This window comes from Anopheles nili, chromosome 3, assembly GCF_943737925.1.
Source record: "Anopheles nili chromosome 3, idAnoNiliSN_F5_01, whole genome shotgun sequence".
Classification (NCBI taxonomy): Eukaryota; Metazoa; Arthropoda; class Insecta; order Diptera; family Culicidae; genus Anopheles; species Anopheles nili.
This window is the reverse complement of record NC_071292.1, coordinates 54,631,282-54,907,693: the sequence shown is the minus strand read 5'-3', so window position 1 is coordinate 54,907,693 and position 276,412 is coordinate 54,631,282. Positions and strand designations below refer to the sequence as shown.

Genomic DNA, 276,412 nt, shown 5'->3' with positions numbered 1-276,412 from the left:
GCACCCATAAAATGACCGAGCACAGCAAAATGGAACGAGCAACATAAAGCCAAATGAGGCCAATCGTAATTTTGACCAGTTCATTGAATGTACAATTCCAGTGGCGATCACCAGAGTAGTAAGAATCCAGTATTTTTCAGGGTTTTTTTTTCAAAAATGGCTTTCTGGTAATATTTTTTTAGTCTGTGAGCAGTAATCACGCTACACCCATTAATTTAATATATGCTAACTCACTTCCAATTGTTAAAATAAAGGAACAAGTTGCTTGATAATGAAATTGATATTTATTTTTTCATTGTATACAACGTGGAATTCGAATGGAAACATTGTGTTTATATTAAAGCCATAAGTAATGGTTATTGTACCATAAGTAAAAATATTTCAAATAACTCTAAATCAAGAATGTTGTTGTTTTTTAACGCACTATTTGACTTCTAAAGTGTTTATAACAATATTCATTCTACTAGCTTCAAATATTACGTTCAAAAAGTCATTTTTATTACCAGCATTTCATTCCATTTCTACGGGACACTAGAGCAAACAGCACATATATGAAAACGGGTGCTATATTCAAAGATTGAGAACAAAAAATACAATTCCATTCTTCCATGCATATCATTTCAACGTCGAAACACTTCCGGTTAGCCGGCTAAAGGGCAACCGACTTAAGCAAACCGCAGAGCACAAACAAAAATGTCACACGGTGCACCGTCGTATGCATGCATTGCACAAAGCAACTGGGTGACAGCTCGCAACGCTGGAAGCCGAGTGGAAAACAATATTAAAAATGGGCCATAATTTTTCCACGCCGATGCATAAATATCAGCGTTTATGGCAGGGTCGCCAACACAGCCAGTCGAAAGGTGAGAAAAAGCTATAGGAAAGCTGGCTTTTGCATCAAGCGCACGGAGTAGCGCACCTCCGTACGTATATGTGTGTTCTGAAAAACTCATAATACATTCATGGAAAAATGCAAAACGAAACTAAAAGATCCAGCAACAACGCTGAAATATACAGCAATAATTTTACACGTTCACGATTCTGCAACCGTTCGTCGCTGAAATGGCAACTAAATTAACAGAGAACAGAAAATAAGTTTAACATATTGTTTTCTTTTCAATCTTCAGCGAATGCATTTTTTTCCAGCTAATGAATATTTGCGTTGGATTTTATGGATATCGAAAAACGGTGAAAGTGTGTAAAAAATTGCCCGTTATGGAATTGCGTATAGCGCACCCACATGAGTGTGACCGTGCAACAAAAGAGGATTATCAATAATGGCATAAAAGAAAATGAAAACGGATGTAAATGCGGGAAATATTCACTGAATGCGCGCTATTATGCAATCTAATTTAATGGTGTTAAGAGGAAATGCTATGAAATTTCTGAAAACGGTAAAATCAAGGCATTCAACTGCTGCTCTGGAAAAGATCCTCAGGGTTTTTTTTTCAATTGATAACAGTTTTTTAATAGTATTCGTTTGTCCTTGAGCAAATGCTCTCTGTTAAATCCATTAAATATATATATTGAAAGCCAACAGATGAGGACTATATGGCTACATTTTAATAAAACAGCTGAGGAAATGCTCTTCCATTGAATGCTAGTACTCCAACATCAAAGCAGACTGCTGTTTAGCTAAACGGTATTTAAATCATTTTACTTTCTAAAACCACTCCATGCATACCCGCGGTGGTTTATATCGTGGCCGTGCCATTGTAAATAATAATTTTTAAACTGCTCACATTGCTGATGGAAAAATAAACAAACGCGATCACAATAAATATTGCACTGGCGCAGAACGTGAATGTTCGCCAGGCTCGCGTATGTTTACGCACGTGTTGATTGCAATGCCGGTGCGCAATGTTTCGGGTGACGCGCAGTTGTGGGTCAAAACAGTGCGCAAAAGAGAGGATTAAATATTATCTGCTATTTGAGAAGCATGGTGGAGAAAACGGCCGGTTAAATTAGGTTTGGGAAAACAAAACAAAAATAACATTATGAGACGCAATCGGCCATTCCTGGGCTGTGTCTATTCGATGGCAGAGCATATTTTGTTCCACTTACACTATCGCATCTCATGCAAATCTTGCTTGTCTTTACCAGCTTAATATTATGGTAAAATGAATTTAAAGGTTTAATCAAATTCATCGTAGTGTTTCGCGCTTGGATCCAATCTCCAAACCCAACATTTCTTGCATTTTTCGGCCACCCTAGAGGCCACCACGTAACTGGGGCACTGGTCAGTGCAAGCGCCGGGCAACCGAGCGAAGGGATTTGAGCGGCATAAAACATTGCGCGTTCTCTTTTGATCCCGGCACAACAAACAACACCTCCTCGTGTGAACCGCTAAAACAGAGCAGAACCCAACCTGACAGCAGGCCCTACCAACCTCGCGGATGCCGACTCATTTGATTGAGTGTATTTTTGGAAAGAGCGTGCGAAAGAGACCGCCAGCTGAATGTCTTAAAATATCCGCACAATCGGACGATCGAAGGATAGAGAACCGGAGTAGGCGGTCATGCGAACGCACCGAGCAGGCAGGGTGAACAAATGGTCGATTTTCTTTGCTTCTATGCATGGTGACCGGTGACGAGTTTCGCATGCAACGTACGATCGTTGATTCCTGGTAGCCGGTGTTTTCAACCAGGCCACGCGAACAAGTACCATTTCACCGTTGGGTGAAGATTTTGCATGGAACTCAGTAATAAGCTACTGCTTTATTCAAGTCCAACGGCCTTCAAGTCCACCGAGCGGTATATAATTCACCAAAGACAGCTTTTTTGCATCGGTAAAGGTTTGGTTGTGCTTGGAGAAAGTACGAAATGTACCGCCTTGGCGCGCTTATTGAGCCGAGCTATTTTAAGAGTCCCTTTGATTTACGGTTGCCGACCTTCGACGTAACGTGGAGGTTGCAAATAAAAACAACCCCTGTATAAAACGTGTTTAGACCAGCGTATTGCCTTTCACTGAAAAACGTTCCATTTACACACAATTCAACACATTGAATTTAACCATGCCATTATCCCAAAAATATGGTTTTAAATGTTGAATGTGTCCGGACGTCGAAGCTTGACTGTACAGTTCATTTTTTAAGCAACCAAAATTCAACTTTCCCCTTCGTTTAAGCAAAGCATCGGGTACTAGTGCTTCCCATTGTCCATCCCTGTGCAGCGCAACGTGATAGTAGTTCGATCTGAATGAGTTCCGGGTTATTTTTAGTCCACTTTGAACCCTCCAGCGACGATGCGTTTCAGCGGCGTTCGATGGGAGTGACGGCGATGGCACGCGAGCACAGGAGATAATGCAAGGAGGCACCCCTTTCAATGGTGTGGCTATTAATAAGAACGCTTAATACTCTGCCCACCCAGGCTCAGATCGAAAGGAGGATACGTAGTCCAAGCGAAAAAGAGAGCACCCGAGTGGAGTGATATTCATCGATTGCAATCTCGGAAATTTATTACCGTTCCCTACTCCAATCGATGCGATGCCAGCTGGTAAAGGCCAAACCAAAGTCGACCCAAAGATGTCTACCACACTCACCAGCGCTGCCTAGCGTGATCGGGTGCATAGCAATAACAGTGCTCTAAAAGCCACGCAAGTTGTCTTGCAGCTAGGATCCTTTCCGGATTCTTTACCACCGTGTATCAGCACGGAAAAACTAAGCTTCATGGCGTCCCAAGATTTGACTTTTTACACGTCGTCCCATGCGGGCGATGTAGGCGTTGTGGAACAAATTCCGTAAATCACCCAAAGACCCCGCCGTCATAACTTTAATTGCGTTGGCGATAAAGTCGGCTCACTGGTGCTCGTAAACCGGTTCGCATGATGAACTCTCCTGGACGAGCACGTCCAGGGCTTAAGGCTCTGCTAATTGTTCTGAACTTTGGCATAGAAGTGAGCCCTCTCTCTGAGAGAACACGAAAAAAAAGCCATGCTCATTTGAGTTTCGCTCTAAGCCTTGCAAAGGAGCTCGAAACTGATAATAATAATGCTAATACACCACGATCGACAGCGGTACAGCATTAACTCGGCAACATTGCGCAACAGTGAATCAAAAAATTTGCTCCCGCAAGAAAGAACCGGGGGCGAACAAAAAAGCGAAAAGGATTGCCGAAAATCGTGCCACATCGAAACGGCAAGCGGTTGGAACGAGCAAATCCTTCAAAACTTCTGCCATGACCGAAAATCTCTTTCCGCCTTACGCTTTCAAGGAAAAAGCCATTATGCCTGCCACCACTCGCTCGCATGATGGAAAACTCATTTTCTCGCAAAGCGACTGATGTGCCGTGATGAAACTGCACCAGTGAACGCGCGGCTACAGCCTTTTTTCTTGTGGGCGTCTTTTGCTGTGGCCGTAGCAACACAACGCATACACATACACACAGCCGAATCGCCCAAACCAACCACCGGAAGTAGATAGAGAAGGGCACAAATGCATGTACCACACAACGGTTGAAGCTGTGCGCGTTACTCTTACCTTCCTGCGGGCACGTGGAATAGTCTCACAGAGGAGAAGTTGTAAAGAGCCAACGGGGCAACGATTGGGCGGCTCGTTTCACCCTGCGCAACCGTAACGGGTGCCGAGAGCGGGAGTATCAAGCAGCAGGGATTATGTTTCAAATTGTGCCCATCTGTGGAACGGGTGCGTCTACCCTGGACGAGTTTTCCACACCAGAGAAGCACACAGCATGAAAGTGAAAATTACCGCCAACTTCAGACCACCGGAGGTAAGCGTGGAAGCGAACTGACACGGGAGCGTCTCGTGGTCGCACAACGGGAGATAATTATCCATCTTCTGAGCCCTTTCTGCATATCCTTTCCCAGAATGAGCAAGATCCACGCAGGAGACGGCCACTGAGTGCGAGTGACGGTAAGGAGGCTTAGAGACCGTGGAAGAAAAAGAAAAAATTGACAATTGAAACATAAAGGGAAATGCGAAATGAAAAAGGGAAAATCATCAGGGTTATGGAGAGCAGGAGATGAGTTTCGCTCTTCCGGCATACCGATACCAGTGCCGTTCGTCATTTGACGAGGATTTTGTTCATCATTGTTCCAACTTGTGCTTGCATCGTCATCGCTTCCGTCACTTCCAAGCGTGAAACAGTTCCAAACCCGGCACAACCGAGGTTGGGGATTATTTTATTCCAGCTAATGATGAAGAGTACGGCACGAGCTGCACGAGCGATATAAAACTAGCCAGCACCCGACCGCGACCCAAAGCAACCGTAGATAATAGTCCGAGGACTGGGGTTTTTGGTGCAAGAATTAAATCCAACAGTACATTGCATTTCATTTCCCGGGCGGGATTAAGGCTTTCGAATTTTGCCGGGCAGCATTTAAGATGTGAGAAAAGCGTTTCGTGAACATTTTACGAGCCCACTGGCAGAGAACCGGTAGACATGCCTCTCGGGATTGTTGGCAATCCCTGGCACGGGGTCGTATAGCTGCCATAATTTTGCCACTAATCTGGGCGACGGTGGCCACAATTTCAGCGTGCAAATATATAAGTGAGAAATAATTTAGAGACTTGTGGAGTTTTTGTAGGCTTGTAGAACATAAGCTTTCCCTCCTGAATGTAGAAGCAATTTGGTATTTCATTACCTGTAACATACCGCATGGTGTAGCGAAGACAAAGCTGATAGGTGATACGCGAAATGATAAAAATATATGTATAATTGAACAAACTACTTTCACATCAGCACTCCTGGCAATGCCTGTGCGTGACCCATCGATGCATGAAAAATAGAATGCTCGTAAAATAGCGAATCCGAATGAGCTGGTGAGCTTACGGAACACTTTGCGTACCAAGATAGGCGCAGAAAATATCGTAATGAAATTTACTATCCTTTACTTTGCCAAAAGCAAACGAATCGGGTTACCGCTATCACCAGAAATTTTAGGCCCACTGTTACGCACTGCCTGCTGGTGCCAAAGAGTGCCAAGAAAATAATCCTCCCGAAACGGTGCTGGACTTTATTTTCTCCGCACGAACGACCTGGTACCTTCGAACGGCTGGTTTTGTCGTACGGATTCGTTTTATGCCATCCGAGCCTGCTCCTGGAACACAATATCTGCATTCGGGCGGAAGCGCCTGGCGGGAAGTTCCTTGTCCTTGTAATAAAACCACGGTGGCGTTCGAGCGCCAAGGAACCCTGTGAACGATCGTCCCTTGCCATTCGGCGCAGCTCGGGCCCGTTACACACGTCCGTTACAGTTTTCCGGCCTAAGAAGCGGATTAAGGATTGCATCAGTTTTGACAGAAGTTTGGGGGGCAAAAGTTCCGAAAGTAAATGCGGATGTCGTAGATCATTCGGCCCGCCGGTTCGTTCCGGCGGGAAGAGCATAAATTGGGCGGCCCTGAGCAACGGCCTGGCGGACGGCATCGCATCCAGGCGGGTTTTTGGAGAAAGCGTCGGCAAAGTTCTTCGCCTTGCACTTTAGCTCCCGCATTCCGGCAGCCGATGTCATCCCTTTTTGGCCATCCTTTTAGGGGTGTGTATGTGTGTTTGAAATCGCACGAGTTAGTCAGTATTCATTGGGGCAAAGGTTGTCGCTAGCACACCCAAAACGGGGACAACTGCTTCGAGCGGTGTCCTCTCGTCCAGCTGGCCTCCAAGGGGTTTCTGGGAATTTGGTGTAGTTTTTCCTTGGCATGGTCAATAAAACTTACGACCCATGGAAGTGGTGAAAGGCTTGCATGGACCAAGCGCACGGTGGGGACAAAATAGGAATCCTTTGCGGCATATATAAAAGCACACTTGCCCAAGGGGCGATGTATTATCACTTTACTCCCATTGGGGCGGTTTTGTGGTCACCTAGCGCTTAGTAGCCTCAGTGGTTGGGTACGGCAATGGTACATGTTTCCGTCATGTTTCGTTTGCGGAACAGCCGACAGCTTTACGTCCTTGCAACTGGAAAAAGCTGGAACGGAATTGGATCATTCGCTAAAAAATAAACCATATCCGTCACGGCTAATCTGTGGAGCTGGTTTAGAATGTACTTATAACCATATAGCTATAATTGCGCAAGCAAATGAGCTGTTCATTATTCTATACCATCACGATGAGTGCTTGCCGTTTGAATAAAAAATGTATGTTTTAACTGAGCAAGAGTATAAGAAGCAATTTACTGCTCTAAATATCTGTTAATCCGTTAGTTGATGCATGCAGACAATTTATGCAAAACTCAGCTCGCTTTTGCTCCGCACAAATCCCGCTTCCTTGAACGTGTCCTCGTGTCGACGGCATCTATTTCGATAAGCATCAATTCCGGATTTGTGTGCGCTCATATGTCTTGCAAACCGTTACGTAAAAGCAACGCGAATGATCGTTGCAATCTAAACTTCGGTACGTGCAATATGCAAAAGAACGTCAAGCGTTCCCTCGTGACCCAGTTCCCATACAATAGCGTCGTTGCAGGGAAAGGTGAAAAAAAATGCAGCATCAGTGAAAGATTGGTTTTCCGCTTTGGCACCGAGCTGCCTCTCCTCGCATCGGTGAATGGGTAATGTGATGGATTATGAAATTGTGCTCAGCAGCAGGTACGCGACATAATTTAATCATCATCTGGTGAACCGCATACAGCGTGATCGATAAGAGGGTGCACGTGCGGAGATGCGATTGAATGGTATTGCAATGATTATTGGATGAACTTTGGCAATTCGTTAGCGAACGGTGTCACCACTGCTGATTAATACTTAAATATACACCATGTTCGCATTCTGCACATCCTCGTTTAACGGCCGATTGGTTCTCATTTTTAATTCACGCGATAATTACGTTACTGAGCAATCCCACTTGATCTGGTGCATTGTTTCTGCCGAAAGCGTAAAACGGTGATTATAAAATCGTATCCTATGAGTCCCGCAAAAAGGATATGATAAAAAGGACAACATAAACCTTTCGCAATTAATTTGTTTTATGTAATTTTGCACCAATGCGGTCTGAACTACTTACTTTGACTTCACAGTGCTGCCGAATTCTACGTCGAAGGTGTCAAACAAACAATCTCACTGATGGCACCGTCACGATGGACGCATAAACGACGCACACTGGATGGTAAATCTCTTCGCTATCCTTCACCGTTAACCACGTTTCGCACCTTTTTCGTTTCTCTTTTTCTTTCGGCACTATTTTCTATTTTTGCTACCCCTAATCCAGCTCCTGCGGATGGCGGCGCTTCGATAGCGCCTCAGACTCAGAAGATGCCAAGAAGGTCGGAGAGCTTCTTCGCTTCCAACTTCTATGCACGTATCAACACACCACGATACGCCACTTGAGCACTCGCGCACCACCCACCTTCACACACACACGGTGACACACTCACACGCACGTACCAGGCACACTGACACAAAAAGGTATTATGCTAATGCACCATTTAATCAATCCCCCTATCCAACGCCACCCGAACCGCCGTCACACACTCGCCACCGCTCAATCGGGAACGAGAAAGGGAACCCCGGCCGCCGTGGAAAGGAACTCGGTCACACTGTAGCATGGAATGGAAGCAGAAACATTTAAAGTAAAACAAAGGGAATTAAAAGCGTGGATGAAAAAGGAGACGCCAACTCGCAACACTATTTTCAATGAACAATTTGGCAACACACTCGTAGCCAAGGACTCCCGGGAGAATGGAACTACGACACGTGTCTCACGATCTTCGGAAGCTAGCACCGTCACTTGTCAAAGCGAGTTGAAAAATATCACTATTATCACCTTGTTTCTTGCTCAATGTACTACTTCTCGAACAAACTTAAATCTTCTTTGTTCGTTCCGTACCAACGCGAGTCTGGAAAAGCCCACCGGTAGACGGTCGGTTCGTCATCGTCCTTTTCATAAGTCCGTGGTCTTTCCGGCCACTCCCATGAAGCCGCGGAACGACGCTCTATCCAATTACTCAGCAAAAAAAAACCGGAAACTTCCGCACCCTGTCACGCTATGATGATGTTTTAATTTCGATACACCGGTGGCACCCGCTGGCAAAACCAATCACATCTCAAATCGAAATCTTCATCGTGACCTGCCTCAATCGGTAAATGATGCTGTCACTGTTGTTCGCTTTAATTTATCAACGCCAGCCACAAACGAGCGAAGCCGGAGCAGCCTATTTCCGGAAACGGGCGCCTAGCTTTGTCGTCCCCTTTCCTCGATCGGGTTCCTCTAGCGCCTTTCCCCGATAGGCCGTTTCGATGGCATTGATAGAAGTGATTCGAACATCTTCGAACGTCCTTGCAGGAGTATCGTGCGCACGTACACTTTTTCCGGGCGCAGTGTATGGTTTTGCAATCGCCCCGGCCCCCGGAAGTGATGAGTGGTCCTGTCGAGAAAGAAGCCGAGAAAGACGATCGGTTAGTTGGTGGTTGCTTAATGAATATTCAAAACCATCACATATGCAGTTGGTTCCGATGTGGAAGGCGCACTGAAGCGTTGAGTCCGAATTACGAGTCGAGAGATTTACGAATCGATGAAGTGCCCTTTTCAAGTGTAAATCGTCTCGCATGCCTCAAATGATAAATGTCCCATCGCTAGGTGACGACATATCTGAAACCGATTGGTCAAGTGAATGCCATAATCTCGCGAGTGCAAATGAATATTAATAGCAAACATATCGGGGTATTATCTGACACAGTGATCCATGCCCGTTGTAAAGCTCACGGACGGACACGGGTCGGATTGTGACGAGAACAAGCACATTTAAATTCCCCTGAATTGCTGGTAGACAGAAGAACATTTGCATTGGTAGCATGCATCAAAAAACGATACAATTACAGATGATCCTTGAATACAAAATTTGCTGCTGTACCGTGGACCAAGCGTCCGTAGCAGCGTGATGCGTCCTTACATTGCAAGAAGCGGCGATTTTGCGTAAGCAACAATTATCCGAAGCCGGACACAAATGTCACCCAAACCCATCCCAGTTTGTCCGTTATATCGCCATCAACCACTAAGCCACCAGCGTATCGATTGCGCCACCCGTTTCGGACACATCCATGTGCTGCCAGAAGCCCGAAGGCGTGGAAGTAGAATGCTAATTGTTCGAGCGTGAAATTACAATTTTCTCCTCCCCGCTGCGTTTCCAGTCTCATCCAAATGACTCCACTGGTGCCATTTCCACTGCACACCACGTCAAAGCGTCACACCGGACCGCCTGCAGGCAGAACCGGTAGACCAATTCCTTCCGGACGACCAGGACCATCAGCATACGGCCGTGTCGTGCCGGAACGCCATTCGCGGCTGCCGCTTTCGTATGCCAAAACTTCCACCACTCCGTAATTAGTGCTGGTCGTTCGGTATCGGTTTACATTTGCAAAGCAGATTATCCGATGGGTGGCTTGGGTTTCCCGCGCTGTTTAGGGCTTATCAGCGGCCGTGGCCGCTGCGCAACGGCGAAGACATTGGCCAACGCGCGCGCTTGACACCTTTTCGTCCGACGTTCGTCGCCATCGTCGACGGCGTTTGGGAAATTTTTCCAACGCCCTAGGCACGGGGGACAAAGGATCCGTCCAGCGTGGCACCCGTTTTCCACGTTATCTTAGCCTCACACATCCGGTGTGTCTTGTAATCAACACGATGCGTACGTGTGTGGCACGCGAGTGTCCTGAAATATCGGCAGGACGAACGCAATCCTTTGGCTTGACAAAGCGACGCAGTTTCAGTGGTTCGTTCTCTACAACCACCGTGGAGTAGTGAGCGGGAAAAACTTTTCAAATTACAGCCCCAGTAATGGAAGCATTCCCGGTCATGGCACCGCACCGCAGGATACATTGTTCAGGTCCTTGTCAGGGGTAGGGTGGAAGGGTTATGGAAATATCGGAATTCCCGTCGTTCCCGAACTGCGATAGGGACTTTTATGTCTCGTTGGCGAGTCTTTGGCAAACGAGCGAAAAACAATTTATTCCGAACGCCAGAAACGCAAACACCGAGCGCTTCATCGGCTTGGAGCTGGAATGTGTAGCAGGCCGTGGCAGATCGCAAAATGTATAGCAAAACCGACCGATGGGGTGTGAGAAAAACGTAACAACACAACCAATGGCAATAAATGAATGGGAGACTCGTTCTACCGCGCTGTAGGTGTTGCTCGAGCGTGACAGAATATTTTCGACACGAGCCTGTAAATTATTGAAAATTACTTTCATGACGCTTTCCCAGTGATACAGCGCAAACGTAAGCAAGATCTTTCTATCTGTCGCTACAATAAGGCTGGTTGTTCCACTGTAAAGCGATACATTCCAAACCACACGTGCATGGGTGAGTTTTATGAGGTTTAAAGTACGTCGAACTACTCGCCAGCGTTGCTTCCACGATACCGAAAGACCAGTGAGGAATGGAGTGTGAAAATCATAATTCAATTTAACTTGCGCTTACATGACCTCCTGCTGCGCCAACAACAACGACAAAAAAGCAACGCCACCATGGCGAACGTATGGGGCGTGATATTTGAAACACTCACCCACTCCGACGAGTCCACCATTACACGACCCCTTTCGCAACATGATCGCATCCTGCGCCGCGGCTACAAACCCTAATCGATTTTCCGGTCAGTGAACTCTCCATCCCCAGCAGAATGGTGGCGATGAGGGTGGCATCGATGCCGTTTCACTAGCCCTTCAACGGTCCCATTCGACGCACTGTCTCTGTGTACGTTTGTAACCGGTTTAATCACCAAAATGGAATCTAGATATTTTGTCTATCGTCCCGTTCTTCGTGTTCTGTCCATGTTTTTATTATTACTGTTTACCATTCTGCCAGCGGGCTCTGATGGAGGGAGGATTGCGACCGGCATGGCATCCATGATAGGAAAACCACACGGAACATCGACACACACACGTACACACAGCGAAATGGAGGTGCCTGAAAGCTGCGGGCAAAAGCAAACCGAGCGAAAGCGTCCGAACCATTCGTCTTCTGCCCTGGTGCGATTGATTGGTGGAAAATGAGAATTTTCGACATTTACGGCTCATGGCTTCCCTTACGATGGACGTATTTTTCCTCCGACCCGTTTCCACCGCAACCCTTGCCACATACACACACACACACACGACCTGGTCACGACCTAACGAGCTCCCGCGCCGGCAGACGATTCTCATTTGCCATGCCTCCCCATTTCATTACGACGGGTGCTGGTTGGATTCGGAACAGGCTCGGAGCTTTTTTTTGCGGAACCGGATCGAGTTTTCCGCACAGGTCCTTTGCATACTAAGCGATAAATTACTCATGCTTTCTTTCTCTCTCGCTCTCTCGCTCGCTTTTGCAAGCCACTAGCATGGGCCTTGCACGATCCTTCAAGAAGTACATTTCCACGTAAAGGCAATTGAGTGCCCTTCAAGAGAATTGACATTCTCTCCACGTCCCGTTGCACCTCCAGTCATTCTGTCTGGCATTTGAACGCAACCCATTCAACACCTTTGCTTCTTTTTCGTCCGATCGGCATATTTTCTTGAAGCTTCTTATCGATTGCCCGATCGATCGGGTAATCGAAATCGATCTTAGGCTGTACGCTATTGAATTGACGGTTCTACACGCACGGGTACGCAGCTGATGTAACACCCTCATTGCTCATGACAATGAATAATTTCATTTCACCTCGAAGGGGCATTGGTGTGTCGATTTCCTGCCAAGAAAGGAGCGTGCGTCATCAACATCCGTTAAGACAGATACACACCATTCATTATCGACAAATGCGGAAAAGCGGGACAAAGAACTGGAAAAGAATAAACCACATATTTTGCATACACAAGTCCCTAGTGAAGGGAAGTTTTAATTGATCATGGCTTAATCGGTTGACATAGGCAAAAACAAGGAAGCTGTTGAAACAAACTCTAATCCAAATCAAATGGTGCGAATGGTGTGTCCTTTTCCCCCGATGGAATTCCATTTTTTTGCTCATCTCGCCCGGTGCTCTTGAGACGGAAAACTCGTTGCTCCAGTTATGCTCGGTTTTATGGCGTTCCTTTTTTGTTATTGTGTTGTCCTGCAGCCAAAGACAATGTGCGACCGGAGTTTACGAGTCCGGTATAATCATAAACGAATTTCGATCGGTGTGAAATAGGGAGAGAGTTTTCCAAACGCAAAGCGGAACGAAAACGAGAACCGGAGCCACAATGTCCACCGCAGCAACTGTCCCTTGGCGACGAGCTCTTTTATAGAGAAATTGTTTCATAAACTTCCTTTTATTAGACTTTTTCTGTGGTCGGTCTTTCAGTCCCGGCCAGTGGCCACTTCCATCAGTAGTTGCTTTCTCGCGATCTCAAAGGCCAAAACAGCTCATTTTGTTTCGTTTCGTTCAGCGAAATTGCTGTTGACTGCAAATAAAACCACCAGGGCGACATTCGCAAGAGATCGTTTGAACGTTTGGCTTTTAATCCCAGTACCAGTTGATTTGGTTTGTCTAATTTGGAATATATAACACGCAAACGAATCAATTGATGAAAGGCTCTAAGCCCTAAGTAGAGTGCAACTAAGCGTTAACGAAGCATGAAAAAAATACGAACCCTCGCCCCATTGCATTGTAAAGTGCTATAAAGCTTAGAATAATTCATAAATATGAGTTTACGATATGCCATTCCGATATCGGCACGGATGTGTAAGAAGACCGTCGTTTGAACTTTTGCAAATAAAACGATATTTATTGCCGATGGCTATAAAAGTTCAACCTATCGCCTCGAAGCCTTACAAAAAGTGCTCCACAAACATCGAAAGGCGGCATTTTGTCATAGTTGTTGTAAAGCGCCCCTGAGTCTCAGTAATTTTCCCGCAACGGCGGAAAATCTTTTGCTCGTAAAAGAATGTGAAGTGAGCTTTTTTCTTCTCGATAACCGTGCCCCGGTACAACACACCATGCATGAACGTATGCATGTTCGTAAATATTAATATCCACGCGATTGCCACACAAGTCGATGGCCGGGAATTTTTTATAACCCGAACCGCACGATCTGTAACCCGAACCGAAAACGCTCCAGCAGCACAGTCACCAGAGCCCATTAAAAAAAAGGAAAACTATTATCTCGGCTAGCGCCAGCGTAAGTGTTTTGGCTCTCCCGAAATTTGTAAGCTCGGGTCGCTACCTCGAGAACATTCATTTGAATTCTAGACATTCTGCCAACAATTGCAGTTTTCGGCAGCAAAGAACCATCCACTGGGAGCGCCGTTGGCAAGGTTCAATAGAAAATGAAGAAAAAAACAAACACGATATGTAAATTATTATACTCTTTCCAGCCGTTTTTAGAGCTACGGGGCGCTTTGTCTAGCTACGCACAAGGTGACGGCTTCAGTGCAGTCTTCTTCCTTCACCATAGCATCGAAGAAAGTGCATCGGATATGCAAAATAGGCCACAAGCAGGTCGCGGCAACCCATCAGCGTCATTCGCTGGAAGAGCACGACAAAGCAGCATGAAGAGCACATCGAACAATGTAGTGCACAGAAAACTGCACAAGTTCTTTCGTCCTTCCAATGCAAAGCTTCTTGGGCTAGGGGATGTCCACGAAGATGCTCGGAACGCTGTCCCCTCGATTCTCCGTTGTAGTGTTTGCAGTTGGTTGTTTTAATTTCAGTTTTGGCACAACCCAACATTGGCACATAGCGGGCAGAATAAACAAAAATGGACCACAGCTAAAAAATGCTAGACTTGCATTGCAGCTCAGAGATGAATAATGTTGAACAGGTCGATACTCAATGTGCAATACGCTTTCTTGTGCTTCTGTTCAACCAGACTGTTTCGCTTAACCGAATCATCATCGTCGGGATGAACACGAATTTGCGACGGACGCACAAACATCCCTAGATGCCCGGATGCGTCGTGGGGCCACCGCCGAGTGGCAAGGACCTTTTGGACGTCATGCTGATATTCCTTACATCCACGGCGACAATGCAGTGAAGTTTGCCTTCGTTCACTTCCTCGTGTGCGAGAGCCAAGCATCTCCATGGTGACCAGACGGAGCGCTCAGTGGAGATCCTATCGGAGGCTCGGGATTTGGCCTGCTAGGCGAAAGCCCTAGGGACACATGGCTGGGGAATTGGATATCCGCGGCGGAACCAAACGGCCACCCTTGGTGGAGCAGTGAGTTTCTCACCGGGTTGCTCTTTCTTTTCCAGCAGGCTGTCGCTGTTGTGAGCTATCCCGCGGCGTTCGACGTCATTGATGGAACCTGGACATCGGAAAAATGGCAGCCCTACGCAAATGGCACCATTTGTGTGCTGAAGTTGGTGGATTTTCCGGTGATTCTGTGGTGCTCACGCTATGGGATGGACTATTCTTTCTATTTGCTTTTCCATTGCCACATAGCGTCAAAGCGTCAGCATGTTTCTTTTCCATAAAGGAAGAAGGAGAAACGCATCAAGGATGCGGGATTGATTGGAAAAATGCTTGGTACGACAAATTCAATGCGTCTTCTACAATCGTACCTATTTTAAAATTTAAATAAGCTACCCTTTATAAAATGGCTAGAATTTGGAACCAAACTCGATACATATTTAATGATTCGTTGATTATCACCGCCTTGATAAGCACCAAGCGTTCAATTACGAAGGATATTTAACACGACCCTAATATCGTATAATAACGGTCACAGATCATCATCTTCAGGACGAAAGGAAGCGGTCATCTGCTTGAGCAGCGTATATTCAAGCTTTTCCATCCATTTGGCAGGTACACTGATGCAGCACCTGGTAGGTGGACTACGATCTGCCCATACAAAAGGACGGTATTGGAGTGGGGCAGGGCAAAGGAAGAGAATCTCGGGCGGATATTAATCACGAGCTTAAAGATTGATGAGTGGAAATACATTTTCGCCTCACTAGCAGAACCATGGGGTTATTAGTTATCATGAGCTCGATGTCGGAAGGGAGAAGCAGTAACTCCTCTCGAAGCTCGTCCGGTGAGCTTAAATGGAAAATCCAGGATCGCTCTTCAGAACAAGAAGACTGAAAAAAGGTTGAACATTTTTGTTTGAAGCACAATATCTGGAGTAGAGAGTTTGGTACTACTAGCCGGATATGCTAGACTGTGTCGATCGTCGATTTTGACGTCTACAAATATAGCGTTTTTTTAAGGTTTACTTGCGTATGCACTGAAAGGACCTTTTTTAATCAGCAAATGAAATGTGCTAAACAACGACAATTCTTTAACATTCAACATTGACTTTTTTTACTTCGTCTTTCCTACAAACCCCCTACTAATTAGTTTCTTTTAGCATACTGTTTGCTGCTTGCTAAACTAATTTTCCTGGTCTGAACATGTACCGAAAGTTTTCCTTAAAGTAAGCTTTCAAGACCGATCAAAAGCTGTCACTATACGGACCCGTTTTTTGGTGCAATAATTGTTCACCGACATTCGTTTAACAGGACCTGCCCAACATTCTCTCCAACCCAAAAAGATTGGTTTTTCTCTCACACCTTCTCTCCGGTTCTTTATCTCGTTCCTGCCTTCCTGACTCTCACTCTGCTGCTCTGGATTATGACCACGTTTTCAATCGCCATAGCTCTCTTCACCACCCTGGAAAGTCTCCTGTGCGCCTTTCATTCCTGGTTTTTCCGGTGTATCTGACAAAATTTAAATTGATACTTAAATGGCTTAAACCAAAGTGAAGCTAATTTTTGTCACTTCTTGCACTAATGGAGTAACAAAACAGACGTGAACGATATTCGTCCAAACACAAAACGAGTAACCCATCACTTCCTTTCAAATCTTTGCTATCAAGCCCCTGGGTTGAGACACAATTGAACCGATATGAAAGAACACTAGGTAAAAAGCGGAGCGTCGATCTTTAATGCATTCTTAGCTCTACTAACAATGTAAATTTGATACCACTGTTGGTGCCATTTTTATTCGTTTTGAAAACAAGTAATAATATTGCTCAAATACGGGTCTTTGGGGAATAGATATATTCCTATGAACATTGAGTTAGATGAGTATCCTACAGCAATTTGTAAAAATATGTCTAACAGCTACACCATAACTTTTTTAGCAGGCAGTGACTCCTAAATTTATCGCGATAAAAGCAGCCTCAGGAAAGGATTAGATCTCATTATGCTAAAACCGAAACACATATAGCTTAGACACATCACCAACTTGAATCTTCTGCATAAATTTCCTTCGAAACGTACATGAATCTAATCTAGCCGCGAAAACTCCCGTCCACGATTACACACCGCTCACCAATTCCTCACCTTATCTTATTTCCTGCGGAAAGAAAGAATTCCTTCCACTCTTCAAGCCAGAGGACTTTCCTTACTTAATCGTTGTACCGCGGGAACAGGTTCACCGGTTTGTGGTTTCCTATGCCACAGCCTTTCAGAGTAACAGCTAACCGATTGCAGCATACGTTTGCCTTCGAGGAAACTGATTTCCTCATTGCTGACCGCAGGATACGCACTAACTTCACAGGACGTGGAATGGAGCATCACGGTTTAGCACGGTTCGTAAGGGGGTTTTCCCTACACTTGGTGCAGCAACCAGCATTGCCAACGCCACTGCTACTGAGGCACCAGAAATTGGTTCACGTTTACCACGAACCTGTGCTCACTTTTCACAAACGACCCGCGTTCATTTTCACGCCATACAGCTCGGCGCTGACAAACGCAAATGTTTAACAGTATTCGCCACTACGGTTCGAGTAAAAAAGAACCGCCTGCTACGATAATGCGCGAGGCTTAATGCTGGTTTTCAATTTATTTAATCCGCCTCGGACCGGCTGTCACGCGCTGCTGGCTTTAGTGACTGCTGTATTTTATCTATTTTGTTTTTACACGAACAATGGTCAGCAAATGACGCGTGCATGATGGATCGTAACATCCGCAAACGATACCGGGACTAGAATGCACCATTTTTTCCCCCTAGTTCTCCTAAGTGGTATCATATCACTATAAGCACAATACCAATCGTGAGCCATGTGAGGCTTAATTTTAGGATTAAGGAACGAGAGGTTTATTCAGATAAAGATTTTGATTTAAAAAAAAAAGCAAGTAACCCGTAATGCGAACAATACCGGACACTGTTACTCACTGTTCTTCCCGTCACGAACGACAACAACTCTCGAACTAAACTGGTTGCAGCTCTTCGAGTATTTCTTGAGACATTTTGGTCAAGCGCCGACGAGTTGGGTCCGAAATCGAGGAGCGTGCACCCCATTTTCACTTTCTCTGACTGAGTTTCCCAACTGCCGCTCTTCGCTCTCGTCGTTTTCCCAATCTCTCTGTGTGTGCTCACAATATCAGGCGTACTCTCGGTCGCTCTTTCCTGTCTATATGTACTTGCACACGAGAGCATTTGATAAGCGTACCATTTTCTTCTCGTGCAGGCGTTTTCCGGCTGTGTTTCACTATTTTCTACCTTTCTCTGGTTCAGATCGCTTGAAAACGGGGATTTATTTTGCAAAAGCAGCAAGATAAGCAAGTACACATTGCATCCATTCTCCACCCGATCTTCTCTCGTGGGTAGAATCTCATTGAATCGTACTCTCCGAATCGCCTCTATTATAAGCTCTTAGTAATTTGTTGCCGTAGTAAAACTCTTATTATAAAATCAAAAAGAATAAGGCCTGAATAACAAAGAATAAAATTCAAAAATGCACAACCAAACATAAATTACAAATGTTTGAAGAAAACGAATCAGACTATCATAACTTTTCTTTAACCGGTTTTCCAGGAACAGAACCTTTATTCTTATAAATTTTGCCGATAATCTAATTTCTATCAGGTTTTTTTTTCTTCAAACATTTCGGGAGAGCGTTTATTGCAGCTAGCAGCATTCTGCCTGAACAAACCCACGAAAAACCAAACAACCATTTTTATAATTGTATCTAAACCATGCAAAAAAGTGATAAGGATAAGCATCAGCTTGTGCATATGTTTACAAATTTTACGCAATTCAGAATGCCATGAGAACTAAAATAGAAATCGTTAATTAATTGTTTTTTTTTAAGAAATGCATTTATTGTTTCAGTTCATCGTTTTAATTCAGTTGTTTAATATGAAATTTATATAAAGATCACGGCGCGCTATTATGTGACAATGACAAAGTACGCACATGCCGCAGAGATTTAGCCTCTTCATTGCTGAAAGAAATTAAATTAATATTCAGAATTGAAAATTAACAAAATTCTATCTCAAATTACGATGAAATTTAAGATACACATTATGAATCAAATTTGTTGTCATTTGTTGATGCAGTTTAATGAATTCTTAAAACTAAATAATACAGCCATGATTAATCCGGCGTGGAATTTGGTTGCATAAATTAACGGTGGCAAAGAAAAATATTTCAAATAGTTTGTACATAACAAATGAATTTCAAACCGAACTACTAGAGAATCGCGGTTTTGTGATTCGCAGTCGCTGCATTATATTATTCACCATACACTGCCTGAACTCCTCTTCATTACGGTCCTCCAAATGGCAATATACATTCCTTTGTTCTGCATCTGCCAACAATGAAGACCAGACAGGTTTGCTCTACGTACAGAGAGAAAATTATAGAAAATACAAATTTGTTCGTTCGCTTTTGTATTAACCGAGCAGGCCAACAACTTACACGTAAATTAGCGAAATTCCCACACAAAACGAGGCACTGACGGGCACGTGTCATCGCCACATTTATACGTTCCGGTTTGTTCAGAAATCCAGCACCATTCGACCGTGCCAATGATATAATAACCACATCGTATTCTTTACCCTGTACCGAGTCAATCGAATGAACTTCAACCTGCGTCAATGTGTTGTTCCGCAAACAGGGAATCAGCTCGTTTTTATGCCGTGCATAAGGCGTTATGATCGCGAATGATGTGTGCTCTGGACAGCACTTCACTACCTGCTTCATCAGCTCCACGACGAACAAAATCTCATCCTTATTGTAGATCTCGTGCTGAGCCTGAGTCAGTTCTTGGTCATAGCTTAAGCTAATCACCATATAAGGCTGCAGAGGAATACATTTTCTTTGATCTTCTGTCGAAGGGTCGTTTTTCAAACGGTCCCCATAGAAGTACGAATTGGGCCATTTACAAATTTCAGGATCCATCCGATACTGGGTGCTAATGGAATATCTCTGCGTTAGTCTTTCGCTCTCGTAGAATTGGTATATGCGAGAAAAAAGAGACATAGTGAATCCCGAATCAACGGATTTTCGATCAAGTACCGTCGCTGGTAGCTGTTGCACGTCCCCAATTAGCACCATCTTCGATACGTTGTATTGCAGTGGTAATAGAGTGTATAGTTCGGTACATTGGCTTGCCTCGTCAATGAGGCACACGTCGAACTCGATGTTTTTACAAAATAATCCCAGCATTGAACAGCTACCTAGTGTCGTACAAACGATATCAGCCTCCTGCAGCAGCATATTCCGGATGGAAATTTGCTGTTTTTTCCATTCCGCTGATGATACTTCTACTGTCAGGTTGTTATCATTCCCTAGGCGTTTTCGCTTTTGTATCATCTCGTTCAGTTTGTATTCGCTTACATTATTGCCTTTGGCAAGTTCTTCTTTCGCCATACGGATCCGGCTGTCCAGTACCTTTCTCTAAAAGGTGCAATAGTGTCAATTAAAATTTCCTTGAACATTTTACTGTATGCAATATAGATAATCACCTCCTTCTGATACATATTCTTCAAATGCTCATCATCGCTATTTACCACTATGCGATTTACTCGGTTAATCTCGTCCTGTACCAACCTATCGATGAACACTTCGTTGCATTCAGGGTCTATCTTACATTTTGTTCCCGTTCGTATAACTTTGCAGCGGTCATAATTAGCTTTAGACAAAATGAAGAAAAAGCATTGAAACAAGACAAGTAGAGATAAGAATGCAAAACAAAAATGAAATAAGTCATAAAACGAAAATAAAGAAAAACAAAATAACAAACAGTGCGCTACCAAGCAAGAACTAATAACATTGAACAAAAGGATAAAGATATAAATAGTTTAATGTCTTTTTCCTAACAGTTCTTGATTTTATGGGGTTTTCTCTGTTAATTAAAATAATTACTTTAGATATGATTAAACAACATACTTACTATAATTTTTTTGTAATTTCAAAAGATTTTTGACGATCACATCAATCGCTGTGTTAGAAGACGCACACACCAATATCTTCATTCGGTTCTTATTAACAGGAACTAAACGCATTAACTCGAGTACCAAATAGCTAATGACTCTTGATTTACCCGTTCCAGGCGGACCTTGTATGAGAGAAATGCTTGGTTTGTCCTTGTAACCGATTTCGCCCAACACTAACGACAACACATTTCTTTGATCTTTGTTAAGGCTGTGCTCCAAATTGTCCATTATGGGTTTCGATTGTAGTACAGATAGAATGGCCGAAGTCTGTTGGATGTTATACGCTGGTGAAAGAATGTTTGTCAGAAGGTGCGAATATTTTAATATGCAGAGCGCATTGCATTGGCGCAAATAGAAGTTGATTGCTGTCACTGGATGGAATATGAAATCACTTCCGCTCCGCAACCCAGGTAGTTCACGAGACGCCGCGTATAAAATAACATTCATTAGTTGAGCACCGTGTGGGACCAAAATATCATCCACGTTCGTCATTTCTGGTGTACAAAAATATGGCTGCTTGATATAGACGAACAAACTGCACGTTTTATTGAGAGACGATCGGTACTTCAATATACCGCAATCAGGTTTTGGATGTGATGTTTGCACATGTTTACTTACATACACTGCAATTAAGATTAAAGGACATATAAAAAGTGAAATATTTGTATCGCGATTTAGTATACTAACCTTTACAAACAATTTGTGCAATATCAAATTGTCCAGTGTATTGACAGGAAACATCTACAAGCTTCAAAGATTGCAAAAATGATCTGGAGTGAATGACTATGTCATTCCAGATTTCTCGCAAGATAAATGGCATGAATATTTTCTTGAACGTTTCAAATGTGTCATAGCTTTCCACACAAGGAAGCATTTTATATCCTGCTGGAAACGGTCCGTTATTCAATGGGTCAAATTGCGTTAAAGGCTCGTTTATTGGTGGAGGGTGCCATTTGAGAATTTCATCTAATATCTCCAACTCCTGTTTTTGAACTTCCGCTTGACATTTTTTCAAACAAATTTTTTCCGGAACATCATTTTCGAGAGTTGGTTCAATCCAGAAAATTTCATTCCGATCTTCTAAAATTGTAACACGTTTGGTACCGGAACCGCGCCTGTATTGTTGATTGTCAGATTTTTTTAAAATACTCTTCTGCAAACTTGCTGTGCAATGACTTGACGGTACTGGTGGTGTGATTACCGAACGAGAATATACTTTTAATCCTTTCGATCTATCGTCTCTGGCGGATGCATTAAGCGTTGCTTCCTTATTGCTTGACAGTTGTACTAAACTCGGCGGAAGCGGTAACTTTGAAGTACACTTGGCCGATTGAGCTTCTAGTTGTTTGGCGGCACTGATGCGCACGGGTAATTTGCAGTCTGCTGATGGTCCTGGGAGGGGCCGATCGACGTTGCTTACTAGCGCGACGTTTTTAAAGGTCATTTTTTTAGGCCGCATATCAATTACCTCTTCGATTTCCTCATTAGGCACAATATCCAGCATAGTGGATTGTGTACAAACGATGCTCTCTTCCACGATCGTTGGACGAGACGTGGATGGTGCTTTCGATGATGGTGGAGGGACAGGATTTGTGAGAAACATTCCACGGTTATTGGACGTGAATTTAACTTTAGGTTTGGTGATACTACTTTTTTTTACACTTGTTGGTAGAGATTCTTTTGATAATAGATCAATTTGCTTCTTTTTTCCACTAATCTCTTTAAGACGACTATTGCGTTCTTCCTTGTGTTCTTTTTTTTTGTTTGATTTAAATTGCGATTCAATTGGGTTCCGATCCGAAACTGAAATAAAGAAATAATAAGTAAGGTGGCAATAATAAGATATGATAAGTAAGGCTTTTGGTGGCAATTACAGCAAAACATGAAAAAAGTTTCTTTTTTGAGAAAAAATCTACTTACCACTATATCGACGGTTAAGCTTTTTTTTATAAATAGCATCAGCTTCTGCTAAAGTTTCTGGACGGCTATGTGTCGATTTTGAACCTTTCGGTAGTACTTCCATGTGCCCCAGAAAACGCGTCGAGTGTGCAGAAGTATTTGAATCCGAGCCATAAAATCGATCTTTGGGATCATCTTTTTGCAGCTTGTTCTCTGGTGGTACAATCTCTATAGTTCCACCGGGTCTCATAGCTCCAAGAACATCCCAACCCGCAACAGAATTTCTTCTCTGCGTTATGCGTTTTAAGGGTTGATTTGACATTTTGACTTCAAGACCTCTTCTCAAGATCTCGCCTGCATCGGATGCATTCGTATCTACCCCGACATTACGACGTATAGAATTGTCCGACAAAGATCCGGTATTGCCAGATACTTTTTCAACATTCGCAGACAGTTGGTAGTTTCTATTTTTACATAACTTCTTTGCATCCTCTAAAGTGATTTGTTCTAGTGCCCCTATATCTGCTAGTGACTTGCGACGCATGGAAATCATGGAACATTTTTGTATCTCATATGACTGCTTATCAGGAGCCTCATCATCAAACCGCAATTTTTTGGCATTTTTATCTGGTATTACATCCCAATTTGACATTGAATTTCGACGTTTCAGCAAAATTTTAATGGGTGATTGTTTTGGATGTGAGATTGTTTCAATCGGTTTGGTACTCGACTGCTTTGTCTTCGGCAGTTGCAGCTGCAGATTGTTCTCAACCAAATACTTTTTACTTGCTATATCACTAAGCTGTGTCAGAACAGAATTTTTTGAAGACGTGTTCTTTGGAAATTTATCTGTGTCTTTGGTTCTGGGCTTATATCGACTCGTTGCTTCTGCATCGGAATTTATCTTCGAAGCCAAACTAAAATCTGCTTCCTCAATGAGTATGCAATCATCATCCGATTCATAAGCTTCTTGCACGTCGTCAAATTCAAGTTTCATTTCTTTAGACAGTATCTGGGAATACTGTTGGTCATTATACTCGTCGTCAGAAGACAATACTACTGTAATGTCCTGAGCATCTGTAGCAACACGATGCTTTGTGTCTAATTCGTGCTTGACTACCTGTTGGTTTTGTTGGACGTACATATCGTAGTCCTGTTCGAAACTTGATCTTGTTATATTTATTTCCGGAATAGTTACACACACTGGTAATTCTATTCTCGGCTGAAGCGGTTGCTGTGAAGAGGAATCTTTTTCATCGTCATTTGACGAAGGCATCTCTTTTTTGATCGAAAGTTTTGCAGTTTCATCCATCTTCGAAGAAGAACCCTCTGAAGACGGAACACCTACCGTCTTATCATCAACTTCATCGTCTTCGTCAGATATGGTAATAGCTTCATCACCATTTGGTCTCCTGCAGACTCTATACATAAGTAGACTTTGATTTAGTTTGTAGTACTGCTGTATTTCCTGGTTGTTATAGCCAAAGTTGACTATGTCGCCTTCTTTGAGCGTTTGCCTTCCGGGCATGTACTTGCCCAAACAAATCTCGTTTATGTACGTGCCCGACATTGACTGTTAAGTATACATAATTTTAACACGGATTTTTTTAACCTGAAACATTGATAATGTCTGTTGCTATACGTACAGAGCAATCGGTGACCGTAGGTACTCCATCGATGACTTCCAAAACGCAATGGATTCGCGAAATATGTCTATACATAGTTGAATTGAACCTTACCGTAGATCCCAGTTCGCGTCCAATTGTGACTTTTCCCTTCAGCGGCAATGGAATGGTCTTATGTTCGTTGTGGAAAAACCGCGATAAATACCAGTCCGACATTCTGGTAGTGCTGTAAACACCAAAAACAGGGTAGAAAAGTAAGCGGTTGTGCGATTCATGGACCAAACAGATGCTTTTACCAAATTTCAAGGCTTTTCGATGTTGATTCCATTTCAGTTCACTTTGGAAACCGTTAGCAATACAAAAATTCACTATCTATTACATACAATAATCGACAATCTACGAACATTTCATTAAAAGAGCGCAACTTAACTCCCATACAAATCATTTGGTTGTCAATTCTTTGCCAATGTTCACGATATCCGCGGGAAACTGACGTTCCAGCTGAATTCGATTGTTTAAAAATGCCCGCTTCTTATAACTTCTATACGTTACAAATTTTGCTTAAAATTATTCATGTATTTATGCTCTAATATGCTCATACTAATCACATATGACTTAACAAATAGATTTCATTATGAATTAAATAAGCCATCTTGTCATCCATGCGTCTGCATTTGTCACACCACTGTGCTATGCCGGATACAATGATGGAATGTTGGTATTCAATTTTCAGTAAATGCTTAGAACTCATGACATAACGCATTTGTTTACAAATTTGCGGTGAGAAGAGGTAATTGTTCGTAAAACGAAGTTGATCGTAGGTTTCTTTAATAGTTTCGAATGGTTATCATTCCAGAACACTTGTTATTATGTGGGGAAATATAGTTACTCGATTAAGATCAATCTGCACGGTGTCGCTGGTTCGCTCCGCTCAGGAAATAAGACCGGCGGTTAAGCCTATTACTGCTACTACGACAGCATGCTTTCATTCGCTTTTCCAGCCTTCGTTAAAAGCTTCGCCTTTAGTAAATCAATGCTCCAAGCAAGCCTTGTCCAGCCCGCATCTGCTGCAGTCACCACTGGTGCCTCTACTAACCTTCGTCAGCGGATTCAAAGTTAAGGGCCGACTGAAGCGACGATGCAAAGATTGTTACTTTGTAATGCGTCAAGAACGGCTGTACGTGATTTGCAAAACGCATCCTCGCCACAAACAGATGTCCATGAAGAAGCATGAAAGCAACACCTGGATACTGACCGATGCCACTCAGAGCAAAATTCGTGCATGGTGAAAGGAAACACACACGGAATACCAACATGTAGTTCAAAAAGCGTAATGAAACCAGTCTAAACTAATTATATTCGAAAAATACACCACACTGCGATATGTAGACGCATCCGTATCTATTAGTTGGTTTATTCGAATTTTCTGTAAGCAAAAAAACGATTGTTGTTTGAATAAAATTATTCTATGTACATAATATGAAAACGTGTAAGTATTGTTTATGTTTTGACGCTATCGTTGACAGTGCCGTACGACGTTGTATGTGCAGCAGTTTCGGTTCGTGTTACATGGGATGGAAGAGTACCCCAAATGGGACAAATCCTTCAAAAGCTACCATTTCTCAACGCCTAAATCGATATATCTAAAGTGTATCACACGGATAGCTAGAGTTGCTATGAATGATAAATTCTCAGTAGTTTGAGTGATCCATTTTGATCTTGTTGGAAAAGGTCAAAACTACTTATAGTTGATTTCATTACAGCCAGACAGTTCTGCTATTGACATATTGCTTGTCATGTTCTTCGGAAAATACAAACCGGAAATTGATGATCGGAAATCCGAAACTCGAATTCACTACAATAGGGATAGGAGTGAACCGGATATAAGACATTAGTGACATTAATCAGTTTTTACTGTATGTTTACAAATAAGATATAGCTTTAAGGTGAAATAGTGTTCAATAGTAAAAAGAGTGGTCAACGCAATTACGGACTTCTTTTCTCAATTCCTATTTCTCAACAAATAAAATGATATTATGGGAACTAAGGAGTGATATTATGTTATCATACGGTTAAGTGATGATATGAAAGTGTGTTTGTGATTTCAACATTGCAGAACAGAACGATCAATGGTTAGTTCTAATTGTCTTTTTCTTCCTTACTCGCTAAACATGTCATATAATTTAACTATGCTTACATCGAGTATAGTTTTACTCAACGTTTATACTATTGATATTTTTCTTCTATTCCAATTCTATTACTAATTGGCTGACAACGGCGCTCGCGAGCAGTTCCGGCCTCGTTTGCAGCAGACCAAGATCGTGCAATGCTTGTAGCAACAGAGAAGTAAGTACTGTACTAAACAGTAGTAAATTAGATAAGTGAGTAGATTGTTTACTAAAAATTCCATCATAAAATCTTTTCATATAAATTCCCATGCATGCTCTGAAATTTTGAATGGTTCTGTTACATGTGAATCATGGTAATACAAAAAAAAACTGCAAAAAATGATCTGCTTGGAAGTCTACAATTATGGCAAATAGAGAAATAGAAAATGTTTCGCGATCTATTAAAACACAATTTTGTATCTGATTTCATCAACTTGAGAGCGAAGGTATGCTTCCGGATATTTTAATTTTGCATCAACATAAACTCGTATAAGTCACAATCTTAGATATCTCTTCGATATTTCATAGATATTCTTCCTAATTGGCCCAATTTGTGAAGTATTACCCTTATACAAGTAGTACCTTTGCGCAGTCATTTCCTCAACATCTATAACTCAAGAGAAATATAGCTGTAGTGCTTTGGTCACTATTGAAACAACTTTACAAACTATAATTTCCGTTCTTGATGGTCCTCATCAGACATTTTTAACATGGAGCCAAAGATTATAACCCCTGAGAGCCGCATGAGCAAGCAGGTCATTCATACGACAAAAAACTACAAAGTCAAAAAATAAGTTAACTAATTACTTTGAATTACATGACATACTTGTACTTTCAATGATATTTTAAAATCACTGTTTTGGTCTGCAAATGTGATATAACCGGAAAATATTGATATTTTTACATTTGATTTTGTATACTAATCAGCCTACGAGCATAAATGAGTTTGGCATCACTGGTTTACAATAATACACTATCTGAAATAAATGCTACTGTAGCATATTTCATCTTGTTTCAAAAGGAAATTTGTGGTTGAGAGAGAATTCCAAAATGCCTCTAAGAAGCGAAATGTAATTCATGGTTGAGCTCTAGTTTGTACCCAACCGATCAAACAGAAAATGCCCGGGGTAAAGAAAAGGCAAGAAATGGTCATTTGGGATTTTCAATGTCAGCACACGTGATAGCTTCAAGGTGGTGAACGTTTTGCAAATAGCAGTTGAGCAGAATACGTTGTAGAACAGATGTTATAAAATAGACGGAAACGTTCCAGAAAGGAAGAAAGATTCATGCTATTTTATATCTTGCAAATACAAGAATCTGTAATGGCAGGGGAAGAAAAGTTGGGAAAGCTCGAAGGAAACTTGCCCAAACTAATTTCTCAACAAAGAGCAAGAGAAATGGAAAGGAAAATAAAAAAATTGAATTCCTATGTAGCGTCCCTAATTTATCATCTAATCGACATAATAAATAACGATAACAGAGTGATATTTTTCTTGCTGCCAATCTTTATTCATACAATTTGTTTTCTCATCGTACTGTTTAGAACGATGAGCAATGTTTACAGCGATATATGCTCCAGGAAAATCTCCCATCTTAGTCCCAAGCATACCATAGTTTTGCGTTAGATTGGCTAGAAACATCATTTTTAATTTCGAACATCATTTTCTTGGCCTGTCTTGACATTCTATTAGCTGTTAATGGTCATTCTATGTACCTGAGGAAAAGGGTCATTTTCAAAATCGACGACAGTTTTACAGATGGTTTTGATAAACGGCTCGAGGAGAGGCCGATTTTGGTATTGGATAAAACTTAATGGAAAATATAAAAATATATATATATCCGTAACTGCCCAAGGCGTACCGCGATCTTACAAGCGTTCTGCGATAGCAGCGTAAATTATGTTGAAATTCAATCCCGATTTAGTTCTGTTTATCAACTAAACGAGATTAAAGTAAACAGTAAACGGGACATAGTGCAAAAGTAAATCAGATGAAGCTCATATGTACAAGCGGGTTTGGTTTTGTTCAATTTAAATACTTTTAAAGCAATTAGAGTACACAAACATCGCTATAAACTGATTGAATCCGTCCAAAGCCGTCAGCAAATGGGAATCCTTTACACAGTATACAGAAATTTTGTCTAGTCCGAATCACGATCGCTTTCTGACCCACTGTTCGACCCTTCTCGATCACTATCTTTATCGCTTCCACCTTTATCGGAATGATCCTCGCGATCGCTTTCCTTGTCTGTTTCATTATCGCTATGATCTGCTGAACCACCATCCGACCCACGTTCTGATCCCTGGTCCGATCCGACATCTGATCCGCGTTCTGAGCTACGACGATCGTCCTTTTCTTCTTCGCGATCCGAATCCTCTTCGTCCTTCGTGGAAGAACCGTTGCTTTTATTGGCCTTCGATTGCTCCACGTACGCACCTGGAGGTGTTTGTACGGCATTCTGCGAATCTTCGTTTTGTAACTGTTGCTGCTGCTGCTGTTCCATGGTCCGTGTAGAAGTCTTTTTATCGCTGTCATCATCTTTGTCCGAATCACGAGGACTTTCTTTTCCCGAGTCAACATCTCGCGGGCTTTCCTTGCCGCTGTCACGCGGTGTGTTCCTACCAGAACCGCCCTTATCGGAGCCCTTTTCGCTGTCGTTCTCTTTATCCTCTTTGTTGCTGCTATTATCATCTTCGTCACCGTCGTCATCATCAAGCATCCGGTTACGAACACCGCCTCCAGCGCCCCGACTGAGCGTCGAAGAATATTTCTCCTTGTCCGAGTTGTCCTTCATATCGCCGGAAGCTTTGCTGAGCTTGCTCAATTTCGTCGTGGCCAAGTAACCGCTTACTACCTTTTTCTTTTTGCTTTCATCTCGCTCCTTGACGGCTTTCGAAAGTGCTGCGATCTCGAGAAGCTGAGCTTTTATTTTTTTATTCAGCACGTCGAGTTTGAACTCGTAATTTTTCTCCATGTCTTTATACTTTTTAATTAGTTCCTGTTCAAGATGAAAATGCTTCCCCTTCCAGGCACTGATTTCTTTCTCCTTCTCCAGTATGACGCCATCTTTTTGCTTCAGCTTCCGCTGTAACGTTGCGATCGTTTCTTTAAGCTGTGTCATTGCAATTACGTGGTCCGAGCTATGAGGATCCACATAACCACCACCGCTGCCACTATTGGCGCTTTTCATGAGAAGCTTATCCGCTGGCATATCCGGTATCATTTTACCCGTATCGGAGCGAGGTTTTTTGTTGGACGACGACGAATGTCGCCCATTGTCCGTTCGTCCACCGTTGTTGCTGCCAGCTCCGCCACCTCCGCCTCCTGGGCCACCGCTATCGATTCGATCGACACCGCTTGATCCCGTAGGACCGACGCTTCCCTGTCCGCTCATACCCATACTAAGATCTCCAAGAGGTGGAAGGCTGGACATGCCGCTACCGGCCAAATTTAGCCCTCCACTGTTGCCCTGTCCACCAGCGGAGCTGATCTTTTCTCGATCGTGCATACGATCTCGTCGATCGTTACTTCCTCCTGTTACTCCAGTGCTACCGCTCAGTGGAGGTGGGAAAGATCCTTCAGCGGCGCGCTTTTTGGCCCGTCGTCGCTCATTCTCTACCTGTCGGGCTTTGGTGAGAGCACGTTTGTACGATAAAGTACACAGCCAGCAGAGTAGTTTGCCATCAACCTGGTAGAGAAAACAAAAACAAAAAAACTTAATATACTTTGCTCAAAGAGTTATGCTTTTTTCAGAAGCAACGTAAGCTAAATGATAATAAAATCCAATACGCTAAATGCAAAGGATCCGAACTCATCCACAGTCACATCACACAAAAGATCACGATTTTCCTAGCTGATGTTAAGCTTGTTTTTCCACGTAATAGCTTACTTTTGATTCAAATTTCAATCGATCAACTTGCATATCATTACACTTATGGCACAAATACAGTTAAACCTCTTCATGTCCATGCTTTAAGCATGCATTCGCGCATAATGTGCAAACGCAATGTTAAGCTTTAGGTCAATAGTAAGGATTTAAGATGAGGATACATACGTCGTTGGAATGATTATGACGCAAAACATATAAAGGTTTCTGGTGGAAAGAGCGATTTCAAGAACATGCTTTTCATTCTCTGCTATTTATGTTACTATTGCTGATTTTTGTATTATTTATGATCAATTTTGTTCTAACGAAAACTAATTCCTATTTCTTATGTTTCTTTTAAACTTAATCAACAAGGCCTGTCTATTTCTATCCCAAATATAGGTACATCTGTATGATTCACGTAGTTATAAATGATTTGTACGCATGTCTTATTTTCTTCAATTATTCTCGTTTTGCTAGTTCTTTTAACAGCCTTTGTGACGCACATCAAATTTTTATGTAACATAACGATTACTGAAGAAATTATTCTTCAAGTAAATTAACCGTGGTTCAAATTACATCGCGCGTTATTTATCTAATTCCAATTTAAAGCATTAACGCAGATTAATGTGTATGTACATGATACTACGGTATTCAGAATAGTATTATCAATATCATAATATACTGTTTGTACTACCCTATAGCTATTGAAATTTTAGCAGTGTTGCAAATAGCGTATTGACGCCAAACCTTCATCAATTATCTGTTGAGCTAACTATCTTAGTTGTTTGTCATAACTCACGCTGTTGTAACATGCTACAAACAAAACGTTACAATATGTTTCATTTTGAGCTCAAACTACAAGTTTTTGTTGCATTTTTAAGACTCATTCAAAACACTATAATGCACGTCACGTACGTAATTAAATCTAAAAAATTTCTTTAACTGTCCTATAATATTGGCAGCACAACAATTCGCTACCATAGTCGTTATAACAATATGAACCTTATTTATGTTAACGTTTACATATTAGTTGCAAAATCTATAATTATAGTAACTCTTACACTGTCAACTGTGAAAATTGGTATTATGCAGTTAAATACTGATATAGACTGGCTAATATTCTGCAGTTTTGAACAAATTGGTTCTAGTTCCTGGTACAAATTTAACTCTATACTATTCTATCTATATAAAATCAGCAACATTCACGTAGGTGGAAGGAAGAGTTGGATCGTTTTTCTTCGTGGTGAGTGCAAGGGGTCCTGCTTGCTGTCTGTTTGTGCAAGGGCCACACCGACCTCGAAAACCAACAAATGTTGACCCCAATTGATCATATTTGCGTGACTTCTCCGAATCGTTTCTTTGGACTGTGACTGTGGAGGGTGCGTCTTGTGTGTTCATGTTTGGCGCATAGGTCAGGACATTTTCCGCGTCCTCTGAGAAGGCCACATTTGTTCACTGAGCCAAGCCACCAACCCATCACCATAGTATGAGCTCAGCATGATCGTGTTAGGGGGTTTCTCTAGGGCTGAGTCGCGGTTACCATTCTAACCTTATAATCGGGCCTATTAAAGGCGCACCGCTGTTTGCACTGATCGCACGTTACTGCTGGTCCATATTTTAACTCGGAGTTTGTACACCTAATCGGGGAATGGTACAAATATGTTTGCGTCATAATCAAACGATTTCTTGAAGGATTTTTATGTGATGTTTGTGAGAGATTGTTCAGTTGTTTTATAATTAAAATTGATTATACAAAAGGCAACAATAGGCAACAAATAGGAAGAATTGACTTGTGCTGTGATGGGAATGAACCAAAAAAAAGAGCACGTAAATTGATAATGCCCATGGTTAATGATTTAGCTAATATTTATCGAAAACATAACGGATAAAATAGTTATTCCAAAGTAGTGAAAGGATATCTTATCAACTGGTACAAGAAACCAAACGATTGGGAATCCTTAAAGATAAAACAAACCATGGCAACGGAGGGAAAATGAAGGGAAGATTGAGCGAATATAAGAGAAAAGCAACAAACGCCTCAAACAGACAAGGGACTGTAACGACACAAACCTTTGGCATTTGGATCCGATGAACGCAGCAATAATATTGCAGAGCTCGCAAGCGGAGGGCTTTCCATATTGTTTGACGTTTGCCTCGCACTTTCGGCAGATCGCTGACGTGCTACCCTTGGACGTCTGCTGGAATTCCGAGCGGCAATAGGTACACTTTACCACCGGAAACGATCCGCGACAATCCTAACCGTTGATGTAGAGGAAGAAAATAAAATAATCGGAAATCATTAGTACCCTGTGTATGGCATACTCCCAAACTAGTTCGCCTTTGACGTCGTAAGATTGTTGACGATCATGAAGGCATTGAAATGTCGTCAGCACAATTTTCACGGTCACAATGCATTTAAATCGGGATGTGTTTTGTCTTATTCTCTCTCTCTCTCTCTTAAAAAAACACTCGTCTAGACAGATACAGCACAAGCGCTAACGCATTTCTCATTAGCATCACTTTTCATATGAAAATAGAGGCAATAGACACATTGAATCTGAGAGGGATTTTTTAAAAGATGTACTTTTTACGTGAAAGTAGCAAACGTATAGCAACACTTCCCAACAGGTAAACAACAGACACGACGACAAGACACACGCCAAATAGGTGCCATTTTCTCAGGGTCTTATAGCGTCATATTCACTTTCACGTAGCTTCCTTTGTTTTCATGTATCGTAGAAAGGTGAATCACATTCAGAACAGGTTATGAAGAGCTTCTCATCACAGTGTTCAATCATGTTTGTACGACGTGAAACAACACGGATTGAATACTCTACCTTGCAAAGTTGTTGCCCCGGAGATAATTCCTCGAACGGGTGGCGTGAGAAGCATTTGGAGCAAGCAAACAACATTACGGAACTACTCATCCTGTCGAGGATTACACAAAACAAAACCGCACACAATACGGTCAAACCTCACAAACAAACAGCAATATCAATCTTGATGATTTATTTGCTTTTTCAACTAAGCCAAACGGCTTGCTTCTATTCTATGTTTCGTTTTCTGCGTTTTTGCCGTTTTTTTTCGAGCGCGTTCTTTTGATGCTGTACACAATTAAGAAGGTTGGACATCACCGCTGATGACAGGTCATTCAACGAACAGAGAAACCTTTGACAATTTGATTGCAGAATACGTTAAGTATCGCTTACACTTTTCTACAAAATGTTTGAAATAACTACTTGAAATTAGAATTTGTTCGCCAGCATTAGATCATATTGTGTAAAATAACAATATCATTAAAAATTTGACTCTTTTATATCATGCTGCAATTTTAGGCGAAGGTTTTGGTAATTAAAAACCTCATAAAAAAATCTCTTGTGCAAAATTATTCAAATTTTGTGGAACAATGTAACAAGGCAACATTTTGCAGGTAAAAATAGCACGTGGGTGCATTGAATATGTTAAATAATGATGATTATCATAAAACATCAACACTATGGTTAAAAACAATCCAACCAACAATTGGCCAATTGTTCATGTGCTTCTTATCATTTATGCAACATAGTTGCATGCGTTCATTATTCCTTATCTTACAGTCGCGTCCCGAATGTTTCTGGATGTAGATTACGGCTATTTATTTTTTTTTTCTTTGTTTGATGTTTGATAATTTCCTTATCGCCATATAGACAATTGATTGTTAATTCACATATGTATATATATTTGGTTATTTCTCCAATTGTTGCAAATATGGTCGGTTTAACAAAATCAACATTACATATTGTCACACGTCACATGAAAAATAAAAAACTAATCTTTTTCATCGTCCTTCTATCAAACCTTTTCACATTTTAACGTTATCTTCGGTTGCTCAATGTCGGCCTTACTTTGGATCAGTTTCAGTTCTCGTTGTTGAGATGTTACCGGCACTTTTCCCAGGAGAACCTGCTCTGGGATACAGCTCAGGGTTTTCGTAATAACTGCCTGTAGCGTGGCAATAGAACGTTCTAGAGAAGCCGCAATGTTGAAGTTCGTCAACGCAGAGTGCGCTAGAAAGAGCGATGCGAAAAGATCTCCCGTACCGGTAAACCGGATGATATTGTTGCCCTGTTTTGGAATGGCCAAACGATACTGCTCCGATTTGGAACTAGCACGACTGCTTACATATGCAAGCAATGTATCTTTAGTGCCTAGTTCGGACGAAGAAATTGCAACCGTATCCACGCCCTTCTCGTGAAACCATTGCATCGCCTCCCAGACGTCTTTTTCCGACTTAATTGGCTTTCCAGTGAGCAACTCCACTTCGTATTGGTTAGGCGTGATTATGTCAGCTAGCGGAACAATTTCGTCGCGATAAATCGGCAATAATTCCTTCGGGACGTACATAACTCCATCATCTCCCATTACCGGATCACATACTGTAAAACGAATGAGTTGTTTCACTTAACTCTTCAATGCGCAACAATGTTGCAGAAACACTCCCCTCCTCTTTCCCATTTGCCCTATTAAAGCTTATTTAAATATAGATTGTGCTATGTGTACACCAACACAACACCACAATACTTACCGTAGATCAGTTTCTTGTTCACACTTCGTAGTGACTTGATAATGTTTGCGATCTCGCGAAGGAATGTTGGATTGCCCACATATCCGGTCAGCAGATGAGTGTACAGTTTGTGCAAATCATTGTCCACTAGTCCGGAGTATACGTCTGATAGTTCTTTTTCATTCAAGACTTGTCCCTTGAAACCGTTCGCATAGCCAGTATGATTTGAAAACTGTACGGAGTTTATTTGGTCGACTTCAATTCCGAGAACCTATTGATGGATGCATAGGTAAACATTTGAGCAAAGTTAATAATATTGAAACAAGTTTGATATTTCATGCTAACCTGAAGCGGAAACACTGCACTTTTGTTACCAACATGTCCATGTACTACATGGCTTTGAATCGAAAGAACGCGATTACTGATAGTTCCAGCCATTTTTATCGAGAGACACGTTCTTCTGTGCTTCGCGTACTTCACTCGGCTGTTCCAGAAAGTGTACTAACGATGAGTAGCAGGTGACGGTGAGTTTTGAATGCATTTGCTATGCGTTTGTTTCTTGCTGTGTAATCCCAGTCTACACGCCGACAATCACGTGTGAGCACGAAATGTACAATACGTGATAAGATATGGACTTTATGAATACATAACAGAGGTTCTCAATATGCTACTGGGTGTGCAGATAACTTTTTCCTCACCAAAACGCTGATTAGCTACGCAAAACTTGTGGAAACACCCATCAGCATTGTTTTTATTCGCGTTGTTATTTTTTCTCGCTATGTTCTGTGTGACATTTTGAAACTGTCAGTGGTTTGTTGTTGTTGATATTATCATTGAATCAGTTCAATGTCACGTTATGCTCCGCACGCTCAACTAGAATATCTGCATCTTATATGCATCGATTTTTGTTTCAATTTAAATGTTTAATCAATTCAAAAAATTTTATTATTTCAATACAAAACTAAAGAGATTTTGGTGTTCAATATCTATTATAACCTGGTGTAACTAATTATGTTGTATTGCAAATGTTTAATTTAAATTGATAACAATAATTTCCACTCCCGCTACACATTGTAAAGTAGAGACGAAAATCATAAATCACAATTATTGAATCTTCGCTTTACACCTTTACACAATTGAATTATCTTCTCTTTACACCTCCACCTAGTCGAGCATAATGCATCGGATTATCTGAATTAAAGACTTCCCTTCCACTAAAATCCCCAAGAAAACGTGTCGTTGGTATGCGTATGAAGATGTATTTAAAAATGATTACTCGCTTAAAACTACGATCGACCTAGATATCAGGTTTAATAGAAAAGAAAAAAATACTCTGCTCCCAACCGAGCGTTTCCGGCGTCAGACGAAGCTGAACGTCCTTGCGATCTGGGGAGGGATAAGAACGGCCTGTCCCTGTAGTTTCCGCGATGCAGACGAAAATGATAATGACCGTGGATCTGGCGCTGCTCGTCAGGGTTGCGAAACTCAATTGGGGTTCAGTTACACACATACGACGGGCGCACGTATGGTCGAGCATCCTCTCGGGTCGGTGTATCATGGCGGTTTACATTCAATCAAAAATATTAAATTACTTCCATGCCACCGCCAGGGAAATTTTCACTATATTCAGGGAGGGTAGAAGCATCGACTGAATGTTACCGAATATCTTGCAATGTTTGCCGTTACGGTTCCTCGAACTAACGCTGCTGCAATATTCCAATCGCTGGTGTTCTTTTATTTCATCCTTGTAACGAAAGGAATCAAAATGGTCGTTTGTAATACTTTTCCGTTTTGAGAATATCATTTGTAAAATGTACTGGCATATACGCATTTGCAACACGTCAAATAATTACGTGGCACTTCCGTTTGAATATCACCAATAGAACAGGTTTCCGTTTCCTCAGCCATACCGACGGCATTGTTCCGAAGTGAAAAAGGATCAAAGTGGCCACCATAAGTCCTTTGTTGGCTTAAACAACCGGTGTTCGGTTTCTTCGAGTCGTACGGCAAAATTGTTCTCTCGAAGGCAAGGTGTCCTGATTGATCGGTCCTGCACGTGGCCACAGGGGCTTAGGGATACTAATATAGCTTCCCTTATCAGATGTATCCCATCTTGCCATTACGTTTATCTCTGGATCAATCGTGCGCTCGTGGTGAACAGTAGGATCGTATCGTCTTACCTTGATTTGTCCGAATGATTCCTCCTTTTTTATCGCTCCCTTCGGTAGCCTAATTTAGGGTCTCGCCGACTGCCATAGGGTCCTTATTCGAGCCCTTTTGCAGTTGAAGTCTTGACAGAGGTATAGAACAGCCTGGGTCGAGTAAAAACGAGAGATCGATAGAAAGGGAGATACAGATTACAACACCGCCGTGTCTGCTGGTAAATTGTTAAGTACCCACTAGAACTGTTACGGTGTGCTCGCGATGTAGCCCAAAGTTGAGTGGCGCAACGAGATGGTAACGCATCGTTTCAAGTCGAGAGGGCACAATTGTTTGTAAATATTTCCGAACCGGAACTGCACTCCAACTGTGCCCGTTTTTACGTGCTGCAGTACTGCACCGATCTGGGCAAATGACGATGGAAACAAAGTGAACTTGAACGAAGGTAGCAACTAAATATTACCGCCTGCAATAACTGGTAGGATTTGAGTTATGAGAATTTTATATTACTAAACATGTTTTCATAATTAAACTTTTATTGCATCTTACATAATTTGATAGAGAAAAGCGTAAGCAATCAAATACATCACCTGGCAACAGCATCAAAAAGTTTCTACTGTAATAAAACGCTACCAGTTCTAATCCGCTCCATGTGTAACACCGATTTCATCGTTCCAAATCCTGCCGACAATAACTGATTTTTTTGTCTTTTTTTTTCTCACATACCATTCCCTTTTCCCTGCTATTAAGATTACATTCAATTACAATTATGACTGCGACAAACTGCAACCATTCTGTACGCAACATCCACCAACCTTAATCGAGGGTGTTTTCCCTTGCGTTTTTATTTTCCGGGACAAAAAATGTTGCAGAACAAGCGAAAACTGCACTAAATGTTGCATTTTTGCCACCCATAACGCCCCGCCTAGCAAGACGAAGTGCGCTTCGAAAAGAGCGGAAGTAAAAGTGGAACAAACCGACCTTGCACACAAAAAATCTATTGCCACCGATTGTGATCGACACATGCATCTGCCCGGATTTTGGCTAGCAACGATTTTCCGCTCGCGTGCCAATGCGGTCTCCTGTCGGGCATTGTCCCGACCCCCGGAAGTATTGTACGCGAGACATGAGGGACGAAAGACAACAGCAATCGTCATGCGGCAATGTGAAAGGGGAGGGTGATAATTAATTTTCTGTTCAACTCACCTTCCACTCGAGGAACGGCGAGTACCAGCAACGGATGTGTTCTGTGTGGGAGATAAATGAAAAATAAACCATGTCCCTGCGAAACCCCGTTCAGCAAGGAAGCGGGCTCATGTTGTCACGATTTTAATTGCCATCCTACCGTGTGGAGCCTTGCCTGCGCGGACGCGATTTATGCAAATGCAGCTGTCACCAGGTTCCGCTTTGCTGGCTTTTCTACGCACGACTACCGTGGAACCACCCTCGCCGGTTGGCTTAATGGCTTAATAGACGGGGAGAGCCTACTGGCTTTTACACCTTTCGCTGGGCCCGAACGAAATCATTTCGCACCCTTTAACGGAATTCTTTGACCATGGTGGTCCTTTCTGGGGGAAGGGCTGCACCCAACACGTCCGGAAGGTGGCGTTTAACTTTATCACGCCAACCAAATCGGAACGGGCGCGAGCTCGAACGTTTGTGACCACGTGGCGTAAAAGCGGGCTGCCTTCAGTGCTCGGTTGAGTGGAACGGGTTTTTGTTCATTCTATTTTTTTTTTGTTAGAATCTGATTTTTTTTTCATAGTCCCTTCGGTCTGTGCTATGCACAGCGGTGCGCCATCCTGGGAAATCCAGTATGGAAGGACCTCTCTAATGTCAACGGTTTTTCGCGTCCCAACGCCTTCTACCAGAGAAGGGAGGCGAGAGAAACAGGGAACTAAAAAAAAAAGGAATCCTACCCACAAGGTGTTCAAAGGAGGTGATTGGTGCAGGACATCGTGGGACGTCGCCTGGCAGGTAGCGCTTACACCGTGATAGCATCCTGGGAGGATTAGTTGCGGTGGCTTCATCTCGTTCGTAATCTCATAAACATTGTCACTTTGGATGGTTGTTGAGAGGTGCTAACAGAGGTGTTCTGCACAAAGGGACATGCTGGGACATCGGTAAAAGTGAGTGCGTGTGGTGTGTGAAGTTTCATCGATGCAGAACCGAAACGGTAGGGAGTAAAATGGACGAATTCTACGGTATACAGCAAGAGAGGTGCAAGGAGACTAAGAGAAGCAGAAACATACGTGCAGCGACATATTCGAAAAAAAAAATGGTCTAAACCCGGCTTTATACTTTAAACGCGATAAAAATCGTGCTCTATCCTAATATGAATCAATTTACAATCTTTTAAATATCAATTCTGTTTGAAATCGTTCATTGATGTCAGTTTATCCTAGATTGTTAAATACGTAGCGTGCACGGTAAAACGATAAATCACACCAGTTGTTTAAATCAGCACATTTGTCAAAACTCTCACATCAATGGACTTTCTTTTCCGCTTCCCACGGGACTATAATTTTCCACTGGGACTCATGAACCCGCACGCGTGCATCCAAGTGTTATTAGTACGCAGTTCGGTGCCTTTTTTTACCGGGTGCTAAGGATACCATAAAAATAACCGTCTTGGGAAAGTGACAAACGCATCGCACTTGAAGCATTTTTGTTGCGCCATTTTATCACCTCATACGCAAACCGGAAGCTACTACCATTCCATTGCCAGCAGCAGCCAATCCGAATCAAATCCGCCGTGCGCAATTTCCCACACTGCCACGTGCCGACGGTAAACGATCCTTGGGAAACCGGCAACGATGGTTGCGCGTTGCTGCGCACACTCCCGGAGGCGTTCGTGCGAAAGAACCGCTTTTGCTCCTCCTATGCGGCACCCCCATTCCACACTTCCGGCACAATCCATCCGGTCGCATCCGGTTGCCACCTACACCGAGGCAAGAAGAAGCCTCATACTGGTCGCTTCCTTTAAGTGGTGCCACGCGTCAACAAGTGGTTGCCACGTGGCGCTCGGGTGGCGCTAAACCAACCTCAAACCCACAACGGGGCGGCGAATGGAATTTGTTTATTCTTTCACCATCTTCCCGTCGAGTGCTGCGGAGGGCGCACGTGCGCAGGATCATCAGGATCGGTTGATTAAACAATTAGGAAAATCTCATCCCTTCCAGCCGATGTCTTTAGCCGGGGGAGGCTCTTAAATGGTATCTAATTGCGTGGCACGTGTCCACACGCTTAACCCGTTCACGGTTTCGTGGGTTTTATTTTAATTTATTTTTATTTCACACTTTTCGCGCGCCTGCTGTCCTTCGCCGCGCGGCCAATAAAAATTATCGGTTATTCACAAACATTTACAGAGCGCGCCCTACGTGGTACGTACCCCTAGAACGGTTGCGAGATGTGATTGAGTTGTGTAAAGAGCGTGAAATTTATGCATTCGTTCCGGCTGTTCGACCACACACGCGGGGTAACGCAGGCGGCGGTTGCTGTCCTGCAGGACCAACAAGCCAGCGACCGCATCCGGAAGGGCCGTGCAGTTCCGCCAATCGAGATCGTAATGAATTTTGATGCTGTTTGCTTTAGCCCTGGCCCTGGCACTGTTTGCTTGTCCATGTCACATGTTACATACCGGCTTACCGGGCCGCATTTTTCCTTGGCACGAGTAATCCGATATGAGCTAATTTGATGGAACCGAACGTTCTCCCTGTTTAGCGTCCGTGATGCCCATCCTTACGACCTCAGCGGGTGGATTAACGGTGAAAGCGCAAGGAAAGTGAACATGTCACATGTGCGGCATTGGTTGCGGTCGGGAAATAGGGATCAACCAATTGCGAACGGGGCCGAAATTTTGGGAAATTGGTAAACATTTGTACCGATTCGATGCGCCTCTCCCGCACGGTCACGGTTGTTTGGGTCGTAAAAGAGCAACGCATTTGAATGCGGGTTACTTCAAACGTTATGCGGGAGGTATCTTAAGAAGAAAATTAAAGAAAAAAAAGGTAGTCCTTGTGGGCTCAGTCGATATTCTTTTCTCCCGTTTTCCACGAGCCTTCCAGCCCTTCGAACAGATGCAAATAGAGGCGAAAGGATCACGTTTTGGAGGACAATTTCATGCTAAATCTGCTCACCCGCGAGCACACGAAACCGGAAGCGGTGGCAGGAAATAGGCAAGCTTTTACCACCGGCTTGGAACTGTTGCCCCGGGGCACGGTTTCCACCGAACGGAGGAAAAGAAAATTGTCTCCATGCGCGGTAACTCCGTGCCGCGACGAATTGCGAACCATTGCGTGCGCTGTGCCGGTTCCGTTTTCCGTTGCTGGAGGCGATCGATAAGTGGAAGATTGTCGCCTCGATCCCTCCGGGCAAAAGGCTTCCAGCGGAAGCTGGCCACGGTTAATTATGGGTGGGAACGACGCAACACTACACGCTGCCGCGGGTGTGGAAAATTCAATTTGGCTTCCGTCGGGATCAGGAAATGGAAATTCTTCTAGGAACCATTGTATTTGCCCGTTCGCAGGACATCAAGCGAGGGATTATACCACACACTACCCTCGAGGAAAGGTGCTTTAACAGGAACGTCCGCGCACGTACACGTACAAAAAAAAACTCCACGACCAAAGGCGGGTCCTATCCCCGAAATGGCCGGAGGCTATTAAAAGCTAATAAAAACGGACAAAAGTTTGCATTGCTGGTGCGATACGCTCCACGGACCGGTGGAACCTTTGGCACAGACAGCATCCGGTACAAATGCATTCATTACATATTTACCCAACGTCAATCATGATTTCCTACGCAAGGCCGCCCGGTATTAGGATGCTGCACGATTTATCCTTCCGCTAATCAGTCGAAAGATTGGCAGCAATTCCCTGCCACTTTCCGGGCACGGGTCCTAACCAGCGTGTTTGCTGATAGGATTAGAGGTTAGTCGGCATTTTTTCCTGATCCTGCTGCTGCTGCTGTTGGTGCTTCTGTGCAAGCAAGGGTGCACCCGAAAGGGCCAATTCGAACCAGCAGTGTAGCCAATTTCTTGCACTAACGATTCGTAAAGGGAATCGAATCGTCGGTCGTGCGCTGTTTGTTTTTTTGCTTGTCGGTTGTTGCACCACAAACAGTTCGACTTTAAAGTGTAATGGCAACTCTTTTCGAAGACGCAGGGAGGATGATGGATGGACTTTTAGTTGGTGTTTGATTGATTTACAATTTAAGCTATCTCGATCTCTGTTGATGTTTTTTTATCTCTAATATAGCTCAATTAGCTACGACGTAACCGAGTCAGCCCGGGATAAGGCTCACAGCGGCTGTTGGGAGGAAATGCCTTTCAGTTTAGATACAATCATTCAAATTTCAATACGACCTGGTCGTTCGTAAATTAATAATAATAATAATAATTAGCTATGACTAGTTTAATATTAAGTGAATATCTCTTAGCAAAGAAGTAATGTGTCATGTGCTGACGCATTCGAGCTCGTTCGAGTTACGTTTAAATAGTGCCATCATGGCTACGAATGCGCTCTTCAACTCGGCCTAAGGATATCCACAATCATTCTGTAGCAGTTGCACACTGTTGCTGCTTGCGATGCAATCAATTTCCATCTGTTGCCGAGTTACAGCGCAAGGGACAAAATAAATAATGTTCCAGCACTTGGTGGTTTTGCCATTGCTATCGTGTTATTTCACATGCCGCTGGGACGAGCCGAGAAGTGCCGGATTGTTTGTAAACGGGTTTCGGTTGCGCCAACCCTTTTTGGCAAGCGTGCTGTTGTTGCATATTTTATTCCCACTTTTCCACCCGCTAGAATGACGGTCCAAATGTGACGCACATCTGTTCGTCCTGACCTACATCGGTGCTATCGTGACGTAGCATCAGCAGCCACTCGAGCAGATCCATCCAAACGAGCTCGTAAATGTCCACCATCCGTTTTATGGTTTCAAAAATCAAACTTTTTTCCTGCGATCCTGCGATAGATCGCCCACCGATTGGCTATGTACGATTTCACTCGCTAAGTGACCATTAAGCTGTGGCATACTCCAGAACTTTCCGGACGGCGCTTCCCGCACGGCGATGAGCAATTACGGTGAGCTCAACGCCAAAGTAGAACAGGAACTTGCATCGATTTTTACGACCGGTCAGTTCCCGGAAACGGTTACCCCACGCTGGGATGTTCGACCAGCCGGCGAAGGGTAATAAAAATTATGCCAATATTTGATTTGTCCAATGTCGTCCCGGCCCGCTCTAACGATCCCCTACTGTCGTTTCTTTTAGATTTGCGGGCCGCGTGTGGCGTCCGCCCTTTGCGCCACCTTGCCCGACGGATGATTGAGGTTATGGTGGAATTATACGGGGGCGATACGATCGTAATGCGCCCTAATGTTCGGGAAGGGAATGTCGGGTTCTTCGATGCCGTGAGGGTAGGCCACGGAACGGGAATGCAAAGAGCACAGGCTCAAATTTGAGTTTTACACATTGTTTGTAAATGGACTTCGCCCCTTTTTTCCCCTTTTTTTTACTACATCACTCGGAACGGCAACGTTGGCGAAGGACACGATGCATTAAGCGGTGCTGTCGGTTGGTTTTTGCATCTGATGTTGTTGCTCGCGAAACGAAAATGCAAAACTGGTGGACCGGTGAAATGTGCTTTCGTCGTTGATGCAAACCCTGGTGAAGCAGAAAGCTAGTTATGAAAGGCTGAAAGGACTAGGGACAGGACGAATAGGATCACAAATCCAATAGCACAGGACAAGAGTAGCCAAGGTCGTCTCGGTATGGTCATAGTTCGTGTTTTTCGTGTCGAATGACAGCAGCTTTATTGGATAAATACGTGCTTTAAAAGACACGTCCTTTAAATTTGAGCAAAAAAAGTATTGTTGAATAACTTTCTGGCATAAAGCTTGTGTTATCGTAATGTAATTTCACTGTTGTAATTTAGAAGGCAATTTGGTGATTTTTTTTTCTTTCTCTAAACCAATCAATCCTAACTGCCGATGAGCATACATTATTAGCGCACACTCCTCCCAGCAACACAGCTCAGACATTGATGCAGGTTTCATGATGATTCAAAGCAGGTCAATTCCCAATGTCACTCGTCCATCAAACGATACTGATTGATGGTGGTCCGGCTGCGAGAGTTTCGTGAAAATCATTAATATTTCGCCCATCTCAAAACAGTGCAATTAGGCTGCGCTTGTGCGTTTGCTGCTAGACAGCCCGCTAGTTCTTGGTATGGTTTTGTCTTTCCGACTCCTCGAGCAACACTTCGATAGCTTATCCGGCTCGGTTTGGTTGCCGAATTCCCGTTCGGTGAATATTTGCAAAGTTCAACCAACACCACCCAGCACGCACTCGGAAGGATGCAGTTCGTGGCTTGCAGAGGGAGAACGTATCATCAATCAGCCACATTTAGCAGTTTGTCACAGGACGACGACGAAGCTTTGACGGTACGCGCACACGCAGCACGCAGGACCGGAGGTGAAAGGGCAGAGCGAGATTTATGAGCACTCTCTAACGAGGACGAGGGATGCTCTACCCACCGGTTTCGGAACAATGGCTATAAAAATAATACTGCGGAGGAAATTCAATTCCGAGCCCTCCTCGGCTGAGTGCGAGCGTGCATTCGTCGGTTAGATCCTGGACCGGTGTGCCCCTGCCAGCCAAACCAGGGAGGAACCCCTGAGGTGTTGAACGGCGGATTATTCGCATAATTCGGCCGCTCGACGGGAGCGCACGGGATGCCGGAGAGTGGCTTACGGGTGGAGGGCACACCAAAAAGGACCTCGTGCCAAGAATGAATGGTGGTGCGTTGGATGCAGCCACCACCGTCAGCTTCACGTTCTAGCCTTCGTCGCAGGATATCGCCGCGGCTGTTCGGTATCCTTTTTTCGTACGTATAGCCTTTGAAACAACTGAACGCGCGTGCGCCGTTGATTTAAAGGGACCCTCCGGGGCCGGGTTCGCGTGACGTTTTGTGCTGTTTGTTTGCTTCGGGTAATTGTGATGAATTTGAGTTTGTGCGCACACCGCACATTGGCAATCGGCTCCGATCCGGACAGGTCCGTTCAGATTTAAAGGGACCCCTAGACCCGGCTAGTCGTCACTGGCGTGCCTCCCCGTGACAGCCCGTACAAGAGCCAGCCCGGGTTGCTTTGTGCAAGCGTGTCCTTCCCATAAACGGCTAACGTCAACGCAGCTCAACGTCAACCCATCGACAAGCGTCGCCTGACGATCGTCATGAATTTCTGATTTCATCCATTCATCTCCCGTTTCCACGTCATTGTGTTTGGACGTTGTGGGTTTCGTGTTTGTTGTGCGTGTCAAGGGGGAGGGGTTCGAATCCGGGGGCCTCCGTAAACCGGCCATTTTCGGCTGGTCATCTAATGCGCCGAACCGAATCGCGTGACATTGCGATTCGAGGCGCCGATTAGAGGACTCCGATTTATTCGCTGAAAATCGCTGAAAATTGGGCAAAAACTGCTAATAAGGTCATCAGCGGGGTCGTAGTTCATGCAATGCACGCCAATTTTCTACAGTTGGTGTTCACCGGTGTTTTTATTTTTATTTGGATTTGAATCATTTCTTTCATCTCCGCTGGCTCCGCTCTTTCTCGATTGCTATTGGCGCTAAAAACGTGTTAAAAATGCCTTGCCTACGTGGTGTATATGGATAAAATTCTCATGAGGCCCTGATGTGTCGAAGAGCACTTAATTGCTATACCTCCTAACCGTCGAATGTAAATGCTTTGTATTTCGTAAAGGCAATGTTACAGAAGGATCCTCGAAATAGCACAATCGGTTGATGCAAGGATGCGCGGAACCCTGCATCATGCGATTTGATTCTATTTCATCGATTTTCCTGGGGAAAGTTATCGGTTGCACTTCAACTTTCACGAGAAAAATCAACGCTTCTAAGTTCTGTTACGGTTTGTACATATGCATGAACTTGCTGCAAAACACTTGACTAGTTAAATCAGACCATCGTTACATGATAAAACATTCCTCATTGCTGGTAATCAAATCGAGCTACTTCAACGTCTAGGCTGCACCATATCCTTTGGGATTTGGGGACAGTATTTGAAGTAGAACAAGATAATTGCACTACGCATAAGTGAAAGCACTTTCTGTTTATCTCTATAGCAAAGAACAACCATACTGCAAGGAATGAATAATCGTGTGTGAATAGATATTCGAGAACAAAAATGGCAAAAAACAAGTTGTATAAGGAAGAAACTTAAACGTATTTGAAAAAAGATAGTAATACACAAGAAACATAAAACTCTGAACAAATATGAACGTTAACTCAAGAAAACTATAAAAAAGATCATCCTATTGCATGATCTTATTTATAAACATTCATTTCAGCATGGTTGTAAAGGAGCAAATGACAAAACAGACAATACATACAGCATCAGATAACTACCTTGATAAGATCGCTAATGCTATGTCCTCGTCAACACTGACGTGAGTTTAACGCAGCACCCGCGATGCTATCTCCGAGAACAACGTGATTTGGAGCTTAAACCTACAGTTATTGTACCTCTAGAATTGCTTCTTAAACGCTTCTTGTATCACCTGTTTGAACTTTCGCTTAGCACTAGGCGGTTTGTCTTGGAGTTTGTCCTTATGCCACGGTCGCTGCCCCAAACTCATCGAACATGCCCGAATCGAGTCCGGAGTACGTACCGTCACCATTTCCATCACGCCACGGTGGCGTTTGGTTGTAGAAGCTGCTGTTATAATGCATCGTTTGGGCGTTGTTGTCCGGAGGCGAGTGCCGTCGCTGACCAGCCGATTCCGGACAAGCTGGAGCTGATGTCATCGGAGGAGCATGTCTCAAAAATTCACCCCCAGATCCGTTCGCTGAAGGGTAGTAGTGCACGTTGCCAGCAACTCCTGCCATCGCCATCGCGCTCGACTGCCTCGAGCCGGTGTTATGCGGATGCTGCACTACATGTCCCACCTGTGGCCGACAATTTTGCATCGGTTGGGTGGCGTTGTGCTGGTGAGGATACTCGGCAGGATATGTCGGTTGGTTCACGGTCGACGAAGGCCGCGCATTGAAGGCCGCATCGAAGGCACCACGAAATAGGTGATAGTTTTGCTTGGAAAACTGTTCGCCAGGAGTAGAACCCGGGAACACACCGTCTCCAGTCGTGCTCGAAGGACCACTTGAGACGGCTCCGTACTGCTGCATGCTGCTGTAGAAATCTCCCGCCGAGAATGGAGCTCCCATGCCCCAGTGATGTCCCGGTGGCGGTGGGTTGATGAACATAGCATCGAAAAGCTCCTTGTTGATGCGCTCGCCGCTCAGCGTAAGGCTCTGCAGCTTCTCGAGATCGAGCTGGATCGAGCCGTCCAGGTCGAGCAGTTGCACCAGCGAGAAGATGTAATTGTACGCGAACCGCAACGTCTCGATCTTGGTTAGCTTCGTGTCCTCGGGGAAGGTTGGAAGCGTGAGCCTCAGCTTCTCGAGCGCCTCGTTAAGCGTGTGCATCCGGTTCCGTTCGCGATCGTTCGCTTTTAACCGCCGGACACGCTTAATACGCATCACCTGCGTAGGGCTGCGGTTTCGCGTGATGCGACTTTTGCCCATCGCGTACTTGCGCTTTGGTTTCTGCTCACCACCATCCGGCTTGACCGGCGTAGACGTTTGAACACCAAGACTCGGACAGAAGGTCCCGTCGGTCCTTTGCTTGTCCGGAGCGGGCCCCGTCTTATCCTTGAGCGACTGACGGCCACGCTTCCGTGATGGAGGACCCTCGGTGGTTTCGTCGAGCAGAAGATCCAACGGTGCAGGGACTCCACCTACGCCATGTGGAGCTACCTGTGCCGCGGGAGTCACATGCTCAAAGTTTAGCTTTCTTGCTCCTTGCACACAACCGGCGAACGTAACGTCACCGGCGTATGATTCATAGCTCTTCTCGAACCCACTGTCCTCCGACGTGTAGTCGTCGAAGTCTTCGAACGAACGATCATCGAACCCGCAGTACGAGGACATGCTGCACGGCGCGGTTCCTAACAGAACACCCGCTGATAACGGGATCGCGGGTAAAGCCACTGATAACGGGTTTATGCGCACGTACACATATACACTTCCGCGCACACGCGCATTCAACCACCGAAAAGATTCGCAAGGACACGCTCGCTTAACCTAAATAGCCTGGGCACCGTCGCGTGGCAACGGCAGCAGCAGCAGCAGAAGTAGCGCGCTAGAAGTCATGGGCTGCTGTGCCGTGGAAAAATAATATAACACACACACGTTCCGTTCTCTACCGGCTGCGAACACCAAATACGCGCCCGACTGGCAGGGTGGAAAAGTTTTATAACGTTCAACCCCTGCGGGCGGCCAAGGATCGGTCTCACTCTCGCCCGTTTCCGCCGCAGCCCTTCGGTGGAAATGTTTGCGCTCGTTTCATCCCTTTCTGCTCCGTAGCACGAGCCGTAGCGTGCTTCCGGGGCGTCCTACGAGCGGCCGGCGTTTGTTTTTCCCCCTGATCCTTTTACAACCCCCTCTGGCGTTTGCGCGAGGACGTGAGTTCGTCCTGCTCATGCACCCTGGTGCCACGCACCCTTCGGCTAACGGAACCACTCGTTAGGACGCGCGAGCGTTGCCGGTTCGGGTTGCTGCCTTTTTTTTCTTGCCTCCGCGCCCTGCGTAGGGGATGGAAAATCGTACCGGCGGCTGCCAAACCCTCGTTTCACTTGTTCCCGAAGCGTTCGATTGTTCCTGGTGACATGGACGCTAGCACAGGTCAGTACCGGCGAGCCGGGTGCTGGTTGTTTGGCTGGTCCGGTACGGTGGGTTGTTGCGGCGTCCTACAATGGAAGGAGTAAGAAGTTACAGTTAGGTGCGCATGTTTTGCAGAAAAAAAATACACCAAATCGATCTAAAACGAGGAGTTCAAGAACACAAATCTGAACTTGATTAGTTCTTTTCAGCGAAACCGTAGTTAATTTTTATGTCAAAATCTAGCCACCCAAACATGCATCAAAGATGGCGGTGAGTTCGTAAGGATAACGTCAAATCACAACAACTAACGACGCGACCACACGTGTACAGTGGCAACCGGTGTCTGGGGTTTCTTTTACGCAGCGCGCAGGGAAAATCCCTCCCGAAAGGCACCCTCCTTCGCATCGCGCGACGGGCAACAATCCAATTTCCACCAATTGGGTGGCGAGGAAAATGTTGTTTTGATGTGCCGCCGTGCGAGCTGGGCGCTGCCGTTCTTTCGAATGCTAATCACGATCGTTGGGCATGGGTCCGCTTTTCCGGCCTCCGTTCCAAGGACCTGCCTTTAATGGGACAAATTTGCCAAGAATGCGGGTGTTGGTGAGGAGCCCGCCCGCCCGGGGTTCGCTACCGTCTCAAGGAGCAGTAGAGAGGTTTTTTTTACGTAGGAACTCAACTAGCAACGGGTGTCCTGAACAGTGCGCCATCCATCGGGTGGAGTAATGATGGGTTAGTTCGAGCCCACTTTTCAAAGGCGGTTCGCTAATGCTACTGCTAATCTGTGAAGATTTATCTGGAAGGAAGTGCTTTCGGGTGCTGCATACGGATATTGAATGAATTCGACCAGGGCCCACCGGTGGTGGTTATCGAATTTTAATGGCGCAGGATAAGCGATTCCCGGTCACCACCGTGGGTGACAAATGATTCGATAAAGACTAGGAGTTTATTTTGTCCAATGTTTTTTGTGCTAAGTGAAAAAAAACAGCATCAGGGGAGATACAGAAGCATAATGGTAACGCTTGCGATGAATGTGATGTGCATTGAATCGAGGTATAGTAGCTAACATTTCTAATAAAGTAGAGATAAAATACTACAGAAATCTTCTATTCGCAACAAATATGTTAACTTTCATTTCCTAACGCAACACTCTGCTATACCGAAATTTTCATACAGTCAATGGCTAACATGTCATTCGTCCTTATAAATAAGCGTTAAATTTACAACCATACCCTTGTGCGAAAATGAGTGTGGAAATCAATGAATCATACACCCAAAAAAAAGGGCGAATAAATGCAGTAAAAAAGGATTCATCGACCCTTGAAGCGGAATCACACGGAGGCGGTGCCGGATCAATGAATATTGTTTGATCTTCGGCAGCTCTGTGAAGGCTTGGGTTTCTGTAGGTCGGTGCAATTTCATGCCGTACCGTATTCGCAACCCCTTCGTGAGTCCTTTTATTATGTTCCGTTCGTCGCCACCTTTTTTTGCAACGCCATCGGTTTGAAAGGCTTGTTCAGGTTGATCGATGTGGAACGATCGTTTGCTATTTGTCCGGAACCGACTAACCGATCGGTGACAAAAGTAGTCCATGTGCAGCAGGTCGGTAGAGTTGAAAGGATAGGTTTTTTTTTCAATAAAAGACACTATTTTCACCTTTGATCGATCATCGTGCGATGGAAAACCTTTCATAACCTTCCAACAGTGCCTGAAGCATATTTCGAGGTTGTGTTTTCTCGGCCGTCTCCAGCCAAACCCTTTCATAAAGAATCTCGTTCGCATGATTTTTGGCACGCTTCGGCATGTGCATGAAAAAATGGAGATTGATTCGTCGCGGAATGTTTCATGTGCTGCTTCCTTTTTTATGTCATGCGCCGAAATCAATTCATGCCGGCTGGTTCTATTTATTTTCTGCGCGCAAATGGAAGCCTTTTTCCGGGGCTATCGCGCACTTTCTTCAACGCGTTGTTAGCGAACTGCGAAACGCATCCGGGCCGGATGCGTGGCGAAATTTTATTTGATTTTATTGTCGATGGCGGCGTAACCGTGTTTTTTTTCTCCTTTTTCGATGCTTCCAAAATGGGCGTTGCAATTGAAGGTGATAAATTGTTGAAACGGGCTTCGACAGATGCTTGGCGGAATGGGTTAGCAAACGAGTTGCAGCTTGCAATTTTCACGCATTCATTCGCACCCGATGGATGGATGGCATGCATGTGCTCGTCCTTAGCAAGGACAACCAATCTCCAATGGCCACAATTGAGAGCAGTGTCTTTTTTCCCTTCGTCTGGAGGGAAGCGTCTGTTTCTGCGAAGGATTATCCGTTAAGCTGCAGCTTGGTGCTGGCAGGACATTCTCTTAAGCCTTTCGAAGCCCTCCACACTATGACTTCCGTCAAGTGGATGACCTACGAAAAACTTTCTTAGCTTCAATGGAAGGATTCTGGTGGATTACAGGGGCGGGCATGGGCTGTGATAACAACTGCCCCTTATTTGACCCTTTGCTGAGAGGGTTCGTTGTGCCAGATCGATCCGTAGGCGTGATAAAATAAACGCCAGTGCTGACCGAAGTCGTACCGGAGGAGAAATTTAACAAACAAAACCAAACTTCACGTATCAAATGCCCAGCAAAACAAACACACAATACAACACGTTTTGCCTATCGCTAACTAAGTGAGGACACGTGTGTCGCAGCCCTTGCTCCATTGGTTTCGTGGTGCAGAAGTACAGTCTATTTCTGCGATGCTTCGCTAGGGAGCACACGAGCCAGAGACCGCTTGCACGTGGCCAAGGCAAAATACAGCGAAGGTGAGAGAAAAACCGGGGGAACGAAACCCAGCTCAACAAATGGGTACGTTTGGTTCGTCAACCAACAACAAAAAAATACAAAGGTGACAATGAAGGAAAAACCGAAGCCGAAAGTGCAGCGTCAGGAAAATTTTCGAGAAAGGACAGTTGGCCCAAGTGCGGAAGGAAGGAAACAATTATCCTTCCGCAGGATGATCCCTCCTTCCGAGTGCATTCGGTTGAGTGGGATAGGTCTTGGAACAGCTCATTACTATTGTTGCAGATTGAAGGGTACGTGTTGAGCTCCGGGTGCCTTCCGGAAGCTCATTTGCATACACAAGGAGTTAACGACCGGGAAAATGGAACCTAAATCGTGATGATTTCCCCGGAAGCTTATGGCAAAACGAAGCATGATTAAGAAAGGGTTTTTGCTGATAGCATTGTGAAAGGCTTACACGACTCGGTAGAGAAATAGTAAGAAAATATAGAGTACTAGGTTCCGTTGGCAAATTACATTAGCTGTGAGAAACGTATCAAAAGATACGAATGGATACGTGAAAACAAACATGTTGCTGTGGGCGTACTTTTTCCCTCCAGTAGTTGCATGTACGTCACCAATAAAACAAATTAATAAACTCCCTTCAGCGTGACAGCCGTCCTGGGCAAAGTCAACACAATGTAAGCAAAAGTGGACACCTGTGCTGCTTCGGGAGCTGAAAGTGACCCCGTAGCCCCCAGCAGAACATATGTGCTAGTGTGTACCATCGACCAGGGCAAACAGAACGTGAACAAACAGGGCAAATGATCGCGTGCCATGCTTCTGTGCCACGAGGTGAGGAAAAATGTCGGCAGCTTGGTGTAAAGTGAGAAAATTAACGCACGTTTGATGCGCGTCAAGAGAAATTGTGCGGCCATTCCGCGCTGATGGCAAGCATAATTTCAAACAGGTTTTTAAATAAACGAAAATTGCACACCCACCTCGATAAAACCGCCATTTTTATGACCCGCTTTCGATCGGGAAGCAAACGGTGGTGACATTTAAATCCCACTTGCCGGCTCAAGTGGTTGGCCACAGAATCACGTTCACTTCTTTTGTCCGTTGTTTAATGCCATTCGTTCTGGCTTTTTCCCGACCCAGCTAATGATGCCGGCCCGTGGAAAGCAGCGCCCAAACCGACCGACCAAACCGAATCGGTCTGGCGCTCTAACGAATCGTGTGTAACAAATCTAGAGCCTCTCGTGTAATGTGTTTGGGGGCTCGTTGATGAAAATTAATTTGCATAATATGTATACCCGTGCATCGGGTCTTCGCCGGGGCGCTGGCACAGTTTCCCCTCTGCGCAAGGACGAAGGCTCATCCCTGCGAACGAGGCCCTCCCCAAGGCACCATCCTTTCGATGCCGTCACGGACCGTTAGATACCTTGCTGTTATCCTTCTCGATTTTACGTTCTTTTTTTTCTCTCTCTCCGTTGCCGCTTCGCCCGGCAGGACGAGAGCAGTTCCCCTGCCGGCGGCGGTCCTGTTTGGACTCCCGAGAGAATGCACCGCAAAACGGTAGCTGGCCCATAAATTATGCGTTGTTTTGTCAGACGCAAATAAACATGAAAAATTTAATTTATGCAAACGATTCGGGTTTCATAGACGCGTCGGGCGTTTGGTGTTTTTGCTGCTGCATAAAATGCCCACCGGTCGCCCGAGCGATGGGGGATGGGCTTTTTCTTATCATTACATTTTTTTGTTGCCCTGCCCCGAAAGCCATGCTCAGTCGCGGGTGCTCTTTTTGATTTTAGAATCGGTTGATCAAAAAAAAAATGCAAAACGATTGCTGCAAATCTTCGGGTGGACATAAAACAAATGAAAACGCACGTTTCCATTTGTCCCACCAGACGTCGCCCGTTCGCTGCATTCGGTGGCGATGATGGTTTAATGTGCTCTCGTCCTCGGTCGGATTGATGTGCATCGAGGGAAAAATTTGAATAACAATCGGTTCAGTAATGAACCTTGCTGACTTTGGAGAGGTTACTTTTCATTGCTATCTTCCTCGTTGGTGTTAGAGGGCACCGAATTCCGTTCAACGTTGCAACCGAGAGCTGCAAAGGGCAAAATTTAATTAAACACGCCTAACCGCCACCATCATATTTCGTTGGGTTCGGTAATGGTAAATCCGCGACTAGGGTGACCGAGTTAGGTCGGAACGGACCGAGGGAAGAAGCGAAGGCGTTGATGCATAACAATTATTGCATTCGGTTTTATGATTGTGAAATTAAATGATAAGCCTACGACTGTTTACGGAAGAGATATTGCACCCGCAACCAAGGTGGGGGACAAATCTATGCGACACATCGTAGGGAAAAGTAACGAAAGATTTGAATACAAGATGCGAACCTCGAGGGAGAGGTGTGTTGAGGAGAGAAAGAATATATCGAATGTAATTGAATTGATATGATCACTGCTAATATTGGCAATGTGATTGAGTGCATCTTGCATATCGCTCACCAAATTGTTGGGAAGGGATAAATGTTGTATACCTTTTACCTGCGAATGTAACAAGTAGAGCAGGTCAATTTAGGGCACCAAAATCTTCATTATCAAAACCAGCTACTCTTCATGTGCGCTCGTAAATGCTTTAAAATAACATATATTTAACAACATTGAGAAGATTATTCCTCATAAGCCGTACCCTAAACAACACCACCATCCGTTATGGGCTGTCAATCTTTAAAAAAATGGGAATCCAAACCTGAAGGGTTTGTCCTGTTTGCATGAAAATCCGTTCCACCACATCGGCTTGTCGTATTAGCGATCCAAGCCGGTGAGTTTCATTGTTGATCTTGCTTTGGCTTTCCCGGCCTCGGTACGCTGTAAAATGTGAATAAAATTCTAATTACAAGCCTTAATCCTGTCGCCCGGTTAAACCACCGCGTGCAAATCGCGCACCAGGGTAATGAATACATTCCCGGGCTAATCCTTCACTTCCTGCTCGCTGAAGCGTGCCTCCGCGTGCCACGTGTAGAAGGAGGGTGTTTTTTTTCCTTTTCCGCGTCTGACACGAAAAAGTATCAAAATAAATGTTACACTTTGGTCGTCCTTTTGATGGAAGAGCCATCCGCAAACACGGGCACGCGAGCAGGAGGAGTGAATGATCAACCCCTTTTTGCACCCCTTCCGGCGGATCCTGTTTTGTTCGGGTGCATAAAGTCCTTGACGAAGGGAGAAACTGCAGTTACGTTAGGCTGTTGCAAATGTTCAATGAATTTTTTGTTTGAATAATCACTTATTTTTTTTAAAGAAAATTTTCAATCTGTACTACTCATTTTTAAATAGATAAGTTTTATTTATAAATGAATGCCTTGCCCTTGAGGCGCTAGTGCTTCAAGAAGTAACACCTTCTCGGGAGGATAAGCGGTGGTCCTTTTTGAAATTACAACGACTATACTTTTATGCCGACCTAATCGCCGTTGAACCAAAAGTACACGTGTTTCAAAAGCATCCCAACAAGCGCAACCAATTCCCGGCTGACTTTCTCCTTGCTAGAGGATCGGGATTTTATTTCCCCTTTCCAAAGCACCTCCTGACCTCAAACGCTGCAAAATGTTTAAAACCATCCAACCCCCTTTACCCGTGTGTCACCGTAGTCGTACATCTCGCTTTGGCGGGTTTCTCCTTCCTATTCGACACTGCTACTCTATCAAAAGTTAAACAAATGCATCTCGAGCGCTCCCTTCGAACCGTTTCGCAACCCCTTTTCCGGACTGTTCCAGGTTTCGAACAATGTTTCCTTGTTTGCTCTCGTTTTGTTCTCTTCACTGGTCGGTTCCTAGTTCACTAGTAAAAAAAATGCTTCGAAAACGAATCTCACTGTTTCGCAGAGTAGTGAGTGGGCCAAGTTTACGTGCTCGGTTGCAGTGTGACCTTCCTGCATACTATCATTTTCCCTTTTCCGCATCCGATCCTCAAAAGACAGTACCTCAATGGAGAGGGTTACATTGAAAGAAAAAAAAATGATGTCATAAAATAAAATACGTTAACCCGCTGCATAGGCATAAAATCGCTCAAGTACAACAAAGCAAGGACAACAAAAAACTTCGGTGCAAGAGTCGACGGCACGGTAATGCTAAAAAAATTATGTTAGTTTTCCCGACCGCGTCTCCTGGACGGGTTGAGTATTGGAAAAAAACGCGATGGCCCTCCTCCCCTGAAAGGACCGCTAATCATCCTGCGCGAAAGAGAGAGTTGGTTTAGGGAGGGTCCACGGTGCGCACCAGGACTAAACTAAACCATATCTCCCTCGGGTGACAATCCGAACACGTATATCAATCAAAGGAAAAGCGTTGGGTGCTCGGTTGGGTGATGGAAGGAATAGCCCATAAATTTCATCACAATCATAATCATCGGTATCCGATTCTTTGTTGTTTTTCTTCGTCCTTGCGATCAGCAACCAGTTAACGGATATTGGGCATCAGTATTGATGATTATTTTTTCGATTCGAAAAAAAGCTATCGAATAGTTGCATTCTAGGTTAACCATTTTCTAGTATTGATATGCTAACGATCTTACTATGAGCTAGAAAAAGGATAAATGATTTATAGTACAAAAATATATGTTTCCATATGACTATCTTATTTTTTATACGTTGGTTATCGAAATTAGAAAACATGGCGATTGTATGTGCCATAATTTGTTGCGTTTGCTACAAGTAGACGATTTTCAATTAATGTAAAGTTGACGGCAGTGCATTATGTACAGAAGCATTCAATATTGGTAAGTAAATATTGAAAACTTGCTGTTGACAGTGCATTTCTACTAAGGGTGGTATGGAATCGTTCTGGGGCAGGAAAATCGATCCGTCATTGTTCACGTCGTAAAAATAATCTTTCTGTATTACCGTGCAATGCTCCTGTGAATGGGGTGTTAACTGGCACTCTGTGTAATCTTTACCTTGAGTAAACAAGATGGAAGGGCTGCAATGAGCCTAAATGTTTAGTAACCACAGTGGGGACGATTTGCTCATGGTAGAGCGCTGAAGCATAAACAGTCAATTAAACATGTTTGTGATAAGATAGTACAGTTATCAGCAACATGACTCGAATTTGATGAAGTCGGAACAATTAGATTGGATAGATTTGAATGAAAAACTAGAAAGAATCTTCCATAACTAGAATCCTTTCGTACGTTATTTGAAATTTTCTCGTATGTTATTATCCATGTTTATTTATAAATTTAAAAAATATATTCGTTTTAATAATGTTACTACCTAAAAAGGCTCAATGAAAATGTTTAGCATAAATGTAAATGTGAAAATATTACCACGTTAATATTATTTTAAATATTGTCATCCAAGCGGCTGTTCAAGTGCGATGAAAGAAAAATACACCCGTCGCTTGACGTTACGGTTGTCGCGGTGCAAATCAAAACAAATTTGCCGCACATGATGTCAGTTTTTGTTTGCCGCCGAAGTCATTGCTGTCTAAAACGGTGTAGTGCGTGTTTCGCGAGTCATTTTTGCTCTAAATACGCAATTTAGAATAATCGTGTGTTGCAAAAATGTCGCAAGCTGAAGCAAAGTTCGATTCTGTGTTGTTCGCAATGGCGGAACAGCATCCCGGAGGTGTACCAGAGGCATGTTCATGAGGCGCATTTTCGAGTTCTAACCTAACCTAACTAACGTCTGTGAACGGATTGCTTGTTTCATTACAGATGCTGGCCACATTCGCTGGTTTTCTCAACAGAAAGACTGATTTCTTTGTTGGTGGCGAAGAAGGCGGATGGGAAAAGCTAGTGTTGAAAATTTTTCGTGATGAAGCAAATAAAGCTCAGGAAGTGGCCCGGAAGAAGCGCCAGGAGCGCGAGGCTGAAGAAAAACGACGACAGGAAGTGCTACGCAAAAAACGAGAAGAGGAGGAACAAAGTAAATCCGCATCAATCACCGAGCTGACCGACGAAGAAGCGGAACAGCTACAGAAAGAGCTCGACGCGAAAAAGTATGTTAGCATTTAGTTGGGAATTTCGGTTGCCATGGTGTTTCTCGAATTACCAAATATGACTCACTATGTTTTTTTCTTTCAGACAACAGGAAAGTGAACCTCCAGCAAAAAAAGCTGCTTCGGAGGAAGTGAATGAGGGTAAGGAAGGAAGTGATACAGAAGATGTGGAACCAGGCGATGAAGGTAAGCTTAAGCCAAATCATGGCAATGGGTGCGATCTAGAAAGCTACAACTGGACACAAACGCTTCAGGAAATTGAGGTTAGTGGTCATTTATTATACCTGACAGTCTGCATAACTAAATCATAATGCGGAGCACCCACAATATGAATTCCTTGCGCATTTAACTTCCGTCCTCAGTTACGCATACCTTTTGATGTAAAGTTTACCATGAAAGCGAAAGACGTTGTCGTGAATATACAACGCAAATCGCTCAAAGTGGGTCTTAAGGGTCACACTCCTGTCATCGATGGAGAGTTATGTGGTGAAATCAAAATCGAAGATTCTCTATGGCATCTGGAGAAGAACGTAGTCGTGGTAACGTTCGAAAAAATTAATCAAATGAATTGGTGGGATCGGTTAGTCACGACTGACCAGCCCATTAATACTCGTAAAATCAACCCCGAATCGTCAAAGCTGTCCGATCTGGATGGGTCGACACGAAGCATGGTAGAAAAGATGATGTATGACCAGCGGCAAAAAGAAATGGGACTGCCGACGAGCGATGAGCAGAAAAAACAGGATGTTCTAAAGAAGTAATTTACCCTGTACATCACAGATGTGCTTTCTCTACTAACACATGTTCTACCTTTACCGGCAGGTTCATGGAACAGCATCCCGAAATGGACTTTTCGAAATGTAAATTTACTTAGGCCATTCAAATGATTATCAGCATTAGAAACAGTTGGATGCGGGCGTCATAAGTTTCCTTCAATCGGACATTTTCTTCAATACCTGTACTTTTGAGCCACTCTCATTCAACAGCTTTTTTCTTCTGACTTTGGAGTTGTGCACACACAGACGTAGGAAATAGATTGATATCGTATAAGTATGTCTCAAAGCTTTAGTTGACGTTCTGGAAAACGCTCCGAAAGAAAACTAGAAGTGCTGTATTATTTAGCAATTTGTATACATCTACCGATTAAATGCAAACCTTCCAAATATCATTGCAATATTTTTAATCAAGTTATTAATTTAGTAATAGTGAATGCTAGTTTATGTTCTTTCTATCATCATCATTCAGTTTAAAACATATTACAAAATTCTTATTTTCATACTATTTTCTTATTATCTGTTTGACATAATTTAAATAATTTAATAAATATCACAGAACTGAATCAGTGAAAAAAAACGGCGATCAGTGTAGTAGGGTCATCTGCAGCTAGGAGAAAGCTGAATGCTTAAAAGAAGGTTTGGTTATTGAATATTAATATGTTTCTATCTGCTGTGCTGCTGTGTGAAAAGTAGGTTTTGCATTTGTAAGCCGCAGGATAGCTCGTTCCTTCTTTTTCTATCTATAATCTATGAGCTTTAGCTCATTTCTATAATAATGAAACCCTCGTCTTCCGGGTGTGCGTAGTATTTTCGCTTGCTTTCGGTCAAAAATCATCCCGGTTGCTACGCGTTTCGTTATAACGCCGGCTAACAGGGCCATGAAATCATTAATGATATCAGGACTATGTTTCAAGTACACTTGTCGAGTTAAAATGGTGTTGTAAAATCGATCGTGTTATACGGATCGTTCGCAGTTCGTATTGTTGAATGATTAGGGAGTTAGCAGCTAATGAAACATCTTAACGTGGAAACTATACTCCATATGGCAACAACACGCTGTTGCAAGGCGGTAACGCTTAATTCTATCAGTTTCGAATGCTAAATGTATTCCGAATGCAATCGATGGGCTCTCCGATCTCTTCTCTGCTGGTTGTCGCGGAAAGCATTGTCATTTCGGCATTTCTCTTGCCCGCACTGAAATGGAAAAAATGGGAAACATTTTTTAATTATACAAGGAATCATTTGATTCACAAGAAATCGTTTGATGATCGCATTGTTCAACATACTTTCGAGCAGAAAAACGGCCGAACAAATACCGATCATGAAGATGATGCTCATCGTTACGATCAATATCGTGATCTGATGGCCACTGGAGCAGATGCCGGTTTTGATCACACGCTGCGGTCCGCCTATCCCGTTCACCATCGTGAAGTGGGTCGAGCTGGCAACGGAGACCGTATCCGGATCCTTCCCTTTCAATGATCGGAATGGGGATACCAGACTGGCCCCAGCTCCTGTTCCAGGTCCGGCAAGTTGCAGCTGGCGCTCGCTTCCATTTCCGCTGCCTTCGCCCTCGTCGATTGAAATTTCATCGATGGGCACGATCGTACTGCCGACAATGTGGTGTGCATCCTTTCGGTAATCGATGGCGGCATGATCAGCCGGGTGGACATCGTCCTCATCCTCATTGTCGTCGTCCTCGTCGTCGACGGATCTGTGCGGAAGCAGTATGTTGCTGTTGTAGCGCGATCGCCGTCCGATCGTACCGGGATGATGAGGAACGAGATCGAGCGTCGAGGAGAGATACCGTTCCAGCGTGCGATTTCCGCTGACACCGTCATGCTTAGAGTAACCACTGCCGGCCGTCGATTTACGGTGTATTTTGGCAAAGTTCTCAAGGTTTGCTACCGTCAGTAGTAGCGACCCGGATGATGCACTCTGTCGAAAGGGAAGATGAACAAAGCGTTATGAGTAACAGGAAGCATATAGGAGCAAAAGGTCACTTACATGTGTACTATTATTGCTATCGGTGGAACCCTGCGATGAGCGAGACCCTCTTTTTGGTCCCTTGCGCTGTTCGCGCTCCTCTTCCACCAGGACTCGATCCAGCGATCTGCTCCCGCTGTAACGGGCACTTTGCCCAAAGGAAAAAGCCTTTCCATACACAACCGGTGGCAGTGGATTGGTCATCGCCTGCCGGGACGGTTTCTTGTGCCGGTCAAGCGTATAGTAGCCGTAGTACGCGCCCCTCGGTACAGCCGCCGAAGAGTTATACTCATCGAACCGTTGTCTCAGATCGTCCAACTTCGAGGTTGGGTTGAAGTTGGCCAACTGATGGACACTGTGCCGGCGACGTTGCCTTCGGTCGTACTCAAGCGAGCGGTAGGTGGGTTCGGCGAAGTACGGCAACCGGCCACCACCACCACCGGTATCGTCACCGTAGCCATCGTCTCTGATCTCGAGCGGATATTCACCGTGGTACATGAAGCTACGGTTGGCATAGCCGGCCCTTCGTAACCGACGGAGGCTGTTGGTCCGCTCAGCGATGGCATTGGCATTGAAGGTGGTATCGAAATAATCATAGGCTACAGCATCGGATGGTGCTGCTACTACCGTGGAAACAGCAGCTGTCCCGGAGGCTGGCAGATACTTATGCTGCTTTTGCTTCGTTTGTGGCTGCTGCTGCTGTGTGTTGGACTTCGTTGAACTATTGCTACCAGAGAGGGAGCCTAGCGAAGCACGAGCTGCCTCCCAACTGTTTGTCATCTGTGGAGGTAAAAAAGAGAGAAGCGGCAAATGATGTAATACGTATATGATACAATTTCAATCCTGTGTTGGAGTATGGATAAGTTTGGATAAAATGCGTTTTGTTAATGCTTTTCATCCGTTCGGTATAAATTGTTTAGGGGATGATACTGAAAAGAAGATAGAAAATGCTGATCATTGCCAACCGGTAACAAGATAAAAATAGCATATCCTTGAGTGCTGAATCACTCGCATCCGTATTTTGCGTTTGTTGACCAATTCTTCGTGACATGACCTCGGTATGGTTGAATGTCCGGATGCCAAGCTTGCATCTGCACTTAGTCGCATTGCCAGTCAGGGATTTGCTCCGCCTGGATTAGCTATGACTCAGCTACCCCTAAACGCACGCTTAGGGCAGGTTGGTAATGCACAAACCACCCGAAAGAGAAGGAGGCTTTTGAGCCGGTTTAAGCGCAATATGCTACTTGGCAATATTGCACGTAACATTGGCTCCTGACAAACGTTGCCATGGGGCACTTACACCACAAGTCAGCCCAACAGCGTATTTGTTAGGTTTAGGTGTTGCCTCCTGCCGCGTGGTCAACATAAATTGAACAATTAATGGCACTTGGGAAGCGGTAACAAATCCAGGGATTAAAGCACAGCGAGTGCGTGTGGTATGTCCTTCTGCACGAACGAAGGTATCACTTCAAAAGCGTTACCCAGGATGTTCGTAGGACCATTGAACCGCTCGCGCAGAATGGGCTATAATTTATCGAACAGATGATCGTTTCGCGTGTGGGGTTATGGGCGGGTATTGCGCAATGCTGCAAAGCCATTCGCCATTCCGGTCTCGACCAGCAGTTTTTCCTCTTTTGCGATCAGTCTCGCTTCGCTGGACACTCCCTGCAAAATCTAGCATCTCGTGCCAAGCGCATTCGGGGGAAATCGCATGAACGGCAGTGAACGGCGGTGCAGAATGGTGGAGACCGGGCTGTCTCGTGATGCGGAAGGAGTGCCTTTCACCCACCACCTACCACTCCTGTCCACGCGCCGATCTGAAGGAGGATCATCGGGTTTGTAAAGGGCACTAATGATAGCGCTATTAAAATGGTATGCTTCCGCTTTTGGTGGCATCTAGAAAGCCATTTCCGATCAGTGTTTGGATCACGCAAAAGTTCGCACAAATCCAAGAGCGGAAAGAGGCGTACTGCAACAACAAACCCCCAAATCCGATGGGGGCTCTGTACAAAGGAGCACCGACCGGGTTTGCGATATCTCGTGTCGGTTGTTTTACTTTGTAGTTTTTTTTTTTTTGCTCGCCACTCGTCGAAATTGCTGCGGCGGCTACTGGTTTATTTTTGGAAGATCCGTTTCCACCTTGATTCGGATTGTCTGGCTAATGAACGACCTTGGCGATCGTTCGCCGATTTCACGAGAGTGTTCACCGCGTGCACTTGTAGTTTTTCCGGGCGTATGGATGGCTCCCTGCTCTCTGGTATTTAATGTTGTGCCTATTACATACGCTCATCGTACCAACCGTCTGCCGGCGATGTGTCGTGTATTTCGTAAAGCAACAGTTTTTGTGTCCCCCAGAGGCCATGGTGTTTGGAGGATTGGAGGTTTCACCGAAGCTATCCCGTGGATGACTTGCCAAAGAAGCCACACATAAAAGGCACGAAGAGGATCGACCACCAGCTGGGAATTTGTTCCTCCATCTCACCCAGATCTTGATCATTTCAAGTGATACCGCGTTGCAGCGCTTTCCGGCATGAGCGTTCTTCGCTCTCGATTGAGTGTAGTTTTTCGCAGCCGCGACATAAGGGAGTGAAGATCAAATGGGCAAGTTTTACGAGGGCTTTGTTCCGGGCTGGCAGCAGAGAACTTTATTCGATCCGGTTAACCTGACCTGCTCCTTCGGAGTGTGCGGATCCGGGTTCATTGGCATGCCCGTTGTCATTAGGCTTGGTGTTCTTTCTCGAGCCCAAACTGATCTGATTTTTTTGCTTGCCCGCAATGCTCTCGTTTCATCCTTTAAGGGATATTTATGGCTTATTCGCCCATACAGCTGTGATCGTCATCGTGAGAACTGGTAGGATCGATTAATTATGCTTCTGAAACAGAGCCAATGCGCGTTAGAAATAAAACTTATATGACGGACGATCGTGTGAACCTCAATCTCAAAAGTCTCTAAAAGCATTCAAGCCAGCTAAGTGAGTCCCTTATTCACTATCAGCTGTAGTCGACCGTAACTTCGACCGGCTATTTTTAGCATGCTTTTAAATATTTTGACCATTCATCTACCGCTGCTGGATCTGTTTCCCCACTGGCAAGTGACAGGCTGCCGGCTTGACCGATGGGTCTGATTTTTGGATATCAGGAGAACGGCCGAAGAAGAGCCTCGTTACGGTTGACGGAACCGCTTCCGTGTTAACATTGGAGTTTTTTTTATATTTCTGCCTATTTGGTGATTGTCAAGCAAAAGTTGCAAACCAACTGGACTGTCTCCTCCCATACTGTGCCATCGAATGACCTCGCCCGCGGCCTCAAAAGTCACGCTTTAACGGCAACAGTTTATTGCCACCGAGCCGTGAATGGACCAAGGACCAAACCGAACGACAACCAGGGGGTGGCTGTGAGGATAACCAAGCGGTGGATGATAAATTAAAGATGAGCACTTATTTTTGCGGTTGGCACGCCAGCTGATTGATACACTTCACTTACGGGTAACACTTTATTTACTTTTTACTCTCGATTAGCGTTGTACCCCAGGAAGCCAGGGAGTAGAATTAATGTTAATCAATGCAAATGTCTTCTAAAACGCCGTTAATGTCAGTTGAATTTTTTTCCCTCGAGGTATCGTTTTGAATAGCTCCAAACAAAAAATACGTCTCACATCTTCTGCCTCATTAGAACAAGTCGCGCAAGATGAAAAGGCTTGAGCGCATATTAAAAATGCTTCGAGAACCATAAAAGACAGGTATCCCTATTGAAACGCTTCCTTATTGATAACAATAAACACCAGGAAAACGTTCATCATCAACGAGTTGCCCTTTTTGTCGCGATCGTTCCCATTAATTATAATGCAACATAGCCGCTTCAAAAGTACAATCAATAGGACATTCACGCAGGACTAGATGTAGGGGTTAATTCCACTCATAGGAAGCGTCCCGACGAATCGTCGGCAATGCTTTGGTCGCATCTTTTTTTTAGTGTTATTTATCCATTTATTTTATTGAAGTTTTTCAAAACGGATGTATAAACACACGGCCGCTGTGGTTTTTTTTCTCCTATGCGCTTGTGTCCATCTTCACACCGGTTTCCTTCCATGAGCCCCAACAAAACTATGCGACGCGACCTTGCCCCTTTTGCACCCAGTGGTTTCTCGCACCGGTACTATTATATGTGCCCCGCCGGTCGATGATACCGTGCCGTAAAATCATTAAACGAGCGACCGAACCATCGGCGAGAGGATGCGGCCGAAAAAGGAATCCCCCCAGTGTGTGTCGTCCGGCGATCGGAAAGAAAACCACGTCATTTAGAAGAAAAAAGCGCAGGTTTAAAGAAATGGTAAAAATAAAAACTACACCCGGAAACAGGTTCCCATTCGGCACAGTTGTTTACCCGGGCCCCGGTCAACCCTTTCGGCCTTCTGACGTTACGGAACTACGGAGGAGCGCACGCAGACTTCGCGCGACGCGGCGCGTATTTTCAACCGTAAAATTATGTAGCCCCAAGGCATATCAGATTAACATTTTCATATGATTTCAACAGCCACCCGGTCGATCAGAAATAGCAGACACATTTTTTTTACGGCCATCACAAATTCCAGCCGCTTTCGGGGAAGATGGGCGATTCTGTGAATTGAAGTGTTTTTGCTAATCACATGTAAATGATGCCGCTGGCGGAAAAACCTGTTGCCCGCGCGGCAGTGGCCTCGAAGAATCTTCTTGAGTTTGTTCCAGTGCCGGTGGAATCCTCGCAGAATCTTACTCGGTGTAGTACAGGCGCTAAGGGGTTGCTCGATGAGGTCTATATATTTTTAATCATAAGCCCGAGACGCAAGGTGTTTGGACGGCGTTAGCGTACGACACGTGAGGTGTCCTCGTATTCTGAGGGGGTTTTATTTACAGCAACCCGCCATCGGATTACAATTGCTTGTTCTTACGGTTTTAGGAATACCTTTTCCATTTTCTCCATCTTTGTGGCTTGCTGCTATTCGACGACGGGTTCCACCAACGCACGATCGCCACTGGCCTGAATCGTTCTCTCGATCGTTTGACCGAAAAAAGATTGGCCGTGTCTCCAATGTGGTCACTGAACTGTACGGCAAACGACTGACCGTGCGGGCGTACCGGTGGACTAGTTTTGTGCATTCTGATGAATCATCGAATCCGTGGCACATGCGATTTCGTATGCTGATCAGAGAACCCAGGCAAATGCGCCAACCACAGATATGGTGTGACTTCAGTGAGGCGCGCTCGGATTTTCTTCGGTTGGTGCATACTGAATGACTGCGATGGTAGGGATGGCATGAGTCACAACGTGTGTGAGGATCAATGCTGCCCTCGGGGTCAATAAACGCTTCCAATGTTTGCAGACGTCGCTGTCTTGGAATGCAGGCGGTTGTCGTGCACTGTTGTGATCGTGCAAAACGATGGCTAGATGACGAAGATCCATTAATATCGTTTCACTGGAATGCTCGATCAAGCATTCTCGATCGGTCTGAGTAGCTAAGTCTCACATATTGCCCAGCATGCAGAGCTAGTAGTAAAACTATCACGCTGTTATGTTGAGAGGTATTTGATAAAACAACATTTCGGACGCTGACGAAACTTCACCCACATGAAGCGTGTCCCTATTAGCATAGAAATGAACGGATCCGTAGGGTGTTGCCAACGCACGTCATAAATAAACCGACGTTCGCTCCCTCCCCTTCAAATATCGATCATCACCGAGCCGGATTTCCTTGGCTGATGCAACCGCTTATCAATCGTGCGTGCTCTTGGACGATCCTGGACGGCCTCTGCGCTACGCCATCGCTAACCTTGATCCATCGCTGCTACTTGATCGTGGCCCTCAAGATCTTGTGGAGGCTATCGACGGTGGTGCGATCGTCGATGGTGAAATGTGGCCGTTTGGTCGATGAACTTGTGCCGGCACGTCTAACGGCAAGCGAGCGAATAAAACTTCCCGCAGAAGAATAAACCGACAGGTTATTTTCACACCACATCGCGACTAGAGAGTGGAAACACCTCACTGCCACTCAATCAAATGCCGATCCAATCGATCGCTGATCTGCAAATGCCGCGATCAGCTGCGAGATGGCGCTGCAGATTCCGGCGCCTGGGCAAGGTTGATTGATGGTTGCGCAATGGAAAAAGCAAATTAAATTTGTGCCTTTCTCGGTCTTTTCCCCGTCGATTGGTTCACCGATCAGACATCAACATAAACATTACAGCAACAGCAACAAAAAAACGTCTGCTCTTCGTATCTCCGCCATGCGAAGGTAACGGAGCAACGATTCGAACACATTCCCATCGAAAGTAAAAGTTACGATCGGCGTCGTTGACTCTCGGGCAAACACTTCAAAACTTTCAATGTCATTTCTTTTGGCCACACATCAGTAAAGGGAGGAGGGCCGCCATAAAGCAAAATCGGAACGACAGCAATGGTCGGGTTACTTTGAGTTTCAGGAAGGCGGTGGACCGTCATCGCCCCAGATGAAATGAGCCCAACGAACTCGCAGATTTATTAGCAATTTTGTTGCTCGAATCCACCACACGACGAGGGTGTTTTGTTGAACCGATGGCGCTAGCGAGGACTGGAGGTCCGCCAGGAGAAGTTATGCAAGCAACTCGATCGATCGAATTTCGAAGTTTTTGCTCCCCTTTTTCGGTTGGTTCGGATCTGAAACGTAGAGGGATTCGTCTTATTGTATTTGAGGACCACAGAGCTGGCATTGCGGCCTCCTTTTCCTATCCTCTTTTTCATATCATAAGTAATGTGGGACATTGTTTTATCAATTTTTCATCTGAAAGTCGGTTATGTGAAAATCAGCCAACTCTTTGCGAGGTATGCAGTCCTTTCGAATCGCTGGGGCATCACGTAATGGTGCACATTCGGCACTGGTAAATTGACTACTTCTTGGATGCCATTTTCTGGACAAATGATCTACGATCAAGAAAAGCAAAACCCGACAAAGATCGATTGCATTTTGGCATGCATGGCTGTAGTCATAGATCGAGCTACCTGTAATCGAATTTTGATATACTACTACTGCAACGTATTCAAACAAATCTTTAGGTTTGTTTTAATTTTCTGTTGCACTCATTAACTACGATCACAACTCGAATGCAGTGAACCAAATTCGCAAAGAGGCTCATCGGCACAGGGCACCCGGCTAATGTCGTCCGGTTGCTAGCGACAATGTTTCGATCCGGTTCGCTACAATCTTTTTGCGCGTGTTCACCCATGCCTGGGAGGAAACGGCTAATCAGCACATAGATATAGACGGAGTGGCAAAGGCGAGAAGTGCCTTTGAGGTGATCGTTGAAGCGCATCCATCGCACCTGGGGGTAGGGACGTTAATTTCCTAGCTGAGTGCCTCCTGTCGCCGTTCGGCGTCGACTTTCAAACGATGGAACCAAACGCAACAAAACGGTAGTGATCGCGATCGCACGAATGTGAAGGTTACGAAGGTGCCATGGCGTACAAAGTCGTACAAGATTTGACCGCATACGATGGCGGCATATTCATATTGGTTGGGGTAGAGTTTTTTTTTGTTACAACAACCCTTCTCGTGTGCCCTCTCGCTGTGTTCTTCGGGGTGTCGTTTTTCATCCGGGAGAATGTCACGATCCCTAGGGCGAGCCTTCTGCCACATTGAACGCGTTCGAACGCACCTTGCGCAGCATTGCACATGGGCACAGACAATTGTAAAATGACAGAAACGCGGATCTCAAGCTGTTTCTTTGGAAACTCGCGGAGAAGATTTATTACTCGAGTGTTTAATATTCACGAAGTGGAAACGAATCCGTATGAGCTGTGCCAATTTGCTTTTCTCTCCAATTGATGCAGTGCAATATCGTAATACGTTTATCACTCCCGCGCCTCTGTGTATAGAGGATGGAAAAATATGTTTGTACCTCAAAAGGTGTGGTACATATTAGAGCATTCCCCACGGTCATTGCAACGGGCAAAAAAAAATGAAAGGGAACGGTTCTAGTTTGCACGCCGTTTCTCCAAATGTAACCACCGAGAGCGGCACTATATTTACCGATCGGGTCTGTTTTTTTGTGTGTGTTTCCTTTACTTAGCCGAGCTACTGAGCTGTGCAAATAGTCGCTGCTGTTGGTTGATTCGATTTGTTGTCGAACCGCTTATGCCAATAATGCCAATGGTAAGCGCCCCGCAAGGTAAAACCGATTTGCCAAACAATTCTACGCCCTGCATGTGTTTGCCGTACTGGCGGGAAGACACATCAATGCCAATGGCTTTACAGCCACGTTGCCACAAATGCTGGCGTTTGGTTGAGCTTGGGTTGCGGGTGCCAATCGAACATTTAAGAGGATTCGATTTCATTCCGTTCGTATATGTTAGAAAGAATAAGGAGCGTGTTAAGCGACTCTTGACTTGAAGAATAAAAATCACCACTCTTCGGAGCGTAACAAGATACCGAGATGACTCGTCCAGTGGAGTATTTTTTTTTCTCTCTTTTGCACTTTTTGACGATGTCCTACAACTTCCGCATTCTTGATCCCGCGGGGATCTTTGAGTTCGGGTTATTAGCACGCTCTTAAACGCCTTCACCCATCGATCGGGCATTTGTTTGATTTTCCAACCGAACCGACAGAAGTATCCGCCATCCACCGAGAAGAGTGGTCGTTCAAAATTCCCCCAGAATTCCCGCGAGCAGCCAGAAGAGCCCCGACGTGACTCACCAAACCGTTGGCCTGAATTTTACCACACTTCAGCTGTGGTTGGGTTGTTCAGCAAGCTGGACCGACAGCACGACGGCATGTTTCCGCTGCAGGCGCTACTTTTGGAGGTGGTTTGCCAATTTATTTGAACCTTGTGCGGAACAAGCATCTACCAGGCAACGGCGCAGTTTTCCCACTATTCTTTCCGTTGATATTACGACCCCCACTAGCCCGCTCGATCAGTCCCCTGGGGGGCGGTGCGATACATTTCACAGCCCTACAACGCTGCCACGACCGAAGAGGATCGAGCCACGGAAAATTGTCACTCGGGGTGGGCAGAAGGTCGCGTTACGGCACATTTGTTCGCCATTTTTGTGCTTTTTTTTCTGCCGTTGTCGGTTGATAATGGCCCCAATCGTGCAATTTTATAGGCTTCACAGCGCGAATTGTGGTTGGTGGTGTACGAGCGGAGCTAAAGCTGGGAAAGCAGCTGCTACGCCCCCGGGGGGTTGTGCCTGAGAAAATTCGAAATTCGAAGCAAAACCACAACCCGATAAGATCCACCACCGGTGAACAATGCACACCATTTTCCGGCACCTTCGTGGACGTTCTCTGTTCCGTTTCTCGTTACGTATTCCAGCACCACCCTCTGTTACAAATTGGGACAGCTCATAATGCTGTGTACCGTGGTGGAATCTTGGTGACCTCTGGCCGCACCAAAGCCGTCCACCAAAGGTGGTTGCGAACGAGAAAAGCTCGAAGCCGGGCGGGTTGAAGATGCGAGAGTCTGCGACCTGTTCCCTTTGGTCAGTATGCTAATGCAACTGCATCCATCATGCACCATGCATGGCCGCCTCGTATGTGTGACGCATTGGCCGTGTGCGTTGGTCGTGTGCTCGCGAAGGTGAGAGTCAATGACGCGTTCAGCTTCAGTGGCCACGGCGACGAAACCAGTGCCAGATCCAATCGGAGACCTACAAGGGGCCACCACACTACTAGCGCCAGTTTTGATGCGAACCGTGACCGCGAAAAACGATGACGACAACCAGCAGTGTGTGGCTTTCGGGACGTTCAACGGCTACCGGATCAAGAATTCCAAGGGAAGTCTCGCCAAACAGCGAACACCACAACCCGATCAGGTTGCGTTCATATCACGGGGCACGATTTATGTGCCATCCGGTCGACGATGACGACGACTCGTGCGGCTCGTGATAATACTAACCTACTCCGGACCGTACCTCGGGGGAGCCAGAGTTCCGGCCGAAGGCCGTCACGGGCGTCCGGTGGATTCACTTGCCGCACGATCACGGCTTCTGAACCCGATCGGGGCTGATCGAGCGACCAGAAGCGGAGCCCTTTAGTGGCCGGGAACGTGTAGCGTTCTATCAGCTGATTAACCTTCGCTTGTAATAATAGTAATAATTATTCAATGCGGCTCGAACCGAGGGGGGTTATTACGATCGACTTGGACACCAACCGTGCACTGATCCGACGTCGGGTACGTGCGCCGTTTCGAACCGTTTCCTGCGGATCTCGGACCAACGGTGTAATCCATCATAGGCCAGTACCACGACGCAGCACGTCCCCGTCCCGAAGAGTTGGGGTGGTTCTCTGGGACAACGAATCCGTTTCGCCTTTTGTGCGACGTCGTCGAGGAACCGTGGCCCCGCGTGAAGTTAATTGAATTAAAGCGCGGTTTAAAGAACGCGTCTGGTGGCCCCAACTTGGGGTTACCTTTCCCACCGCGCGGCGGTGGGCAGATAAATCGATTTGTTCGGTCAAGTGGTGCGGTTTTTCAAGACTTTTCAGGGTCCCAGCGAACGGTTGGGCGGGTGGAGAGATCCGATTCTAACCGATTATGATCGCAATCGGGCCCTTGTACTAACCTGTGGAGCAGAAGCAAGAAGAACAAAAATGGAAAGAGAATTAGATGAATGCGGTGCATTTTTTCAGCGGTGACGTGTCTGTACGAAAATCACGAGCATACTCGGGCACAAATCATAATGTCCGTAACCATTTGTTTAGCCTGTTAAAAATCCTCGTAGCTCCGACGAATGGGCGTGTTTGCCTATCTTGATTGTGTTTATGTAACCTTTGTCTTTACTCGAAACTAGTTTTCACATTAGAAAAGTTCGTATGTTTATATGTTTGATCATAAAAAAGCACCCGAAAATTATTTAACATTGGTAATGGAAACTGTTAGCTAACCGCGGTTAGGCGTTGTGCCCAATCAGCATATTACTTCGCTGATAGTGAAGCAGAAAATACGGCCAACGGCGAAAATATGACAATTTGTTCCGACATGAGAGGATCGCTCGCCACGATCGCTTCTGGTACGAAGTGGCCGCACGCAAGGGTACTGGCAGAAGTAAAAAATAAAAACAACTAACCACCGCACTTGACGCAAAGGTGGTCATTTGTTTCTTCTTCCCACATCATCAGTAGCAACCCCTTTAACCGGCTCGCGTGCAATGGCCTGGGGTGGCGCACTGGTACGATAATCTCTCTCACCGCGCCTCACGGAGATGAACTTACGGCGAGGGTTTTTCCACGGCACCGGGGCGGGCGGTGTTGCCGTTTTCGTGGATCTCGTGCACAGCTGATTGCATAATTATGCCAAGGTCAGTTTGCTGCTCCCCCGTTGAAGCGGCTGGCGGAAAAAGTGGGGGAAGAATATGACGCGCCACCGTGACGGTCGGCGGCGTGTATTTATCGTGACGGTGGTAATAGAAGCAGACACCACCCCCAAAGGAGAGAGATGAAGCGAACTCACACTCACAGCTCATTGCTCCATTAAAAAGCATGAGAAGCGCACGTGAAGCCCGTTGGTGAGATACATGCCCGGCGGGGCGAGGATAGGTGGTTCTGCGGGTGTAACATAATACGTATCCGGCCACCGGGAATGAAGGGCAGCTTTAAGGGTGGTGTCAAATTGCACACATCACATCGGTGTCGACGAGCGATACCACTTTCCCTTTCAGAGTGACCGAGCTAAAGCCGCGATCACAGTGGGTCACTAGAGCTTTGACCGACACTGGGGTGTAGTGGATAATAGGAAGCTTGTGAGTTTCACTATATAAACAAAATAGCCCCTTGAACACAGCTTGCCAGCATAGTACATATTTTTGGACGAATTGAAATGCATCCAACACTCTGGCTTGGTTATTGTTCTTTTCACTCGGCACGCTGTCGTGCCGATTGGAAGCGTTCTTGACGAGATTAACTACCGCCCCTAGACCACGACCGTTCGACGCCGACTTGATGACTGTCGGCTGTCAGGTTGGGCATAATCTAGAGATCAATCTCGTCGATTGCACCGACCCCGACCTTCCCGGAGCGCTAGTCTGATCGAGCAGGCGGCGAAGGTGGTAGCCATGCTGGAGACCCCTCGAGGGCCCCAAGGAGCTGTGGGCCAATCGTTTGATCGATTGGGTGGCTATAATGCGAGCCTCAGAAGCTGTCAGAGGCAAATTCCTTTTGTACGATCTCCGACAGAACAAGCACTCGGGGGGAGAGACATCAATCGATTACCATCTGGAAGGTTTTTTTTTACTTCCTCGAGGAAGGATCAACGGAACTATTCGAAGGTTGGGATTGCGCTCAAGGGTTCATTAGTATCTCAAGAAACGTATTGTGAATGGGAATGGATTTGACGCGGTTGTCAAGCTAGATCAGAACGCCGATTCCTAGGGACCGGGGAGGATTTGTTTTGCAGAATAACAATTAAGAGGATTTGAATGTGACACACGTGTTTAAATTGTTTCACGTACAAGCCCGATGTTGATTTCGCATACGCATGCAACATCGTTAGTAGCTATCGCTCCCGTTTGATCTAAATTCGTACGGTTCTGCTTATGACGAAGACCAGTAAATTGGAAGCAAACCCTGCCTGACGTAACGCAGGCACGTGCATGCTATCGTGGGGAGAACTCTTCAAAGCCCTCGATTCCGTCACAAGTTGCACCACTGTGGTGTGCCGTTCTGTTTTACGATAATCGAGTCAAACGGTGGCACACCACAGAACCCAGACCCAAAAGAGCTCTGACATCTTCAGCAAAGTCGCTGCACGCAGAGAACAACCGCAGCTCAACGGTAGCAACTCGTCGTTGGCAACCGATACACCGACACGGGATCACCTGTCTAACGTGACTGAGTGACAGACAATGACTGCACGGGATACGCCAACGAGGTGAAATTAGGTCACCAAGTCACGGAGGTGCTTCTTTTGCGCAACCTAACACGACATCGGCGGGCTATCTCTCTCTGTGTCATCCGCAACACGACCCACGACCGTGCCGCCAAATGTTTCTGTGCAGGGTCAAATGCAATGTTAGCTGCGAAATGCATTGCAAAACGAAAAGCAATATCTCCCGGTAGCAGAATTTTCGTGAACTCTGCTCTGTAGGATGCAACTGGAAAACCTCCCTGTAATGAAACCGCTTGGAAACGTGACAAAAGTTTGCCTGCATGAGATTTTATTACCTGCACGCGTGTCACGATTTCTATATTTGGGCAATAAATGTTTATTTCATTATATCAATATTCATTTGCTAAATGTAAGGGCACGTTTGTGATGTAATGATGTTAATTTCATCTCAATAGTATCCCTTCTTGTGCGACCTGTTGATAAAATATGTATTTGCTTTCAATTGCACCCATTTGCATTTTCTCCTCATTTTCACCCCATTTCTTAGGCCGGTAGAAGGTACCTGAAGGCCATCGCACTGCGATTGATATCGCCTCCGGGCCGCAGCAGTTCCCCTGTTTATCTCACCCCCTTCGAAAAAGACTCAGGGAGGTCTATTAACATACAATAAACCATCGTTCATCGTCGCTACATAAGACACGTTCCGGCATCAGACAGACAGATGGTGTGGCGAAGCCAGGCGCGGATCGTTCGTGTCCAAATAAAACCCCCAAAAACCCTCTCGTTGAACGCTCCATCGCAAGCAACATCACCCGGCCACCTTGGTACTCAGCTTCAGATCATCCTACAGCCGGTACGACACCTTAAAGACTCCCCAAGAAGGAAATATAATTCGCTCCATTACCCACTGACATAGAAAAACGATACGAAAGACTTCAATGCTGGCATAAGCGGGAAGCGCTTGGTTTGTTTGGGTTCGGGGTTGAGACACGATGCGAGCCTTCGCGTAGGGCCGTCTTTTGTGTTTACGCCTAGCCCTTTTGCGGTGAAGAGGTGCTCGCGGTGCGTATTTTGTTAGGTGGTGGATGTTGAAAAGTTAATTTATGATTTGCTTGCATCGTAATAGATAAATCACATTGACGAATGTTTTCCCTGTTGTTGTGCCTTTGACGAAAAATGGTGCTAAAAGAATGCCTTTCGGAATGTTTTGATTCAAAATTGTTGTATTTTCCATCATTCCTGGTTTAATATTTATGTGTTCATAGAACAATATCAAAGAACTGAGTCATTATGCCGTACGTGTCGTGCACGTCACTAAATCTGTTCTGTCGCTTTCCCTCTCTATGTGACTGACCTTATTTTACTATCTGATTTATGGTGCTAGAGAACGACTGCATCCGGCAGGGCAGTGACGTATGCGACCTGTGGAACGGTTTGGACTTGTTTTAGGAAGTTTGTAGTTTTCGAGCGTACAAAACACCGATAAAATAGCTGATTTATAGCGCAAACGGTTTCGCCCTCGGGCGTACACCGCTGATCTACCTGAGTCGTGAGCGCCGCCAACGTGCGAATATCTCTAAACTTATACACGCATCGGCAACAGTATCACCTTTTCAGAAATGCTCCGGCGCTAAGCATAGCGAATGTACACAAATCCGTATCCGCAGCAGGGGATTCTTTTTCCAACGTTTACACTGGCGAACTGGTGACGCCTTGTAATACATACTTTGCGGGCGATAATTATGCATATTATATTGTGATACTTTTTATGGGTATTGTTCGCTTTGATACTAAGTACCTAAATGTATACACATAACGTGAACTTCGAAACAAACTCGTTTCAAACACGAGTTCATTTAAGTCGAAGAAAATTCAATGAACAGGACTGTCAATATGTTTTTTGATTTATGCAACCAAATTTGTTGGCCTCGCGCAAAGGTCTGAATTTACTCCTTGAGTAAACGAGTAAACAGTGTTGATAATGGCCATCTTGCAGAGCACATGAGCTGTCGCAAGGAGGCAAAGCTGGACAAACCTGTGATAACATGTACTTCTTCCATCGTTACTCTTCTGTCAGCCAACAACTCATTTGTCGTCGCGGTAGCCTTATTAACATTGTTCAACAAAGCAGCCCGGTTTCGCAGTTCGTTAAACACATTAAACAAACGACGGTCAGCGGTGCGTTGGTTCGAAAGGGAAATCGTTAGTATGCTTACTTTTCGCGCTTTCCTGGCTTCAAGCAACCCGAAAGCCCTTCAGAGTATTGCCATGGGAATCATTTTCCCTTCGTCACCAGCATGTGGCAGTCTCTTGATGCCTCGGTGAGTGAATTAAATTAGCTAAAATATTGCACAGTTAGAAGGAACGACCAATCGGTGGCATGTTTAAGTCCTTTTTTCTGTTTATGCCATGCTTGATTGAATAAATTGGCTGCAGGTGTACACTAGCCATTGCACATACCTCCTTCTGGCTGGAAAGGCGCACAAATGAAGCTTTTTTCTTCTGCTCTTTCCGCATGGTGAACCTTACCGTAGGGAGAAAATTGCGCCGGTCTCAAGCACATTAGACCCACGGTTGACATTTTCTCATCGTAACGATGATTATGCTTAATCGGTCTGATAAGTTAGCGCGCCTATCTGACCAGCTGCCATTGTGGTTTTGATAAACTTTGGCAATAGTAATTAACGTTGTGCCGCAACCGACATGCCTGCTATCTGTTGCACAAAATTGCATTAGTAGACAGTAAGTTTCTTACGATGACGACTACCCGCTAGCATGCCGGAACGCTGTTAAAGAGAGATAAAATCAATTGCACTTTACCAGACCCGGATCCAGACGAGCTGGCATCGCGGGCGTCGGAGCCAACACGGTGCGTCACATTTAGAACCGACCCGTAGGTGTGCATGTACATCAATCCGTCTTTGGTGCGGAATCAACTCGCATTTTATGTGCCCGTACCGTGAGCCTTTCGTCATGACAATCAGATCGGATCCTGATTCGATGGTGCGCGATACAAGAATCCGCAAACGATTCCGATCCGTTCCGATCTGATTCCGGCACGTGACTTCACATTTGGCAGCTGGGCTTAGCATATATGCTCAGCAGAATAAAAACGTATCCGTGGGGCAACGTTTTCCTCCAGCTTGACGCAAACGCTTTCATAGTCAGGCGTCGGGCGATGAGGGTTATTTTTAGACGAAGCGTATTTTACGATTAGTTTTTATTTTTGTTCCTCTTATACAGGAGTACCGTTGACCGTGGAGGTGCTAGACTGTGACGAATGGTTGGTGGTCGTTGGCTTTTTTAAGCCGTTTTATGCGATGACGCCTTGGTGCTTATTTTCAGAACGTGTCGCCAGTTGCCATTGGGTTCGCGCACGGGAGCGAGATCGCGTGGAAGGTGTACCGGATCTTGGGTTTTTTTTTGTTTCTCGTTATATTGAGTCAGAGCTAGATGTGGCGCCTGAAAGGCAACCGCGTGCTAAACAAACGAGGCACAGAGGTCACGTACTATGGTACTGGGTGGGTTGCTGTACAGATAAAACGCGGCCCAGGTTGTTGGGGGATTTTTTTTTCTTAGACACGATCCCAGCAAACACGATGATGATCGTGATGATTAATATTCTATCCAAGGACTTTGTTAGAAGGAATTTTCGTATCGGGACGTTGGGATTTCCCTTTTTTTCTTTTCTTTTAATTATGCCGTTATACGTACGCACCGAATTTGACCTAGATTCGCGAGGTGTCTTAAGCATTGTACGTGCCTCAAAGTTATGCCCAAGCTCGTTTTAATTCGGGACTTTGATGTACCGAGTCGGTTGGAGATATACGCAGCGCAACACATTATGTTGTGCATTAATATAAATCCGTATCGGTCCCACCCTTCCATCAGATGCCGACGATGAATGGTACGGGGAGCAAAATCTTATGCATTGATCGGGTTCAACGGCATAATGCACCGGGAAGGTGAAATTGTCACTGGTTACGCTCGGTTGCATAAGGGAGTCTCTATGCAGGAACAAGAAATAGGTTCGGAGCGTTCGTTCGTGGGCTCGACGCGGCACAGTATTAGAAAAAGGAGGCGGAATGAATTGTCATTCATTTTCTATCAATCAACTAATCTACCAGCGTCAACAGTACCGACCGTAAATAGCTAAGATCTAAATCACGATCCAGGGCGGCGGCAACCCACCGATCTGGGGAATGTTATGCAGAACTGCGAGCTCTTTTTTTCAGCGAAAGGATATGGTGGCGTTGTGTGGTGCAAGCAACACGAAACCGCATGTCGTCGCGTAATCACTCTGAGTCGTGGGCTCTCTAACTGCAGATTAAACATTGAACCGAGAAATGTCTTTGTTATCACGAGCAGCTAGCTCTGGTGATCGTTTTGTGAGAGTGCACGCTTGTCACACGAAACCTACAGGTATGTCGTGGCGTGCAGCTTTGGGCTGACCCACAAATGGTGGGCTAGTCGAGCGAACCGATGTTGCACGTACTGCATTTTGAGTCAGCAATTCGAGTATTTAGAAAAGGGTCGTCTCACGCACAGCCAACCACCGTGGGCATAGGCTTTTCCTGAAACGTTCGATGGGTGCAGCCCTCGATGGATGCCATCGGATAAGCACGCCATCGATCCTCGCGAAATTGAGCGCGGCGCATGAACGAAACCACGCAGCCCAATGAAATTGCCCGTGTGCACGAAACTACTCACCCTACGCCAACGTCAACGGCATCCTCAGGGGTAGTGTACCGGTTCGTGGTGACGTTGACCAACGACAGGGAAGCATGGGAAGGAGTGGTGGCTTTTAAAGGGCAGCGTGTACCTACTGGAACGCGATTGACGTTACGTTTGACGCGTCCAACGTCGTGATATCGCGCGTGTCCCATCATCGTCGTGAAAGAGAGAAAACGCACGCTGCTGGTTGCTGTTGTTGGTGATCGTTATCGCGTGCTGCAACCAGCCGGTGAGGAAAGATATGCCCGGTCAGGCCCTACGCCGGGCGACGGCTCGCATACGGATGGTTTTGCAATGTTTCTAATGGTCAGGGCGCTGCCGGTTGGCGTAGACGGGTTAATTAAACCGTTTTAAGGGCAAACGAAACACCCATTGTGAGAATGATTCGAAAAGTAACAGCTCTGCAACAGTGTGCTGCAATGTAGCAATGGTTCAAGACGACAAACTCGCATGATGACGAATGCGTGTCATCTATCGAGGGTTCGTCGCTTAAGTCTTTTGATATGGTGGAAGGCAAAATCGTCAAACGTGCGTAGTTTCCTGGTGTGGACTTCTTCTGATGGCTGCTCTGTTAATTCTTTGTGTCAATTAAAGCAACGACTATCGCGTCTCGATCAATTTATCTGACATTTCGTTAGGTTATTTATAATTGAAATTGATGCGCTACGATTTTCATAGAAATGAAATATTAAGCATCTCCTCCTTTTTTTAATTAATTGATTAAAATCTAGCATTCCTCGCACCGATCGCGTGATGGTTGATCATTTATTCTGTCCATCAGGAATGTGAAAAAAGAATATATACCTGGTTCTACTCCGCTACGGTACCCAGACGTCGTCATGCTCTTATTATTTGACGCGCGATCTAAGCCACAATGAGCCAGTCAAGATACATCCCCTTGTTCTAGAACATGACGATTGCTTTTTCTTCTTTTTGTTTGCACATCGAGGATATGCAAAAGACGATGAATGTTGTGTTGTCGGAATCGCATTGCACAACAGTGCGCCAATAAACTGCAGTTCTTTAGTGGTTCTTAAGGAGTGCTGGTTACATCGGTACAAAGAAACTGGTGGGCAGGAAGTTTGTGCCGGTGAACCGAGCGGACGTTGAACATTGATCCATCTCACGAGCGGAAGATGCAAATTGCGGCCAATGCAGCGGTAATGATCGATCATCGTCGCTCTGGCGTTGGGATGAAGGCAACCGAGAGCGCGATCCCGAGCGGCCTGCCTGACTACTACGATCATCAGCACCATCGCCGGGGATGGATATACGTGCACGCGGCCACGTTGGCTGAGTCGCGTTTGAACAGCTGATTTAAATGTTAAGCCACCACTATGCCGCGATGGCTTTGCTTCGGTCGGTGACGAGCAAAATTGGAGCGTTTACTGGAAAAATGGCCGACCTTCGGGCTACGGTAAGAAGGTCGCCCATATTTAACCCCGCATCATCATCTACGTATATCGCACACAGCATTTAAATGTTTTCATTGCCAGGTGAGCTCGGAATGGGAAGTGAGAAATAACAACACGTGTAAGACATTCTGCGACCAGCAGCTGTGTAAAGCCGATCGTTTCGGTGCCATCGATCGTTTACGCGTTTATGCGATGCAAAGATCATGAGTTGTTTTTTTCTGCTATTTGTGAATTTTTTGTTTGTTTTTTTTTTTTGCACTAGTGCCATATTTCTGATCTTCCGCATTTTCGGCTGTTCTGTTTTACTTTGACACCACTCAATTATATCAAGTTGAACATTGATCTTTTTATGCGGGAAGTGTTATGGTGCTTCATCATTGCAAAAGGTCAATTATGTAGTGCGGCGTATGGTTATAAAATTAAAAACGGTAATCCTCTATATTTAACGATTCCTATCCATTATTTGTTCGTCTTTGAATACCAGACGAGATAGTATAAGTGGAGGTTATTTTTTGTACAATACAGCAATTACATTCACGTTGTACTACTTAAAACATTTTGTAACTGGATAAACTTCAGGATAAAGCCGTCAAAAACACATTCGTATATTGATTGTCCCAATTTCATGCCAACGATAGGTGGCTTTATTCGTCATTTTCGAATGGTTGCATTACGAACCGGCGATCGTTGCAAAACCCCAACCCATGTTGGCAAAACCTCTCTTAAAGTACCGATTCGCCTCTTTCTTTCTCTTGCGTTTCGATAAGACAAATAGCACCACCACGACCGCAACCACAAGACGCGTACGTGATGCTGCGCTTGCCCGTATATGCAAATTTCGTGCTTTTTTTTTAGCTTTTTTTCCCCTTCTCGAATGAGCTGGCAAAGCATTCCAAGTCTGGTAAGGGCTTATCTGAGCAGCCCCAAGTGTGTGTATGTGTATGCGTGTCCCACAACCAATGGGGCCGCTCATTTGTCTGGCATGAAGCGTGATAGTAGCGATACTTTGGAGGCACTAAACGGTGAAGAATCATGCAATGCACCGAAGAGAGGGGCTTTTCGTTGTTTCGCGAACTATCTGATGGGTGCTTCATGCTGCAAAGATGCGCAAGAAGTACACATCTATCCGATTGTGCAGTAGCTAGCGCCATGTCGATATCGCGATGGCAACCAGTGTGCCAGTTTCCATGTTGGTCTATTGTGCATCGCATAGGTCGAGGGGGGTATGTTTCTATTTACTTTTATGCAGGTACCGATGAATTGCGTCACGTTTATGGCCTTCAATGACTCGTGGAGGAGAAATTTAATCTTTCTCTTAATTTTTTAATGTTTTAATTGAAATTATCCTATAATAAGACCGTAATGATTGGGTTGTAATGATCAACGTAACATTTCCGTTTCCTTTCTTTCGGAAAGTTCCTCCTTGATGGCTACAGCCCATAACAACATCAATCACAAAGCAAATGGGGTGGTGGGTCCGTTTTCGTCGATTAGGCATGCATCATTCAATGGCTATGCTTAGAGGATTCGTCACGAGTAATAATGATAATAATAATACCCGACAGTCCCAGACATTACAATGTTTTTTTGTTTCGCCACGCTAAAAAAAAGGTCACGCTGTGGGGCGCCGTTTTGAAGAGAAAACTGCAAATCTCGATTCAAAATTCCCCACCCGGTACGGTCAATCATGTCCCAACGCTAATATCTTAATGTTGCCCTTCTTACATCATTCGACCGCGATATTTACCTGCATAAAGGTGTTAAAGCTCATCTTTCTGGGGTGGTTTGTTTTCTTCCTGCACGCCAATCCCACAACACAACGTTAAACGATCGTTCTCTCGCGTAAACACCTCGCGAACCGTTGAAAACAGCAGGGGTCTTAAGAGTGTTTTTGGCTACGTATCGAGAAGAATATTCACGTAATATTACACGACATACGTTGTGGGAATGTTGAACACCTAATTTTTTGTTTTTCGTAGCAGCCTTCAGTTTCGGGACAATTTCAATGAACACTAGATCTCTGGGTTTGTGGCTTGCGCAGGCAAGTGGCAGCATGCAGTTTTTACTCACACTGTGTATTTGCACTTTCACACTTGCACTTTGCCACCTGGTTACCGATGCTCGCGAATTTTCGTTTTCACCTCGCCAATTAAATCCCTGTCGGCTGACTCGCTGGCAAATACACCGTCTCACGCATTTAACAACAAATGCATCGTAATTCAGGTGTTTGTGTGCGTGATCTTCGAAGCGTTTAGATTATTTAACTGCATGTGTCAATACTTCTGCGCGTTCAGGGAAAATGGGTTACACATGCGGAATTGATTGACATTTGCCGTCGAGCATATTGCACGTGGTGTTGTCTGTGATGACTGCGATGCAATGATTCATGCGAATGCGATGAGGATGTCGATGGATTTAACGCGTCACGCAGTCTTGCCTCGGCCGGAATCAAGGGGACTCAAAACGGACACACGCGCCACAATGGAAGGCTAAAGAAAGTCGTGCAGTTTAATTCTCGCTCCACCTTGATGGTCGGGGCCGGTTAGTCTGGCTGGAGTGACTCGGAATTACATCACTGTCTTTCCACTCCGGTAGGAAATCGATTCGGGTCCTTGAAACAGCCTGCCCAGATTACGCAACCCGTTCAGTTGCACGTACTTTTGTCGACTGAAAATGCGGCCTTTTGACGTTGACGTGTAGAATGTTGATCTCGGCTAGTTTTCCTGCACGTGTCAAAGTAGGACAACGGCAATGCACTTCTCACGTGAAGTGTCCTGAATTCCTCAGCTCGTCCGTACGTCCATTGACCCGCACTACCGAGTTGTGGCTGGCTTTGGCGGTAACGGCGATAATCGATCCGATTCAGGACGCCTCTGCCAGGGCGCCTTCGCTTTTGCTGCTCATTGAAAGTGAACTTCAAACTGCACGAGGCCCGTTGTCAGTCGCGAGGCACTTTTGATGCAGTTCTCCCAGCTGCTTCGGGCGTTAACGACCGGGCGACGGCGGTCTTGCGCAACGCCGACCGGCTGTTGATGCTGTTTCTGGCATAAGTCGTACGGACAAACCGCCAGGACCGGCGCGAAACTCTCGATATGTACTCGTTTCGAAAACGCGTCACGCAAAACTAGCAAACCTCCTCCGAGTCGGTTTTGGTTTCCCCTTCTTTCCAGGCGCTTGCTACGCGTCCGCACGTTAACTTTCGGCGTCGGCACACTCCGCAAAGGCTGTGCTTAAACTGACAGTGCGATCGATGCTGGAAGCAGAGTTATATGGGAATTACATAAATTTGCACACTCTCTGCGGACGGGCGCGCGCGCACACGCTCGCACATCTGTCACCGAAGGGGGCACGGCTCCAGTCGGAGAGTATGTTTTCTGCGCAGAGCACATTCGCTGAGATAAATTCTCAGTTGGCAAGATCGGAGAGCGCGAGAGGCCTGCTTGGATGCTGGGAGAGAGATCGAGAGAGTCGCCGATTGCGCTACCACCGATGAGAGATCGCGTACGATCGCGTCGACTTATGGTGCGTTCAAACGGTTCACATACTTATGGTTTGGCAGTATCGCATCAAGCTTTGGAGAATTTTTGTGCCATAAGCAATTATTTTATTTAAGTTCTAGTTGTCCAACATTCTCCGTTGAGTTGTTAATTTATCTGGGAAAGCTACCACATACCTGTCCAAAGTACATGTTGCCTGCGATTGTGTTTCCGGAATCATTATGTTCACGATCAGCATGGGCAGACGATAGCCCAGTGGATTCAAGATTAGATCACTCAAGTTCATCGCGTGTATCCTGAACCTAGCGGGGCACGTGACGCGGCGAATTTTTTTCAATCATTATACCAGCACCATCCGTGATTACTAACAATGGTACAGAAATATCGCCAATATCTAGAATATAGCGTGTGATTGTTGATGAGCTAATTCTCCTATCGCACAAGTTCACCGACCACGTTGCGCGTTTTGGAAGCAGGCTCGCCATTTAGACACGAAACTGGGCGGTAGCTAAATATAGGCAACTTCTTCACAATCATTATTCTGACCTTTTACCGCCACAGGTCGATCAATTGGCAGAAATTTGTTTGAAAAAAATCCCTGAAATTCTTTCGATACGGTTCCAGGAACTAATGGGCTACCTTTTCGTGACGGGAGACCGAAGCGTTGATTATGTAATCATTATTAATGTTCCATTTGCTCATCCAAAGCATATGATTGACCGTTGAGTAAAGTACATTTTAAGCCGCGGAATGAAAAAATCACATAAAAAGCCAAGTGGGCAACAACAAATTACATACCACGAAAATTGTTAGTAATGTTGGCAAAACAATCGATTGTTTTTTCTGTTCTCGCATCAGATCAACGGAATAAGGTCCTGATCCTTTTTTTCTGGAGCTGTAAATTTTAGTTTAGCCTTATCATTTCTCTATAACTAATATTACAGAAATGTTCCACAGAGTATTAATTCTAAAAATATTGTAATAATTTTTCAATCACTTTTTTTGGACAATATAATACAATTTTATTTGTCCAGCTTGTTAGTGAAGTTGGTGGATTAGACATAAAAATTCCACAATGTGCCACGCTAGGTCATCATCGCCTGCCCGTACGAGACACGGTTTCGTTGAACCTTTCCAGAGGTCGTTTCGTATCCGGGAGTCAAACGCTCGTTATCGTACGAGGGCTTGCCTTCGAGAAATCCGCATGCTTTTTTTTATACAACCAGCATGCATGTACGACGAGTAATATGAATGATGAGATCCCTCAGGCTAGGAATGAGATCATTCCTTCCATTTCGATTTCGCCTGATCACTTGATGGCGGTAGGTTTTTTTTCTTCAAGCAATTTGATCGTTTGATCATTATAAAATTAGAAAACTTGATAAAAACCTTCAAAATGCGAGCGATGATGATTTGTTCTAGGATGTACACACGAAGGGTTCGAGAACGAGCGCAGGCTCAAGTTTCCAATGGCGGATGTGTTCTCGGAGATCAACACGCAGGGCTTTGCCGGTGGTGTGATTGAGTTTCTTTGTTTATTTGTTCCGGTTATTCCGGTGGCTCCGGGTGGCGTGTATTCGACACCAGAAGTCAACGCCTGTCGAGAGGTAACCTACTCTGCCTAGATCAGCGCAAAAGGGTGCTCTGCATTGTTGAAAAAATAATAAATAAAAACCACAGCCCATCTTCTGATTGACATCGCCGTCATCAAGCCTGTATCTGGCGTTGGTTCGGAGTGGTTCGATGTTGCCTGTGTTTTTTGTTGTTGTTGTACTTGCTTACCGGGCAACCTTGAAGATGCGCTTGAAGTGTAGTGGGAGATTTTGTATTGTGAATTCATGTCAGTCAGGAAGTACTCGAGTCAGGCCCTGCGGGAGTGGTGTATCGCTAGCATAAAAAAAACCGTCGTCGCGAGACCGTCTCAAGCATCATTAGCGTCCGTTGATGGATGGTAGCGAGATAACGGTTCGCAGGTGTAAAGTTTTTAGGGACTCTATTAGGTCAACGTAAGGTATTTTAAACAGTTCGAGGATAAAATAGAAACGCAAAAAAGGCTACTGTATCCTACTAGGTCGTGAAGCCTCCTTTTCGTGTTTCAGATGATTTGCACATTTAAGCTTTTTAGGATTTGTTTTTTCTTCATTTTTCCCTTATCCGTGTGCTTTATTGGGGGTTGTTTCACATGCTATCCAACAAGTGGCACCCCTCAGATAACTGTACATGAAATGCTCATTGCGTTTATCATTACACTCATCGCCATAAACCGTGGGCGTCGTGATCAGTGCGCATACGTTATGAATTAATCATCTCTAAAATTCCGCGTCGATGGAAAGGAGGAATTGCGAAAAAAGAATTAAAACCGCCATCGCCGCCCCACTAATTACTCCTCCTGCTCCCGAGGTCGCTCTCGATGGGGAACCGATCGCGAATTCATCGACGCTAGACATGCATCCTAGCGCGAGCGGCATCGATTAGAAACACGTGCACCACGCGCTTGCAGCACACATGGCTTTTGCGCCTACATAGTGTTGGCCGGATGGCGACGGTATGCATTAATTGAAATGCACTCGAGATGATGTACTTCCACGTGGCATCAAGTGGCAAGTGCAGTGATTCAATCCATTTCCGTCAAACCCGTTCACGATTCGAAGTTAGTTCGAACCGGAACAGATGTCAGATCAAAGTTTATCATTTAAAGCCCAAACTAAAATAACCTGGTTATAAAACTGAAGCTGGCGATTAAGCAATGCAAGAAAGGCAAGAAATAGATCACACACTCAGCCTGATCTGGTTCGGAAGGGTAGCACGACTTCGTTATTTAATTTTCACAGTGCTACCGTGTCAAGTTCAAGGGTGGTTCGTTCATATAACGACTGGAGCAAGTAACTGGAGCAAGCAACACCGAGCTCGTCCAGCTTGCCTGCATTAGCACCACTATCATCACGACGCGCTGCGCTTGTTTGCATAGATTCCCAACCCAACAAAACAACTCCCATGACGTAACATGTGCGACCTCTCCCCGGCGTTTGGTTTGCAAATGGGCTCGAATGGGTTTTATGCAAGCAGGGGGAAACCGATTGCTTATGCGCGTTTGGTCGACCCCCGGGAAGACGACTTTGTAGCCGAATGTCACAACCAACGGCAGTCGTCCGGAGTTTTGCGTGATGTATTTGTGCGGAAGATAATGGCGATATTATTCCCATTCCTGGCAGCCGCGCCAAAACGCGGACATACGCCATGCGCAATAAATCAACCGGTGCGCATTGATGTCCTGTTGTAAAGTATTCAGCTTTGCTACACCAACGCCTCGTTTACGTTTCGTAAGCTAAGTGCTGTAGTTAAAAGCGTGAAAAGGAGCTTCAGCTGGAGCTTACTCGAAAAAGTACAACACATTCCACGCACGCAGCATCGCATGCCAAAAAATTGTACCGTTGGTCGATTAATAGATATTTACCGGGAGCAAATCACGGTACGGTAATGGCAGAAAAATGGACATCTTAGGTTAAATATTGACTTTCGGCTGTGGTATCGCACGTTCTCGCGGCTACACCGGTTGTGGTTCGTTTTGTGGTGGAACCACCATTTTTTCTACTTCCAAATTACCTCCTTCTGCACGAGAATGTGAAGGTCAGCCGAGCAAAAGACAAACAAAACACCGAGCAGAAATCGCAAGCCGCATGATCACGCTTGACACTTGACGCATTACGCTTCTTGAGAACAGCTGGCGGCTTGGTTACATGGCGGCAAAGCAAACTGGACCGAATTTTCGAGCAATTGTGGTGCGCACCTCTGTTTTTTTGTTGTTGCTTTTTTCACTACTTAGACGAATAAGATTGGGCAATTTGTAAAGTAAACTTCCTGAAAAACGCTGCCGTGATTATCGGATGATGTTTTGCGTAAACGAACCCCAACCGGTAACCGAGCGGGCGCCCAAAAGGGGGTGACTGTTTTGTTTTAGGTTTCGTTTTAACGCTGAAATGATCGCACCTGATCGTGAAAAGATTGCAAGCGCTCATTAGAGTTTTGCCAGGTTTATCGGATAATTTGCATCGGTGTGCAAATAGTTCCTTGTTTGGGGGCTTTATGCGCTTGAGTTTGAAGGCCGATGGGGAATGGTTTCGAGTCCACATCGGAGTCCACAAGGAATCAATGAGGGTGTGGCACGGAAAAGTTATAAACTCCCGTTTAAATCCGCTTCCCCGTAAGCCTAATCTTCTTAAATGGTATGCCCAACAATACGTTCTAAATTTGCAATAAAATTAATGGTTTTGACGTAGTACAGGTATAATGAATAGTAGACAAAATGTGGATTGAGAATGTTCTTTTATTGTGACTTTTAAACTTTATTAAATGCTTCCGGAAATATAAATACAGAATAATTGAAAGGATCTATTTATACCCAAATCTTCTCAGCGATAAATACTGCTTGGAATACAAATTCTTTAAAAGGCTAGAATCATCACTGGAGCATAAACAAATATTACTGAAATTATTCCATTCCCAATTACTTCTTGTTTAGTTATCATCATCGATCTAGCATATTCGTGTGAACTTTATAATACTTCCGTATGAACAGGAGCCTTTCCGACACAAAAGGGCCACCATTCGCGACTTATGAAGCCATCAAAGCCATTCAGCTGATGGAAATTTCCGTCGCATAAGAGCCGTTCGAATTGTGATGATGATCCATTGTTTGACAGGCTCCTCACAGAAAGGTATTAAGAGGAGTACCGTTCTCAGTGCACCCCATCGGAGCCAATGCTGACTACCGGAACTACCTACCCCAGCTCCCATAGCAAATTCATAACATATAAGATGTTTAATTTTACGCCAAGTTAGTGTTTAATTTACGCGCAGACTTATGGGTGTCTATTGTGTGTGTCGGCGTGGAAATACATCATCCAACGCCGAAATTCGCGTTAAGAGCCCACAGCCACTTGGCAATGCGTCACAGTTTGATGGGTTATTTACATAACGCCAAAATCACCGGCTTGGGCAGACGAGTTTTTTTTGTTCATATATCTTTCGTTCATGCATGATCGCTATGGCGGAATATCTTATGGTGTGCAAGTTCGAACATCTACGCCGACGTCCTTCGAGGGCAATTGCGTACGCGATGCGCTATGAAGTGGCTGTTGTGGAGTGTGAAGTTGCGTTTGCCTGAAGCGAATTAAATCTAGCCCTCTGAGTGTCGTCTCAAATCATATGAAAATAAAACTTCTCGGCACAGAACATATGAGAATGAGCGCGCTTTTTTATGGCTGGACGAAAAAAAATGCGCACGTGTGTAAACTACGCGCGACTAATCAATTTCCTGCTCGATTTCACGCACGAGAACCTATCGGAAGCAATCGGTCATGGAGCTAGGCGCTTGGTGCTGCGATCATTAGTGGAATCGAATACATTAATTTGAACACGCAGACGTAGATCGCCCAGACAGACCAAACGGTGGTGGTTCCGGGCAAGATCGGCAGCTACCAAAATCGAAGCCATCTGACACGGCTTGACACACAAGCCCGTAACATAAATTTAAGTACTTCATGGAGAACAGTAAAACTAAACCTTCTCGGTTGCTAGGATACCGTTCTGGGGAAAATGGCCGTCTATCGTGAGCAAAGATCAACGCCAGGCACCGTTCGTGTGGTCGTTAAGCGGGAATCAAAACGTGTCCACCCTGGAATCTCCTGTTGCCGGATTCTGAACTCTGTTTTCACTTCGACGGTGGTCAGTGTACTAAAAGGCTATCTGATCCGCTCCAAAGAACGGCTCTGCGAAGCTGCCGGGCGGGAAGAGAACACACTTTCGGACACGGGTTAATTGATTTCAGCTTTTCGGCACAACAGTCTCCCGGTTCTTGGCTGGGGATTGTTTCCTTTCTGTTGCTGAACTGTCGAGACTGACAGCAGCAACCCGGAGCAGGGAACACATAATTGATGAACTTCAAACATTATTCACGCCCTTCGTGCTGAACGTTGCGGCGGTCGATATTTGGAAGTCGGCTAAGTTGGAGTGGCCAAAGTCAGTGTCCAGTCCTACGGTCGGCTATTCTGAGAAAGTCTGCGTTGTGACGTCAACCGGATGGTCAACAAAACGCCCCAGCATTCCCAGCCATTGTTGTGTGCCGCCCAGAGGGCGAACGGGTCTTTGTTGAAACGATTGATTACCGGCAAGACGGACTTGGCAGCTTTTATTTTCCCGCTTCAACAGCTATCGAAGCTTGTTGTAAAACTTAAACACAATTCCTAACGGCATGTAACACGTGCTCTGACGTCATACCGGGTTGTTTCATAAAATGCAGATTGACAGCAAGTGCATTTATGAAAAGCCCGTGGTATAAACCGCCGCAGGTGGTCGTTCCTTTATGTTTATAATTATTGGTCAATTTTATTATTTTGCATGTGTTTATAAATGCTCGCCTTTCCTGCTGATGTATGCAATTGGTAGACCCCTGCACAAAGTTGCAGTTCTTCTATGCCTTATGAACATCGGTTGTATAAAGCGAACAAGATGCGCACGATGTTACTGGCTAACAAAGAGCATAATTTACGCTTTTAGCACTGTTTTTGACAGCTTTCAAATCGATTGCACATTTATGGTCTCCCCAATAAACGATTAGCGTGCGATTAATTATAGCCCACGAAGTTCCCGATGTGCATTGGATTCCGCTTCAATTATAATTGGCAACAATTTTCATTTTTTGCTTCCTTTACAGATTATTTTGCGATCGAGAGAGATATTTTTCAAGCTTCTCCGTGCTTATGTCGCTAGTTTTGTGTATTTTTCTTCCACTGCTACTAATTTGCAAAATGATCAGCGCCAAAATGGAATCGTATGAAATGCACACAACGGATGTTTTTTTTTCTTCAGTGTTTTGTGTTAACATCTAGGTGCTGAAATTTGCATCCCGCAGTATGCACTCTAGCTGATCGCGTCTGTAGTGCATTTAAGGGTATTTTTTAACGATATTCAAACAAAAATCTTCTGGCACGACGGTTTTGTTTCCTCACAGAGCGATTGGTTGCTTTTTAATACACGAAACCTTGGGATCTTCAAGGCCACTAGCTGGTTCGACAAAGTTCATCAATCTTCGTTTGCCAGGCTATTGCTGGTAGAAAATGTGCTCGTATCGTGGCACGCGATACTGTAAACCCGCGGACATTCAGAGAAGAACATAATTAGAACTTACGAAAAAAAAAATCGAAAGAACGTTTTGGTACCGTTTTGGGGAAGTCTGTTGCTAAGTGGTTTGTTAGAACCTGCCGAGAGTCGAGTAAAAGTGAAAGGGAACTAAGTGAAGCGATTCCCTATTTTTTTGTATCTTCTGTCCCCCGATCGCATAGTACGAAATGGTTGGCTGGTTATAGCTAGAACTAAAACGAATGTGTTCAGAACACGTTTACTGGAACCGTTTTTTTGCCCGTTCTATAGTAGCATTATAATTGAAAGGCTTGAATAAACGATGAAGCTTTAAAATGTAGCCGATATAAATGGAGGATGGTGCTCATCGCAAGGCTCTAACAAGCTTTTAACCACGGCGATATGCTCGCTAGAGTAGGCCGTTGGATCGTGCTCATTTTGTAATGAGACATCTCTAAATTCCCTCGTTTTGAGAAGCGCTATAAACGTCCTAAACACATTAAGATTGCCCGTTGGCCAGAGTGTACCCGCAGGTAGTTGTTGGGATTGTAAAACCTGATTCCTTTTTTTGTGCGGAGAATCGTAAAAAATACAACCATTTCAAATGGACAAGGTTCTTGTTTCATTCCGTCTTGCTAATCTGGTCCTGCTCAGCTTTCAAGACGATTGGAATCATGCTTTCAGATTTGTTCTGGGCAGCATTTAAAGTGTCCCATTCTGCTGTATCATTTCGCGTGCGCAACGTATACCCACGGGGATAAAATATGTCCCGATAGTGGGAAGATGGAGAACGTGACACACTAGGGTCAACTTTCGATAGGATACGTGAAGGTGTTTTACACTTTTTTTACAAAATTCTGGCTGTCAAACATTTTTATAAGCGTTTAAGCACTCCATAGCTATAGTGTTACTTTTAGAGTGGGTTACAAATCGCATGTGTATTACTAATTGATATTTTTATTCCTGCTGAAACATGCTGGAATAATTTACCATTCCCAATTAGACTGTGTCACTGCAGTTCAGTGGTCCAGCCGTAGCAGCGATCTACGGTATCCTGTACGGTGCAGCTGATGAATGAGCATCTCTCGAATGTTGCGTGCAAAATCTACCCTCCCTCTCGAACGATTATAAAACGATCATTCGTTCATGACTATGCATTTGCACAAATGGACGGATACGGTTGATTGCCGGGGCTCGATCACGAACTAGATCGCTTGCGAGGCACGATTGATTGAACTGTCGCAAAGACGGAGGAGTGCAGTGTGGCGAGGCTCGTGTCTTTCGGTGCAACAGGTGACTGTAGGTTGAGGAGAAAATTAGCGTCCAGTCGGAATAGGGAAGGGGCTGTACACGTGCCGACCGAGCGTGTGAAGTCCGGGAATCGTTCCAGGATAGTGAACGAAAAAAAAAAGCATGATCCTCGGTGAAGGGACACGTGTTTCAGAATAGAATACGTTACGTTCTGTTGATCGCGGGAACAATCCCACATTTATGCCCTCTAATATATCCTTTCAACATCGCTGCAAGACAAATCGATTAACTTTGATCGCTATATTCTTTCATAATTGTATCTGGGTGGGGCCTTTTCAGCCACGTGTCCTGTGCAGCGTGGTGCGTTTGCTTTCACTCTACCGTGCAACCGTGCACTAAACCACTGTTGCGATAAATAAGATCTTTCAACAGCGTGCTGCTGTAGCGCGCATTCCTGCATGCCTCCGTATTTTACCGCATTTTGCATCCATCCAACCGCCCTAACTGTCCTTAATGAGCCGCTTAGCCAGCACTCGCTGTGTCTTTAGCTTAACTTTGCTTTGTCTGTTCTAAGCGTTTAGCAACGTTCACCTCTGGTAGCCGACGCTTGTCAGAGCCCGCATTAGGAGCTGCTAGTCAAAGCGCGTTGCAGCAAACAACCCGCTGCTCTGGAATCGCTAAAATTTCTCAAATAACCATCGCAGCGCTAATGATTGCGTATAAATGCTTCCACGACACTGATTGCAGATGCATATACTGCACGTGGCACGCACCCGTAGGAGCTTATATAACGCGCAATTTGTTGCGGCCAAACTGCCCTAACTGACCCATTAGTAAAGTGTTAACTGGTGCACAATCAGCTAATCTGCAATGTACGGCATTGTTAGCATAACAGCATGACTGGGGCTCTGCCACAATCGTCTACGTTTGATTCCGTTTCTACAAAGCAACGGAAGGAAATGCATTTTGTGATTTTCTGTATTTTTTGCGGATCAAACAGCCAGGTGTTAAGGTTAAGGAACTTCAATACTCCCCCATGGGACACTTTAACGCTACGCTCACAAAACATAAGCACTAATGTCATTAACATGTGAAACGCATAAAGCGAAGATCTTTACGCTATTTGAATACATTTTCCTTGCCCATCAGCGTCAGCTATTCGGCATGAATTATGCAAATATGATTGCAGCCAGCGAAGGATGCGTCATTTGATGCTGCGCCAAGCGATTGATATAATTGCATTTTAAGCCATAAACTAGCACCACGGTGGGACTGTTAACTTGACCTAACGCCGGACTAGAAGTCCTTCACCCCGCGAAGTCCCCGTTTATTGATGCGCGTATTGCCGTGTCGTCGCAAATGGACAAAGTGCGATAGATTTATAGTTTAATTTATGCAGACCAGAGAAAAAAACACAAAAAATAAACCGCGACACATCGTTTAACAGTGGATCGTTAAAACTACACCTCAAGCATTGGGGTTGTTTGGGATTTGCGTGGAAAATATTCTTCCCTCGTTCCGATGGGCTTGGAGACAAATAATGCCCAGCCAGTGGTGGTGCGTCGCTTGCAGCTCTTGTTTTCTTGAGAAAGATGCAGTAAATCCTACAATTAAACGCTGAACGTACGCTGTCAGTTTTTACCGTGTGACACTAACCCATCAAATAAACTAGCGTACCCCTCGCTAAGTATGTACTAAAGTGCCACCGTTGAAGGTTAGCCCCGGAATGCGACGATAATCAACGGGTATAAAATATTTCGCAACGGCCAGCGGACGAGGAAAACGCATTATCGTTTATGCTCCCTGAGACAGACCCTCCTTTCGATCGAGAAGTGCGGTGGAAAATACTGTTAAATGGCACTGAAAAAATGCGTCAAACAACCGTGGAAGAGATGCGACCTTTGTGGGTTTGACCCTGGAACTCCCGAAACTGTGGCCAATAATCTTTATCTTTCCTTTTACACCGAGCTCGCCTCGATGCAATTGCCTAAATTTTGATGTATGCTTGCTTGTGCAAGGTTTTTCATAGGTTTATACTCGTTCTCCAACAAAAGATCATCGTCTATTTAGTGGGGATCGTACGTGATCGCGCTTTCAAAAATGGATCTGAATTCTTTCCGCGTTCAAAATCGAGCGCCTCAATAAATAGCATTCGTATGCATTGCTCATGAATACGCGGTGGGTCAAAATATGGCTCAACACCGTGTTAAAGACCTGGTAAAGCATTCAAAAACAGAAAACAAATAAATGAGGATTGGTTTGTTTGGCTCTTGCGATTAGGTGCTAACGGCTGCTGTTCTACCGGGAGGAGGGAGTTCAACATTCGAACGTGCTTTGATTCCTAAGAGAAGTAATGTTTGTTAAGAGTGCGTTTGAGATAAAGCACATTTTTGAACGTATATTTCGAAAATGAAAATCATCGCCAAAGTATGAAATACACCATAAATGAATCTTATGATAAAACAATAGCAAACATTCCCAACTGCTGCTGGTTAACTGACAAGGCCATTAACATAATTTTTGAATAACAAACAATACTTGAAATACAACAACAACTTACGAAGTTCATCGGCCACCAACGCTACTGAATTTATTTTCTACGGCTCAGTAACATCCTTCACTTACCTTTTCTTCCGCATTCTCATCACCAGGCGGCTCCGTCTCTGGTGTGGGCTCTTCCGGAATCGTATCGTTGCTGACGTTGTTCGACATTGTGCGCGTGTATGATGTTGTTGGTGATGTTCAATTTATTTTTTCTTAGTTTTCGTAAATTTCGTAACGGTTTGCGATCGATTTCCGATCCACCCTGTAATCACCGGTTTCGATATTGCGGTTACCGTTTGGTGTGGGATTTATTGACACCCGAGCATTAATTCGATCAAAAGAAGGATAACGAAAAAAAAACGGCTTACTTCACCCCAGCCGGTCTGGACTTTGGTTCAATTTACGTAAATCTGGAATTAGTTGTGTGCCGAAATACCGATCGCACTCTCGATGCTGACGATCCAGCAACCCCCTTTTTTTTACCCTCCGTACGCGTAAAAGGAGTAAGCGAATTATAGAATAGCTGATTTAATTCCTGCCATTTGCGCTGCACATGAACGAAACACTTATCAACGTTTTGTGGGCGTCGAATGTACCTTCCCGGCGGGGGACTGCTGGCTGTTTTTCACATCAACAAAACCTACGTCACACTCGGTACGGCGGCTCATCGACCCTGGTGAGGCAGGATAACACTCCGCAGGCGATGATTGCGTTTGAACGGTTTAGTCATTTCAATTAATTAACTATCGCACAGCACCCCCCTAGTGCCCTAGCTCTAAAAATACGGACTATAGAAAGCACGATCGACGACTGATTGACGTGAGCACATCATTCATCCACCCTTACACGGTTTGGGGACGGGCACAACATCACCGTTCACGAATCACGAATGCGAGCACTCACGGGCGGGTATATCATTTGGAGCCTCGTTTGACGCACGAGTTTCGAGCTAGTGCGATTGGGATCTAAAATCGATCGCAATCGCGAATGAAAGTACACACCAGCGAGGTGGACGACTGCGGAAGCATCAATCACACCGACCGAAAAAGGGAAAACGGAAGTGCGACCGGGATGAACTAAGCGTTCGCGAAAACCGACCAGAAAAAACGTTGGACTAAAAAATGGTCCAAAAACTCCCAACAAGAGCCAACGTTCGGTGAAGCACCAAACGGCTTGCTGGCTAGCGCACGATCGAGTGACTGCGCGACCATTTCGATCGCGGTGCCCACCCGAGCTCGATTCAGTTTGTTTTTCTCGATCGTTTCTTTTCTTTTTCACTCCTTGTGGAAATTTTCCAATACCTCTTCGCCAAACCGACCGGCGTGCCATCCTTTATTTTCCCACCACCTTTTACTTCGTGCCATCGGTGGCAATCCGGCGGGGTTCGTCGCCGAACCTTGCATCGAAATCATTGGTTCATAATCGGGCCAAGCGCCCATTGACTTGTATGCGTGCGCGAGTATGCACGCACGTGTGGGTGCATTGTTTGGTCGTTTTCATCGTACGCTTGGGTGGGTGGTTCTGAATTCACCTCCCACCATTTGCAGACGAGCGATAAAGTGCCTGCTTAATTCGCTTGCAACCCACCGGCCAGACGGCCAGATTCGGTTTACTTCGTTTTCCTTCGTTTTGCGAATGCAGAACGCATTCTCGTGCATGGCTTTGTTTTAATTTCAGAGCCCCAACTGTTAGAAAGACGACGGCAAGAATTGAAACAGCATGTGCATTGTGTCCACGGTCGGTGGGAGACATTTTTCGTCTTCAAATAGTGCAGCTTTACTACTAAACCCACGTCTTTGGGTCAACCCAATACACAAACGCAAGGAACAAACTGTCCGAACGGATGCTATTTGCTTGCACGCTCAGTGACATAGTGTAGCTCTTGTAATCGATTGCCTCATACCGAACCGCGGTATTCCATTCTATACGACACCTCGGCCTTGATAGGGCCTCGGGGCGCCCCGAGGTAAGGGCAACGACGCCGCGTACCAGCGGCAGGACCCTTTTGCCCTGCCAGCGAATGATTGATAGATGTAAATATGCTGACACGTTGAAAAGATTATCTGAAATAGATGATGATCAGTGCCGCCGTTCTGTTCGGGCACAAATAAAGCTGGACGAGGGACCCCCTTTTCAATGCCCTACATAAAGGGCACCATTTATGTTTCCCGGCTAAAGGCCACCCACGACGCACACGGTGGAGTTTTGTGGGCATCGAAAAAGGTAGCTCCCTCATTTTGGCTATGTAAATATTCGCCGGTGTTTTCTGAACGTGCAACGCCAGTGCACCACATGTTCCACTCATTATTTTTCCAATCATCACTGACCTCCCACGGGTTGTTATTGATTTTAACGCCCGTGATCTTCGCTACCAGACGTAGGATTAGCACCCACTTGAATAAACTTTGACCACCGGCTTTAATCGTCGCACCGGCTCACCCTCGGTGCAAACGTGGGGTTGATGAGGATGAAAAACGCTCCTATCTGCGTGAGCGAGAAGAAAATTAAGTTTTAATCACCCCCACGACGGCAGGCACTGGCAAGCGATCGAAGAGCGAAACCAAAAAAACAAACTCCACGACCCGGTGCTCGTAATGAATCTGCGCTCGCGCACATGCCCGCCGCCCAACGTAATCTCGGCCAATCGTCCCACCGGCCCAAGTGACTGACTGACCGAGTCCGAGGAATCGAGCGCGCCCGCGCTTCTAATAATGTTCCGCACCCGACGCGCTAAATCCAGCGCGCGCGCGTTTCGTTGCGCCAATAAATGCGCCAATCGGACTAATCGGACGCGTGCGCAAACAGAGCCTCCCGGTGGTGCTCAATCGGCGGGTGGGTGGGTGCCCGGGAGGTGGCATGAAAACAGGGGGAGTGGGAGCGGAAATACTAATACGCCACGAGCATGCATAATTACCAATCGCAGGCAAAACGCTTTGGAGTTCAATGTCAACGCCACGACGCTGCACGGACGGCCTGGCTGGCGGGTTGCCGCGAGCTCACGACAGTGTCCGATTCCAACGCTCCGCGGTCGACGGAGCACTTCCTTTCCTTTGGCTTCCGGACCGCACTGGCATGTGTGTGTGTGTGTGTGTGTGTGTGTGTGTGGGGGGGGGGGGGGTTGAGTGTGTGACTACCACGGCGTGACCGTGCGCGGCGTGCCACGGTCACCGATACTTGCGCTTCTTCTTGCGCCGTGCGCCAGTTTGCGCCGCTTCCTCGTTGAGCGTTGCGATCGAGATCGTTGATTGCCACAGGCGTAGTGATGGGCAGGGGTAGAGAGATGGTGAGGGTAGGGGGGGGGGAATAGAGGGAGGAGGAATTTTAATTGAAAGGACAATTTTAATTGCTACTTTTGGACTGCTGCACTCGCCGATCAAAGTTCTCCTCCTGAGGCCGGAGACCCGCAGCCGAGTGCAGAAAAAATAGGTCGCTACAGAATTTATGATCCTAGGGCGCAGAAGGGCTGCGAGCCGTGGGAGGGTTGCTGTCGGTGCAATGATTTATGACGTCTTCAATCGAGCTGGGTTTCGAGTGTAGCATCAGCAGTTTTTTTTTGTTTGCTGATAGTTCTTGTCCAACGATCAGATTGTGGGTGCATCTAGCGGATTGATAAGTTGCTGCAATGAAGTGGCCATGAACGGAATATGTCCTTTACCGGTTGTTAGTTGACTGGCGTGTGTTCAAGTGGTTTGCCAACACCACACAGGCACTCATCTCGCTTATCAATCACGCGTTCCTACCGTTCTGAACGAACTTTAACATTTGCCATCATCTTATCCTAGCGGTTCTAGCCGCTCCCGGTTATGAAACGCCCAAAAACAACCCACTCGGCTCGATCTCTAGGACCGTTCTTGGGGTTCTTAGCACGACGCAAACCACACGTTACGCTCGTGAGATTATTTATTTTATGTGAGTGGTACCGGAAAAGGTCAGCCCCTGGGCAGGCTTCCGATATCGGGAAGGGAAAATCTACAAAGAAATCAAGTATGTCATCACATTCTCAGCGTCGAGTGGCTGGCAGTTGGCTACTGCGAAGCGAGAAAAGCTGAATGCTAAATGCCACGATTCGTTTCCTCTTCGCGCTTGCTTGCAATAAATTTATGCTCAACGCTGACCGTTTTCAATGGCAAGAAGGAGGTACATTTTCCCCCTGGGCTACGGACGTGCAGACGTGGAAATCTTTTTCATCATTCCACATCGGCGCGAGAAACTAAACCAATTCAGTAATCCAAAATAATGTAAGTTTCTTATTTTGTTCCCGGTTTGTTACAGGCAGTCATAAAATTAGGCCAAACGATCAGATTAAGCCCATTTAATGCCAATTCCCTCGAAGGTGAGCGATGCGATCCTCTGTGTTTAGCGTTTCGTGGGAAAACTACCCCCAACATGGTATCCCACCAAAATCGGTGCATTATCTCGCCTCAACCTACGGAAGAAACAGCTCTCCCCGTAGCTTATCCGCCACCTTCGAAGCGACGGCGCGATCGTTTACGGGAGCGCAATTTTACAACCGGCAAAGCTTGGGTCGATCGGGGTCGATTTGCAGTTTGCGTAAATGAGGTACTTTACACCGACGGTGGTACAGTCGAGGGATCGGGTCCGATCGGGTGATTTATGGACGGCTTAAATCGATCATCCGCAAGATGTTGCGTTAATGGGCGCTGAAACGGTGTGCAATCGCTCAGAACCTGCCGTGCTTCGATGCGAGGAAGTTGATCGTTTCATAATCGGAGCCGATGATTGCATCTACTATTAATTAGCTATTAACGGGTAAGATTGGCTGCAATTTCGCATTCAATCATGCGGACGCGATGTGCCTACGCTTTTGTGCCTACGGCCAAAAGGTAAATAGGCCAAGGACGCGCTGGGTAGTAGAACAATATGAAGACCGTTTTTTCGCAATCCATTACAAATATCATTTGAAACTAAATACAACCCGATTTTCGATGTCTCGTAGTGTCAAAAAGGATACATGTCTGTCAATTGAGGTCAAAGTAGGCAGTTTCCGCGATCGCGATTGTTCTTCGCTGTTCATTATCTTCATTACGTATTATCGTAATTTTTAATCATCGATCATGTAGATCATATCATTTGGCTTACTGTGTTTTAGCCAAGTTGCTAATTGAATGTTTTACTCGCAGAAATGCCTTCATTTCAAAAAATCCAGTCCAGTTGATGAGTCGTACATGAGTTCCCCACATGCATCAGTCTTTAAAAGTGATCGACCATTAAAGGCAACTGATTTGGCAAGGAAAACCCGAAGAGAAGACCGAGCCAGCAGCCTAAGCAAACAGCCGATAGATAAATCATCCTCCCGACGCCCAGCGCGAGTGAAAAATAGTCACTTTGTGTAGACTTTTCACCTTCAAACCGAGACAAATCGATGCTCGCTTTGATCGTGTGGTTCGCGTTTGAAGAAGCGGCATAACTGTCATGGCAATGGGGAAGAACACAGTAGGGTGGGAATGGGAAAACCAGCATTTGCTGAAATGACTTAATTAGCGCCCTCGAGCGGGATGATGGCACAAACCCAGAAGCCTCCGCGCCGTGGTCCGGTTGGAACCGGAAAAAAAGATGCAAAGCGTGCGTGAATTCGTGAGGCGAAGCTTCCAGCACACACCGGACGCCTTGGTGGCGCATCGTGCATGCCTGCCACCCTCGAGCAGCCTCGAAAGGAGGAGGCTGGCCAAGTGATGGCGTCTCATTGTTTCGCTGTTCCGTCGCGGTGTCACTCGGTCACACAGAGGGACGTGGATGGGCAATCACCATTTTGCACGGCGAAGTTCTAGGTCAAGCGATACCTAATCGTCGGCTTAAGGACACCTGTTTGCTTGAACGAGACGCGCCGTGGTGGCGTTTTGCGTTGTTACGGACGAGCAGGCACCCAATATTTCTCCGGTGGCACTGGAAAACTGGATCCAATTTCAAGGGCACGCGGGGAAACGCTTCGCGATCGGGTGGGTAGGCGACTGCCAAAGGGCAAAAATCATGGAACCGAATAAGACCGTGAATCATCTTTACTGCGCCACGAAGCATGAAAAAGAAGATGGCGAAATTGATGCATATTCCTTGCTACTTTTCATCGGTGATTCATGACGATCAATTTGATTGGATATTGAGTAAATTGAAAAGGGAAACAAGATTATTGAAATCACACAATTGGGGAATAGGAAAATTCGATCAAAATCACTATTGATTTTCATTCTTCCTGTTGGTTCGGCCAATGATACCTTTTTCGAATTATGCCGATGGCAATTTCATTGTTCACGAACATTACTAGGAGAGAATCACCTGAAAGAATGAAGCCTGCAGCCCGCTGCAACTTGCGAAGGTTAATGCTAGATCTGGCCTGCTGCTTCGCGTTCTAAGCCCGTCCTGCATCAGCTGCCCTATTCGCCATGCTCGTAGTGAATTAGCTCCAATCAAGGTACTTGTGGCTTGATTGCTCAGTAGCTCAACATCGCCTCAACATCGTGGGTTGAATCATAGAATAATCGTGCCTTCTTTCTTGCGCTCCTGGTCCGCATACCTTCGGCCAGTTCAATGGCTTCGAATGTTTTTCCTTTGTCTCGGTTTGGTTTTTGTCACCTTCGTGTTAGACACACGTTTGCTACCGCGAGTGGCATTATGTCGCATTGAGTGCGATAATCGTTATTTTATCGTGAGCCTTTCGTACTTGCCATTTCGAATGAAGGCTGCTACGGCCAAAGACGAGTTGTCAATGCACGTGCCGCAGATTGTTATGGCATTCGGGCATGTTATTTGCTCGGAACATATCAGGAAAGTAATTCGATAACTATGAATTGGCCTATATTTCGGTGGAATTTACCATCGCGATAAACGACATGTATCGCTTACCAATATTTCGCTCAGCAAACGCCCTGGGGGAGGATTTAAATCGTTAGTTTTTTGCCGCGAAAGAGGGCATGCAAACAATTTCCACATCGTTCAATTTGCAAGTTATGATGACCTTAAAAAGATGAAACGATTTGATTCGGTTTCATTTGAGCTTCGATCGGTTCCAACGACTTGGCCTCATTTTGGCGATACATATTCATTTCGATTAACTCTTCCACCTGCAATTGGATTCGATTAATTGAAGAGATCTTGACACGCTGTTCATTAGGAATTTTTATTATTTTTTCCTTCATAACACGTTCATAATGTGGCTCACGCCAATAATACGTGCAGTAAATTTTATGTGAGCAACAATTGACACACCGTTAATCATGCGCCGTGAGGCTAGAAATAGGACGCCGGCTAAGGCATCCAGCCGAGTTCAGAGTTTGCAAATAATTCTTGCGAATCATTTGCAACCATAAAATTCTTCCTTGCTTCCAACTGACTGCAGCTATTGAGGTTGAAAAACACCTCGTTGCTATGGAGACCCTTCATGAAGGCGGTTTAGTATTACGTGGACTTAAATCGATTAATTATCGTCTTGAAATGGCCTCCGGATATTTTCTTTGCAATTCTGCAGGCAAAATTCTAACCTCCAGTCTAATCCGCGTTTTCTTCCGTTAAAATACAATTTCAATGTAATGCTGGCGGTATCCAACAGGTTTCCCGATTAGAAGTTCATTTCTATGGCACCGGTTTATACACTTACGTGATAAAGTAAACTCCACGATGGTACGATTTATGATCGTCTTTGAAATATGGTGCTTTACCGCCACCACTATCGTCAACGTGATTTGCCCTCTGCGGCCATAAACCTTCAGCTCGTGAGTTCATTGTTTCAATGGTGTCATAATTCGAAGCACTCCGGATCGTAAAACGAGCTCACGTCCAAATGTTCTGTTCCTTATATTTACCGAAAGGAAGTTCTTCAGAGATAGGGTTGGCTACAGTAACAACCCACTCCAATTTTACCTACAGCGGCTAAACTACTGATTGACACTATGGATACACGAATTTTTCTCTGGTCCTGCCTTCCGAGGGTGGTCCATATTTCGCTGCAATTTGCCATTTTGCCCACTTTATCTTCCGGTCTAAATCGTGAACCTTTCACTGAGCCTTACAGTGTTTCGTGTGGATCGTTAATCATGCGTCCTCCCACCTCACGGATTCCATTCCAAAGGAGCCGAGGCTGGATCGGACTAAATCGGGATAAGGCGAAAATTTCACCAGACATTGACAAATGAAGTATCGCGCTGGTCGTGTTAAGATTGATTGAGCCAAAGACATATTTCGAGCTCGAGACCTACAACCTCGTACATTTTGCAAAATAAAACATTTCTTATTGCAAATCATGCACGGGAAGGAATTTTCTTGCCAATTATGCAATACGCCTTCCACGAGTAAAACCATGGTTTCAAGCGCGAATGGCTTTATTAGGTCGAAAATCACGTCACCAACCCATACTGGACGGTGCGCGGAATTTGCTGATGGAAAAATTATAATAAATATTTCCCATACCCTCAACCTTCGCCAAGATGTGTCCTTCAAGAGGCCGCCACTTCAGTGTCAGCCCCATTGAGCTGCTGTTGTGCGCAAAGCAATCTCGTTAACGAGAAGAAATGTAAGAAACCGGAAATGAAGACATAAAAACAATGACCGACCGGACTGTAAGCGGCGAAAAGTGTAGGAAAATTAAAGCCATAAACGCAGAAAAAGCGAGATAATCCAATCGGCCACCTCGTCGAAACACAAACACCGGCATAATTATGGGTACTTTTAACGCCATCAGGCCAAGTTCGACGTGAGACGCGATCTCTATCGGGTACGATCACCATTGAGCCTCGTAAAGTAGAGGGTAGTAGCTGTTTTGCCTGCCCGCCCGCAATCCAATGCCGACCGGGCCACTAACTCACCCACTGACCCAGTGAAGGTGTAGAGCCCGGTAGATACTATCCACGGGCGGACCGGCAACACCTACGATGGTTCATCACGCGGAGTGCTTTTTTGCATCCCGGCGATTAAGTGCAGCGATTTCAATTAACGACATCGTTTCGTTCTTCCTAGCCGGAGAGGATGCGAGCTGTTCAAGATGGCTGGCCGCGGTTCGCTTGAAGGGTAGCACGGAATAATTAATCGACGACAGCAGTCCGTTGTCGGAGCATCGTGCCGGAAGGTTTCGGTCCAATTTGCATGACAGGGACACGGATTTGTCGGGGCAGCTATTGAAGGTGGCCACTGGAAAAAGCATCGCGAACGAAACAATTCGAAGCGAAACCATCCAAAAGCTTTCCAACACAAACATTCATTGTTTTCGTCAGTTCGAAATGCGGATTGGGAACGATTGGGTGTAAACCGGACCGACCACAAGTAGGAGCATTTTCACCGCAATCTTTGTTCGTTCTTTGCTTGTTGGCGCGAGAATAAAGACGCACTAGGGGTGGCTTGGCAGTGCGGATTCGGATTTCCGTTTCCCAGCGCAGGGTCCAATACTCTCCTCGTCTGTTTGGTGGCGGAAGGCCAGCGTTGTTGACCGCTAATTAACCCATCAAGGGGTGAAAAAGACCGGAAAATAACACACTTTGCTTGCTAGGAGAACGCTGTATATTTACCCCACTGATGCGAACACCTCTGATGGAATCAGTTAATTGAGTTCTAGGGCTTGTTGGCGCAATGGCAGGGGTCTTAGGCAGCCATATTTTTTTTAATGAAGCTTCTGGTTGATTTTATTCAATTAATTCGCCTTCAATCGACAACAATGTAGCATTTATGTTCCTTAACTTTAAGCTTAATCTCATCCAAACGTAAAAGATTATATTAACATTGATCTTTGTTTGTAGTGTTATGTTGTTTTGTCATTCCTGTCGAAACACTGCAATATGATGGTCGTTGTTACGCGGCAAAGCATGATGGTGCAAGTTAACCTCGGCACCATGCGCGCCAAGTATGCTTTCATTTGCATTGCCGGTTTACTTTATGTAACGCCTGCGCTAACCCTGAAATTTGCGCTAATATGCTGATCACCTCTATTTCATCCCAGCGATGCGTTTGAGAAGACGTGCCAACAAGAGTAGGAGAAATGGCACGTTAAAACATGCATATGTTTGAGTTTCTCTTTTGCCTGCGGTACGTGTGTGTCGTTGAAGATGAACGGTGTCACGACATGTGGACCACTGGAACTGGTTCGAACTACGTCGGAAGGACACTCACAGGCATGGAAGAGCCCGAGGGAAAGTCCATCTGTATCTCCCATCCGTAACTCATGGCTATCGATGATGCAACAGCTGAAAGTTTTGCAAACATTAATGGTCTCGCTAAACATTTCATGACATACTGACATTGACCGGCGTACTTGCGACAAACACGTGGCTCTCGTGATCGTGCGTGTTTTGGGACCGAATGACATTTATCGGTTAACGTCCTCCAGGGTCGGTTTTGGGGCAGGACGGAAGTGTTGTTCAAATATCCAAAAATAAGTCGGCCTTTGGCGACGTGCTCTGAATCACATCGTTGCGATACGGCGGTACGATTATCGCATACGCTGTAGCCATACCTATGCCCTTGTGCGCAGACGGAACGGCACCGATCGCCCGATTAACGGCGGGCACTGTAATCTAGCTCCAATTGTAGCTCTTCGCGATTACCCCGTGAGTGGGTAGTGTCTTCTCTAATGATTTCCTTCGGCATTTGCGAATCGCTGTTGGATGGAGGCTTTCCGCCTTCATCATAATCAGCCTTGTCGGGGGTCATTACGCGGGCAGTAGCGGCATGACAACGATTCGATTTCGCCACGTGGGGTCACCGAAGCAGTCGCCGCTGGTAATCAAATGTGTATCGAAGGCCAAGCTCGTCAAGCTTTGTTTTCGCCCATGTTGGCAGAGAGTTTAGCTATTCTAGAGTAAAAATGGCACAACAAACACAATCGCTAAGATACGAAATGGTACAACTTTTTTTTTCTTCATTTTTGTTTATTTTATGTCATTCCATCCAACATTCATACAATATATACCTGTGCAATGGACAGATGTAAGGTGAAAGGCAAAATGTTCAATTCACATCATGTAATAGTACACCAAATAGGCTATCAGCGCTACGAGAATTGCCAGTAGCCCGCCGACCACAGGCAGGTTTAGCTTGCCGTCAAAATCATCATCCGTTTTTGCAGGACGCCATACGTCCTCGTTCGGACGTTCGTCCTCCTTCACAACAGGCACTAGCTCGACATTACAGTTCAGGTCTCGCGCCGAGAGCCTAACGTCCAGGGTTTCGCAAATCCGGCTTAACGGTGTTTCCACGGCTTCCTCCGGGAATAGGTAATCGCTGAAATGCACCGGAAATCCTCCTTGGTTCCGCAGCGGAAAGTAAATGCGACGCGGCAACTCGTTCAGCGTGATCTTATCCTGCGGCGTATCTTCAGTCTGAACCAACGAATCACAGTGAATTTGAATGCGCGACATAAGCGAACGAACAATATCAGCAACGATGAAGCGCTCCGCTTCACCAAAAGTGCATCGCGAATGGATGTAAATTTGGGAGCTAACAATACCATCGAATTTAAGCGTCCCTTTGAAATGCTCTATCTGGGTTTCTTTTGGAGAAAGTTCGGTCGCCTGGAAGTAAAAAGTAACGAATGAATTTTGTTCCAATCATTCCACCTGTTGCACCTCGCATCAAATACCTACCGACGGAAGGTAGATGTTTACCAGGAACTTGTCCTGATTTTTCATCGTCAGCACGCCTTCCACGGTATCGCCGCTCAGTTTGGGAGCCCCATCGAATAGAATCTTTGCGCCTCCTAGTTGCTCCTTGAGCCTCTTGGCACACTGCGTGAGGTTCGCCTCCGTGTCGTATTGCTCGCGATCGGTACTCTGATTCAGGGGATATACATCGTCCGTTTCGAAAAAGACATTCAGCTTATGCCAGGTCGTCAGGCGCTCAACAAACTTCCAATCGCATGGTTGCACGGTAGGATTGTCCGCCGCCAGAGTAACCGTTTTGCAGATGTGAGTTTTACTGCTGGCCGAGTAGTACAGTACTAGCTTTTCATCCTTTTCGAACTCATCGCATGTTCCCATGAGCAATGGATTAGCATCAAACGTTGCCTTTAAACTCATTAAAATAAACTTAACCGACGATAGCAATGTGGCATCCTGGAACACGTTCTTCGGATGGATTACAAAGATGCCAAGCACGTTCATTCCTCCAGGGAGCATCCTCGTAGTATCGAGTGCATGCTGAGATGCCACGGTTGCGTCCAATTTGTTCATCTCATCGCTGTCCTCCTCATCTTGGCCCGGGATTCGGTTGGCATGCAAAATGTAATCCTTGCCACCAGCAGACGGTTGTCCAATGAGCAGACCCATGCATATTCCTGCCTTGCGACTGAGGGCTCGCAGGTACTCCTCTACGAATGCTTCGCACAACACCGAACGGCCCATGTTGGCACCAGCAACACTCTCAAAGTTTTCACACAATGTAACGGAAAACTTGATCGAAATTTAACATATGCTGCAAATGCGACTCCTTTCACCAACGTGTCGATTTTCCCGGCGTATGACGTGTCGTGTTTAGATGATCATAGCCTTTGCTTCTCTTTATAATCTACGATATGACACATTGAGTACAAGAAACGCACATGGTCTTTTGCTCATTTCTATCGATATAAGAGCCTATACTGGAAAAAAAATGTTTCAAATCAATTAGTTTGAATTGGATTCAAAATTCTATTAAGGAACTAACCTATCCAAAACAATCGCTCTGCACAGCTGCGCACACACACGTAAACAATGTTAACGTCAAATTGGTCACGTCAAAGTTTGTTTTCCTTTATGCCAGTTTATTTGCTATAAAAAGCGCTACAAGTTAGTTGTGCTATCGACCGCAGCACCCGCAAGCGCTAATTATTTATTTTAAATTTATTCTTTCACATCTCACAAAATGAGTCCAATTTATTACACATTTTTTGTACATAACATATATTTGTTCTTTACAACAAACTCCTAAATTCAACTCTACGGTCCTTAATCGCAATAGCAAAAAATATCTCTAATAATGTTGAAAAAAAAACGGAAGATCGAATGCTGCGCTAAACGGAAGACACGCTGTATAATTCTGTAAACCTGTAATTATCACTTTATTTCTTTAGACAGTAAATAAACTATACACAGTAATCGGGCTTATTCGCAAATAAATAATTATCAAAGATCCTTGTTCGTCGCGTACCGGTCCTTGGTGAAGGAACGTTCCGACAAACTTTCCTGCCGGGTGCCACCGCCACCCCGTTCCGGCACATTGCGGTGCTAATAAGTTAATATTTCGGAGAATCTTTAACTTTCCTTTTCCACTTCCTCCGGCACCCCTAGATTGGGAGGGATGTTTTTTTCGCTTTGTGTTCATTGCTCACGTTCGACAGTTTCCGTCGCAGTTGATCACGGACCAGATCCAGTCGACGTAGTTGGGCACCTTGGTGTAGATTCCAAACTTGTTCTGCTTCCCACACCCATCCCCGAAGCTCGTAATACCGTAGATGGTCCAGGGACTGTTCAACTTGGTTGCGTCACGGCACAGCAACGGACCCCCAGAATCGCCCGCACACGTATCGATCCGCCCGCGCTTGTGCCCGGCACAGAACATATTCTTCGTGATAGTGTAATCATGGTACACGGCTCGACACCGTTCGTTCGGTACGATCGGTACTTCCGCTTCATGCAAAATGTCCGTTCCGGCGTCATCGTTATGGCGCTTCTTGCCCCAACCGATGATGGTACACGTGTGTCCGGTTGGAAGCGCTTGGTACCGCTCCGGAAGGCACGAATACCCGATAAAGTTTGACCGTTCCACTTCTCGCGGAAGTTTTAGCAGCGCCACGTCGTTGTCGACCGTTTTCTTGTCATACCGCGGATGCTTAATGCTCAGCTCGACCCGGAACTCGATCTCCGTACCATCCGCTTGATGAAGATTATGCTCACCGAGTCGCACAAACAAACGCTTCCGTACGCAATGCGCTGCAGTCAGGATCCAGCGCGAGGACACCAACGTTCCACCACAAAACGCCTCCTACAAAACATTCCAAACAGAAACAAAGGGTTAACATGGCGCTTACGGTCTGTTTCATGAGCTCCTGTGCGTTATACCTTAAAACGGTTCAAGATTGCCACCTGCCAAGGCCACTGTCCCCGGCGGCTCGTCTTTCCCCCGATGATGCGCAGCATATTGTTGAGATAGTTCTTCTTTGGCTTGTCTCGCACCATCGGCAAACCGCAGGTCAGCTGCTGCGGCATATACTCCGGCTGCAGAATGCCCCGCCGGTTGGAGAAGATCTGGGCGGAGATGGTGTTAGGAATTGACACCGAATCACTCCGATTCCAGACGTTCGGATGTGGTTTTCTCGGTCTGGTGGGTCTGGGCGTTGTCGTCGTCGTCGTGGTCGTAGTCGTGGTGGTTGTCGTCGTGCTAGGAGGCATCAGCGGAATAACGATGTTGCGGCTGTTCTGGTACAGCTGGTTACCGATCCACTCCTCACAAAAGCTGCCCTCGGTGTAGCAGTAGGCGATCTCACGAATCACATCGTTCCCGCAAAAGGAAGGGATCCGACAGCGTCTGTAAGAGGAACATCAGATTTTGTGAAATGTTTGATCAACAACCCCATTAGAACAGAGAAGAACACCTACTTCAATCGTCTCGTCGTGCACTTGGCCGTACATTTCGTCCATTTGCTCCACTTGGTGTACGGATTCTCCACCTTCCGGGGCATCTCAAAGACGGCCTTTTCACGTGCTCGTTTTTGATACTGCGCCGGTCCCGATCGGACCATACCCGACGGATCCTCGATGGATTTGTTCGGTTCCTGATACAACACCTCCCGTTTCGAATGCCGACTTTCCGTTGCACCAGTCGTTGCAGTCGAGAACGAATCCAACAACTGCCGCTGGTAGCGCTGAGTGCTGGAGGAAACGTTCATCACCTTCGGTACGATCGTTTCCGTGGTCTGACGAATGACACCGCTATACCTGCTGGCGTTCACATTCGGAATGATCGGACGCCAGTCCTCCTGTTCGCCATTTTCCGGGTCCTCTTCGCCCTTTCGGTTCGCGAATCCCGTCCCATCACGGTACAGGTGATCGTAATAATCCTCAAAGTAATCGCTCAGCTTGGACGGAGGCCTTCGCGGCAGATGATGCTGTTGTTGCTGATGACGTGGATACTTCACAAACTTGTGTGCAGCCGTCTCGTACCCATTATCGTAGTGTGGAGCGAGCCCAAAGCTCGGCGACAGGAGCCGCTTGTCGTCGAAATCGTCCAGGTTGATCAGCAACGGTTTGCCCTTCATCATTTGCGATAGCAGCTCTTCCTTGCGATGGAACGCAGGATATTTCGCGGACGGACTCTTCAGTATCACGTAGTCAGTGTCGCTGTCGGAATCGTCCCACTCGTCGTCCTCCTGGATGATGATCTTTTTCTTCTTCTTGCCGTACTGCTGCAGCTGCTTCTGCACGTGCCCGTCGAAGTTTACGATCGTGAACTGATTCAGCGGATGAGCCGGCGAATGGTGCTCCTCTTTGATATCCTCTATGTGTACGGTCGGAATGGGTGGAATGTGCAGCGGTACGCAACTGCAAGGGAAACAAAAAGCATTGTTTAAACAAAACATTTTTTTTTCAGCCCCGTATCGCGGTAGTTTTCTTCCTTACATGTTCTTCGGGCAGATTCGCTCCTCCGTCTGGATGTGATTGCCACATTTTCGCTTCGCGATGCAGTAGCGTTCCCGCTTCTGGTGGCAATAGTAATCGCACGGCCCCCATTTGGTAAACGGTGTGTAGAGGTGCGGATTGAACCGTCGCTTCCGGTGGGACCAACCTGGCGAGCCTGGTTTAACCCGTCGCGGTACAGGATGCCTGCGATGTTTGATGATTTTCTTCACCTTCCGGTAGCTTCGATCGATCTCATCATGATCGGCAACGCCACCGGAATCGGGGCTATCCACGGCCACCGGTGGCTGCTCGGGGATGAAAAGCTGCGGCCGCTGTGTCGGAAGCTTCCGAGGGGTGAGTTTTGGGCCAGCATTGTCACTTCCGGCCTCGATGGGCCTTATCAGCAAGCTGCTACCTAACAGCGCTGTCGACTGTTGTTGAGGAATACTGTAAGTCTGCGGAGGCCAAAATCACACAAAAAAGAAAAATGGGGGTTAAAATCTACCAACCAACCAGAGGGAGATCCGTAAAACAATTGCTTGTATTTCTCTCCACGCGACAGCTTAACGAACGCAAAGAACCAACGAAGTTATTACGGTGTGGGTGTTTGTTGCTTAAACCCTGAAATCCCCATTTATCTTGCCGATTGAGTACGGCAAAAAAAAAACAATACGACGGTGCGTTGGAAGAATGCATCGTACGCGTTGCGGCGATTTTTCACCGGAATCAACCCCCGGGTGCCGACCAAAAAAAAACTGACAATTGTCACCACTCGACCCCTTGACCGAGCTGCTGCGTGCCCGAAAATGAAGCCAAGCGATGAAACCATCGCGATCTGAAGCCTTCCAGCCAACAGGGAGACGATCGGCGGCAGATAGAAGAACCATTGAACGTCCACCATGTCCGCGTCCCAAACCGCGAGACCGACACACGATGGTCCAGCGAGGAATGGGCGGAAGGGAAAGTCCACCTCAACTCAACTTGTCGCGCCACAAACGCAATCGGTTTGGTCTTTTTGTCGCGTCTCTGGGCTCATCCAAAGGAGGTTTAGTTGCTTTTACTCCATTCAATGGACGATCGGCCGCACCATGCGGGGCTAAGAAAGATTCATGAATGGAGATAGTACCCTCCCACCCACCCACCGACGGGAAACCTCTCCACAACCCACCCGAATGAATGATCGCGAATGATCGCACCAAGCCAGCAAAACAGGCGAACAAACGTCGGAACCCCTTTTTGGTCGTGTCTTCTCTTGCGGTTACAAAATCAAAACGAATGAAACCTGCAAAAACGTTCCACCGTAGCGAGGCATGAGTTAAGCCGACCAGAAGTATCGAGAGTCTGTTGATCTCTCTTGGGGAAGCATAAATTTTCAATGTTTATCGAACATTAAACGATCGTCCCCGTGTCGGTAGTCCGTGCGTACTTCTCGCGTGGCAGGGTTTTGGAGCCCGTTATCAGGCCGTCCATTTTGCCCGCTGGCTCAGCCCGTGGGTGCATTCCGGCACGATCCGAACAGGTTGGACCTTGCACTGCAACTTGCTCCCCTAAATGCCCGTGAATGGGGAGAACGCGCACTCCACTTTGGCTTCGGCCGGGTAAAGGCGTCTTATCTTACTGGGCGCTTGTGTGCGGCTGAGTATTTATGTGCTACCGCAAGTTTGACCACTAGACACAAGCGACGATCCCAATGAGCGGATTTGGCTTAACCTGCTGTAAGAGCCCATCTCCCGGCCGCCTTCCAGCGTGGAAGCGAGGGTGCAAACGAGGTGATGAAGACAATTTCCGTGCCATAAAACTACAATTAAGTCACAATCAGGTGACGATAAAGTCACAGACACACGAGACGACGGCGCGAGACGTGCGCTCGAAATTGCTCAATAACAGTGTGGAGTGGGTCTAGTTCCGAGTTCGTCGCTTCTACGGCGTTGAAGTCACCGGTAGCCCGGGTGCGAGTCGCCTAAGCGAGCCAACGTCCAACGTGTGGGCCGTTCATGATGGAGATGATGGTGGTAATTGTGCCGTGGGTAGCCGATGTTGGTGTGTGGATGTGTGCGCAAGCATTTTACTCTACGGTGCATCGGCAGGTGTGCCCACTGGTGAAGCTTCGCCACGTATATGTGGGTGGGGTCCTTCCAACCCAAACCATTTGATCCTGCTTCAACTGGGGCTGACCCCGGTTCAGCTTTGACCGGTGGTGCGTTCGTCATCACCGGATTTTAAGCCGGTCGGAAAGTCGGAGAGTCAATAAAGTCATCTCGAATCGATGGGCCATTCGAGGACGACCGACGACATCAAAGATCGTGGAGAAGCGACCATTTTCAAGGATTAGATTTTAGATTGCCAGCTCGCGTAGTGTGGAGCTTACACACCCAGACCCAATAGCTAACCGAGTGCTTACTTTCCCATCAACGCGGTACAACACCGCTTAAACCGTCGATTACATCTGTTCTGCTATCGTCTTATGGTCGTTAACAATCCATTGAACACGCCGCAGTTGTAGTTACGACTATTTTAGCGATAGCAACATCTTCTTTAACGGCAAAACGAGACGGCTTCCTCCCACCAGTCGGACCCGGAGGGGGGAAAATATAATCCATTCGTCATTTCGATTATTCAAACCACAACCCACATTCGCGCCGCGCCATTGAAAAACTTCATTGATAATGGATTCCGGGGACGGAACAAAAAAATATATATATTTATATAGCGAGAAAAAAAAATGCTACATTCAATTCAAAGCCACGATCGAGCCACGGACCAAGTGAAATCCAGTGGGTGCAGGATTTGCATAAACGCGATCGTTGATATTGGACCGTCCTCCGACCGGCGCGATGTGCCAAACTAGGGAACGGGGACCTATAATTTATGATCGGTTCAGTTTCTAGGTTATGTTTTTGTTTGCATTTCGTGTGCCCGATACGACGCCGTGAAGCATCGCTGGACCTCCGTTGTCACGCCGCAGATGGATTGCGTTTGGTCGGGTGGATGAAGGAAATTGATTATCAACGAAAGACCACGGATTGTAATGTCCCCTTGCACGCGGGTTGCTTTTCCGTGGCCAGATTGCGCAACTCGCGCCACACTCACTTGTGAGGCGTATGGACGTCGCGTTGCGAGGTCTAATAAATCCAGCGTAATAAAAATCGCTAAACTACCGCTAACCTTCTCCATGATGATGTTAACGATGCACCGGTGCACTTAGCCATTCCCCTGCTCCCGTACACCATTTCGATAAGGCGTTATTTATGAGGTATGCAGAATCAATCACTGCGTCCTCCCTGTCGCGGTGCATACTCATTCGTTCATCGGGCGCTAGTACACCTTACGCTTGTTCGAATGCGGTTAAGCTTGCACATTGGCAGCGGATCTTATTAGATCATAAATTAGTCCTTTTCATCGAACCCCCCCGTGACGTGTAATAACGCGATTGCTCACAGCAGGTGCCACGGTGGTTCCTTTGAGGCCGCAACAAACTTAGCCAGCAGTTTATCGCTATAAAAGTACTCACAACATTGCGTTTCGCAAAGCAACCAAACCGTCGCTTTTAACGACGGACCACGCGAGAGATGGCTATTTTCCTAATTAAAATGTGACCAACCCAATTGGCCACGCACGGGTTCGCAGGCTTCAGGGCGTGCTGGAAAGGTCAATCCGGTGGCGCAGTTACCAACCGCTAACAATCCAATTGGCAGCTTGTTACCGGTACCCGCTGACAGCGTCATCGGCAGGCGATAATTATCGTAATTAGCAATAAATGATTCCGCGAATTCTGGCCGCTGCGTGATCTTTTATTTCCACGGGAACGCGAATTGCACCGCCAGCCGTGAACTATGTCATTTCATGTCCGCTTTCCGCTATCATTATCGATCGATGGCGGGAAGGCAACTATTCATTTGCAACACTCCACTTGGTGTGGTAATGTCGCAGAAGCATAGCGAACAAGTGAATTCTCTCACCCTGATTAGGGCTGACGTGTTGCGCAATGGCGCGCTGTGAACACACGGCCAAGTACGACTAGATTCCTAGCCCGAGGTGAGGTGACTCATTACGGGCAATCTGAATGTAAATTAGCCCGCGTTGTTCGCAGAAGCTGCGAGTACAAATGTAAAACAAGGAATTAAATATACTTCTGAAGAAGTCAATTTGGCAGATGCCATTTAATCTTAAGCCCTACTTAAGTGGGGAGAGGGCTAGCGTGTTATCTGGTTTAACCCTCCCCCGAGGGCACAATCGGAGCTGCTTCCACGAAACTTCACAACGCTAAATCCTCACGGATTGGCCATGTTTGCTCGTTTATGATAATGGACTCATATCTTTGCGTTGATCCTAAGATTAATTTGACGAGGTATTCTTGACCAACCGCCCAGCTTAAAATACAACGAACCCCCATAAACCAGACAGACGGTTGCGCTGGGCGGATCTTTTATTTATGGACAACGCAATCCTAGGCGCTAGGTGATAAGCCTAGCCTAGTCCGGGAAGACCAATCGGTTTCGCACGCACCATAAATTCTGTCACTCATCCAAGCAACCGTGTTCTGGTTGGGGTCGGATTTCACACCCTTCTATTAATCGGCAATTGTGTTGTGATGAGTCAAAACAAAAAAACGATGGAACGTCACCGTTTTAAGGAGCCAACCGGACGTGTGGTCCAACGTGGACCACAAAATCAGACCAACCAGAGGTCCACACACACCGACACACGGGGTCTGAAGACACATAAAACAGAATTGGCTGCCCACGCGCGCACACACCTTGACTTTTTCTGGCCGGCTGTGGCGTTTGGTGGAGACTGCGAACTTCTGGTAAGTTTCACACTGAGGGGGCTATACTGCTGGCTTGCCATTTTGCCATTCATCGACGGACCTGGGTTCATCCTGCCCGGGGTGGCCCCAATTTGGCGGTCCCATACTCCCCGTGGTGTGTTTGATTAATTCGATATCCCTCCCTATTTAATGGACCTCCCTGGGAGGCCAACTCGAGCAGCGATTCACCACCGGCGTCGGGTTTTCACCGGAAGCGAGAAGTGCACATTTGCTCCCTGTTCCTCGTGTATGTGTGTGCTAGTGTGTCCGACCGGTATTTAATTAGCCTAAGCTTCTGCGCGGTGATGCAAATTACCCGCGTCGAAGCGAAAACCGTATGTCGGCAATTTATAGCAGGCCAGCTTGGCAAAAAACTTTGCGCACACTCACAATACCCGACGACCACCAGATTAATGGACGCGTCCCATTCTGGCATAATATCGTCGCGTCGTTTTTATGTAAAATGTACCGAAATTAACGCCGTAAATTATATGGGCTCTGTGGTGTTTTGTCCTCCTACCTACCCCGCCGAAGCGGAAGACACCACCAACCACTGCTGCCTGGCATCTGAACAAATACATCGACAGCAGGGGGAGGAAAAAGAAAAATGGTCTCCCACCGCACGGCCCGAAAGGAGCGATTCATTCATAAAAACCTGCACGCCCTTGCGTGTACACCTTTGCGGTGCGGTGCGATGCGTGCGTGCGTGCGTGCGTGCGTGAGGTTACGGCCGCGGAACGCGGTTCCTCAAGCACGCGGAGGTGGTAGATTTGAAATTTGGAAGTGCTAGAAATTGCCAAACTCCCGGCGGCACAGCGTCTTATTTATTCGTTTCTGCCGTTTCGGTAAGCGCGGTTTGTTTGTTTCTTTTCGTGTTCGTTTTTCGGGGGTGGCGATGTTTGCCCCCCGGAGGGGGGAGGGAAAGGAGTTCGGTTCGGTTTCCAAAACGGTTCACCCCCTCCTCCCCCCCCCCAAAGATTGCGGTTATGCGACTCAGGCCATCACTCCACGCGGGAAGACACACATTCCGGGGCGCGATTGTCACGAGGAAGATGCCGCCCCCGTGGCTCTTTTTCCCGTGTGGGGGGGGGGGGGGGAGTCGGGTAGGAGGGGAGGGGGACTGGGTGGTGTATGCCGACGTGTGCGTGTGTGTGATTGAACTTTTTTCGTCAGCACACACACCCGAGGCACGGGCGGTTCTCGCCGGTAGGGTGATTATAAATCTTCGTTTGACAATCATTAGACTGTTTACGTTTGTTCCGAATGATTTGGCGCAAGGCGTGCGTGTATGCCGTCTGGAGTGGCAAGAAGAAGAAGAAGAAGAAGAAGAAGAATAGGAAGAAAAAGGAGCAGATCGCGCAACCAACGCAACGCGAAGTGTCACGCCGCCGGGATTGCCATATGGCCATATGGGCACTGCTCGATCGCGCGAGGATCGGTTCGATCCGGTGGGCGAACGTTGACGCGTGAATCCATTACGCCTGTTGGCGGAATAGTTTAGCCGATCGTACACCGCATTGTTAGCGAACGCTTGATGGGACACAATCTGCATAGACACGGGCACCGCCCGGTTCTTACAACGGCTAAGCCAGCGGAGGATGTCATGAGACTGTTGCCGCCTGCCGGTAGTCGTCTACGATCGATAATTGTTTCGAGTATGCAACGCCTTTCGATGCGATTAAACAAACAATTAACAAATCAAACCACAATCGCATACAGTCGAACGTGGCGAATTCTCCACCGCACGGTGGGTTTAGAAATCGCGTAAAAACAATGCATACGTCACGCTGCCCTTTTTACAACCCAACAGCACCAGCCAGCACAGAGGAGTACGTAAACTGACAGTGCCGTGAATGATTTATGAGACCCGTTCGAATAAATCATGGCTCCAGCAGGTCTCCGCGTGGTGCATAATGCTGTCTTGGGAGTGGGAGAGGTTCGACCAGCCGTCTCGGACGTTGTGTTACAGTGACACAAAGAGACACGCGGTCTGCAGGACGGAGGAGATGTAACTAACACCTCGTCGAAGTCATCGCTAAAAGTAGTTGTTCCCCGCGCATGGCCCTCGGCAGCAGCAGGAAATCGCCGCTGCTACAGCTTCAGAAAGCAGGTTTTCGTTCATTCATCGTCTGACGATCGCTACTGCACAACGGTCGGGTATGGATCTCGAAATCGAGCTCGCGCCCTTTTGTCTAGGGAGCGTTGTAGGGCTCGTGGACGTTGGAAACTTGCTCTCAAATTTTCGATTGAGCTAATTTTAATGCAGGAGAAATGCAGTTTTAGTGAAACGTGTTTCTGCAGCTTGCCTGTGACGATGAATTAGCGTTAATTGTTGGAAAGATCAGCTTTTCAATCGACAGACAGTGAATATCGACCCGTGGAGGAATCGAACCTCTGCCATCTGCTCAATTTCTCTGCCTCGAGCAAAAGTTGTTGCAATTTTTTTTTCGAACAAGGACAAGTTTTCGCGTCAGCTAGACACCGCGTCAATTTGTAGATCGAGTCTGTTGATAGAGCATTGTCAGAAAATATCGAACCATCCCGATGTTGATGTCGTACATTTTGCTTCCTCTATCACTTTCATCGGCCCCAAGATTCGGCGACCATCTGCGTATGTTTTATCTACTTCACGCCACACGGGACTGGTTTGTGGTCGTTGTTTTCTTCAACTTTCGCTAGGCTCTCGGGGTTTTTCACTTCCTAAAGCCCCAAATCCGATCCTCTTGGCGAGCTTTTGTTCGCATTGTCTCCAGCGATTCGCGATCGTTTACCAAATTTCTCAACCCACCAAAACCACCACCGACAACTCGTTTGCTCTCGTGGCCACTCTGGTCCCAAGGGCGACAACGCAGGTCGTTACTTTCCATTTCTTTGTCGCGTGTCGCGGACACTCTGAGCGAATGAAATATGTACCGGGAAACAGTCGCTAGTTTACAAACCGAATTTAAACCTCACGAATCGCCTATAAATCATGACCCTTGCCATGGAACTCTCGAGCCAATTTGTCCTTTCCAACCGGTCAGCTGTTTCTGCAGCCGTTGTTCGTCCCTTTTGGAAGCTCTCCGACAAAAAGGGCGGAACAAAAACGAAGAAGCCAGCCAGCGACCGTTTCTAAATGTTGCCGAAGGTCATCCGAAACGTAAACAACCCCCCAACTAGTTAGACTAGCGGTCAGAGAACCAACGATCGCTTTTGTGTTGTTGCCCACAACATCTTTTCGCTTCAAGATCACGAATTAGTGAACTCGATACGAACGACCTGAACGATGACGCGGATCTAACACCCGCCCCTGGTAGGTCACGGGAACGATTGAGGTGCGAAACCGTGTAAGAGAAAGTGAAAAACGATTTAATGTAGCGATCTCCTCAGACGAGAAGAGCGTCCGAGTGGTGCTGAAAGGTACGGCCATAAATTTATCCGTCCTCTTAGAACGGAAACCTTTGCATGTCGTCCGTGGCGCCAGTGCGAAGGAACATGTGATGAGGGGAGCATATTTCTAACCGGTCCGGTCTGTTGTCCGTTGGGTGGGGAGATGGCAGAGATCATCTCGGGAGGATCACGAGCTGGTCCGAAAGGCGCACGCCAGGCAGTCGTGTGCTCGCTTATAATTAGCCTTGAACATGACGCCAACATGACACGGGCGAGATAAGACAACCAACGGGAGATTCATTAACACCGAAACGAATTCCTCACGGATCACCGATGGTCAGGAATTTACATTTCGATCGCTTGCAATGTCGCTTACCTTTCGCATGCTCACTGCAGCTAAGAGACAGTAGCACGGAAAAGTATTGAAACTAAGCAAACAAGTCTGGCTTTGTTACACGTCGCTATTACACGGTTGTATTGCCTGTTTGTGCTAAATTCGTCAAATTATATTTGAATAATTTGCTTCTAATTCATGTTTTTATGTTTGACATTCTGAAATAAATTTAATCAGACCGCTCGTGGGAATCGCTAACGCGCCCGTGTGTAATATATGTAAATGTATGCATTTGACAGAAGAATTCAGCCAAACACATCTTCATAACCGTTTTAATCCTCCCTGTTATAACTAGATGTTCTAGAGCCTGTTGAATTATGTGCCTTAGCGTCGTTTTCTTTGTCTTGCATCAACATAGATACACCGCTAGGCGTCTAAGGCAACAATTTGTTGTCGCCCCGGCGATCCTTTTGCCCTACGTTCGCTTGACTTTCGTGACGTTCAAATGGGTCCAACCGGGAGGCCTCCTTCACCGCACCCGGTCATTGGCCGCTGGCAAAAATATGACCGAGCAGCACTCTCTAAAATCGCCAACTCGAACGAGTCCCCCCGCGCCATCAACGGCCCTTCCCCTTTCCCCCCCTTGAAGGGGGAGGGCGTGAAAAATCCGTACGTCGCACCGCATTAGGTCGCGTTTAGATCAAAGCCGCAAAAAGATATTGGGCTGTGCGCGTTTTGTGCGGCCCCACGGTGAAGACAGTTTTTGCCTGTCGGCGCGCATCGCTTTTAATGGGAAAATGGTGTTAATTTTGATGTGCTCTGCTTTAACGGCCACTGCCCATGGCCCCGTCGGCTAATGCGTGTAAGGTTTTTCTTTATTTTTGTCATTTTTTTTTTGCACTCCTATTGCTTCCCTAAATACACAGTTAGACACGGAGCTGACGACGATACGGTGGTGGTGTTGGAATAGCGGTGCAAAAGGAATAAATTCTACACGCTCCAGAACGCGCGCAATAAAATTCAGGATAAATTATTTACACTAACACCCGGTGGTAAAGGCGTGCAATCCGTTGCGATGTTCGGTTTCAAACGGTTGTCACATTTTCTGCAATAGCTAAAACGGCGCCCCTCTCATGGGAAAATCCCGCTCTAATTGGTGCTATAGATTAGTGATGAAATTTTTCCATCTAAGACACAAAAAGCGTCGTTAGCATTCACAACAACGCCGTTCAAGTTCTTATCAGTAACTCTCATCAATTACTCGAACGCGATCGCACCTGCGCACCCGTCGGCCTCGATCACCGCGCGATCATCGCCAATCTAATCAATGCACGGCGTGTCGTCAAATGGGTCTTCCCAAGGTAACCAAACGCGCGAAACCCCGGTGTTGGCATTTTGGGGGTACCATCAGAAGGCATGCTGGTAGCTCCCACGATCATTGCGCCCATCCATCATATCCAGCGAGGTTAGCCGATGTTTTGCTCCCTCGCGCGGTCGCGATCACGTGCGCTGTTTTGTATGCTCGCCGCACGGCACATAAATCAGCACGAATCCAATCAGCGCGTCGCGGGAAGGAGAGAAAAAAAAATCGAATTCAATCAATCCGGAGCTCATCGACCGGGAAAGCCGAATGATTTATGTAAATACACGCGCCACTTCCATCGGTAGCCCAAGGGGGGCATGCGATTGTATCAGCTGTCTCTCGCCCTTACGCCGGGGTTCAACCTCACGGCAATAATCGCGATGGCCAGCAACGCACGCGCTGGCGCCACAGTAACGATTCCTGTTCTCACATTTTCCATTGCCATTTTTTTTTTCTTTACGCCTTATTTTTTTTTTACCATCTGCCTCCGCGGACGGAACCGAATGTTGGCAAATTTCGAGTGCGACATGCAAATTTATGATGTCACTGATAAATTAATTTGACAGCTGCATTTATTTCAAACAAAACGCCGAGCGTCTCCCACTGCGCTAGACGGCAAACGCGGCTGTAGCTTTGAACGAACGGTCGGATGCGTCTGCGAAGCGTACCCGCACGTAGGTGTTACGCAAATTTATGAATTCAAATATTTAAAATGTTCCCGTTCCTGACGCGGGAGAGGCTTTTCGTCGTCTTTCACCCGCTTTCGTTTGCCGCCGATTATAGAATGCACACTTCAGGCTTTGCTTCTTTTACATTTTTTTTTCTTCCGCGCATACTGAGCATACGATGTTAGTTTGAGAACATTTCCTGCCGTCGCTGAGCGTTCGTCTCGTTCGTTTATCTCGTTTTGATCTGCGGATGTGCTGGCCCGTAGATCGTCTGCCGTCGCCGTCAGGGCCGAGGATCCTCGAGTTTAATATTTAACATTTCGATCTACACAAATGGCAATCAAGATTTCCCCTTGATCGAGATCTTGAACACCGACCGAGCATGGCCAGCTCTGTGTCCGCTCGCCCGCACGGACACATCGCTGATGTGGAGGATGTTTCAAGCCTGTGACCAACGTGCGCACGAACATCGTCCGGCCATGCTCTGCGTGAGGCTTTCGCTAATATTCACGTCCCATATCGCCGCCCGCCCGGTCAGCGTGGATGTGCAAATGTTGCGGCAGAACGGCGAAATTTGTATTGCGTCGCGTGAAATTTGATATCTCGAGCAGTGGAAGAACCAACCCCGCCCGGAGCACCTGAGGAACGCACGCCGATGGCCGGCTGCGAGACATTTCCGGTTAGTCCGGGTGGATTGGGTCCAATCGAATCGAAGGCAAAAGGTGGAGTTGCATATTAAAGCGAACTGGTTTCGCGCGGGTTGTGTGTCGCTTGGTGAGAGTTTTATGGCGCGCTGCTCATGGGCTCAATTTGTGTACGCCCCGGGAACGAGAGCATGCAATTAACATTCGAGGTTTTTATGGCGAATTTATGCTTATGGCCGCAATCAAATGATAATTTTTCGGAACCTAATTTTTCGGGCTATTGGTCAATGTGTCAGAACATGTTAGCGCTGAAATAAGTTTATTATATCATCCGATTTTGATTCTACTTCCACCGAAACCGACCAGCGCACTAATGCGAATGCATGCCGCATAGTGCATATGCTGCTGGTTCACCTTGGGAAGAAATGCCATCCCTGTGTTCTCAGTAAATTGAAAGTAAGCGGTTGCCTAAACCGCTCATATGTTTGCCGTTAAACGACGATCGCTTAGGTACGATAATCCAACCTACTCAGCGACCACCAGAGAGCGCAGTAGAGTAGAATAAATAATTGGTATCCAACCCTCCAGAATGCTACCAGCCCCCGGTTGGAACCCCTATTATCCGTCAACTTGATCAGTTTTCATTATCCGCTCTCCGTTTGGCGTAGAACACGTGCAGAGCACGCGTACGCACCCGGTTCCCTAGAGCTAGCATGCTTTTCCATACGCGACGCAACAGATTTATTGATATCTTAATGTTTCCCAGTCCAAACTGTTCCCGAGGCGAACGTTTTTCTTCACCGTTCTCCACCCACTGACAACATAATTCATAGCGGTAAAGCGTACGATCCTCCCTCCACGGCGACCGATTAATTGATGCGTTCAACGCGCGCAGGCTACCAGAGGAAACTCTGGCCCGCGTGGCGAGCCCTTTAGCTTGAGGGAAAACCTGAAATCGAACTCAAATGATACTCTAATAGGTTTTTATTCGTTCCTATCGACAACTTTTCCCCGCCGGGCCACGAGGACGTATCTTCTAGCGTACCGTGATGTGTAGAGGTCATCGATGATGATAGAATGTTTAGCCGTCCGAATGGGGGAGAAGTTTCATCCCAGGATGCACGTAAGCGTCATGAGACGTTAATGCCGCCCTTCACCGAGGTAGAGGAGTTCTGTAGAGCGAACGAACGAATCCATCGGTTCCATTCGTTCCACATTCCCGTGTTTAGCAGCATCGTCGGGTGCTATCAACGTACGATGGTGATGGGCTAAAGGTTTTAAAGTCGCCCTACGCACCGAAGGACTGCCTTCCCTTAGGCCCCGGTTCTCTCCCGCACCACGCTAGGGATATGATATATGATCGTGTGTTGAAGAGCTCCAACTCAACGCATTTGATCGATCGATCGCCGCCATCGTACTCTCGCACTCGCTGTGTGGTCCGACGCTACTTCAAGATCACCACGGTTCTGGAGGTTCTGCGATTTCTAGGAACACCCGGCTCACTGCATCGTGTGTTCACAACCGGAGTGATATTTATAGGCCGGCATTGTAGTCCACGGGCAGCTTCTCCAAGGCCGCACACTAGACCGCCGTTAAGATAAACTATGTCCCACCCAGTCGACCCGATGCTTGCCAACTTGTGAGTCCTCTCGAACCGATACACATCTCGATAGCGAGCTGGACATTCGACCTCGGTGCTTGGTCTTCCACCCCATCTGGATGGGGTTCTCTGCGATCCGTAATCGATTTCACAGCCACTTTCTTCGAAAGTTTCCTTTGGTGTCGGTTCGGTTTCCGTTTCCCCACACACCGGCCACAAGAGCGCCGCAGCCAGGGCGCCAAGGTTCATAAACAATTCAACGAGCGTGTCGCAGAAAGTGCCAAAGAAAAACCGCATTCGCCGCCATTGCGCCACCCACCGGCAAGCCATCAAAACGCCCGACGCGCACTCACCGTTGCTAATGCCCAGTTTGTTTCCTTCTCGCTGCAGCAACTGCAACACTAACTAAGAGGAGTAGGTCGGGTTTGGTCGCGATCAATCATGCGGCTCGCTTTCGTTACGCGCGTGGGACTTGCCGCATTCCGCACGCGGCCAGGCGACAACCATTGTGCTAACAATGTTTCGCGCCCATGATGCGGCGGGTGGTTTTTAATGCGAAAAACACTCATCGGGTTTTTTTTTTTGGAGAAAAACAAAATACCCATAAATTGTGCGACGCTCCTCCGTTGGGCAGCCAATGACGTGCGTTCTTTTAGGGCGTAAAAACACCCCACTTCCGGTTCGTCATGGCGTTAAATGGCGATCTTTTCCGGTCCGGGGGGCCCATTCAACGCGGTGACCAAACGAACCGTATTTTTGGCACACAGATAGCCCTTTTCAGGTTGAACAACATCATTTTGTGGCCCTTTGCGTTGTGCTTCATTACGTACACGGGTCACACTTTTTTGGGGAATTTTTATCATCACGCATGAGGGTGGTCTGCTGAGTTATCGCACTCTCATCGATCGAAGACGCTCTTGGTGTGGCGCGCATAGTAAGTGCACTTCTCCCATTGCACCATCGTTGGGTGACGCTGAATGTTTTTCTAAAAAAAAATTCCATCACGTCATCCCATGCCCACCGTGCGCGCGAAAATCGATTAGTATGCGGCCACTTTTCCCGCGGGACGATAGGCTTCGTGAAAATCCCACCTAACGCGCACGTCAGCAAACGTGGGGAATTCGAGCGAGAGTCCAAATCCGATCTACCACGCGGAGAAACGATCGTGACTGGCAGCCAGGCCGAGACACACGCGGTCGACCAGGAATGTGGGTTTTTCTGTGTGCGCGCGCCCTTCGTGAAGCCCTGCACCACGGTTGCATTTCGCTCTTCCCTCCGCCCTCTGGCGGACGGCACAAATATTGCAGAATATAATGAACCACCTCCTCGCTCGACGCCACAACCGGCGGCGACGTTCGTGCGGATCCCACCGATTTGCGATTATTGTAATAGGAACCAATCCATTGGAACCACCTTTTTCCCCCGTCCGGGGCAAGGCGACTGGTGCAGGCGGACGGCAAAAAAAACGGGCAATGCTTCACCCACCCACCCATCCACGGTACTGCACCACCTCCGAGCGGGCTAATATATTGCACTTTTAGGGTGGAACGCGATGTGTCGTACTTTTTTTTTTTTATTCGTCCCGTCTCTACCCTCGACTCACACGCCTCCGATCGCGCGAACAGGCGAACAACGAGCGAGCATTGTTTGTGATCGCGGCAAAAAGAGGAAGAAAAACGAAATGGGGTGGAAAAAAGGAGCAGCGCGCGGTGGCGTTTGTCTCGCAAAATTCAAATCACCCGTTACCGTGGATGCAAACGACTCTCCACGCGCTAGATGCGCCAGCTCTCGTCAAAGTTGATCGGACAGACGTGAGAATGCATAGGGAGGCTTGGATCGTTGGATGGGCTGTTAATCAAATCGAGCTGAAAATTGTTCTCAACACACACACACACAGAGGCACACCACCCCAAGGGGATCGCTTTTTTCTTCCTGTTCAATGTGTGGCGTGACGTTTAATATGAATGCAATCCTGCGCCGGGCGTGTGCGCGCTGAATCATTCGTGGCCCTTTTATACGGGGCTCGAAAGGAATTTTATGAGACGTTAGGCAAATATATACCCCACTGCTCGTGGCTCGATAACTTTGTGCACGATTATTATAACTTAGGAAAGGCGTTTCATAAAAGCGTCCATTTTCCAGTGCGCCAAGCGTGACGGGGAGAAAAAAGCGGTGTATTATTTAGTAGAATTCTCTCTCCGTTATGTGTGTCAAAATAGCGCGTTTCTATCGCACTCGGTCACGGTTTCCAGTGCGTAAATTTTAAATAATTCCATTAGGCGATCGCTAAAGTAGGCTACGCAACGGGGTTCATTTTTTTTCTGCTCTTCATCACCGCCGAATGAGGTGAACAAAATTCAATCATCCTGCTCCCACGGACGCACATGTTCACCTTTAAGGGTTATAATTTTAGCCGCGCGATTGGCGTGTGATTTTCTGGACGCACTCTGACCAACGGGCAGTCGTAAACATATCCCGCGCAAAGAGGCAACCTTCACTGGTCGGGAAAGACAAATTGATCCTTGCCGAGAGAAGGAGAGCGAGCGAGCGAACGAATGCCACTTACCCACCGTTGGCGTCGAGTGTAACGCATTCGAAATGAAAACGTCATAAAGTAACAGTTACCACTTTCGCGATATATTTATTCATTATTATTTATTATCCCGTATCATTACGCTATCGTTTGTTGCCGATATGGCTTTCAACGGTCTGCTCCGTTCGCGCCTACGAAACTCGCGTACGCGATGTTTTCCTCCCATCGTCGATGATAAATTTCGTTTCCTTCTGAATATCTTTCCCGAAAAAAAAACGTACCCCCTACCAGAGAAGATCGTACCCAACCACGGTCGCCATTAATCATCTTCGAGCAGTCCTCCCGTGTGCGATTCGGAGAAACGATGGGGAGAATCGAGAAGAGATATGTCAGCGGCTATTTAACTGGTCTTGCGAATGCGCGTGCTTGCGAATGTGAAAAATGCACGGTAAAGATAAAGCAATTGAAACGAGCCAAAACGGCTCGACAAGCCTCTTGGAAAACGATCATCTCCGGGACCTACCGCAACACGGACGCGCAAGATCGATTTTATGGGCCCGATCAGCTGTAAACGTTATTGCAAGGAACGTACACCTGGATCGCGTCGGGGTTTCGAGGACAGTTTTCCATCTTCGGTGCTAAATGACTTTCGTTTAACATTCCCGGAACGATCTCGCGAGAGATGCACCGACGGTAAATATGACCCATGTCGATGGGTCTCGCGATCGTATAATTAAAAGAAGTTCGTAAACACCCCTCTTTGGACAGATTTATTCATTGCGCATTCGTTTAAAAATTCATAAATTTTATTCTTACCCTTCGGGGGAGGGTGGCTGTGAGTAAACAAAGTGACCAAAAGGTTAAAACTTTAATCAAACTTATTAAAGAGCTTAAAACGTTAATCCTACATAATCGAAAAAGACATTGATTATTTGGCTACAATGTTTCCTTCATTTAATCGGACTATACTGTTGCCAAGGCCATGTAAACAGCTCAAGGAAATTATTACGACAGAATTCATGTCGTTCAAAGAAAATAATTAGAGATAATTTAAGAAACCTCCCTCCCTTCACGGTTAAAACTACATAAACAGCACCCATAAGCACACGCGGTAGTCGCCTGTCAATCTTTCCGAGTAAATAAACTAAATTAAACCCGCCCCGGTCCAGCAACTTTGTGTGGCTTTAATTTAGCTCTCCAAGAACCTGATATCTGTTCAGTGTAAGGGCGTGATTCCGCCTTCGGGGCGCACCATAACTCACCCCGGGAATGCACACCGATGTTGGGGAACTGATAAATCTCGCTCCGGGAAAAGCGAACTCTGGAATGAAATGAAAATAGTTCTCCTAATTGGTGTCCCACGATCTGCCGAATTTCTCACTCCACGATCGACGCATATGGAGTGAGCGCTGCAGTGGCTAGTGACATTCAGGGTGCCATCGTTTAGCAAGGGGAGCTGGCTTTTGAGAAGATTTGTAGCCATAACACAACCCACCTGCGATGATGGCGCCACGGCACTATGGTACGAAGCGGAGACATTCGGTAAAAAAGTGAGTGCCATTTGCTTACCAAAATTTAGAGAAAAAATACTACTTCTTTCAAACAATTTTACATGCTTTGTCTACTATAAAAAGCCCTGATCGGTAGTTTAATCGAATCATTGTCTTGTGCAGAAAACGGCACGTAATGTTTAGCATTTCTCTCATTAACTAAGACTCGAAATCGCGCGAAAGTGGCTGCATGCGTCCCGTTTAATGCTGCAATCTGCGACGGTAACAACGAGCTCCCTTCATTCGGCGGGCACACCACACCGGGGGCCATGGAACGAAATTAATCTTCCACCGCGCCTGCCGGGCTTAGCCTTTTATTTATGATGATTGGCTAAAATTGTTTTGACGTGTTTCGTCTAGCCACAATTATTTCCGTCCACGCTCACACGGCGTTAATCATGCTCAATTTAGATTGCACCAGGCTTGAAATCGAGTCTCCCATCGATGCCGCCTCTGAAGGAAGCGATCATCTCGAGGGGATCCACCTCGCGGGGGACAATTAGTCAAATTATCACCCGTTCAACTTGCGCTAGGACATTGCCCTAGTTGGGGCCCCAACAGTGGGAGTTCTCATTCTTCCAAAGCGCGTTTTTTTTTCTCGCTGTCCGCAGTAACTTTCCCATCACTAATTCACAACGGCCGGGTATTAACGTACCGGAACCGGAACATTTGCAACCAACTACGAGCGAGCGATTCCGACCGGAACAAATCCACAAACTGGCCCGCAAATGCGACCCTGGTAAAATGGAACAATAATCGTCTGGCCAGTGCCAGGCTGGAAGTGCTGGTCTTAATTACAGATTTGAATAAAAAAAAACGAATTGTTCTGGTTCATTACGATCCATTTCCACAGCAAGAGCGTGAGCTTTTTTCTACCGTTACAGCTGCATCAAAATTGCAGTAAGGTTTATCCTTCTCGAGGTCTACTTTCTTGTCAGAAATGGCAATCCAGGTCGGGTCACGATCACTAACGGAATCCGGCATTGATTATACGCTTCTACGTGAAAACGCTATAAAAACACCATCAAATAGCGTCGATTTGTCGGAAGTAATCGCGATAAAAAATATTGTTATTGCTCGTACGGTTTAATTTGGTGCTCTTGCGGTGATAACGTCGCTTATACAAATGGTGCGAAATTACCCTTACGAGGAGTGGGTCAGTAGAAAGTTTTCCTTTCCCATAGCAGGCGCAGCGGTTGAAAAATGTCTTCAGACCATATTGGAATGGATTTCAGAACAAACCGGACTCGTAAAGCAAGGTTTAATCATTCTTTTCCCCCAGGGGTCGCTTGGCGTTCGCATCGTGCCCTTCTCGCTAAGCACAACCGCCTAAGATGGCAAGAGGCCACGACCTATCAATCCGTCATAAAGCTTCATGGGCTTACTGGCACGTTAAAACGCTCAATGGGGCCAGGAGTAAGCTTTGAGCGAAATCCACACTCTGCTTCGCCCTACGCCACTAACTTGGAGCAGAGCATGATCGTTTGATTGTTCTGTCGTTGCAACAACTTCATAAAAAGGAGGCACACTTCCTGCACCACCATTCATCGACATCGTCTGAACAACGTGATCATCTTGCCTTAAGATGATGTTAATCGGCCTGTATCGTAAAGGGAAACCTGTGGGCCTCGGACCGGAGTAAGTGAGAAACGTTTAAGGTCAAGCATTTGTTATAAAGTTTTCAATCGCTTGACAGCTGAAGTGGTGTGGATCAAATCCTGCTTCAGAAGTGTTGCAGGGTTGAAGGTCACAGCAATTTCTAGGGACCCTTTGATAGGCATCAATGTGCAAATATTAAACTGCAAATCGGCTACAGCGACTAAGAATACCGTGAAGTTTGGCTTTGCAATACTCCGAATACATTCATCAAAGACGCCTATTTGAATACCTTTCACCATGATCACAGAACGCACTGTCTTCTAAAAACCTTCATAAAATTATGTCACCTAGAGGCTCCACACGGTATACCAGCTTAAGATTATCTCGTTTTTCCTTTCCGGGCTGCATCACGTTAAACAGGGGATTATTAGTAGTCCAGAACAAGCTTTCTGCCCCGGTTCTTGCCGGGTGTTTAACGCACCTTCGTCACAAGAAGCTCATAAACGCGAGAGAGAGAAAATACTCATAGCCCCACGCTAATTCCAGCTGGATCGTGTTTTGACGGGCGACTGACAGATGGACACATTTCTCCCACTATGGAGTAATGATGACAAACACCGCACGGGAGTGGCGGAAGCAAACAGCAATAACAAAAACAAACCGGAAGGGCACTACACTAGACCGCGTAAGCAAACATTTCGGAGGGAAAACCACGGTGGCACGCAGCCCCCAACTACTATCGGCGAGTATAGGCAACGACCGTTACGGGTGAAGCGCCATAATGATCGCGTTCCAGCGAGCCCTTTTGGGGCTGGCGGTTTCTCCCCTACGAATGGTTGCGTTTGGAGCAATGGGGCGAAACATTGGAGACAGAAAGAGGGCCAGCTATGGGACAGGTTAAATGTAGCATATCATGTTTCTAGACGATACCGTTCGCCCCAGTAGCATCGACTCTCTGCGGCCGACGTGAGTTATTGCCATAGTTACTCGCCTGATCGTACAGGGTACAATGTTTCGGGTGAGACAAAGGTGCATGCATTTAATTTCCTTATGGCATGGGAACGGTAATTATGCAGCGAAGGGAAAGTTGTGTCTGTCTGTTGAATAATGAGCTATAATTCAAGTTTTTTGGCGAACGCGATCCTCTGACCGATGACGTGAGTTGGAATTGCTGTAGCGCATCCCTTTGTCCACAGTAGTGTGTGAATTCCATTGTCGTTCAATGAACTTCCACCACGGTTGGCGCATCAGTTTATCCGATCGTTTACTGCTAACGAATCGTATCGTTCACTTACACCCTCAATAAATTCTCCCATTCAATGGACGTATTTATTCAAATCAAGCCATCCATTGCCATTTCTTTCCGACTCGGAGCGCTCCGTAAGTTCAGCATTCCACGCCTGGCTTGTTGAATAATTAAAAGTTCATCTGGGAAGCATCAGCACCTCTAGCCGGTACCACTCACCCAGCCTAGCAGATGCGGTTCCTGCTACGATCTGAAGATTCCACGGTTCATTTCTCGTCGGACAGTTGGCCTGTTGGAAGGGCATCGGCGAGCGACCCACAGGGCAATTGCAGCTGCATCACGAGCAACCGATTCGTTGCGTTTTCATTTGCAAATCAGTTCCTGTCGCGTAGAACACCAGCTTCAGGGCAACCCCTCGGGTGCAGCGGCCCGAACGTGTGACAATTAATTTCTTCTTGTCACGAAACATTTAAAATAAAAGAACCGCGAAACGCGAGAAAGATTATCTGGCGAAAAGGCGAGCATGTTTGGCACGAGTGCACGAAGGACTCGCCGGAAACGTTCAAGCGTGAGAACTCGTGGATCGTGAGAATGGTGCGATCGATGAGCACGGTGAACAGCGGGAAGCTGTCTGTTGTGGGCGCAAATGGGCTTGATTAGGGACATAAATTCATCGAATTATGCTCTGTACACTGTCGGCTTCATCGCTCGAGCAAGCGCGTCCTTAAAAGCCGTCCAATCTCATGATGAAACGGCATGACCGAACGGTGGTGTTCCATGATCACGACTGCTGCAAAGCTGAGTGTCTGAAGAAAATACCTACGATGCTGCTATTTGCACTCAAACAATATTTAAATGAGCGAAAAGTGCATCGCGTGCAACACCCCGAAAATGTAAAGGTAAATGTTTAAATACCCTAAACCAGAACTGAAAATGATTGATGATCAGTTATCTCATCCACCCGAAAAGGTGGCTCCCGGGGTGCTGAAAGCTCGGATCCGTAATCCATCAGCCAATATCGTAAACCGAGCACTGTTTGTGTAACATTGCGTGGTAGTATTCTTATCTGATTCTATCGCTTGCTTCGCGGGTGTACTGCCACACGCTCGTCGCTAGTTTAAACATGCTGCGAAACAGGCACATCTGGGGCAGCATAACCGCAAACACATGCATCCAACATCCCCCAAAACAGCAGGCAAAACCCTTACGGTGACATCAACTTACCTCGTGCACTGGAACCCATAAGAAGATCACTAGAACTGGCAAGCAGACGGCGGCTACGGCAGAGTGGCGCACATTATTCATCTTACGGCCAGCTGCGGCTTGCTCGAATCGGTTCTCTCTTTCTCTCTTTCTCTCTCAATTTCTTTCGCTTAAATCCTGGCTTCCTTCGACGTTGCAACGGGTTAGATCCTCAACGCTTCACCCAACACTAGCTGACGTGCAGGACACCACGCTGCCGTCGGACGCCACTACTCATTTAGAAACGCTTGTCACGGGCAAATTAGTTAACTTATATCTTCCACGCGCGCCCCGGTTTTTTTTTCGACTTACTGGCAAGCCTTAAGGCTTGTTGACGCCGGTAGCCCGCACGACACCGAGAACCGGACTGTAACGGCTGGCAGGTACTGTTTGGGGGTACCACATCTGTGGATAGAAGAAAAAAAGAACAGCAATGATTTATTCATCACGTTTTTCATGGAAATATTTTCTTCCGGGTGATAAGATAAGTAGAGCTAAACTATGATTCAAAGCCCCAAAAACACGCTTCAGTTATCGACAAAAGATAACCCTTCAGTACCGTAAGGCTTGTTGATCTGAAACTTGGAATTTCACAACTATCGATCCCTAATAGGGAAACGTTTTCAAGGTTCAGGCTTAATATTTTCTCGATTTAAAGTTTCTCCAACAATGTCCTTTACGCGTTCCTAACGGGTTGTACAGCTAACCACGTCATATACGATAGCGAGTAGCCTACTGATGTTTTTCCTAGCACATTCTCCTAAAGGGCACGACTCCATCGACATTCATAGTATGCGGAAGCGGACATTTCTCACCAGCCTGCTTATCCGCGATGACATCCAATGGCCGGTTGCTGCGGTACGAAGGTGCCGGTTTAAATGCTCGATCGCGATCTCGTTCCATTCGCACCCCGTAAATGAGTTGCAATCGAAATGGACAGCTGGAGGCTGGCGTTTCGAATCCCGCTACGTCACGCAGAACGCAGATTACCCGCTGTGCGGCCCACGAGCGGCTCTGAATAAATGCCTCTAAACGTGCATGATGCAACATAATTAACCACCCGCTGGGAGTTTGTGCGCATCAACACCCCACCACCGGGATCGGGTGGGCATTATTTGCATTTCCCTATTTATAATCGTTAAAACACCGTAAGCCGCCAGTGTTTACAGTGTTTTTATTGCTAAAAATACGCACCCGCGCGAGCGCCCTGTTGCAACGGGTTGGCCCTTTGAAGACGGCACGTTCTGCAGCGCATTATCTTCGGGCGGTTGTGCACCCGGAGTACTGGCCCAGAGCGCCACCCGCACCCGTGGAGCAGATCTGTTCTGGGGATGCTATAGCAGGCGGACACATGCAATAACTAAATGCGCCGCTTTTCTTGGTGCGTGTATCGTTATTTTAAGCGTCACCTCTTTATGTGCACCAACACCAGGCGCGCCATTTTCATTAATTATAAATTCTTTGTCACTCGCTCCAGCCGTTTTCCCGCGGGGACGGAAGAAAGTGGCACGGTTGGTGCATGAAAGAAAATCAAAATGATAAATCGTCACGCATGTAGCATGTTGCTGGGGTTGCCTTCCCGAACGGGAATTTCAGGCGCAGTGTGAAACTCCCTGTTTATTGGCGGTGGAGCGTGGAAACGATCTTACGATGGTACAAGTGCCGTCCATATGGTGCCTAAATCCCGAACCCTTCCCAGAAATCATTCGGTATCATTTATTTGATTTGAAAAAAAAAATGATGCGTTATTTGGTGAAATGAGGTTATTATAATCTATTGACTACAGAGCTCAATTTTTTTTGTAAAAACTTTTCTGTTTATGGACATTTATGAACTTTATTCTTTCATGTATTGGAGAATTCTGTTTCGAGTTCGCTTGAAATAAATCTGCACCTTAAGAACACTCTCAACCCTCTTCCGTGCATCATCTTAACGGTAATTTGAAGTGCTATCGAAATGATCGAACCAGCTCTACTAATTATCGTTTCACTTCCTTCGGTACTACTAATTCATTTTAATGCACCACTCCGCCGGGTCCGCGTTCGGGTCGTTTCAATAAATTGTATTTATTTTCCCCCCCTCCTAGCCGGCACCGAGCATGCTCATTCTGGTAATCTTTGTCCAAACGGACGCGCACATCACATGACGCTAGGCAGGGATGCGTGGTGGAAAATTGCTAAATTATGCATCTGCCCCTGAAGACCCGAAGCGCAACTGAAAGCGCGGGCTCTAATGCACACTCAAGCAGGCTACCGACCGTTATATCTAAATCTTCACCATGCACTTTACCCGTAGATCGGCTCGTGCGGTGGCACCGGGATGGCGATGGGTAGGCACCTGGACAGATTGAGCAAGTTGCCGACTGGCCGGCAACGTCCCAACCGCAAGGTGCAACGCGAAGGGCTGTCCATCGCTTGGGAAAGCATCCAGATTTGGGGGCGTTTGGAAACTTAATTACCCCTATCGTAGGCCGTCTATATGTGCCCACGGTCTTTGATCAGCACGGACGGAAGAAGCGCATATGAACGCAAACCACCAAGCTGATCGGGCGAAGCTCGCTGTACGCCAATTTGTCTTAGCATTTTTGTATGCAAATATTCTAAAGGATGCATGATTTACGATCTAGAATAGCCAAAATTAGTATCGCCTAAAACCGTGCGCTACATTATTAACGACGTTCCATTTGTTGGGCGACATTTTTTCCCAACTCGCTCATTCGCTGCCCAAAAGATCACGATCACACGAAAAGATATTCCCATAATAGGCGCTCCAAAGGTCTAGCCTCGTTTTTGAACCACCTACATGAGCCTGGTTTCAGATGATCCTATCGCGCCCTATCGCCAAACTTAACCGACCACCTGTTTCGGTGAAGGTTGTTTAGAGAAGCCTAATAACAACGCTAAGCTCCTCGGTCTGCGGAGCATATTTGATTCGTGGGTGGTGAAGAAGGACAGAGAAATGAACCCTTGTTGATTAGGTACTTCGTTAGAAGGGCACAGTGCGCGCTGCTCGTTTTCAATCGCTTCCGGCTGCATAAGGGCCACCCCTCCGATGTGCGATCACTTATGCTTCGAACGACTGGTACTGCACATCCTCCACGCTAGTTGCCACAAGCGGAATCCAACCAGCTGCCCTCTCTACACCACCCATCGGCTGCATCCTTTTCTCCGATCGGTCGACGCCTGGGGTGGGCCTTCACGGACTGGGTCATATTTCACTGCCTCGCTACGGCGGCTGGGAGATAATTTAAATTAATAAGCAAATCTTCTTCACTACCCTCGCCGAACCGATTTTCCCGACTGCCAGACGGGGTGGTGGCGAGGCGGAAAATAATTCCCTCCTCTCACTCCACCCCCCCCCCCCCACCCCCTCACTGTGTCCCCCAATCGAAACCGTGCTTATTTTTACGAGCAGATTCAACGAAACACGAGCCAACACCGTCGGGCGGTGGGTTTAATAGCAGAAACGGACAAAACGACGGTCTATCCTTTCACAAAAACGCTCCCAGCCGCGGCTCGGGCGCGCGAATCAACCGCGCGATTAATTGAAATGACAAATAAAGCGCGATAAAGTGAAATTACATACCATCTCGCATAAACTGCACCCGAAGGCGCGCGGTGTTCGCGATCACACGTCCACCAAGTTGCCAGCACCAGTTGCCCGTCGGCGGTAGTACGTTGCCGGCGTATGTTGCAACAAATGCTGTTGTAATGAGTCGGCAAGAAGATGTCGGGAAGCAGAAAACCTTTAATCTCCATCCGACAAGGAGACGCTGACCAAAGGCCCCTCGTTCGGGCTGCGATCGCCAGCTGGGCTGGACTCGGCCCCGCAAGTACTAGTTGGGGCGAAGGCGAAGGCTGATGGCAGCCGTTTGACAGGTTAGGGTTTAATCAGGAGCAAACCTGTCAAATGATCATATTACATTCCCTCTCAGTTCCCGGGAGCCACGAGGAGGCCACCGAACAGGGGAGGATGATTATGAGTATCGATACGAGGTGATCGCCGTGACCGGTCGCCCCACTGGTGGTCTCTGAGAAGGTATATTAAATGAACAGGTAAGCAGCATGAATGCGCAAATGGTTTGAAGAAAAAAACATGCTGCTTGGTGCAAACTGTCGCCACTAATTATGCGAAATGCCATCGAGAGAAAGCGTTGAGTGTTGGCAGGAAGTGCCAAATATTGATTTACTTCTGGTGGTTTGGAGAGCTTTTAAACTGACGTCACAAAGCAGGGGCTTTAGTTTATTTTTTAGACGAATTTACCTCTATAACCCCATCTGTTCCTCATATATGATTATTCAATTATTTGAATTGACATTTGTTACATCACCTACATATATTTTTTTTATATTAAGTATTCTCTTTATCTCCATTTTGATCGATTACAAACGTGAGAGCGATAAATGTCTTTCCGCGACTGTTACAAGGAAATGCTCTTCAGCACATTTTGTTCAGCTACGTATTATTGTTATTTTGTGTGTTTTAACTGTTGCTTATATGTTAAACAAAATATGGCCAAAAATATGATTTCTTTGTTAGATAAAAAATTGTTTTTATTTGCATAACGTATCAGCTGTTCTGTTTGCTGCAACCCTTATGCTATGGACAGTTTTCCTCTCCCAGAAACTCAATAGACTACTTCACAAGACAATCATCCGGTCAGCTATGGTGCATATGGAATGCAACAAAATTACGCCGAAGGTAGGCTTGCTCGCTTCGGTACCTAATTAATCATAATCGACGCATGATTTCAGTGTCGGTTTTTCCTTCTACCTGTCCTGCATCCTTGCAAGAGCATTTCGCCTTGAAAGAATTAGCCCTTACTCGGCGGGCACGATGGAACGTCAAACGAAGCCCCAAACACGATACGTTTTCTTGAAATTCCTGACCGGAATCTTTACGATCGAGCGCGCCGATCCCGGCGGATCGGGCAGACACCGGGGCCTCTAGATCGAGAGTATTAATAATTCATATAATTACGCCAAAGACAAGCCAATGACGCAACGGCTCAGAGCGCTCGATCGCGCGATGAAAACGGCGCAATACCGTCAACGGTGCGACCGTACGCCGTGGAAGACGACGGATTTTTGTGTTCCGTCTGTTTGCGCGATTAGAACGTAAACCGTCCCAAGGCAGTCCCCCCAAAACACCAAGCACCGATCGAAACTCCTTCATTCGTTTCCCAACTGAAGCGCGCCGTAAGCCTTGCACTCCATTATCGCTCGACAGTCGACAGAAAGAGCGAATCAAGCTGTCTGATGTATTATCGCCTCAACCGCAACCGGACGGCAGCGTGCAAAACGGGGAAAAATCAATTATTAGTGCCATTTTTGGGAAGGCGACCAATTTTCTGACACCACGTAGAGAGCGCCATGGTTTCGCGCACCAACTAGGGACAAATTGGTGGCCCCACTCCCGTCTTTCGTGTGCCTTCCAGGACCTGTCCTCCCGTGGTTAAGTGATTTCTTTATTTTTCTCGCTCTTCCCCACTTGAGGGAATATGAAGCGTACGAAAAAAAAAAAACAAAGCTGAATACCGTTCACCAGCGGCGCCATTAAATCATTAAAGTGATTAATTTACTGCCTTCGGTTTCGAATCGCGATCGAACTTTTCAATCTATTTTCAAAATTATGATCGACTCGATTGCACGATAATCGGCGCAGAGCTAGCTAAGGGGACCGGAATGCATTAGCTTATCCGCAGCCGAGACGCGCTCCAAATGCAGTCGATAAGGGTGAGTTTTCTTCAACCCCGCTCGTCAACAATGTACCCCTCTCGATCGAGATCACTTGATCGACGTTTAGTGGCACCGGGCTAGACTCGGGACACGTGCCCTTAGGCGGGTGGCTCGTATATTATGGTGCCACTCCAGCGACGCAACGGAGGACGAACGCGCCCTGCTCGATGCAACCGGAAGGCGAAATCAATAAATCTTCGCTGCCGAGCTGATAGACGCTCCCGCTGGCGAGTGGGAAAGGCGTATGCGCATGCCGTGGTCCGCGCCCGGTGGCGTGGCTTTCGATTTCAATTTATTGATTTATTTGCTGGAAGGCAGAAAGAACGTGCCCGGAATCGGTCTCGAGTGCACCCACAGGGGTTTCGAAGGGGCATTCAAATTCATAAATAATATATGTCGATGTAACGTGATTTCAAGATATGCGTTTAGCATATGCTGAAGCTTTATTGCACGATGTGGTGATTTTTTATCAGTTAACGGGGTTTTCTCAATGTACGTTGGAAGCGAATAACAAAAAAAAAACTACTCTATTTAGCTGTCGGATGCGATGTGAACGTAAAAGGCTAAATACGACAGCTCTCGTGCGATCCGTGCACCATTTCCGACCTTGCGTATCGCAAATCCAAAACCCATGATAAACAGGTGTAAAACAACTTCACTGCCCTTTATTGGGACACTCGTATGGCGTACCTAATCTGGCGGTAAGCGTGTGATCGATTTCCAAGAACGAACTGCCGTACTTGTGTGGTCCCATTGGCGCGTTTGTCGTGGAAGCTCAGGGTTAAAATTAATTGCAAAGTCATTGATGAACCAAGTCATAAATCATATCAACCTATTAGGTTAATAAATGTCAAAAAATTTGTCAACCGATAGTTTGCCGGTACAAACGTCTACCCTATCACCAAAACAGGCCGATTGAGTTGGGTCTTATCAGTAATTTCATTCTGACATGTGTCTTGTAGTCGAAACATGAAATCAATTTATTGTACTTTATCACGTATGTACGTTTGGCGCCATTTTGGTCTACCTTAAGTCTTACGTTTCGGTCCCGTAATCCATTTAATGAAATATATGTAGATTACGTAGAGCAACTGTTCTTATTATCATTCAAGCCTACGATTCATCTAATTGCTAGGTTTTCGCCAATAACATTACCAACGATTCTGTGAAACAGCACAAATATTTAGCTTTACGAAGAAATCAGCAAACATATTCTGTTCCTATATTAATGCCAAAGGTTATCTGCCCGATGACTATTGTGTCAACAGCCAAAGGGTATTCCAGAAAAAAAACCATCTGACTTACGTCTCGACGTTTGCTCGATTGCACAACGATTAATCCCGCGTTTTTTCGAATGATTTGTTGGAATTACTATGCAAAAAACAAATGAAATCTAAATCAATTGCAATTTACCCGCTAATCGGACTATCTTTGCCACCATCAGCATGTTCGGAATTAAGCAGCGAAATCTCCTCCGCCTCGACACGAATACGGCACCGAGCTCCCGTCGAAACGGTCGAAACACTGCCAATAGTTAATTTATGCATCGTGGCGTTTTTGCACGAGTTGCATAGTTTTGCGGTGCCTGTCAGACGGCCCGTCAAACAAGTGATCTGTCAAAGTTTAATAAGCCTCCCTTCGACCGTTGGGGGGGAGCGCGTTAGTTGCCACGATTTTGCGGGCTTCGACACCCACTGCTACGCCACCTTGTGCATGCTGGCGGAATAATTGCATTTGTCCGCAGTAATGAGCTACGGAATGTTATGCCCGCTAAAAGCTTACCAGGCCTCTCGTTTCGCTTGCTCACTAAGCATACGATCACTTTGGCGCAAACGCTGCCTTAAGGATTTACGGACGTTTCACGGCGAACGAACGTCCGCGCGGCACAGACGGTGGACAATGATGAACACACCTTTTCACGCACCAACCTCACATAGGCAAGCCTGAAATGGTACTTTAACTGTTTGTCGTCGATAGGAAGCCCTCGACGTACGATCTTTCTCTCTCTCTCTCTCTCTCTCTCTCTCTGTTTTGCTCTTGGCATGCCGCCTTCACAGCATATTTGGCTTGCTGCTACGGCTGGTACAGGCCTCGAGCAAACGCCCCAGCGAAGAGATATACTATTGCAACATTGCATCGCGACAAGATGCTCCCTAATTGACTGATCAAACAGATGCAAATGGAACAGGAAAGGCGAATTGAAGACACACAATCCGTACAATTCCTAATTACTAATCCACTGCAAACGAAAAAAAGGGGTCAAGTAAAGGAAGTACCTACTACCGCGAGCTATTACAAGTGCCGCGAGCTCAAGTAGTGTCGTGGGCGGGGTTTGTTTGAGACCACGATTCGGGTCAATCACTAATTTGCTTCATTAACTATCAAACGACCGGCGACTAACTGTCATCGATCGGTGTAAATATTTCTCAACGACAGTTGCATAATCCACCAACGATGGTTAATGGCTAATAAATGGCAAAGATTTTACGAAATCCCATACTTCGAGTGCATGAAGCTCAGAAATCTATCATTGTTTTATTCATTTAAATCTGTTTCCTTTTAAGAGTGCACAGTGTTTGTTTCCAGCTCACGTGCGCGTGTCCACACACAGCTGCAAACAGAATAATTTCCTTCCATTGGCTGTGACACAGCACTTCTGGAGAGATGGGCAACGTTCACTGAGCTTCTTCAATTGCTTGACGGGCAAAAATCAATGTATCTCAAAAGTAACCGTAGTCGTCGACATTGCTGTCGCCATCGGCATCGTCATCGTCATCATCATCGTCATCGGTTGACCATAAAAAGCAAACGCACTCACCGCAAACGTGAAGGTGTCACTTTTCCGGTTTTGCCACTTTTTCTGTTCCCGTCTTGCTACGCCAGCGGGACCATCCATCCCCTGGATCGCCTGGAAAACCTCGGCTCGAATGGAGGTTGATTCATTCATTCATCAACGCATGCGCTTCCATTCACAGATGCAGCGAAACGAGCGTCGGACGAGCTTCGGTGTGTCTCTGTGCCGGTTTTTACCCTCGAACTCGGAGAAGTTGGGCAAAGAAGCGAGAGAAGCCATTTGGTTCTGCTTTTCGAGCGCGCGATGATGTATTTCCTCCAATATTTTCCGTCATCTTCAACCGTTCCCCTTGATCGGTATTTTCGTTAACAATCTTCCCTGCACCCGTACGCGCTGTGCGTCTCTCGTGACTCTCGGGTGCTTATCGTGCCGTGAACAACTTGTTTACCCCCCCTTGTGGGGACCACAGCGAGGGAGATGCACTTAAAGCGTTTTTACCTCCATAAGAACCTCGCCGTTTTCGTTTATCAACCGGCTGGGAAGCAGCCCAGGGAGGATGTGTCCCGGTGGTGGCTTGAAACCATGGTCAATAGCATACGCGACCTGTACCAGTGCCAAGAGTGCATTAAGAGGCAATCGAAAGCCCTTACAAACCGTTTAAAACGTTTGCAACGCTTTCCAATGCTTTTCCTCGTCGCTCGGGTGGGCGAGCAGTGTTTTTTTTGTTTATCTGCCACCTTAAACAACCTTAATATTGCGCGCTTTTTATAACCGTTATCAACGGTTCAATCAGAGAGCTTATTTCAGATCAACAAAGCGAAACTTGAATACTCAACAAAACCACTCGATCGCGAGGGTCACAAACGCTTACCGTCTTCTAGAATCGACATTGAAATTTCTAGTTTAAATTTTCTATCGATACCGTTTTTAAGACGCCTTTTATCGCGTTTCGAGCATTCGCCCCCCCAAGAACGCCATAACTATGGCCATACGTCCTTGCGTTACATCCGACGCTTGTCCGCACCTAACGACATAATTTATGGATGGAAGAAAAACCTACATGCTTGCGTCGCAGCGCCAGCCCCAACGGCAATGGCAATTTTTGAACATGCGATGACAGCAACGAATATTGCCCCCGTTCCGAGGGAGAGACAAAAAAATGCCACCTAAACAGGCCGCGCCAACAGTTGTCGTCTAGCCCGTCAAGGTTCTGCCTACTTTGATTCTGCCACACAATGGATGCGGCAGACGTGCACCTACAGGGTGGCACAAAACAGCATGATTCCGAGTGTTCGATGGACCATCGATGGTAGTAGAGGAACCACAAACGCGCGCGGTTCATTGATCGCGAATTTTCGTCGACTGGCCGGGTTTGATCGGTCTGTTCCTCTATCCGGATTCGAGATCTCTCGCTTGTGTGTGTGTGTGTGTTTTTTTTTTTTTGGCCAACTCCAGCACAGGATGCAATCATTTATCTCTATTTTTTGCTCACAAAACTACTCTCGCTGGAACGCCACGCCGGCGTGGCGTACATGTGTTTCCAATATGTTGTCTACGTTCGGTCGCGCGGGATTCTCCGGGCATAAATAGCACGCCTGGCACGCTTCAATGAATGCCACCGAATGCCATCCGGTTGCATAAACTCACAGCGGAAGGAAACCTTCGATCACACCGCGCACCATGTGCATCTTCTGGGGTGGCATTCGACGACCAGCATCACCCGCGGTACGCACACAGACAGAACAGGAGAAAAAGAAAACCCCTGCGCACGGAGCTGTGATGGCGGCGTGGTGTGGAATTTTATACGAAAGTAAAACCAGCCTCAATTAGCCAGTGAAAACTGTGCTTCGTTAGCTGCCGAAGGATCGTTTGTGACCGTGGGCAAAAAAGGTAGACAGACAGGTTCAAGAACGACGCCCATCTATCCCACCATAAACGAGGGCGTACAAAGTCAGTTATGAGCGAAAATCGAGAAAACCCTCTCATCGAGCGACTGTGGGTGCGCGGTTTTACTATGGCCATAACTTGCATCCGCTGCACTGAAGGAAGCTTCCGGAGGTTTAGTTGCACCGGGGCATTTCGGGATCGAAACACAAACTATCTGCTTTTCCACCCATTTCATTGCGCTTCCTGCGTTTTCCGACTCCGGTACCGTAGACCACTAGGAACCAGGAAACGTTGGCAACTGCAACGAAACGTAATTTTACCGCAGCGCTACTAACGATCGTTTCTGCATCCCGGTGGTAAAAAGGGCCGGCTGCTTGCCGAGAAAGTGCTGCAGCAGAGTGCACAAGTTGTACGACAGTTGACCGAAATTAATTTGGCCGTCTAATTGGCACTGCCAATTTTCCCTGTCAGCAGCCCATGCATCTCTCGCCGCGGTAACCAAGGGAAACGGGGAAAACCCTACGCGGGCTACTATGGCGCGTTCCCGGTTCATTATCGCCCGGTGGAATTGGCGAAGACTTTGCGCTTTTCTCGCTCGGTGTCGTCATCCGTCAAACGAAACCAAAGTCCTCATCACCGCGAAAGACGGTCGTGGGAGAAGAATTTTGCACTTTGTACTTCGCCTACTCCTGTCAGCTTCGTCCCGCTTAGGTTAAGATCACTCTCGCACACGTGTGTGTGTGTGTCGACAGGTCGAGCTCTAGCGAATACTTACATGCTGTTGCTGCTCGTCGGGGAAATACCTTTTAGAAATAGAAGTCGCTGTGGTAATGTGGTCGGTTGTTTTTTCGAATGCGATCAGCTTTCCCCACAACGAAGCGTGCAATGCACCTTGTTCGAATTTTGTGGGCAGTTTCTGAGATTATCCAACGCATACAGAGCACACACGCACCCACACTTATCACTAGATAGCCTTGCGGTGGCGCTCTATCAGTGCCGGTGTTGCGTGTCATAAAACACCATTCTACCCTTTACACACCCCCGGCGACACTTCCTACGCGCTTCCCCACGGTTCGACCATCAAAAGTGCCGGAGTGCTTTTACTTTTCTTCTGCGGGTAGCCACACTTTTCGGGGGTTGTAGACACTACACCACACACACACACACGCACGCGCACGTACACAGAGGCGCACTGTTGCCCAAATACGGCAATTGTTATCAATCCGGAAGATACTAGTTTACCACCGCGGCAGGTGGAAGTAGCTAGAGTAGCCGTGGTATAATATGGTCGAGAATTGGGCGCGTTTCGGATGCGTTTCGTAACGCCAAACGTAGCACGACTTTTCGAGGTGGTTTACAGGTACGAAGAGCCCGCGACAAACGCCACAACCCCGCGGACACAGAGATCTTGTAGGAGACCCACGCGCAAAGCACCACCTCCTCGTAGCGTCGTTGATAGCGGCCGAATGAGGCGAGTTGAAAACAAAACCACGCGTCGTTCCGTTCACGAACCGCGCGAGCAGGAGGATGTGAATGGTTCGCGATCGCGAGCGCGAGCTATTTAACTGACGTTACCTTTTTGCGCTCTCCGGTTACTAAGAGACCGGTGGAGAGAGATCGGAAAAGGCTGCGATCGTGTACGTTGCGCTGCGCTGCCTCTGCACAGTGGGCCAGTACGTTAGTGGACAAATTCAGTTGTAGAGCTATGTGCATTCGTGTTAAATAGAGGGGGTGCATTGTTTCCTTTAATTTTTGTGGGTAATATTTTTTTTTAGGTTTTTGAAATGCGTTCTAAACTTTTTTGCTTAATAAGTTTGTGCAATTTTTTCAATTACGATCTCACGGACCTTTGAAATATGATCACCGTGATGAGAGAAGAGAGTCCAACGCGCTAGAGATGGAAAACTCCAAAGTTAGTCACTCAGGGCGAACGGTGCTTCGTTTGATTATGGTTATGTCGCGTTTCAACGGTATTTTTCTGCACGTTCGCGCTATAGGATGAGGAAATATTTGTAAAAATATCAAACCTTCTTTTAAAATCCTTAGCTTTAATTTTCTTTCGTCGATTCATAAAAAGGCATGCGCATTCACGTGTTACGCGTATAATAAATATTTATTCAAGCTTTGCTCGTCTTATGGATAAAATTGTGGCTCGAGTCGTTCGATGTTAACTCGCTTAATCACAAGCAACGCGCCCTAATCCTTTATGTGTCCTCCTCGAAACTGTGCCACACCGAGATGGGCGATCCTTTGTAGAGGATCATCTTTTGCCACTGGTCCTCCATGGACGGGTTAGATTGGCGTGCTTTCGGCCCAAGAAACACCGTCCCCATGCGTGTCTTCTTACCGACTTTATTCTTCGCGGCTAGTGCGATTTTAATCGAGAGGTTCTCCAGACCGGCCTCACCACACAACGGTATCACCACCGTGCAATCGTCCATGTTCCAGCGGCTCGATAACGCTGGTCGGAATGGTTCCGATTTCCAGCTGGCCGCCAGGATCTGATGCTCCAGCACCGTCGTCTTTAGGTAAATTTTCTCCGCAATGGCCTCGAATTCCTCCTTCACCCGGATGCCACAGCGCATCTTCGCGGTCGAGATCTTCAGACACAAGCCTTTATGGTTTTTGTCCTTGTTCTTGACGCTTCGCACGATTTTCCGCACATCGAAACTGAAGCGGTTTTTGTTGGCGTTCGAAACGGGAACGGGTGATCCGTTCGAATAACCACGCCGCGTCTCAAACGGTGCCATTTTCGGTCCTTCGGAGCTGTTGGAGGAAATGGACAACGGTGAAATTGGCGGGGACGAGTACGGTCCGTCGGCCTTAAAGCTGCAATCCTCGCGGGAAGATGCCCTCGTGTCGATGTGCACCTCGGTGTAGTCGCACAGCTGCAACGTGATCTCGACCTGACCTCGCGGACTGCTCGTGACCTGGGAGGATGAGACGACGATGAAAAAAAAAACGTTAAAACGCAGCCTTTAAGGTCCTGACCTAGGCGCGGAATCTAGGCAGTGAAACTAGCTTGTTAAAGCGGCCCGCTTCATTTGCATTGTGTTCCAATGTTTCAGCAGGAAAATGCGAGCTTGGCGGCTCGGTAACATTAAGGTTAACCGTGCACGATTCAATTACCGACTGTTTTGTAGCTCATTATTGCACCTCGTTGCAGGTGTTCGCTCGCTGTTCGCATTTCACTCTCCTTCATTTAATTAATCAGTGCCGAAAATCTCCACCAGCTTACGAGATTTGAAAGTGCGCCATTTTGAGATTTAATTACGATCAGCACAAACACAATCCACAACGCCCGGACCAGCAAAGTGGGCTGTCTGTACTTTTTTGTTATAAATGAAAAAGCTGCACCATATTCAACAAGGGTACTTTCTATCGGGTTTCGCTGTGATTTCAATTTCTAAACTAAGATTAAGTTTTACAGGTTGCACGTAATCGAGAAATGCGCGTTGCAGTTAAACCTTTTTTTAATTCATTCATTATAATATGTATCCAAACTGCTACCGTATATCGATTGCTTAAGACATTTTACTTTTCACGCTCGAGAAAAGCACGCCTACATCGCGCCATTGTTTGCTCAGATAAAGACAGATGTGAGACAGATTACTTTATCCATCATTCAAAGGTTTATGAACACAAAGCTTTCCTTTGATCAGCTCATCGCGAAGCCTACTACGTTTGCTGCATAAAACTGTGTTGCGCATCCCCAAATTGTGTCTCCTTTTTTGTCGAGAAAGTGATTACGTCACATAATACCTCAAACATTAACCGAGTCAGCCCGGGATAAGGCTATCTGCGGCTGTTGGGAGGAAATGCCTTTCAGCTTACAAAAAATTTTCCAAATCCAAATACGGCCAGGCCGTTCTTAAATAATTAACAATAACAATACCTCAAGCATGATCACCTCAGTAGAAAGTACCGCTTACGGCAATATTAACATCCAAGATATGGTCAAGAATTTGCGGTGGGAACATTCATTACCGTGCCAGGTGCAAATCGATTTGCCTCAGATCCTACTCATTATCACCCGCAGTCATTATTTAGCTATGGCGCACGTTTTCCCATGAGGAGCTTTTTTCCTCCAACGGCAACACACAAAACGTTTTGTACCTCCGCCAGGGTTGGTGCACCGTGATTGTGATCCTTAGTTGCGCAAGCTGTTTCCTTCACACCTCGTTTCAGTAATTACAGTAGCGGTTTAGGGTTTAGCGTAACATGGGATTACGAATGATAGGTGTTGGTAGTTTTTGTGCATGACTAGCTGGCAGCGTTTAACAATCCCTTGTTCGCATCGGCTTGTTTGCATTCGAACTAATGTTTCGATGGGCGAAAAGGATGGCGAAAAAAAATCCCTCCCCGTCGTTCACCGGAAGCCGTAGGTGATGAAACCGATGTTCTTTCTCCTCCAGTGGCCGCGTCGATTGGTGATCGATTATCGAAGCGCATACGGAATAGGTTCGCACAGCGATCTCCAAAGACGGCGAGCTTTAAACGGCCAGCGGCGGGTTTTGCCGTGCTGCTGCTGTTTTGTGGTTTTCCTCACTTCGCGGCGGAGAGAACCATTAATTTCGATACACTTTCCATTTCCGCCCGCAAGGGTTCCGGTGCCGAGCCACGGAGCTTAATCTGCGTTCAGCCCAACGCAAGCATAGCTAACGTTTCGCGGCGTTACGCGTAAAGAGTGAGAGTTTCGTGGCTGAGAGCTCAAGTACAAAGCGACGGCTGGCGGTTGAGACAACCGTAAAATATGCCACGAATGCTTCTGGATGAAAAACTGAGCCTTTATACTCGCCCCACCCACCCGCCCTGTGGCAGTGGCAAACAATGGCCACGCTTGGAATACTTACGGCTATTCGTGATTCCGCCGGCTGAGTGACGGTAATGTCTTTGATCGGCAGCCACATTTCCTCGGTGGTAAAGATGGCCGCTTGCTTACGGCTGCCCGGGGAACTGGGCGAGAAACCCTTCGGATCGAGAAAGTACGTCACCGAACCTATGTTGCGCTGGCTCTCGCTCGTGGTGAGTCGCTTGAGGTTCTGCTTCTGATCGAAATTTGCGTTCTTCTCGGTAGCGGGCTCGATATCCTTGACCAGCTTGCCAATCACCGGTTTGTCCTTCAACCGCTGGCTGCCCTGACGAATGAAGGTCATGGTTTTGGTCTTCAACGTGGACGTGTACTGCGCGAGAGAACGAAAAGCTATTATCAGTACGCAGGATGAAGGTTAGAGCGCTTGTCGGTCGTACATACCCCTGGGGGAAGCTCTAAGAGCGCGAACACGGTAAAGACGACAAAGTTTCCATTCAGAATCTTCTCCGGAAGCGATTGAGACGGGTCGTCCTTCTGTTTATCGTGTTTTTTCACGCGAAACGATGACCTGCAACGCACAGCGAAAGCAAAAATCAAATAAAACCCCTTCAATTGCACTCTCCGTGGCATGTTCTGGTGGCTTACTTGTGGCTGGTGACTAGAGGAAACCGAAACGTCTCGTTAAATTCCGGCCACGAGTTACTCTGTATGATGGATTCGAATTTCATCGCGCCCGGAAAAAGCTTCACCTTGACCATGAAGCCTTCCACGCTTTTCAACCCAAAGTTTGTCGGCAAATGGCGCGCCCCGATCAGATGCACCTGCAGCTCAGGCACAGAGGACGCCGCCGGTGCCGTCGTGCTGCTCGAATCGAGCTGCTCGACATCGTTCGCGCAGTTTAGCGCGAGCTTGAACCCAACAACCGGTTCCAACGGGCCATTATTGTTTAACCGGTTCGCCTTTCGGCTACCGGTCGTCTGAAGCGGCAGCAGGGTTTTCAATTTATTCATCGTTGATGTCGGGGTCTCCCTGTACGAATACCCGGAGGACAACTGCTGCGGGTGTTGCCTCGGTCGGTTGGTATTTTTTTTTTCGTCGATCACGAACACACGATCAATCGATCGTGCCTATGAGCTCATGCTCCGGAAAGCTGACCCAACCTGTGTGGCAAAAAAAAAGATGCAGGAAGAAAAAAGTACGTCAACCGTGAATCATTTAATGGTGATTTGTTTAGCACACCTTCCCTCCTCTTCGGTGAAGTTGAGGGTTCGAATGCTGCTTATAAATTCACAGTATCCACTTGGGTTTACCGAGGACGCGTTTTGTTCGATGAGGTAATACTTCACCGCTTACGAACGACCCCAACGCCAATCAACGCTAAACGGTGTGGGTCAGATGATTCTTCGGTGTTAGTAGTCAAAACGGGGGTGTAAGCATCATACGAAAGACGCAAAACCATGTCCCAAGCATGTCCTTTTACTTTCACCGAGGAGGCTGCTGAGTCACGAGAGCCCACCGGCGGTTTACAGATCACACATACGTCACCACCAGCGACCGATCGTCGTCCCCGGGCAAAGTTTGTTCAACCTTTCCACATTTGCACCGTCGTATCAATACTAACGCCACCGAACAGCTGCCGCAGTTAAACAAACAACACGCGAGCAACAACGGTAAGGTTCCACACGGAGGCTCCATGTGCCCGTGCATTAGTTTCTAATCACACGCTTACATGCGAATGGGCTGACGTACGCCATCACGGTATCACTTCTGGCGAGAGTTGATGTTACACAATTCATCTTACAAACAGGGTGGCGTTGACACGACACGCTCTCAACACTCGTTTCGTGAACCGGTGAACTGTTGATAAGCGTTTCGCTATCTGGCTCGAGCGGATAATCTAACAAAATCGTGCTATTTCCACGAACTGATCTAGTTGGATAAACCGGAGATAAGACGCACACATTTGCTAAATGCCCTTGCCTACGATAGGGGTACTAGTTGATCATTCCTCGAGCCTCTCAGCGATCACTTGGGGCACTTTATGATACCCAAGCCCAAGGCTTCAAGGCGCACTCCAGCTGCAGTAACGAGCGGATCGGATATCACGAGAAGTTTATTTTGAAAGCCACTCGCGCCTTCACGCCTCGAGTGCCAAACTGGGTTGACTCGCGAATCCAGGCCACAACTCCAACCGATGCAAAACGTACCTTCAAGAGGGATCCGCGGGAGCTTTCAGGTTTGAGGACACGGATCTTGTGTAATTGACACGTTCCTCGAATGCAATGTGTTTAATAACTGATTCCTCACCCAACACGCACAAAACCACCTCTATTCTAAACGATTCAAAGGTCGTCCTCGTCATCCAGATGCGAGAGCGAGAGAAGAAGAAGAAAAAAGGTGAGAAGCTGATGCGCCCAAGATGCGGTTCAATTGAGCCAAGTGCACTCAGCGAGCGCACAAAACAATTGAATATCACGGCGGCAGTTGAAGTCGTCGAGATGCCTTTTTTATCTCACCCTCTCTCTATCTCTCTCTCTCTCTCGCACACACACTCTAGATTCTTTTACCGTTTGCGTATCGTGTGGGAACGATCTTGCGATCGTCGCTCAAGGATCACGCTGGAACGATGATTTATTCTGCTTTGTTACGCTACTCTAGCTGCTCGATAATCTGCCCCATCACGGAGCTAGTCACGACGCAGGAAAAACAAATCGCAACAAAATCTAGTCTCGTTTGTGCGATGCCTTCAACACGACTTCAACCCCCTAAATCAAGGGTTTGCGAACGTTTGCTGCCTCTGCTACTGCGGCGGAGTCCCAAAGCCAGTGGAGATGCTTGATTTGCGCTTCCAAAAGGCCCTCTCGCTTCCATTTCTGAGCTCATCCACGTCCAGCAGGATTGTTGGGGCTGGTGTGGCTGTTTGAATAATTAATTGGCTCCATTTAAGAACGTCGCCCAACGACAACCACCCTGCTATCGATGATGTGAATAATCGTTTTGCTCACAAACACACTCCACCCTGCTCACACCACTGGCGTTGTCCCTTGCACTGGGTGATAGTGACGTCATAACGCAAATGCACCCCGATGCGGCCTTCCACACGTGGACGTTGCGTTTCGTGCGTGTGAGGCTCATGGAATGAGGTCAGACGACGAATTCGGCTATCGGCACTATCATATCCGTTGCGTACGTACGTACTTGAATTAATTTCTCTACCCTACACACACGCCCCTTGATTGCGATTGAGTACACTTTTCTATTACACCACCCATCAACGAGTGTCACCACCTCGAGCTAAGCATTGTCACTGCACACTTCCAGTGCCGTTTCTTATCGTTCGCGTGCACTTCACGCCAGCCAACAGTGGTCTACGGTGAGGTAGATTTAATATTTAAATTAACTTGCATCGCTTCCCCGCTCTCAAGGGTAGCTTCGTCGTTCGCCAATCCATCGTGTCCGGCCTTTTGCTGCCGTAACATCTCACCACCACCCGAAGCACATGGCCAGTAAGTTGCACTTCGTACGCAGGTACACACGCGGTCAAGACCACAATTCAAATCACTAGCGGGCTCTCCTTGCTCCTACCTTCGCGAACTTGATAACGAGCTATGTGTTTCGCGGCAAGAAATTGAAACGATTATCCAATTGACGACAGGCCCAGGATTAACATACGCTCATCCTGGTGCGGTCAAATGACGAATCTTAATGCGTCCAGGGATACGCAGGAACAGCCTGCCCTCACGCCTGATACTCACGGCAGCGATCGCGTACGGAATAGCGAGCAAAGGCGCGCGAATACCGCGACAGACCGCGAGTATCGCTAACGGTACACACGCGTGAAGCTGTTAGTAGTGGTGTGCACCAACGCACGCGCTTCTAGAGATGGGCATAAGCACGATTCTCTTCACGTGCTGAACAATCGGTTTCCCGCCACAGGCTTCACGCTCGGTGCGTTTGAAATGTGCGTCTGGAATTTCTGTTGAGTACGTGCATCTGTAGTACGTGCTGAATGGATTATGCCTTTTCTCACAGCTTTACCAAGCTGTGGGCTATTGATTCCCCGCTAATGAACCGCACGTGAGTTATAGGTGCACTTTCACGTTTCTGGCCAATTTTTATGTGACTTCCAAACCCTGGTGAACCACCCGTTTATCTTGTCGATCGGACGCGCTCCATCCTACCTGCCGTACATCCACAGGAAATTGTGAAATGATTGTGCCTTATCAGTTTGTTTTTGCTTATGTTTGCCGAATGATTGCCAGCAGCGATAACAGCCGCCAATGGATGAGAAGAAAAAAAAATAACGCCACACCATCAATTCCAGCAACCACACTCGAGACTGTGCCATTCCGAAATTGAATGTATTTATAAACGAGCAGGACAAAATCGAACCCCCGGCCGCCTGTTGCTTATTTTTATTTCTTCTGCCTGCGATTTTGCTGGCACAAATGCTCCTTTGTCGCACGATGCGGAGCATCCTGAATCCTCCATCCTGCGTCGGCGGTGGACGCGATGGCCATAAAACACGTTCGCAAATGTGTGCTTCCGCTGTTTTATGCCAGCTTACAACCGGCCGACTGAACGAGGATGTTAAAAATAAACCCCAATACACCCTAGCAAAATGGGTTGGGAAGGGGGGAGTGGGTGGGTAGGAGGTGGCATATCAAAGGACTGCTAGATGCGTCAGGCAAGCCACGACGACGTACGACGTTAAATGCTTTTTCGCTGGCGCCCTTTGGGTCGCGGCCATCTCTCCCATCTCCATTCGGCGTTGAATCTGCGAGGTCTGTTGGTGGGATGTTGAATAGACCTTTTTTTTTTTGCTCGTTCATTTTTCCTTCGTTTTGGTCGCTTTTACTGGTAGGATGCTATTCATTGAAGCAAACGTGAAGGTCACTTCTATCACACAAAAATGTGTGGTACATGTGCATGAGATAAAGCCTTCTCTTGATGGTGTCCTTGATGCAATGTCATTCCTACAGCACACATACGAAGGCGAATCCTTTGCAATATGATTCACCAGTTCCGGGTATTGATGGAGTAAAGTTTCACACCTTTCCCATGAAAATCTTTTGAAGTGCGCGCTCATAAGGCTGTGTTCTACAACTTTAAACAAGCAACAAAAAAACTGACGGCACAGCTTTCTAGGATTCTAGTTTTAGGGCGTACAGTTGCGAAGAAATTCTATTCTCTCCAGGGCTGACGGTACGCGTAGTTGGGGCGTGCCCTTGCTTCGTACAACATACCGGCGAGAGCTTCAGTCGTTGACCGAACAAACTAACGACTTGTAAATTACCCATTCAAACATATGCAGCATGTCGTCGTGCGACGGTTGATGAAAAATAGATGCCCTCCACGTGTGCCTCCATGTTATTTCTCACGCCGTCCCGAATGGCGCGTATGTTTACAGAGCATCGGCGGCAGGCACATGATGCTAGCCGCACGTCAGGCGGCCCATGTTGCAGTCCCAGGCTGCTATTTTTAAGTTCCACCTCCAGGACCGTGTGGTTCATCATGGTTGCGTTTGCGCTCGATTGCTTACGCGAGCCCTCAGGAACTTGGAATCCCCAGGCTGGGTCAACCCTTACCGACCGAGCGGATGTGTACCAACCATTTTTATCAGCTCCCAACCAGCGTCATTCACATCCATATGCCGTTTTACAGCTGATAACAAAACGACAGGGGGGGGGGGGACGGATCCGACTAAACGAAGGACCAGGCACACCTTGGCACCTTGGTCGGAATGGTGATGAAATTGCGCCAATCGCAATCATCACCCGCAAACGGGGTCCGGGATGTTTACTCACCGGTGGTTCTTCGATTGCACGATGAAGTGCGGGATTTGCAGGTCCAAGAATGACCACAAATGACCTAGATCTCTGATTCACGAGTAAGAAAAACTTTTTGCCAAACGTTCTGTATCCCGGTGGATTTAAGGCTCTAGATGGCACTATTATATTCACATGTATATTATTAACTAACTCAGTAACAAACGCACTCGCGAATACAGCACCTTTCGTGTTGTGCAGAATTCAGGAAAATCTTTACGCTCCCGAAAACATCTCCACTCGCCTCGACGGCAGACACACGACAGAATGTGTACGCCACCAACCGAGGTTGCTCTGGTTTGTGTGAGCCGTATCAATTATCACAGTGACGTTGGTGACGGCTCCAACCCGGCCGCTCTCCAGCAGATATGCCCGCCGCGAAAGCATAGATATCAAACCGGGCTGATGGTAGTCACTATCTGCATTATTTATATCCCCCCAACGTTGTGATTTGCTTTCCGGTTGAATTACCATACCGCGTATCACCTGGCGATTTAAATAAAGACAATGTTCGTTTCATCCCGTAACACGTCTGACTGATGCATCCTCTTTGTGGTATTGGAATGGCCTCCCTGAATAATAACTTTACGAGTCTGTTTGATAATGACACAAAATCTAATTTATCGCACCCCATCGTCATCGGATCAGTTTACTCAATTAGGTGAGCAAGAAGGCTCTCACATCCCGTCTGCGTACACAGGCACACCATAAACGTGGTATACCACTGTTGGAAGATACTTTCACCTTATTAAAAGAACACCAACCAGCAAACACTTGATACATCATGATAAGATAGTGCCTCTCTCGAACGAGGGGAATGGATGCCTTTGTTCTTCGATTGGCAGGACCACATGAATCAACCCCAGGGTCCATGTCAGTGTAATAATCATAGTTCCTAAAGTGCCACTCTCATTTTCGAGCTCCTCCGGATCCCTCGGTTTGAGAATATGTTACTGTGGATATTTGTTCTAACGTTGTGCTACAGCTTAAGCGCATCGCAAGGTAAGTAAAAGCGAAACAGTTCTGAGACGACAGTCCTCCTCCTGGACGCGCACCAGTGGCGATAATTTTCAATCGCACCTGCAGAATGCTCGTCCCCAACATTCAGCTTTACCAGCTACGTCCATCCAGAGCTGTTGGATCTTACGACAGCCCCCAATACTGTGATTGCGAGTTTCGCTGTGGAGCACGTTCGATCGGTTTCCATCGTTACGCAGCCAAGCTACATCGGTGCCAGGATCGTTGAGTCGGAACTGCAGTTTTTGACGACGGATGCCTTCGCAGAGTACGAAGAACACGAAGTACAGTTTTTTATTATCATCCAGGTGGCTTACCAGTGTTCGTCAGGCCAAAGGCAAGGCATCTACCGACATTCACTTAAATTGGCCAACAATCATGCACCCAGGTTCCTGCTGGAGTCCTACGAAGCATTGGTGCCCTTACCGTTACCGAAACAATTCGACTTATCGCCGTACCTCGCCAGCGGGAACGGTGTAATGGCACGAGACATCGATCTGATAAACAACACGGTTACATTCGGTGTAAACGAGAATGCTTATGTGTTTATCGAAAGTCGAACCATACCCGGCGATCCGAAACAGTTTAAAGCTATCCTTCGGCTCAAGGAACAAGTCTTGACAATGCCGGAAAAATTGGAACTCATCGTCACTGCGACGGATGCGGGAGTGCCTGCAAAAACGTCCCAAGTTAGTGTAACGATCGAACCGGATCTGTCTATCGTGTATGACGATCCTCCACTGTTCAAGGAAACGTTCATAAATAGAACGCTTGAAGCCGGTCTTTTGATACGGCTGGAATTAGTCCCGGGAACTGAAACAAACGATATACTGTACAGTCTCGAAGGGGCGGATGCACAGTATTTCACTCTCATGGTGTGGCCCAACAACACCGGAGTCGATCTCAGGTTAATAGGTGTAGACAACCTGCCCAAATTCAAAACCTTTCTCAGTGTCGTTGCCGTAGCCAAGCGCACGGAGCTGCAACAGGCGTCTTGTGTAATACTTCTCAGTATCCCATCCGCAAGTATCCCTGATACTTCGCACGTGACCGTGGAGAAGGTACTAGGTGTATTACAGCTAAAAGAGATGAGCCAACATCGGGACATTTTTCCTCTGGCGATTGAAAACTGTGTCTACGGAATACAGTCTCAATCGCCTGGGGAGTATTTCTTCGTGCAAGAGGTAGAAAGTTCGCTTGCCTCCAAACCATTCGATCGCGAAGACAAGGAACTTTTTGAGGGTCTGGATATGCCCCAGTTTTGGATAGTGCTCGAACTAAAGTGCCCAAACCAATCGGCGCCAGCACCATCTGTGTCGAATTGGACAGGACCGAAGAGAGACATCGATTTTACTACGGATCTTACGCACCTTAACGTTATTGTCGAAGATATCAACGACAACAGTCCGCTCTTTACATACCCGGTGAATAATGCACGGTTTGCGTTTCCGCCGCCGCGTCTCTGGCAACAAATACTTCCTGATAGATTACTCACAGTTGAAGCCACCGATCTGGACGACGGACTCAATGCCCTTATCCGCTATTCACTTGCGATGAACGATCACTTCGATATCGATCCCCATACAGGCGTAATATTTCCGCTAAATGCAGTCCTTGCCAAAGAAAACAGCATTACGCTGGATGTGGCTGCAACTGATCGCGACGGCGCCGAGGATGGGAATATATCCACTATGAAAATAGTCGTCCAACGGGCATCCGAGGATCAGCTGGCATCATTGACAATAAACGGAATGGATCCGTATATGCTTGATAAAACGCTAGAGGAGATTAGCGCAAAGGAAGGCGTCAAAATTGGAACGTTAAAAAATGCATTTTCTACTGCTGGAGATGACGGTAAAACAACTCGACGTTCGGCAGACGCTCGGTTCATCACAAGTGCGATAGTCTACGCGTTTAGCAAGGATCAACTTTTGTCCTATGACGAGATGAATAGGTATGACACAAAAAATTCACTAGATACCGTTGAATTATGTTAATGCTTCACGTTACAGTATATTCGGTAAGCTTGAAATGAATTTCACATCAAAGTTATCGAAAATTTCGGAACTATTCGCGGTACAAACGGTGGTCAACGATTCTGTTTCGAACCCAATTTATCCCTACATCATAATAGCGGCATTTTTCGGAGCCCTTGCAATTGCTATGGGAGCAGCTGTATTCTATTACCGAGCCAAAAGTCGTCAGCCAGGAGTGGCAAATACTGTGATCGCCCCATCGCGATCTTCAACCGGTTCGGACGCCATTATAAAGGAAAACGAATTCAGCATTTCATCAAGCACTCCACCAATGACCGCAACAGTAAATAGCGGTAATCTACATAGAACGTTGTTCAATTTCATAAACTTTGAATTTTAAACTCGATTCCCCGTATCTATTTACAGAATCAATTGATACTGTACGATCCCTGACAGAATTATCAGCCATCCATGAAGATCTCGAAAATGAAAAAAGTAATATTGATGTAGCATCAGCATGCCTCCGGGATAGGAAGAAGAGTATAAAATTTAATGAAACTGTAGAAAGAATTGAAGTATTTGATAAATAATTCTAACACGAGATAAAAGAAAAAATCTATTAGAAAATATACAGTAACAAAAAGTTATAATTATCAACAGTTTGAGGAGGAGTAATTCAAAAATCCGAAAGTAACGTGATGTTAAGTATAGGTACTACTAAATTATTGCAGAACTAAACACCAACGCTTTGCAATATAAACTTGACCATCGACGAGATGTCAAAACAAGAAACCGCGTACAAACATGCAAAGCCACAGTCTATCACACTAATTTCCGTTTAATTTTATTGTATCAAAAGCATACTGTTTATAGAAAATATAGATTTCAGCTCACATGAGGTCCTTAAAGCGATCAGAGAAGATCTGGGGACATAGATTCTCCGTTGAGTGACATTCGCAAGATAATCAAAAAGAATAAGAACCTACGTAAACAAATACAGCGTGTTCGACGGCTGTCCGGTTGATATTCACAAAACAGGCACTTATCTGGTACGTAAAATGTAAAATTTGGTAAAAAGTGTATTATTGTAAGGTTTCTGTCGTTATTGGCAAAGTATCCCTTGACGTTTGATTGAGTACGAATGATAAGTGTATCAAAAACATCATCTTTCCGTTCGCACTGGCCACATAAACAGAGAATTTTCATTCGATTACGCCACTACATCAAAAACATGATGTGCTCAGACCTTCATCCCCCAGAATCGGTGCGGGGAATGGTGCAGCTTGAACGCGCTGCATTTGCAAAAACTATCAACGTGCCCCACTTACTTGTGCCGAAAGAGAAAAATCTGAATGACGTGTGTCGAGCGCTAAAGAAGCATCTGCTCAAAATGGAACGCTACAAACCGGTGATAACAGAGGAATACAAAATCACTCTGCATCCGTTAGCAGTTAAGCGATGGGAGGACTTAGCCGATTTACAACTCGACAAGCTTGGCATCAACAGCGAATCGCTTGTGTGGCAGGATATTCAACTGACCTACGAAAACTGGAAATATGACGAAGTATTTAAGGCCGTTCTACCGGTCGAAAAGGAAGCGCTTTCGTCGTTCAGCAAAATCGGTCACATTATCCACCTAAACTTGAAAGAGCACTTGCTTCCTTACAAACAGCTGATTGGCGAGGTTATAATGGATAAGATAGCAGATTGTCGCACGGTAGTGAACAAATCGATCTCGATCGACAACACATACCGCAACTTTCAAATGGAGCTGCTATGCGGTGAACCAAGTTATAGCGTGTCCGTCAAAGAGAACGGATGTTTGTTCCAGTTTGACTTCTCAAAGGTTTACTGGAATCCCCGGTTATCTACGGAGCATGAGAAGATTGTTAAAATGCTCAACAAAACCGACGTATTGTACGATCTTTATGCGGGAGTCGGTCCGTTCTCGGTTCCGGCGGGCCGCAAAGGCTGTACGGTGTTGGCGAATGATCTCAATCCCGACTCCTACCGAGCGCTTTCAAACAATTGTGTTCTGAACAAAGTCTCGAAGAACGTTATTTGCCACAACAAGGATGCAGTAGATTTCATTAAGCACGAGTTTAAGCAAGATCTCGTTGCGAAATGTGCCGATGAAAGCTTCCGAGGTAATCTGCACATCACCATGAATCTGCCGGCAATGGCCGTAGAGCATCTGGAACATTTTTCGGGACTCTTACATGGTGAAACGATTCGGTTGCGCCTTAAACCATTGGTACATGTGTACTGTTTTGCGAAAGGAGTCGAAGATAAGAAGGATATCGCACGAAAACTTGCCGAACATTGGCTAGGTTCTGAGTTGAAGGACGAGCTTAAAGAAATAGCTTTCGTGCGCAATGTTGCCCCGAACAAGGACATGATGCGTGTTAGTTTTTATCTTACAGAGGATTTACTTTTCGGTCGCGTCCGAGAGAGAAAGCGGCAACTGGACAAGGACGAATGGGTCGTAAAAGAGGACTCCAAAAGGCCTTGTAAACCAACAAACGACAATAAAATAATCATTTGAATGTTTGTTAAAGTGGAAATCTCCTCCTTTTAACTCATTTTTCTCATTTTCCCATTTCATATCAGCATCCGAAAGCATTAACTGCTTACGAGATGGCAAAGAAAGCGAACAAGTTAAAGGATCAACGCAAGCAGCTTGCTAAGAAGGCAAAAAATGTGTTCTCCGTTTCTCAACCGAAAAAGAGTAATCTGAAAAAAACGAAGGAAGTTTCGAGCAACTTGAAAAAGGTAAATTTTTTGATAGATTTATTTATCTCATTTTTACATTAATTCAAGCATAATGTTCTACGGGTTCCCCTTCGTTTAGATAACAACTCAGAACAAAAAGGATACCAAGAAAGTAGATCAACAGTTCAAGGATCTGCATGCTCAAATCGTTTCCAAAAAGGCTCAAAAGCCTGCACCCAAACCGCTGCCGGCCAAAAATAAATCCACACCGGACACAAAAAAGCTGGAATCGGGCCTGACCGAGATGCAAATGTAATACATGGAAGCTAAATAAAAGAGTCTTACCTACCTACCTTGCGTCGATATTTTAAATTTTAGTGAATAAAAAAAAAGAATCTTAATAGATATACACGAAGGATAATTTAGAATAAGACGTACAATCACATGGCCGTAATTCTGAATCTCCTAATCTGGTGTTATAAACCATCAGAATTGACAGGAAGCGGTAAACACAACCTCTTGAGTTTGTTTCCACATCGCAAAGCAGGGAGCAAGTAGTGATAATTTATCTATAAATGTAATAAGAAACAACAACCCCTAGTCGGGAAATTACCGACGTTACGATTCTCTTACGTATAATTTTGCTTCTCCGATACAGCAGACGCAGTCATGGCATCGGGAATTCCAGAACGGCTAATCATTGGACCGAAGGAAGGAATTTCGTATCCTCTAAGCGTACAGTATTGCGGCAACTGTTCCATGCCACTGGAGTACTGCGAATACTATCCAGATAGCGAAAAATGCAAACAGTGGCTAGAAAGGAATCTACCAGACGAATTCGAGCGAATGAAGGTGGGGGCTGTGAGCACTGGAGACGGAAGTAACACTGTAGCTAGTTCTGCTACCGGTGCCACAGCCGAGCCTGCCGATGCAGACGAAGAGAAAAAACGCCAAAAACGTGGTGGTAAAGGCATCCTGAAGACCAAAAAGGCCAAGGACGATACCCCTAAAAAGGTGTGTCTGTCGAGGTCGGCGAGAGGCAAAAGGAAGTCCGTAACCGTTGTGACCGGTTTGGCTACGTTCGATATTGATCTGAAGCTAGCAGCCAAGTTCTTCGGTACCAAATTTGCGTGTGGTTCGTCTGTTACCGGAGATGATGAGATCGTAATTCAGGGTGATGTTAAAGATGAACTTTTCGATATCATCCCGGAAAAATGGCCCGAAATCGATGAGGATTCTATTGATGATCTCGGTGACCAGAAGCGTTAAAACTCCGCCGAGGGACTGTCAATCTCGCGACAAACATATTCGTTGGGTGTGATAATAATTGCTAAAATTCTAAAATAAAGAAGTACGACAGAACAATAGCCTGTTGCTTTGAATATCGCGTGGTAATAGAACGAAATGTATTACATGAATAAGTAAATAAAACATATTCCAAATACGTGTCTCAAATATAATAAACATATACATAGGAAATAGAAGACAGGAAAAATGAAAAAAATATTCCGCTTTTAACAACAGTAAGGATACGACGTTTCGTCCTGCGGGAATTATAGTAGCTAGCATGGGGAAGAACACGCAATAAATTGTTCTACTTCCACTTTAGATCTTTGCCGATTGAAAAATCAATTCTCGTTGATTTGAGAATTTTTTCGGTGGACGCGTGCTGCTTGCAAAATAGCACGTGTTCACATGGCAGTTGATGCGAAACTACTGCTGTAAGACTAACGAAAAAACCAAAAGACGTGCCGGTCACGGAACAGGGCATGTATCGCGTGTGTATTCCCAACAAAATAGCACCATGCATACAATCGCTACAAATTGTAGCACAGCTCTTCTATTCTTTAATCTCTCAGACTTTAATCTGATACTTACCTATGATTGAGGCTACAATTGCAACACTATAGGATTTAGAATCACGCGAATATCACACTTCTAGGGCTACGGTAGGACAAAGCAAAACACGTAAAATAGTGTCAGCTAATTTTAGTAAACCTTAAGCAAAAAAAAGAGAGCATATTCTGTCCATTTCAAATACCATGCTTCAAGTTCAGGTTGCCATAGGATCGATCTGTCCTACTCACTTCTGCCATAGTCTCTTCGGATGACTGACCGAGCGCAACAACCATTTCCAACGCAAGCGACCCAACACTTGCAGTATTGCTGTATAACAAATGCCGGGATTCTTTTATCTTTACCGAATCAAATCGAGTCCCTTTCCCCACAACCCTACATGGTTGTTTGTGGATCCAGTAATTAAATTAAACAGCTCGCGTGCAATACATGAGGCCCACCTGATGGTGTCGCAATACGCCACTTAATCAAATACTTATTCCCTACTTAATCGCCCTACCAGAAAAGCACCATCGGTCGGTAATCCTCCAAGGAACGGTGTTCTTGTACCACGATTCGGGCACCGAATATCGATCAGGATCCAGAATCTATCGTTGATTAAATTATTTGCTACTACCAGCCGGGGAGGGGTAGGGATTGCCACGAGGAAATTGCCAATTCACAAATGCACCAAACCATTTGGTGCTATGTCTCTGGTAGGCTCGTCACAAAAGGACGAGCTATAAAATCCTTGTCCATGGTCGGTAACAGCGTCAGTAGGCACAGTGAGCGTGTCTAGGGCGGTGCGCCAATCTCAACGTCTTGCAACCTGCGATCGTTCTCGTGAATTAAGGTATGCTTTCGTTATCGGTTCTGCAACCGGGGATATATCAAGGATTTTGAGAACTATTGTGATACCAAAAAAACGTGTGCTCCGATTTCGATTTTGCTATCCTCAAGGTGCATCATCCCATATAGTGCGGAGAGTGTGATCTATCTCCGGACCACCCATCATACAAAATCTCAATAGTATCACCGCCCCACCGACATGGGTCTTGTTGGAATCGACAACCAGACCGCCTACCGACCGGAAGCACTGATTGGCGCGGATCAGTCAGGCCTTCGATACCTTGGCTGGAACGTACCACCGGAGGAGCTGGTGCACATTCCAGAGCACTGGCTCCAGTATCCTGAACCGGAAGCATCCCTCCACTACCTGCTTGGATTGCTCTACATTGCCTTTTTTATCTTCGCAATGATCGGCAATGGCCTGGTTATCTGGATTTTCATTTCGTAAGTGTTGCTAGCGCCGTTATGCGTATGCCAGTATCATGATGCAACGAAATTCATGTTTCATGCACACATTTTGCAGTGCTAAATCGCTTCGGACACCGTCGAATGTTTTCGTCATCAACCTTGCACTGTGCGATTTCTTCATGATGGCCAAGACGCCGATCTTCATCTATAATTCGTTCACTAAAGGCTTCACCCTGGGCAACATGGGTTGCCAAATTTTTGCTTTCGTTGGATCCCTTACAGGTTGGTTCGTTAGCAAACATAGCAGCAAAAGCTTGTCCAAATGCAAAGCGTACAAAAGTAGCTTTAAATCGTTGTTCTTTTCATTTACAGGAATCGGTGCTGGTGCCACAAACGCGCTGATCGCCTATGATCGGTAAGTGTGGTGATAAATATACCGCTCTAAAAGATCTTTCAAAATAGACGATCTGTTGCTGAACTAGAGCTATGGAAGACATTTCGGAACTCAGCATCTTCAATGCTTGCAAATAACTCTACTTCTAGATACAACACCATTACCCGTCCGTTCGAAGGAAGGCTTACCCACACGAAAGCCATTATCTTCGTCTGCCTGGTCTGGGCATACACCATTCCGTGGGCTGTTCTGCCATTGCTGCAAATTTGGGGACGTTTCGTGCCTGGTAAGTTTTTGTCATCATACGGTATCGAATGCCCTCCGACCAATCCTAACAAAAAGCAATAGTAGGTTTTAAAAATCATAGTACTTTATTTGCAAACACACATGTCCGTCAAACCAGTTGTTGGATTGTATTATTCACCACGCCTTTCCTTTCGTTTGTCCATCATTATTTGTTCTAGTTTCGCTCTGACTGATGCTGCTCTGTTTGTTACCTAAAATTTGCGACTATCGACCACAAACAGTTGACAGAAATTACTTTTGCTCCACAGAACGAGCAACTAAATTGATCCTACAGGTGCAAGTGCCGAACGCTAGTCAATCCATAAGTTCATATTCAATCCAAAGTTTTTTATACATTCTTGTTGCACTCTTAAGAGATGTGGACAGATCAACTACGACTCGCCGTTTGAATCATTCTCGACGAATGTTCTTATTTGCACATATTCTGGCAGTAAAGTTTCTTTTCATTCTTCTTGCTCAACCCTGAGCTATTTAGTTCGTTAAAACGCGTTATTTCCATGTCTTTAAATATGCAGCTTATACCTGTCGAATCGATGTTCCCTTGGTGCCCTTTACGATTCGCAGGAAACGGTGATAGATTATTATTTCTAGTATGTGCGCGTTCAACAATGCATTCAAACTTTGTGCAGCTAGTCTTGCGGTTATTTCGAACGGATCATTAATAGCTGAATGTATGAAAATCGGTTAGATTAGCAAACTCAATATCAGTAGCACTCCGGTGACGGGAGCCTTAATTATGTATCACGCATTCATTCCTTTTCATCACTTGTATATATTCGCGATGAGCTCGCTATGAAAACTTGCTCAAATTGTTGTATTTTCGTCAAAAATCTGCATGCCCGCGCGAAATCGTACTGCAATCTCTAACATGTGTATCGAATCGAACGATCGTTACAGGATCTCTAGCAATACACTCAGCAGTACCCTAATTTATTTTTATTTGTTTTCTCGAGCTACAGTATTTCGCTATTATTATAATAGATGCAGACATGTTTAACATATTTAATATTTAAAAGAGCGTTATTTTGTGAGCGCTAAAGATTATGATTCACTTCTTTACTATGTTTAGCTCGCAACCTCATACGCAACTTATATTAGCCGAGCTAGCGCTCAAGAAAGTCATCTAGCATGCAACCGTTGTCAAATGTTATTTGCAATGTACAATTCGCCTGTCCGCTTAACTCCTAAGTCCTTATCTCCAAGGATATATCCACGCAATCAACACACGACACAAACGTGTACACTCTTACACACACACACACACACGAGCATGCATACGCAATTTCTTATCTATTAACGCCGACGCAGATCTGTTATATCACACAGATCGTTGCAACGGTGCATTCATTGATCATTTTTGAGAAAAAAAACACATTATATCCTCTCTTGCTGGCATTCATACTGACATATACAATCACTATCACCTAGTATCATCTTGTGAGCATCGACCGGTATTAATTGTCTTATTATTCAACGCTCTTGCAACACGTTTGTGTCAATTTCGGGGTAGGCATTCTTAAGCTTCGGGTCAAATGGGTACAAACTGCGGAAGCAGCAATTGGTAGAAGCAAAACTAATGGAAACAAAAAATGAATGCTACCGACGAAAGTTCCAAAAATTCAAAAAGAATATTTTTTAAACTGTCAGGATTATAGGAAGCTAGTTTACTGCCTATCAGAGAGAAACCAGCGTGTAGGTGGAATATGATAAGAGGATATTAGCTGTAGATTACAACTTGCACTAGCGTAAATAGGTAAGAATCGTCTAGACATTCACTTGCCTATCGTGATCTGGTCCCCTACCTTCAGTCGTTGCATTACCCAATCTAAACAACAGAAATAGTAACATTAATACCCAGATTCCCATTATCAGCAAACAGCTGAGCGATTGACGTATCGAAAACGAGACAGTCGGAGTTCAGGATTGCGCTGGCGACTCCTTCGTGGATAGACCGTGGCATTGCTTCCCATGTGAGTCGCCTCCGGTTGCCATTCAGCTCCAATCGATAGGCAAAGTTCTCCGCCTCCTTCCGCGATCCGATCAGCTGGACGATTGCATAAAACTGCTGGTGGCCGTCGTACTTTTCCTGCTTCTCCAAAACCAGCATGAAGTGGTGCCCAAAGCACGACTGCATCATCACCCAATCGACCGCACCCGGGAGGTTAATATCGGTGGCCAGGAATACGATGTCCTCACCCTGCAGCGTCGTAATGCTCTTGTGTGACATCATCAAGTGGGGCATTACAAAATCTAGCGATCCCTGCCACTTGCAGGATGCCCCGGGACATGGGCACAGATACGGCCGGAACTCGCACGCCTCCTCGTGTTCCGCTTTCTCCGTGTACACGAGGGATATTGTGCAGCCGTGGTTCGAGTGTTTGCAAGGAAACTTTACGTTCGATGCAACCTTCTCCATTGCTAGATTGCGAATATTTCCCAGCGAGCCGCGACAAGTCGGGCAACAGGTCAGCTTCGACCGACAGCTAGTGCACACGAGATGGCCACTCTGGCACTGTAATATAGGAGGCAGCACGTAATCAAAACATACCGGACACTCGAACAGGGAGGCCAGATCGGCCGAAATCCCGCTGTCCCCCGCGCCAACGGACGATATCGAGGAGTTGGATGACGATGACCCCGTCACCTCACGGCGCTTCGGGTTGTTCAGTTTGTTGGACATGTTTGTGTCTCCTGCGTCTTCCGTGTGCGAACTCGGGCTCTTTCCAAACGTCGTCGCCACCGTCAGCATGCACTGCGATCCGTGGTTACCCCCACGTTTCTATTTAATGATTCTTTCACAAGGAATGCGGACGGAACGCAGGATTGGTTAGTTGATTGGTTGCTTGGTCGATTTTTGATGGATGGTGTCTGGGGGCTTTGGAATGGCCTTTCGCCCGCACAACAGCACAGCAGAACACTTACTCCCGAATCAAATCCTTTTATTTACGTATCACTTCTTCCTACTTTCTTAGCTTCTTCTTTTTCGCGTTCTGCGTGTATGAAATTATACCACGGTTTAGCACAGGATTCCGCACATTCTGGAATCTCCGTACTATTCCGTGGAATTGGTGGGAGTAGACAATCTACCTGCTCTGATTGGTCTGAGCATACTTGAATATTTGCACCTAATTATTTTAACTTATAACTTTTACAGTATGCTCACTCCATGAAAATCAACCTTGTTTTGACATTTTCTTTCTCTTTCTCATCTACTTTCTCCCTCTTAACGCTGATTATATTGCAAAGTTCAGTACTGTTTATACCGCATACCAGCTCGACTTAAATTTGCGACAGTTTGTTTAAGAGTCTTATTTTATTCCACGAATTCATCATTTGTGACGAACTCATGAGCAACGTTCTAATTCAAATGATTTATTTTCTATTCCAGAGGGTTTCCTTACTGCTTGCTCATTCGATTACCTGTCCGGCACGTTCGACACTCGATTATTCGTGGGATCGATTTTCACCTTCAGCTATGTACTACCGATGAGTCTCATCATTTACTACTATAGCCAAATTGTAAGCCACGTGGTCAACCATGAGAAATCGTTGCGTGAGCAAGCAAAGAAGATGAACGTGGAATCGCTACGATCGAATCAAGCCAAAAATGATTCCTCCGTGGAAATCCGAATTGCTAAGGCGGCCATCACCGTATGCTTCCTTTTCGTAGCTTCCTGGACACCATATGCTGTGTTGGCTCTGATTGGAGCATTCGGCGATAAAAGCCTACTCACTCCAGGGGTCACTATGTTCCCAGCATGCGCCTGCAAGTTTGTGGCTTGCTTAGATCCCTACGTGTATGCCATCAGCCACCCAAGATACCGTATCGAGCTCCAGAAACGCCTGCCGTGGTTGGCCATCACGGAATCACTCCCCAGTGACAATGCTACGACTTGCACCGAGCAGGAAGCACAGCCTACGACGCAAACCTAAACTTAATGCCTAGCTCCTAACGTATACCTCGGAGTAGTTTCTAGCAGGCACCGTTATTCATAAACACGATACCAACAAAAGCCACGTATAATGGACCCGAGCAAGGAAACATCTACTTAGAATAAATTCTAATTATTTAGTTTCATTATTTGTCGAAACCAAACGCAAAAAAATTGAATAAATGATTATAAATGCAATTTTCGAGCATGTGTAAACCCGAATTTTATATATTTGCAATTTTGCAAACGATATTTGATCATAATTTTTACTAGCAGCATGGTATGCGAATATCACATGCATCGTTCAATAAAACCGAGCTTATCCTTAGTTTCAGTATGATGAAACTATCACAATGTTTGCTTATAGTTGGTTATTGTACTGTTCTTCAGCGGCATTGTTATTTGATTTGCTTGATTCTATAGCATCAACAGCGACATCGGTATAAGAATCGGCCATCATACTAAATATTGATTGTAAGAATGAATTCGAAAGTTTTGTAAGTTGCGCATACTTTTGTTTGTCTTTCCTTTTACATAATTTAAATAAGCCACAAAGAATATCGAAGTAAACTAGTTCCATAATATTGTATCTGAGATGGTATCTAAGTATTCGAGTTTAGTATTCAAACGCGTGTTGAATATTTAGATCATTATTGTTTACAATACTCTTGTCACAACAGGCAGATTTGTAAAAGTTGATCATTCTACAACCTGCGATAACTGTAAGTTAAAAGCATATTAAAACACATTATCTGAATTATAAACGAATAACCGTATTATTCAGCTGTCTCCATAGTAACGTGAAATTCAATTAATGATCGTGATGTTACTGTAGCAGAGAATCTGCCGGCAGCAGTTTTGACACAGCACATGCTGTCACAGTGACATACTATTGTCTTTCATTTTCCGCGTGTGAATAACAAAATGTGGTGATCCAATAAATTGTATTTTAGTTTAGGTTAATAAAAACATTACATTGTGGGTTTTATATTACATTATCTAGTAGTCCCATTCGTTTCTCAACGTTGCGTTGAAATGGTAAGTTAACTGGTGAAATAGCAGTCAATGAAATCTAACTTTACGAATGGATTTATTTATCTTAACTATCAGGATCTCGAAGAGCGACAGTTGGCTACACTTGAGGAACAACTTTACTCTTCTATTCATCATGGTTCTTATGAAGATCCAAGTTTAGTGCCGAGTACTGCATCGATTCCTGTACCATTTCCACGCGTCGTTTCTCGAACATTTGTAGTTAATAATGGGCAAACAAACCTAGCGTTGAATAAGAAGCGATACTGGACTACTTCTACCAGTGTATCGAAAGATCAATTGCAGCCACCAAGTATACCAAAACCATACCACAATAACAAACCAACCATGGATACAAAACAGCCTACAGATTTGGTAGCTGCTCAGCGAACCAGCAACGAACCTAAGATGTTTCTAGCGCCGTATCAATCATTACTCAACCACACATCGAATCCATGTATTAACGAAACTGATTCATCTCATGTTGAAACAGTAACTGATAATGCAAACACCTCGGAACAGCAGGTGATACAAAAGTTTTCTCGTAAAACATCAGGATTAGACTTGAAAAAGAAAAAACAAAGTTCGCATCCTGTCCAGGCAGTGAACAAAAAATTATCCAGCTTAATGAAGCTAGTTAACAAAGATAGGAAAGAAAATGCCATGCAAATCATGGGCTCAAAAAAAGCAAAAGCTAACCAAGTGCGAGCACGTAAACGACAGCAACATATCGTTGCACAAATCACGCTGGATTCATCGGATGACGAATGCCGCTCGCGAACAGTGCATCAAGCTTCAACCGATGTTCCGCTTTCGTCCGATGGCGAAACGGACGAGGTTGAAATAATACCTGCACCGCCCCCACTTCAAATCTGCATCGACTGTAGTGATGAAGAGGCGGCTCGTGATAGTTTTGCGCTTCCGAAGGCAAATAAGAAAAGGAAAAACAAGAAACTCCCTACCTCCGTTTCGCCACGCTGCCTTAGTCCCTCCAACAGTTCGATCTTGTCGGATGATTTCATCGGGCAGCACGATCGTTGTCGGTTGAATGAAAGCTTTACCGAAAGCATACCAAACGATGATGAGCTTGAATGTTCGATGAAAGGAATTCATCATTCTGTTTCAGGGAAGCCGAACAAAGAAACTTGCCCGATGCGACGTGAACGCGCTCCCTCTATTTCTTCGGAAGATACGATTTGTACAAGTGGCTCCACTGATCAAGAAAAGCGAACTCACGAGTGTGGTAAAGAAATTTCGTCCCTTACAAGGCCTGCTTTAGTTGGAGAGGCAGACGCCATTGGTATCACTAAGAGCAAAAAAAATGACAACGCATCTAAAAAAACTCCCGCAAAGGCAAAAGTGGCAAAAGCATCTCAAGAGGCAGTCTCTACCCCAGTAACCGGTGTTGGGAGTGAGAGTATTGCGAAACGACTGTCCGGAAAATCGAAAACTAGATGCAAATCGCCTGTAAGTTTAGCGTTGGAACTGACCTGCAAGCAGTTTCAATCTAAAAATTCTCGCACAGGATCCGCTAAAAAGAAAACTAAAGCAAAGAACAGCGATACCGTCACATCTAGCTCAACATTGTCAGAGCATTGTATTAATCTTCTGGTAACTGATTCCAAAGCTAGATCCCCTAAAAGACATCATCTGTCATTTGTAGAAGACAATGTATCTTCTGAGAGTGATTATGACATTTCTTTACTACCAGGTAAAGCGGCTTCTTCTAGCGGATTGGATAAAACTGCCACCAATGATTCACCAGCAAATTTAACAGAACATTCATCCAAACAACTAACAACATCGTTGTTAGATGAAATGGTTGATATTTCATCTGAAAGCGATTACAACGAGTGTTTCAACAAAAAGAGCAAACCTAATGAAAAACAGCCATCGGCAAAGAATCCAAAAAAAAGGGCTGATCTTAAAAGAAAGAAATACAACTCGGAAACTTTTTCCGACGAAGATTTTGCTTGCCTGCTGACGGACATTGTCCGGGCCGTATCGGATTCCGAAGATGACGACGATGATATGGAGCTAGGAGAACAGCAGCCTGATATGGGATTATCAGTAACTAATGAAGCAACCCTTGCTCTCCAACAAAAACCTGTTCGCAAGAAAACGAAAAAAACCAAGAAAGTGCCATTAGAAGTTGATTCTATGATGGCGGATAGTGAAGCAGCAACTCATAAGAAAGCTACCCGTTCCGAAAAACGACAATCAGTTACGCCTGTGGAATCTGTGAAGAAAAAGAAAAAACTAAAAGATGGAAGATTGGGGGCTGCTACTTCGCTCCCGTCAAGCGCGGACAGTGTTAAGGATAAAGAGCAAAATGAATGTCAGTCTTTGCCACAAGCGCAACAGAAAAAACAGAACTCAACCCAGGAGCGGACTACTTCCATCTGCGAAGTCATCAGTGAATCGGATGATGACATTGTTCAAATCATCGATGCGAACCACTTGAATACTTCAATAGATTCCAGCAACCATCACAAAAAAACACAAGCCACAGATCACGCGTTCGCGTGGAATGAAGAAATGACACTGTTCTACAATGAACCATGGATGGAAGGAAATTTCACATTAGACTCCGTCTTGGAAAGCATGCCACGTGAGTATCGTAAAGTAAGACAAAAACAGACGTTGTTTATTGGATTTTTTTCCTCTGTTCACATTGTAGGCGATCCCAATCTTTGGTTTATAGTGCAAAAGGATCGGTACCCTGACCCACCCAGGAAGGAGTCCACTTGCACCAATTGTGGTGATCGTGGTCACATCAAATATAGATGTCGCAATAGACCCAAACCTTCCATTTGCTACATGTGTGGCGACGTCGGCCACCTGGAACCGCGCTGCCCAAAAACCATATGCTTGATGGTAAGAAAAGAATAAATCAAATCGTTGCTTAAACAAGAAGTATATTTGAGCATTTTGTTTGCTTCCAGTGTGGTGCCAAAACGCGGCACTTTGTTCGAGGATGTAAGGCGTGTTCTCGTGAAGTTGACATCACTTGCTATACATGTGGTGTACGCGGCCATTCTCAACGAAACTGTCCGGATCTTTGGCGCCGATATCATAGTACGGTAAGTGCTGCATAGTGCTTGTGAATATGCGTTTTTCTTGCTTTCTGCTTCTAATGCGTCGAAATCCTTTTCCTTTATTACGTATTATTTAGACTGAGGACAATGTTCCACTGAACGAAAAGTTTGAAATCAATCATGCGGTAAAAGGATGCTGTATATGCTCAAAACTTGGCCACGAAGCTCATAAATGTAATGCGGCGCTGCGTATTTTTGGACATGCGATTCCCAACATGAACGTCAAATCTTACATGCCATCCTATCGTGGAGAATACAACCGATACCAAAAGCACCAGTTGGATGAGCAACAAAAACGGATTGCATCGGATCCAACAACTCGGTATAATTTGTTCAGTTACAATGCAAAGAACAGCGAGCTGAATTTGGAAGAACTACTGCAAAACGAGGATGGATTCTACTATCGCTTTTGCAAAGCAACGGGGTTGCTTGAGAAGCGTGTGCAACTGCAGCAAAGCGAGATGGATGATAGAATTCAGCTTGAAGAACAGCTTACTGAAGCAGAATTATCATTCGAAAATAAGGTAGACCCCGAACCCGTAGACATCAATGCAGCTGAAGAAAGAAGCCTGCCTGTTGGACAGCCATTGGAACAAACATCGAACAATGTTCAACAGAGTAACGATGAAAACCTCATTAAGCAGCCCTGCAATGTGTCAGTGGTGGAAGAAAACTCCAACTATAGCTTTTCCGAGTTCCTCACAGAGGAAACGGATGTGGATGGTGTCCATAGTGGTGGTAATGAGAAAAATGAAACAGAACTTTCCGCACCTGTTGCAGAAGATGAATGTGCTCCCGTTGCAGATAAAGAGCTTGCGCCAGTTGCAGAAGACATTGCACAGGATACCCATGTAGCGGCCAGTTTCATTCCTCTTGATAACAACACAAATGCGCCGCAAGGCGTAATAGTGAGCAAACCGGATGATCCTGCAATATCAAAAGTGTGCGATGCGAGAATTTTCCTTACAAAAGCACATGCTCAGGTGTTGCTCTCTCCCAAAGGCGCTGAATATATGAACGAAGCCTGTAAGAAATTTGCTGTTAAAGTGCATATTACTTTCGAATCCATCGGTAATATTGTGCTCGTCTCCGGTATACCAGAAGATCAAAATCGTTTCCACACGGATCTGATAAGCTACCTAACAGGCACAGATAAATCAGCTACTGACAAGAAGGAAATTAAGATGAACCTCAATCATATGCCTCGTTTATGCTACAAAATGGAACACTTCATTAGGAATCATATGAAGCCGTTGTCTTCGAATCTTGATGTGCACTTGTTGTTAAAACAATACGAAGAAACAAGTAATGACCTAAGTGATAAAATACGTAAAACCCGGCGACGGAAACTAAATATAGCTTTGTTCGGACAGTACGGCATGCGAGAAGGAAGGAAGCATATGAATTTTCTAAGGGCGCAATTGAAGTGGTGCTCACAAGCAGACTCAATGACCGTCCTCAGTGCCAGTCATCGGAATGAAATCGCCGAAGCAATTCAGTATATATTCTCATCAATGGATCACTCAGATTACACGCAGATCGTGAAAGAATACGAAGAGCTAAGTAAATCCAAAAAATTACAAGCATTCACATGGAAGGGTTTCGAAATGCCAGCGCATCTGTTGGGAAAAAAAACGAACACATTTGGAGGAACGAGACGGTTTGATAAGCAAGGTAATAATTTCTCGAGTTCCAACAATGCGAATTGTCCCCCGAACGGTCTGATACTGAACACGTGTGACCAGCTGATTGATCCAGTTCGCCTGAGCTTGCTCGACGGAATGACGCAGTTTGGCCAAGCGAGTGTCTACAATCCGTTTCCGTATGAAACAGAGCATCATCCTCATCATCATCAGAGAAATGGCAATTTTCCCTCGTATGAAACAGAACAGCGGTACACGAACTACGATCAGGGCGTATGGAGAAACAATCGCACGCCGAAGAGGAATCAATACCGTTGGTACAGAAACTCAAACTCGAACGAAAACAAGACAGACTCTGTTGATTTATCACGTCTGGCTGACAGGGCTCATAATCTTCGGCTGAAGGAGATGGATTTTTTGGAAGGTTTGGAACGTTTTTTGCAGTAGTAGGTTTTGTATCGATATAGGCATTGTCGTATCGCAATTGTTGTACAAATGTAAAATAAAGAATCGTTGTGGGATGAAAATATTAAACAAATATGTTCTTGTCGACTTTTTCTTATACGATAACGATATCACGATTCAAGAAATGCTGCCTCTTAGCCATCAGCAGAAGAAATAGCATTATTTTCGATTTGATCTATGATTGTGAACTCGGAATTCCCAAAAAAGCTTTCGTTCAAGTTGTCGTTACACAAAATTTCGCCAAAAAGTAACAGGATCGCATGCTACCTGAAAGAACATTTTTCTCGATCGGATCCGAAAAAAAATCTCCAAAAATCCATAAAACCGAAAAATTTCCAAAAAAGTAACAGGAGCGCATACCTGCTAGGAGGTCACATTTTTGTCGATCGGATCCGAAAAAAAATCTCCAAAAAATTTCCAAAAATCCGAAAAACCGAAAAATTTCCAAAAAAGTAACAGGAGCGCATACCTGCTAGGAGGTCACATTTTTGTCGATCGGATCCGAAAAAAAATCTCCAAAAAATTTCCAAAAATCCGAAAAACCGAAAAATTTCCAAAAAAATAACAGGAGCGCATACCTGCTAGGAGGTCACATTTTTGTCGATCGGATCCGAAAAAAAATCTCCAAAAAATTTCCAAAAATCCGAAAAACTGAAAAATTTCTAAAAAAGTAACAGGAGCGCATACCTGCTAGGAGGTCACATTTTTGTCGATCGGATCCGAAAAAAAATCTCCAAAAAATTTCCAAAAATCCGAAAAACCGAAAAATTTCCAAAAAAGTAACAGGAGCGCATACCTGCTAGGAGGTCACATTTTTGTCGATCGGATCCGAAAAAAAATCTCCAAAAAATTTCCAAAAATCCGAAAAACCGAAAAATTTCTAAAAAAGTAACAGGAGCGCATACCTGCTAGGAGGTCACATTTTTGTCGATCGGATCCGAAAAAAAATCTTCAAAAAAAATCCAAAAATCCGAAAAACCGAAAAATTTCCAAAAAAGTAACAGGAGCGCATAACAGCTAGGAGGTCACATTTTTGTCGATCGGATCCGAAAAAAAATCTCCAAAAAATTTCCAAAAATCCGAAAAACCGAAAATTTGCCAAAAAAGTAACAGGAGCGCAGGACCGCTAGGAGGTCACTTTTTTGTCGATCGGCGCCGAAAAAAAATCTCCAAAAAATTTCCAAAAATCCGAAAAACCGAAAAATTTCCAAAAAAGTAACAGGAGCGCAGGACCGCTAGGAGGTCACTTTTTTGTCGATCGGCGCCGAAAAAAAATCTCCAAAAAATTTCCAAAAATCCGAAAAACCGAAAATTTGCCAAAAAAGTAACAGGAGCGCAGGACCGCTAGGAGGTCACTTTTTTGTCGATGGGCGCCGAAAAAAAATCTCCAAAAAATTTCCAAAAATCCGAAAAACCGAAAATTTTCCAAAAAAAGTAACAGGAGCGCAGGACCGCTAGGAGGTCACTTTTTTGTCGATCGGAGCCGAAAAAAAATCTCCAAAAAATTTCCAAAAATCCGAAAAACCGAAAATTTGCCAAAAAAGTAACAGGAGCGCAGGACCGCTAGGAGGTCACTTTTTTGTCGATCGGAGCCGAAAAAAAATCTCCAAAAAATTTCCAAAAATCCGAAAAACCGAAAAATTTCCAAAAAAGTAACAGGAGCGCAGGACCGCTAGGAGGTCACTTTTTTGTCGATCGGCGCCGAAAAAAAATCTCCAAAAAATTTCCAAAAATCCGAAAAACCGAAAAATTTCCAAAAAAGTAACAGGAGCGCAGGACCGCCAGGAGGTCACTTTTTTGTCGATCGGAGCCGAAAAAAAATCTCCAAAAAATTTCCAAAAATCCGAAAAACCGAAAAATTTCCAAAAAAGTAACAGGAGCGCAGGACCGCTAGGAGGTCACTTTTTTGTCGATCGGCGCCGAAAAAAAATCTCCAAAAAATTTCCAAAAATCCGAAAAACCGAAAAATTTCCAAAAAAGTAACAGGAGCGCAGGACCGCTAGGAGGTCACTTTTTTGTCGATCGGCGCCGAAAAAAAATCTCCAAAAAATTTCCAAAAATCCGAAAAACCGAAAAATTTCCAAAAAAGTAACAGGAGCGCAGGACCGCTAGGAGGTCACTTTTTTGTCGATCGGCGCCGAAAAAAAATCTCCAAAAAATTTCCAAAAATCCGAAAAACCGAAAATTTGCCAAAAAAGTAACAGGAGCGCAGGACCGCTAGGAGGTCACTTTTTTGTCGATGGGCGCCGAAAAAAAATCTCCAAAAAATTTCCAAAAATCCGAAAAACCGAAAATTTTCCAAAAAAAGTAACAGGAGCGCAGGACCGCTAGGAGGTCACTTTTTTGTCGATCGGAGCCGAAAAAAAATCTCCAAAAAATTTCCAAAAATCCGAAAAACCGAAAATTTGCCAAAAAAGTAACAGGAGCGCAGGACCGCTAGGAGGTCACTTTTTTGTCGATCGGAGCCGAAAAAAAATCTCCAAAAAATTTCCAAAAATCCGAAAAACCGAAAAATTTCCAAAAAAGTAACAGGAGCGCAGGACCGCTAGGAGGTCACTTTTTTGTCGATCGGCGCCGAAAAAAAATCTCCAAAAAATTTCCAAAAATCCGAAAAACCGAAAAATTTCCAAAAAAGTAACAGGAGCGCAGGACCGCCAGGAGGTCACTTTTTTGTCGATCGGATCCGAAAAAAAATCTCCAAAAAATTTCCAAAAATCCGAAAAACCGAAAAATTTCCAAAAAAGTAACAGGAGCGCAGGACCGCTAGGAGGTCACTTTTTTGTCGATCGGCGCCGAAAAAAAATCTCCAAAAAATTTCCAAAAATCCGAAAAACCGAAAAATTTCCAAAAAAGTAACAGGAGCGCAGGACCGCCAGGAGGTCACTTTTTTGTCGATCGGAGCCGAAAAAAAATCTCCAAAAAATTTCCAAAAATCCGAAAAACCGAAAATTTGCCAAAAAAGTAACAGGAGCGCAGGACCGCTAGGAGGTCACTTTTTTGTCGATCGGCGCCGAAAAAAAATCTCCAAAAAATTTCCAAAAATCCGAAAAACCGAAAAATTTCCAAAAAAGTAACAGGAGCGCAGGACCGCTAGGAGGTCACTTTTTTGTCGATCGGCGCCGAAAAAAAATCTCCAAAAAATTTCCAAAAATCCCAAAAACCGAAAAATTTCCAAAAAAGTAACAGGAGCGCAGGACCGCTAGGAGGTCACTTTTTTGTCGATCGGCGCCGAAAAAAAATCTCCAAAAAATTTCCAAAAATCCGAAAAACCGAAAAATTTCCAAAAAAGTAACAGGAGCGCAGGACCGCTAGGAGGTCACTTTTTTGTCGATCGGCGCCGAAAAAAAATCTCCAAAAAATTTCCAAAAATCCCAAAAACCGAAAAATTTCCAAAAAAGTAATAGGAGCGCAGGACCGCTAGGGGGTCACTTTTTTGTCGATCGGCGCCGAAAAAAAATCTTGTGAAGCGTTTTGTAAAAGCCATCTACATGTCAATTTTTATACTATTTTGTGTTATACGATGTTGTTTTTGGAGTTCAATTTTCGGATGTTGTTCAAACGCAAAAATCGGAATATCACGTGTTTATCTTTTGGAATTGTTACTGGAAAGAATCCAATACTTTATTGAAAATTCTACATGTATTCTACATCTCAAGGGATCATCCAATAAACAATAAACAGAAGTTTTCTACTCCCCCTACGCCTGAAGGAGACCATCGCAAAAGGCTTATGCTCTGCCAGAAGAGATTGTGCTTTCACTGCCGCTCATACCGATGAGAAACATCTCTTCGTGCATTCGTGCACGAGCTAGTTGAATCTTGGTGACAGATTCCCTCTGAGCATTCCACTGCTTCTGGTACAGCCATTTCGAAACTCAACTCTACTGGAATAGCACACGGCAAAGTCCCGTCCATCTTAGAATCGCAGGTTTCCATGTGCTGTTTCTTCTGTAGGCGAGTGGGAAATTCCTGCTCACATTTGGTACACCGCTCTGCTTGTTTCTGAAAAAAGATTAACGTAACAGGTTTTAACGATGCTTAGTAATCCATATTAGCGCATACGATTATTGCTTCACTTACACGTTTCGCTCGATACTGGCTCAACAGAATTCCGTCAACAGGTTTCACACGAACATTCGTCATTGTCCCGTGCACCAGGAACTGATGTTTGTTGTAAAAGAAATGATACTTGAAATCCCGGTTACAGCAAATGTAGTTTTCCCTGTCCGTTGGAAAAGAAATAGTAAATGGTTGCGCATTAAAATTTACTAGTTGGTTTGCTAAACGTCTCGACAACTCTACCAACCTGTATGTTATGCAACGATGTTCTTCAAATTCCTCCGGCGTCAGGTACGCACCAAGACAGACTCCACATTGCCCCTCTTTCGGGTACTGATGATGAGCCTTGTGTTCCTGTAGTTTATCGGCTGAATCGTACGATTGTAGACAAATTTCACACACGAAGTATGTTTGAATCTGTGAAAGACGAACAAATTTGATGAAACCGGCAAAAATATGATTAACCTGACAAGGCCGATGGTCGTTCGCAATACCTACGTTATGCTTCTTTTCCACGTGCATCCGCAGCTTGTCCTTTCGCCGGTAGGTTGCATCGCAATGCTCACACTGGTACTGGACACCCTCGTGCAGCTCCTTCATGTGTCGATTCAGGTGCGTATGTGCCTTGAAACTAAAGCCGCAGACGTTGCAGGTGTGGGTGCGCTGGTTCGTGTGCGTCTTCATGTGCTGGGCCAGAGTCTGCCTGGTTTGAAACGGGAGCGCACATTCGGGACAGTTCACCTCAAACGCCTTCAAGTGTATCTGCCGGACATGCAGCAGCATCTCCGCCTTGGTGTAATACTCTAACGGGCAGTACTCGCACTTGTGCTGCCGTACGGTGCTATGCCGTTTGCGATGCGTATCCAGCACGTACTTCGTATCAAACGCCATGCCACACGTGTCGCACATGTGGTCACGATGCGCCGATCGTTTGTGGTGATCCAACTCCCGCTTGGTTGCGCATCTAAGGCCACATCGCTTGCAATCTTGGCTGGTTCTTTGCTCCCTGTGTGGAAAAAAGGGGAAAAAATGAGCTCAGCGTACTTTCACATGCATCTCAAATGTGTTAGATAAAATGTTTTAAAAATCGCCTTTTTTCGCACCCTTGATGTTCAGCTTTTCGACGCCGGGATTTGCCATTCAGCTTCTGCTTATCACTTTCCAGTCCGAACAATTTCTCGGTGACTGGTGCTGTCGTTTGATCATGACATACATCTTCGAGAGGTTCTAAATTTTCGTAGAAATCACCATCCATTTCTCGGGTAACCAGAGCGCTTGAAGGATTCATCTTCTCCAGATCGTGCGTTTTGCATTCAGAACTTGCAGTTCGTTCGTATCCTTCCTCTTCACAAGTACTTCCTACACAGGGGAGTGTCGTTATCGTGGCCGTTGTTTGTTGGTTACTGTGGAACCCATCGATCGGCATTGCTGCAATTTTATATTCACCAAACTCCGTCAACAAATCCTGTATGAGAAGTACTGGCTTATCGGTAATTTTGAGTTCTCTCAAAAGCACTGAAAGTTCCGATTGGTGTTTGCACAAGAGTCCCTCCAGCGCTCCTCGTTTACCTAGACGCACTTGTACAAGGCTGGATATAAACATTCCCACTAGATGTAAGCGTTTCCGATATGCGAGATGTGCTTCCAGTTCGTCGTAACACTCCGTACAAACGTCCGATGGGGCGAGATGCCGCTGCTCCTAGATAAAGCAAATCAGGATATAATTTATAAGGAGACAACAATCTCCTGCCGACCGTCTATTGATACCCACCGGAATTGCAGCAGCCATCAGCTCATCCAGGGCTTTGCCGACGTTCACATGACACCTGATGAATGTGTTATTCGAAACTAGACAAATGCGACAGACGTTTGGAAAACTTTCTAATCGAAAACTATGCATTACGAAGGATTTGCATCCGATGCCCAGTACAATACACAGTTTAATACAATAAACCTGTTATTTTTAATCGTGTTGAAAACAGTCTCCCGATAGTTGTGTTGTTAACCGTAATGTAAACAAATCCATCAACTGACAGACGCATCTCACTGATGTCCGTCTACTAATGCCACTGAACGGTCCGAATAATCCGATGCTCTAAAGAACGTTGGTTTAATTTCTCATGCAACGCAATGGATGGAATGATACATTAATAAGTTGGCGGGAGCCATCCTCAGTGGTAGCACAATTTATTACTCCCATGTTACCATCTACTCATTTACAGCTCCCTATTTTATTTTCTTTATATTACCAATTATTTTTTTTTATTTTACGCCACAAATGCACTACTCGACTTGACGAAACACAAATCTATCCAGAATGCTGGTATGCAAAAGAGTATGGTATTGTGTTTTAAATGGAACAACGAAACCTTTTCCCAACCAATTTGTCCTAACCCTTGATTGCGTGGAGACGACGGTTAAGATCCTCAAACTTCATTATCTTACGAATGAAAAAGTCACCATAACGATGAGATACCTTCGTGTCAGCGATGTGAATCATGTCCTTATCAATGTAAAAGTCCAATTCCGATCCGGACTGAAACTTGCCTTCCAAACCGCTCGAACCTTTCGTCCACACGACGTTCTTCATTTTGTGCTTGAAGCACAGCAGCCGGGTCAGCAAACTTTCCAGCTTCTGCTTGTCGACATCGTCACGCGGCAGATGATCCATGAACGAGGCGAGCTTCATTATCGGAAGCGTGGTGTACAGCTTCAGGTAGGAGCGGATTGTCGGAAGTTCTTGCTGCTGTTTTACCTCGTCCATGAATACAGTGATCTGGTGCTCGAGAGCCTCCTTCACGTAGTCATCAATCGGTGCATCTGCCGGGGGTGGCACGGGCGACACGAACTTGGGGCACGCAAACACGAAAAAGTTCCGGAACACGTCCAAATCGCCGCACTGCATCTTATACATGTTGTCGTGGTAGTTCTTCTCGCGCAACACCTGCTGGATGGATTCATCGATACACTGCGGGTGCAGCACCAGGCAGATAGCGAGCAGATGGTACATCTGATCCGTCTGCTTGTTAATCTGGTCGTTCTGATACGAACGCGCACTGTAAAGCTGCTTGGTGCGCTGGATGTAGAGGAGGATCGACGAGAATGTGCGGATCGCGTCCGAGTAGCGGCGCATCATCATGTATGCGAATCCAACATAATACGACGTACTGATCTGGCACGAAGGAATGTGCGAGTACTGACTCTTCTTATGGATTTCGATCGGTTCCAACACCTTGATCGCCTGATGGTAATCGCCAAGCAGCGAATGCACTCTTAGCAACCCTACCAAGCTGAAGTATCCGAGCATCTTGTAGAACGAATGGCGCCCAAATTCTCCAGCGACTTCTTCCGGATCCTTTCCAGCAGCCGTCGCTTCCAGCTGATCCTTGATTTTCGACATCGACACGAGTGAGTGCAAAACGTTCAGAATGCACAGAATATTCCACACTTTGCTGTTATTGTTCAACAGCATATCCATCTCTTCTTCCGACTTATCCGTCAACCGAGCGCGGTACTGTGCAAAGTTCTGGAACTGGTACACGAACTCGTCGATCAACTCCCACAGCCATATGTCGGGCAGCTCCAGCTGGACCGGCTCCTTGGACGGAAGGATGTAATTGAAGAAGTTGCAATAGTTGTAGAACGAATTTAATCGCTGTTCCAACGACGGCCCGCCTTGGATGCGCGCATGCAAATGACGATAGTAAAGCTCCTTGTACAGAATTAGGAACAAGTTATCGTTGTCTACTAAGTGAGCGACTTCTTCCTCGCTTGGCCAGGCCTTCTTTTCGAAGTGTTGCTCGCTTAGCTTCGGAAAGGTATTCTCGTACAGATTTTGTATCTCATACACCACTCCATCCTTGATAACGCTGCAGAAGTACACCAGGAACTTCTTGACGTCCTCATGCATGGGGAAGTAGCCCCGGTCGTACATACCATCATCGGGCATACCCATCTCATAGCCATACTCTTCGTAGCCCTACGATGAAAATCATGAACGAACGTGAAAGTGTGGTTATGTATAATCAGCTAAAATTTCGGTGGCGCTCTAACCCACCGGGCCTGGCTAATACTGCTAGAAACTACGACGCTTTACTTACCCCTTCCCATGGCTCTTCGTTTGAGTACATTTTAACACCGGATCACAAGTGATTTCAAAGAGAAATTTGATTTTTTCCTTCGGAAAACACAGATCGCACACCGTCAACCAACTTGATACGCTACGCGAAAGAGAGTGTTAAAGGGAGAAAGCAAGTGCGGTTCGCTGGCAGCCGTCAAATGTCAACGTTGGCAACTGCTCGAAATTAGAAATACGCTGATTTGATCACACTAGAGCATCTCTGAAAAAAATATTTTATGCTCGAAAACTATGGCGTAGTTCATGATTAAAACATCTTACTTTTTTAATGCCTTGTTGGCTTTCTGCTAGCTTCGTTCGAGAAAACAAACTTACTTTGGACAAGCTTCACATTTTTAACGGAATTATCTTGCCGTATTTTGACCCATATCGCATTTTAATTTGCTTGACACGATGATCCTTTTACCAACGTTACGTGGTGCAGCAGATTTTGATGGATTTGAAAAATAAACTACAATTTTTAAGTTATTTACAATATTTTAGGCTAATGTTATTGCAAACCGCCGGCGATACCAAATGTAGCTATTTATTCACTAGTGCATTTCTGACAATCAGCTGAAAAGGTGAAATGTCATTCAAATTTCGCTGTTGTTTAGTTACGTACGACTGGTCTGTATTGCGAACGGTTTACGAAAAGAAAACGAAACGTCTCCTCATCCAAGCTTACGAACAGATATCATTAGAAACAAACTCGAAAACAACGCTGCATTGATCGTCCCATTTGAATTCACGTGCTGTTAATGCCGTTGTACAAACAAGTGATGTAAGTTCGTATTATTTGCAACCTGTGATTGGTGGGCTTTTTTATTTTTGGAATAAAGAGGAGCTGTATGCAAACTGGACGGGCGAGCCTTCTCCTTGTCCCTTTTCTTAGCGCTTTCGCGTTTTGCTTAGATCCCCAACCATCGCGTGCGTATTAAGGCCTGTGTTTATTTTTAAGTCCGCACCAATTAAAAAAAACACCGCATACTAACCACCGTCCATGGGTCCGTCCATCTGTCGTTTCGATGATAATTTTGTACTGTCGTCGAATTGTTTTACACTAAAAGAGTCATAACAGCAAATTTATTTGTTTTCCCCGTCGTGTTTCATAGCTCGATACCAACGAATCCTCAAAACAGTACATACAAATGGCAACCAAAAGGAAACCAACACCATCTGCCCCCGGAGCAGGAAATGCTGCTCGCCCCCAGATGAACTTCCGGCAAGGGTTAAACGATACGGCTGCTCGCAGCGAAGCAAAGGGCACCAGACCGACCGCCACACCGACCTCGATTAGGGAAGTGCTCACGATGATGGTTCTGCACGTATGCAAAAAGATCATCTTCTTCGACACCGGTCTTAAGGTGGCACTGTACTTAGGTTCTTTGTTCATCGTGTCGTTAATCGGTGACTTTCTGCCCTACCCAAAGACCTACTTAGCGCGTACGGATAATCTTTTTAACGTTTACTTCGTCAAGCTGGGCTGGGCGTGGACGTTACTTTTTTCCTTTCCCTATCTGGCCATGACATCGGTCACCCTCTGTTGCGGGAACAATCAACGTCTTTTGCGGAATCACCTTCCCCGGTTGGGGATAGCGACCGTGTGCTGGTTTGTGTGGACCAAACTGTTCAACGTTATCGAGGCTAGCTATGGCCGTTGCAGTACACGCGGGTTCGATGCTAAAACGGCTTGCCTTAAAGCGGGCCACTTGTGGAATGGATTCGACATTTCTGGCCACGCGTTCATTCTCATCTACTCTAGCTTGGTGTTAATGGAGGAAGCACGGCCCATCATCGGATGGGAGGGCATCAAGGATCTACTGCGCAACGAGGAACACAATCGCAGTAATAACGACAACTCGCAAACTTCTAATCCCCTCAAAGGGCTCAAAGACGAAGATTTAAAAGCACTTAAATACTTCTACAACAGATTCACTCCCACCATTCGGTTGCTCTTTATCGGTATGACCATGTTACAACTGCTTTGGGACGTTATGCTTGTTGGGACAATGCTCTATCATCATCGAATGGTGGAAAAGGTTCTGAGTGGAATCATCGCCGTTGTGACATGGTTTGTCACGTACCGTGCCTGGTATCCGATTCCGACCGTTTTACCCGACCCCGTCGGTAAAGGTCTTTTCAATTATCAATCCATTGTTAAGCCGGAAATAGGACTACGTCGAAGGAACAGTCTTCTGCAGCCCGGTTCGTCCTCGGCAGCCGGTGCAAACCCGAACGGAGCTGGCAGTAGTAAAGAAATTCCCAAATTCATGGGAATGCCACTGTATGCAGCCCGACAACCTGTCTATCCCTCTGCGACGGCCACAAACACCGGTACGGGGGCATCTTCATTAGAAGGCAGTGGACAGCCAGGATCGTTTGTAAGTAGCCATCTGTTTAGCTCGCGCATAGGCTCTAGCGGAGGCATTAGTAGTGGTGGTAGTAACTATAGCAACGCCGATTTTAATCATCCTTCGTACGCTCGCTATCGTAGTCGCTTTGAGCGGTACGAATCGTAGTGTGATTCTTTGTTTAATTTTAAGTGCCTTTGGTGTTTCAGCAAGTGCACAATCTGGGTTTAATGTGTAAATTGTAAAAAAAAGCACAGCATGTTATGGAAGAATTGAAAGCTTTTAATTCTAAAGGAAACATTAAAAAGGACTGCTGCTGTGTGATCCTATAAGATGTGAGGTGTGTAAAGGTTTCGGTCCTACATGATAAGCTTACTTACAAATTAACATTTAAATTTAGGTGATAGAGATGAACACTATCCCGCATTTTATATTTTGTACAGTTTGTTAAGACACGTGGAAGCATTCGCTCTCCTTACTTCTTTTTTCCCATTTATTTGCATATCCAACGTGTATTGGTTCAATTTCAGATCTAACGAAGAGCAACTCGGCTTCCTAGGTGTCTTCTAAAACTGCCTATCCCAAAGATAAGGAAGTAAAAGTGCATCAACAATAACGTGACACATGCAAACCTACGGAAATAGTAGGCGATCTTTGCTAATGCGTCGAAAGGATGATTAATGTCTCAAAAACAAGAGCACGTGAATTTCGCTACACTTTTCGTGTACAACATAAAAGCTAATCAATTAACAAACACGACATACTAAAAACCCTTTTTGTTAGACTTAGAGTTGGCACAAATTGGTCGATATAATATCTTAATTAAGGGTAAAGAAGATCCACATCTTCTAACAACACAAGTTTTAAACTGAAAAGGAAGATTAATCTAGCCAACTTCAGAAAAGGTTAAAGGTTTTAGTTCAGATTTATGTATTCCTTCCCGCATTGCGTCTTTGGTGTTTTGTGACATTTATGTTTTAGGCAAGTTGTTAATAATGTCTGTCGGTTCCATAATTTCGTTCTTTTTCTATAGTTTATGTTATTAATTTTAGATGATCGTTTACTTCCAATTGTTATGTTTCGTTATAAAACAAATATAAATAGGACATTTGCTAAATTGATTGTCTTTTTCTTTATTAGTGTTGTAATTACTTGCTTGGAATACGCTTTAAATCCAGACTCAAAAATTTTGTTTAATACTAGCTGATGGGTATCAAAATCAAATCAACGCTTCAGTAATGTGGAACTAATCAGAACGGAAGATACAGCCGCCAATCCTGCTTTGTACATCGGGGGTGTATTTATCCAGACCGTGCGTAAAATCGATACCTTCGACGGTAGCACACTTTGGAAAGATCCCCGTTCACAAGCTTTTGCAAAGTACCGCTCTACTTGCGGTCTCTTGAGCTCACCCCAGTAGCGGTCAGCCAACCCTAGCACATACAATCGATATAACAGCGTGCCGAGTCCGATGTCGACAACGGTGAACGAGTCCGTACCGCACAACCAGCATTGTTCGATATCGATAGTAGTGAGGTACTTTTCGACCTCGGTCAAGAACTCGTCTAGCGCCTCCAAAAGCTTGCAAAAATACTCCTCACCTGCGATGATGCTTCGTTTGCGCTCATGGAAATCCGCTTTTTTTAACAGACCCTCGGCAAAAGCAGGATAGTCCGATGCGTACGAGCGCAACCGTTGGGACAGTGTTTCCTCGCGCGCGAGTATGGTTTGGCGAACGGGGAGCACGAACGGAAACTTTGGGCTGGCCGTGTGCTGCGTGTGAAGGAACGATCCGATTGTGATTATACCGATCGGCAACCTTTCGATTGTCTGCCGAAATCCGACTACTTGTTTATCCACTCCAATGGGCACGCGCAAAGATTTACCTAGGTATGTAAGACAATACAGCGTCGCGTGCCATGAACTACTTTCCTCGGTATATTGGACTGGACTGTTTACTCACTTTTCGGAAAATTTTCTTCAAAATAGTCTAGTATACGGGCAGATCCAGGCACGATCAGAAGACCGTTCTGCAATACTGGAAGTTCAGCGCGCGGGTTTAGTTCGAGGAACCATTCCGAAAGGTGCTCATCATTTGTGACATCTATCTCGTACTTGGTGAATCGGATCCCTTTCTCATGCAGTGCCTGCAATACCTAGAGCAAAGCACGCCAGTGGAAAGATGATGATTATGATTAGTGATTAACGGTCTGACAAACCGTACAAAACTAGACATGCTATAGCAAACGAGCAAGCGGATTTAAACTGCGTTATCTCAAATTTACTGTGTAAACATCGTATATAACAAAAAAATTCAAAGCTCTTGAATAGGATAGTACATTAGATAAAACCTACTTCCCCAACCCTTCTGTGGGCGGTGATGCGTTACCGATCCGATTCATCCCTCAAATGTGACGTGGACCACATGACCAACAGGTGCACACTTACACAAATGTTAGGCAGTTAGCGATCTTGCCAAAGTAATATGTACCTAGCATAGCTGAATATGGCTGCCGTTTTGCTTAACTTATGTGTGAATGCAGAAGAAATTTCAAAAAATTAAAATATGTGTATAATATCGATGATCTCAAATAGTGCATATTTTGCACGCATAAAAGGTTGCCATATTTTGACACGTTCAAATTCACATCTCTACCTTATATTAAACTACAAAACGTTCCTATAGCTGATAAAATTCCATTTTCGTACGATGTTCAGAAGAAATGGATTGAAGTATCGATCGATCGTCCGAACGGAAAGTCGCTTACTATCGTTACGCAACAGTAATTTCGTTGATCGATCGTTACACTGTTACTGCTGGATGTGATAATTGCAAACGTAAATCAAAGTTCATAGTTCCACGGAATGATTGATGGCTATAAATTTGTTTATGCCCTTTTTGGCAATATAAGGAATATACATTTGGTCACTATTCTTGTAAGAAAAAAAGAAACACTTAAACTGCAACGCTAAAAAAATGGAAATTGATACTTACTTTTTGACAATAATAGCTATACTGATTGCAGTACAATATCAACCCATCGCCGCCGTTCGCTATACTCGGCCGTTTGAATCGTTTCTCAGACATTTCGATCCGTAAAATTAACGCACTGCTGCTTTAAGTTGCTGAAGTACCGTGTTCTACAATTGGTAAACGCGCCACAGCTGAAAGGTAACGTTTAGCTGCGTTAACACTTTGCACGCGCGCCGATCACATGCTTTTGCATCTTCGTCATACAATCGTTGATCACCTGGATAGTCGCCACCGAAAGCTCCCGGAGGACGAGCGATAGGCGAGATGGATGGATACACAGATGCGCTCGGTGTGATAAGAAGTTATTCGCGAGTACAATCCGTGCTAACTGCCATCTGATTACCATGCGCTTGAGCCACTCACTGACCGGCTAATGTGCTTGTCTCTCCGTAAATATTGCCACGTTCGTGTATGCGTATAGCGTTTCCGGCTGTTGCTTTATAGATCTTTTTACTCTCAGAAAATGTGACTTGTAATGTTTTTGTTTGAAACGACTACGTATCATCCTCCCTCTTTTCATTTCGTTAAAATCTGACTACATCCCATATTTTTGTCGATCGTCACACAATGGGTTTTGGTATGCTTTAATTTTAACGACAATCGAACCAAATTTTCCAACCACACTCAAGTGAAAGGTAATATATATATATATATATATATATATATATATATATATATATATATATATATATATATATATATATATGTATATATATATATATATATATATATATATATATATATATATATATATATATATATATATATATATATATATATATATATATTTATATAAAGAAAAAATAAATACGTCAAACATATCTGCAGAAAACTGGGTATAATTTAAGTGGGCTCGATTTACCTATCATATGTATTAGGGTCCCAGAGAAAAGCAAAAAGGAGTAGCTTTTACATACGTAGCGTTTAATACAATTAGAAACCATTATATGTAATTGCTATATATTATACGTTTACTCTTATCTTTCATGCACTAACTTTTCAGAGCAACTCTAGACGCAAAATTCTGGAAAACCGACATGATCCATCGGGCTGAAGAAAATTTGATCCTGTAACATTGCAGAATGGAAACATGCCGCATTTCGATTATCAGCAGTTTTTGAATAAATTATTAATAACATTCGCAGCTATAACGACAAAGCGACACTTGTTTTTACTGAAAAATTTCATTATGGATTCAGAATAAAAATAAAACTGATAAAATAGATTTCGGTACATTATATTAAAAATCATTCCTTTCAGTATAATATTCTTATTGCATCTTTATAGAGGGCCTCTATTGCAAATACGACTGAGCTTAAGATAAAAACAGCACTATATTAATATTTATTCGAACAATCTGCGATTCTGTCGACTAAGAAAAGCATTTTCCTGTGTAATACTATTCATGTCTATTTCAACTACAAATAGGAGTGCCTCGTGTGCGTTACTACACCGCAAGCCATTTTACATGGGCGCAAATTAACAAATCCTGTTTGTATTCTATTTTACAGAACACAAAAATCGTTCTTTCAACAGCGTATTGTTGTCCTGTTATCTTTGCTGGCCGGAAATCGTTCGGCAAAAATGTGCGTATGTCGTAAAGCATTTATGATAAAAATTCGCTCATGATCGCTCATTGCATCTCTAGCATGTTCTAAGTCTAATATTTTAAATCCGCATTGTTGTTCATCACCATCTGATTGGCAATCTAAATCGAGAGCTATTTACAATTAAGCAATGGAGCCAATTGCTGGCCTCTATTACCTATTTAAATTTTAACTTAACGATTTGAAAATTAGGATACTTTTCAACCACAGAATAGCTGCATCATTTTAGTACAACTTAGTGAGTGAAAAGTACATATATTTTATGTAAATTCTCCTTAAATATAACATCGCTTGATGGAAATTAATATCTCCCCTTTAAAATAATTTAAATTAAGGAAAAATCTTAAACAAAAGCGAATGAGAAGTAAACAAGTTTAAAATTAAAGAAAAACCCTAAAACATCTATAATTTCAACAAACTTATTGTACCATGCAGAGAGGTATAAACTAGTCTTATCTACCTTATTTTCACGTAGAAGTATTTTCTTTTCTATCCATTCTGCAAATAGTTGTACAGAATGGAAGTGGTACAAGACTACGCCGTTGGACTTACGTTTGCAGCGACGACTGTCGTTGCCGTTGTTGTTAGCACGATGTCAGCAGCAGAGCCCACAGCAGACTCGTGATCGATGAGATGCTCGCGGAAATGCTTGATCTTTTGAACGAAGAACGACTCTAAGCTTTCGGCACACCGGAAGAACGGAGACTCTTTCGGGTTGTAATATCGACAATTGTCAAATATCTTGGTCATGTCACCAATAAACTCGGACAATGTTTGGTAGATCTTGTTATCAATTTTACCTTCAATTTTTTGCAAATCTGAGGAAATAAAAAAGTGAGTTCTGAAGTATTCAACAAAATAATCGTCACGATTTAACTCACCCATCGGTTCTTTTATCACACGATAGTAATCAGGTGCCTCATTCGGGTCAACCGGTTCCATGAATGGCCAGGCGCTTTTGTGTTGCTGGAAATAGAAAACACAAATATAAAAATCTAGCACAACGTTTGTATGCTACGAACAATCACCTGTATCTGCTTGATTAGCTTCTTAAGATTTTCAAATTCCTTGGGACTAAGTGTTTTCATGTTGGCGAAATTGATCGAATTGTTCATATGGCAGTTAGGACAGCTGTATTCATCGATATTATTAGCCTCGCATTGCAATATGCCAACGCATCGCCCATGAAACCAATCCTGACACTTGTCACAGCAGATGTAAAACCTAGAGGAGCAATAAAACATGTTCACACTGATATCTACATCTGAGACACATAGGCTTTCTAAGTAAGAGCCGTCAATCAACATCACTTACTGAGATTCGTCATACGGTTGTCTGCAAAGACAGTACAATTCCTGTGTATCTCGGGCATGCTTACACTCACTACAGATGTACTCCGTGATTTTTTTCGATTCTGCCTCACTAATCCCAACGCAATCGCCATGGAACCAGTTGTTACATAGATCACAACCGACATAAAATCTAAAAAAAATGTATTTTTTATTGATTTGAATAATGCTTCTCATACCGAATATACCCGCTACTGCACTTACTTCGAATCGTCATAAGGCGTCTGGCAAATGCAATGCGTTTGAGCTTTGTTATTTTTCTTCGTATTGCGTCTGGTTTGACCGCGACTGCCCGATGCTCGATTGCCAGGTGCTTTCGATGCTGCAGGTGAGGAATGTTTTTGGCCCCGTTTACTACTAGCAACTGTAACAGATGCACCACTTCCACCAGTAGGTTCTTTCCCGGCACTAGCATTGCCAGCAGCAGCGATTGTTCTGTAATTTAAAATTATGCTAAGTGAAATGGTTGTTGTTAACTTTACAATGTAGTTTCCACCACATACCTTCTTCTCGTAGTAGTAGTTACGGTCGATGCAGAGGAACTCTTATCCGTCGCATGCTTCAGGCTACCACGACCGGGCGGCGACAGCATTTCATTTCCATCGTGTCCGTCCGTATTAGACACAGCCGCCTCGACCGTAGATGATTGAAGCATATTGGTGTTTTGTTCCTGCTGGAGAACTAAGGAGGTGGATGCTGTCGTACCTGCCGCGGCGACCACCCCTCCTCCTCCTGCCGCTGACGCCGCCCGGATATTCATGGTGCTAGAAGCCGACTGCAGCTCGACGGAGAGTTCCTTTTGTATTTGTACCTGCAATTCCTTTTCGAGATGAGATCGTTTCTTGAGAATATCTTTCTTTAACTGTTCCTTGTGACGATTCAATTGTGCCTAGCGCAAAAGAACAATCACACACAGAAATAAGGATTTTATTTTCGTTCTTGTTGTGTGCACTCGCTGCTGGTTTACAAAAAGCTAGCGAGCCAATAACAATAATAATAACTATAATAAAAATATAACAAAGGTGATAAAAAGTCCAGATAATAACATATAAAAAGGAAAATTAGAAAAACCAATAACGAGGACCAATATTACCAAAATCACCGCAACAATGAGAATTTAGAACGAAAATAATGCAATTCAAAATTAAACGGGCTGGAAAAGGGAGGGCAGCTAATTGATACAATGGGAAAAAGAATACATGTGATAAACGTAGCTCCTAGAAAAGATACACGATGCAAAACTAACGGAATTTTCAAGCTTCAGATGAACCACCTATTGCATTTTAAACATACCTGCGATTTGATTTGACGAGGGCTTTGCTGCGGGGAATTTGTGGTGCTTGCAGAGACAGAAGCAGCAGCGACATCAACAAGAGGCGTTTCCCCGCTTATTGATTGTGGCATGGCTATGGTTTGCTTTCGTTTATCGACATTTCTGTGTCGACCGGATGAAAGAGATTCCAACTTGTTGTCTGTTGATATATGACATGCGTTTGGAACAGCTGTCGGTGAAGATTTCGTCGACGTAGTTGTTGGCGATTCATGCAACTGGTGACTAGAGCCCGGTGTACGTTTTCTACTCGGCGAACTGATATGAGCTGCTTCGTTGTTGGACAGCTTCCTTTCCCTGCTGCCAACACTGCTGGCAGTTGGGCTTGTCACAGTTGCACCAGTGGCGGATGTTGCGCTTTTTGAAGGTCGAGACCGTTTCGGAGTCTCCATTTGCCATTCTTCATCATCTTCCTCGCCGCGTGGTGTAGTACGCTTTCTAATCCGGCTGTTGTTACTATGCGATTCATTTCGGGTACCAGTCATATTGCTATAATTATGCTGCAATGCAATTGTTCGATCGGTACGATCTTCTGGTTTTGTCTGCTTCTCGTGATAGCGTTGTAAGTTCAACAACTTTTCCTCTATCTCTGGGGTGTTTCCTTGTTTGCGAGCATTATTTATCACTATGCAGATAATCAAAGCAGTTAGTATTATTTTTAAAATATTTTACGAAAAATCTTAAATTTTAATCCACAACAATGGAGCATAAAGGAGTTTTAAGTACTTACATTGTTGAATGTAATCCGGTGTAACAACGAAAGAATCCTTTCCTTCATTTCCCTCTTGCCCTTCCAATGCTTTTGTTTCATTTGCCACATCCTTTAATAGTCTGGCTGTATCCTCAGAAGGTTCCGTTTCTGCTTCCATTGTTTTCTGTTCCTGCAACTTTTGTTGTTGCTGTTGCTTATTCAGATTATTGCTTACCTTTTGTATTAGTTCCTTTTTAACTAAAGGATTTATCAACGACGCATTATTAGCACCATTTATGATAATATTGGATATGATGCGAGGCTTCCCGTCATCGACGCTCGAGTTATTGTTGTTAGATCCGGTTATAATTGGCACGGCAGTTGCAAGAGAGACACTCGCGTTATCTTCTATCGCAACCGATTCAATCATTGGTTCCGCGACATTATCCTGTTGTTGCTTACAGAAAAATAAAATAAACACAAATGCACGACCACGAGTGATGAACGGTGATGTTCAACGACACAATGGTCGAACGACGAATCGATTATTAATAACACATTCAAAATTTCATTGATATTGAACCCCGTGGCGCTTATTGATCGCAAACAATTTTGTTCATCTACAAACCAATCTTACATCCATTAAAAAACGAGTACAATTATTCAAATGAAAGAACTGAAACTAAAAACCGTGATGATTGAGCTGTATATGATAAAAAAGATTTTTCTTTCAGAAGATCATTCCACGCCGCAACACTCCACCGACCTCCGACCAATATTTAAAAAAAACACTGACATATTTTAGTACAAAATACAGCAGGATAAATGTGACGGTGGTAAGCTTCTACCAGCTTAGCATCAACACATATAACTTGACGTTTTGTTACTACTTATTTAAGCAATCTGCGAACTCGATCGTCATTACTCTCGCACGGAATAAATATTTCAACTAAGGACAAAGGACAAAGTGCGGAAAATGAAAGGTATACAAAATACAGAAAGGTAGCCACAGCTTTGCCAATTAGAATCAACGTACACACTTCTCTAACGATCCTAATACACTGATAATAATTTTCTGTATCATTCAGTTCCATTCGATCAAGGCAAGTTATGTCTTGGCTTTATCCCTATTTTCTAAAATCTCAACAGCATGTTTCCCGTCAAAATTGCTTTAATACATGTTCGTTGAAAAAAGATTCTTCTTTTCATTTATTTATCGCTTACGGAAAATTTACCACATTTCAAAGAAAAGTTTATCACAAACGATACGTTACGTTTTGTTGCAAATTGTGTGCACATTGTAAGTCTTGAAAAACTAAAACATATTACCAAAAAATAATAAAATAACAAACTATATAAAAACAATTACAACTAACTCGCCTAGTGTTTTTTGTGACTATCGCGATTCACAAGAACAATCCACACCCAACGATAAAGCAAAATAATAGTGCCTAGAAAAAATTCAAATGCAGAAGCCATAAACCGATACAAATCGATCCATTGGCAGCTAATTTTCTATAGTCCTTGTCTATAAGATTAAATCTTAACCCTAATTAAATCGAAACCCATCTCGAAAATCTTATCTTATCTAGCTCAATGCTAACGAACGATTGTGGTCAGAGATCGATGGAATGCAGGCCCTTAGCCCTTAGCCTTAAACGGGAAAATTTCTTCGTATCGAAAAATTCACTTCCTAAATTGTAACCGTTAATTAATTGAACTATTTTTTTGCGATCAAAAAGCGAGCACACGGACACGCACACAGGGAGAGAGGAAGGGAAAGATTTTAAAAGATCATACATGGAATTAAGCTTTTGCCCAGTGTTTTCTTCCTTTTTAATAAGAAATTAATTAGGTTACAAAAATAAAATAGAAGTAATGACATGGCAATTAAACAAAAAAAATTAAATAATGAATGAAAACAAAAAAAACTATGAATGTAAAACAAAATGATAATTAAATCATCTTTGAAACCTTCAATTAAAACAAAAGCAATGGAAACAATTCCGTTATAGTTTATGATTTGTTGTAATAAAACATCACATTGTTTGGTTCTGCCTATTTAAAGTTATTTAAACATTATAAGTAGTAAGACGATAAAACAGGCTGAACCTGAACATTTCCGGACAAAAAGGCATAAGGATAAAGTAACAATCAGGAACAGTGTGCGATCTGAACGATATCATCTGAGACAAAAACCCTGCCCGCCAACATTTGATTACACTTTAAATTATGTTGCACTGTAGGGCAAACGCTATTATTTCTACACCACATTGACTACATTTTACCGATATTTACGTTTCAATAGCCGCCTCACATTAATTTTCCTTTTATATCGATAAAGCGCTTTGTTAAAACTAAGAACACAAAGACTACTTTACTAGTCGCAGCATGTGGCTTCCTTTCTTCGCTTGGCTACCCTCTTTCCGCTCATTATAATTCATGTACATTATGTTGATCATTGTATGGCTCGGAGACCGGTGTGCAGCGTAATAGTTTTAAAAAAGAAACAACACAAAATTTTACATTTCCAACATCTACGAAGCGCAAATTAGTTAGCAATAGATAAGAGCGCATAATAGGAAATGAAATGTTACTTTCGGCAATATCGATTTCTTTGTGTAGATGATTTGCAATACACGCACACACCGGAACATATTTATGTAAAATTAAAATATATTTTAATCTTGCTAGATTTATTCTTGTCCTTTATTGATTAGTATTTTTGTGTCGTTTTCTGTTCCACTTACGTATTCCTAATTTGGAATCATATCATAAACACCATAATCATTTGTTTTTCTACTGTTCTGCTTTAACCTTAATTAAGAAATAGTTCCACGTAATCTTTAACTGGTAGCTATTTTTTACATAGTGATTCTAAAAACTTCTTTACAAGTTTTAGTTGCATTATTCTCATAGTCATCAAAATTGCCGATTCTTAATCATATCTATTCGTAGCGTACGAAATGTATTGCATATATTGAAACAATATTGATGTAGTTTCATGATTACTAAATAATTCTTTAAATAGTGTTGTAGATACAGAGGAGAAGGAGATACTTGTTATAGTTCTATTGTTACGTTCTGGTATTTAGTCGAATACAAATAAAGCATATAGTAAGAGCAGCTCAAAACACTTTTTCTTTAAAAAATTAAGTGATTTATGCAGATTCTAAAGAACAAAATATTTTTTCGATTATTCATTCGCTTTCAAATGATACAATTACAAATAAATATCAAAGGATAATATAATTGCTCAAGTGCCATTTTAAGCTAAAATAGATATCTTAAAAGATTTTGTTTAATACCATGGCGGATTAAAATAAGAAAAATTATGTATTTGACACAACAAAATATCGACTTATGGATGGCCAAAATATTTTCATTTCATAAACAAAATTGATTTTAGAACTGATGATACACGCTACATCATCCGTCAAACCTAAAAAAAAGAAACCGATTCTCAAGAAATTGCATATTTAAAATGGATTGCTCTTCTTACAAACCATTAAAATCAGATTCAGTATTACAAACAGCAAAAAACTTTTTGAAGGATAATTTTTAATTTTGCCTTGCAAACAAGGACTTCTGAAGAAATGAGCAGTAAAAGAAACATAATAAAATAAAATATCGCCTTTAATCCTTTCAAAGATTAATGTTTTTTTTTCAATAACAAATATTCAAACTGAGCTTCAAATCAGCTAAACCTTTAAATAACTAGAAATAAATATATAAAATAACTACAAATTGTATAAATTATTTTATTTATAAATTCAAAACCTTGCATCATTCAGTCGTAGATAAAAGAATGGGAATTTTTCGATTTTAATCAACAATGGACTTGGGATTAAAATGACAACTGAAGGCCTGCTATAAACTTGTAAACGGAACTAGCAATACTTTCACTTTAAAGATGATATAAACCATCAAGAAGAGAATATGGAGAATAATGTTTTTAAAGGATTTAATTTTCCTTACACATAAATCTTTCCTTGGTGTACCATTGTGGCTGCTTTTGGTTTTAGCGCAGAGCTTGTAATACTTTAAATCTTATAGATTGCTCACTTGATGCAAATGTGCGTGAATGTTTCATACAAACGAAACATAAATTCAGCATTACTTTGGTTATTTGAGTCATCGCAACAGTTGTGAAATGGGCACTATGTTTACAGATGGAGCTAACGTCGGAAAAAGATTACCCACAGATTCGAAGAAATAAATGGGAAATCTGCAAGCTAACAGAGAACTAGATCTTATTTACAAATAGAATTCATACATTGGATTATGCTAGCCAAATCTATCTTTTGTTATCTGTGGAGCAATTGAGCATCAATCTCTATAACAATCGATAATAAATCCATTGCATGTTATTGAAATTTACTTAGTTAAGATAATAGAATGATGGATTAAGGGCAGATTGATATACTACAAACTAACAAAAAGCAAAATACTACATGTTTGTTCGTTAATTTATAAAGGCGATATTTTTGAAGATAGCGCAGAAAAAACTCTGCTAAATTGAACAAGATTGCACATCAGTTGATAAACCAAATATAAAAAAGAGGTCATTCAAATGTTTATATAATGTAACGACATAAAAGTCAGGTAAAATCATATTTTAAAATCAATTGATTGTTTATGCTGTCGTATTAGCGGTTACAAAAAAAGTGAGAAAATAGTTATCAACTTTATGAAAAATGTATTTTGTTTGTTATCTCGTTCAATTATAAATTGAAGCGTTAAAAATTTAAATAACCTGTACTTCCTTCCTGGTTCATAGCTACTACAAAAGAAGTGGATGTGAGGATAAATGCAACCAAAAATTGTCATTAATTTATATCACACTAAACCAGAGAAATGTAAATAATGGTAATTAAAATTACAGAATTATGATAATAGCTACTGGCATGTTTAGAGCAGGTATGTCTAGTTGATATCATAAGGAAAAAATTGAGGATATATTTTTTTCCATCACAAACAAGCGACGATAAAAAGTAAATAAGTATAAAATGATCGTAATTTATATGATCCTTCATTGCTCCACTATACAATTTTTTTGTCCAGTCGTACAATACAGAGAAAAGCGCAATGCTGATGTTAGATGTCGGATTGCGTCTAATAACATAGGTTTTATAGAAGTTTAACATATCTGATAAATAACAGCTGATTTTACAGTTTTTAAATCAGCAATTTGTTCGCTACAGCTTCTCTGGTTTTATTGCTTTAATAACACCATGAAATAGTCTTTTTGGTCGCAGTAGTAAATGTTTTCATTACAACCGAATCGTTAGGTGCTCAAATATAATTGTGTCCTTCCAATAACATATAAATGTCTTATTCATACAAGTAGTATTTATTATCCTTGCAAAAAACATTAGCATTAGTGTCATCTATCAATTTGTCATGTTTTGTTTTCATATTTACACGCCTTTGAAAAATGTCGATGATGCACTTCGGATTTTTAACGACAGGAATGTGTAGGAAAAAAATGCCAACCCAAACTAGCCAACAAAAAGGCAAACTAACTGCAACGGCAATGCACTGGAATGTGCGTTATAATAATTTTAACAGTGTACAATACAATATTTTCCACAAAAAAACTAAATCATAGGTCTGACCAAGACATTGGTGTAGTTAAGTGAAATTGTGATGATGTTTTTCTCCTTACATTATACAATGCAATCAATACGATTCGTAACAAAGATAAATTGAAAACCAGTCTTTTTTAACGATCGTATCGTCAAGAATCGAGCCAAACTACATTCTCATGTCGTTTTTTATCTAGTGTAGGTGACGTACAAATATACCTCATGGGAAAGAGGGAAACAAGAATTCCTGAATTTTATCATTGCAACTTGGTTAATTTAATTTAAAGTCATAAAGTCTAACAGAACATACTGTGCATGTAATCATTTATATAAAACGTACACCCTTCCTATAGTTTCTTTTAATTCGCAATGTTTGTAGAACTTTTTGTCTTCATGATTATAATTGTATTGATTAAGTCCAACAAACAGAACAAGGTTGGCAGGCAGGGCGAAATTTACAACGAACAAGTTGCAAAAAATCTAAAGAGTAAACTCGGATTGAAATGCAATGAAACCCTTATGTATACCTACAAATCTGTGAAATGTACAGACATGCGCTCTTCTTTCCAACAGTAGTCATGCTTCCGATAAGGTTTACTTAACCAATAGCTTTCTTTTCTTATAGTGTTTAACTCAACACTGTGGATAACTCAAAATTAGGTTTTGGTTACGAGTGGTATACATGGATGGGCAGGTGAGAGAGCATAAAATGATAGGATGTAGGGCCTTTTTGTAGCCTAAAAATGACTTACTTGATGATGAATCTGTATAGGTGCCCCGCTATCATGTTTAATTTGCACCGGTGTCAGAGGAGGAGGATGGCTGGCAGCAGCACTAGCGTTCGCTATAGAGTTCTGAGCTGGTTGAATTGCGAGATAGATCTTTGTTGGACCAATCACACCTTGCCGACCGTTTGATTCTTGGGCTAACATATTGAATAATAAGGAAAAGCAATGAAAACGAAATAATTATAATTGAAGCCTAAAGTATTGTACTGTTGGGTTCATACATCCATGTATTTAATAAAAAAAAATTCAAAAAAAATCTCTTGTATGAACTACCAAATATACTGTACACAAATGCGAAGAAATTACTAAACGAATAGTTTTGGATGAACACGATTAAGAAGGACTAAGAGAAAAATATAATATATTGGCTAAATCAAATATAATCTGTGCCTTAAAATCAAATGAAAAGTTTAATTTCTTACCTTTTAGTAACTGTTGCTTGACTTGATGCTGCACTAAAGCGGACTGTTGTGGAGTGAAGTCACTGCCTTGCAATCCTTGCAATACAATTCTTGGTCCTTGACCGGTTTGCACGACTTGCGCTGTAACACACTTGATAACCGTTCCAGGCGGTTGACCTTGCAGCAGCGACTGTTCCACTGAGTTACTAATTTGCTGTTGCTGTTGGATGACCGCATTGTTAATGTTTGTCGTCGTTTGTAACACCTGTTGCACTGCTACACCAGCAGGTTGGAGAATTGGTTGTTGCTGAATAATTTGCTGTTGTTGTTGTTGTTGTAATTGTTGCTGTTGAGCCTGGGTTGGATCAGTTAAGTTACCCACGGGAATAATTTGGGCCGTTCCGTTCGGTTGTGATTTGATATGTGCAACAATATGCGCTTGATTATTACCGATTGGTCGCAACAGTACTTGTTGCCCACTCACATTAGCCAGCTGTAGTTTTCCATTCGAAAGTTGCTGGGCCAAGCTTTGTGCTTGACTAACAACCGTCGGTTGCTGTTGTTGAGGTGATGTGGTAACGGTTTGAATGCCTGCCGGCTGTTGAATTTGAAACTGGATTTGCTGTGTTTGCTGCGGCTGCTGTTGAGACTGTATAGTTGTTGTAGCAACTGTTGGTTGAGCGGCAGTGACGATTTGCTGCACTTTTTGGATTTGCTGCATCGTTCCTGTCGCTGTTAATTGCCCTCCTCCCGACATAGACACAACAGCAGGTTGTGTTTGAATTTGTATTGGGGTATTGCTTACGAGTTTTTGACCGCTATTTAAAATTATCCGTTGGCCACCAATCATTATTTGTTGACCAGGGGTAGCAACTATTTGCTGCACCATTTTCTGTCCCCCATGATTAAATATAATCTGTTGTGGAGTTCCTCCTGCGCTGGTAGTGTTTTGAATCAGGATCTGCTTAGCAACCGTAGGTTGACCAGGAGTTGTTGCAAGTAGAACTTTTTGCGTTGGCATTGGCGATTGCGCCGTTCCCGTGGCTGCTGCGGCGGCAGCTGCTGCAGCCGTCGGTTCAACGATTACTTTCTGACCTCCTTGAGGCTGGGTACCCTGAAGCAATTGCTGTAAGTTAGATTGCGTAACAACCTTTTGAACCGGGGTGGTTGTGGTTAACAACTGATGGCCACTACTAGTAATAACCTTTTGTAACGTGTTCTGGTTGTTGATAAGTATCTTCTGCGGAGTCGTGGAAACAAGCTGCTGCACAGTTTGGCCAACGGTCGAGGAGCTTGGAGTTTGTACCTTAATCAAGAAATATTTGTAAAAATAGAACAGCAGAATGAAATTAATGACACTACGTCATAATACATCTATAACACTGTAATTATTAAGTTTATGGCCATCAATTACCTTTTGAAGGATTTGTCTTTGTACAACCTGTTTTACGGGTTGAGATAATACTCCGGTTGGGGTTGTTGTTGCATTACGCATCAAAACTCCTTTGTTTAAAATGTGCTGCGTAGGGGTTGAAGAAGCTACGCCGTCACCACTGGTGACCGTCGATGATGCAGTTGAATTGGTCGTCGCGGGTGTAGCGCCCATTTTAACAATTTTTTGTCCAATTTTGGTAATCATTTGCTTGGGTGCTGCGAAGCGCGAGAATAAATTTTTGAGCATTATTCAATGTTTACTGTTGTTTTTTCTCTTTCTGTTCGAGCTGACTACTTACAGTTGGGATTGTTACTAAGTACATGTAGTTTACCATCCGGAGTTTGAATCAGTTGTTGTCCGGGATTCAATCCACGTACGCTAACCTTCCCATCAGGTCCACGAATTATTTGAACTTTTTGTGGGCCATCCGGCTTCGATGTACCTGCTGCATGCGTCGCTGTGCTTGTCGATGATGTCGTGACATTTTGCTGTATGATCTTTGTGGTTCCGTCAGGATTTTTCACCAAAATTTTACGTTGAATGATTCCAGCACCTTTTGGAGTACTTACTGCTTCTGCAAAAAAAATCAAAATTAGTATATACCATTTTTAATGCGAATAAACCACAGCATTACCCTGTTTCAACTCCAGTGCTCTCTTTTGATTATGTGCCGCTCGCTGTAAGCGCAATTGTTGCTCCATTTTTTCATTAATTTCTTCACGCGATGCTTTGCTGTTGATAGCGGAGCCTGCCTTTGTTAATCCTCCGGCAGGTGACGATACCGAAGAAGGATCGTTGTTTCGATTACTGATAGGTAATTTGCCCGTGCTGTTACGTGTCACTGGTTGCGCAGATGCCGCAGCAAGCTTTTCCTGTTTTTCACCATAAAGCTTGATCTCCCATAGTTCCAGCTTGTCCTCGTCGATCCATTCTTCTGAAACCTGTGGTTCGGTGTGTTGTGGTGATTCTGCACGCTTTCGTTTGCGTAACCCGGAACGAATTGATTGAACCTCTGGAATATGAAAATAGGGTGTCGTATGTAGTTTTTTTTTCAATTAGTCAATCTAATTTATACCTCGTATAGTTTTCGGAAGCTCAAGCGGTATAACCACCTTCCTGCGCAGATATTGCAGCCTCTCATTGAACATTCCAATATGCTTATGGCGTAGTAGCTCCAACGACATAATTTCTGATTCGGTAGTGACTTGATGCTTTCCGTCAGCTGTGAGCGGTTTCATCGCCATGTCATCCCACCTCAGGCAAGTCCATAGAATGCGCAGTTGTAATCCTACTGCTGCCAGTGACGAAAGGTTAACACTTCGATACAGCCAACAAGTCTTAAACAACGGTCTAGAACATGGGTACGGCCAAACGGATGAATTTGTTTTTGCCAAGTGATGGAAACCGGCCACTTGCAACCGACCACCATGCTTTGCTAGTTTTAACAATTCTCCGCGAGGCAAGACCATTATAGACGATACACCAACTTTTTTAGTGCGGAAATAATTGACAACAGGATATCGAGGCTTTCCATTGCCCAAAACAGGTATCCTTGTCTCGGTTTTTGGTTTTCCTTCGACGGATCCACTCGCTACCATTACCGCTGGAGGAAGCGTTTTCTTAAGATAAATTTTTCCTCTCGTGTTGTTGACAGAATAGACACGCATGCTACCGTCTGGAGCAGCTTCTTTTTCTTCTGCGTCCTCTTTCTTTATGCTTCTAGAAGGTAATGCAAATCGCCGATTGGGTTTCATCGGGATCATAAGATGGAGTTTCTTCTCTTGTTCTTCTTCCTGCTTCGGTTTGATACATCCTGTGTCGACGATATCTTTATTTTCACACACCACCGTATTTTCGTTTGATTTTACAGCTGTCCTCGATCGTCCACGACCGCGAGTAACGCGTGTACTGTTGTCCCCATTCGAAACATCCGAAGAAAACGAATTAGAATTCTCATTTACCGGTACGCTTGCAGACGTCTCGCCATCATCAACATCCATCGGTTTAGTATCAGCTACTGTTGTCGTCGTGGTTTCATCGAGTAAAGCGCAACTGCTATCACCGGCATTAACTTCAGTGCTACAGACAACTTCTTCTTTAACTACATCTTCACATTCCATCATGGACGCTGAAGATAAAGGGTTAGGCTCCACTTTTATTGCACCATCAAGAGAATCCGTTTGTTTTGTGGTAACGTTGGCTGTAAGCCTGTTAAGCAGCTCCTCATTGAAGTCTACCATTGTACGCTTCGAACGCTCCAAGTCTTCATTTAATGATTTGAATACATTAACTGAGAAATTAGTAAGCAAGTTATCAAAACTTTCCTTTTTTACTTCCGTTAGTTTCTGCTCCAAAATGGACTTTGAAGGCGTTGTTGTTGCCGCTGTTGCTCCCGCCGTGTTGGATGGCAAGGTACTACTATGCTGAATCTCCAACACCTGCAGCTGCTTAAGCATACTGAACAGTTTTGCTTTCAAGGCAATTTTCTGGCGACACAACGGAGAAAAACATTCTTTTAAAGGGAATGAGGAAAAGTTTGTATCACTGGTTGTTCTGCACTCAGCCGAATAACATCTAGACTGCGTTGACATACGATTTACATAATAATATTTTACACGCAATTCTTGCACCTGACTAGCCAGATTTTGCAACTTTTCGCTATACTGACGATTACGTAGATGCTGCTGGTACGCAGTCAAATGGGGTTTTGTGTTGGAGCTACCAACTTGCGTTCCCGTGCCACGACTGTTGACGATTCGATGTAGCTGTTTCTCAATGCATTCGCTGGCTGGAAGCACTCGCACTGTTATAATTGTGGTATTGCTCGAAGTTTCCGATTTAGAAACCACGGATGGTTCATCGCCTAAACCCTCGTCCTGCCGCTCTTTGGTTAGCTTAATGCGTTGTTCTTCGGCCTCTCGCAAGTTAGTGCGTCGTTGTAGCAACCCATCTAACAAAGGACATTTTCTACCCACCTTTGGGTACAGTAAACGACCCTGTGGCGTAGCCAATGCACGTGAGACATCAATCTCTGCACTATACTCTTGCGGAACCTTGAATGTTTTGATAAGATTCAACTTCTGCAGTAACTTTTCGTTCAAAGAGTCAATATCAGTTAAAAAATCAACCGCCGGTGATAGATGTCTTTGCTCCTTTTCTTTGCCTTCACAGCGAAGATATGCCTCATATGAACGGAACTCTAGTTTTTGTAATTTTTGTTCCCCCGTTTCGGGTACTACCACGGGAAGCACAATATACGCAGCCTCATTCAGCATTCGCCCGGGAACCATTTTCTTTCGCCGCCCGTTACCCATCCATATCCAATCCCATTGTCCGTGGATTCGATATTCTTCTCCTTTCTGCTTCCAAACTTGGTGCTTTAAACCAAGCGAATACTTCACAAAGTTAACTGCCGTTCGATTTCGTTCTTCTTCATCATCACGCTCACGTTTCTCTCGTTTCTCTAGTTTCTTCTTTTCTTCTCGTTCAGCCAATGTTATGCGATACATTTTTGTGTGGCCAAGTTGCTCATGCCATACGCTGGCAAACACGACTCCTCTCAAGCAAGATTGTAAAATGCACATAGCTCGTGCAAACTCTGCCGGGCGTGTGCATACGCCGATCGCATTGATCCACACTTTCCGTAGCCTACCCCAGTTGTGATGCATGAACGGAGTCGAAAGCGCTTGTTCTAGTGCAAGTAAAGTTTGCCGAATGGTAGTAATAATTTGCTGCTGACTCGCGTATAATCCACCTCCCAGCCATTTGAATTCCGAAACTGTCGTCAGTGAGAATTTATGCGATAAATGTCGTTTTTTGTCGCGTTCCTCATTGCGCTGTGGTTTGTTCAGTGCTATAGGATGGACGGCGTACTGATTGACATAATTTTTATATCCATTCTCCATCCCCAACTTGAAGAAGAGCGTTCCGTTAGACAATTGTGTTACTTTCTGACGAGTTAACCGATCGATCCCGTCCGATGTTGAGCTTGCCGTCCCGGAACTTGAAGCTTCATCTTTTGAACTTTTCTTTTTTAATTCATCCAAATTAAAAGTCCTTGGGGTAAGTGAACCTGTTTTGGATCGAGTAACGTGTTTACTACCACCACCATTAAGATGCTGTCCTCCTGTAACGTTTTGATCATCGTCGTCCTTGAGAATTGTTTCATCTGCCTGTTGCTTTTCCTTATTAGTGCCTTCTTCACCTCCGTTCTCACCGGACAGCCTCTTCCTATCCTGCTCTTGATCTCTTTCATCATCTTCACCTTCAACGTGTGACGGCAGACTTTCTTTGTCATGCTCATCAAAATGACCAAGCAGCAACTTCTCAATGCGTTGATTGTCTACGTCGATGTAAGATTTTTTTCCCGCTTTGTGTTGATTTGTTAATGTTTCAGTAAGCGTCATTTGTCGCACGATGTCGTCACGATATTTCTGATTTAATTCGTAGTATAACTCAGCCTCATATTCTTCAGCATCGAGTTTCGATAACAGTAGCTCAAATTGTTTCACCGTACTGAAGTACCACACCTGAGATGCGTCCTCATTCTCGACGAAGAGTCGTCGTACTACGAACCAATATTTGCGCCCATGTCGATCGTATCCTAGCATTTCTTGACGTGACAACATGCCTTGTTTTTCCTGTGTCGAGATACAGTCCATCACGCCAGATACTTTATGCGATTTGCACAGATTGCATTGCCAGTCTTCCTTTGGCACGTCTTCTAACGGTGGTTCGACGCAATCCAGATGGAACACTGCAGGACATGTTTCACAGCACAACAGCTCTCCTACCCGATGGCACACTCGACAATGGTCATCGTAGCGTATCGCTTCCTGCATTACATCATCCCGTACTTGTGATGTTACAAGGAACTGATCAGTTAAAAATTGTAATACATATAAGCGATCATCTGCCGGAACATACGGGTACTCTGTTGAAGTTAAAATCCTTAATACACCTTGATCCAAAGCTGGATCGCTTTCTATGTAGCTTCGCAATACTTCCGGCCAAGTAATGGAATCGATCAGATACAGTGCTATGTTAACGCTGTCCTTCTGATCAAGTGGACCGAAATGTGTCTGTTGAGAATCTTCTTCGCGCAATATTGCTTTTAATAGCATAATGTGTAGTTCAGTGAGCAAAGCGCTCTGCTCGTCGCTCCAAATGGCCGCGCAAAAGTCTTCGAAACGAAACGGCGATAATCGAACTTGATGACGAAACCTCCGGATAATTTCGTATATAGACGTGCACTTGAGCACAATGTTCGTAGGCACTAGAAGATCTTTTGAGGATTCCGGAAGTTCCAGCAGTGTTACTTCGCGGTCCTGTAACCAGATCGGATCTGGACTCGGATCTTTTAAACAAATTGCTCCGTTGATTCCAGGACCTCCACTCGAACTGGTCATTGAGAAATCACTGTCCGTATCATGAACAAGGCTTTCGTCCGAATCACTGGGTGAGCGCAAGTAATCATCATCGAGATCGCTTTTGTCACTGTCGTCTCCGAAGTCGGACCCATAATGATATTCTGACTCGTGGTATGAATAGGCTGGTAAAAATGTAAACAAATTCGTAAGATAAAACAATATTCCATAATTATCAACGTCAATAATAATTAACATCATTTTTACAAATACAAAGCGATATATCTCATTATTATAACTTTCACAAGTATTACACGTTTTGTTAATAGAGGATTTATTTAGAAATTCTGCTATCATCAAAAAATAGACAAGCATCATCTTTGGATATGAGAGATCGCTATATCGTGATTTTTAAGAAGAATTTAACAACCATTAGAAAAGTAAACAGCATTTTCTTTAAAAATGGCTGTTTTTTTTTCGACACTCATATGTTCCTAGAAAATGGTACACCAATATCAAAAGATTGTGATACCAGAATTGTAATAAACTGGAATGGACCCAAAAAATAAAATAGATCACAATCGTAACACATAATTATGAGGCATATAATGATTTGATAATGAATTTTAGTCTTATTTGGAATGGAACATATAGGATAGGCAATAAAAACCATTTGATTTACCAAAACTTTAACTGCTTTTAATATTAAATATGCATTTTATACTTAAGAGTTTTTAACCTTTTAAAATAAAAATATATTTAACTTTTTATAAAAAAAATTATGCACAATAAATGTAAGCTCTTGCGTCCCAGGTCTTTTAATCCCGGGTCGCAGTTCCGATAGAAAATTCATAATAAATAAAAATTTAAAATTTCGTTCAGTATGAGTGTGATCGTATTAGCTCATCGGTAATCTGACTTCGCAATCATGAAAGATTGCTATAAAAATAGCGCATTCAATAATTCTGTATAAACCGTATGCAATTAAACTCTATCAAATAAAGTTGTTAAACTAACGAATATAGCTAGACATAAAAATTCTAACCAATCACAACCCATTAAAATCCTTAAATATTCGGCTTAGTGACTAACTTAATAATCACAAATGGATAAAGTTTTGGCGCCTAAAATGAGAAGAAGCTGAAGAGAGAATTACATCAAAACAACACACCCTTTTCCCCATTGGACAAGCTTGTGGAAGTTCTTCTTTCCCCTACCACTTCCCTTCACATTTAAGCGTCCCTACGATCAACTGTCAAAAAGGTTCGTAGTACGATGGGAACCAAAAAATGGAGGGAAAACGAACACACGCATGTACACCGACTGACACCATCAACAACAACAAAGTATCAACGTGATTTAGAAACCAACCAAGCTTTAATACCGGTCATACTTTGGATGGCAAATTATGCAAGTATGATATTGAACATGATGCACGGGTACGTACCTTTCCTAGTAGACGAATTATGATGTCCACCTCGTCCCCGGCCGCTCGGACGACCACGAGTAGTAGATTTTCTACCTCTGGTGCTCTTAGCTGCCGGTGTCCGTCGCGAAGAAGGTCGGCTTTCTTCACTTCCGTGTGGAGAAGAGGCACGGGAAGTAGAAGGAGTACAGCCGCCATCCTGTGCATCCTTGCATAAATATTTAGGTTTTTTCATTAGATGATACTGAAACTTTTTCGGTCTATCCATGGTGGCTGTTTTTGGCGGCCGACCTCTCCGTTTACCAACGGAGGCGCTTCCGCTTGCTCCATTGGCTTGCCGACCAGTCATTGTGATTTATTCCGTAGCAACTTGCTACGATTTTCTATCATAAAATATCAACGGCTTGTTAGGTGACTTCTTTGATTATTTCTTCATTTACACCGAATCAAAGCGTTCATAGCTCAAAATGCTCTAGCAACATGAAACACTTATTAAACTGAGCACTGTTGAACGCCAGAGTGAAGCCGATTGGATAACCGTTTTGTTACACAGAAGTTGATCTATGCTTCTTATAAGCCCCTGTAGTATTACAGCCCACCGTACATGGTATAACCTCCTGTAAAAAAAAATAAAAAGCAAAACATATGACACATGAATATTTGAGACTTCGTCGTACACGACGTATATTAATTATGAAAGTATATTTCAATTTTTCAAGTACAACGAATTTTCACAAACAAGTTATTTGGAAGCTAAACTGTACTGTGCTTAGGCGTATAGTACTTCGCTATACGCGGCCTATTTAAAAACACAATATTCGGGACATCAGTCTCAACTATGCAAAGGTGTTGAAACTGTTTCAAAAGCATAACAGCCTATTTCTTTACACTTCTCACAACTAACTGATATATCCGTTTATGTTGAGCGTCCTCAGAAAGTACAACTCTAAGCGTCATTCAATATGTCGCATCATTTTCCCCGTAAGTTAACAAAATCCATAAAATGTTGATAATTTTTATACTAGGCTTGGAATTGCATTGCCGAAGATGCATTTTCTGACACACATTAACTACATCGAAGAAACGAATTTCCATTGATGGAGTTCTGCACTACACTACAGACGGAGCAAGCACGAATTTCTGCCACTCGGGCACTGTGAACCATGGGGCCAAAAACCTACCTACAATGATTAGCCTTGTTCGGCAGGGGTCAACTTTTTCATTACAGTCCGCTATTTTGTTGTCACGTCGTTAATGCACTATTCACTTTATTTTCATCCTGACACATGTCAAAGTACTAGTAATTTTCTTCCTTTTTCCCAGGCTTTTGAAGGCGATTTGCTGCTACTTTACAAGTCTATCTTTTCGAACCGACTTTGCTCCCAGAAGACGCACTTACTTCTGCAGAGCATGACGCGAGGGCCTCGGATGCAAGGAAAATTGTGATCTTGTACGGCACGCTTCAAAGCTCGCTTCTGATTGGGCAATTCACTAGGTCGCCATTTTGGCATGCACGTAGCGTCCAAGTCCAAGAACTATTATTAACGATTTAAGCTATCGGCATCATTTTGCTAACTGGTATAAGACACCAAAAGGTCACTTATTATTTCTCCTAATGATGGGTATCGTTTATGTGCAAAAATTTAGATTTAATTTCACATTTTCACCAATTTTCTCCCTTGCAACTAGCTAGCCAATCACTGCTTAGCTTCTATCGGTAGACTGCTGATACTAGCGACATCTACAGGTAACGCGCATTCATCGCATCCTATGTTCCTGCGCCAACAGTAGACAGAGAGCATGCATCACCATACTCTTCTAGCACCTAAGCGAACAAGCGTCATAATATCCAAGGAAACAAAAATGTTGCTTTCCACCTTTATACTCTAGCTAATTTATCTTTCTTATATTAATATTTGCACAACAAACTTAGAGTTATCCTGCATACAAAATTATGGTCTCATTGAATCCAAAGTTATTTCAATGTAACTACACCTTGACCAGTAATACAAAACAAGCGCTAGCAAAACACAACTCAAAGAAGCAACGAAAAACGCATCCAGTGTAGAAAATCTTCAATGCAAAAGAACACCATCGTTGAATGCACGTTTAACACTAATAAAAGCGAACATAGATTGTAATATACTATTCAATATTTCAAGACACATTATTTTACCTTCGTTTGCTGATGCACCCTTCTTTTACATGCAAAACAATTGTTTGACGTTTCGTTAATGCACTCTCAAGATATCTAGAGCAAGGCACACCGCCTAGTTGTTCGATAGAAAACGATATCATTCGAATTATTGTTCAAAAAAACATCGTTTTATCGCTGTTTATTAAAGTATAAAAAATGCTCTAAATATATTCTGTTCACACAATTAATACGCCAAACGAGGTGAATAAATGAGCGAAATATAGATAATTTCAAACAAGATCGTCATAGTTATAAAAATTGTAAAGATTAATCAAAAACATGTTTTTACAGTGTATGATTTTAAATAGGGTTAGATTTCGACCGAAACGTGCAATGCCTGATGAGAGATACTAATGAATACATATTATTTGACGAAATTGTTAATCAAACGATGATGTAGCCAAAAAATGGCTGATCATTCTTACGGAGGATATTTCATTATATTTAATATGCCCGACCATATGCCCTTATTATAGTTCATTACTTAGTTTTCACTACGATCAATCAGTCAATCCCACGTGTTAATGTACGTTATAGATTCTACCGTTACAGAGTTCGTAAAAACAGAAACAAAGAGTGAAAACAGGATCATGTGCGCATACGCAAATTGTTGTTATCTAGGATACAATGATTTGAAAGCCACCTTTCATGTCAGCCAATACGCTACTTGCTGAAAAATCGATAATTCCATTTGCAAGGAAATGAAAATATCACAATACTGTCACATACGGCCATAATCTGGAAAACAACTTTCACTGCGGTCAAACAAATAAGTTTTTTTTGTACAAACGCGGAAACGAAATGTTGAAATCTGAAATTCAACATCAATTCTGGGTGACAAAAAAAGCTGTCCAAAGAAAATTAGGTACGTACACGTAGAGCAACATTGCTGTTTCAATCCCCAGTTGGGGCCGTATCTTTGTGTAGACTACCATCGGATCTGCTTAACAATTTACAGGCTCAAAAGAAGATGAGAACATCGTTGCTTCCGATGGTGAGCTTGATTCAAAAATAGAGCTCTTTCGGTCTGTTGCAGAAAGCTGCAGTAAACTGTATCGTATTATCGACCAATATCAGGAACGAGTTTGCATACTAGCTCAGGAAGAGAACTCGTTGGGAAAATTTTTACGTGAAGTAAGCAAGGAAAGCCCTACAACCGGCAAAATGATGTCCACAACTGGTAAATCAATATCGTATTGTGGGCAGCAACGGATCGCTATTCGTGTTCCGCTTTTGCGATTACACCACGATGTACATACGTTTAAGGGCCGTGCAATCGCAGACACCCACCATACGATACAGCTAATGGAAAAAGAACGTACCGAATATCGTGCAGCATTAAGTTGGATGAAATCGGTTAGCATTCAACTCGATCCAGACACCGGCCGAGGCCTGGAAAAGTTTCGAAAAGCCCAAAGGCATGTAAAGGCTGCTAAAACAAAATTCGATAAATACACCCTGGACTGTTTGGAAAAGGTGAGATATATTGTAGACGGATTTTTCTCTTCAAAATTTGAAAGCGGTCCTAGTTTGTGCTATGGCATAAAGAGTATACCAATTTTCTCACCTATTTCATTCTCCAAACTCAAGATTGATCTTCTGGCTGCTGCAAGATGCAATATGTTTTCACATGCTCTTGTTGGATATCAGAACGCCATCCTTCAGTTTTCTAAGAAAACAGATGAAACCTACAACAATACGCTCAAGAATTTAGCTAAAGACCCACATTACAATTTTTCCATATTGAAGGAGCTTACACAGGCTAATCCGAATGAAGTAGAGAGCGACACAAGAAAAATTCTTGAAACATCTGAGAAACCGCTCGACGAAGATCAAATGCTTTTCTTTAAGGTTGGGTTTAGTATAGTGGTAGCAAGAGAACGCAATGTAATGTACGATTTTTTTGAATTTTAGGATGAATACAAAGATGACTTGGGACAACACAACGCGGAAAAAAGCGATGCGCAGAAAAACAACGTTCTAAAAGAAGTAGCAATGGAAATAGACGCCCTTCTCTCTGGTGTTCCAGAACTTAATTTGAACGCAGAAGAAAATAGGAAAGATTGCAACACAAATTTACTTAATCAAACTGTTGATTCTGCCATAGACTTACTTGGCCTTAGTTTGGATGACGAATTTTCTGATTTCATGTCAGCACCGGCACCGTTTTTGCCTTCAACACTCTTGACGAATTCCTCGTTCAATGATTCGAGAGAGTTTGACTTAGCATCTATCCTATCGGATAAAGAAGCTATGCAACACGTGGCTGAAAATGATGAACAACCTCCTGAAAATTCCGTTGAAAATGGCAAATCGTCTGACAAAACAACTGCAATTTTCAGCACACTACTAAATTCTTTTACCAGGCAGAGTTCCAGTAATATAGCTAACGCTAACACATCGACGAATGATTCTTTGCCATCCAAATGTCGCGACACCAAGTTGACAAAGGACAACAAGACGCCAGGAAAAGATCTAAGCGGGTGGTATCAACTTTTTGCTGAACTAGATCCACTATCTAATCCGGATGCCATCCCGTCAAAAACCGATGCTCCAAACAATAGTATGGCTGCTTGAAAACACACCGTTCATTTTCGACCAAGGAACTTAAGGCAAAGCACATTTGGTTGTTTGGTTGCGTTTGTTCGTTTGGTTAATTTTACAATTATGTCAATGTTATTGTTAGCATCTATTGAAACGATAACTTACGTACTATTTTAACACATAAATGATGTTTAATTATATTTAACTACGGCGAAAAGGAAGCTAATAAAACAATATGTCTAATTATAACTCAAGTCTCGCAACAGAACGGTAGAATTGAATCATTTTTTTTTCTTTAACTTCGTTATGAAGGCTTATATACATATATTTGTTTTATCTGTTTTATTACGATTCCTTCATGTGTCTTTTCCATTTCTATCTCGGATAATACTTTTTGATACAAATATTACCGATATTTGTATCGAATAGCATGATCTCCACCTTCAACAACAAAACAAAACAACGATCACATTCATTCTTTTACAATCTGCTTTTGGAAGTTTGGTAGGTATGAAGGGAGGAAGTTTTTACAAAACAGTGATGGAAAGAATGCTGAGATAATTCATATGATAATTCATTTGACTGATGCTGGAGTGATTGCTAGAATAGGTGCTGAATGTCATAAAAATCTCTACTAATAAGTATCTGTACAGTATGGTGGAAAAGTTTACTAGTGTTTTTGTTCATTTCTGACATAGTTTCCTAAATAAATTAATAAAATTAGAATAAACTTAACAAACGCCTAGCGACACTGGAGAAAATATTTAATTATTACTTTCAGTATCCCTTCATTCTGGTTTGAGAGCGATTCTTGTCAATATTATCAAATAATTGCAGGAGTCTGACGGAGAGAATAATGTTTCATGACAAACTTGCATTCAAAAGTTATCTTTTTTTCACTTTTGGAAAAGAACACTACAAAGCAGGATGAGTTTGATTTATCTTTAAACTGCTATTATATTGTGTTTCACATGAGTGCAGAAACAGTTTTTGTTTTTGTTCATCGCGTTCAAATCACCCTCCAGAATCAATTGAGAAACTGATCCGCTTAACAGAGTTTTCAAAACTCAAGCCTGGAGAGAGTTTATAATCAGACAGAATAATAACATTTATAGTTATTGAGCCTAAAGAAACCTGTGTACAAAGAAACGATAGTTTCTGTGATTGTCTCTCAACCGCACAGAAAATTTAGATATACACATGGAAATAAAAGTTATTAGTATTTTTCACAACATCACATGTGACGTGCATCACCCAGCTACAGTATTTTTGATGAATGCTATTCTTAGGACAAAATGTTTGAATGCCCCTGGTTTAGCACGATAATTTTGAATATGTACTAGAAATAACTAAGGTTAAGAAAGGATTTTAGGAGAAATGTCATAAATGTAGTGTTTTAAGAGGGAAATAATAGAACATAATCGCCCTTGCCTAACACTCACATTTTGATTGGTTTGTAAGGCGGTAGATGGAATTGATAGAGCGGAAATACATACGCCAATGCACAACTGCATTGTTGCGTATAACACGTTAAAGGAAATGCATAAAAGCAAAAGAAATTATAACAAAAACAGCAACCTTTGACATTCAATGATCTTCCGAGTAATCAAACCTTAAAATTTCATCTCGTATGCTAAAAGAAGAAAAAAAAAAGAAAATATGATGATAACTAGTAGAACTCATGAATGACATTTGCATACATACTCCTCATAGAACTGCGAGTGTTGCGGTGTCATGTGTAGCAACTGTTCTAGATTTTCAAGAAACCCCCACTGTCGTAATATATGCTGCCGACCGCTCTTATCTAGAAGGTTTCGAACAACAAACACAGCACCCATCTGTAATTTATTGTCATTTGCGATCTTTAAGCAAGAAGATGAGAGATGTATAAATTATTTGTACTCCAGATGGGTTTGTAAAGGATGATTTACCAAAAAATCTCTGATCTTTTTGACAATCTTTTCGTCCTGCAACACGTAATCTTCATCGCGTGCCCCAGCCGTTATGTTACCTATGATTATTATAGCTTGCTCCTTCACTTCTGGTGGATGTGGATCATCTAACACAAGACTTACCTGGAGGGATGGAAATAAAAATTAATACCAGAAATTTGTGGGTTTCGCGCTTTCTTTGTGACAATCATATATTTATATGATTGATATAATCATATAGGTTTGTGTACTTACCGCTCTTAAAACTTCGCTCGAATGTTCCGACATTATTGTTTCGATATGCAGAGTATTGCTCAAAAGATTCCGTAGCAGGCCCAATGTCTTCATAATGACACGTTCATCCCGATCGCCAAGCAATTGGAATATTCTACCCGTTCCTAGTGTGTTAATTATTTTCGTTTTTACGTGCTGTTCGGCCTATAAATAATAAACGATTAAAAAAGCATAACTAAAATACACCCATGTACAATACATACTTGAAAGGCCATGTTCATTAGAGCCCAACTTCCATTTAGCCTTAGCGCTGGATCGGGATGTTTAGTAAGCTCGCAAAGCATTTCTACGGCACCGGATTCGAGCATTGGTTCCTTGGCAGGTGAGAATTCTAGTAGAAGGTTACAAATGGTTGAAGTTACAACAGTTTGTAACTCGAGGGAGGGATCTCCAGACAGCAAATCCATCAATGGACGCCACACCGAATGATCCTAATAAAAGGAATACAGATATAAAACGATTCATATGTTATACGCTTAATATGTACAAAAAATAGCCGAAAATCGTCTTACCTGAAAAGTTGTTCTAAGAAGTTGTACAGAGCGTGACAAAGAATGAAGACATCGTACTGCTGATAGACGGACCTGGAACACATAAGCAAAATAATGTGTTAGCATTCATCGTTTTCCAGAATATCCATAATATATGTAACAAATCCAAGCACTTGAATACTTGCCTCCGGATAACAATCTTTTAATCCACTTAGTACCTCCTCCATTAAACCATCCATTTCAATGATGCGCTTTCGTATTTCCTCGTCATTAGCTGCGAGAGAAGCAAAACAACGAAAGGCGCCTTGTCTAGACATGCTTAGAGGAAATTTTACTAAATTTGCAAGTGAGGCTATCAAATGATTACTGATTGCTGCCAATCGTTGTAACTCCGAATCAATTTCCGCTAGGTATGCAAGTGTTTCCGCGGCTGTTGCTCTCGTATCTTCCTCAAACTCGTCCGAACAAAGACGTGCCAGGCATGGCAAGGTTTTATAAACGATCCGATAGTCCTCTGCCGGTAATGAACCGGAACGGTGGAGGTATGTGAGGCAACGACTTGCAGAGAGCTGTACCTGTACGTCCCTTGTTCGAGATAACAAGGTCGTCAGAATATCCAGAATGGAACGGTCGCCGTGATAGGTCGAATGGACGATGTTCGAGACGGATTTGTTAGTGAAGCACATCGCTGCTAAACATTTCAATGCAGGTACTTGCAGCGATGTATTTTCGGAGGTCATCAGACGGGCGAGAAAAGGTATTACCTCCGCTTGGCATAGATTCTTCTGTTGATGCGAGGAGTGACAAAGAGGAACGAAAATGTTTACGACATACGTCTGGCACGCAAAACTACTGGTAGGTGATGCTATTTCTGAAAAACAAAAAAAAATCAACAAATATTAATCTTTTAAATAATTTCAAGTAATTTTTGAAATATTATAGATAAATTGTTCTCGCAAATACTCACTAATCAATCGCTTAATATTGTTAATATCCGAATGGATTAAATCCAATGGTGCAAACGGGTACTGTACAATCGTCTGCAATGCACCAAGGCATGTTTCCATCAATCGTTCGTCCGTGTTGGGATCGAAAACTATTGCAATCAAAACTTCAACAGTATTGAAACGCATTAGGGAATGAACCTGCGACTCGGTGCCCTTTGCAAGGGATCCTAGCACGATACCGGCATCGATACGGAGTTGCAGCGGTTTTGTTGCATTGCATAGCAAAGCAATTAGTCTCGGCACAATGCCCTGCGATATGATGGAGCCTTTTTTCTTGTTCGAACCAATGACGGCATTTTTCAAACAGATGATCGCCTGCTGGCATTTGTAATTCTCATCCGAATAAAGTTCGTCAATATAAGAGCGCGAATTTTCCACATCCTAATTAACACAGAAAGCAAAAAATGTCAGTCAATACAGTGTATAGCGGTAAAGTTGTTTGTTTAACGAATGTTTACGATAATCTACTAAAAGTTGATCCAGGAGAAAGTTGAGTTTGGTTTTTGTTTATAGACCTGTGATTTTGAGGTTATAAAAAATACCATTAAAGTGTGTTTTTATCGTCCACTTCTATTGGTCTGATGCGCTCATTAAAATAACATTATATTGCTTTCTGGAGCCACTGTTTGCGTTGAAACAAGAAACAACAATTCACCAATAGATTTGACTTTAATTCTAGAAGTGGAAATCTCACAAAACACTGCCTGGAGGATTCTAAATAGTAGTGGCACAGTTACTACGCACCAAATGCGCCGGAACCGGAGAACAAAAGCTTACCATGAAGCAGGTGAACGGCTCCATCCTTAAAACGTGTAACTAAAATCCGTCCGTTCGTTTACCAAATCCAAGGGCTTACGGTGAAAACTTGCCGGGCTAAAATGTGTTTCCGGATATACAGTAGGTTATTTTATCGCGGTTCAATGAAGATCTTCTTCTTCTTCTCGAGCTCGAAGTTATAATACGATACGGCAAGGGAATCCAGCTTCCTGGGACTTCCCCTACTATTCCACGGTGACTTGATATTTACTAAATCATGTGAATTTATGAAAATAGGGTTTCAAATCAATATTATATTAAAAAATCGCAATAATCATCACCAACGAAAATACCGACCAAAACAATCGTACATACACACATTGACAAAACAAGTGTCGAATCCGACATCAATGGATTCAATCTCCTATTCCGTCATATTTTAAACCGTTGCTGATACCATATACTGTGCTATGTTGAAAATAGTTTGTTACAGCCTTTGAGCCAATGGTTTTATCGTTAAATTCCGACATTCAATAAATTTTGGCATGAAATGATTTTTGAATATTCTAAAGTATACTTATTTAAGCTAAACTATTGAATATTAAGTTTTCATAGATTCAAGCCTTGCAATTTGCATGAAAAAAAATCCAAAAATCAAGCTATATATTATATATAGCTATTTGAATATCAGATCGCAATTCTAAAATGAAGGTAATTTGCCTCACCATCCAAGACGATTGCCGAACCCTGACAATTATTGTTTCACTGTTTACAGACATTGACTGTCATAATAGTTGTCATGTAAAAGTGAAAAATATTGTTAAACGTTAATTACAGTCGACAAAACGAGAATAAAATTTAACGAGATTTGGATCGTGATTACGCTGTACACTTGTAGAAAAGATTGCTAGATCGTTCAAGTACTCGAATTGCTTAAAAAGGGTCGTATGGTTTATTGCAAATCTGGTAAAATAAGTCCTATTCAAAAGAGGAAAATCTGATACATTCCTTTCTTAAAAGAAGAAGCAGAAGAAACGTTAACTTCTATCCACGTCATTCATCGTGTTTGATACTACTGTAAGTGATTTTTCCGGAATCATAGACCTATACCAAAATGAATCGTTCAAATAATGAAGTTTCCGAACTCATGGATGTGGAGAATGCATTTTACATCGGCAACTATCAAACATGCATAAATGAGTGTAACAAAATTTCGGTAAGTCCTACCATTCGAAAACGTATTGCAAAGTTCTGTTGTAATCAGTATCATATGGACGTATGTTGCTTTCAGAAACCTTCTTTGGAAAAAGATATATATATGTACCGCTCTTACATAGCTCAACACAAGTATCGTGTGGTACTCGATGAAATAAAATCTACAAACGAAACACCATTGTTGGCATTGCGTTACCTAGCCGAGTACATGTCTAATAACACTCGGATGGAAGAGGTTGTGGCGTTTTTCGATGAAAAGTTTCAAGAAAACTTCGACGAATTACACGTCATCTGGAGCGTTGTTGGAGCAATTATTTATTGCAATGAACAAAATTACGAAGCAGCTATAAAGTAAGTAAAGCAAAAGCTAAAATAGGTACTTTTTTTTATAAAAGTCTGTTTTTTCCTGAATTTTGGTTTTAGGGTTGTAACCAGGAAGATGGCCATGAACGCAGATCTCGAATTGTTATCACTGCACATACACTGCCTTCTGAAGATGTCGCGGGTGGATTTAGCAAAGGAAAATGTTCTCACGGTGATGCAACGAATGGACGATGATGCTACTCTCACTCAGCTTTCACAAGCTTGGGTGAACATTCAAATTGTAAATATTATCTACAATCATATCATCTACGTTTAAATAGTGAAACTTTTAATTTGATAATTTCAGGGAGGTGAAAAATTGCAGGACGCATTCTTCATTTTCCAGGATCTATGTGATAAATTCTCGCCTACACTTTTGCTACTCAATGGCCAAGCCGTGTGTTATATTGGTCAACAGAAATACGAAGAAGCAGAACAAGTGCTGCGCGAATGTTTGAACCGCGATCCCAACAACTACGATACGTTGATTAACTTGCTGGCATTATCTCAACAGAAGGATAAAAATAACAGCCAGTTTAGTCGGTATTTGTCACAGATTCTTGAGGAGCACAAGGGCAGCAGTCTAGTGACAGCTTACAATAAGCGACAGGCAGAATTTGACCGTCTTGTGCTGCAATTTGGTCCTTCCAACACTAAACCAATAGATGAAATAGTTGTTTAAATGATATAATATCCTACTTTTTCGAATTCATATACATGTATTCTAACAAATTATAAGAAATAACTATTTTCGAATAGAAACACGCTTCAAGGGTAGAGGAGGATGACAATACCTTTTGATTTGGGCTAGAATTGGATCATGCCGTCTAGTTTGTGATTTTAAACATTTCTTCCTTTTGTTGCAACAGTCTGTTAAGCTAGAAAAAGAAAGAAATGACCACGTAAACATTTTTTTTACATATACCCGACTTAACAAAAGATTCGTATCTCACTTTTTCGTTATGTCGTTTCTGCACCTCTGCGCTGGCCGACTTTTGGTAACCGTCGTTATTGATAGTCTTTTGAAGTTTCTCAATTTCTGCGTCTAATTTTATCAATATTTTTTTGTTAGCATCGCTAGCAGCACTTTGCTGGTTTACAAGCAGCGACTCTAATGATTCGGCTACAATACCAATCAAACAATCATGACTCGGGGCACACTTAACTACGAAAGGTTGACTATTAAATGAACTACGGTCTGAGTGCAGAAGTACACCGTTGCAAAGCGTCAAATGTTGCACAATATCTCTCTGTTCTTCGAGCAAAGCTGTAAGTTCCTTACTTTTGGCGTGGATGTGAACGATCGGTTTATGCTTTCGTACGATAGGAGGTGTGAATTCATTTTTCAATTGTCTGACATGCTGACAAATATGCAGCATACGATCAATTTTGTCCTCAAGTTCGGAATCAATCCAACATGTGGTTCTGGATAACTCCGTTGCTGCAGCAGCCGTTGGTGATAAATATGTTAAAAGCTCACGGGTAAGAAACGGAGCAAACGGTTCCATCTGTTGTAAGCCAACAGCAAGACAATATTTCAATACAGCGCAGTGTACCGCTGCCGCAGAGGTATTTTCTGCTTTTATGGCAATTTTTGTAGTTTCCTAAAAATAAATCATGTATAAAAGGTAGAAAAAAAAACTTCTCTGATCCATCTAACACACTTACCAAATAAACATCACAAAAGTTGCTGTAGAAAAATGTTTTTAATGCAGCCGTAGCGATATGAAAATTATATCCTTGAAAAGCTGTCTGGCATTGTTTAACCGTGTTTCCTAGACGACTTAAAACCCAACGATCCATTAATGAAGTATGCTTAAACTGTTCCATATTCGTCAAATCATATATAGCTTCAGAGGCAGCGAATCGCTGATGACTACTGAGAGTGTACCGTGTGGCTTGCCAAATTTTGTTGAAGAACAGTTTATTTGTATAAGCTTCCTGGACGTTGAAATGGATGAAATGGTTTTTTATGTTAGCGGAACATAGCGTGAAGCGTAGCGCATCAATACCACATTCCGGAATGCCATGGGGAAACATTTTACGCTGCCCAGTGACAGATTTGGTCATTTCAGATTCTGACAAAATACCCCGATGAAAGGACTCAGTTGTTTCTTTTTGTAGTTGTTCTAAAGAAATTCCATCTATTACATGATCTGGTTTAATCACGTTTCCAAGGCTTTTCGACATTTTTCGTCCAAACTCATCGCAGATGATGCCGTGCAGGAGAATTTTTCCGAATGGAAGCTCGCCAGTCAATTCCTGTCCGAGCATCACCATACGAGCTACCCAAAAGAACAATATATCGTGGCCCGTTTCCATCAGCTGTAATGGGTACTGTTCGGGCGGTAGCTTTTTCGGCCAACCGTTGCTAGAAAATGGAAGCAACGCAGAAGAAAACCACGTGTCAAGGACGTCACTGTCCTGCTCCAAGTGTACCGACTCGGGAGCAAAACCATGCTCTTCATTTGCATGAATTGCAGCATATTTTTCTCGTGCTTCCTCAATCGATCGTGCAGCAATCCACTGTTCTTTGGCGTTACTCTTTTGTAAGCGAAATGCAGGAACTCGATGACCCCACCAAAGTTGTCTGGAAATACACCAATCGTGGCAATTGTCCAGCCAACGAAACCATTCCTGTTCGAACGTCTTTGGAACAATCTTAAGATTGCCTTCTTGCACCGCTTTCACTGCTCGATGAGCCATTTCTTTACACCGTACGAACCATTGTGGTCGCAGCAAAAGCTCCACTACATCCTTGGATCTCGAGCAAAGTGGCAATTGCATTGAATGAGGTTTGATTCCACGCAGTAACGAAAGCCGAGCCAAATAATCAATTATTTTTTCACGAGCTGCATACCGGGGTAATCCCGAGAAGGAACCAAAATGCTTCTGCACTATACCTCGTTCATCTATGACTTCGATAGTCGTTAACTGATGTCTTCGAGCCACCTCGAAATCGAACCGGTCATGTGCTGGGGTTATTTTAACCGCTCCAGTTCCAAAGGATCGATCAACTGAAGCATCAAATATAAGAGGAATTTCCTCCTTTCGCACTGGATGCCAGAGGAATGTAGCTTTGTTTTGCAAATGACAATATCTACCGTCATCTGGGTGCACAGCCACTGCCACATCTCCTAGAAAAGTTTCCGGACGGGTCGTTGAGACTACGATCTCTTGCGTAGATCCTTGTACCTTGTAGGCTATATCCACCATTCGGCCGAAGGTAATATTACTATCGTACCCTGGTACTGACAACTGCGTTGGACCTTCTATTTCTAGATTTTCAACTTCCACATCGGAAATAGCAGATTCTAGCGTACAGGACCAGTTAACCAAAGTACGATCCCGATACACGAGTCCTTTATCGAACAACTGCACGAAGGCTTCCTTAACCGCTATCGATTGATCTTGATCCATCGTAAAGTACTCTCTATCCCAATCTAGCGCACATCCCAATTTTTGAAGGGCCAGACGAATGTTATCTTCCTTTTCCATTTTCCATCGCATTACCTCGTCTAGGAACTTGTCCCTTCCCAGTTGGTGACGAGTAAGATGTTGTTCTTTTAAAAGCCGTTTTTCAACAACTACTTGCGTGGCTATTCCAGCATGGTCCATCCCGGGAATCCATACTGTTCGACGACCCGACTGGAGCGCGTGTCTCACCAGCGCATCTTGTATAGCACAAGTGAGCGCATGACCCAAATGAAGTTCTCCGGTTACGTTAGGTGGCGGAAGAAGTAAGTTGAAAGATTGCGAAGATGTTAACTTAGGATTTCCAAATTCGGGTGGTAGTTTAGGCACCGTCCCGGTTAAACAATCCGCTTCTACAAGTGATGGTTTGTACGCTGAGGCAATATCTACAAATATGATCAACAGAGAAAGTGAGTCTTTACTGAAACTCTGATCATATCTTCTTCATCGCTTGTCACCTTGTTTGAACCCATATTTTCTTATGCTAATATATCCAACAATACGATCACATCCCGTCCACTTAGGTTTGCCTAGTCTACCGGTGTTTTGATGAAAAACACGGAGCATCTTACGCCCCTAGAAGTAAATATTTATGCATATGAGAAAGACCGGCTAAATTCAAAACACGAACTGCGGACACCCCCCACCGTTTTAATATATTTGACAGTAAGCAATATTTACAATTTTTTTCCAAAAGAAATCGGTCGAACGCAATTATAAGCTAAACAATCCAACAATTATTATTTCACACTAATGATTAAAATTATACTTTTGCGATATTTTAAGTTAAATTTAATTTCGTCCTTTCTCACAATTGATAAGTAACCTTGGTCCTTTTGACACATCTCATTGCGCAACCTTTTCATTTGTTCCAGCTGATAATTGATTTCACCAGATTGGATTGACAATCGAATGTTTTGATACTACGTGTAGTTTTAGTATGCAATATTGGAAATTGTTTGTTTAACTAAAGCAGCGAATTTGTTTCATTGCAAGATGAGTCTGGTGGAGGAAGAAAATGACTCTAAAAAAGATCACATCAACGAAATCGTACTATCGGAAGAAGTACAAAGAGCAATTGAGCAGGTACTACAAAGCTCTGATCCACTGGACCAACCGGATTTCAATCCCACAGATTATATCAACCAGCTGTTTCCGAACGAACAATCCTTATCCAACATTGACGAAGTGATTTCGAAAATGGAGTACGACATCAGCTTGATTGACGATAATATTCGCAGCGTTGTACGTGGTCAAGTGAACACGGGCGAGAATGGCCGTGTAGCTCTGAAGGAGGCACAACTCTCCCTCACGCAGCTATTTACGCTCATTACCGACATCAAAAATCGCGCAGAAAAGACCGAGGACATGGTGAAGGAAATAACGCGTGATATTAAACAACTCGATTCGGCAAAAAACAATCTCACCTACGCCATCACAACTCTCAACCACCTTCACATGCTCGTAGGTGGTGTCGAAAATCTGAAAAGGCTTTCAGAACGACGACAGTACGGAGAAGTTCTCAATCCGCTTCAGGCGATTATCGAAGTCAATCAGCATTTCCAGCAATACTCGGAGATTTCACAAATTCAAACGCTCTCAGCACAGGTGCAGCAAATTCAATCCGAATTGGCCACACAAATTACCGACGACTTTAAGAATTTTTTCTCACCAACGAGCCATAGCAACACGAATCGAATGACGATAACGCAGCTGAAAGATGCATGTCAAGTTGCTTCGGTGCTGGACAAACCCGTCAAAAAGAACATTCTCAAATGGTTCATCAGTAAGTATTGAATTATTAAAGGAACATTTAATGGTGAGGTATTTGAAAAAATATACGAATAACCTGTCGTTTCTATGTTAGATCTTCAACTGCAGGAATACGTTCAGCTGTTTCACGAAAATCAAGACATTGCATGGCTGGATAAAATCGATAAAAGATATGCCTGGGTTAAACGACATTTGTTAGATTTCGAAGAAAAGTATGGACCTGTTTTCCCGCCGGACTGGGAAGTGTCCGAGCGTATCACAGTACAATTTTGTACCATAACCCGTGAAGAGCTGTCTAAAATTATCGCACGCCGTAGAACAGAAGTGGACGTAAAGTTACTGTTATTTGCCATCCAGAAAACGGCCAATTTTGAGCAGCTATTAGATAAACGCTTCAATGGTACCACGCTAGTAGAAGCCACCAGTGAAGAAGTGCGAATAGAACGTGATTCATTCATTAATCTTATCGGTAGTTGCTTTAAACCGTATCTCGACATTTATACGGACAGTATAGATCGAGATTTAGAATTGCTCATTGATCAGTTCACACAACAAAATCAACAAATGGTAGTCCCTAAGGAAATCAATCCTGGTATCATACCTAAGTATGTCTATGAAAGGTTTCAGTTCATCTTGAGCAAAATTAACAGTTTCTTTTGCTTTTTTTCAGTTGTGCTGATTTGTTTGTATTCTACAAAAAGTGCATGGTGCAGTGCATGCAACTCAGCAACGAAAAACCGATGTATGAGTTGGTATTAATTTTTAAAAAATATCTTCGCGAATATGCTAGCAAAGTACTAGAAGCTCGTATTCCGAAACCTCAACCGCCAAACTCAACAACATCTACGATAAGTTCCAGCATGTCATTGTTAACGAAAGACTTCCAAAACCTATCCACTGCAGCTGGGCAGGTGATACATAGTTTCTTGAAGGAAGGTGAAACGCCGAGGTAATATATTTAAAATAGAAATTTTTCTGAGAATGCAGTTACGATGATATTTAACTCATTCTTAGATATTCAACGGAAGATGCTCGTAAAATCTGCTATATCTTGGCTACTGCCGAATACTGTCTAGAAACAGTACAACAGTTGGAAGACAAGCTGAAGGAGAAAATTGATAAACAATTTATTGCCAAGGTAGATCTGGCGGATGAGAAAGACGTCTACCATCGTATAATTTCCAACTGCATCCAATTGCTTGTGCACGACCTTGATGCCGCCTGCGAGCAGTCGTTGCTACTAATGACGAAAATTGCTTGGCACAGCATCAGCAACGTGGGTGATCAAAGTGGATTCGTTAATCAAATTATAACAAATCTCAAACAAACGGTTCCGGTGATACGGGATAATTTAGCAAACAGCCGCAAGTATTACACGCAGTTTTGCCATAAGTTAGTCAACTCATTTATTCCAAAGTACATTAATACGCTCTATCGGTTGCGTCCAACCTCATCTGGATCATCGTCCGCTTCAGGAACAGCGGCTTTAGTTGCGAGTGCCTCGAGCTCTAGTATTTCCGAGGGGGCAAATAATGTAGCTTCCGCTTCAGCCAGTGGTAACATTCTTGGGTGCGAGCAGTTGCTTCTCGATACCCATAGTTTAAAAACAGTGCTAATGGATTTGCCCTCGATAGGCTCACAAGTGCAGCGAAAACCTCCAGCCAGCTACACGAAGGTAGTCGTGAAAGGTATGGCAAAAGCAGAAATGATTATTAAGGTCGTGATGCAGCCAGTTCACCCAGCGCCGCTATATATCGAGCAATATCTGAAACTAATGCCCGAGAGCAATGTTGTTGAATTTCATAAGATACTTGAGATGAAAAATGTACGAAAAATTGAACAACAGCAACTCGTTGAAGCCTACAAACGTGCTTGTCCCCAGCTGCAGCAACAAATTCAAACATCATCTTCTACATTAGCTTTCTCTGGTGATATTGGAAACATTGCACAACTCACCGAAGTAACGTCTTCTGGGAATCCAATCCAGTCGCAGCAAATAGCGGCTGCTGCAGCTGCGATAAGTGGCGCTGGTTCCAGTATAATGGCCTTGGGAGACTCGCTGATGGACAAGGGAAGAATTAAAAAGATAGAGAATTTAATCAAAAATAGACTACCAAACTAGTACGGGACCTATTACTTATCAAGCAAGAGCGTAATAGAATGAATATCCATAAAATTATCAATCTTTAAAATGACCAAATGCAAATGTAAGAATCTTATTTTCTATGCGCTTCATGTACATTTTGATCCGAACATAGTTTGAGGATATAATTTTGAAGCCGTTTTTTTACTTGAGTAACATATAGGCAAATTCTTCGTAGTTTATTCGTCCATCGCCATCTATATCAGCCTCTTCCAAGAGATCTTGAAGCTCCTTCGGTGTTAAACGTTCGCCAAAATTTTGCATCACATCCGAAAGTTCTTCCACCGACAGAAATCCATCACCGTTTTTATCAAACACTTTAAACGCCGCATAAAGCTCGCTCTCATCTGGTTGCCGTGATGATTGCCTTTTCATGAGGGCCACAAATTCTTCCCATTCGATTCGACCATTTCCATCCAGATCAACCTCGTAAACCATATGTTCTAGTTCAGCCATTGTTGGATTTAAACCCAACGCTCGCATCAGATTGCCTAGTTCGGTTGTGGAAATAGATCCATTCCCATCCCGATCAAAAAGTTCAAACATATCGCGAAAGTGCGTGTCTTTTAAATTAGAATCTTCCGATTGAGTTAGCATTATGTAAATTTAAACAAACAAAAAATTTTCAGAAAACTAATGATGAAGAAACTTAAAGCAACTGGACAGAAAAAGTAGCGGAAATGTTTTCTTTTGTATTTAAAAAAGCCTACTTAAATATAACATTGGTAAAAAAGTGTTATAGCAAATGAAGGACATATTTTTTACAGCTTTCAATTTGAAATGATCTAATTCGAGAATAATTTCCGTTTAACTCAAGGCTTCACGAGAACAAAACTTTACAAAAACAGTATAGATTTGAATAGAACAGAGTGGAAGATTTCATTAGAACATGAATAATTATTAAATATACAAAAATAAAATAACTGCCAAGCATGGGATGGAAGGCAGACTTTTTTTAAAACTGCAATGCTGACGTTATGTCAGCAGGCAATATGTCACAGATTGTGCGAGTGCGTGTATGTGTGTTGTGTGAGTGCGATTGTTTTGGATGGTATTGTTGATAGCGAATAATTTCTAAATTTTTAGATTAAATGTGTATATCAGACCATTTTGTAGCTGATTCAAATTAGAAATAGAACGCCATATACCAAATAGCAAAGATATCGTGTTCTTGATATGAAATATACTGTGAACGCGACCCAGTTCGACTGATTGATCGACTGCTTTCAATTTTTTACTGCATCTTGTGATTGTTTCATCGCTAGTTTTTGTGGACTATTGCAGCAGAACCAAGTTATTTAATAAGTTAAATGACCAAGTGAAGATCAAACGAAGTGCGGCTTTATGTTTTCCGCAAGCTAATTTATCGACAGGGGCTCCCTGTAGTGTGCTGTTTCTTGCTAATCACAGGGAACAGCAATACAAAGTATCAAAAGTAAAGTTGTGAATCGATCATAAATCCGAGATTCAGTAGTTTGTACAGCGGGGTGCATATTATCTATTGCATTTCCTTAGGTTGTAGTGTACTATATGGTTCAAGACTGTTGGTCCTTGAGGGGGACGTTGCTGTTTATCGAATCCCAGCAAAAACATGAGAAGTTTTATGTTCGACTTCCTTGTCCGTATGCTAAAGAAGAAGAAGAAATATTTGCATTGGTCGAGATGGTAAGCCTCGTAAAAATTGTTGGAACATCGTGGGTGTAAAGCATCAAGTACAAAAATAAAGGATAGGATTGGATGGGGCTCCTCGTTAGGTCAATCCTAGCCAATCCCCACTGGCACCATTTACGCCAATACGTTCACAAAATCAACGTAAATGAAAGTTTGCTCATCTTGCGCTCCGTTTCTAGTGTCGCAGAATGTGATCATTGGCGCATAGAACTGTGAAGTCGTCTAAAGGTAAAATCCAACCACCGTCCGGTTAGATGATACTTGATAACTTCAGTGCTGTAACATTGTTGATGTACCTACGAAATTAACCGTTCTGGTCGGTGCCTGGGTTTACTTCATTAAACAACACATCCGCCCACCCTTAAGCTCTCAATTTGGTCCTTGCAGACTCCTCGGAGGCATCCTTTTAGAGGAAGGATTCATCTGTATGTTGGCAGAAAAAATAACAAAGAAGCCATTTATTGTCTCTTATCGTTTGGACGCATATTTTAGTTGAGACAAAAACGCATCGTATAATGTATGTGAAAATTTTGCTGTTTACCAAGAATCTACAAAACAAAAGTACCGAGAATCTAAAAGTGATCAAGTATTTCTACCCAATTGCTCAAATATGATAGAGATACTCTTTTCCACAAGCCCCTGCTGGGCGTCACTATATAAAAAAGTCAGCATATATACATATGTATATGTACTGTAAAAAAATAAGTAAATTCCTTATATGGGGCATTTAATTAACATTTAATTTAAATTTTGCAGAATTCCAACTAACGTGCGCTGAATACCACGCAACACGACGCCCAATTGCACAAAAAAGTATCACTAAAATCTAACACGTCCCAGGTTTTATTTGCAAAGGAAAGAAACTCGACGATAAAAATATGAATCGAGATTGCGGCGTTGCTGTTGGTGGGGGAGGTATTGCAAAACTCCGAGGACAAGCATGGAAAACATTTATGGACAGGACAGGAAATGGAATCACTTTTGAGGGTAGGTCTTTGTTGTCTTGTTCTTTGGCAGTAAAATCACCAAGAAAAGCGTTAATTATGTTAAAATTTGTTTTCATGATTTTAATGTTTTACATCGTACAATCCCATTAGCTGATGACGATGACGATATTGCGACTGCGGATCAAAGCGATATGCATCATAAATACGTGAAAACGTACTCAAAATATTCGGGACAAAGTAATCTGCAAACTCATGCAAAATTTGTTACACCCACGGTCGCATCGCAAAATAGACCACGAGGGAGCGTAATGCGTTTGGACAAGGCTGACATGGGCCTGTACGGCATATGTCCCGAGACTGATCCTTTTTATGCTGTGATCTGTGATATTTGTAGCAATGTGGTAAAGCCGCAGGGATTGCAAAAGCACATGACCAGCCGGCATCATTCCTTTCTAAATCACTCGGTCAAATTAAATGCTCACCACAACGCCAGCTTGAACTCTGCGGTGTTAGGGGGAACCAAGGGAAGCAATACCAGCAATAGTACTGCTTCTGAGCAACAGTCGCTTGGTGTCAGCTTTACGTCCTCATCCTCGGAAAAGACTGAATGCATGATTCGGGCTGGTGTGAACAGCGAATCACCTATAATTGCTCGCTCGGACAGCAAAACGGTTCCAAGTTCCTACGGCTCCCAGAGCGATGAAACACTACCACTAGAATCATGTGTTCCCACTGTGCCACCGGTGAAAGTGCGCTCTTCAGTGAGTGGAAAGATAAAGAGTAAAAATGCAAAAAACGTCTCCACGCACGGAACCTCAAGCGGGTCGACGAAATCAGCCACCGGTTATGTCAACAGCAACAGCTCTCTTTCTTCGTCCTTTTCTAAAGCTTCTATATCATCTAACAATCATGGTGCCGTGGATGGTGGGACGGTTGCAGAATTTTCACGTGATTTTCCCGCCGGTGGTGCAATTGGTAGTGGAGGCGTTCCTTTAGTGCTTATGAGCAACTGTTCGGTGGTGCTGGAGAAGAAATCAACGTTTGCTATTACGAATGCCAACGTTCCCGGTGGTATTGGAAGCGAGGGATCATCAGCAACATCTTCCGCGTCTAGTGCGACCCAGTCTACTAAGTCATCATCCAAACGAGGCTCTAAACAATTATCTTCCTCTTCATCTAGTTCCTCGCCATCGTCGTCGTCATCATCTTCATCCTCGTCATCGTCTTCTTCTTCGTCATCGTCTAGCAGTAGCAGCAGCAGTAGCAGCAGCAGCAGCAGTTCAAGCAATGTCGCACAGCCGCAAAAATCTTCATCAGAACGAAAAAGCGATTCTCGCTCACGTGATTTTGATCCGGATCGACATTGTGGAGTTGCGACGCCGGATGGGAAACGTCACTGTACCCGACCCATAACGTGCAAATCGCATTCGATTACCCAACGTCGAGCAGTCCCGGGAAGAAGTAAAACATTGGATAAATTGTTAAGCGAAATGCGCGGGCATGGTACAACCGGAGGAGCCTCAATGTCCTTAAAAGAAGACGATACCTCCGCGGCAGGATTCCTGGAGGGAATGGAGTCTAACAGCAGCTCCTCCACAGGGTACGACGGTACAACAGGTGATCGACGAAACTCGATGGGATTTCCTTCTGCCGGAAGTGAAACCATTAACCGTTCCTCTTTTGCATCGCAATCGGGAGCTCTAGTTGTAATTGAAGGATCGATAGCGCGCGGACATAGTACACCTTCTGAAGGCGGAAAAAATACGCACCATGCCTCTCACGGTATATCTAGCAACACCAGCGGCCAAAAGATGCCCTTAAGCGAGAACAAAAACGAACGCTCGAAACATAAAACGGCGTCTCGCTCTCATAGTGCAACTGGAAGTTCCACAGCTCACGGCCTATCAAAATCGAACGTGCACCACAATCGTTCTGGTTCGTTGAAACAAGGACAATCGCGCGATGCCAATTCCCAGCTGTCGCAGCCGCTAGGGAGTCATGTTACGGGAACCACTCAGCATCATCAGCAGTCTTCTTCATTAACACCACAACAGATTATAATACCTAACACGACTACCGACATGCTTGGGTCTCAATATGTGGGCAAAGATTCGGCTGGCCCAAATACTATCCTTTCCGATCATACTGCCATTATAATGGACCCGAACACGAATCTCTTAAAATTGTCCGTTGGTGGGACGTTACATTCTTCTGCCGAAGAAGCTGATGGTTCTCAACAGTACGGAAGCACAAACATTTTGCAGGACGGGCAGCTAACGGTCACACTTCCATTGTCTGTGATATCATCTATGAACCTTGCCGGAACAAATTTGGTCAATATGACCCACGGTGTAGCGGGGGGCGACGTAGTTGCAGCAGCAACGATTAACTCCGGAACCGGGCCAAATACGATGCTGGCACCCGGAGTGGTCGATTGTACAGCTGCAGAACAAGCAGCATTTATTCCTGCCGAGTTGATGGACCAAATTCCACTCGTTGCAGCGAACGGAACGGATTTGCATGACCCTAGTACTACTTACCGTTTGGCTTCGCATGCGGCTGCCAATACGGTTACCGGTCAAACTTCAAACGGGCTTTCTGATCTTAGCTTGCCGACGTTCGGCGATCAGATCAACTATACCTTGCAAACACTGGCACAAAACCTTGTCCAAACAGCCGACGGTGTGCCGCAACAGCAACAACAGCAACACCAGCAGCAGGTTCATCACCAGGGACCCCAGTCAGCCCAGGTCGATCTGGTTGATAATATCGATGATATCGTACCGACGATAAATCTTCTCCCAGCGAGCAGCAACTCTTTAGTTATACCACAACTGCAGGGTGACCTAGCCGATTCTATCATACTGACACCGAATCAGCTGACAAGCCTATCGCAATCATTAGTCGATCAACATTTTATTGATAATATGTCGGCGATAAAGACCGTTCCCGAAATCACTGATCCACTGACTGTCAATGGTCCGGTGGATATATCGAAGCTAATGCTGCTGAAGAAAGTGGACGAAGATTTCTTGAAGCAGAAGCAACTGCAAGAACATCAGACACTCTTTCCTCATGCGGTGGGGCAGATTGATGAAGCTCGGGGCGTTAAGGTATGGTACAACTCGCTACCCAAACCTCTGCATGTGAATAACTTCCAGCTGCGTCGTATGGCTGGTGGATATGTGATGAACCGAAAGCTTCTGAACATTCGGCGTAATCTCCTGAACGAAACCAACCAGGATGCGAAGCGGCTGGCCTCACCGAGTACAACGGCTTCTTCAATGCTTTCCTCTGGAAGCGCCCACTCCCCTCTCAGTGGTGTCAGTGGAACACGTGGAGGTAGTGGTTCTATCGGTGGTCGGACGGGAAATGATATCCTATTAGCATCGCTAGCATCTCCTACGGGGACAGGAAAAGGGAAGACGGGCGAGCTATCAGGGACCAATATCAATGGAGGGGCGGGCATCTTAGGAAGCCCTACTAGCAGCACCATCGTCAGTGGTACCGGTAACAACCGCAGTACTTCGTCCCAACGAACCCAGCGACGTTTGATCTTGTTGCCGCAGCAACAATCGGAAAAATCGACTTGTCTGCTTAGTAATGCGTACTTCAAGTATCTCATCTCGTCGATACAACAGCAACAGCCGCATTCGCAAACTAAAGAGACACAAAACAATATTCCCAAAGATACGTCTGTTGACGAAGGGCCCAGTTTAGGTAGCAGTGGGACGACTGACCGTGCATTGCACTCCTTGAAAAGAAACGCATCGTCGCTAACGACACTTTCAAACAAACGGTTGAAAATCATCAATAACCTCCACAATTCCACCGCTCCGCCACCAATCCTGTTGCAAGGGAGTGGTGGCGGAAACAGCAGTAGCAAGGTAAAACCGAAAGTATTATAACAACCGACCATGTTACTGGCGGCGCTGCGGCAGCGTGCCACCATTCCGCCGAACGGAATGAAAGAGAAGCATATCGCCGTCGATGCCCCATAGGAAATGAATGTTGCCAACATTGACCCAAAAGTAATACACTGATACAACATTGATTAACGACAATTAAATACATGTTTCTCCGTGGTTTTGGCTGAATTGCGCGGTTCCGTCTAACAGAGAAAACAAAAGCTTAGATGTATTGTAACACCTTTAATCTACCAAAAGATGGCAAACTTAGGAAGGGCAAGTTCGCTGATAAGGCTATAAGACATTAGGTTATTAGCACTTAGGAACAATCTTGAATCATTCATACTGTTACGCTTTCGCGTTAGTATATCTAGCTAACAAGAACTCATTGGAATAGAATCAGAACAGAGAACGTCAGGTACATCTCACAAAAATCCCTGTAAGATAGGAAAGAAAAATGGGCCGAAAATAACCGAATATAGAACAGTTAGAAGAGGCAGACATTTCACTATCCGTCGCTGGAATAGACAATGCCAGTCACAGGTTTTTTTTTCTAAATACTTGCGTATGTTATATATATATATATATATATATATATATATATATATATATATATATATATATATATATATATATATATATATATATATATATATATATATATATATATATATATATATATATATATATATATATATATATAACTTTCATTCACTTTCCTTCCTGCGTATCCCTGCGTGACTGCTACTTACGCTTTTTAGTGAGTGTGTTTTATGAAAAATATGACTGTAACCGAGACGTAAAGTCATTGTTCTTTCGTATCTTGACATATATTTGTACATTATGCATTAGTGTAACGTAATTATGTAATCGAGGATTACGTTCATAATTAGGAGTAAGGTTTCTATTTGTTTGTACTGCAAAGGTAAAGTGTTCTACTTAGAACATCAATTTTGATGATTGAGCGTATTCTTCTCAGTGAAGAAACGTTTCCAGGGAGTGTGATAGCTAGTTTCTTAGGTTCGTAACCATATATCATAACGTACTTTAGGCTGCAATGCAAGACTATATAATTTTAAGTTAGTGTTGATAAACAAATACAACAAAAAAACAGAATCTAAACAACAAAGAGAAATGCATAGACTGCCACCTGTTTGCTTTAATGTCTTTTGAGAAAACGAGTGCGGTGTCTGAACTTCGTTAGTTGGGAAAAGATATCAGAATAATCATAGCATAATAGCTGAAACTCACATCAGAGACAAGATATAGAGCGGCCAAAGTTTTGCGGTTGATAGCATAAAGCTTAGTGAAACAAATGCGCTTAAAAATGGCTAGCAAAGCAGCGCGATGGTCTCTGGTCTTTGGTTAATACGGTTTATATTATGTTTTTTTTCGAGTTTAACTCGATGGTCTAATCAAATAGCGTAATTCAAGAGCAAATCAAAACTCAACTAGCATTTGCAAATATTTTAAAGCCGGCAGCTTAAATCTCATTCAGTTGTGGGCTAAAATTTCATCGATATTCAAAAGACTTCAATGACAGCAACGAACGAAACCGCGATTGAAAATGAAAATAAAAGTATACATTGCATCTTTGTCAAAAAATACTTGAAAATGTATAATACAAAACTGTTTCAAAAAATCACAATAAATAATGTATTAAATGGTTAAAGGGCGTCTTTTGGTTTCGTTTCGTGTGTTCGTTTTATTAAATATGGTGATGGAAAATCCTCAATGCCGTCGATACTGCTTTTTGAATTTGTCAAAATGATAATCATCCGTAGCCTTCTTTGGGATCCGATCGTCATTGCGTTGGTCACGATTATCTTCCTGGAAGCGTCGCTTAGCGGGAGCAGGATTTTCGATGCGATAGCGATTATGCTGCATGAAGTTAACTGCCATATTCGAGGGAACAAAGTGCGAGGGTAGATCTTTTTTCCGCTGCTGTTCTTGCATGTACTTAAGTTTCGCTTCCTCCGTTGCTTCGATATTTTTGATTTTTGCCTCTATGCCAAGATCTATCTCCGGAATGCCGCTCAACATTTGATTTGACAACATTTCCTCCGATCGCTGAGATGAAGTTTGACTAAGATGGGGTGGTAGCGACAGAAGCGCGGCTTCTTCCGGACTCAGATATTTCACAGAAGATTCCCCATCTACCTGGTTATCCTGTTCTTGCATAATACCCTTCCGCTTCCCCAGTTCCTCCTCAATATACCTGTGAAGATAAAATAATGGCATTGAATTTATATAGCGTTTGTTTGTTCGCTGCGTTTTTTTTCCAGATGTTGCACGTATACGAATGTACACCTACTTCATCATTTCTTCATCTTCGTCGCGTTTGTTTGTTTCAGCAGAGAACTGTGTGCCTATGCCCGTGTCATATGGGTCTTCAACGGCTGGTTTAAGTTTTCCTGCCTTTAAAGCTTGCATATTGACCATACCTCCAGTTTTGATGTTGAATGGGTCTTTCTACGTATCAGAAAAAACACGTGAAAAGCTTAATTTGTTTAAAAAATACTAGTAATAATTAATTTTCTACTACTTGCAAATACATACCACCGTGACTTCTTCTTCGATGGAGATTTTTTTACCAGCTGCTAAGCTAAGAATGTTTACTCCATTCCGTCGATTTCGTAGCTTTTGCCGTTCTTTGGTTTCTTCCAACTTAGAACTAAAAGAGCGTTGACTATGTGGTGTTAGCAAATGTAGATAATGGTTTTGTAAATTGGTCATGCTTGGTTCTTACAAAGTATCGGTTTCTGCATCTCGCTGATGTTCATCGTCGTCGCTATTGGAAGGTTTCCGTTGGCGCAGTTGTTTCTTACCTTTCTTCTTAAATTCCACTTTTATCTCAGTTTCACACCTGTCCGACATTTCAACATTCACAGATTTCACGAAATTATTCTCTCAAAAACACCAAGTGTAAGGATAATTCACAGAGCGTTTTTGTTGCACTGTTGGAGTCGTAAAATACAATAAACAAACAACAAACATATTTTGACGGCAGGAATATAATATCTCAGTTTGTGACAGCGGTCAAATAATGTTTTATCTACGTTAGATTACTTCTTATATGCTCTTTTTTCACCCAAAAAAACCTATATGTTTGCATTCTGTTATGCAGTAATAATTTTTATATATTTGTTTATTCATACTAAGGTTTCCAGTTGATATTGGTAGTCAGACAGGATTTTTTCTGCAAATAGAATAATTCACTGTAATCTGTCAGTTTCAATTTATGCATGACGATTGAACATTGAGTCAACCTGGTTGATCATGTTCATATCAACAAAAATCACATTGTGAATAACTGTACAGTACATCGCAGCATGGGGAAAATAAATAAGAAATTACCGAAACCTCAACTGGATTTTAAACCTCCAGATGATGGCAACAAGATAAAAGGTCCTTTTCCAATATACCGTACGAAACCGATTCAATTGCACTGTCCAGAATCGAAAAAGGGTAAAATTCAGGATAGTAAACCGGCACCGAAGGTTACCACCAAACGAGCAGACACTCCAAAGATCGCAGAGGAGGTGCTAACGAAATCTATGTCTATTTCCCAAGCACAGGGAGATGGACAGAAGATGAAAAAGTTGCGCAAGTTGGCTATCTCTCGAGTATCTAAGAAAGAAAAGAAACAGTTTAGAAAAGAAGAAATGCTAAAAAAGGTGGAACTCACCCAAAGAGCATTCAAAGAGGATAGGCTTCGTAAAAAACGAGAGAAAATGGCCATAACCGGTGATCTACGCCCTTTGTTGGATGCACTTCCTTCATTAGATTCTCTCTACGATGTAAAATCATCAATAGTGCTTAAAACGGGAGTACCCAAATTCGACAAAAAAGTCGAACCGAAAACAAAAAAGGAACGTAGAGCGCAACGTTTGAAAGTGCAAAAACGACAGTTCTTGAAGCGGTGTAGCACAATCAAACGAGTACTTAAAGATACAACGTTCAAGAAAGATCCCCAAAAAATGGTTGCCGATCACATACGAAATACAAGAAAGGAACAACTGGAATTGTTGATGCAAAATGCTTCCTAGTATCGTACAAATTGAAGGTTTAAATATACCAATGTAAATAATGCAACTGCATGTTATTAATTTTTTTTCTGAAATAAATAAGCATTTATAATAATAATGAAATTAATAAACAAAAATAATACCTTATTTTGGACGATTTCGTTTTGATGCTGAGGAATCGTCTTGCAAAACGATTACGTTGTAAGGAACTTGTCTCATATCATATAGAAAGCAGTGCACCGTCAATGCATCCGAAATTAGCATAAGCATTACCGGAATTGAGTGGATTTGTTGTTGATAAAACGTATAAAGTTGTTTAAAATGTAACATCGTTTCTGATGACCTGCAGAAACATACATTTTTGTAACCGAAAGAAAATTTGCACGTTATGTTCTACAACTCATTGCAACTCACTTACCTTCGAACAAAAATTCGCGCCAACGGTAGAGGCGGGAGCGATTTTTTAAATGTGTGCAATTCCGGAGCAAATAGATCGAATGTTGGTTCTACATTCTCCACAAAAGGAGTGAGGTGATTTTTTTCTTCAGTTAAGCTACGCACAATGTCGAACCTATTGAACATACGTCTGAATTGTGCAATCATTTTAAACCCATCATAATGATCAGATGATGCCGAACAGTCGAATTTTTGCTTTTTGGGGATTGGTTCACTAGAACAATGAGCGAATGTCTGTTCATAGTTTGACATGGATGGCTTGGAGATCATATTCTTGAAATCTTCCATTGACCTCCTTACGGATTCATACAATTTTGCATCTACTTTAGTTGAAAACGTTTCTCGTGGATTAGGTTGATTGAGCATGTCATACAAATTTCCCCACACGCACCGTTCCTCGGCGGAAAGCGAATCGCTAACAGGAGTGTGGTATTTGCGGGTAGGATTATACCGCAACACGTAGTAACTCGAACGGTTCAAAATAGAGTACACCTGGTACTCCTCTAACGTAAGAGAACCGGGTTGACCAAGAAACAAGCTGTAGGCTTGTTCGATAGATACTACAATACCATTCCACTTTACCAATAATCGGTTCTGCCAACGAGAAAAAAACAATCAATTAGTAGATCGATGCTGGGCAATCAATGAGACATTACCATTTCCATGAGAAACAAGGCTTCATAACATTCCAGGAATTTGCCTGTGGAGTCTTCGTACCCATAAGACAACCATTTTCCTTCCACTTGGATTATGCGTATACGACGTTTATCATTTTCCCAAACACCTTCCGAAATGCTTTCAGATTTATTCACTCGTTCTTGTAATAATAATCGATGAAGTTGATCTAAAAATTAAAAATCTATTACAAAATCCTGGTCCAAGGACTAGAACGAACGTATATAAATATGGGAATATAAACTCACCTTTCATTTGTGCTAAATCTTCCCGTCGTGGTTCATCCAGTTCTTCTAGTGATACAAGGCGATTAAATTTAGAATGCAATTCGTAGATCTCAGTGTGATGCTTCACCATATCATCCCCACTAAAAGAGCACAAAATTTCAACTGGTGTTGTAAGGTTTAATCATTAAATTTACCTTAAAAGGCCCACGCAAGATGCGTTTTCTGAGTCCATTTTATATCTTGTCCAGAATCGTGGGGATTGCCTTTGTATTATCTTATAATTATCCGCTATTTATTTGTCGGCTTATGGATTATATTCAAAATATGTTATTGCGTCAAAATATGCATGGTTTGTCAACGAAAATGTCATTCGCGCGATGTTTGGATAATTTTACCTTAATTTTTTTTATTTGAAATCAACATTAAAAAATCGCTTTTGGGAAAACCATAATAATTTTTTCCTTCGACAACGTAGTCGTATAGTCTATTCACGAGAGTAGTCAAAGAATAAATTCAAAGGGCATTTCCTCCCTTTATTTGCCTTATCCCGGGCATACTCGGTTATACCATCCTTACAAGACTAATAAAACGAATTCACAATTGTATAGTTAGAAAATTTTAGTGCATTTATTACGTACACTGACAATAAATGTATTTTTTTAAATGACCAATTTAAGTCTTTTTAGGCAAATACGTTGATTAGTGTTAAACACTGTAATATAAGAGGGCAGTATAAGCTGTGCAAACTTCAGAAGCAAAATTAGTATTCTCGATGAAAACGAACAGTTAGTAGTAATGATGAAAGAAACCATCGGCCTCTAACTGCCTATCAGGTCGAACGATTTAATCATTTTTTATCTGTATTTCCGACGTAGCCTTCCATTCTTCATTGAGTTGCACTTTGCAACCCAAGTCCCTGAGGGCAGACTTTACATCATGAATAATGCTGGGATGATCCGTCAATGCCTGATTTAACACATCTTCAACTCCCTGAGCTATGAACGTATCGCACTGATCGCGAGATCTCGACACCATGTTGCGCACAGCCCAGGCGCCGTTACGTTGGATAATCTTGCTGGTGCGATGTATTTTCATCGTTTGAATAATCGTCTCTGATATGCCAGTCTCGAATAGTGCCTTGCTGTTCAGGGATTCTCGTAAGGCTAATGTAGAGATACATGCCAACGCATGCCTGGCGAAAGGTTCATTATCTTTGTGCCGATTTAAAGCAGACTCAAGCAATGGAGCTGCCCCACACTCGATTATGTGCAGCTTTACCACATCGTTTCCAGCTAGTGCTTTAATCAATTTGCATGCCTCACGAATAATTTTAACCGAATCAGGAAATTCAACCATTGCATCCAGAATAAACTGCAGTCCACCAGCTTCTTCGACCGTTTGGCAGAACTCATTACGAACCGTCAACGAAGCGATGGTTAACATAAGGTCACTGACCAATTCTGGTTCGCTTTTAAATTCTGTACAACGAAAACGCATATGAGTAAAAAGAAAATATTTACAGAATGCTTAGTAAAAACGCTCTTACTAGTAAGCAGCTGCGTGATATCCGCAAGTGACGCCGAAGCAAGCTGGCGAGCATGTTCATGAGCTTTACCGAATTCGACCCGTATATCATCGTCTAAAATAAGATAACGAAGCAAAGCGCACAAATTCCGAATTACCTCAGGTTCCTGTCTGGAAAGGTACGTTTTAAAGGTCGGAATGACAAGGGCCTCTTCCATGATCATTTGGCGGTTCGTTTCATGCAGAATACATGCTTTTTGCAGCCACTTCAATAAGTCACATGCAACCGTCGGATCAGTTGCCGATTTTAAATGTTTCAATGCAACGGCCAAAGACACGTGGGTAAATACATCGGGCTGTTTGTTCACTATCGCGTTAGCGGCCCCTAACAGCTTTAGTAAAACTTCTGCATTTAAGTTATCTTCAGTATCGAGAGTGCGAACAATACAATCGTACGCACCAAGCTTTGCTGCAAGTACACGATGAGGGACACTCTTTTAAAAAGAATAGAAATTATCTATTCTATGTGATGTCCTTTTTCATGTCTCATTAGATGCATTACTTACTATTTTGCATTCTTCAATAACTACATCCAGATGAGGGCAGATTTTTTCCGGATCCAAGTCTTTCGCCTCGGTGAGCTTTTTCAGTGCCTGAACACTAATGGTGATCAAAGGAACGCCGGTTTCGGGGTCAATGCTAAGATCCTTGATAATGTTACCCAAATGTATGCCTTGCGCCTCAAATTGCTTGATCGTTTCTTCTTTTGCCTCTTTGACCGACATAGAAAACTCAACAATGTTTTCTTTCACAATTTCATCGAACGTTTCTTGGGCGATCACCTTAGCCATAGCGTTAATATTGTATTAAATTATACGATTTAAATGCCACCTGTTTTAAAACAGTTTCCTTCCTTAATCGAAGTTTTTGCAACAGCTGCCTAAGACGAGAAAGTGGAAGATTAATTACCCAACGTATGTAAGGAATGACTCAAAGCAGTCCACGCACGTTTGACTCTCTACGATGTTGCACTGGTTTGTCATACGCGTGTTTCAAATAATCCTTTCATGCCCAAATTCTTTACTCAATACCACAAGTCTGTTAAATTGACTTTATTCCGTAGTCTGAATTATTACTCGCTTGCAAAGCCTGCTCCACTTTCTTCTATGCTCAGCTAAAAAAAGAAACAAATGCAAGATCAAAACAATACAATGACACTTTATACAAAGGCATTCGGATGGCAGGAATTGGGTCACGATGTACAATGTTTTACAGTTAAATTCAAAATTTACTTCATAAAACGCTTTTAAATATTTGAAAAAGCAATCTTCAAGCATATTTCCTTTAAGAACAAACAACTGATTCAGTTTCGTTAATGTGTTAGTCGGTTAAAAACGGCCTACCAAGAATTGTCGCCATTGTGACCCAAGAAACGAATCGCACCTGTCAAGTACGCAACAGATCGATTTTGTTATGAAATTTTGTTCAATCAGCTGTTGGTTTGAGAACGTGCAATAATAAGAGGTAAGTGCTCAACAAGCATACATTCTATATTATTTATATGACAAACGTGGAATCTATACCTTTGTTTTGCACTAGGGTCTATCATGCTCCGACAGGTATCATCGATGAAACGTGCATTTTTCGGGCACCGGTGGCTATCATCAACACCGGCTCCAAAAATAAATCCGGCTATACTAGCCAACATTAAAGCTTCTGATCGATACAAGCCTGGTGATAAGTATAATGGCTTCATCTGCGTCCAGGCACAGTACATCGCAGACTACAACATGACCGCGTATATGTTTCAGCACGAAAAGACCGGGCTCGAATATTTGCATATAGACCGACAGGATAACAATAACGTGTTCTCGATCAATTTTCGCACAACGCCATTCGATTCGACGGGGCTGCCCCACATTCTCGAGCATAATGTGTTGTGTGGTTCGCAAAGGTTTCCTGTCCGTGATCCTTTTTTCAAGATGTTAAACCGCAGCCTGGCCACGTTTATGAATGCAATGACCGGACCGGATTACACGCTGTATCCCTTTAGCTCGACAAATGAAACCGATTACCGTAATCTGCAGGCCATTTACATGGACGCTGCATTCCGTCCAAATCTGAAGTATCTGGACTTTCTACAAGAGGGTTGGCGCCTGGAGCATGCCGAGCTACAAAACCGACAATCTGAATACGTATTTAAAGGAGTCGTGTACAACGAGATGAAAGGCGCCTTTTCCGAAAACTCTGCGATATTCGGTCAAAAGTTCTTCAACAAGATCTTACCGGATCACACGTACGGCCACGTGTCTGGAGGCGATCCACTTGATATTCCTCAACTTCGGCACGAGGATTTGGTCAATTTCCATCAGAAGTACTACCACCCAAGTAACGCTCGCATTTTTAGTTATGGAAATTTCAACCTGGATAAAACGATGGCGTTCGTTGACGAACATTACCTGACGGACTATGAACGCATCGATACTCGTTATAGCGTGATTCCGCCGCAAACTCGTTGGACGAAGGCGAAGAAAGATCATGTGCGCTGCCGTTATGATACTATGGGTGCTCCGCTCGAGAAACAAAATCAAATCGCCATCGGTTACTTGATGACGGACATTAAAGATGTGTATGAAACATTTTTGATGCATATACTCACGGAGCTCCTAGTGAAAGGACCGAATTCATTTTTCTACAAAAATCTTATCGAACCGAACATTTCCGGCGGATACAACCAGCTGACGGGATTTGATTCACACATCCGCGACACGATGTTTGTGGTGGGACTTCAGGATTTGCCAGTGGAGGATTTTGACAAGGTATCCAAAATATTCGACCGCACGGTGGAAGAGGTAATCGAAAAGGGGTTCGAGCAATCGCACATCGAAAGTGTACTCCACAGTATCGAGCTCACAATGAAGCATCAGACAACCAAATTTGGCCTAGGGTTGCTCTTCAACCTAACACCACTGTGGAACCATGGTGGGGATCTGATACGAGCGATGAATGTTAGTGAGTCCGTTAAGAAATTGAGAGAAAATTTGGCGCAGAACCCAAAATATCTGCAACAGAAATTGGAGTATTACTTCCGTAACAACAGGCATCGACTTACTATGACAATGTCACCGGACGAAAACTACGAGAAGAATTTTATGGCTGCCGAAGCTAATAGCCTTAAGCAAAAGGTAGCCCAGTTGAACGAAACAGATAAAGATCGCATTTACAGGGAAGGGATCGACCTTTCGGACGCCCAAAAGGCACACCCCAACACGGACATTTTGCCGTGTTTGAAGCTGAGTGAAATCGAGAAAAAAATTCCCGCAACAAACGTCGAGCAAACACTAGTGGCAAACGTGCCAACGCAACTCTGTCGCGTGGACACAAACGGCGTTGTGTACTTTCGTGGCATTTTAGATGTAAATGGCTTGTCCCCAGAGCAGAAATTGCTTCTTCCACTGTTCAATACCATCGTCACACAATTTGGCACAAAGGGCATAAACTACCGAGAGTTCGATCAACTGATTAGCGCGAAGACTTCGGGCATTGGTTTCTCCACTCATCTTGTAGAGAATGTGCACAACATGCAGCAATATGAATTTGGGCTCTACTTCGGAACGTATGCGCTAGATAAAAACGTACCGGACATGTTCGACATCCTGCGGCGTATATTCAACGAACTCGAGATGAACGATGTCAAAAGATTTGAAATGCTACTAGAGAACTATCTATCGGACATGTCCGTTGGCATCGCACAATCGGGCCACATGTATGCGATGCAGAACGCAAATGGATTGGTTACAGAATCGGGCCGTTTGAGGGAACGGTTGATGGGCATTGAACATATGTCGTTCATGAAAGATTTAGCACAGCGTCATTCGGCGGAAGAAATTCTTAACAAATGCCGCTCTATTGCAAAGCTATTCGAAGAGTCCGGAATGCGCTGCGCACTTAACTTTACGCCCACCTCGGAAGATCAAGTGGTGGGCAATTACAAGTCGTTCATCGAAAACATTGCATTTCGAAGCACCGCTAAGGTGTGGAACGTTTCGGAACCGCTAGCGGAGGCCTCTTGTCGCCACACAATCATGAACATTCCTGTTAACTATTGCGCCAAATCTATTGTAGCTGTGCCATATACACATCGCCATTACGCACCACTCAAAGTGCTTGCAAAATACCTTTCAGCCAAGTACCTACTCCCCGTCGTGCGAGAACAAAATGGTGCGTATGGCGCAGGAGCAAAGATCACGTCGGACGGCTTGCTTAATTTTTTCAGCTATCGCGATCCCAATTCCCGTGTTACATTAGATGTGTTCGATGAGGCATTTGATTGGAATATACGCACCATCCCTCGGATGGATGAACAGACGCTGTTTGAAGCTAAATTGGGCGTGTTACAACAACTGGACGTACCGATTGCGCCCCGCGAGCGAGGCATGGATTTATTCCGGCAAGGAATTTCCGACGAGCTGTTCGGGAAACACCGAGCACAAGTATTGGATGTGAGCAAGGATCTACTGTTGGAAGTCAACGAACGTTATCTGAAACCAGGAGCCGTGGCAATCGTCGGAAGATCAGTGTTGGGACCAGAAAATAAGTCTCTCCCAAAGCAGGGCGAACGATGGACGACTTTTGTGTTGTAGAGTTAACGCCATAGAAGCATCGAAATTATAAAAATGTACTTTTTTCATTAAACTCCATATATGTGGTAAAATGTATTCATCTGTTCCTACATGGGTATAACCTGAATTTAGGTACGAACCATGTTAAACCGAATACAGTGCACCTACTTCGGAACAACTTTCTCCAAAGGAATCATGAGCGAAATTAATTATTTTAGTTTTATAGTAATTTACTTTAAAAATAAACAAACAAACAAAAATAGATTACAAAACCCGGATTTAAAAATGTCCTACTTTTTAATGGGGATTATTGATACCGTAAATCATTGCTGGTCGAAAACATATTTCCCTCCACCCTTTCGCGTGTTCCATAAATGCGAACGATGGAATGATGTGTAGTTGCTGTTTTTTCCCCTCTGAATCCGCGTTCACATCATCGGAAGTGTTCAAATGGAAGAAACAACTGCCGCACTCTCGTGCGTGGCAACATTCGAGCGTACTAAGTCGATGACGATTAAGGTTACTGATGCAAAATAATCACTCTCTACCTAAGGATAAGGAGGATGGATTTTCTTTTTTTTTTTGCTTCGAGCCGCTGTAGATTTAGCCTGACGGTTAAAACTTCGGTTCGTTATCGTTTATATCATCTCGGTCTTTAACTGGTGTGCATCCATTACGATTAATGCACACTGCCGTAAAATATTTTACTAAAATACAAAATTTCAAGCCAATAGCCACATTAAATATAGTAATAGCCATCAGTATTTAGCTAAGATGCACATTCGGATGGAGACATGTTTCTCCTTAAAAATCATAGTCATTGGTGCATAGGCCTTCCGATCGAAAACCTTCCTAGGGTGTTCGAAGGAACGCCTGCTTTGCACCATAATTCGTACATTAAATAGCATTGCTTTGGGGACGATGCAGACGCGACTATACCATCGGTGCTAAACGGTCACATTTGTTCTGAGGCGTCAATTTTTGCGACTACATCAAAAGCACGATGAATCCCAAATGATGGTTCCTTTTACTGATTATTATATCGGAAAATGGCCACACCGACCACTCCGATCAAGATTGTTCCCACGAGGTAGCCCCACATCATGATCTAGACAGAAGACAAGACAAAAGGAAAAAAGGTAATCATGTTACCAGTTAATTCGATCCGATCGTACGTACCTTAGAGGACTCATTGTTCTGCGCGGATGGCGCTACTTTTGTTTTTTGCTCTAATTTTTGCGCCTGACCTAACATTTTTTGATACAAATCTCTTTCATTTCGTGCCTCGCGCTTAGATTTTAAAATCAGCTTGGATAATTCCTATAAGGAAAAAAATTTGTTGAAATATTATAAAATAATACAATATACGTGATTCAAACATTGCAGACTATCCTCCAGATTAACACAAGGTTTGCTCTGCACTACCTACCGACTGGATTAGCTTATCGTCAACATCAACGGTAGCAGCCTTCTGAAGCAACGTGATAGCACCAGCTGTGTCTCCCTTTGCATCCATAATCTATCCGCGAAGAAGATAATTGCATAATTAAGCAACTAGCGCTAAAACGGACGTTTGCACACTACCCCATACCTTGCCCTTGCGAAATAAAGCCTTAGCATTGTTCGGTTGACACTTCAGCACGTGATCGACGGATTTCAGGGCAGCCTCGTGGGCTGATATTTTGAACTGAGCTAATGCGAGATTATTGTACACCTTCATCCGATCTTCCAATAAATCCTGTAGCTCCGTGGTAGACAACTGATAAGCAAAGAAAAGAACGCGTTAAGATGGTACACGATTTGAATTTGCTAAAGGGTTTGATTAGGGAAAATCTCTTTCGTCAAGATTTTAATCCTTGTTTTTTCACTCACCTGCACAGGATCGGCTGCGCTCTCCATCATACCACCGGCGCTGACAGTATCATCCAGATACTCTAATGCCCGCCGGTAGCTCTGTATTGCTAGATTGTACTCCTGGCGTTTCATCCAGAAGTTTCCACGTAACCGCTTCTTGTTACCAGTTTGTTTGCGCGAAGCATACGTTCGCGATTCAAGTTCACTCTCCTCCCGTATCGATACCAGCTCCACCGTGTATATTATGGTTGCGTTGCAAGGGACACTCTGTATCACCGGATCGTGTTCCGTTGGATCTTTTAATCCTTGTTCGCCATACGCGAAGCGTGCATTTACAGTCACTTCCGCGATTTCGCCTTCGTTCATTAACTTCAGCGCCATATCTAATCCTTGCACTACCTACGACCCCCACATAGAGCGCGAAAGAGATAGAATCAGTGATAATGCGTAAAACAACATGCTTATCGGACAATCGATGTGTTCACATACCTCCACATCGTCGATTTGCACCACGAAGTTGCTTTGTTTCTCAACCACGGTTCCATTCTCTAGACGCCCCGTGTAGTTGATGGTCACGAGGTCTTTGCTTTCTGGCCTCAGTTCGGATTGCCCTTTCTTGAGCACTTTCTTTAACAGTGTACCATTGCCCAGGATATCCATGGGATCCGCCACTTCACCCTCGGGCTCCTCCGTTCCATTTGATTTGCTCTCTGGTTGCTGTTTCATTTCCGTCTGTACTACAGGTTGTTCCTTTTGGGCAGATTTGGGTTCAATAGGTTCAGGTACAGAGGAGGCCAGTTCCGCCCGCTCTTGTTCGTTCAGGTTCGAAAGGTCCTCGAAAGAGCTACTGCTCGATTTTTCGGCGTCCATGGCGATAGAGATAAAAGAAAGGTGTTCTGAAACGAGAACAAAACTATTCTTCGAATACAATCCAATGATTAATGACGCTTATCTACTTTCCAGTAGAAGCAACCCGAAGGCTAAATATGTATGTTATTGTAAGATTTCATAAAACAGGCTTTCGCTTTGTGGTCTTAACTTTCTGCGCAATGACGTCGTCAAAAAATGGCACTCGAAAGAAGTTTCTATCCGTCCCGGATCATTATTTATCCCTAACAATTCACAACACTCTACACCTGATAGTGAATGCCTTTGTATAGTCTCGTTCGACACTCAAAACATTTCTACGGTCTTAAAAGGCTCAAAAAGTTGCAAAATAACTCACCAGCAACGGAATGAAGAGTTGCTACGCGTAAATTTTGTCGAAGAAAAACAAACGTATGTTGAGGAAACTCAACCTTTCATGACACTAGAACTCTATACTGCACCAAAGGTCAGCCAACCAAGAGCTTTGAGCTGTCACATCAGATGACATTTTTGCTTTCAAAAAACAGCGCAACAAAAGTAAAACGGTAGTTTATGCGATGGATTTGTATATCTTAAATTATTTCTATTCGATTGGGTCTTTAAGTTTTGTGTTTTTAATAAAAAATTGCATTCTCTAGGCATTCAGTTGTATAACATCTGTACGGAGTTACGATGTTTAGTTTCAGTATTACAACGCGAATAATATCTGATCACTATTTTGATATGATAATTTTCTTTTCAAAAACTAGATTCAAATTTAAATTTTACTCAAAACTACTCTAAATGAATATACTACAATAACAAACTGCGAATAATGAGAACACTTAAATTAGATGACTTTTTCACTGGGCAAACGGATCTAAGTTTCATTTTCATAGTGACAAGTCTTCTTGTTCTTCTTTCTGCGGCGATTGCCTCAATTTTCACATGTGCGTTTTGGTAGCTCCGGTTAAAAAGTGCAAATTTTATTGGTTAATCGTTATCTATTTACTTCCAATTCACGTAATTGCAGTGTAAAAAGCGGCGCGCCGGCTAGTGTGATATCAAGATGAATCCGGAAAAGCTGAAGAAGATGCAGAGTGAGGTGCGTATCGGCGGCAAGGGCATGCCTCGCCGTAAGAAGAAGATCGTCCACACGAGCTCGGCCGTCGACGACAAGAAGCTGCAGATGTCGCTGAAAAAGCTCGGGGTCAACACTATTCCCGGTATCGAGGAGGTTAACATGATCAAGAACGATGGTTCGGTGATTCACTTCAACAACCCAAAGACTCAGGCATCCCTGGCCACCAACACGTTCGCCATCACCGGTCACAGCGAAACGAAGATGATTACGGATATGCTGCCCAACATTATTTCTCAGCTCGGACCGGAAGGGTTGAACCAGCTAAAAAAGCTAGCCACCGCTGCGGTCGCCGAGGAAGACGATGACGTGCCGGAGCTGACGGAAAATTTTGAGGAAGTGTCGAAGAAGGAAGCCGAGACGAAGCAGGAAGCTGCCAGCTCGAAGGCGCCAGAAGTTCCTGCTTCATCCTAAGCACTTTAACAACACCTCCCGCTAGTATAGCCTGCACCGTTTCCCTTTTGCATTGCAGCGCAGCCTTTACTGGAAACGGGAAGCCGAGCGCAGTAAACAAAACGACAACATCAATAATACGGTTAATGTCTTTGCTCCTTAATAACAACAAACAGCCCCATCACAATTATGTCGCATTCGGCTTGTTGTACTCTGAATTCATCTTCATGTACTCTTAGCAACAGCCTACACTACGCCTATTTTTAATTTGGATAGTGTTTCTTTCATAAGCCATGATAATGGAATTGCTTTGTTGAACAACCAAGTTGTGCGGACAAGTTTCCTTGGCCGAAGTGTATGTTCGAGAGTATGGTGACATTTTAAGAATTAAACACTTATAATGTATCTCCGCCTTCATTATGTGACGGCGTTTTGAGATATGGTAACTGTAACGCTGGCATTTATAGTTATTTTGTCTTGGATGTAACGATGAGAAAGGAATGCGCTGCCGTGCCTAGTAGCGAAAGAACAAAATTCGAATAAAAATACCAAAACTATGTAAATTGACGTAACCTAAAGAATGATCATCTTAGAGGATTTTGTACATCTGTCTGCTGCTGTAATACATTACACATTTTGCATGGATTTGCTTCGAGAACCGGTCTGGAATTTTCGCTTTGATAGTCCGCAACAAACAGGCCAGATGAACAACAAATGGCAATGCGCAGAAAGTTGGGTTAGGTTGGCATCAGAATAAAGCGAAATGTAAATACAGAAGCTGTATCAACTAGCAAAATCAAACAAATACGAATGTATGACGCTTGTGAATCCAATAAATAATGCTGGAAAGAGTTGGTAAGCCAAAGTAGATTGTGGAATTTAAAGGAATAACAAATCTTTACGCGCATTCGTTTTTCTTGGCGGCAGCTGTCAAGCCGTGTTGCATGCCGGCAATCAGAAATACTAAAAATAGCCCGCAGTCTTTAGGCTGATGCTGCTCCGTTTGTTTTCCTTCTCGATTCCGGTTCCCACGATGCATACGGGACATACAGGGTCAAGTTTGAAATGCGGTTAACCGCATCTATGTTGTTTCATGTATTGATAAGCCGTCATAAACACTGTTCTTGCTATTATTGATTACATGATGACCAGATTATGCACTTGCGGGTTGCCTTGGTATATGTTTGCTTACTTCTGCATCGTGTTTGATATTTAGTGCGCGTGCCTGAAAGAGCTGATTTTGCAGGATCATTGAGGCCATGTGAGTCTGTAGGAGATGGTTATAACTAGGCACTGAACAGTCTACTGAAGAAAAACGAATGATACGGAAGTTATAAATCATAGACCGGTTCTCAGGCATGCAACAACGTTTATAACATATCCTATTTCATCTTTCCACAAATTTTTAATACTTTTAACATACATTGTATCAAATACACCCCAGTTAGACATCGTCATCAGTTAACATATTCTGCAGCATTGCCCGTTTGCAATCTCCTCGTTTTTATTTACAAGTATATTGGTCGTCTATTGTTTGTTTCAATAGTACACCTATTGTGTTTCTGTGTTATCTACGATGGAACCTTACTCTTTTGATTAGAACAATCCTACTTTTACCAAACTTGAATGTAAGTATGCTTGGTTGGTTACTGTGCTATGTATTCTTTAAATGTTTTTTGCATAGTTTTTATCCTATAGTTGACCGAGTACGGCATTCCCTCTTTTATTGACTGTCATGTTGGTTATTATCAAAAACGGGTTGAAATGTAACAAAACTGAACCGTGTAACATTGAGGATACGCTGCTTATGTAAATAATTTTCTTATTCTACTCCCGCTATCTTGTGTGTGTGTATTTCAACTCTCCTGCCGTTTGCTCAAGTCGTTCGACGACGTTGATTAACCTTTCTGATGACATTTCGGGACATGTGGTGATGGCAATGGTTCTTCCGATGACGACGACCGCATTGGTGCAGATTTCAACCGACATGTACATCAACAACCGTTACATAAAGTCATCGTAATCATCGTAGTCATCGTACTTGGTAGTATATTCGTTCAAAGTAGTCTGGAAAAGTATACAGTGCACAAGAGTTCGCTATTGCTTGCGCTCTTTGTTCAATTATTTTGCTTAGAAACGAGCTACTCACATTTTCTCCTTCGACACGCAACTTTGCTTTCACTTTGATGCCTTTGGTCTTCTTTGGTTTGTCACCTTTCTCGACCTTTTGCTTTTCCAAGTACAAGTTGTCTAATGTAGTTTTGGCTTTCCTGATATTGTTGGAGGATACTGTGGAGAAGAGACAGGAAAATGTCTGTTAATTCGCCTCGTTCAGAAAAAATATCAGCAGGATAACTTACAGCTGGCGAAAAGTTTAAGAAGCAGATCCTCCAAAAACCCTTGATATTCATTGCTCGCCCGATAATTGGAGAGCTTTTTACTAATTGCTTCGGCTAGTTCACTGAATTCCTCTTTCGTCGTCGGATGCATCCCATCGATGCCATTTCCGGTAGACATTGGCGAAATTCCTAGCGTTTCCATGGCTGTCTTGAGGTCGTTCTCTTCCTGAAGTTTCTGCAACCGTCGTTTTTGCGCCAACCGCTCTTCCGGCGTAAGATTTTCTTCCTCTTCTTCTTCTCTTCGAAGTCGCTCCAGTTCTTCTTGTTTCAGTTTCTGTAAATCAATATGTACATATCAGACTCGTTAATTTTAAAGGTGATAAACTAGCGGTTCTAGCTTTAGTTACCCCTTTCTCGAGCAGCTTCTGTTGGGTAGTTTTTTTCGGCTTAACATTTTTAGTAGGAGTATCTTCAAGTTTCTGTACATCTTTTTTCTCTTCCTCTTCCTCCTCGTCTTCCCAGTTGTCCTTGATAAAGCATACAGATGAAGCAAAAGGCAAGGATGTTCATTAACGGATAGACATTGTATTTGTATTATAGACACACAATCACGGAACAACCGACATCAGACAACTGGGCTGCAGCCTACTGACGTTAGCAGTGGTGGGAGTAGAATGGCTTTGGGGGTTGGGTTGAACGCTACTTACAATCGTGGGATAGAGCAATGCATTCCCAACTACTTTCTACTGGACTTATGCACGTACACGCATGCACTATAAGATTCACATACCTTTACATCATCCTCGTCCTCGCCAGCCCACTTGTTCACATCTGCCCTCGCAAACAGCTTCTCGTCCTTCTGTTCTGCCAGTGCTTCTAAAAATCACAACCAAGTTCATGCTACGTTAGTGTCGTATTATTTATAGTTTCCCTCTGCGTTGCATTACGGAGCATGATCCGTGGTGCCAAAGTTTGCCACCGTTTCACAAATTGCATCAGGATCACCGTCGTGGCATGCAATTCGATAGCGCTAGCAAACGAAGGAAATGTAGACGCTAATAACACTCTTACCCCAGTCTTCCTCCATCGTGCGAAAAGGGTGGCGAAATTTGCTTGCTTCACTATTTGTTGGCCAATTGTTGTATTCTTTCTTTGGGGAAAATCCTCTCCAAAATCCGAGCAAACGTCGTGGATGCTTTCGCCTTTTCTTTTAGTTCGTTTGTCGTTTTCCTCACTTTTTGACAGTACAAAGCTCACATGACAGTACCAGGTCCTGCAAAACACATCCTGTCAACATTCAAAGGATAAATTTAAAACTAAATCGAAAAGTATAAATGGTTTTTTTATGTCATATATAAAATCAACCATTTTGTGTAGCATGTTGCGATTTGAAATATTTAAGTAGTTTTAGTAGCTTTCTTTTGTGAGTACTGTCATCCAAGCGATTCCGATCTGTCTGAGAAATTGTATTGCTGCACCGATTGGACGTTTCTGTTTCCGCGGAATGAGTTCTGAAACGTCAGAGGAACAAGCTCTCTTTCCGGTTGCCAGCTTTCGCTTGGAAGGTTGTTTTCGGTGTCATCAAAATATATTTTTGATTAAGGTAAGGTAGTAAATGGATGATACGTTATACATTCTTTGTGTAATACACATGACTTCTTTCTAGTAGGCAGAAACGAGGTAACCAGCTAGTATGGCAAAGTCCAAGAATCATACCAATCACAATCAAAGTAAGTGATATGAAGCTGCAACAAGCTTTGCTAGCGACTGATGGTGTGACGATTTTGAATGGCTGTTTTCGTTCTTTTACAGACCAAAAGGCTCATAAAAATGGAATCAAGAAGCCCAAGCGCAAGCGTCATGAGTCCAAGCGTGGTGTAAGTTGAGCAAGACACAAACGGAATCTAGTGGTTACGGCGACTTATTTGACCATTGTTTTTTGTCCAATTGCGCTGTTTCAGATGTGCCAGAAGTTCCAGCGCAACCTACGATTCTCGAAGAAGGGTAATGTGTCTCATGAGGAATCGCTAAAGCGTGCCGAGGAGCGTAAAGCTAAGTACGCTGGACAACCTGCACCTGTGAAACTGTAGGAAGTACGATGCCGAACCACACCGTACCTTCTCCACTCTTGTACATGCACGATGTAGTATGTGGAAAAGTGAAGAAATAAAGCTACTTTAAAATTCTAACGAATATTTTATTCAGACAAGACCCCTTACTAACGAAAGAGGACATATGCGGTCGATCAATAAGATCACCGATCTCTAAATCGAATACTGCTATCAGTTATCCTGCTGTAAGGTTGCTCACACGTTGGATACTAGTTCTGAGCAAAACAGCTATTAAAGGGGATGTTAGTTTGAATTGAGAATTCGTTGCGTTTTTCAATTTGGCATCGACGTATTTCGTACATTTCTGCCCTGCTGTATACACACGATGTTGTATGTGAAATATGTGCGTGAAGAAATTAAGCTACTTTAAAAATCTCATAAATATTTATTAAGCACCTTACTAACGAAAAGAGCACATATGCGGTTAATCAATAAGATCACCAACCTCTAAATCGAATACTTTCGGAAATTCCCCTGCTGCATGACTGCTGACGGTTGAAGGATGCCTAGTAAGTTTACCTGTTTTTAGCCGTGCAGTAATTGTGGAAGATGTTAGTTTGAATTGTGAACCAGTCATATTTTTCACATCGACATCGGCGTTTTCCTCAATTACATGATCTACTCGGTCGTTTTCATCTAGAACAGTACGAGGAATTTTGCTTGTCGGTGGGTATCTACTGACTGACGACGAAATTCTTGACTTAGAAAAAATGGAATATTTGGTGCTGCTACCCTTTGGTTTATCATTTGTTTGTACAGTTGATGTCAACGTTGGGTTCGCGCTGAGACCTCCACGCATTAGCGGGGCTAACCCGATGCTGCTCGTTTTTACTCGCAAGTAAGGCGAATTGGAGGAGACAATTTTCCGCACCTTCTCCGACATGGGAGTACTTTTGTTAAGGTCTTGCATTGGCCGCTTACGGCGACCGTTCGGTTCCTGGTTGGGTGTCTTGTCGCCTTCACCAACTGGATGAACATCGTCACAGCTTTCGGTAGACGTATCGGCAACAGTTTTTTGTTGTTGTTGTTTGCAAAGCTGTTCTAATCGGTAAATTTCACTATCACATGTTGAAAGGTTCTCTTCGAGAGTTTTCCGTTTTCTTCGCTCTTCAACCAAATCGTTCTGCAGGCGTTTCAAGCGATCGGACTGTTCTTTGCGTTTGATTTCCTGTGCCTGTAGTTCACGCTTCAGAGCAGTGGCCATTGCAATAACTGAATCGCGGCTCATATCACTGACCAGCATCTGTTCGACTTCCTGCGCCGTCGCTTCAAGGGCTTGCTTCACCAAAACGTACGACTGTAATTTAGCCTTAGTGCATTCTAACTCTTCCTGAACTTTAAGAAGAGTCTTTCGATCGCCTCGCAACATGTCGATCTCATGTTTAAAAGCAAATATGCTCGTATTTTTTGCTCTTAGCTCTTCTTCTAACCCCAGCAAAGTTTTTCTCATTTTTTTCTGCTCTCCTTTATGCTCGGTCGTCTTTGCCTCAAAATCTTTCAAAAGTTTCTCCTGTTCACGAATTTTTAACGTCTGGTTGTCCAGCTTTTGCAACAACGTAGCGCTGTCTTCGGATGCGTCCAGATTTGTGGTGACATTAAAATAAACTTTGACTAGCCTCGGTTCGGTACATCTGTTTCGGCATTGAGGACACGATTTGGAGCTGAAAAAAGATACGATCAACATCGGTGGAATCTCGTGCTACGTACCGAATCCAGGGTGATCATACCGTTCAAGCCACTGTAGGAGGCACATATGGTGAAACATATGGCCGCAAGGTGTAATATTTACATCATCGGAAGGTACAAACATATCAGAACAAATTGGGCAAAGCAGGTTCATATTGTATGTGGTTCGGTATCAAAAATACATCAACTAAAAGAAGCCACCTTTTACGTTTTCCTCTTAAAGAAGTACAGCTGTAGCCTTCTACGATAACCTAATGTATAGTATTACCACAAAACCATCTCATCATTCAAAGATTTGCTTAAGATATGCACTTATATACAGGATTTTAAAATTGTTTCAAACTAAATATCTACTAAACAAGTCAGTGAGGGATTCCCTCCAAAACAATTGGCGGAATACAAATTAAGGCCTTTGACGTATATACGTCAGAATCATGCCGACATTTAAAAATCTCGAAATATCAACAGTTAGTTTTGCTGTTCCTTTATATTTCACCAAATAAAAAATAACGTTAAAAATTAATAATTTAAAATGTTTTTATTTTTATTGAATATACTTGGTTTATATAATTCATAATTTACCGTAAAGATAATTTATAATATATCGAGAAATCAACAGCAGGAGACACTTTGAATGCCATGAATATTAATTACTTTAATGAATTTCTCTGAAATGATGATGAAGAAGGGTTAACCAATTATATTGGTTATTATTTCACTCATAAATATAATGCTGGGGATAAATTATGCTAATACCCATCAAGAAATAATGTTGATCCTTCTCGGACAAACCGGTAATGGACGAGATTAGTTGTTTGAGAATGACCCCACCAATGTATCTTCGAAAGAGAGATTTATTTCATTCTGAATTATTTTAACGATATAATAATAAGGTTCAACTTAAAATAAAACTGGATAACACTATCTCGTGACAGTTTTGCACTTTGTAAAGCCATACACTTTTAATCCTAATCGACAACAAACAGTTGGAATGAGTATATCCCCATTTAAAATAATATTTAAAATTAAATTAAGTGTCTGTTTTAAAACTTTGATTCTACATACTGCCAGAGATCAAATCTTGAGTAAGTCTCGATCCTTATAAGCAATTTTGCACTGACCGTCCATATTTACTGTTGCAAAATGTTAAATGTTCCAACATAAATATTCGCAAAATGGCATTTACGTTCTTAATCGTTGCCCGATTAAGGTTCGCTTCGTTGTCTTCAGGTTTGTGCCAATACTTTGGAAATGGAACTGGGATCAAATGCAGCACCGGGATATCTGTGAAGCAAATCAGTAAAGTAAAGGGCATCAGAATGGATTACAATGAAAATTCTGTCGCATAACGTCTTACTTCTTTTCAAAAAAGGAAGATGATCGTCTTCAATGCGGCTGTAAAGCGTTTGATCTGGAAACATGGTATCACTCTTGGGGTCTTTCACGAGCAGCTTATTTTGTCGCAAACTGCTTTCGATTTTACTCAACCGTCTATGGTAATTCCGAGTGTTGGGAAAGAAATTATAAAACCTTGGATTCTCGCTACCGATTAAATCCAGCAGCACAAGCAGTTGCACACGGTCGATTTCGCGCATCGATTTCCCAAGTGTCTTTGAGACGTACGGGGCTGTGGTCCATTTGGTGGCCAAGTGTCTTGAGCCGTACAGAGAGTCTGTGGCGGACCACTTCCGGAACGCTTCTTCGCCGTCGAAGAACAGCAGCATCAGGCTGAGGTCGGTGTTGTTCTGCAGGAGTTTCAGTGCCGAATTTGTGGTTTTCGCAAGGTTCAGCATTATCGCGCAAGGAACAGCAGAGTCAACCGCACCCACGAAAGCGTGCTCCCGGAAGTACTTGCTATCGTAGTGGCAGGCCAAAGCGAGATACTTATCGGCGTTCGGGTTGAGCTTGCCAATAATGTTGGTGAACTTAAGCATCCCGAAGTGGGGTGCCTTTTGGTTGAACTCATCTAATTCGACGGTAAAACCCAGAGATTTCAGCTCTTTTACAATACTTCGCTTAACTTCGCTGTGGGTGGCCGTTCCAACGATTCGGGGCTTTAGGATATTTTTGAGGAGACTGTCGAAGTGTGATTCATTCGTCCTGGTTGACACTATCCGCATCTGTTCGAGTGTAAACTGGCCATAGCACTGAAAATTAAAAAAATCATACCCTTTTTTATTTTTTTTCATAATGACCGATGACCGTATCCTTTGCTCTTTATAAGCTAACTTCGTAACAAAACGTAAAGGACAATTTCTCTCTTTTTCTTTTCCTGGGCCTACTCAGCAGAAAATGATGATAATTTAAATGATATTTTTATCAACAAAAAGTTTGAAAATCATCGTTTGGTTACGTAAATATTGGAGACTCATTGCAGGTTCTTCAAGCTGTGACAATATGGAATATTGTCATATGGAATCGTTTCGAGGAAAGTACATTGACCTCTGCGTTTCACACATGAGACAATTTATGCTGCACCATGGAATGAATGTAATTGCATTCTATGCTAATGATACCTGGAAGCAACCATTTACAATATACTGTATGAATAATTCTACTTTCCCTCGACAACAATAGTTGATTTTGCTGCTTTTTCCTGATGCTAAAGGATGTTTTCGTTCATAAGCTTTGAATAAAGTACTTTAACCCAGTCATGAGTAGCGTTTTTTTCCTTTCCTAAGGATAACGAACAAGAAGAACGACTGCAAACAGCGCAAGGCACACGTGTTGCTTTGCAACCCCCCCGTGGAGACAAAACAACCCTGAACGGAGCCTAACGATAATGTATGCACAATCCCGTTTGTATGCCCCTATCAGCTGGAGGCCAAAACTGCTGATAGTCCTGTGTCTGGCTGACACAAACGCACTCGGAAATTTACGCAGCAATTTTCTGTTTTGCGAGTGGCATTAGGAATCCGGTTTAAATCGATAAACGTCTTATACCTGAAGTAAATCCCACATGAACCTTTTAAGCGAATATTGGGCTTTATGAGCTTATTTTCAAACCGCACGTTACAATCTATCACATTCCCAATACCATGGCTACCAGGTATCGAAAGTAAAAAAAAAGGCTCAAGAAGTGCCGTATCCAAGCAGGCTCAGCTGCAACTTCTCTCCACGCCACCCCAGGCTATCGGCAGGCTTCTTACCTGTTGAATCGGCAACACCGTGAAGGTCACGAGAAGGGAGGAAACGAATAGTAGACCCCACATTCTTCAAGCGCTATTCTCTTTGCTTATTGCTCTGAACCAGCACCACTAGCAGAACTTGAGGTTTTTGTAAACAGTTTACAAACTGATAGCGAACGATGACCGGCACCCTTCTACACCATCGCGCCTGCTATACGTAACGTACTTGTCGAACTGAGGGAATAATGTTCCCAATGTGTGATACTAAACCACCACGAATCCTTCGACTAATTCACCGCCTATCGGTGTTCGTAGATATATTCTGCCGCACGTACTGCAAACTTCACATCATGTTGCTGTTTAGCCAGCTTGATGGAGCTAGAAACACCACGAATTGCCCTTCATAACGTAGAAGGCACATGTTGCAAAACCGACCGTAAAAATCACACTGTCCGATCGGCTGGGCGCGAGTGAAAGTTATCCAACAACCGCGAGCGATGACGTGCAAACATTGAATGAACGCAGCACCACCGCTCTACTGCGCTTGTAAGTCATGCTGGCATGCTGGTGGGGCATACCCGTGGACCTGTTCATTCGTCCCGTCCATCGAATAGAAGGGGGGACAATTTCGTGTCTTGCTCCATCGCTTGGCGTGGCTTGCAGCAATGCATGCGAGGAATTTCCAGCCATCTCACTAAGCACAGCCTCCCTCGGATATACAGTGCGTTATACAAAAAAAAGTCATGAGAAATTCGACCCGGGTTTTACAAAAAAATAGTAATTTTTTTCTCCACTGTTGCACTATATAAATGTGCTGTTGGGGACAATTCTATTTTCGTGTGTTTTTCAAGCAGACATTGATAATTCACACAGAACAAATACAAATGAAACAATTCACTAACGATAAAAGGGAAAAAGTAATCAGTTCTCAATCGTTTTTTTTTGCAAAATGTAAAAGATCTTTTTTTTTTCGTTACGCCCTGTAGTACGGTTGAACACGTGGGTGACTAACCATGCATTATCGCGATTTAAGGACTACAAAGTGATAACGAGAAGAACGGCCGTGACAAATAAGCGAGTCCGCTTCAGGGAGGAAAAACGAGAGAGAGAGAGAGAGAGAGATAGAGTGAGCGAGAGAAGTAGAGCGCGAGAGACACCCGGGTGCAAAAGGACGAGCAAAAGAAAATCTTGCTCCGGGGATGAAAAACGGAATCGAGTTCCGAGACCGCCCGCTATATCGGAAATCAAGATGCCACTGCCGTGGGAGCATCATGCAGCGCAAAAGCGGGTAGCATCATCTTAAAATCGAACAAACAACACCATGGGCGGCAAAGGACCAAGGCAAGGATCGGGTGTTTTGCGGTAGTTGATGAATGGAAGGCGAAACGAGTCATGAAAACAGATTAAGGACGGCTCAAGGATACGGCAGAAGAGGGACTAGAGCTAAATGGGGTGGCTGATACGCCGAGGAATGTCGCCGTAAGATAGGACGTGGTTATGATGGTCGGTAATCGGTTGGGGGGAAGTTTTCCCGCCCGTGTACCATCTGCCCTCGGGCACTGCTGGAAATCCTTACAAATCATCTGTTATTGATGCCTGGATATACGGCACAATACGCACGAGGCGTGCAGCGAGTTTTATGCAACACAATATGAAATAGGCAAAACAAAACATATTCTATGTTTTGCTTTCTAAAAAACGTTATTTTTGAGTAAGCTGATTTAGAGAGCAAATTAATTTCAACATAACTAACTTCAACATTATCATCACATTTTCAAATATATCATAAATGTTCGATAATGGAACCGTAACCAAGGTTGACTGCCGTTGCGTTCGCGACTCGTAATTTACCACCTGCGGTTGTGTTTCGCGATGGGAGCATAAAATTAAATGTCAAATCCATTATGTTTGCGTACGATCGGTTGCTGCGTGAATCAAGCAACAAGGCGCCAAAAAGCGACTAGCCCATATTTGGCTAAGGGATCCGTCTTGTTCAGCTGATTTTTCATTGAGTGGCGCGATTAAGCAGATTTGGGTACATTTTGGCGAAATGCGCCACGCTTAGGGACAACGAAATTTCAAATTTGCATTCTCATTGTACACTCTCAGACCTCGCCCTAGATGTCCACGATCCGGTACAAAATTTGGGCAAAACACTCAATGCGCAACAGCCCACGCCAAATACAGCGCCAGCCGGATGCCAGTGTAGGGATGTTTTGCGTACGGGAGCTGAAAACAAAGCAGTATGATGAAGTTTTACTGTAATGTGCATCCGCCTCGAAATAATATCACTGCAAGCCTCCCTAACAGTCGGGAAAAGGGAGGGAGGGACCCGTTAGTTGCAGCGAGAACACGGTGTGCATCGAACCGGAGCTGAACTCGAGGGCCCTTTTTCCCTCTGCACATACCCGCCCAAATGTTTTGAACTATATATGCATCTCATTAACCGTGAGATCGCTAACCCACCCTGGACGGTGGGTGTAGTTTTTTTTTGCAAAACTCTCTCGATTGCCCGCGCAAGCTCGGTGTTTTCTCTTTTGTATCATATTGTATTTTCTCGATACGGTGAGTACAATGGATAAATTACAACAATTTTACCCTCACAACCTTTTTGCCCGAATCCTACGTATCACATAACACTTCACATCCACATTCGGAACGCTGCGAACGAGCTATCTCGAACTGTCGTCGTTTGGTAGAAATTAGCGAATAAATAAAAACGTTTCGTGTTGCAATTGCTACGAACTGCGGCTTCCACGCACGGCACTGGAACATGTTGTGAAATCCTGGTTTCCTTCTATCACGCTCCCTGTTCGCGCCAAACGAGATGTAGATGCTCGTACCGACCTACTTCTCTTCGTGTTCGACAAGGATTAGTTGCCTGTTGGAACGAAAGCCGAACACTAACCCTTTTTCCGATTGATGCGTCCCTGGACCTAACATAAATTACTGCCTAATGTCTAGTGAATGCTCCTACCATTAACTGCAGTGATCGCGTATTCGATAGGGGAAATCTTAATACTCTGCTGACTCAAAATGAACGTCCCCGAAAGCTGGCTCGAGCATTTCCCGACGTCCACGGCAACTTGCGAACCCTGAACGTCCCTCGAAGGGCGGTCCCTTTGGAGGGTGCTTAATACTTTTCGATATCGCGATTTTGGCCACTACATTTGCTTCTTATGGCGTCTACTCTCAAATGACATACATATACGTTTGCTCGATTTCCCTGTTTAGGAACTGTTGCATCGCTCCACACTCTTTCGTCCGTTTTCCACCCCTGGCGAAAGAGCTTCTTACGCTGCGACTCCATGCCGGTACACCAGGACGAAGCATTAAACATTATCGGTCAAGTGTGGGTTACTTCTCTCTGAAAATCATCCGATACGGTTGACTAGAATTGTACCACGACGTTGACGTTAAAGATAGAAAGCGAACTAAAAGCTATACCGTGTCCTTAGCCTGGCAAATCCCACACGCTTTCGGGTACATAGTCCTCGTGGACTACGCTGCCGGTGAGCGCATCGATTGCGGTTCCAGGAGACCTCCTGGCCACTACACTCCGGCCGACATCTGTTCCTCCTTGCACTGGGCCAGCGAACGGACGGACACCCGCGATCGAATCGACCGATTGAGCATGCTGGAACGCAGCTCGCCCCGGGTCGAAGCTCGTAGGGAAGCACCGATCGAGGTTTTGGACGTGGCACGCGTAAACCGCTCCACGGGCAGATCATCACAGGTGTCGACATCGTCCACTTTCCTACGGGAGAGAACACCGTGATTAGCGACAGTTGAAAAAGCAGAGCGACCTGGTCCGGTTGCTTACTTCGTGAGACAGGGGAAGTCCCAGATCTTCTGCCCACGTCCGAAATCTTCACCATCGGCAAGCGTTTGCGGCAGGTCGTGTCCGAGGGTTTCGGGCAGCAGCAGGGAAAGCAGTCCTCCAATGATGCCCAAAATGCCGAGCACGATCAGCGGCAGGGAGGGTGAGATGTTGGCCAGGTAGACGACAAACGGTGCCACAATGCTGGCCACGTACCCCATGATGTGGATGAAGGCGACACCCTGTGCCCGGACAACCGTGGGCAGCAGTTCGGCCGCATACTGGAGGCCAATGTTGTACGAAATGTTCACGCTGAAACGTCCCAGAATTGCCAATGTCGCCGAGTAGGCACCTGGAAAGCCGTGGGAAAGCAAACGCGAGTGTGAGATGATCTAGTTTTAGGAACAACAGGATCGAGGCCGAGGTGTAGCTTACCCATCGGTACCATCGTGGCAAACAGGCTGAACAGGCCGCTGGCAACCATCGTGCCGCAGGCCAACCATCGCCGTCCCCAACGGTCCAGCGTCAGAGTGAGGAAGGTATCGGCCGGCAGCTCGGTGGCGGCCGCAACCGTGAACGTGAAGAACAGATCGAGTCCCAGCGAGCCCACGTTTCGCACGTGGCCATCGAACACCAGCGAGATGGCCATCCAGATGGCGATCAGCAGGATGGTGATGTTGCGCAGGCGTGGCGTCTTGAACAGATCCAGTACCGAGTAGTTGCTATTAGCGGCCTCCTCCTCCTGAAGTCGCACGCAGCTGTCACTGAACTCCTGATACACCTTGGCATCGATCGTCTTCTTGTTGATCGTTTCGAACTTCTTAAGGATTCCAATGGCTTTGTCAATCTTACCCTGCGAAACGAGCCATCTGTGTGGGGGAAAGGACATGCGTACGTTAGCATGATGCAGATCGGTTGGGTGATCTGCCGAATTTCTTACCTTGCTGATTCCGGTACCAAAAGCGGGGTGAAGATAGCCAAAGCTAACGGAGCCGAAGTGACGATGGCGAACATTTTCCAATCCGCCAGATAGTATGCAATCCACGGTAGGGCACAAGAAGCGGTGGTGAAAAATAGGGCGATCGACATGTTGGCGACAAACGTGCGCCATTTCGGGCCAACGTATTCCAAAACTGCAAAAAAATAAACGGACAAACAACCATGCGTGTTACTAAATCTAGTAGGCCAGTAATCATAAGGCATTAAAACATATATTAAACATAAAACATGTCTATGTCATGTACAGTACACTTAAAAACCTTTACTGCACTGTATTTTTCCGCATAAGCATACTTCGGCGTAAAAAGAGAGAGACCAACAGCATGGCGAACCAAAGCTATATTTCTCTCTTTCTAAAAACCGAAGTGTTTTCGCGCGAAAGCAAAATCATCGAAAAAACATCGAAACATTGCAGCACATCGTTGCAATGCACTTTGATTGAGTTTTCTTTGTGCGCCTTAACGATTTTTTCCTACCACTAAGTTTAGATACTGAACGTTACGAGCTAAATAAATAAAATGGGCATTTCCTGCTGGGCGATCTGTGCGACAAAAACCATCACTGCCCTAAACAGGACGTTAAATATTCATTAGAATAAATTCTCACTTAATGCCACGTATGATTGATTGAGGGCAACAGCTGGCAACCTGCTCGAACGCACGCAAATCCACATCTGGGCAAATAAATATACATCATGCGTTGGTCCAGATAGCGGCCTGAAGTGTCAAAGGTGCACGTAATCATTAACTTAAACACTTCCAACAGCTGGCAACAGGAGCCGGATTTGTTTAAGCATTCATACGGTGTATGGTGATGTTTAAATGCCGCACGGACCCGGCGTGGGCAGCAGTGTGAATTAAATTTTAAGGAAATCTGTCGCCTGGCTTTCCGAACCGCTCACGCGTCCCGCTCCGGCAATTAACATGTTTATATATTCCGTCACATCGTTGCGATCACAGGGCGCACATATATTCGCTATCGATTTTTACGGCTTTTTTTTCTCCCTCCCTCAGCAGTTCCGCGTTGCTGAAACACGCTCATCAAGCGTAAATAACTCGCATTGACGGATGTGTTCCATTGCATCCCGCTGCAGCATGCCGGCACAGGCGCTGTATGCTAATCGAGGTGAGAGCAACACCATTAAAATTACATACAGCAAGTGCCATTAGAAATCGTAGCAAAGCCGATTATACTCCCAAAGTGGCGGCACTTCGGAATCACACACCTGTTGCTGAGAGACACCCAGTGCATCATCGAGCTAATCACCAGGTTTATGGTTGCATTCCGCCAAGTGTGTGCATTTTAATGCCTGCCTTCTGCATCCATCGATTCCGGTGTTTTGCCTGATAATCGAGTTCGTTTCTCAAATGGCCAGCAGAAACGTGCGTTTGAAATATAATTTAAATATCTACGACTGCCAATGGCGGCAGTGCTGTTGCTAACGCATAGCTACGACCTCAATTAACCGACAAAGCAGCGCCTACTCTGCCAGTCGCTTTAAGATTGACGTTGCGATAAAAAAGGATCTCGCTCACATCAGATCCGGGCATCGGCGGCATTGGAGTTTGATATCCGATAGACTTTGTTCACATTCGTTGTAACCACATAGTTGTGGGTAGGGAGAACTCGTCAGGACAGATTTCAAGGACCTTTCAATAACTTTGGAGTGATGATGAATATTTCCACACATGAGCGCCAGTGATTGTCGCTAAATATTCCGAAAAAAAACGGGTTTATCCAAGAAGCATAAAAAAAACCAGTTTTTGGAATGTGTACAAAGGCTATAAAAAGTGATGAGATGTTTATTTTTTTTTCGCACCCCCGTCGTTGTGAAACAACGGTTGTGTGTTATTTCAAAAGAGCGTATTTGCATAGATAGTGGCGAAATCGGTTTGAGGTACTCAAAAATCCATTGCAAAAACGCCAGTCGCACAGCGCAATGGTGGCACTCGCCCGAAACGGTCATCATAAATTAGAACGTTCCTTCGTATCCGATCGCCATCGCTGGAAGTTCTTTGTCCTTTACGCAAGCCGGCACCCAGCCCGGTTCCGCACGTGGCCTTCGGTGGAACGAGAAATTAGCTGTCAAGTGTAGCATACAAGTCGGACAGTTGGCCTCTTTTTCTTGGCCCCAACCGGAATGGAGTGGCCGGGCTCTCGGGTGGGGAGGGGGCCAGGTTTTCCATCTTCGCCCAGAACCACGATCCGGCGAATGCTAGATTACCTGACCGAAGCATAATAGTGAAAGGAGAGCGGCGTGGTGAAGTAAAAACAAATTTAAATAATCGCACAGGCAAACCGAAACTAACACCACTAGCGCAGGCAGATTGGACAAACGCGACCGTGCCGTGGGTTTTGCATCGTCAAACCGGAGAAGCTTCGAAGCTTTGAAGAATATATATTCCGAGCAGCTACAACTGGCCTCAAAACCGGCCGTTTCGCGCGAGATGGAAGCAAGGCTGGCTGGCACCACAAGTGGAGCCACTCACAAACACCAACGACGGATGTCCTTGAGCGGTGTCGGAATGGAGGCGCTTCGTGGTGGATGGGTGGTGTAGTTTTTTAAAAATTCGCGGTCACCGAAACATTCACTCGAAATTGGAACGGAAATCATAAAACCGGAACGAAAAATCGGCTTCTTCGCTTCAATGCCTAGGTCTGGTCGGTTAGCGAGGCAAGGGAATGCACAGGACGTTTGCGCAGCGGACTCCTGGAGAAGTGCAGTATCGGAACCAGTTGCACCAGCCCGTCGCTTTACGGGGACTTCTTGGCGTATCTCACGACCCTTCCCAACACACGTGTGCCCTTCACTTTGACGTCGAAGGACACACCGAGCGAAACCCGAAAAAGGGGGCTACCGATTTGGTATGCTTTAATTGGGACTAACGTAACCGGTGCTGAACGTACTTGAACTTGGTGCACGCCTCGGGTTAGCGACCTCCGGCGAGGGGCCAGATAGTGACCACGAAGAAGTCGTAGGTACTTCTAGAGGTCGTGGTTGAGCCAGGACGGAAATGTTACCTACACCGGCGGCTCGTAGAAAACGCTCGACTCAAACCAGTTGAACGGTTCACGAAGAGATCATAAAACGGTGATGCATGGGGTTATTATACAATCGTGATTATTACGTCGCTTTGCCGGTTCACGTGCTCTGGATGGAAGGAATAAAAAAAACCTTCACACACACGCTCCCCGAATGATGTATGTGAAAAGCCAAGTCAAGATATTAATCTTGAGCTCGTGGTGCTATCATTACCGACACTAAGTTATCCCTCGGCACGATGAAGTCATTCCCTGTCAAACATTACCGATAAAGAAGCCGCCATTTCGTAAGTACACATCTGGCGGGCACACTTGTTTCGCGTCGTAACAGGCGGAAAACACCCCAGTGGAGGCGATCAAGGCATGATATCTCGTTTTCCCTCATTAGCGTTCGATCAACGATCGTTCGTTTGTGCCGCCACTGGGGTGAAATCTACTCAATTTGTCGTTAAAGGTGGCCTTTGCATGTTTGTCGTTATCGTAAATCAGTCCAAACGGCGCAAATTCCCAGAGCCAAGCGGGGACAAACAGGTGCAAAACGGGCCCTACTAATTGGGTTCACTTGCACGGTGTGCAAAAGTATGAAGAACTCATTTATCGCTTGTTTAAGCGAACCTTTGAACCACATACATAAGCACGGGCTGTCTGGCTGTTCTCGAAACAAGTGGGTTATCGTTAAGTGGAGCTAAATAGAAACTTTATTATTCCAAGATTATCACACGTTAAATTCGCTATTCCACGCGATCGTGTCGGGTTCGTGTCGAAGGAGCGATTAAATTACACTCCGAACGCAAGCACGCTTTTGATTCGCTATCGCTCGCGGTTATTAGGTGTAAAATTAAAACCCCCAGTGGCATAATTAACTGCTCAGTAACACGATCGTGTGCTGGACATCTAGGTGGTTTGTTCCCTGTGCGCTAGATCACCACCATGGCAGCCGTAATCCGGGTGAACAAAGGCTTCCGATTGGATCCTGCAGCGTGTTGAGCACATGTACCGATCGTGCGGTATCTTTGCGGTCAATTACTACCGGTTAGTTGGTCAACGCGTGACATTGAGACAAATTGTTCGTCTGCGCTTCATTCGTGACATTTGCGGATTACTGTGACCTACAAGTTGGCCCGGGATTGAGAGGTTGAGTCCACATTCCTCTTCCACTGCATGTAATAGGCCGTCGGACACCTGTCCGGTGCGGAAGGTTTACAGTTTGAAACGCGTTTCCATAAATCCTCCCCCAGCCAAGGCGATCACCTTCGATCAACCGCTCAGTACCGCTGCTAGCGGATGCGCATTCGTTGCCCTACTCCGACCCTCAGTGGTAGCGAGACGGTGAGGTATGGAAGAAAAAAAAATATACCATATCGAAGTGCAAACTGCATGCATGCAGTTTGCCGGCCAACAAATCTCACGCGACAGTGCGTCGATTGAATCGAGAAGGCTCGAATTAGTTCGGAGCTCAGGCCGTCTCGGTCGCTTGGTTGTACTTTACATTGTAATTGGTCGGCTACCAGCCGTCTGTCTGGGTCCGTCGAGGTGATTTGGAGCCTGTAGCTTTAGCTAGAATGTGGGGCGATCTAATGCAGAGTTGTTGCAAATTTTGACGCACAAAATTCGCACAAAAACTTACCTAAAATGTACATCATGGTGAAGCAGTTGTCGAAAGCAAATCCGACCAGAAACCGGCACAAGCTAAACTGCCAGAAGTTGCCAACGAACGCCGTCGCGACGCCGGCCGCAAAACCGACGAGATTGCAACCGGCCAGCGCCGGAATGCGCCCGTATCGATCCGCAATCCAGCCAAACAGCAAACCGCCGACGATCGCACCCAGAAAGAAAATGGATTGAGCTAGCGTCGGGAGATACGCGTGGTCACAGACCCATTCGAACTGTGCAATGCAAGAGAAAGGTGAAGAGAAAAGCACGAGCATGGTGAAAACCGGAATCGTTAGCAAGGGGTGATGTGTCAATGGTCCTGTCTCGGGTACTTACATCGGTGGCCGCCGTTTGGTACGGTACGTCCGTGTAGTTGTACTCCCAACCATGCTGGCAGGCTTGCGTCGGCCAGGACGGGTCTGCTTTGCGAATGTTGTTGGCTAGTACCTCCGTGAAGTTAACGGCATACATCGTGCACTTGCTGTAGCTGGTCTCGGCGGTACCATCGTCAACTCCGGTGGCAAAACCGGCGGGTTCCTCGACCGGAATGGCCAACGCTCGTCTGTGGAGGGAAAGAAAACAAGAGCAGAAAGAACAGACGTTAGCAAACAGGATCTCGCAGGTCTCGCAGAAACTATGATCACTAGTTACACCATCTTCGCTTCATGCTGAGGGTTTCTTTTTCATTGCCATTTTCCACGCCTTTGGCACCCGAGGGAGCGATTGGCGATTCATCGTTATGGACGTTCACTTCTAGCCCTGGTTCTAGAGGCAGAACAAAGACCGCCAACGATTACGCTAGTGGAATCCTTGAGATGCTACGAAAGTCATTGCTCCACGAGGAGGGACCTCGCGCGAATTTGTTCCCTTTCAATCGAGCAGGAATAGAAGGGCTGGACGCTCGAGTGCTGTTCCAGGGAATGTCGAATGTTCCGGAATGGGCATGGTAATTGCATGGATGATATGCGTTGTGCCTTTCATTTGTTCTTGAGATTTGGTGCAAGAATTCAAACCTATTTTTAGAACGTTTGGCCAACTACAAAAAAAGAAAGGACGCTGCAGACTAAAGGCAAATTATAATAATTAAAGCCTATTTTGGGCACCATGTATGCTGTAGCATTAAGAAAGATGATTTTTTATTTTATTTTGTTTTATTCTCCAACCAAGCTCATCGCTTGCCTTGCCTTGGAATGGCTATAAAGCTCCATCGTCTGACAATTATTCAAACGCTGCTATTAGGCAACCATGCAAACCACTCTTAAATCAATCAACGGTCGCAATTTTTCGCTTCATGCGTAATCGAGTTCCGTTTCGCCATGGAACTAGACCTCCGTAGCCTGGCATAGCGTGGACGGCATAAACCCGGAAGTAAGGGAGAGGACTTCCCAACCGTCAGTAACTACCGTAGCAATCAATCGCCATTTAATATCACAGCAACCCATTCCCGCCTACTGCGCTGGAGGTTACGGCTGTTCGGTTAGCAACACGGTATATTTAGCAACGGACTGGCGCAAATCTCGGGTATGGATAATAAATGTTCCTGTAGCTCTCAGCTGACTGCTGGTGCCAAAAAAATAGCCATCAGTTTGGGAAGCCCAACCCAACCATCAAACCGGTACAAAATCATAAATCGACTGGTCGAGAATATGCGGACGTTTAAACTCGTTTGTCTTGACACTCGTTTGTCGGGTTTTTGTTTGTCTCATGCAAATCTTTAAATCCTGAAAACCGACAAAATTGGAAGGGTAAAACGAAACAGTAAGAAAAAATAAACTACAACCGGTCATATCGCAAATGGCTCATCGAGCAACAAATTTGATAGGCAACATTAATCTTGTGGCAAAGTAATAACCCTTCCACGTAATATGAGACAGAATGGTGCACTCAAAGCGAGTTAATATTTGTCGAAGGTTAACGGCAGAATCATGCTTTTTCATCTTAAACATACCTCTTCAGCTCCATCAAATTTACCTTCACCCACCTTTTCACGTTAAACCTGCCCAAATTCGTGACTAAAAACAATTAAAAAAATAATGCAAAAAAATTTAACAGAATAAATATTTATCCTAACCCTCACCACGATCGTGATGAAGACTGTGACGTACACCACGATCAAGATACGATCCGCCAGATCATCACCATCCACAGGATCACTCACAACAAATCATTCTCGGACCATATTAAGAGCTCATTAAAAACGGAAATTGAATAAAATGAACCGATTCACGATTCTAGCTTGCTCTTTGGATACGCTTCCCCATCGAGGAGCAAAGCATAAAGCATAGCCGCACTTCCGAAGTAACCGATTCGCTTCATGCCAACGACAAAATCCATCAATCCGGCCGGCTGCACCCGCGCTCCTGCCGTCACACGAGACGCGCGTCTAAGCCCGAGAGGAATGGGTTTTAATCGAATTTCAAGGTTTATTAGCAGAACCGACTGGTCGATTGGTCGGCGGCATTGCCAGCGTACCAGCGAGGCAACGTTGAAGGGAAGCCCTTTTTCACGGCTATGGTCACTCCGGCAGGCTCGTGGCCGTGTGCGGTCGGGGTGGTTTTTTTGTTGTTGTTACCTTCCATTTCCGCATCTGTTGCGTGCGTGTTCGCGTTCTGAGACGTCCGCTTCTTTGTGAGGGGTTTGCTCAGGTTGCCGATGTTGGAGGTAAATTGTTTTATTTATTTTTTGTTGTATCGTTTGCTTAAGTTCTGAGCTTGTTGTTGCCCACACCGGAACCAACGGACGAGCCTTTCAGCCCAGGTGGATGAGAAGTTACAATCTGCATGTTCTGGACAAATTGTCACCCATTAACATGTTTAATCTGGCCGTTACGATTCGCTTAGCCCGATTTGAGGCTTGACCATTACGCATCGGCCTTTGCTTAACCAAAGAGATTATAGAAATTTGCATTTTTCAAGCTGCTCGAGGTTGGCAAGATATTTGAGACAAAAAACTGTGCCGCATGTGGGCCTTTAAAAGGAGCTTTTAGGAGGTTGCTAAATAGGCACAACAGAAACAAGTTGGTTGATGTGGAATTGGGGACGATAAAAAAATGCACGATGGATTTGTTGTACCATTTTTTTTGTCCAATAATTTATAGTAGCTAAAGGTTGCGTTGCCGATAAACAAGTTGTCATACAAACAGAACGACTTATTTTGCAACAAGCAAAAACAAATCCAAACACACCCCCAATGTTAAGCGATTTGCATGCAGAGAATAACCCAAACGCGTTCCTGCTTCTCCGGATGTTTGAGACGATCACGAACTTCTCAATCACTTCCCGGTTGCTTCCGTCAATCATGTCAGCCTCCTTGCGCGCGTCCTTTGCATCACTCTTTTGCACGATTTATTTGACGAAAACGTGCGCCCATCCCAAGGACACCCAAAATTGGTCCCAAAACGGCGAACACGTGTTTGCCCGCAAAGTCGCACAACGTGACGTCAACGAGTTAGAAACCGGATGTGGAGTTTGGCCCATGCCCTCGAACGTACTGCAAAATGACCTGCACGAGGGTGGCTCTTCGGTGGAAATGCTTTGCAATTAATCGAATTCCATCACACCGCAACCTCCGGGAGACAATTTCGATAGCATGTCAGCGAGCTTCCTGTTCCGGGACCGCTCTCGGTCACCGGGTTGATGAACGGAAAAAAAATGACTGTACATTTCATACATGCTGCACCGTAGGCGAACAACTTAATGGACCTATCGCTCGAATGAATTTCGGGTAGGAGAAGCGCGACCCAGCGAGTTATCGGTGCCAAAGTAGAGTGAACCAATTTTCGCGCACTTCCTTCTCGCACGTGACCGTCCGTGACTTTGGTTGGCCGATAAATAGGTTCGCGATTAAAGCTCAACTTCCTGGTGCACGCGTGGTTCCGCAACATGCCAGTTACGTCAGGTCCGGGTTGCAGCGTGTTTCGGTTTTTTTTTTGTCAAGACAACTCCCCCACGTTGAAGGACCTCCGAGGGTTCTAGGAGGCGGACCTCACTCACCTCGGACTTTCACTCACCGGGCGGTGGTTCGTGTGACCCTCAAATTGGACCCCTACAATGGTACGGATTTCCACCGGGTGGCTGGTTTTTCAACTCCATCTAACCTGGTTCGCGGATCGTTCGCACACACGTGCTCGGAGTCGGTCTTCGCGGTTTACTAACACCGGTGGGGGCACACACTCACACACCGTGAGGGCTACTGGATGGGGGGGGGTCTTAATTGCGACCTTCGAGCCACTGGTTCGTACCTCTAAGGCGTTCTCAATTTTTCGCCTTATTCTACCGACCGACCGAAGCTCATCCAATCATTTCTGAGGCGTGTGTTGGCAGGCGAACGCACGCTGACCACCTTCGGATCGCGAGCCCAGCGAGCCCACAAGCAAAGCATAGAAAAAAAAACACAGAAAATGCAAACAATGCCAAAAGGTGCGGCTTCCTGCACTAACTGCATTCTGCGCCGCAACATAAACTCAATTAACCGGCACGCTTGCGAGCGCTAACCGCTTATTAAAATGCGAAATCAAGCTTCGCTGCCTTCCACCGATCAACGGTGATCGCGGTTTACGCGTCAGGTTCGATCAATCCGCTCGAGGCTGCGCCTGTTAAGGACTCTCCAACGGTCAAAACGCCACAACGGCGGGAATTCCCGAGCTGATTGCAGATGCACGGTTCGGTACAGTTCAAAGTCGTGTGTCCAACGGGTTTTTCGTGTGACCCACGCACCCAACACCTAATGCACCGTGAGCGGGTAGCTAGCCAAGACCTGGTTGCAGCATGAAATAGGCATTTCACAACGAGCTGCAAATAAAATGAGGCCAACTCACCGCAGGTGGGGATGTCGTGTGGTAGTACACCTGCACCACTGAACAGCCTGGCGTGTGCGGCGGTCAGTTGCGCCAGTTGGGCTTTACCTATATACCTGCCCGGTGCGATAAAATCACGCAGGTGGAGTTTAATTCATCGAAAAACCAAACCCACCCACCCACCCACCGGTATTGCACGCACTGACCTTAACCCGCGGGGTGTGGTTGTTTTGTTTTTCCGTCCTTTTCCATCAAATCGCACGCACGATTATAAAACGGAACCGTGCCAACCGGTGCTGGCTTTTCTCCAGAACCAACTGCCACCACATGAGGGCACCACCGTCCATTCTTGCTGTGAAAAACCGGCAAACCTTGGACCGTTGCTCGTGAGTGGCCATTTTCCCGCACCGAGTGCGTCTTTGAACTTCAATTTCTGCGGTGCCTTAATGAGCGTGATCCGTCGCGATTCTCCACGCGTACGCGCATTATGTCGCGTTACGCCAGTGGAGCCGGCCAGAAGTTGCCAGTTGCCTCGAATTTGGGTCAAGTTGAAGTTGAAACTTTTCGACGCGCACCGTTCCAAAGTCGGGAGGAAAAACCACGAGTGACCCTCCATAGCTGAAACGCCGTCAAGTTTGATGCGCTTGTGTGAGTGTGTGTGTGTTTTTTTGCCGATCATCACATCGATCGTCGAATCGATCACTTGGCAGAGAAACCGGGCGATAATTACTGCGCTCGATGTTCGATCGTACCGCATTAAGCCGTTCCATTCAAAGCCGTTTGGAAAATGTTCGCCTTCGCGAGTTCGGTTCTTGACTGTAAGGCATGGGGGATGGTTGCGCAAAAAAAAGCCACCCCAAAAATCGCGCAATGCACACACAATAGGACATAATTGCGCGGGTTCATCTGCATCGTTGACAGCTCATGGTCAGCGCATCCACGCAGGCTTTGGATTGAGTAAAAAAAGGGAAAAAAAGCGAACTTTGTCACAACGGCTGGTTCGAGGCCTACTGCGGGATTAGTGTAACATGTCGCGAAGGTAAATGCTAGCCCCTTTTCGCGCCTTACTGGATCGATCACAGTAACAGGCTGCTTAACATGGTTCAGCTATTTGTAAGTGCATAGTGCATCGCGTGCACTCGGGGACTCCATATGCATGGCAGAGCTGCTTGCTAAAGTGCCAATGGCATGATGGATCATGTGGTGGTGGTGATGTAAGCCAATACCAACGCACTGCATAAGGAAGTGCACCCCCTCCGGTACCGATTCTTCCCCTAGCAGGAAGCCCCCAAGAGCCAAACGCATCAATGCACGCGTTTGTAATGCACTCGCGCGGTGGTGTTTGCTCCATATAAAACACGCTTGTTTTTGCCCACTTCTGGAGCGAAATCGGATGCATTTCATTCTCGAAGAAAAATGCTACACTTAATGAAGCATTTAGACCTTGCTGGCGGTTGAATGAGGAAGCAATTTGAAGCAGCAGTTTGTACATTTTTCGTAGAGGTTAATGCGTCTACGGTCGAGGCACACAAGAACGGAACACCAGCCGTCGGGTGGAACCGGAAGTCGTACGGTTCTGGAAACTGTGATATGGCGAAAAACCTGTACCGCCACCGCAAAGGTCTCTCTCTGGGGTTGGGGATTTCGCCCCTGGGGTGTTTAAAATCTGTGGTTACAAACGCCATCCTTCGCCCGATCGAAACCGATGGAAAGCCAATACAGTTTTCCTGCATAAATGCATCGCCACATCGGTGTGGTTGTTGGCACAGAGGCCAACCGAGAAGCATCGGCATTACAGCACCCAAAGAAAACCTTGACAGACAGCGGCCTCAGGTGGTGGCTTTTTTCTTTTTGCTTTTCCCATACACCTGGCCCCTTGGCTCGCACCTAAGCGTTTCGCGCGCGCGCGCGGTTTTTACGCCACGCTCTAGCGGCTTGGCTCAAAAACGCGCTGTTTGATTTTATGGTCAAAACAACGGCCCGTACTTGGAGGCACTCATCAACGCCACGGTGTTGGTGGCCACTTCGGGGTGCTTCAGCAACATACACACACGCACACCCGATGGTCATCCGATGAGCCACCATCAGCGTGGAACTCGCGGTTCAAATCACGTTACCAGCTTCCAGCGAACCGTAACCCCATCGCGTATTCGATCGTGCGATAGGCACTTAAGTGTACAGAACCACTACCATGTGCCTTCCTTGCTGGGACGCAGACGCTTAGAGGACGAATTTCAGGATCGCACACCCACACACACGCGCGTACAAACACTTACCTTTCTTCCACGGACAGGTGCTGCAGCTCCGGCACGTAACACCAGTGCTCCTCCGGTACGAGGGTGATGAAAATTTGCGAAAAGTACACGAACGCGACGAAGAACGCGAACGGGATCATCAGCAGGAACAGGATCTTCTGGTAGCGCCCGAACTCGCCCACGTGTGGCAGCAGATCGTCAAAGTCAACGACCGGCTTCTCGGCGACTGCCAGGCTGCCATGCTGGTTGCTGTTCTTTGTCTCTTTGCGCGGGTCCGTCTTTGTTTCGTCCTTGGCGGCCAGCTTCTCGGCCTGGGTGGCGTCCGTCACGAAGCCATTGTTGATGAACGCGTTCAGCTTCAGGTTGGCGCTGAGATTGCTGAGGCTCGCGCTGTTGTTTAGTCCTGGTTCACCGAGTTCCCGCTCGTCACACACGTGCACGACGGGGATGCTTTCCTCTGGTTTGGGTGTCATTTTGTTTTGTCCTTGCTCTGACCTTTGCTGCTTTGTTTCAGAGGCTCGTTTGCTTCAGAGCTTGCTTTGTGCTTTTAAGCGTTTTTAGAATGTTTCTTCCAATCGTTCTATTCCGTTTGAGAACCGCAAACTACACAACCACACGCGCGCACACACACACACTCACGTGACGTCACGTTAGCCTGTCTGATTTTGTGTTCAGCTTACTTAACCAGGATAAATGCTATCCTAAGGGAACTAGCAGCAAGGAGGGTGTTTGCTCCACTTGCACGCTACTTTCTCGCAAAAAAAGGACGTCACACAATGCGGCGTTGCATGGCTTTTTTGGGCCGGTTCAAGGATCGGCAGGATTGTTTAGTGTCAGACCGCGCTGATTTGCTTGCAAAAAAGGCACACACGCACACGCGTACACACACACACACACACACGCGCGCAAGTACACTTTTCGTGGTTTTTCCAATCGCGTTTTTCGTGGCACCACGTCCAATTCGGTGCACCGAAACAACCGAATGCACTGGTGCGGGAAAAAGGAAAACCGTGTCCTGTTTGTCAACCACGCAAGTGTACTCTGCCAGGTGCGGCCTCAACTCAAAACGCCAAACGGTCGACTTAATCGGTTGCGGATCGGGCTTACAATTGATTTCCGTCCAGCCCGGTCCGGAGGATATATAGCCTATTGGCGGCGGGGCACACCGTGAGCGAGATCTAGGCGCGAGAGCAAAGATGGCGACTGGCGACACCGACGCAAAGAGCCAACGTTGTGTGCGCTCTCTTTGTCGCGCAGGTGCGTGAGAGACAGCTACGTGCGATCGAGAGATCACACTCCACCGTCTAGACACGTCGATCGCGCTGCGAAGGATACGCACACACAGCTTTTTCCCGGCACAGGTTTTCCACTGCACCGTCTCCGTCTCGGCTCCGCCCGGCAGGTACTTGTGGCTTGGCCAGCGTAGGCTCTTCTGCCTGCAGGTAGGCCTGTGGCTAGGGCTTTGAGCCCTCACAAACCACAGGTAGCGTATTCCGAGCTTTTCCCCACCATCGATCGTGTGCATACTACGTGCGAGTACCCATAAAGCCCCTCTACCAGCCATAAAGCATGTTTCTCTCGCTCTCTCGCTCAACTCGGTATCGGTGATCGTGATCCGTAACCTCCGGAGGCTCGCAGGTATTGTGCCATCAGCCATCAGGTCACTGGCGGGACACACTGTGTCTCCGGTCGTAAGGAGGGAACCAAGGGAACCTGCTAAATGGCTGGAATTTCCCGGTTCGCACATCCGCGCACGGCGGGAATCAGCTCGCAAAATGTACATAATGGGCTTACCTTTGTCCAGCTGACGCATGGCATTACTCACCGAGCCGACGATTGGGGGTGGAAAACGACACCGACAGGAAGTGATACCGACACTTGCCGGCGGTGAAACTGAAACCGTCTGACAAAATTCCCTCCGTACATTCCCGGTTGGTAAAAACGGATAATTGTGAACAGCGAACAAGGGAGTTGGTTGTGCGATTGAAGTAGTTTACAAGCGGGAAAACACGTAGTGAACTAATGCAAGGAGCTTGTGGCACAGTTTGGCAAGTAGTATACCGTAAACAGCTGTTATTGCCATCTCGTGGGAGCAATTGTGCGCGGTGCCAGAAAATACGCGCATTTTAACACGTGCGCGCGTCGTACGCGATCACTAAGTGCGCTCATTGTTTAGCTCCTTCCACAGAATTTCACATCCTGCCGCACGTCAACACGTGGCATGTTAGCTGCGTTCTGAGCGTGTCGGCTTTTTTTTATATCGACCAACCGCCAATCGATCGCAAGCAAACTCACGTAGCGTAGCGTTTAATTGGCCCGGGCGGAGGGAGCGTGTTTTATTGATCGACTAATATGAATTCAAACCACGAGAAGCAGGGTGAACGGTACCCTTTGCGTATAATTATTGGAGCACACGATCGGTTTTTGAGCGTTCCGTTGGGGGTTGCGGTTTCAGGACGTCGCATAAATGTACATTTTTTATAACGATAAAAAAAAACACCAAACCATCGACCAAACATGCTCGTGTACGATTTTCCTCCAAATCAATCTGCTAAAAACAGCAGAACCAAAACGAAACGTCTCGGACACGGATTGGTTCGGCGGGTTTTTTGGTTGCGTTCCTTATGCATTCTCCAAAATGTGCCGATTCAGCCGCAGCCGCAGCCGCCACCGAGGGCCGCTGCGTTTCGTTCGCTGAACAAAGAACCTGACGCGCGTTATGCACGGATGAGCGTAGATCGATTTCCTTGTTCGAGCGATAGATTGTTTTGCCTCTGCGCTTACACATTGTTTCAGTTTGAGAGCTATTTTTGGGCAGAAACACCAAAGCCAAGCCGTCCTAGCCGTCGTTTCCCATCAACGTTGTTCCGATGGCGAACGAACAGAAGAATGCAATCCGGTAGGAAGGCCAGTAGAATGAAATTTTGTCGATCAAACCCCGTCGGCTAATGGTTTGTCTAATCCTGCGAGAGACACTAAAACCGAGGCGCTAATGCAAATCAGTGCGATCAGTGCAAACTTCGGATGACTTGCTGGATTTCCGTCCTCACGGGGTTACCCTAATGAACGGGCAATTGTGAGTGTCCTTAGTGGTTCGCCTGGCATCTTTCTCAAACCTTCGCGCGGCAGGTCTCCGGCGAAGGTCTCCCGTACCCGTACGAACGGGGAGCAAAAATGTGCGTGATTGATCGCTTACGCAGGGACGCACCGTAAACCGCGAGAATTGTGCTCATTTAGCGTCGAGCCATCAACCCCATGCATTTAGGGGTGCCGTTCTTGGCCCCCACGCGAAAACCCCGAACACCCTTCGAAATGGCGCACTCTCCCACCGAAAGATCGGAAAATAATATGCACACACACACACCAAAAAAAAAGGTGTACGATCACACGATCAAACGATACTGTCCGCATTGCCAATTGCCCCCCAGGGCATCAGGCAATGTCTCATTAACGATCGCTGCCGGCATGCTGGAGAGCAAAGTCACCGTCGTCGATCTCGTGGCGGATCTGGTCACCATGGGCATGGGGGTGATCTTGCTCGAGGACAGAACGAAATTGCCTCCACCGCCAACTGTGCCTCCCTCCCCACAGCGTGTTGCCTTCTGTTCCTTCCGGTCTCGCGCAGCCTGCACGCTGCAGCATGGCGGAATGTTTGTTTCAGTTCCGTTCCGTTGCCCTGTGTCCCCTCCGGTGACCATGTGGGAGGACACGGTTCTGACATTATTATGAGACGTTTTATTATTTTTTTTGCTCACTCGAATTCGCTGAAACTAATCGTCTAGAAGCACCTGTTGCCACGCGGTGTTTAAGGAAGGGCAACAACGAAAAAAAAAATGCGAGGATTTAAACCCGCAAAGCTGACGTGGGGAAGGTTAGTTGTCGTTCGACTCACACGAAACCTACATCTTAAACTATTATCGATTTTAAATGTAACGCGTAACATGCCGATCACCTTATTGGATGGGGTTTTTTTTCTCGCGAATTAATGCGCAATGTTTTGCGATACTACTTTCAGGATAATCATTCGCACTAGCCCGAAAGTAGCATCAAGCAGCTGGTTGCGGGTAAAATGAGGCTTTTTTTCGCAAACAATTCAATGACATTTCGTGGCACGTTTTTGGCGCACAAGCCTTCCCCCTGCAGCACATTCGCTCGTCACGAGATTGCAATCTTTCCTTCATTTTCATCCCCTTCTGAAATGGGCCCTCTCAAGCAGGCGCCCAACAGGTGACCTTCTTGTACGGCCGGCAGGCAAAGAAACAGAGAGAGCGAGAGACAGAAAGAGAGAACGGAGGTGGGAAACCCCGGACAGGTTCGCACGACAGCCTTACGTTCTCCGGCCCAAACGGTGCACACCAAACGGGTGGAAGGTACGCATTTCCTTTTTCCGCTTCATCCGAGCCCACGTGAAGGCCTACCCCACAGGTGCGGTGTGACCATTGACGGGTGGCTGATCCGGGAAGGTCCAGTGGCTTTGATTACTCACGATTTCGGACGAGATTTGGTGGGATTATTTGTTGTTTCCTCTTCTTCTGCAAACCTGCTGCTTTATTTCGCTCGAAATGAGCAGGAAGTTTGTGCCAAGGTCGCTCGTTTGCCAGCAGCATGTAGCCTTTCCATTAATCACCGCTCCATTAGCATGCAGATACGGGCGAACAAGGCGAAGGGATCAATACTGGACTAATAACTTATGGTACTTTACCGTTACACGTTGTTTAAACGAAATCTGCAGTGCATTTGTTGCCTTTGTCTGTTCAGCGTACGTTGTCCTTAAAATAGCTTGAACAAGCTCAATAATAATCCACCGATTCTTTAGGTGACTAACCGCTTGCCAGCTAAGCGTGCCCCCTTCTATGCTTCCCGTGGTGCTCACGCTTTTCAAAGATTCAGCAACTCAAACCATTCTTTGTGTTAATTGTCTTATGGCTGCTGTTATGTCAACGAACACACACACACACAAAAAAACGAAATAAATGGCTCGTGCGGGAGGAATTTTGTGGCGGTAATTGGGCGAACAAACCGAAGTCGATGCTTTTCAGCCGTCGATTCCGTCGTTCCAGTTGACCGAACGCTCGATCGTACGCAGTCTCACGGTTCTAGAGTTCGATCTGAAATTCGATCGTTAAAGGTGTCCAGCCATGTTATAACACGGTTAGCGTCAGACGTATAACGTGTCATGTGGAATACGACGGCAATGGCTAATAACACTGAGCCACCCGATCAGTTACAGGACAATTAACAATGAAACGCCACGGTTGATTGGCTGATATGTTCGTTTAATAGGTACGGGTAAATGTTCCATGGCCGTGTTCTATAAGCGAA

The 276,412-nt window shown here is 44.5% G+C and overlaps 39 protein-coding genes across 41 annotated transcripts; 15 read left to right on the top strand and 24 right to left on the bottom strand.

Annotated features, from left to right (window-relative positions):
• Window positions 1-19,034: 19,034 nt before the first annotated feature.
• LOC128724635 (uncharacterized) lies at window positions 19,035-24,785 on the bottom strand. Its single transcript, XM_053818358.1, has 8 exons — window positions 24,591-24,785; window positions 22,966-24,517; window positions 22,366-22,848; window positions 21,733-21,930; window positions 21,003-21,668; window positions 20,575-20,741; window positions 19,526-20,344; window positions 19,035-19,446 (listed from the first exon to the last, which is right to left on the bottom strand). Exons 1-8 carry the CDS (start codon window positions 24,783-24,785, stop codon window positions 19,285-19,287), a joined length of 4,242 nt encoding a protein of 1,413 aa, XP_053674333.1. The 3' UTR covers window positions 19,035-19,284.
• A 3,453-nt stretch (window positions 24,786-28,238) lies between these two features.
• LOC128723134 (uncharacterized) lies at window positions 28,239-33,531 on the bottom strand. Its single transcript, XM_053816845.1, has 4 exons — window positions 33,442-33,531; window positions 32,675-32,859; window positions 32,154-32,241; window positions 28,239-30,424 (listed from the first exon to the last, which is right to left on the bottom strand). Exons 1-4 carry the CDS (start codon window positions 33,529-33,531, stop codon window positions 28,877-28,879), a joined length of 1,911 nt encoding a protein of 636 aa, XP_053672820.1. The 3' UTR covers window positions 28,239-28,876.
• Window positions 33,532-34,305: 774 nt separating this feature from the next.
• LOC128723344 (pyridoxal kinase) lies at window positions 34,306-35,805 on the bottom strand. The gene is made up of 3 exons (XM_053817073.1): window positions 35,493-35,805; window positions 35,169-35,418; window positions 34,306-35,019 (listed from the first exon to the last, which is right to left on the bottom strand). The coding sequence occupies exons 1-3, from the start codon at window positions 35,583-35,585 to the stop codon at window positions 34,436-34,438; spliced, it is 927 nt and encodes a 308-aa protein (XP_053673048.1). The 5' UTR covers window positions 35,586-35,805; the 3' UTR covers window positions 34,306-34,435.
• Window positions 35,806-46,929: 11,124 nt separating this feature from the next.
• On the bottom strand, window positions 46,930-48,306 carry LOC128726592 (basic helix-loop-helix neural transcription factor TAP). Its single transcript, XM_053820405.1, has one exon. The coding sequence runs from the start codon at window positions 48,304-48,306 to the stop codon at window positions 46,930-46,932; it is 1,377 nt and encodes a 458-aa protein (XP_053676380.1).
• Window positions 48,307-57,283: 8,977 nt separating this feature from the next.
• On the top strand, window positions 57,284-58,917 carry LOC128722591 (nuclear migration protein nudC). The gene is made up of 5 exons (XM_053816264.1): window positions 57,284-57,438; window positions 57,517-57,800; window positions 57,886-58,063; window positions 58,163-58,557; window positions 58,623-58,917. The coding sequence occupies exons 1-5, from the start codon at window positions 57,364-57,366 to the stop codon at window positions 58,672-58,674; spliced, it is 984 nt and encodes a 327-aa protein (XP_053672239.1). The 5' UTR covers window positions 57,284-57,363; the 3' UTR covers window positions 58,675-58,917.
• A 172-nt stretch (window positions 58,918-59,089) lies between these two features.
• On the bottom strand, window positions 59,090-81,428 carry LOC128725676 (uncharacterized). Its single transcript, XM_053819436.1, has 4 exons — window positions 81,287-81,428; window positions 60,584-61,342; window positions 59,863-60,514; window positions 59,090-59,770 (listed from the first exon to the last, which is right to left on the bottom strand). The coding sequence occupies exons 1-4, from the start codon at window positions 81,308-81,310 to the stop codon at window positions 59,745-59,747; spliced, it is 1,461 nt and encodes a 486-aa protein (XP_053675411.1). The 5' UTR covers window positions 81,311-81,428; the 3' UTR covers window positions 59,090-59,744.
• A 23,409-nt stretch (window positions 81,429-104,837) lies between these two features.
• LOC128723631 (protein odr-4 homolog) lies at window positions 104,838-106,303 on the bottom strand. The gene is made up of 2 exons (XM_053817392.1): window positions 105,548-106,303; window positions 104,838-105,475 (listed from the first exon to the last, which is right to left on the bottom strand). Exons 1-2 carry the CDS (start codon window positions 106,301-106,303, stop codon window positions 104,918-104,920), a joined length of 1,314 nt encoding a protein of 437 aa, XP_053673367.1. The 3' UTR covers window positions 104,838-104,917.
• Window positions 106,304-106,983: 680 nt separating this feature from the next.
• LOC128727606 (uncharacterized) lies at window positions 106,984-130,573 on the bottom strand. The gene is made up of 5 exons (XM_053821535.1): window positions 130,493-130,573; window positions 109,556-110,010; window positions 108,536-109,477; window positions 107,999-108,464; window positions 106,984-107,921 (listed from the first exon to the last, which is right to left on the bottom strand). The coding sequence occupies exons 1-5, from the start codon at window positions 130,571-130,573 to the stop codon at window positions 107,265-107,267; spliced, it is 2,601 nt and encodes an 866-aa protein (XP_053677510.1). The 3' UTR covers window positions 106,984-107,264.
• Window positions 130,574-143,029: 12,456 nt separating this feature from the next.
• Window positions 143,030-147,306, bottom strand: LOC128722916 (uncharacterized). Its single transcript, XM_053816608.1, has 5 exons — window positions 146,982-147,306; window positions 146,388-146,902; window positions 146,184-146,310; window positions 145,783-146,112; window positions 143,030-143,859 (listed from the first exon to the last, which is right to left on the bottom strand). The coding sequence occupies exons 2-5, from the start codon at window positions 146,750-146,752 to the stop codon at window positions 143,134-143,136; spliced, it is 1,548 nt and encodes a 515-aa protein (XP_053672583.1). The 5' UTR covers window positions 146,753-146,902; window positions 146,982-147,306; the 3' UTR covers window positions 143,030-143,133.
• A 5,211-nt stretch (window positions 147,307-152,517) lies between these two features.
• LOC128727128 (protocadherin Fat 4-like) lies at window positions 152,518-155,159 on the top strand. The gene is made up of 4 exons (XM_053820996.1): window positions 152,518-152,572; window positions 152,657-154,541; window positions 154,600-154,916; window positions 154,990-155,159. Exons 1-4 carry the CDS (start codon window positions 152,518-152,520, stop codon window positions 155,151-155,153), a joined length of 2,421 nt encoding a protein of 806 aa, XP_053676971.1. The 3' UTR covers window positions 155,154-155,159.
• Window positions 155,160-155,704: 545 nt separating this feature from the next.
• LOC128724634 (tRNA (guanine(37)-N1)-methyltransferase) lies at window positions 155,705-157,608 on the top strand. Its single transcript, XM_053818357.1, has 3 exons — window positions 155,705-157,073; window positions 157,214-157,335; window positions 157,415-157,608. Exons 1-3 carry the CDS (start codon window positions 155,705-155,707, stop codon window positions 157,589-157,591), a joined length of 1,668 nt encoding a protein of 555 aa, XP_053674332.1. The 3' UTR covers window positions 157,592-157,608.
• Window positions 157,609-157,818: 210 nt separating this feature from the next.
• LOC128727131 (density-regulated protein homolog) lies at window positions 157,819-158,601 on the top strand. The gene is made up of 2 exons (XM_053820999.1): window positions 157,819-157,852; window positions 157,934-158,601. Exon 2 carries the CDS (start codon window positions 157,945-157,947, stop codon window positions 158,542-158,544), a length of 600 nt encoding a protein of 199 aa, XP_053676974.1. The 5' UTR covers window positions 157,819-157,852; window positions 157,934-157,944; the 3' UTR covers window positions 158,545-158,601.
• A 1,295-nt stretch (window positions 158,602-159,896) lies between these two features.
• LOC128727129 (opsin, ultraviolet-sensitive) lies at window positions 159,897-165,143 on the top strand. Its single transcript, XM_053820997.1, has 6 exons — window positions 159,897-159,964; window positions 160,072-160,404; window positions 160,484-160,650; window positions 160,741-160,783; window positions 160,912-161,048; window positions 164,457-165,143. Exons 2-6 carry the CDS (start codon window positions 160,160-160,162, stop codon window positions 164,999-165,001), a joined length of 1,137 nt encoding a protein of 378 aa, XP_053676972.1. The 5' UTR covers window positions 159,897-159,964; window positions 160,072-160,159; the 3' UTR covers window positions 165,002-165,143.
• Window positions 161,117-163,817, bottom strand: LOC128727130 (E3 ubiquitin-protein ligase sina). Its single transcript, XM_053820998.1, has one exon. It carries the CDS (start codon window positions 163,815-163,817, stop codon window positions 162,894-162,896), a length of 924 nt encoding a protein of 307 aa, XP_053676973.1. The 3' UTR covers window positions 161,117-162,893.
• Window positions 165,144-165,936: 793 nt separating the features above from the next.
• On the top strand, window positions 165,937-171,290 carry LOC128724633 (uncharacterized). The gene is made up of 6 exons (XM_053818355.1): window positions 165,937-166,038; window positions 166,111-167,761; window positions 167,798-168,643; window positions 168,713-168,909; window positions 168,978-169,115; window positions 169,208-171,290. The coding sequence occupies exons 1-6, from the start codon at window positions 166,036-166,038 to the stop codon at window positions 171,218-171,220; spliced, it is 4,848 nt and encodes a 1,615-aa protein (XP_053674330.1). The 5' UTR covers window positions 165,937-166,035; the 3' UTR covers window positions 171,221-171,290.
• Window positions 171,291-174,934: 3,644 nt separating this feature from the next.
• On the bottom strand, window positions 174,935-177,196 carry LOC128724632 (zinc finger protein 483-like). The gene is given in 6 exon segments (XM_053818354.1): window positions 174,935-175,239; window positions 175,318-175,459; window positions 175,544-175,713; window positions 175,795-176,367; window positions 176,369-176,995; window positions 177,068-177,196. Coding segments are annotated over 6 exon segments (1,887 nt in total). The 3' UTR covers window positions 174,935-174,993.
• Window positions 177,197-177,460: 264 nt separating this feature from the next.
• On the bottom strand, window positions 177,461-179,521 carry LOC128723125 (eukaryotic translation initiation factor 3 subunit L). Its single transcript, XM_053816837.1, has 2 exons — window positions 179,397-179,521; window positions 177,461-179,275 (listed from the first exon to the last, which is right to left on the bottom strand). Exons 1-2 carry the CDS (start codon window positions 179,424-179,426, stop codon window positions 177,686-177,688), a joined length of 1,620 nt encoding a protein of 539 aa, XP_053672812.1. The 5' UTR covers window positions 179,427-179,521; the 3' UTR covers window positions 177,461-177,685.
• Window positions 179,522-180,063: 542 nt separating this feature from the next.
• LOC128727319 (acyl-coenzyme A diphosphatase FITM2) lies at window positions 180,064-186,122 on the top strand. 2 transcript variants are annotated; one of them, XM_053821215.1, is made up of 3 exons: window positions 180,064-180,197; window positions 180,529-181,797; window positions 185,805-186,122. In XM_053821215.1, exons 2-3 carry the CDS (start codon window positions 180,565-180,567, stop codon window positions 185,853-185,855), a joined length of 1,284 nt encoding a protein of 427 aa, XP_053677190.1. In that variant the 5' UTR covers window positions 180,064-180,197; window positions 180,529-180,564; the 3' UTR covers window positions 185,856-186,122. The 2 variants fall into 2 exon arrangements, with proteins under 2 accessions (XP_053677190.1, XP_053677189.1); XM_053821214.1 differs by lacking the exon at window positions 185,805-186,122 and having other exon boundaries at window positions 180,529-181,935.
• On the bottom strand, window positions 182,895-184,855 carry LOC128727320 (ganglioside-induced differentiation-associated protein 1). The gene is made up of 3 exons (XM_053821216.1): window positions 184,763-184,855; window positions 183,731-183,923; window positions 182,895-183,653 (listed from the first exon to the last, which is right to left on the bottom strand). Exons 1-3 carry the CDS (start codon window positions 184,853-184,855, stop codon window positions 182,992-182,994), a joined length of 948 nt encoding a protein of 315 aa, XP_053677191.1. The 3' UTR covers window positions 182,895-182,991.
• A 730-nt stretch (window positions 186,123-186,852) lies between the features above and the next one.
• On the bottom strand, window positions 186,853-205,131 carry LOC128727460 (nucleosome-remodeling factor subunit NURF301). The gene is made up of 15 exons (XM_053821376.1): window positions 204,804-205,131; window positions 199,066-203,541; window positions 198,625-199,002; window positions 198,289-198,564; window positions 197,970-198,205; window positions 196,577-197,861; window positions 196,119-196,291; window positions 189,818-190,226; window positions 189,051-189,712; window positions 188,261-188,646; window positions 187,962-188,192; window positions 187,723-187,890; window positions 187,437-187,632; window positions 187,290-187,374; window positions 186,853-187,226 (listed from the first exon to the last, which is right to left on the bottom strand). Exons 1-15 carry the CDS (start codon window positions 205,129-205,131, stop codon window positions 186,943-186,945), a joined length of 9,573 nt encoding a protein of 3,190 aa, XP_053677351.1. The 3' UTR covers window positions 186,853-186,942.
• A 2,649-nt stretch (window positions 205,132-207,780) lies between these two features.
• Window positions 207,781-209,726, top strand: LOC128725903 (islet cell autoantigen 1-like protein). Its single transcript, XM_053819677.1, has 4 exons — window positions 207,781-207,844; window positions 207,938-208,455; window positions 208,570-208,830; window positions 208,894-209,726. Exons 1-4 carry the CDS (start codon window positions 207,781-207,783, stop codon window positions 209,554-209,556), a joined length of 1,506 nt encoding a protein of 501 aa, XP_053675652.1. The 3' UTR covers window positions 209,557-209,726.
• A 1,375-nt stretch (window positions 209,727-211,101) lies between these two features.
• LOC128726633 (armadillo repeat-containing protein 8-like) lies at window positions 211,102-214,047 on the bottom strand. The gene is made up of 9 exons (XM_053820449.1): window positions 214,024-214,047; window positions 213,207-213,627; window positions 212,425-213,110; window positions 212,261-212,332; window positions 211,952-212,179; window positions 211,710-211,892; window positions 211,455-211,598; window positions 211,228-211,385; window positions 211,102-211,156 (listed from the first exon to the last, which is right to left on the bottom strand). Exons 1-9 carry the CDS (start codon window positions 214,045-214,047, stop codon window positions 211,111-211,113), a joined length of 1,962 nt encoding a protein of 653 aa, XP_053676424.1. The 3' UTR covers window positions 211,102-211,110.
• A 793-nt stretch (window positions 214,048-214,840) lies between these two features.
• On the top strand, window positions 214,841-216,352 carry LOC128723116 (coatomer subunit epsilon). Its single transcript, XM_053816825.1, has 4 exons — window positions 214,841-215,218; window positions 215,294-215,568; window positions 215,653-215,821; window positions 215,888-216,352. Exons 1-4 carry the CDS (start codon window positions 215,117-215,119, stop codon window positions 216,260-216,262), a joined length of 921 nt encoding a protein of 306 aa, XP_053672800.1. The 5' UTR covers window positions 214,841-215,116; the 3' UTR covers window positions 216,263-216,352.
• LOC128723117 (valine--tRNA ligase-like) lies at window positions 216,288-217,213 on the bottom strand. Its single transcript, XM_053816826.1, has 2 exons — window positions 216,534-217,213; window positions 216,288-216,458 (listed from the first exon to the last, which is right to left on the bottom strand). The coding sequence occupies exons 1-2, from the start codon at window positions 217,086-217,088 to the stop codon at window positions 216,408-216,410; spliced, it is 606 nt and encodes a 201-aa protein (XP_053672801.1). The 5' UTR covers window positions 217,089-217,213; the 3' UTR covers window positions 216,288-216,407.
• A 2,837-nt stretch (window positions 217,214-220,050) lies between these two features.
• LOC128725759 (vacuolar protein sorting-associated protein 53 homolog) lies at window positions 220,051-223,002 on the top strand. The gene is made up of 4 exons (XM_053819527.1): window positions 220,051-220,840; window positions 220,922-221,432; window positions 221,498-221,776; window positions 221,842-223,002. The coding sequence occupies exons 1-4, from the start codon at window positions 220,051-220,053 to the stop codon at window positions 222,947-222,949; spliced, it is 2,688 nt and encodes an 895-aa protein (XP_053675502.1). The 3' UTR covers window positions 222,950-223,002.
• A 112-nt stretch (window positions 223,003-223,114) lies between these two features.
• LOC128726759 (neo-calmodulin-like) lies at window positions 223,115-223,567 on the bottom strand. The gene has a single exon (XM_053820584.1). It carries the CDS (start codon window positions 223,565-223,567, stop codon window positions 223,115-223,117), a length of 453 nt encoding a protein of 150 aa, XP_053676559.1.
• A 1,952-nt stretch (window positions 223,568-225,519) lies between these two features.
• On the top strand, window positions 225,520-229,757 carry LOC128726575 (serine-rich adhesin for platelets-like). The gene is made up of 2 exons (XM_053820390.1): window positions 225,520-225,628; window positions 225,739-229,757. The coding sequence occupies exons 1-2, from the start codon at window positions 225,520-225,522 to the stop codon at window positions 229,494-229,496; spliced, it is 3,867 nt and encodes a 1,288-aa protein (XP_053676365.1). The 3' UTR covers window positions 229,497-229,757.
• A 1,443-nt stretch (window positions 229,758-231,200) lies between these two features.
• LOC128725245 (splicing factor C9orf78) lies at window positions 231,201-232,373 on the bottom strand. The gene is made up of 4 exons (XM_053818973.1): window positions 232,246-232,373; window positions 232,056-232,170; window positions 231,811-231,968; window positions 231,201-231,714 (listed from the first exon to the last, which is right to left on the bottom strand). The coding sequence occupies exons 1-4, from the start codon at window positions 232,371-232,373 to the stop codon at window positions 231,228-231,230; spliced, it is 888 nt and encodes a 295-aa protein (XP_053674948.1). The 3' UTR covers window positions 231,201-231,227.
• Window positions 232,374-232,828: 455 nt separating this feature from the next.
• LOC128726618 (ribosome biogenesis protein SLX9 homolog) lies at window positions 232,829-233,545 on the top strand. Its single transcript, XM_053820433.1, has one exon. It carries the CDS (start codon window positions 232,829-232,831, stop codon window positions 233,543-233,545), a length of 717 nt encoding a protein of 238 aa, XP_053676408.1.
• Window positions 233,546-233,668: 123 nt separating this feature from the next.
• On the bottom strand, window positions 233,669-235,114 carry LOC128724631 (uncharacterized). Its single transcript, XM_053818353.1, has 5 exons — window positions 235,077-235,114; window positions 234,904-235,022; window positions 234,637-234,824; window positions 233,943-234,574; window positions 233,669-233,867 (listed from the first exon to the last, which is right to left on the bottom strand). The coding sequence occupies exons 1-5, from the start codon at window positions 235,112-235,114 to the stop codon at window positions 233,669-233,671; spliced, it is 1,176 nt and encodes a 391-aa protein (XP_053674328.1).
• A 499-nt stretch (window positions 235,115-235,613) lies between these two features.
• On the bottom strand, window positions 235,614-237,523 carry LOC128725996 (armadillo repeat-containing protein 6 homolog). The gene is made up of 4 exons (XM_053819772.1): window positions 237,415-237,523; window positions 236,973-237,346; window positions 236,429-236,900; window positions 235,614-236,360 (listed from the first exon to the last, which is right to left on the bottom strand). Exons 2-4 carry the CDS (start codon window positions 237,255-237,257, stop codon window positions 235,726-235,728), a joined length of 1,392 nt encoding a protein of 463 aa, XP_053675747.1. The 5' UTR covers window positions 237,258-237,346; window positions 237,415-237,523; the 3' UTR covers window positions 235,614-235,725.
• Window positions 237,524-237,917: 394 nt separating this feature from the next.
• LOC128725761 (presequence protease, mitochondrial) lies at window positions 237,918-241,120 on the top strand. The gene is made up of 2 exons (XM_053819529.1): window positions 237,918-237,930; window positions 238,006-241,120. The coding sequence occupies exon 2, from the start codon at window positions 238,014-238,016 to the stop codon at window positions 241,047-241,049; it is 3,036 nt and encodes a 1,011-aa protein (XP_053675504.1). The 5' UTR covers window positions 237,918-237,930; window positions 238,006-238,013; the 3' UTR covers window positions 241,050-241,120.
• Window positions 241,121-241,431: 311 nt separating this feature from the next.
• Window positions 241,432-243,752, bottom strand: LOC128725763 (peptidyl-prolyl cis-trans isomerase FKBP8). The gene is made up of 6 exons (XM_053819532.1): window positions 243,372-243,752; window positions 242,901-243,281; window positions 242,620-242,787; window positions 242,458-242,547; window positions 242,208-242,348; window positions 241,432-242,136 (listed from the first exon to the last, which is right to left on the bottom strand). The coding sequence occupies exons 1-6, from the start codon at window positions 243,750-243,752 to the stop codon at window positions 242,056-242,058; spliced, it is 1,242 nt and encodes a 413-aa protein (XP_053675507.1). The 3' UTR covers window positions 241,432-242,055.
• A 906-nt stretch (window positions 243,753-244,658) lies between these two features.
• LOC128725765 (transcription factor BTF3 homolog 4) lies at window positions 244,659-246,099 on the top strand. Its single transcript, XM_053819534.1, has 2 exons — window positions 244,659-244,678; window positions 244,762-246,099. The coding sequence occupies exon 2, from the start codon at window positions 244,798-244,800 to the stop codon at window positions 245,281-245,283; it is 486 nt and encodes a 161-aa protein (XP_053675509.1). The 5' UTR covers window positions 244,659-244,678; window positions 244,762-244,797; the 3' UTR covers window positions 245,284-246,099.
• Window positions 246,100-246,682: 583 nt separating this feature from the next.
• LOC128725764 (eukaryotic translation initiation factor 3 subunit J) lies at window positions 246,683-248,815 on the bottom strand. Its single transcript, XM_053819533.1, has 6 exons — window positions 248,673-248,815; window positions 248,392-248,477; window positions 248,009-248,128; window positions 247,623-247,935; window positions 247,412-247,551; window positions 246,683-247,329 (listed from the first exon to the last, which is right to left on the bottom strand). Exons 1-6 carry the CDS (start codon window positions 248,686-248,688, stop codon window positions 247,267-247,269), a joined length of 738 nt encoding a protein of 245 aa, XP_053675508.1. The 5' UTR covers window positions 248,689-248,815; the 3' UTR covers window positions 246,683-247,266.
• A 332-nt stretch (window positions 248,816-249,147) lies between these two features.
• Window positions 249,148-249,790, top strand: LOC128725766 (60S ribosomal protein L29). 2 transcript variants are annotated; one of them, XM_053819535.1, is made up of 4 exons: window positions 249,148-249,204; window positions 249,271-249,331; window positions 249,414-249,478; window positions 249,563-249,790. In XM_053819535.1, exons 2-4 carry the CDS (start codon window positions 249,295-249,297, stop codon window positions 249,689-249,691), a joined length of 231 nt encoding a protein of 76 aa, XP_053675510.1. In that variant the 5' UTR covers window positions 249,148-249,204; window positions 249,271-249,294; the 3' UTR covers window positions 249,692-249,790. The 2 variants fall into 2 exon arrangements, with proteins under 2 accessions (XP_053675510.1, XP_053675511.1); XM_053819536.1 differs by having other exon boundaries at window positions 249,268-249,331.
• Window positions 249,791-250,037: 247 nt separating this feature from the next.
• Window positions 250,038-251,552, bottom strand: LOC128725762 (E3 ubiquitin-protein ligase TRAIP). Its single transcript, XM_053819531.1, has 2 exons — window positions 251,440-251,552; window positions 250,038-251,373 (listed from the first exon to the last, which is right to left on the bottom strand). Exons 1-2 carry the CDS (start codon window positions 251,550-251,552, stop codon window positions 250,137-250,139), a joined length of 1,350 nt encoding a protein of 449 aa, XP_053675506.1. The 3' UTR covers window positions 250,038-250,136.
• A 720-nt stretch (window positions 251,553-252,272) lies between these two features.
• LOC128724629 (glutaminyl-peptide cyclotransferase-like) lies at window positions 252,273-254,610 on the bottom strand. The gene is made up of 3 exons (XM_053818352.1): window positions 254,548-254,610; window positions 252,756-253,545; window positions 252,273-252,682 (listed from the first exon to the last, which is right to left on the bottom strand). Exons 1-3 carry the CDS (start codon window positions 254,608-254,610, stop codon window positions 252,498-252,500), a joined length of 1,038 nt encoding a protein of 345 aa, XP_053674327.1. The 3' UTR covers window positions 252,273-252,497.
• Window positions 254,611-257,982: 3,372 nt separating this feature from the next.
• On the bottom strand, window positions 257,983-271,656 carry LOC128723449 (organic cation transporter protein). Its single transcript, XM_053817192.1, has 7 exons — window positions 271,112-271,656; window positions 264,377-264,602; window positions 264,015-264,273; window positions 259,287-259,479; window positions 258,782-259,215; window positions 258,350-258,698; window positions 257,983-258,283 (listed from the first exon to the last, which is right to left on the bottom strand). The coding sequence occupies exons 1-7, from the start codon at window positions 271,561-271,563 to the stop codon at window positions 258,079-258,081; spliced, it is 2,118 nt and encodes a 705-aa protein (XP_053673167.1). The 5' UTR covers window positions 271,564-271,656; the 3' UTR covers window positions 257,983-258,078.
• Window positions 271,657-276,412: the final 4,756 nt, after the last annotated feature.

What these genes read in the sequence shown, in the direction of transcription:
- LOC128725762 (XM_053819531.1), bottom strand. Translation starts at nt 251,552, where the DNA reads ATGAACCTGCTTTGCCCAATTTGTTCTGATATGTTTGTACCTTCCGAT. An exon ending in CTCCTACAGTGGCTTGAACG is followed by an intron (nt 251,374 to 251,439) that starts GTATGATCACCC and finishes ATCTTTTTTCAG; the next exon opens with CTCCAAATCGTGTCCTCAAT.
- LOC128725764 (XM_053819533.1), bottom strand. An exon ending in TCTTAAACTTTTCGCCAGCT is followed by an intron (nt 247,552 to 247,622) that starts GTAAGTTATCCT and finishes TCTTCTCCACAG; the next exon opens with TATCCTCCAACAATATCAGG. An exon ending in TGCGTGTCGAAGGAGAAAAT is followed by an intron (nt 247,330 to 247,411) that starts GTGAGTAGCTCG and finishes ATACTTTTCCAG; the next exon opens with ACTACTTTGAACGAATATAC.
- LOC128726592 (XM_053820405.1), bottom strand. Translation starts at nt 48,306, where the DNA reads ATGTCCTCGTACTGCGGGTTCGATGATCGTTCGTTCGAAGACTTCGAC.
- LOC128725763 (XM_053819532.1), bottom strand. Translation starts at nt 243,752, where the DNA reads ATGGACGCCGAAAAATCGAGCAGTAGCTCTTTCGAGGACCTTTCGAAC. An exon ending in GCGCAGCCGATCCTGTGCAG is followed by an intron (nt 242,788 to 242,900) that starts GTGAGTGAAAAA and finishes TTTGCTTATCAG; the next exon opens with TTGTCTACCACGGAGCTACA. An exon ending in CTTTATTTCGCAAGGGCAAG is followed by an intron (nt 242,548 to 242,619) that starts GTATGGGGTAGT and finishes CTTCGCGGATAG; the next exon opens with ATTATGGATGCAAAGGGAGA.
- LOC128727130 (XM_053820998.1), bottom strand. Translation starts at nt 163,817, where the DNA reads ATGCTGACGGTGGCGACGACGTTTGGAAAGAGCCCGAGTTCGCACACG.
- LOC128722916 (XM_053816608.1), bottom strand. Translation starts at nt 146,752, where the DNA reads ATGAATAAATTGAAAACCCTGCTGCCGCTTCAGACGACCGGTAGCCGA. An exon ending in TCTTAGAGCTTCCCCCAGGG is followed by an intron (nt 146,113 to 146,183) that starts GTATGTACGACC and finishes TCTCTCGCGCAG; the next exon opens with TACACGTCCACGTTGAAGAC. An exon ending in CGGCGGAATCACGAATAGCC is followed by an intron (nt 143,860 to 145,782) that starts GTAAGTATTCCA and finishes TCATCCTCCCAG; the next exon opens with GTCACGAGCAGTCCGCGAGG.
- LOC128726633 (XM_053820449.1), bottom strand. Translation starts at nt 214,047, where the DNA reads ATGGAGCCGTTCACCTGCTTCATG. An exon ending in AGCCGTTCACCTGCTTCATG is followed by an intron (nt 213,628 to 214,023) that starts GTAAGCTTTTGT and finishes TGTGTTAATTAG; the next exon opens with GATGTGGAAAATTCGCGCTC. An exon ending in CAATATTAAGCGATTGATTA is followed by an intron (nt 213,111 to 213,206) that starts GTGAGTATTTGC and finishes TTTGTTTTTCAG; the next exon opens with AAATAGCATCACCTACCAGT.
- LOC128724634 (XM_053818357.1), top strand. Translation starts at nt 155,705, where the DNA reads ATGATAAGTGTATCAAAAACATCATCTTTCCGTTCGCACTGGCCACAT. An exon ending in AGAGGACTCCAAAAGGCCTT is followed by an intron (nt 157,074 to 157,213) that starts GTAAACCAACAA and finishes TGGCAAAGAAAG; the next exon opens with CGAACAAGTTAAAGGATCAA. An exon ending in TTTCGAGCAACTTGAAAAAG is followed by an intron (nt 157,336 to 157,414) that starts GTAAATTTTTTG and finishes CCCTTCGTTTAG; the next exon opens with ATAACAACTCAGAACAAAAA.
- LOC128724633 (XM_053818355.1), top strand. An exon ending in CGTCTTGGAAAGCATGCCAC is followed by an intron (nt 168,644 to 168,712) that starts GTGAGTATCGTA and finishes TTCACATTGTAG; the next exon opens with GCGATCCCAATCTTTGGTTT. An exon ending in GGCGCCGATATCATAGTACG is followed by an intron (nt 169,116 to 169,207) that starts GTAAGTGCTGCA and finishes CGTATTATTTAG; the next exon opens with ACTGAGGACAATGTTCCACT.
- LOC128727128 (XM_053820996.1), top strand. Translation starts at nt 152,518, where the DNA reads ATGTTACTGTGGATATTTGTTCTAACGTTGTGCTACAGCTTAAGCGCA. An exon ending in CAGCTTAAGCGCATCGCAAG is followed by an intron (nt 152,573 to 152,656) that starts GTAAGTAAAAGC and finishes TCGCACCTGCAG; the next exon opens with AATGCTCGTCCCCAACATTC. An exon ending in TCCTATGACGAGATGAATAG is followed by an intron (nt 154,542 to 154,599) that starts GTATGACACAAA and finishes TTCACGTTACAG; the next exon opens with TATATTCGGTAAGCTTGAAA.
- LOC128725761 (XM_053819529.1), top strand. Translation starts at nt 238,014, where the DNA reads ATGCTCCGACAGGTATCATCGATGAAACGTGCATTTTTCGGGCACCGG.
- LOC128725903 (XM_053819677.1), top strand. Translation starts at nt 207,781, where the DNA reads ATGTTGAAATCTGAAATTCAACATCAATTCTGGGTGACAAAAAAAGCT. An exon ending in CCCTGGACTGTTTGGAAAAG is followed by an intron (nt 208,456 to 208,569) that starts GTGAGATATATT and finishes TCCAAACTCAAG; the next exon opens with ATTGATCTTCTGGCTGCTGC. An exon ending in ATCAAATGCTTTTCTTTAAG is followed by an intron (nt 208,831 to 208,893) that starts GTTGGGTTTAGT and finishes TTTGAATTTTAG; the next exon opens with GATGAATACAAAGATGACTT.
- LOC128723116 (XM_053816825.1), top strand. Translation starts at nt 215,117, where the DNA reads ATGAATCGTTCAAATAATGAAGTTTCCGAACTCATGGATGTGGAGAAT. An exon ending in ATGAGTGTAACAAAATTTCG is followed by an intron (nt 215,219 to 215,293) that starts GTAAGTCCTACC and finishes TGTTGCTTTCAG; the next exon opens with AAACCTTCTTTGGAAAAAGA. An exon ending in CTTGGGTGAACATTCAAATT is followed by an intron (nt 215,822 to 215,887) that starts GTAAATATTATC and finishes TGATAATTTCAG; the next exon opens with GGAGGTGAAAAATTGCAGGA.
- LOC128726618 (XM_053820433.1), top strand. Translation starts at nt 232,829, where the DNA reads ATGGGGAAAATAAATAAGAAATTACCGAAACCTCAACTGGATTTTAAA.
- LOC128726575 (XM_053820390.1), top strand. Translation starts at nt 225,520, where the DNA reads ATGAATCGAGATTGCGGCGTTGCTGTTGGTGGGGGAGGTATTGCAAAA. An exon ending in AAATGGAATCACTTTTGAGG is followed by an intron (nt 225,629 to 225,738) that starts GTAGGTCTTTGT and finishes CAATCCCATTAG; the next exon opens with CTGATGACGATGACGATATT.
- LOC128725759 (XM_053819527.1), top strand. Translation starts at nt 220,051, where the DNA reads ATGAGTCTGGTGGAGGAAGAAAATGACTCTAAAAAAGATCACATCAAC. An exon ending in AATCCTGGTATCATACCTAA is followed by an intron (nt 221,433 to 221,497) that starts GTATGTCTATGA and finishes GCTTTTTTTCAG; the next exon opens with TTGTGCTGATTTGTTTGTAT. An exon ending in AAGGAAGGTGAAACGCCGAG is followed by an intron (nt 221,777 to 221,841) that starts GTAATATATTTA and finishes ACTCATTCTTAG; the next exon opens with ATATTCAACGGAAGATGCTC.
- LOC128725766 (XM_053819535.1), top strand. Translation starts at nt 249,295, where the DNA reads ATGGCAAAGTCCAAGAATCATACCAATCACAATCAAA. An exon ending in TCATACCAATCACAATCAAA is followed by an intron (nt 249,332 to 249,413) that starts GTAAGTGATATG and finishes GTTCTTTTACAG; the next exon opens with ACCAAAAGGCTCATAAAAAT. An exon ending in GTCATGAGTCCAAGCGTGGT is followed by an intron (nt 249,479 to 249,562) that starts GTAAGTTGAGCA and finishes GCGCTGTTTCAG; the next exon opens with ATGTGCCAGAAGTTCCAGCG.
- LOC128724635 (XM_053818358.1), bottom strand. Translation starts at nt 24,785, where the DNA reads ATGTCGGACTGGTATTTATCGCGGTTTTTCCACAACGAACATAAGACC. An exon ending in TGCACAAATTGTTTGTAAAG is followed by an intron (nt 21,669 to 21,732) that starts GTTAGTATACTA and finishes TCTTAATTGCAG; the next exon opens with TGTATGTAAGTAAACATGTG. An exon ending in GAAATTACAAAAAAATTATA is followed by an intron (nt 20,742 to 21,002) that starts GTAAGTATGTTG and finishes TTTTGTCTAAAG; the next exon opens with CTAATTATGACCGCTGCAAA.
- LOC128724629 (XM_053818352.1), bottom strand. Translation starts at nt 254,610, where the DNA reads ATGTGGGGTCTACTATTCGTTTCCTCCCTTCTCGTGACCTTCACGGTG. An exon ending in CGGTGTTGCCGATTCAACAG is followed by an intron (nt 253,546 to 254,547) that starts GTAAGAAGCCTG and finishes TTTAATTTTCAG; the next exon opens with TGCTATGGCCAGTTTACACT. An exon ending in TCTTCCTTTTTTGAAAAGAA is followed by an intron (nt 252,683 to 252,755) that starts GTAAGACGTTAT and finishes TTTGCTTCACAG; the next exon opens with ATATCCCGGTGCTGCATTTG.
- LOC128723134 (XM_053816845.1), bottom strand. Translation starts at nt 33,531, where the DNA reads ATGAGTAGTTCCGTAATGTTGTTTGCTTGCTCCAAATGCTTCTCACGC. An exon ending in CGGGGCAACAACTTTGCAAG is followed by an intron (nt 32,860 to 33,441) that starts GTAGAGTATTCA and finishes ATCAACGGTTAG; the next exon opens with GATTGTCGCGGATCGTTTCC. An exon ending in TTAATAGGCCCGATTATAAG is followed by an intron (nt 30,425 to 32,153) that starts GTTAGAATGGTA and finishes TTTCTCTACCAG; the next exon opens with GTTGATGGCAAACTACTCTG.
- LOC128725676 (XM_053819436.1), bottom strand. Translation starts at nt 81,310, where the DNA reads ATGAGCTTTAACACCTTTATGCAG. An exon ending in GCTTTAACACCTTTATGCAG is followed by an intron (nt 61,343 to 81,286) that starts GTAAATATCGCG and finishes TTACCTCCACAG; the next exon opens with ATGACAAACAGTTGGGAGGC. An exon ending in ATAGCAATAATAGTACACAT is followed by an intron (nt 60,515 to 60,583) that starts GTAAGTGACCTT and finishes CCCTTTCGACAG; the next exon opens with AGTGCATCATCCGGGTCGCT.
- LOC128726759 (XM_053820584.1), bottom strand. Translation starts at nt 223,567, where the DNA reads ATGCTAACTCAATCGGAAGATTCTAATTTAAAAGACACGCACTTTCGC.
- LOC128725996 (XM_053819772.1), bottom strand. Translation starts at nt 237,257, where the DNA reads ATGGCTAAGGTGATCGCCCAAGAAACGTTCGATGAAATTGTGAAAGAA. An exon ending in TTATTGAAGAATGCAAAATA is followed by an intron (nt 236,901 to 236,972) that starts GTAAGTAATGCA and finishes TCTTTTTAAAAG; the next exon opens with AGTGTCCCTCATCGTGTACT. An exon ending in TATCACGCAGCTGCTTACTA is followed by an intron (nt 236,361 to 236,428) that starts GTAAGAGCGTTT and finishes TTCGTTGTACAG; the next exon opens with AATTTAAAAGCGAACCAGAA.
- LOC128727131 (XM_053820999.1), top strand. Translation starts at nt 157,945, where the DNA reads ATGGCATCGGGAATTCCAGAACGGCTAATCATTGGACCGAAGGAAGGA.
- LOC128723125 (XM_053816837.1), bottom strand. Translation starts at nt 179,426, where the DNA reads ATGTACTCAAACGAAGAGCCATGGGAAGGG. An exon ending in ACGAAGAGCCATGGGAAGGG is followed by an intron (nt 179,276 to 179,396) that starts GTAAGTAAAGCG and finishes TTTTCATCGTAG; the next exon opens with GGCTACGAAGAGTATGGCTA.
- LOC128727129 (XM_053820997.1), top strand. Translation starts at nt 160,160, where the DNA reads ATGGGTCTTGTTGGAATCGACAACCAGACCGCCTACCGACCGGAAGCA. An exon ending in TTTCGTTGGATCCCTTACAG is followed by an intron (nt 160,651 to 160,740) that starts GTTGGTTCGTTA and finishes TTTCATTTACAG; the next exon opens with GAATCGGTGCTGGTGCCACA. An exon ending in TTGGGGACGTTTCGTGCCTG is followed by an intron (nt 161,049 to 164,456) that starts GTAAGTTTTTGT and finishes TTTCTATTCCAG; the next exon opens with AGGGTTTCCTTACTGCTTGC.
- LOC128723344 (XM_053817073.1), bottom strand. Translation starts at nt 35,585, where the DNA reads ATGGCTGGAACTATCAGTAATCGCGTTCTTTCGATTCAAAGCCATGTA. An exon ending in GTGCAGTGTTTCCGCTTCAG is followed by an intron (nt 35,419 to 35,492) that starts GTTAGCATGAAA and finishes ATCCATCAATAG; the next exon opens with GTTCTCGGAATTGAAGTCGA. An exon ending in GAACAAGAAACTGATCTACG is followed by an intron (nt 35,020 to 35,168) that starts GTAAGTATTGTG and finishes TTCGTTTTACAG; the next exon opens with TATGTGATCCGGTAATGGGA.
- LOC128722591 (XM_053816264.1), top strand. Translation starts at nt 57,364, where the DNA reads ATGTCGCAAGCTGAAGCAAAGTTCGATTCTGTGTTGTTCGCAATGGCG. An exon ending in ATCCCGGAGGTGTACCAGAG is followed by an intron (nt 57,439 to 57,516) that starts GCATGTTCATGA and finishes GTTTCATTACAG; the next exon opens with ATGCTGGCCACATTCGCTGG. An exon ending in AAACGCTTCAGGAAATTGAG is followed by an intron (nt 58,064 to 58,162) that starts GTTAGTGGTCAT and finishes TTCCGTCCTCAG; the next exon opens with TTACGCATACCTTTTGATGT.
- LOC128723449 (XM_053817192.1), bottom strand. Translation starts at nt 271,563, where the DNA reads ATGACACCCAAACCAGAGGAAAGCATCCCCGTCGTGCACGTGTGTGAC. An exon ending in ACCAAACGGCGGCCACCGAT is followed by an intron (nt 264,274 to 264,376) that starts GTAAGTACCCGA and finishes TGCATTGCACAG; the next exon opens with TTCGAATGGGTCTGTGACCA. An exon ending in TGCCACGATGGTACCGATGG is followed by an intron (nt 258,699 to 258,781) that starts GTAAGCTACACC and finishes ACGGCTTTCCAG; the next exon opens with GTGCCTACTCGGCGACATTG.
- LOC128724631 (XM_053818353.1), bottom strand. Translation starts at nt 235,114, where the DNA reads ATGGACTCAGAAAACGCATCTTGCGTGGGCCTTTTAAG. An exon ending in CCTTGTTTCTCATGGAAATG is followed by an intron (nt 234,575 to 234,636) that starts GTAATGTCTCAT and finishes TCTCGTTGGCAG; the next exon opens with AACCGATTATTGGTAAAGTG. An exon ending in GCGCGAATTTTTGTTCGAAG is followed by an intron (nt 233,868 to 233,942) that starts GTAAGTGAGTTG and finishes ATGTTTCTGCAG; the next exon opens with GTCATCAGAAACGATGTTAC.
- LOC128727320 (XM_053821216.1), bottom strand. Translation starts at nt 184,855, where the DNA reads ATGTCTGAGAAACGATTCAAACGGCCGAGTATAGCGAACGGCGGCGAT. An exon ending in ATAGCTATTATTGTCAAAAA is followed by an intron (nt 183,924 to 184,762) that starts GTAAGTATCAAT and finishes GCTTTGCTCTAG; the next exon opens with GTATTGCAGGCACTGCATGA. An exon ending in TGAAGAAAATTTTCCGAAAA is followed by an intron (nt 183,654 to 183,730) that starts GTGAGTAAACAG and finishes TTACATACCTAG; the next exon opens with GTAAATCTTTGCGCGTGCCC.
- LOC128723631 (XM_053817392.1), bottom strand. Translation starts at nt 106,303, where the DNA reads ATGGGCCGTTCGGTGTTGTGCGAAGCATTCGTAGAGGAGTACCTGCGA. An exon ending in TAAACATCTACCTTCCGTCG is followed by an intron (nt 105,476 to 105,547) that starts GTAGGTATTTGA and finishes TTTTACTTCCAG; the next exon opens with GCGACCGAACTTTCTCCAAA.
- LOC128723117 (XM_053816826.1), bottom strand. Translation starts at nt 217,088, where the DNA reads ATGGAACCGTTTGCTCCGTTTCTTACCCGTGAGCTTTTAACATATTTA. An exon ending in AGAAACGACATAACGAAAAA is followed by an intron (nt 216,459 to 216,533) that starts GTGAGATACGAA and finishes TTCTTTTTCTAG; the next exon opens with CTTAACAGACTGTTGCAACA.
- LOC128725765 (XM_053819534.1), top strand. Translation starts at nt 244,798, where the DNA reads ATGAATCCGGAAAAGCTGAAGAAGATGCAGAGTGAGGTGCGTATCGGC.
- LOC128725245 (XM_053818973.1), bottom strand. Translation starts at nt 232,373, where the DNA reads ATGTCGGACAGGTGTGAAACTGAGATAAAAGTGGAATTTAAGAAGAAA. An exon ending in GATGCAGAAACCGATACTTT is followed by an intron (nt 232,171 to 232,245) that starts GTAAGAACCAAG and finishes ACGCTCTTTTAG; the next exon opens with TTCTAAGTTGGAAGAAACCA. An exon ending in GAAGATGAAGAAATGATGAA is followed by an intron (nt 231,715 to 231,810) that starts GTAGGTGTACAT and finishes TTATCTTCACAG; the next exon opens with GTATATTGAGGAGGAACTGG.
- LOC128727606 (XM_053821535.1), bottom strand. Translation starts at nt 130,573, where the DNA reads ATGAATAATGTGCGCCACTCTGCCGTAGCCGCCGTCTGCTTGCCAGTT. An exon ending in CGAATCTGCCCGAAGAACAT is followed by an intron (nt 109,478 to 109,555) that starts GTAAGGAAGAAA and finishes TTTCCCTTGCAG; the next exon opens with TTGCGTACCGCTGCACATTC. An exon ending in CAATCTTGAACCGTTTTAAG is followed by an intron (nt 107,922 to 107,998) that starts GTATAACGCACA and finishes AATGTTTTGTAG; the next exon opens with GAGGCGTTTTGTGGTGGAAC.
- LOC128727319 (XM_053821214.1), top strand. Translation starts at nt 180,565, where the DNA reads ATGGCAACCAAAAGGAAACCAACACCATCTGCCCCCGGAGCAGGAAAT.
- LOC128727460 (XM_053821376.1), bottom strand. Translation starts at nt 205,131, where the DNA reads ATGACTGGTCGGCAAGCCAATGGAGCAAGCGGAAGCGCCTCCGTTGGT. An exon ending in CTCGTCAAATCAAATCGCAG is followed by an intron (nt 188,647 to 189,050) that starts GTATGTTTAAAA and finishes CTTTTGCGCTAG; the next exon opens with GCACAATTGAATCGTCACAA. An exon ending in ACTACTACTACGAGAAGAAG is followed by an intron (nt 188,193 to 188,260) that starts GTATGTGGTGGA and finishes TTTAAATTACAG; the next exon opens with AACAATCGCTGCTGCTGGCA.